Source organism: Petromyzon marinus, chromosome 59 (assembly GCF_048934315.1).
Source record: "Petromyzon marinus isolate PM22_M1 ecotype Great Lakes invasive population chromosome 59, UKy_Petmar_22M1.pri1.0, whole genome shotgun sequence".
Lineage (NCBI taxonomy): Eukaryota > Metazoa > Chordata > Hyperoartia > Petromyzontiformes > Petromyzontidae > Petromyzon > Petromyzon marinus.
The window spans coordinates 1,803,750-2,092,107 of record NC_133725.1 but is presented as its reverse complement, the minus strand read 5'-3'; the positions used below and the strand labels follow the sequence as shown (position 1 = coordinate 2,092,107).

The 288,358-nt window shown below is 49.3% G+C and overlaps 2 protein-coding genes across 2 annotated transcripts in view; both read right to left on the bottom strand.

Moving 5' to 3' along the window:
• The window catches only part of GARNL3 (GTPase activating Rap/RanGAP domain like 3), a 196,578-nt gene extending 179,249 nt beyond the window's left edge, over window positions 1-17,329 (bottom strand). Inside the window, exon 1 of the mRNA XM_076052998.1 lies at window positions 15,923-17,329. Coding sequence (XP_075909113.1) covers window positions 15,923-15,978 — 56 coding nt within the window. The 5' untranslated portion in view covers window positions 15,979-17,329. The remainder of the gene's footprint in view (window positions 1-15,922) is intronic.
• A 43,160-nt stretch (window positions 17,330-60,489) lies between these two features.
• On the bottom strand, window positions 60,490-261,428 carry LOC116955462 (uncharacterized). The gene is made up of 60 exons (XM_076052996.1): window positions 258,040-261,428; window positions 250,450-250,520; window positions 239,867-241,479; window positions 230,897-230,950; window positions 229,169-229,222; window positions 208,496-208,549; window positions 205,840-205,893; window positions 194,352-194,396; window positions 189,787-189,840; window positions 189,014-189,058; window positions 183,946-183,999; window positions 183,164-183,208; window positions 182,574-182,627; window positions 181,611-181,655; window positions 180,713-180,766; window positions 177,741-177,785; window positions 176,861-176,914; window positions 161,375-161,428; window positions 155,824-155,877; window positions 154,467-154,520; window positions 153,738-153,791; window positions 149,766-149,810; window positions 146,564-146,617; window positions 145,727-145,771; window positions 144,326-144,379; window positions 142,484-142,537; window positions 141,970-142,023; window positions 134,355-134,408; window positions 132,364-132,417; window positions 132,095-132,139; window positions 128,675-128,719; window positions 127,430-127,483; window positions 126,040-126,093; window positions 125,167-125,220; window positions 123,887-123,940; window positions 120,880-120,933; window positions 116,979-117,086; window positions 115,825-115,878; window positions 114,223-114,330; window positions 108,341-108,394; window positions 106,901-106,954; window positions 100,744-100,800; window positions 100,015-100,068; window positions 96,737-96,790; window positions 95,533-95,586; window positions 93,380-93,433; window positions 92,157-92,264; window positions 90,577-90,684; window positions 87,927-88,034; window positions 87,114-87,167; window positions 85,408-85,470; window positions 82,135-82,188; window positions 80,767-80,802; window positions 79,278-79,295; window positions 78,010-78,045; window positions 77,491-77,520; window positions 75,241-75,373; window positions 72,945-73,054; window positions 71,290-71,544; window positions 60,490-68,592 (listed from the first exon to the last, which is right to left on the bottom strand). Exons 1-60 carry the CDS (start codon window positions 258,201-258,203, stop codon window positions 68,446-68,448), a joined length of 5,460 nt encoding a protein of 1,819 aa, XP_075909111.1. The 5' UTR covers window positions 258,204-261,428; the 3' UTR covers window positions 60,490-68,445.
• Between the last annotated feature and the right edge of the window lie 26,930 nt (window positions 261,429-288,358).

Sequence of the window (288,358 nt, the reverse complement as noted above, 5' to 3'; positions counted from 1 at the left end):
GTAACACGTAACTGGAAGATAAGTAAGCAAAGTTTTAGCACTGGTAGATTGCGCACTGCGCAGACAATAGCGGCACTACGGTAACGCCGTTGCCTCGCCCCCAACCCCCCAACCCCCCAATCCCCACCTCTCTCTCCCCCCAGCTCTCCCGTCACCGGTAACAAAGTGCGCCCACTTCAAACATTGTCGTTTCATTGTACAAACAATTCGTATAATTTGAAACGTGAAAACACGTGCATGAAAAAATTAAACGAGTCACGACATGTCACACGTGTAAAATATTTTTGGGATAGCCCGCAGGTGTATATGGAGGTGGTATACCCCGCGGGTTATATGCGGGAAAATACGGTAGTGTAGTGTATAGCAGTGTAGTGTATAGTGTATAGTAGTGTAGTGTATAGTAGTGTATAGTGTATAATAGTGTAGTGTACAGTAGTGTAGTGTATAGTAGTGTATAGTAGTGTAGTGTATAGTGTAGTGCATAGTAGTGTATAGTAGTGTTGTGTATAGTAGTGTAGTGTATAATAGTGTATAGTGTAGTAATGTATAGTGTATAGTAGTGTATAGCAGTGTAGTGTATAGTAGTGTAGTGTATAGTAGTGTAGTGTATAGTAGTGTAGTGTATAGTAGTGTATAGTGTATAGTAGTGTAGTGTATAGTAGAGTATAGTAGTGTAGTGTATAGTGTAGTGTATAGTAGTGTAGTGTATAGTAGTGTATAGTGTATCGTAATGTATAGTGTATAGTAGTGTATAGTATAGTAGTGTATAGTGTATAGTAGTGTCGTGTATAGTAGCACAGCTGTCCACCCACACGTTTTACCCCGTATTCTTGTGCAGGGAAATTGAGTTATCAGGTCCAGACAGCGTACAGCCGTTTCAATACATGCACACACAAAACAAGTGTGTCTATTTGTGTTGTGTTTCTCTCCTTGTGATGGGACTTTGTAGGGTGAACGTTGAGATTTATAAGGGCCACTGGGTGCCCCATAGGGTCTTAACTGGCCTGTAATAAGGTAGGGCACTGATCAGGATGTGACAGGTGTGTCGTGGTGAGTGTACTAGTGGTGAGTGTACTAGTGTTGAGTGTACTCGTGTTGAGTGTACTAGTGATGAGCGTAATAGTGATGAGCCTACTAGTGGTGAGTGTACTAGTGGTGAGTGTACGAGTGTTGAGTGTACTAGTGGTGAGTGTACGAGTGGTGAGTGTACTAGTGGTGACTGTACCAGTGTTGACTGTAATGGTGAATGTACTAGTGGTGAGTGTACTAGTGATGAGCGTACTAGTGGTGAGTGTACTAGTGGCGAGTGTACTAGTGATGAGTGTACTATTGGTGAGTGTACTAGTGTTGAGTGTACTCGTGTTGAGTGTACTAGTGATGAGCGTAATAGTGATGAGCCTACTAGTGGTGAGTGTACTAGTGTTGAGTGTACGAGTGGTGAGTGTACGAGTGGTGAGTGTACTATTGGTGAGTGTACCAGTGTTGACTGTAATGGTGAGTGTACTAGTGGTGAGTGTACTAGTGATGAGCGTACTAGTGGTGAGTGTACAAGTGGTGAGTGTACTAGTGATGAGCGTACTAGTGGTGAGTGTACTAGTGGCGAGTGTACTAGTGATGAGTGTACTAGTGGTGAGTGTACTAGTGTTGAGTGTACTAGTGGTGAGTGTACTAGTGGTGAGTGTAGTGGTGAGTGTACTAGTGTTGAGTGTACTAGTGGTGAGTGTACTAGTGGTGAGTGTAGTGGTGAGTGTACTAGTACTGAATGTACTAGTGGTGAGTGTACCAGTGTTGACTGTAGTGGTGAGTGTACTAGTGGTGAGTGTACTAGTGGTGAGTGTACCAGTGTTGACTGTAGTGGTGAGTGTACGAGTGGTGAGTGTACTAGTGGTGAGTGTACCAGTGTTGACTGTAGTGGTGAGTGTACTAGTGGTGAGTGTACTAGTGATGAGTGTACTAGTGATGAGTGTACTAGTGGTGAGTGTACTAGTGGTGAGTGAGTGTACTAGTGGTGAATGTACTAGTGGTGAGTGTACTAGTGGTGAGTGAGTGTACTAGTGGTGAGTGTACTAGTGGTGAGTGAGAGTACTAGTGGTGAGTGTACCAGTGTTGACTGTAGTGGTGAGTGTACTAGTGGTGAGTGTACTAGTGGTGAGTGTACTAGTGGTGAGTGTGTGTAGTAGTAGTAGTGGTGAGTGTACTAGTGGTGAGTGTGTGTAGTAGTAGTGGTGAGTGTACTAGTAGTGATGAGTGTACTAGTGGTGAGTGTACTAGTGGTGAGTGAGTGTACTAGTGGTGAGTGTACCAGTGTTGACTGTAGTGTTGACTGTAGTGGTGAGTGTACTAGTGGTGAGTGTACTAGTGGTGAGTGTGTGTAGTACTAGTGGTGAGTGTACTAGTGGTGAGTGTACTAGTGGTGAGTGTGTGTAGTACTAGTGGTGAGTGTACTAGTGGTGAGTGTACTAGTGGTGAGTGTGTGTAGTACTAGTGGTGAGTGTACTAGTGGTGAGTGTACTAGTGGTGAGTGTGTGTAGTACTAGTGGTGAGTGTACTAGTGGTGAGTGTACTAGTGGTGAGTGTGTGTAGTACTAGTGGTGAGTGTACTAGTGGTGAGTGTACTAGTGGTGAGTGTGTGTAGTACTAGTGGTGAGTGTACTAGTGGTGAGTGTACTAGTGGTGAGTGTGTGTAGTACTAGTGGTGAGTGTACTAGTGGTGAGTGTACTAGTGGTGAGTCTACTAGTGGTGAGTCTACTAGTGGTGAGTGTACTAGTGGTGAGCGTTCCGTCCGGTGCTCGCTGAGCCGGCTTGTGATTTTACCGAACGCGCCAAGCGCTGTGCCAACGTCGCTGCTTCTCGGCACGCGAGCGGCAGCGGCAAGATCGCCGCTCGCCACGCGGCGAATCGCGGACACCTCGCCGGCCCGTCTCGTCAAGGCTCCTGCGGCCGTCTGGAACGCTCTTCGGTGCCGTCCCCCCCCCTCTCTCAAATATGACGTCACAAAGCTCTGCCCCCCCCCCTCAAAATAAATAAAACATGCTTCAAATCGCTTTAAACTATTATCATTGTAGTGCGTGTTTAATGTGGCGCTGACACTCTGATGTTGTAGGAGAACACATTTATTATGAAGTCAATTTAATTAAGTAGAACGTGTTGTCTATATTTATATAAAGTTGCGCATTGTGATGTGACGTCACATTTCTCAAACTCCCCCCCTCTCCCTCCTGGTCAAATATCGTCACAAATGTCTGACCCCGCCACCCCCTAGGTGCGTGACGTCATTTATGGACGGCCCCTTCCCACTTTCCGTTATCTCTGAAGCCACGGGGAGCCGTGGCGCTTTCAAATCGTCGTGGTCTCGTTTTGACAAGCTGGTGTCTTCACCACCGCTTGTTTTGCGTCGTGTTTCGTTTGTTCCCCACAGCTCCACCTTCCGATCAGCGCGGTCGGCTACGTACAGTGCGAAAGAAATTCTACTTATTTACTACCCGTAGACTCAACACTGCCCGTAGACTCAACACTGCCCGTAGACTCAACACTGCCCATAGACTCAACACTACCCATAGACTCAACACTGCCCATAGACTCAACACTGCCCATAGACTCAACACTGCCCATAGACTCAACACTGCCCATAGACTCAACACTACCCATAGACTCAACACTACCCATAGACTCAACACTACCCATAGACTCAACACTGCCCATAGACTCAACACTGCCCATAGACTCAACACTGCCCATAGACTCAACACTGCCCATAGACTCAACACTGCCCATAGACTCAACACTACCCATAGACTCAACACTGCCCATAGACTCAACACTGCCCATAGACTCAACACTGCCCATAGACTCAACACTACCCATAGACTCAACACTGCCCATAGACTCAACACTGCCCATAGACTCAACACTGCCCATAGACTCAACACTGCCCATAGACTCAACACTGCCCATAGACTCAACACTACCCATAGACTCAACACTACCCATAGACTCAACACTACCCATAGACTCAACACTGCCCATAGACTCAACACTGCCCATAGTGAGAATATTATTGGGTTATTTTATTTTATCAATTTATTATTTTATTCTCATTCTACGTGACTTTACCGAAAGAACCAAAGAAGATGAATCATTGCAGTCACGAAAGCTTTAAATCGAAATTTAACTGCCCATAGACTCAACACTGCTCATAGACTCAACACTGCCCATAGACTCAACACTGCCCATAGACTCAACACTGCCCATAGACTCAACACTGCCCATAGACTCAACACTGCAAATAGACTGAACACTGCCCATAGACTCTGCACTGCCCATAGACTCAACATTGCCCATAGACTCTACACTGCACCATAGACTCAACACTACCCATAGACTCAACACTGCTCATAGACTCAACACTGCCCATAGACTCAACACTACCCATAGACTCAACACTACCCATAGAATCAACACTACCCACAGACTCAACACTGCCCGTAGACTCAACACTGCCCATAGACTCAACACTGCCCGTAGACTCAACACTGCCCATAGACTCAACACTACCCATTGACTCAACACTGCCCATAGACTCAACACTACCCGTAGACTCAACACTCCCCATAGACTCAACACTGCCCATAGACTCAACACTACCCATAGACTCAATACTGCCCGTAGACTCAACACTGCCCGTAGACTCAACACTGCCCGTAGACTCAAAACTGCCCGTAGACTCAACACTGCCCGTAGACTCAACACTACCCATAGACTCAACACTACCCATAGACTCAACACTGCCCGTAGACTCAACACTACCCATAGACTCAACACTACCCATAGACTCAACACTGCCCATAGACTCAACACTACCCATAGACTCAACACTGCCCGTAGACTCAACACTGCCCATAGACTCAACACTGCCCATAGACTCAACACTGCCCATAGACTCAACACTACCCATAGACTCAACACTACCGATAGACTCAACACTGCCCATAGACTCAACACTACCCATAGACTCAACACTACCCATAGACTCAACACTACCCATAGACTCAACACTGCCCATAGACTCAACACTGCCCATAGACTCAACACTGCCCATAGACTCAACACTGCCCATAGACTCAACACTGCCCATAGACTCAACATTACCCATAGACTCAACACTGCCCATAGACTCAACACTGCCCATAGACTCAACACTGCCCATAGACTCAACACTACCCATAGACTCAACACTGCCCATAGACTCAACACTGCCCATAGACTCAACACTGCCCATAGACTCAACACTGCCCATAGACTCAACACTGCCCATAGACTCAACACTACCCATAGACTCAACACTACCCATAGACTCAACACTACCCATAGACTCAACATTGCCCATAGACTCAACACTGCCCATAGACTCAACACTGCCCATAGTGAGAATATTATTGCGTTATTTTATTTTATCAATTTATTATTTTATTCTCATTCTACGTGACTTTACCGAAAGAACCAAAGAAGATGAATCATTGCAGTCACGAAAGCTTTAAATCGAAATTTAACTGCCCATAGACTCAACACTGCTCATAGACTCAACACTGCCCATAGACTCAACACTGCCCATAGACTCAACACTGCCCATAGACTCAACACTGCCCATAGACTCAACACTGCCCATAGACTCAACACTGCAAATAGACTGAACACTGCCCATAGACTCTGCACTGCCCATAGACTCAACATTGCCCATAGACTCTACACTGCACCATAGACTCAACACTACCCATAGACTCAACACTGCTCATAGACTCAACACTGCCCATAGACTCAACACTACCCATAGACTCAACACTACCCATAGAATCAACACTACCCACAGACTCAACACTGCCCATATACTCAACACTACCCACAGACTCAACACTGCCCATAGACTCAACACTGCCCATAGACTCAACACTGCCCGTAGACTCAACACTGCCAGTAGATTCAACACTGCCCGTAGACTCAACACTGCCCGTAGACTCAACACTGCCCGTAGACTCAACACTGCCCGTAGACTCAACACTGCCCGTAGACTCAACACTGCCCGTAGACTCAACATTGCCCGTAGACTCAACACTGCCCATAGACTCAACACTGCCCATAGACTCAACACTGCCCATAGACTCAACACTGCCCATAGACTCAACACTGCCCATAGACTCAACACTGCCCGTAGACTCAACACTGCCCGTAGACTCAACACTACCCATAGACTCAACACTACCCATGGACTCAACACTGCCCATAGACTCAACACTACCCATAGACTCAACACTGCCCATAGACTCAACACTGCCCATAGACTCAACACTACCCATAGACTCAACACTGCCCATAGACTCAACACTACCCATAGACTCAACACTACCTATAGACTCAACATTGCCCGTAGACTCAACACTGCCCGTAGACTCAACACTGCCAGTAGACTCAACACTGCCCGTAGACTCAACACTGCCCGTAGACTCAACACTGCCCGTAGACTCAACACTGCCCGTAGACTCGACACTGCCCGTAGACTCAACACTACCCATAGACTCAACATTGCCCACAGACTCCACACTGCCCATAGACTCAACACTGCCCATAGACTCAACACTGCCCATAGACTCAACACTGCCCGTAGACTCAACACTGCCCGTATACTCAACACTACCCATAGACTCAACACTACCCGTAGACTCAACACTGCCCATAGACTCAACACTACCCATAGACTCAACATTGCCCATAGACTCAACACTGCCCGTAGACTCAACACTACCCATAGACTCAACACTACCCATAGACTCAACATTGCCCATAGACTCAACACTGCCCGTAGACTCAACACTACCCATAGACTCAACATTGCCCACAGACTCAACACTACCCATAGACTCAACATTGCCCATAGACTCAACACTGCACCTCCGATTAGCGCGTTTGGCTACGTACAGTACATAAACACGAAGCGATGTTTGTTTTCGTTTGACCTATGCACGATGCTGCTAGGAGGTGGAAGGGGGTGGACACTTGAACAATCGGTTCAAGTGCCGCGCCTGAAGATCGACTCTCAACTGGCGACGTGTGGATTGCGAGTCGAATGGGGTGTGCTAAGCAGCGAAGTTACACGACTCGGTGTGTTAAGATGCTCAAACACCAAATATAAACGTTTTTTGCAAGGAATCGAGTTTCTGCATTAGCCACACACACACAGAAGTACTTGTGGTGAACATGCAGACACAAACATGGCGCTGATACTAATATATGATGCATCGTCTACAACCTATCGTTCATACTTTGGGGCCGTCCATAAATGACGTCACGCAGTTTTGGACGATTTTTCACCCCCCCCTCCCTCGTCACACGGCGTCACAAAATGTCAGACCCCCCCCTCAAATATGACGTCACAAAGCTCTGCCCCCCCCCCCCACCACCAAAACCATATTTCCATTTTGAAAATAAAACATGCTTCAAATCGCTTTAAACTATTGTCATTGTAAGTGCGTATTTAATGTGCCGCTGCACTCTGATGTTGTAGGAGTGTTGTTATAACAATTTGTGTTGTTATAACAATTCTATATTTTTATTTAAAGCTTTTGTGATTGCAGCGATTCATATTCTTGGTTCTTTCGGTAAAGTCACCACGTAGAAGGGAAACAATACAATAATAAAAATATAAAACAATAAAATTCTCACGACGTTTCGACCGCAACACAAGCAATCACCATCAGGTGTTGCGGTCGAAACGTCGTGAGAATTTTATTTTTTATATTTTTATTATTTTATTGTTTCCCTTCTACGTGGTGACTTTACCGAAAGAACCAAGAATATAACTCTATATATTTATTTAAAGTTGCGCATTTTTACGTGACGTCACATTTCTCAAACACCCCCTTCTCGTCACACATCGTCACAAATGTCTGACTCCCCCCCCACCCCAGGTGCGTGACGTCATTTATGGGCGGCCCCTTTGACACTGGCTTAAAGATCCCGTGTTAAACACAGCGATGTTTACTTTGGGCTGTTGTATAGCGGCCTCTAGTGGCTGAGACCTCCACTGTAGATGTTTTTTTGTTTACTCTGTGTTTAAACCATCAATGAACAAAGGCTTCTTCCGCTGCGATGTTGTGATTCATTCATAGAATTCGCCCTCGCCGAATGATGGCTTAGCAAAGATGAATGACTAACTGGGGGGCACCGCAGCAGCGAGATGTTGACTACCTCGCCTGGTACACAGGAGGTCGTGGGTTCGAACCTGACCCTGACGCCTGCTGCTGTATATTTGGAGTTTGCGTGTCTCTTTCTCTCTCATCATCATCATCACGGTGGCTAGGAGATGTTAACTACCTCGCCTGGTATACAGAAAGTCGTGGCTTCGATCGTGATCCTGACGCCTGCTGCTGTATATTTGGAGTTTGCTTCTCTCTCTCTCATCATCACGGTGGCTTGGAGATGTTAGCTTCCTCGCTTGGTATACAGGAGGTCGTGGGTTCAATCCGACCCTGACGCCTGCTACTGTTTATTTGGAGTTTGCGTGTGTCTCTCTCTCTCATCATCATCACGGTGGCTAGGAGATGTTAACTTCCTCGCCTGGTGTACAGGAGGTCGTGGGTTCGATCCGACCCTGACGCTTGCTGTATATATGGAGTATGCGTTTCTCTCTCTCTCTCATCATCATCACGGTGGCTAGGAGATGTTAACTACCTCACCTGGTGTACAGGAGGTCGTGGGTTCGATCCCGATTCTGACGCTTGCTGTATATATGGAGTTTGCGTGTCTCTCTCTCTCTCTCATCATCATCACGGTGGCTAGGAGATGTTAACTACCTCGCTAGGTATACAGGAGGTCGTGGGTTCAATCCGACCCTGACGCCTGCTGCTGTTTATTTGGAGTTTGCGTGTGTCTCTCTCATCATCATCACCACGGTGGCTAGGAGATGTTAACTAACTCGCCTGGTGTACAGGAGGTCGTGGGTTCGATCCCGACCCTGACGCTTGCTGTATATATGGAGTTTGCGTGTCTCTCTCTCTCCCTCTCCCTGTGGTCGCATGGATTTTTCTCTGGGTCCTCCGGTTTTTTCCCCCCCCTCCACCATAATTAGAATCCACAACACGCGTTCAGAGTATTTGCCTACTGTTATAATTGTCCACGTGATAAGCCACTTCGTCGAGTTATCATTGGCGATGGCCAGGTCGCTTTCTCAAAAAAGAGGTACATCGCTCACGCGTTTACAGTATTTGTCTGCTGCTATGAATTTCCACTTGACGAGAAGCCTCTTCGTTGCGATGTTATTTGCGTTGGCCATGTCGCTTCCGAAAGATATTTACACAGCACAGCGAGGGCGTTACCTGCCAAAAAAATTATCCTATGAAACAAACACACCGGTAATTGGTATCCATTGTAATGTATGCGCATGCATTAACCCCTCCCTCCTCCCCCCATTTGGACTTCGCACCTGATTGGCTTACAAGTAATGACATCACAATGAGACCCCCCCTCCCCCACGCGTCCCAAACCACCAATCGGTGTCTTCAGCCGGCCGTGTCGCCGTTCCTCGCACTTCAACGTGAGGAGCGGGGGGGGGGAAGAGTTAACCCGGGCAAGTGACCTTGCGATTCTTCTGTTAAGACCCGTAAGGGCCGCCCATAAATGACGTCACACGATTTTGGACGATTTTTGCCCCCCCCCCTCCTCGTCACACGGCGTCACAAAAACTCAGACCCACCCCCCACCCCTCAAATATGACGTCACAAAGCTCTGCCCCCCCCCATCCCCCCAAAACCATATTTTCCATTTTGAAAATTAAACATGCTTCAAATCGCTTGAAACTATTGTCATTTCCTTTGGTTTAGGAATAGGTTTTACCCTTTTAACTGGCACAAAAACTGACACCTTTATTCAAGGCATCATGTTTGCAATGACCACAACACAAGCAGTCAAAATGCAAACAAAAAAGACAACTCTGATAATAATATGCACTGTCCTTGAATTTGATTGGTCCACACCCGAGACAACTTTTCTTAGAGCCTAGTCTCCATTGGTGTTGGACCAGAAGACGCCAAAAGGCGTACAACTCAAAAACAGCGCACTATCAGAGTATTGAGGGCTCGGGGTGAGCATTAACATTATGAGACCTCCTTTGCCAGAAACAAGATATAGGAATAGGTTTTACCCTTTTAACTGGCACACATTGCAAACATGATGCCTTGAATAAAGGTGTCAGTTTTTGTGCCAGTTAAAAGGGTAAAACCTATTCCTATATCTTGCTTCTGGCAAAGGAGGTCTCATAATGTTAATGCTCACCCCGAGCCCTCAATACTCTGATAGTGCGCTGTTTTTGAGTTGTACGCCTTTCGGCGTCTTTTGGTTTAACATCAATGGAGACTAGGCTCTAAGAAAAGCTGTCTCGGGTGTGGACCAATCAAATTCAAGGACAGTGCATATTATTATCAGAGTTGTCTTTTTTTTGCATTTTGACTGCTTGTGTTGTGGTCATTGCAAACATGATGCCTTGAATAAAGGTGTCAGTTTTTGTGCCAGTTAAAAGGGTAAAACCTATTCCTATATCTTGTTTCTGGCAAAGGAGGTCTCATAATGAAAATTTCCTTTGGTTCTTTCGGTAAAGTCACGTAGAATGAGATTAAAATAATAAATTGATAAAATAAAATAACACAATAATATTCTCACGACGTTTCGGCCACAACACAAGCGGCCTTCATCAGACAGTCTCGTCCCTTCACCTGATGCAGGCCGCTTGTGTTGTGGCCGAAACGTCGTGAGAATATTATTGTTATTTTATTTTATCAATTTATTATTTTAATCTCATTCTACGTGACTTTACCGAAAGAACCAAAGAAGATGAATTATTGCAGTCACGAAAGCTTTAAATGGACTATTGTCATTGTAGTGCGTATTTAATGTGGCGCTGCACTCTGATGTTGTAGGAAATTTTTATTTATTTAAAAGTCTATTTAATTAAGTAGAACGTGTTGCCTATATTTATTTATAAAGTTGTGCATTTTAATGTGACGTCACTTTTCTCAAACACCCTCCCCCCCCACCTCGTCACACATCGTCACAAATGTCTGACCCCTCCCCCCCCCAGGTGCGTGACGTCATTTATTAACATATTCAGAGCCGGGGGTATGGTGCCATGCTTCCACCCCTCCCCAAATGAAAGTCGTGGTGCCAGCCGTTGATGCACGGCCCTCACCAAGCTAACCCCCCTTGCCCACCCCTCTGCCCCCAAGTTGCCAGAACATCGCTCCCTGGGACAGAAGCTCCCTTATCACGGGATACCATTTTTTTATTACCGGCATCAAAAGTATGAAAAAAATAAGAATGGGTATTTTAACCTCCCTGGCAATAAGACAGCAGCTGTGTTAAGATGTTCAGACACCAAATATAAACCTTTTACTCTTTGGTTCTATTCGGTAAAGTCACGTAAAAGTACAAACCAGCAAATAAATAAATAACATGAATAAAAAAGTAAAATAAAAAATAAAAATAACATAAAAAAATAAAAATAAAAAATAAAAATAATATAAAAAGGAATCACGTCTGCACGAATCGCACACACAGCACAAGTGGTGAACATGCAACAGACACGTGGCTCTCCCTTAATTAGTTTCACCAGACGAGGCCCTAAAGAAGCCCGCCGTCTCTGGTGTCAGGCTCAGCAGTCTCAGAGACGGTGCATCACACACATTAGTATCAGAGACATGTTGGTGCTTGCATGTTCGCCGCAATAACTGTGTGTTGTGTGGTTAATGCAGAAACTCGATTCCTTGAAAAAAAATTCAATTTGGTGTTTGAACATCTTAACACACAACTCCCGTATCATTGCCAGAGAGGGTAAAGCAAAAAAAAAACTATTTTTTTCATACTTTTGATACTGGCACAAAATGTAGCTGCTGCTCACGCCGAGCTACACATGCTCTGACGCGTGTGGCATTGCCCTTGCACTGGTCGACTTTTGGCGCTGTTCTCTGGTCTGACACTGGTGGCGAGACTCGGCCACAAATGCCACGAGCTCGTCTCGGAGTCGCATAAGCGGTGTTGTACCGGAGTCACATTGAGGCACCCTCCCAACGCGTTTGTTCATCCCTCCCCAAAACGCTGTGCGGGTCGCGGAGTTTGTTTGACAAGAAACTCCGCCGCTCTGGCGAGCGTGTGTTGGTGAAGGCGGTCGGGAGCATAGAAGTGCAGTGGAACGATTGGGCTGGCCGTCGCACGACCACATGGCCCTTATCAGGCGTCATTAGCCCACTGATGTGAGACGTGGGCCGGATTTTTCCGAACGCAGCGCCCTAACCCCAGCAACCACCGCTTTGTGGGAATTCAAGAGCAAGTGTTGGGTCAAGATGAACTTGACCTCGGGCGATGATAATGTGGAATTTCCAGTTCTGCGCTCTCTGAGCCAGAGGGCGGGTGCTCGCTGACTGATCTCATATTAACGAAACAATGCATTTTATTTTTTTATTTTTACCAGGTAAGGCCCCACTGAGCTGCGTAGCTCTTGTTCAGAAGCGATCTGGCTGTCGCACATGCGGGCTCGACATAGTGCCTTATCGTTATCACCACGTGGACATTTAGAGCAGCAGCCAAATACTTTAAACGCGTGACGTTGATGATGAGCGTGGAGGGAAAAATCAGAGGACCTGGCAAAAAATCCACGCGAGAGAGAGAGAGACGCAAACTCCAAATACACAGCGGCATGCGTCAGGGTTCGGTATCGAACCCACGACCTCCTGTACACCAGGCGAGGTAGTGAACATCTCCTAGCCACCGTGATGATGATGATGAGAGAGAGACACCGCAAACTACAAATATACAGCAGGCATCAGGGTCGGGATCGAACCCACGACTTCCTGTACACCAGGCGAGGTAGTTAACATCTCCTAGCCACCGTGACGATGATGATGAGAGAGACAGAAATCGCAAACTCCAAATATACAACAGCAGGCGTCAGTGTGATGATCGAACCCACGCCCTCCTGTATACCAGGCGAGGTAGTTAACATCTCCTAGCCACCGTGATGATGAGAGAGACACGCAAACTCTAAATATACAGCAGGCGTCAGGGTCGGGATCGAACCCACGACCTCCTGTGCACCAGGCGAGGTAGTTAACATCTCCTAGCCACCGTGATGATGATGATGAGAGAGACACGCAAACTCCAAATATACAGCAGCAGGCGTCAGGGTCGGGATCGAGCCCACGGCCTCCTGTACACCAGGCGAGGTAGTTAACATCTCATAGCCACCGTGATGATGATGAGAGAGACAGAGACACGCCAACTCCAAATACACAGCAGCAGGCATCGTCAGGGGTCGGGGTTCGAACCTATGACCTACCTCTCACTCACTCGCGTCACGTCAGAGGTATATGGATCCCCGCTCCCCCCCCCCCCCACCGAATGAAACCATCTTTGCACTTTGTTCCGCGTTCGTCTCCTTTGCGCCACATCCACAGCAGTGCTACAGATTTCGCCGTGGCTGCGAGGGTTCAATTCAGGCGCAGCGATTTATTGGGGGGGGGGGGGGGGGGGGGTGCCACCACCACAGCGATGTCACCCAGTAGCACAACAGACGGCGGTGGCACAATTTCTCCGGAGGCTTAGGGGGGGGGGGGACCGGTTCTACAACTTTATAACTATATATGTATAAAAAAATAACTAAAGTCGCAACAACAACAAAAAAACCCGACATGTCTCGGACCGTGTTCGTGAACACAAGGCAGATCTGGAACACGGTAGGACCAATACCTCGGCAGTGGCTGATCATTGTTTTAACGCTGTGGGCTCACGTGAAATTGATTTTTCCAAGGCGAAGGTACTATGCAAACCCCACTGGCTATCACCAAAGATTTGTCCACCAAGGCATCCAGATATACAAACACAGACACAACTTCCGCCGAGAAGATGGATACAAATTGAGCAATCATTGGAAGGACGTTATTAACCAGGTAAAGTCTTAACCTGCTGTGATGTTTCCATCCTTCCTGCCGGTGTTAGCTGACTCTCTGAGTTGCATTACTAGGTTGGATGTCTTTGTATTGACGGGCTGGATGTCCTACTCGATCTGCCGCCGAAGCATCATTGGCACGCTAACCTCTCACAATACATTAGCTTCGGGGAGACCGTCTCTAGCCCCGCACTCCTACCCCGAGGCTGCACCCATCTCAGGCCTACATGAGACCTTGCCAGCAGCTTTCTCCCTCTCACCTGAAGGCGGTCGCTTGTGTTGCGATCGAAACGTCGTGATCTATTGATTTTCTACCCACGTGACTTTACCGAAATAATGGACCCCTGCAGTCACGAACGCTTCAAATGAAGATTTAGAGAAAATAAAATAAAAGTTTAAGTTTAGTTTCAGTTCAACACGGAGTAAGGCTTTCGCCAGCCATATTATTCATAGTCAAGGTGTTTTTTTTGGGTTAGATCGCGTAAACTTGTAAATGTGTCGTGAACCTCCACCACCCGACAGCCAGGACGGTTTGTCACGTAGATAAAACGCGCCAATTAGTTGCTAGCATAGTGTATAGTAAGTATACAGTAGTGTATAGTGTAGTGTATAGTATAGTGTATAGTAAGCATATAGTATAGTGTAGTGTATTGTAGTGTATAGTAGTGTATAGTGTAGTGTATAGTGTAGTGTATAGCGTAGTGTATAGTGTAGTGGATAGTAGTGTAGTGTATAGTGTATAGTGTAGTGGATAGTGTAGTGTATATTAGTGTAGTGTATAGTGTAGTGTATAGTGCAGTTGCTACTTCAGCCCACCGGTGTGTTGGAAAGTAAATCCACAACGTTAACAATTTTACTCTCTAACACACCGGTCGGGTGAAGTAGTTTAGTTTCAGTTTAGTTTCATCATACCCGTCAGTGCAACGGGACATTAGCCGCAACATGTTGCCTTACAATTCCAAAATCTGGGTTCGATTTCCGACCCTGACGCCTGCTGCTGTATATTTGGAGTTTGCAGTGTCTCTCTCTCATCATCATCACGGTGGCTAGGAGATGTTAACTACCTCGCATGGTGTACAGGAGGTCGTGGGTTTGATCCTGACCCTGACGCCTGCTGTATATTTGCAGTTTGTGTCTCACTCTCATCATAATCATCATCATCGTGGCTAGGAGATGTTAACTACCTCGCCTGGTATACAGGAGGGCGTGGGTTCGATCCCGGCTCTGACGCCTACTGCTGTATATTTGGAGTTTGCGTGTCTCTCTCTCATCATCATCATCACGGTGGCTAGGAGATGTTAACCACCTCGCCTGGTACGCGTCAGGGTCGGGATAGAACCCACGACCTCCTGCATACCGGGCGAGGTAGTCAACAACTCCTAGCCACAGTGGCCAATGACTGCGAGTTCCTGTGATAACCATTAGAAATTAGCAGTGTAAATAAATGAACACGATTTCCAGTTGTCCATTGCCAGTTTAGATGATGGTACCAGTGACTGCTCTGGCCTACGGGACTACAGTACAGCACTAATAAAACAAAGGTTCCCCGTATAGGCCCAGAACAGACTTGTCGGGGCAAGTGCTGTCAGCCAGCGCCTATGAATTCCGGCAAACACATCTTTAGGAGGCCTGGGTTGGCCGTGCACTGTCACCATACCCGGCCGTCTTTGTATCCCCAGCGCCCAACTCACAGCGCCCCGGGGTGTTAAATGCATCCCTGGTCGAGCTGGAGAAGTGTCCCGAGGTTCGTAGCGCAGTGCGCTAACCGCTGCGCCACCGCTCCCCCAAAGCCATGAGGAACACCATAGAAGCAGCGGCATGGACGTAACATTTGCACACCGTAGCTTGTGCTGGTAACATCGCCGCGCATTCACATTGACGGAGGAATGAACACTGTGATGAATAAGTAAAAAATAAGAATCATCGTAAATTCGTCTTACCTTTCCACGATTTCAAAACTGCAGCCTTTTCTTAAAGACGCCAATCCTTTCCGCATATTGCTGGCGCGCGCGTGTGTGTGTGTGCGTATGTGTATGTCCTATAGTGTGTGTGTTAATGTGTGTGTGTATATATGTGTGTATATATGTGTGTGTGTCCTATAGTGTGTGTCAATGTGTGTGTTAATGTGTGTGTATGTGTGTTTCCTACAGTGTGTGTGTTAATGTGCGTCTTGTAGTGTGTGTTAATGTGCGTATATGTGTGTGTGTTGTGTGTGTATATTTGTGTGTCTTATAGCGTGTGTGTTAATGTGTCCTAAAATGTGTGTATGTGTGTGTCCTATAGTGTGTGTTCATGTGTACGAGTGTATGTGTGTGTCCTATAGTGTGTGTGTCCTATAGTGTGCGCGTGTGTTCATGTGTACGAGTGTGTGCCATATAGCGTATGTGTGTTAATGTCTTTGTGTATGAGTGTGTGTGTGTCTCCTATAGTGTGTGTGGTGTGCGTTAATGTGCTTACATAACGTGTACAACTGATGGCCAGGATCTCGGCGTGTCTGTAACCAAATGCATTTTTACAAACGCGTGTCTTGTCTGCGGTCCACGGGATATTTTTTTGTGGGTGTGTGAAAATGCGACAGTATGTACGTGTGTTACGAAGGGCTAATAAGGATATGTGTGTATGTAGCGTGTGCGTGTGTGTATGTTTGCAAGGCCTACAGTTTATGTATGTCTTTGTATTCACGCGTATTTCCTATTGTATACGTAGGTTGCATAAGTATAAGTGCGTATGTGTGTTCAACAGTGTGTGTGTGTGGGTCTATAGCAGATGTGTGTATGTTTTATAGGATTGGTGTGTATGTGTGTCCTATAGTATACGTGTGTGTGTGTTCTATACCATATGTCTTTATCTGAGTCCTATAGTATGCGCGTGCGCACGTCTCTGTATATAGGATCTCGCTAACAGCACTTACCCCAACAGTATGTAAAGGCTATACGGGAGGATCTTTAGCTTTTATATAAATGTGGATTCTGTAGTATGTGTGTGTGTTTATAGGATATGTGTGTATGCATGTGTGTTCTATAGTATGCGTGTGTGCGCTGCGCGTGTCTGGGTGCGCTGCGTGTCTGTGTGCGCTGCGTGTGTGCTGCGTGTCTGTGTGTGCTGCGTGTGTGCTGCGTGTCTGTGTGTGTGCTGCGTGTCTGTGTGCGCGCTGCGTGTCCGTGTGCGTGTCTATGTGTGTGCTGCGTGTGTGCTGCGTGTCCGTGTGCTGCAGGGGACAGACAACCCCACCGTCACGAGCACCTCGGGAACTGCGCAAAAATGAGCGAGACGCTCGGGTGCGTGGTGCTCCCTCTGCGTGCGTGTGTGTCGCCTCGTGCGGTGGAGTGGAATATCTCGCACACAGACAGAGAGAGCGAGATATGTGAGGTCTGTGCGTGAGAGAGAGAGAGAGGCAGGGACTGGGTTATGATGAGGCTGTGTGTGTGCGCGCGCGCGTGTGTACGAGCCTGTGTGTGTGAATTAATGCGTGTGTGTGTGTGAATTAATGCGTGTGTGTGTGTGTGTGAATTAACGTGTGTGTGTGTGAGTATGAATGTGTGTATGCGTGTGTGTGTGAATGTGTGTACGAGTGTGTGTGTGAATTAATGTGTGTGGGTATGAATCAGTGCGTGTGTGAATTAATGCGTGTGAATTAATGTGTGTATGAGTGTGTGTATGCGTGTGTGTGAATGCGTGTGTGTGAGTATTAATGTGTGTGTGTATTAATGTGTGTGTGTATGCGAGTGTGTGTGAATTAATGTGTGTGTGGGTATGAATGTGTATGAGTGTGTGTGTGTATTAATGTGTGTATGAATGTGTGTACGAGTGTGTGTATTTCATGTGTGTGTATGAATGCGTGTACGATTGTGTGTGTGTATTAATGTGTGTTTATGAATGTGTACGAGTGTGTGTGTGTGTATTAATGTGTGTTTATGAATGTGTACGAGTGTGCGTGTATTAATGTGTGTATTAATGTGTGTGTGTATTAATGTGTGTGGGGAGCGGTGGTGCAGCGGTTAGCGCGCAGGGCGATTAAACCGGCGACCGAAGTTCGATTCCCGCTCACGGCCAACACCGGTGACGATTATCTGAACCCGTCATGGGCCTCCCCTAGGTCTACTCAGCCTCAAATGCGTACCTGGTGTGGTGTGTAAACATCGCCACTGGGGAGACAAAGGCGGTCGGGCGTGGTGCTGGCCATCCACCCCCACGTGTGCCGTTCCGGCCTTCACAGGTGCTACTCGCTAACAGCACTTGCCCCTACAGTCTGCTACAGGCTACACGGGGGATCTGTCTTTTTCTGGGGAGCGGTAGCGCAGCGGTTAGCACATCGCGCTACGAACCCGGCGTCCTCGAGCGAGTTCTATTCCCGCTCGCGACAAACACCGCTGACAATGATCCTCCCCCCTCCCCCGCTAGGTCGACTCAGCCTCAAAATGAGCATCTGATGTGCTGCACGCATCAGCGCCCCGGAAAGACAAAGGCGGCCTGAGCGGGGAGGGGGGGGGACGACCCGCCCCCCAGCTCTCCCTCGCGTCCGGACGCCAAAAACCTTCGGCAGGGTGATCGCCTTGTCCCGAAAAGTCCGCGAAGGCTACCTGGCCACCTAGCGGCACCTTTGCCTTTGTCGTGAGCGAACGGTGGATTCGCGCGCGCGTGCTGCGCGCGTGCCCCGCGCGTGCGCGTGTGTGTGAGTGCGTGTGTGTGTGTCATTGTGTGTGTGTCATCTCAGTCAGTCGACCCGTGGCACCTGGGTCTGCCCCGTGACCTGCCAGCGGGCGTACGACACTTCACGTGGCCTCAAGGTGCACATGGCCTGGCACAAGCGTCGTGGTGACGTCACCGCCACTTAGTGGCGAATGGCGGTTGTTGTTGTCTCTCAGGTGCTGTGTGTATGACACTGTGTGTGTGTGCGTGTGCGCTTGCGAAACGTGGACCCCCCTAATGGAACATCTTCGCCGGTTAGAAACATTTAGGATCGCCTGCCTACGTTCCATCCTGGCTTTAACCAGGCTGGATTGTGAGGAGCTCACAAATCCTTGAAAGATCTGGGCAAGGTCCCATCGGTGAGCTCCTCCGGCAGGCAAGGCTGCGTTGGCTGGGTCATGTAGCCCGCATGCCCAGCCACCGCATGCCGAAACAGTTTTTGTTCGGCCGGATCGAGGGTGCTAAACAGGCGCGGCACGGGCTAGAGAAGAGATGGAGTGATGTGGTACAGGAGGACGTGGAGCTGAGTGGACTTGCCGATGACTGGTACCAGCGGTGTCAAGATCGGCCTCTGTGGAGGAGGCTCGTGAAGGACGCTACTGGGCAGTTGGAGGCAGTCGCCCTCCAACAACGGAGGGCGGAGGAGCGACGCTCACAACAACGAGCGGAGCACCGGGTGCCTAAAGCACAGAAGGTTGGCACAGTAGGGGCACAGGTGGTGGATCAGCCAGTCATCTCAGTCATCTCAGTCAGTCGACCCGTGGCACTTGGGTCTGCCTCGTGACCTCCTGCCAGCGGGTGTTCGACACTTCACGTGGCCTCAAGGTGCACATGGCCTGGCACAAGCGTCGTGGTGACGTCACCGCCACTTAGTGGCGAATGGCGGTTGTTGTTGTGTGTGCGTGTGTGTGTGAGTGTGTGTGAGTGAGTGTGTGTGAGTGAGTGTGTGTGAGTGCGTGTGTGTGCGTGTGTGCTTTAGGGATTGGCGCTCGGGATGGAGGTGCTCTCGAAAAGCAAACCCAGAGACGGTGGTGGCTCTGACCGAACGGCAAACAACACATCTTGTTTGATTTGTGTGTTTGGTGTGTGGTGGTGTGTGTGGTGTGTGTGTGTGGTGTGTGTGGTGGTGTATGTGTGGTGGTGGTGGTGTGTGGTGGTGTGTCTGGTGTGGGTGGTGGTGTGTGGGTATGGTGGGGTGTGTGTGGTGGTGTGTGGTGGTGTGTGTGGTGTGTGTGGTGTGTGTGGTGTGTGTGGTGATGTGTGTGGTGTGTGTGGTGGTGTGTGGTGGTGTGTGTGGTGGTGTGTGGTGGTGTGTGTGGTGTGTGTGTGTGTGTGGTGTGTGTGGTGGTGTGTGTGGTGTGTTTGTTGGTGGTGTGTGTGGTGTGTTTGGTGGTGGTGTGTGTGGTGGTGTGTGGTGTGTGGTGGTGTGTGTGGTGTGTGGTGGTGTGTGTGGTATGGTGGTGTGTGGTGGTGTGTGTGGTGGTGTGTATGGTGGTGTGTGGTGTGGTGGGGTGGTGTGTGTCGTGGTATGTGTGGTGTGTGTGGTGGTGTGTGCAGTGTGTGGTGTGGTGGTGTGTGTGGTGTGTGGTGGTCTGTGGTGTGGTGGTGTGTGGTGTGGTGTGTGGTGTGGTGGTGTGTGTGGTGGTGTGGTGGTGTGTGGTGTGGTGTGGTGGTGTGTGTGGTGGTGTGTGGTGTGGTGGTGTGTGTGGTGGTGTGTGGTGTGTTGTGGTGGTGTGTGTGGTGGTGTGTGTAGTGTGTGTGTGTGGTGGTGTGTGTGGTGGTGTGTGGTGGTGTGTGTGGTGGGGTGGTGGTGTGTGGTGGTGTGTGTGGTGGTGTGTGTGGTGGTGTGTGTGGTGGTGTGGTGGTGTGTGTGGTGGTGTGTGTGGTGGAGTGGTGGTGTGTGTGGTGGTGTGTGTGGTGGTGTGTGGTGTGGTGTGGTGGTGTGTGTGGTGGCGTGGTGGTGTGTGTGGTGTGTGTGGTGGAGTGTGTGGTGGTGTGTGTGGGGGTGTGTGGTGGTGTGTGGTGTGGTGGTGTGTGTGGTGGTGTGTGTGGTGTGCGTGTTGTGTTGGTGTGTGTGGTGATGTGTGTGGTGTGTGGTGGTGTGTGAGGTGGTGTGTGGTGTGGTGGTGTGTGTGGTGGTGTGTGTGGTGGTGTGTGTGGTGGAGTGGTGGTGTGTGTGATGGTGTGTGTGGTGGTGTATGGTGTGGTGTGGTGGTGTGTGCGGTGGCGTGGTGGTGTGTGTGGTGTGTGTGGTGGTGTGTGGTGTGGTGGTGTGTGTGGTGGTGTGTGTGGTGGTGTGGTGGTGTGTGTGGTGGTGTGTGTGGTGGGGTGGTAGTGTGTGTGGTGGTGTGTGTGGTGATGTGTGTGTGTGGTGTGTGTGGTGGTGTATGGTGTGGTGGTGTGTGCGGTGGCGTGGTGGTGTGTGTGGTGTGTGTGGTGGTGTGTGGTGTGGTGGTGTGTGTGGTGGTGTGTGTGGTGGTGTGGTGGTGTGTGTGTTGTGGTGTGTGGTGTGGTGTGGTGGTGTGTGTGGTGGTGTGGTGGTGTGTGGCGTGGTGGTGTTTGTGGTGGTGTGGTTTGGTGGTGTGGTGGTGTGTGTGGTGTGTGTGTGTGGTGTGTGTGGTGGTGTGTGGTGTGGTGGTGTGTGTGGTGTGTGTGTGTGGTGTGTGTGGTGGTGTGTGTGGTGGTGTGGTGGTGTGTGTGGTGGTGTGTGTGGTGGTGTGTGTGGTGGGGTGGTGGTGTGTGGTGGTGTGTGTGGTGGTGTGTGTGGTGGTGTGTGTGGTGGTGTGTGGTGTGTGTGGTGGAGTGGTGGTGTGTGTGGTGGTGTGTGTGGTGGTGTGTGGTGTGGTGTGGTGGTGTGTGTGGTGGCGTGGTGGTGTGTGTGGTGGTGTGGTGGTGTGTGTGGTGGTGTGTGTGGTGGGGTGGTGGTGTGTGTGGTGGTGTGTGTGGTGGTGTGTAGTGTGGTGGGGTGTGTGGTGTGCGTGGTGTGGTGGTGTGTGTGGTGGTGTGTGTGGTGTGTGTGGTGGCGTGTGTGGTGGTGTGGTGGTGTGTGTGGTGGTGTGTGTGGTGTGTGTGGTGGTGTGTGTGGTGGTGTTTGTGGTGTGTGTGTGGTGTGTGTGGTGTGTGTGGTGTGTGTGTGGTGTGTGTGGTGTGTGTGTGGTGTGTGTGGTGGTGTGTGTGGTGTGTGTGTGGTGTGTGTGGTGTGTGTTGTGTGTGTGGTGTGTATGGTGTGTGTGGTGGTGTGTGTATGGTGTGTGTATGGTGTGTGTGTGGTGTGTGTGTGTGGTGTGTGTGTGTGGTGGTGTGTGGTGTGTGTCGTCGCCAAACACGTGTCTTTGTTCACACACTCAGTCAATAATGATAATTCTGAAAACTCGGTCATCATCACCACCACCACCATCATCACCACCATCATCATCATCACCACCACCATCTCCACGTGTAATCTTCCGTCTTACGTTCTCCGTCGGTTCCACTCTTCGTGGGTCCAGCTTCGGATGCTGCAGCAGCGGCGGCGGCGGTAGCAGCAGTAGCAGCAGTGGGAGCAGCAGTAGCGGTAGCAGCAGTGGCAGCAGCAGTAGCAGCAGCAGTGGCAGCAGTAGCAGCGGCAGCAGCAGCAGCAGCGGTAGTAGCGGCGGCGGTGGCGGCGGCGGCGGCGGCAGCGGCAGTAGCGGCAGCAGCAGCGGCAGCAGCAGTAGCAACGGTAGCAGTAGCGGTGGTAGCAGCAGCGGCGGCAGCAGCTGCAGTAGCGGCAGTAGTAGTAGTGGTAGCAGCGGCAGCAGTGGCAGCAGCAGCAGCAGCAAGCAGCAGCGACTGCTGCTGCCTGCTGCTGCTGCGAGGATCCCTTCTGGAGTGGGAAGGCAGCAGCAGCAGCAGTCACGTGGTAGTGAGGAGCCGGAGCCACCAACAATTGCCCCAAGCTCTGCGGCCCTCTAGGTATTAAGATGTTAGAGGAAACCAGAGCTCCCGGAGAAAACTCACGCGTGCGAGGGGGAAACACGCTATCCCCGTACAGACGGAAGAGGTGGTACCCGCCTTCTCCTGACAGAGCCAGGGGGTACGGCTCCTCTTCGACACCCACCCACGGGTAAGAAGTGAGGGAGATGGAACAGATGGAGATTAGTCCACACGCGGGTAGGGAAGAAGTGAGTGTGGAACAGATGGAGATTAGTCCACCGACTGGTAGGAAGGGAGTGAGATGGAACAGATGGAGATTAGTCCACCCACGGGTAGGAAGGGAGTGAGTGTGGAACAGATGGAGATTAGTCCACCCACGGGTAGGAAGGGAGTGAGATGGAACAGATGAAGATTAGTCCACCGAGTGGTAGGAAGGGAGTGAGATGGAACAGATGGAGATTAGTCTACCCACGGGTAGGAAGGGAGTGAGATGGAACAGATGGAGATTAGTCCACCCACGGGTAGGAAGGGAGTGAGATGGAACAGATCAAGATTAGTCCACCCACGGGTAGGAAGGGAGTGAGATGGAACAGATGGAGATTAGTCCACCGACTTTTAGGAAGGGAGTGAGATGGAACAGATGGAGATTAGTCTACCCACGGGTGGAGGGGAGTTTCACGCAACCCCATCTGTGCTGTGATCTACCAACCCCTCGCTGCTGCAGGCTGCTGCTGCAGGCTGCTGCTGCTGCAGGCTGCTGCTGCTGCAGGCTGCTGCTGCTGCAGGCTGCTGCTGCTGCAAGCTGCTGCTGCTGCAAGCTGCTGCTGCTGCTGCTGCTGGTGCTGCTGCTGCTGCTGCTGCAGGCTGCTGCTGCTGCTGCTGCAGGCTGCTGCTGCTGCTGCTACTGCTGCTTGCTGCTGCTGCTACTGCTGCAGGCTGCTGCTGCAGGCTGCTGCTGCTGCAGGCTGCTGCTGCTGCTACTGCTGCAGGCTGCTGCTGCAGGCTGCTGCTGCTGCTGCAGGCTGCTGCTGCTGCTGCAGGCTGCTGCAGGCTGCTACTGCTGCAGGCTGCTGCTGCTGCTGCAGGCTGCTGCTGCTTCAGGCTGCTGCTGCTGCTGCAGGCTGCTGCTGCTGCTTCAGGCTGCTGCCTTTGCACAGTAGGAAGAGGGGCAATGTTGCTGCTTTGTGGCTAGGCCTAAGGGCACCCCCAGTGGCAGCTGTCCCCACGTGTAGCGGGTCTCTCAGGAAGGGGGGCGATGATGATGGTGGTGATACCAATTTGAGTAATTCGCGGTGTTTCAGTTTTTTGGGAAATCCTAAAAATGTAGCCCGTTAGGGGAACTTTGACAGACTACCAAAGACAAAGACCCCCCCCGTGTAGCCTGTAACAGACTGTCGGGGCAAGTGCTGCTAGCGAGCAGCAGCTACGAAGGCCGGCACGGAGGCACGCGAGGGAGGTGGGTGGCCAGCACCACGCGCCCCGGCCGCCTTTGTCTCCCCGGTGGCGATGTTCACCACACACCGCACCGGGCTACTCATTTGAGGCTGAGTCGACCTAGAGGAGCGTCCCAGCACCGGTTCAGATAATCGTCACCGGTGGTGGCCGTGAGCAGGAATCGAACTCGGGTCGCTGCCGATGGGGTTCGTAGCCTTGCGCGCGAACAACTTCAGGGGTGAACACCGCGCACGCGGTGTTCACCCCACCGCAGCATAAACCAGGGCGCGGGCACGTGCGTCATGTGACCCGACCTGAACCTTCGCGTCCGCACGCCTCCCCCCGTACGTCGACTCGGCCTCACACGGGCAAGTGGTGCGGTGTGTAAACGTCGCCACTGGGGAGACAAAGGCGGCCGGGCGTGGCGCTGGCGACCCCCACTCACAACTCACTCCCTCGTGTGCCTCTCAGTGCCGGCCTTCGCAGGTGCTGCGACTCGCTAGCAGCACTTGCCCCGACAGTCTGTTACAGGCTACACGGGGGATCTTTGTCAATGGCTCTCCGTGCGAGTCGAAGCACCTCTGTTGAGACTCTGGGTCTCTGTGTAATTGCGTGGGTCTCCACGTCCTTCATATGCGAGTCCATGCAAGTGTCGACCCTTCGCAGGTGCTGCGACTCGCTCACGAGCACGTGCCCCTACAGTCTTTGACAGGCAACACGCAACCGTTCTACCGATCCGGTGACCATCCCGGGTTCGACTCTCCCGGTCACGGCTGACATCCACGGCGAAAACCCGAAGCGGTGCCGGGCACACACACACACCACACACACACACACACCCCACACACACACACCACACACCCACCCCACACACACCCCACACACACACCCCACACACACACCCCCCACACACACCCCCCCCCCCACACACACCCCCCCCCCCCACACACACCCCCCCCCCCCACACACACACCCCCCCCCCACACACACACCCCCCCCCCCCACACACACACCCCCCCCCCCCCAGACACACACCCCCCCCCCCCCAGACACACACCCCCCCCCCCCCAGACACACACCCCCCCCCCCCACACACACACCCCCCCCCCCCACACACACACCCCCCCCCCCACACACACACCCCCCCCCCCACACACACACCCCCCCCCCCCACACACACCCCCCCCCCCCACACACACACCCCCCCCACACACACACACCCCACACACACACACCCCCCACACACACACCCCACACACACACACACCCCACACACACACACCCTTCCTCCGGAGGTCGGACTCCACTTTCATAGGCGTCGCTCGCTGCCCAACATCACTTGCCCCTGTGGTTTTGCTAAAGGTTAGACGGGAGGGGTAGGGGGTGGTGGTGGTGGAGCTTCGTCTTTGTGGCTTACGGCTTCTTAATAAGCACAGCTGATAGTCCTGTTTGACCACTTTCTTTGAAGGCTGGGGTTTTTTTCAAAATATGTTTTAAATACTGTACACGCGTGCAATGTTGACTCCAGTCAACGTGTTGATTTGCATATATCCGGCGTGCTGAGGTTCGCCACGTGTCTATTTGCCTGCTTATCCAATTTCGCTGTCGTTGGTGTCAAGTTGTGTTGGCTGTGGAGCCGGGCGAGAACTTTGAAGGAGAGGCAGTGATGATCGAGAGAGACAGAGGGGGGAATCTCATTTGCGACAGTGAGTTAATGGGTGGGCGCTACGGTGGCTGGGAGATGTTGACTACCTCGCATGGTATACAGGAGGTCGTGGGTTCCATCCCCACCCTGACGACGCCTGCTGTATATTTTGAGTTTGCGGTGTCTCTCTCTCATCATCATCACGGTGGCTAAGAGATGTTAACTACCTCGCGTGGTCTATAGGAGGTCGTGGGCTCGATCCCAACCCTGATGACGCCTGCTGTATATTTGGAGTTTGCGGTGTCTCTCTCTCTCTCATCATCATCACGGTGACTAGGAGATGTTAACTACCTCGCCTGGTGTTCATCATCACGGTGGCTAGGAGACGTTAACTACCTCGCGTGGTATACAGGAGGTCGTGGGCTCGATCCCAACCCTGATGACGCCTGATGTATATTTGGAGTTTACGGTGTCTCTCTCTCTCATCATCATCACGGTGACTAGGAGATGTTAACTACCTCGCCTGGTGTACAGGAGGTCGTGGGTTCGATCCCAACCCTGAAGACGCATGCTGTATATTTGGAGTTTGCGTATCTCTCTTTCATCATCATCACGGTGGCTAGGAGATGTTAACTACCTCACCTGGTGTACAGGATGATGATGGTGATGATGATGGTGATGATGATGGTGATAATGGTGATGATGGTGATGATGATGGTGATGATGATGATTGTGATGATGGTGATGATGATGGTAATGATGATGATAATGATGGTGGTGGTGGTGGTGATGATAATGATGATGATGGTGATGATGATGGTGATGATGATGGTGATGATGATGGTGATGATGATGATGGTGATGATGGTGATGATGATGATAGTGATAATGGTGATGATGATGGTGATGATGATGGTGGTGGTGGTGATGATAATGATGGTGGTGATAATGATGGTGATGATGATGATGGTGATGGTTATGATGGTGATGGTAATGATGGTGTTGATGGTGATGATGATGATGATGGTGATGATGGTGATGATGATGGTGATGATGGTGATGGTAATGATGGTGATGATGGTGATGATGATGATGGTGATAATGGTGATGATGGTGATGATGATGATGGTGATGATGATGGTGATGATGATGGTGATGACGATGGTGATGACGATGGTGATGATGGTGATGATGATGGTGATGATGATGGTGATGATGATGGTGATGATGATGATGGTGGTGATGATGGTAATGATGATGATGGTGATGATGGTGATGGTAATGATGGTGTTGATGGTGATGATGATGGTGATGACGATGGTGATGATGGTGATGGTGATGATGGTGATAATGATGGTGTTGATGGTGATGATGATGATGGTGATGATGGTTGGTGATGGCGATGATGGTTGGTGATGGCCGGGGTCGCTGCTGCATAAAGAGACGCTGCGAAGCAGTACACTGGGGCCTTACACTTGGTGAAATAAAATAAATTTTGTTGTAGTTTCATATTCTTTGGGTTTTTTGGTAAAGTCGCGTAGTTATGAACAAATTAATAAAATCTATATATTTTATTTTTTTATTTTTATTTGATTTTAGCATTGGAACTGCAGTTTTTTTGCTTTTATTATTTAAAATTAATAACTTGAATTTTTTTAATTTCAATTTTAAAATGAAAATTTTATTTTTATTTTTTTTGATTTTTTTCTTTTCTCTTTACGTGACTTTACCGATAGAACCAAGAATATAAATAAAAAAATTACGACGTTTCGATCACAACACAAGCGATCGTCATCATCCTCATTAATTTCAACCCATCTCCGTGACTTTACCGAAAGACCCAAAGAATATGAATTCCTGCAGTCACGAAAGCTTTAACCACAAGTTGTAGTTTCGCTTAAAAAAAATACAGTGGTACCTCGGTATACGTCGTTAATTCGTTCCAGAAGGGGTAGGAGGACTTATACCGAAAATGACGAAAACCAAAACAAAATTTTCCCATAAGAAATAAATGGAAAGGAAATAATCCGTTCCAGAGTATAATAAATTATATTTAATATGGCATATTATACTGGTTGGAACGAAGTTGTAAACTGAGTGTACCAGCCTGCAATAGATTAATGCGTCCGTCCGTCCGTCCCCTTTCAATACTTTAACGAAGTGAAAAATTCCAATGTTCCTACCAGCCCACCCTGCAGGGACCTGTTACATTAATGTGGTTGTATAACATAATGCGGACACTACTTATTATTACTAAAATGCGTACGTACATTAAAATAAATGCACGTGAAAATTCATGGAAAATTGTAGCAAGGGTTGTGCACTGAACGAGATCTACAGGCAGGCTGAGGAGCGGCGCTTTTGTTTGAGTGGTGAACGGGGTACACGTGGGTACGAGGTGACTCATCCCGACCCATGCAAGTTCTAGCAAGCGCGTTGTATCCCAAGCAAGACGTCGTATCCCAAGACGTCGTACCCCAAGCAAGACGTCGTACCCCAAGCAAGGCGTCGTAGCCCATAGACTAACACTGCCCATAGACTCAATACTGCCCATAGACTCAACACTGCCCATAGACTCAACACTGCCCATAGACTCAACACTGCCCATAGACACAACACTACCCATAAACTCAACACTACCCATAGACTCAACACTGCCCATAAACTCAACACTACCCATAGACTCAACACTGCCCATAGAATCAACACTGCCCATAGACTCAACACTGCCCATAAATTCAACACTACCCATAGACTCAACACTGCCCATAGACTCAACACTACCCATAGACTCAACACTGCCCATAGACTCAACACTACCCATAGACTCAACACTGCCCATAGACTCAACACTACCCATAGACTCAACACTACCCATAGACTAACACTACCCATAGACTCAACACTGTCCATAGACTCAACACTGCCCATAGACTATCACTGCCCATAGACTAACAATGTTTCCACACCGCACCAGGTAATGTGCTCATTTGAGGCTGAGTCGACCTAGGGGGAGGCGCAGGACCGGTTCAAATATTCGCCACTGTTATTGGTCGTGAGCGGGAATCGAACTCGGGTCGCCGGGTTCGCAACGCAGAACCACAAAGACCCCCCGTGTAGCCTTTAACAGACTGCTGGGGCAAGTGCTGTTAGCGAGCATCTATGAAGGCCGGAACGGCACACGAGGGGGTGGGTGGCCATCACCACGCCCGGCCGCCTTTTTATCCCCAGTGGCGATGTTTACACACCGCACCAGGTACTCATTTGAGGCTGAGTCTACCTAGGGGGAGGCCCAGGTCCGGTTCAGATAAATCGTCACCGGCGTTGATGGCCGTGAGCGGGAATCGAACTCGGGTCGCCTGGTTCGTAGCTGCAGCGTAGCGCTAACCGCTGCACCACCGCCGTTCCCGCAATTCGACGCACGCACACAAGCAAACACATTTTGAAGGGCCGCGAGAACCAAATAGCACATCGGCACTTTACGCGGAACACGTTGTGCCGGCAAAGCAAATTATCGCGGCCACTTGTGGAGTATTAATAATCACGCCGCCCCTCCGCTCACGCATGAAAATAACAATCCGCATCCCCGGCTGCGCATTCGTTAATGCACTTAACGCGTAACAACAAATATTAATGTCACGGCGCACAAAAAGAGATGAACGTGCAACGCGCCCCGCCGGCGGTTGGCCCCCCTAGCGCGTGCAACGGCCGCGCCGCTGATCGCCGTTGACGTTCGAAAGCCATCCGCACGCGAAGTGGTGATCGCTCGGGTGAGAGCGAGTTAGGTCCCCAGTGGGTTCGCAACCTTCACTTCGGCTCTGCCCACGCGGTCCGTACGGTCTCCGTTCCGCATGAGAGCACGGTCACCATACACCGCCACAGGAGGGAGGTTTTTAAATTTCCACGCGTGGATCATCGAGGTGTCATCCGCATCTACCGCTGCTGCCATGGTTTGTGCGGTGGGTCACGCGGTTTTTAGGGTGGACCCGTGGGCAGATTCTTGGATGTCCTGCGAAGAAGTGTCATTACCTAAATCGTCTAATTAATACGTCAATGTTTGGACCATGAGCAGCTTCGTCGTTGTCCTATGAAGAAGTGTCATTACCTAAACCGTCTAATTTAATACGTCAATGTTTGGACCATGAGCAGCTTCGTCGTTGTCCTATGAAGAAGTGTCATTACCTAAACCGTCTAATTTAATACGTCAATGTTTGGACCATGAGCAGATTTTTGGATGTCCTATGAAGAAGTGTCATTACCTAAACCGTCTAATTTAATACGTCAATGGTTGGACCATGAGCAGCTGGTACGCAGGTAGGTTTTAGGACACAAAGAACAGAATACATCTGAAAATCCGAGCCTTTTCACCTTAAGGACCCCCAAATCTCGATGTTTAAGTGTCCCATACACATGTTAGTGCACGTGGTGTCATTCAGAAACCATTCAAAATATAACATTGCGACTTTTTTCGTTTGATAGCGCGTGAGGCAGCAAATTAAATCAACGTGAGAACCCATCGCTCTATCTTTTATTGTTTTTTGAGATATTTCGGATTCAAACGGGTTTTAAAGAAAAAATACGGATTTCGTGATGTTCACATCGGAATAATTCGAAGACGGTAAAAGATAGGAGCTTCCTCAAGTAGATGATTAAGTTAATTGTGTTTTCTTCTTTCTAATAACAAAAAAGAGCGGAATATTTAAATTGAGCGGTGTCGGATGGCGACTGTACGTCTTTAAATATAAGAAGTTGAATGAATGTTCGGAGTAGTTGTGTCTGATTGTAGATACAATTTTTTTTTTAAATCACATCAGGTTCATTATTATATTTATTGAAAACTTTTTGCCTGGTGAAGACAGGCCTTATGAACTAATTTAATCTATAATTGTCTGGACTATGGGCTTCTTTACAGATGCCCTCTAGAGAAGTGTTACTACCTAAAACGCCGAATTTAATATTTAATATAGAAATAAAAACATATAATTGCTTCCTTTTAAGGCTACGCAGCGTTATTCTGACGAAGGCGTTGAAGCTTTTTTTTTTCTAATTCGGAGTGTGTGCCCCTGCCAACGCAGCAGCAGCAACAGCAGAACGCCAACGTCAGCATTGGGTTAGTTCATAATTAGTTAATTAGTTAATCGTCAGTTATACAGGAGGAGAGTTAGGTAACAGTGGGTTCTTAATCTTCAATGCAGCCTTGCACCTCTTTGGTTTTAAATCTTTAAAAAAACTCCAACATTAATAAATACATTTTGGGTTTGCTGAAACAAACTAAGTTGTCACTTAACGTTGCTTAATTTGTGTTTTCGATTATTTACCTTCTAAACAAAAACTCTGCCCGTGTATCGCCACCACCCCAGCCCCCCCCAGAAAGGGCATCTCTCACCCCCAGCGGGTGGTGGCGTGGTGCACCCCCTGGTGAAGAAGTAGAGTCACTGGGCTAGGAGACGTCACGTTGTACCACGACATTTCTTACGGATGACCACGGTCGCATCTCCTGCCGCAGTGGTTTGTGCAGTGGGTGATGCGGTTTAGGGGTGGGACCACGAGCAGCTTCCGTGGAAGATCAAACCCCAGGCGATCTTCTGCGTGGAGTCTTTCACAACAGGCCAGTTGCATTGCCAGTAAGGGTTAGAAACTATGCTTATTTTTCATACTTTGACACTGGCAACAAAAGGTCCACCGATAGAGCTGCTCAACGCGAGCTTATAGACGCTCTGACACTCGTGGCTGTCCGCCTTGTGGAGTTGTTCTCTGGTGTGACACTGGTGGTGAGACTGGGTCATGTAGAGATGCCCGCCGCTCTCTCTGGTGTAGTCCAATCAGTTCTCAAAGACAATGGCATCACACACATTAGCATCAGTGCCATGTTAGTGTTTGCGTGTTCACCGCAATCACCGTGTGTGGTTAATGCAGAAACTTGATTCCTTGCAAAAAGTTTATATTTGGTGTTTGAACGTCTTAACACACAACTTCTGCTTTATAGCCAGGAAGGGTATACCACCTATTATGATTATTTTTCATACTTTGACACTGGGAAAACATGTATCCCATGATTCCCTAAATGGTACTGCGTGTTTCCAAATAGTGGCCAAATTCATTGTCACGGCTGCCTGAATCATCGTTATCATCATTCATAATTTGATACTGGAAAAAAATGGGTCCCATGATAAAGTCGGTGTTTGTTTAGAAGTCCCACCCATACGGCCGAGTGAAGAGGGGCGATATTGAATGGGGTGGGGGTGGGGATGGATTTAAGAATCGTGGCACCGTTCATTGCATCCCACTGTAGATCGAAATGCTCTTGTGCTGTGCGAGATTAACTCCGTTCGTACGCAGGCTGACGTGCAAATAACCGCCCTCTTGTTTTCTCTCTCCCAAAAGCAAACCCCCACGCGTGTCACAGTCTCTGTCAACAGTTGGGCTGATAAAAACCAAACAAAACCTTTGATCCTTTGCGGCAAGAGTTAAATATTACCGCCATTCGTGGGAAGGGTGGGCAGGGCACGGACGTAAAATAAACAGGGGGCATTCGCTCGATGTGAGTGCACAAGATGCGTTTTTGTTGTTGTTGTTTGTGGTATGGGTTGAACATCGATGAGCGGTACCAGCGGTGTCCAGATCGGCCTCTGTGGAGGAGGAAGAGGCTCGTGAAGGGCGCCGCTGCTGCTGGGCAATTGGACACCAGGCGCCTCCTCCGGCAACAACGGAGGGCAGAGAAGCGATGCTCACAACAACGAGCGGAGCGCCGTGTGGATAAGACGCAGCAAGTTGGCGCAGTGGGGGGTAGGGGGGTACAGCTGGTGGTGCATCTGCCGGTCATCTCATTCAACAGACCCACGGCACCTGCTTGGTCTGTCCCGAGACCTCCTGCATCTAGCCTGGCACAGTAGGGGGTACAGCTGCTGGTGCATCTACCGGTCATCTCACTCAGCCGACCTATGGCACCTGCTGGGTCTGTCCCGAGACCTCCTGCACCTAGCCTGGCACAGTAGGGGGGTACAGCTGCTGGTGCATCTACCGGTCATCTCAGTCAGCCGACCTATGGCACCTGCTGGGTCTGTCCCGAGACCTCCTGCACCTAGCCTGGCACAGTAGGGGGTACAGCTGCTGGTGCATCTACCGGTCATCTCAGTCAGCCGACCTATGGCACCTGCTGGGTCTGTCCCGAGACCTCCTGCACCTAGCCTGGCACAGTAGGGGGGTACAGCTGGTGGTGCATCTACCGGTCATCTCACTCAGCCGACCTATGGCACCTGCTGGGTCTGTCCTGAGACCTCCTGCCAACGGCGAGCCTTCGACACCTCACGTGGTAGCCTCAAAGTGCACCTAGCCTGGCACAGGCGCCGTGGTGATGGGGTATTGGTATTGCTCGAACACCGGTGGGGAGCGAACCCGGTGCGGCCCAAGATCGATCCCGGCCCCCTCTACTGGACGTCATCGGATGCCCCGATGACGTTCAATCAAGTTATACAGATCTGGTCTCACTGGATTATAAGACGCACCCAATCAAGTTATACAGACCTGGTCTCACGGGATTATAAGACGCACCCAATCAAGTTATACAGACCTGGTTTCACCGGATTATAAGACGCACCCAATCAAGTTATACAGACCTGATCTCACCGGATTATAAGACGCACCCAATCAAGTTATACAGACCTGATCTCGCCGGATTATAAGACGCACCCAATCAAGTTATACAGACCTGGTCTCACCGGATTATAAGACGCACCCAATCAAGTTATACAGACCTGGTCTCACCGGATTATAGACGCACCCAATAAAGTTATACAGACCTGGTCTCACCGGATTATAAGACGCACCCATTCAAGTTATACAGAACTGGTCTCACGGGATTACAAGATGCACCCAATCATGTTATACAGACCTGTTCTCACCGGATTATAAAACGCACCCAATCAAGTTATACAGACCTGGTCTCACGGGATTGTAAGACGCACCCAATCAAGTTATACAGACCTGGTCTCACGGGATTATAAGACGCACCCAATCAAGTTATACAGACCTGGTCTCACCGGATTATAAGACGCACCCAATCAAGTTATACAGACCTGGTCTCACCGGATTATAAGCCGCACCCAATCAAGTTATACAGAAATGGTTTCACCGGATTATAAGACGCACCCAATCAAGTTATACAGACCTGGTCTCACCGGATTATAAGACGCACCCAATCAAGTTATACAGACCTGGTCTCACCGGATTAAAAGACGCACCCAATCAAGTTATACAGACCTGGTCTCACCGGATTATAAGACGCACCCAATCAAGTTATACAGACCTGGTCTCACCGGATTATAAGACGCAACCAATCAAGTTATACAGACCTGGTCTCACCGGATTATAAGACGCACCCAATCAAGTTATACAGACCTGGTCTCACCGGATTATAAGACGCACCCAATCAAGTTATACAGACCTGGTCTCACCGGATTATAAGACGCACCCAATCAAGTTATACAGACCTGGTTTCACCGGATTATAAGACGCAGGCAATCAAGTTATACAGACCTGGTCTCACCGGATTATAAGACGAACCCAATCAAGTTATACAGACCTGGTCTCACGGGATAATAAGACGCACCCAATCAAGTTATACAGACCTGGTCTCACCGGATTATAAGACGCACCCAATCAAGTTATACAGACCTGGTCTCACTGGATTATAAGACGCGCGCAATCAAGTTATACAGACCTGGTCTCACCGGATTATAAGACGCACCCAATCAAGTTATACAGACCTGGTCTCACCGGATTATAAGACGCACCCAATCACGTTAAACAGACCTGGTCTCACCGGATTATAAGACGCACCCAATCAAGTTATAGAGACCTGGTCTCACCGGATTATAAGACGCACCCAATCACGATATACAGACCTCGTCTCACTGGATTGTAAGACGCACCCAATCAAGTTATACAGACCTGGTCTCACCGGATTATAAGACGCACCCAATCAAGTTATACAGACCTGGTCTCACCGGATTATAAGACGCAACCAATCATGTTAAACAGACCTGTTCTCACCGGATTATAAGACGCACCCAATCACGTTAAACAGACCTGGAGGGGCAGTTGCGTCTCACAAACCCGGACTCCAGGGAAATTGGAGTTTGACCCATTAAGGCAAATCAGTGGGTAGGAGATGTTAAAAACCTCGCCTGGTGTGCAGGAGGTCGTGAGTTCAATCCCGACCCTGATGCCTGCTGCTGCTTCTGTATATTTGGAGTTTGCGTATCTCTCTCTCTCATCATCATCACGGTGGCTATGAGATGTTAACTACCTCGCCTGGTGTGCAGGAGGTCGTGGGTTCAATCCCGACCCTGACGCCTGCTGCTGCTGCTGCTGTATATTTGGAGTTTGTGTGTGTCTCTCTCTCATCATCATCACGGTGGGTATGAGATGTTAACTACCTCGCCTGGTGTGCAGGAGGTCGTGGGTTCAATCCCGACCCTGACGCCTGCTGCTGCTGTATATTTGGAGTTTGCGTGTCTCTCCCCCTCATCATCATCACGGTGGCTAGGAGATGTTAACAACCTCGTCCGGTGTACAGGAGGTCGTGGGTTCAATCCCGACCCTGACATCTGCTGCTGTATATTTGGAGTTTGCGTGTCTCTCTCTCTCATCATCATCACGGTGGCTAGGAGATGTTAACTACCTCGCCTGATGTGCAGGAGGTCGTGGGTTAAATCCCGACCCTGACGCCTGCTTCTGCTGTATATTTGGAGTTTGCGTGTCTCTCTCTCTCATCATCATCTCGGTGGCTAAGAGACGTTAACTACCTCGCCTGGTGTACAGGAGGTCGTGGGTTCGATCCCGACCCTGACGCCTGCTGCTGTATATTTGGAGTTTGCGTGTCTCTCTCTCATCATCAGCATTACGGTGGCTAGGAGATGTTAACTACCTCGCCTGGTGTGCAGGAGGTCGTGGGTTCGATCCCAACCCTGACGCCTGCTGTTGTATATTTGGAGTTTGCGTGTCTCTCTCACTCATCATCATCACGGTGGCTAGAAGATGTTAACTACCTCGCCTGGTGTACAGGAGGTCGTGGGTTTGATCCCGACCCTGACGCCTGCTGCTGTATATTTGGAGTTTGCGTGTCTCTCTCTCTCTCATCATCATCACGGTGGCTAGGAGATGTTAACTACCTCGGCTGGTGTGCAGGAGGTCGTGGGTTCGATCCCGACCCTGACGCCTCCTGCAGCTGTATATTTGGAGTTTCCGTGTCTCTCTCTCTCTCATCATCATCACGGTGGCTAGTAGATGTTAACTACCTCGGCTGGTGTGCAGGAGGTCGTGGGTTCGATCCCGACCCTGACGCCTGCTGCTGTATATTTGGAGGTTGCGTGTCTCTCTTTCTCATCATCATCACGGTGGCTAGGAGATGTTAACTACCTCGCCTAGTGTGCAGGAGGTCGTGGGTTCGATCCTGAGCCTGACGCCTGCTGCTGCTGTATATATGGAGTTTGCGGTGTCTCTCTCTCTCATCATCATCACGGTGGTTAGGAGATGTTAACTACCTCGCCTGGTGTACAGCAGGTCGTGGGTTCGATCCCGACCCTGACGCCTGCTGCTGTATATTTGGAGTTTGCGGTGTCTCTCTCATCATCATCACGGTGGCTAGAAGATGTTAACTACCTCGCCTGGTGTACAGGAGGTCGTGGGTTTGATCCCGACCCTGACGCCTGCTGCTGTATATTTGGAGTTTGCGTGTCTCTCTCTCTCATCATCATCACGGTGGCTAGGAGATGTTAACTACCTCGGCTGGTGTGCAGGAGGTCGTGGGTTCGATCCGGACCCTGACGCCTGCTGCTGCTGTATATTTGGAGTTTGCGTGTCTCTCTCTCTCATCATCATCATGGTGGCTAGGAGATGTTAACTACCTCGCCTGGTGTACCGGAGGTCGTGGGTTCGATCCTGACCCTGACGCCTGCTGCTGCTGTATATATGGAGTTTGCGGTGTCTCTCTCTCTCATCATCATCACGGTGGTTAGCAGATGTTAACTACCTCGCCTGGTGTACAGCAGGTCGTGGGTTCGATCCCGACCCTGACGCCTGCTGCTGCTGTATATTTGGAGTTTGCGTGTCTCTCTCTCTCTCATCATCACGGTGGCTAGGAGATGTTAACTACCTCGGCTGGTGTACAGGAGGTCGTGGGTTCGATCCCGACCCTGACGCCTGCTGCTGTATATTTGGAGGTTGCGTGTCTCTCTTTCTCATCATCATCACGGTGGCTAGGAGATGTTAACTACCTCGCCTGGTGTGCAGGAGGTCGTGGGTTCGATCCCGACCCTGACGCCTGCTGCTGCTGTATATTTGGAGTTTGCGGTGTCTCTCTCTCTCTCATCATCATCACGGTGGCTAGGAGATGTTAACTACCTCCCCTGGTGTGCAGAAGGTCGTGGGGTCGATCCTGACCCTAATGCCTCGGCTCTATATTTGAAGTTTGTGTGTCTCTCTCTCTCTCATCATCATCACGGTGGCTAGGAGATGTTAACTTCCTCGCCTGGTGTACAGCAGGTCGTGGGTTCGATCCCGACCATGACGCCTGCTGCTGCTGTATATTTGGAGTTTGCGTGTCTCTCTCTCTCATCATCATCACGGTGGCTAGGAGATGTTAACTACCTCGGCTGGTGTGCAGGAGGTCGTGGGTTCGATCCCGACCCTGACGCCTGCTGCTGCTGTATATTTGGAGTTTGCGTGTCTCTCTCTCTCATCATCATCATGGTGGCTAGGAGATGTTAACTACCTCGCCAGGTGTACCGGAGGTCGTGGGTTCGATCCTGACCCTGACGCCTGCTGCTGCTGTATATTTGGAGTTTGCGGTGTCTCTCTCTCTCATCATCATCGCGGTGGCTAGGAGATGTTAACTACCTCGCGTGGTGTGCAGGATGTCGTGGGTTCGATCCCTACCCTGACGCCTGCTGCTGTATATTTGAAGTTTGCATGACTCTCTCTCATCATCACCACGGTGGCTAGGAGATGTTAACTACCTCCCCTGGTGTGCAGAAGGTCGTGGGGTCGATCCTGACCCTAATGCCTCGGCTCTATATTTGAAGTTTGTGTGTCTCTCTCTCTCTCATCATCATCACGGTGGCTAGGAGATGTTAACTTCCTCGCCTGGTGTACAGCAGGTCGTGGGTTCGATCCCGACCATGACGCCTGCTGCTGTATATTTGGAGTTTGCGTGTCTCTCTCTCTCATCATCATCACGGTGGCTAGGAGATGTTATCTACCTCGGCTGGTGTGCAGGAGGTCGTGGGTTCGATCCCGACCCTGACGCCTGCTGCTTCTGTATATTTGGAGTTTGCGGTGTCTCTCTCTCTCATCATCATCACGGTGGCTAGGAGATGTTAACTACCTCGCCTGATGTAAAGGAGGTCGTGGGTTCGATCCCGACCCTGACGCCTGCTGCTGTATATTTGAAGTTTGCATGACTCTCTCTCTCTCATCATCACCACGGTGGCTAGGAGATGTTAACTTCCTCGCGTGGTGTGCAGGAGGTCGTGGGTTCTATCCCGACCCTAATGCCTGCTGCTGTATATTTGAAGTTTGTGTGTCTCTCTCTCTCATCATCATCACGGTGGCTAGGAGATGTTAACTACCTCGCCTGGTGTACAGCAGGTCGTGGGTTCGATCCCGATCATGACGCCTGCTGCTGCTGTATATTTGGAGTTTGCGTGTCTCTCTTTCTCATCATCATCACGGTGGCTAGGAGATGTTAACTACCTCGCCTGGTGTGCAGGAGGTCGTGGATTCGATCCCGACCCTGACGCCTGCTGCTGCTGTATATTTGGAGTGTGCTTGTCTCTCTCTCTCATCATCATCACGGTGGCTAGGAGATGTTAACTACCTCGGCTGGTGTACAGGAGGTCGTGGGTTCGATCCCGACCCTGACGCCTGCTGCTGCTGTATATTTGGAGTTTGCGTTTCTCTCTCTCTCATCATCATCATGGTAGCTAGGAGATGTTAACTACCTCGCCTGGTTTACCGGAGGTCGTGGGTTCGATCCCGACCCTGACGCCTGCTGCTGCTGTATATTTGGAGTTTGCGTGTCTCTCTCTCTCATCATCATCATGGTGGCTAGGAGATGTTAACTACCTCGCCTGGTGTACCGGAGGTCGTGGGTTCGATCCTGACCCTGACGCCTGCTGCTGCTGTATATTTGGAGTTTGCGGTGTCTCTCTCTCTCATCATCATCACGGTGGCTAGGAGATGTTAACTACCTCGCGTGGTGTGCAGGAGGTCGTGGGTTCGATCCCTACCCTGACGCCTGCTGCTGTATATTTGAAGTTTGCATGACTCTCTCTCATCATCACCACGGTGGCTAGGAGATGTTAACTACCTCCCCTGGTGTGCAGAAGGTCGTGGGGTCGATCCTGACCCTAATGCCTCGGCTCTATATTTGAAGTTTGTGTGTCTCTCTCTCTCTCATCATCATCACGGTGGCTAGGAGATGTTAACTTCCTCGCCTGGTGTACAGCAGGTCGTGGGTTCGATCCCGACCATGACGCCTGCTGCTGCTGTATATTTGGAGTTTGCGTGTCTCTCTCTCTCATCATCATCACGGTGGCTAGGAGATGTTAACTACCTCGGCTGGTGTGCAGGAGGTCGTGGGTTCGATCCCAACCCTGACGCCTGCTGCTGCTGTATATTTGGAGTTTGCGTGTCTCTCTCTCTCATCATCATCACGGTGGCTAGGTGATGTTAACTACCTCGGCTGGTGTACAGGAGGTCGTGGCTTCCATCCCGACCCTGACGCCTGCAGCTGCTGTATATTTGGAGTTTGCGGTGTCTCTCTCTCTCATCATCATCACGGTGGCTAGGAGATGTTAACTACCTCGCCTGATGTAAAGGAGGTCGTGGGTTCGATCCCGACCCTGACGCCTGCTGCTGTATATTTGAAGTTTGCATGACTCTCTCTCTCTCATCATCACCACGGTGGCTAGGAGATGTTAACTTCCTCGCGTGGTGTGCAGGAGGTCGTGGGTTCTATCCCGACCCTAATGCCTGCTGCTGTATATTTGAAGTTTGTGTGTCTCTCTCTCTCATCATCATCACGGTGGCTAGGAGATGTTAACTACCTCGCGTGGTGTGCAGGAGGTCGTGGGTTCGATCCCTACCCTGACGCCTGCTGCTGTATATTTGAAGTTTGCATGACTCTCTCTCATCATCACCACGGTGGCTAGGAGATGTTAACTACCTCCCCTGGTGTGCAGAAGGTCGTGGGGTCGATCCTGACCCTAATGCCTCGGCTCTATATTTGAAGTTTGTGTGTGTCTCTCTCTCTCATCATCATCACGGTGGCTAGGAGATGTTAACTTCCTCGCCTGGTGTACAGCAGGTCGTGGGTTCGATCCCGACCATGACGCCTGCTGCTGCTGTATATTTGGAGTTTGCGTGTCTCTCTCTCTCATCATCATCACGGTGGCTAGGTGATGTTAACTACCTCGGCTGGTGTACAGGAGGTCGTGGCTTCCATCCCGACCCTGACGCCTGCAGCTGCTGTATATTTGGAGTTTGCGGTGTCTCTCTCTCTCATCATCATCACGGTGGCTAGGAGATGTTAACTACCTCGCCTGATGTAAAGGAGGTCGTGGGTTCGATCCCGACCCTGACGCCTGCTGCTGTATATTTGAAGTTTGCATGACTCTCTCTCTCTCATCATCACCACGGTGGCTAGGAGATGTTAACTTCCTCGCGTGGTGTGCAGGAGGTCGTGGGTTCTATCCCGACCCTAATGCCTGTTGCTGTATATTTGAAGTTTGTGTGTCTCTCTCTCTCATCATCATCACGGTGGCTAGGAGATGTTAACTACCTCGCCTGGTGTACAGGAGGTCGTGAGTTCGATCCCGACCCTGACGCCTGCTGCTGCTGTATATTTGGAGTTTGCGTTTCTCTCTCTCTCATCATCATCATGGTAGCTAGGAGATGTTAACTACCTCGCCTGGTTTACCGGAGGTCGTGGGTTCGATCCCGACCCTGACGCCTGCTGCTGCTGTATATTTGGAGTTTGCGTGTCTCTCTCTCTCATCATCATCATGGTGGCTAGGAGATGTTAACTACCTCGCCTGGTGTACCGGAGGTCGTGGGTTCGATCCTGACCCTGACGCCTGCTGCTGCTGTATATTTGGAGTTTGCGGTGTCTCTCTCTCTCATCATCATCACGGTGGCTAGGAGATGTTAACTACCTCGCGTGGTGTGCAGGAGGTCGTGGGTTCGATCCCTACCCTGACGCCTGCTGCTGTATATTTGAAGTTTGCATGACTCTCTCTCATCATCACCACGGTGGCTAGGAGATGTTAACTACCTCCCCTGATGTGCAGAAGGTCGTGGGGTCGATCCTGACCCTAATGCCTCGGCTCTATATTTGAAGTTTGTGTGTCTCTCTCTCTCTCATCATCATCACGGTGGCTAGGAGATGTTAACTTCCTCGCCTGGTGTACAGCAGGTCGTGCGTTAGATCCCGACCATGACGCCTGCTGCTGCTGTATATTTGGAGTTTGCGTGTCTCTCTCTCTCAGCATCATCACGGTGGCTAGGAGATGTTAACTACCTCGGCTGGTGTGCAGGAGGTCGTGGGTTCGATCCCGACCCTGACGCCTGCTGCTGCTGTATATTTGGAGTTTGCGTGTCTCTCTCTCTCATCATCATCACGGTGGCTAGGTGATGTTAACTACCTCGGCTGGTGTACAGGAGGTCGTGGCTTCCATCCCGACCCTGACGCCTGCAGCTGCTGTATATTTGGAGTTTGCGGTGTCTCTCTCTCTCATCATCATCACGGTGGCTAGGAGATGTTAACTACCTCGCCTGATGTAAAGGAGGTCGTGGGTTCGATCCCGACCCTGACGCCTGCTGCTGTATATTTGAAGTTTGCATGACTCTCTCTCTCTCATCATCACCACGGTGGCTAGGAGATGTTAACTTCCTCGCGTGGTGTGCAGGAGGTCGTGGGTTCTATCCCGACCCTAATGCCTGCTGCTGTATATTTGAAGTTTGTGTGTCTCTCTCTCTCATCATCATCACGGTGGCTAGGAGATGTTAACTACCTCGCCTGGTGTACAGCAGGTCGTGGGTTCGATCCCGATCATGACGCCTGCTGCTGCTGTATATTTGGAGTTTGCGTGTCTCTCTTTCTCATCATCATCACGGTGGCTAGGAGATGTTAACTACCTCGCCTGGTGTGCAGGAGGTCGTGGATTCGATCCCGACCCTGACGCCTGCTGCTGCTGTATATTTGGAGTTTGCGTGTCTCTCTCTCTCATCATCATCACGGTGGCTAGGAGATGTTAACTACCTCGGCTGGTGTACAGGAGGTCGTGGGTTCGATCCCGACCCTGACGCCTGCTGCTGCTGTATATTTGGAGTTTGCGTTTCTCTCTCTCTCATCATCATCATGGTAGCTAGGAGATGTTAACTACCTCGCCTGGTTTACCGGAGGTCGTGGGTTCGATCCTGACCCTGACGCCTGCTGCTGCTGTATATTTGGAGTTTGCGGTGTCTCTCTCTCTCATCATCATCACGGTGGCTAGGAGATGTTAACTACCTCGCCTGATGTACAGGAGGTCGTGGGTTCGATCCCGACCCTGACGCCTGCTGCTGTATATTTGGAGTTTGCGTGTCTCTCTCTCTCATCATCATCACGTTGGCTAGGAGACGTTAACTACCTCGCCTGGTATACAGGAGGTCGTGGGTTCGATCCCGACCCTGACGCCTGCTGCTGTATATTTGGAGTTTGCGTGTTTCTCTCTCCCATCATCATCACGGTGGCTAGGAGATGTTAACTACCTCGCCTGGTGTACAGCAGGTCGTGGGTTCGATCCCGACCGTGACGCCTGCTGCTGCTGTATATTTGGAGTTTGCGTGTCTCTCTTTCTCATCATCATCACGGTGGCTAGGAGATGTTAACTACCTCGCCTGGTGTGCAGGAGGTCGTGGGTTCGATCCCTACCCTGACGCCTGCTGCTGTATATTTGAAGTTTGCATGACTCTCTCTCTCTCATCATCACCACGGTGGCTAGGAGATGTTAACTTCCTCGCCTGGTGTGCAGAATGTCGTGGGTTCGATCCTGACCCTAATGCCTGCTGCTGTATATTTGAAGTTTGTGTGTCTCTCTCATCATCATCACGGTGGCTAGGAGATGTTAACTTCCTCGCCTGGTGTACAGGAGGTCGTGGGTTCGAACCCGACCGTGACGCCTGCTGCTGCTGTATATTTGGAGTTTGCGTGTCTCTCTTTCTCATCATCATCACGGTGGCTAGGAGATGTTAACTTCCTCGCCTGGTGTGCAGGAGGTCGTGGGTTCGATCCCGACCCTGACGCCTGCAGCTGTATATTTGAAGTTTGCATGACTCTCTCTCTCTCTCATCATCACCACGGTGGCTAGGAGATGTTAACTACCTCGCATGGTGTGCAGGAGGTCGTGGGTTCGATCCCGACCCTAATGCCTGCTGCTGTATATTTGAAGTTTGTGTGTCTCTCTCTCTCATCATCATCACGGTGGCTAGGAGATGTTAACTACCTCGCCTGGTGTACAGGAGGTCGTGAGTTCGATCCTGACCCTGACGCCTGCTGCTGCTGTATATTTGGAGTTTGCGTTTCTCTCTCTCTCATCATCATCATGGTAGCTAGGAGATGTTAACTACCTCGCCTGGTTTACCGGAGGTCGTGGGTTCGATCCCGACCCTGACGCCTGCTGCTGCTGTATATTTGGAGTTTGCGTGTCTCTCTCTCTCATCATCATCATGGTGGCTAGGAGATGTTAACTACCTCGCCTGGTGTACCGGAGGTCGTGGGTTCGATCCTGACCCTGACGCCTGCTGCTGCTGTATATTTGGAGTTTGCGGTGTCTCTCTCTCTCATCATCATCACGGTGGCTAGGAGATGTTAACTACCTCGCGTGGTGTGCAGGAGGTCGTGGGTTCGATCCCTACCCTGACGCCTGCTGCTGTATATTTGAAGTTTGCATGACTCTCTCTCATCATCACCACGGTGGCTAGGAGATGTTAACTACCTCCCCTGATGTGCAGAAGGTCGTGGGGTCGATCCTGACCCTAATGCCTCGGCTCTATATTTGAAGTTTGTGTGTCTCTCTCTCTCTCATCATCATCACGGTGGCTAGGAGATGTTAACTTCCTCGCCTGGTGTACAGCAGGTCGTGCGTTCGATCCCGACCATGACGCCTGCTGCTGCTGTATATTTGGAGTTTGCGTGTCTCTCTCTCTCATCATCATCACGGTGGCTAGGAGATGTTAACTACCTCGGCTGGTGTGCAGGAGGTCGTGGGTTCGATCCCGACCCTGACGCCTGCTGCTGCTGTATATTTGGAGTTTGCGGTGTCTCTCTCTCTCATCATCATCACGGTGGCTAGGAGATGTTAACTACCTCGCCTGATGTAAAGGAGGTCGTGGGTTCGATCCCGACCCTGACGCCTGCTGCTGTATATTTGAAGTTTGCATGACTCTCTCTCTCTCATCATCACCACGGTGGCTAGGAGATGTTAACTTCCTCACGTGGTGTGCAGGAGGTCGTGGGTTCTATCCCGACCCTAATGCCTGCTGCTGTATATTTGAAGTTTGTGTGTCTCTCTCTCTCATCATCATCACGGTGGCTAGGAGATGTTAACTACCTCGCCTGGTGTACAGCAGGTCGTGGGTTCGATCCCGATCATGACGCCTGCTGCTGCTGTATATTTGGAGTTTGCGTGTCTCTCTTTCTCATCATCATCACGGTGGCTAGGAGATGTTAACTACCTCGCCTGGTGTGCAGGAGGTCGTGGATTCGATCCCGACCCTGACGCCTGCTGCTGCTGTATATTTGGAGTGTGCTTGTCTCTCTCTCTCATCATCATCACGGTGGCTAGGAGATGTTAACTACCTCGGCTGGTGTACAGGAGGTCGTGGGTTCGATCCCGACCCTGACGCCTGCTGCTGCTGTATATTTGGAGTTTGCGTTTCTCTCTCTCTCATCATCATCATGGTAGCTAGGAGATGTTAACTACCTCGCCTGGTTTACCGGAGGTCGTGGGTTCGATCCTGACCCTGACGCCTGCTGCTGCTGTATATTTGGAGTTTGCGGTGTCTCTCTCTCTCATCATCATCATGGTGGCTAGGAGACGTTAACTACATCGCCTGGTATACAGGAGGTCGTGGGTTCGATCCCGACCCTGATGACTGCTGCTGTATATTTGGAGTTTGCGTGTCTCTCTCTCCCATCATCATCACGGTGGCTAGGAGATGTTTACTACCTCGCCTGGTGTGCAGGAGGTCGTGGGTTCGATCCCGACCCTGACGCCTGCTGCTGCTGTATAAAGGAGTTTGCGTGTCTCTCTCTCTCTCTCATCATCACCACGGTGGCAAGGAGATGTTAACTACCTCGGCTGGTGTACAGTAGGTCGTGGGTTCGATCCCGACCCTGACGCCTGCTGCTGCTGTATATTTGGAGTGTGCGTGTCTCTCTCTCTCATCATCATCATGGTGGCTAGGAGATGTTAACTACCTCGCCTGGTGTACCGGAGGTCGTGGGTTCGATCCTGACCCTGACGCCTGCTGCTGCTGTATATTTGGAGTTTGCGGTGTCTCTCTCTCTCTCATCATCATCACGGTGGCTAGGAGACGTTAACTACCTCGCCTGGTATACAGGAGGTCGTGGGTTCGATCCCGACCCTGACGCCTGCTGCTGTATATTTGGAGTTTGCGTGTCTCTCTCTCCCATCATCATCACGGTGGCTAGGAGATGTTTACTACCTCGCTTGGTGTACAGCAGGTCGTGGGTTCGATCCCGACCGTGACGCCTGCTGCTGCTGTATATTTGGAGTTTGCGTGTCTCTCTTTCTCATCATCATCACGGTGGCTAGGAGATGTTAACTACCTCGCCTGGTGTGCAGAAGGTCGTGGGTTCGATCCTGACCCTAATGCCTGCTGCTGTATATTTGAAGTTTGTGTGTCTCTCTCTCTCATCATCATCACGGTGGCTAGGAGATGTTAACTACCTTGGCTGGTGTACAGGAGGTCGTGGGTTCGATCCCGACCCTGACGCCTGCTGCTGCTGTATATTTGGAGTGTGCATGTCTCTCTCTCATCATCATCATGGTGGCTAGGAGATGTTAACTACCTCGACTGGTGTACCGGAGGTCGTGGGTTCGATCCTGACCCTGACGCCTGCTGCTGCTGTATATTTGGAGTTTGCGTGTCTCTCTCTCTCTCTCATCATCATCACGGTGGCAAGGAGATGTTAACTACCTCGGCTGGTGTACAGGAGGTCGTGGGTTCGATCCCGACCCTGACGCCTGCTGCTGCTGTATATTTGGAGTGTGCGTGTCTCTCTCTCTCATCATCATCATGGTGGCTAGGAGATGTTAACTACCTCGCCTGGTGTACCGGAGGTCGTGGGTTCGATCCTGACCCTGACGCCTGCTGCTGCTGTATATTTGGAGTTTGCGGTGTCTCTCTCTCTCTCATCATCATCACGGTGGCTAGGAGACGTTAACTACCTCGCCTGGTATACAGGAGGTCGTGGTTTCGATCCCGACCCTGACGCCTGCTGCTGTATATTTGGAGTTTGCGTGTCTCTCTCTCCCATCATCATCACGGTGGCTAGGAGATGTTTACTACCTCGCCTGGTGTACAGCAGGTCGTGGGTTCGATCCCGACCGTGACGCCTGCTGCTGCTGTATATTTGGAGTTTGTGTGTCTCTCTCTCTCATCATCATCACGGTGGCTAGGAGATGTTAACTTCCTCGCCTGGTGCGCAGAAGGTCGTGGGTTCGATCCTGACCCTAATGCCTGCTGCTGTATATTTGAAGTTTGTGTGTCTCTCTCTCTCATCATCATCACGGTGGCTAGGAGATGTTAACTTCCTCGCCTGGTGTACAGCAGGTCGTGGATTCGATCCCGACCATGACGCCCGCTGCTGCTGTAAATTTAGAGTTTGCGTGTCTCTCTTTCTCATCATCATCACGGTGGCTAGGAGATGTTAACTACCTCGCCTGGTGTGCAGGAGGTCGTGGGTTCGATCCCGACCCTGACGCCTGCTGCTGCTGTATATTTGGAGTGTGCATGTCTCTCTCATCATCATCATGGTGGCTAGGAGATGTTAACTACCTCGCCTGGTGTACCGGAGGTCGTGGGTTCGATCCTGACCCTGACGCCTGCTGCTGCTGTATATTTGGAGTTTGCGGTGTCTCTCTCTCTCTCATCATCATCACGGTGGCTAGGAGATGTTAACTACCTCGCCTGGTGTGCAGGAGGTCGTGGGTTCGATCCCGACCCTGACGCCTGCTGCTGTATATTTGGGGGTTGCGTGTCTCTCTTTCTCATCATCATCACAGTGGCTAGGAGATGTTAACTACCTCGCCTGGTGTGCAGGAGGTCGTGGGTTCGATCCCGACCCTGACGCCTGCTGCTGCTGTATATTTGGAGTTTGCGGTGTCTCTCTCACTCTCATCATCATCACGGTGGCTAGGAGATGTTAACTTCCTCGCCTGGTGTACAGCAGGTCGTGGGTTCGATCCCGACCATGACGCCTGCTGCTGCTGTATATTTGGAGTTTGCGTGTCTCTCTTTCTCATCATCATCACGGTGGCTAGGAGATGTTAACTACCTCGCGTGGTGTGCAGGAGGTCGTGGGTTCGATCCCTACCCTGACGCCTGCTGCTGTATATTTGAAGTTTGCATGACTCTCTCTCATCATCACCACGGTGGCTAGGAGATGTTAACTACCTCCCCTGGTGTGCAGAAGGTCGTGGGGTCGATCCTGACCCTAATGCCTGCGGCTCTATATTTGAAGTTTGTGTGTCTCTCTCTCTCATCATCATCACGGTGGCTAGGAGATGTTAACTTCCTCGCCTGGTGTACAGCAGGTCGTGGGTTCGATCCCGACCATGACGCCTGCTGCTGCTGTATATTTGGAGTTTGCGTGTCTCTCTCTCTCATCATCATCACGGTGGCTAGGAGATGTTAACTACCTCGGCTGGTGTGCAGGAGGTCGTGGGTTCGATCCCGACCCTGACGCCTGCTGCTGCTGTATATTTGGAGTTTGCGTGTCTCTCTCTCTCATCATCATCACGGAGGCTAGGAGATGTTAACTACCTCGCCTGGTGTGAAGAATGTCGTGGGTTCGATCCTGACCCTAATGCCTGCTGCTGTATATTTGAAGTTTGTGTGTCTCTCTCTCTCATCATCATCACGGTGGCTAGGAGATGTTAACTTCCTCGCCTGGTGTACAGCAGGTCGTGGGTTCGAACCCGACCGTGACGCCTGCTGCTGCTGTATATTTGGAGTTTGCGTGTCTCTCTTTCTCATAATCATCACGGTGGCTAGGAGATGTTAACTACCTCGCCTGGTGTGCAGGAGGTCGTGGGTTCGATCCCGACCCTGACGCCTGCAGCTGTATATTTGAAGTTTGTATGACTCTCTCTCTCTCTCATCATCACCACGGTGGCTAGGAGATGTTAACTACCTCGCATGGTGTGCAGGAGGTCGTGGGTTCGATCCCGACCCTAATGCCTGTTGCTGTATATTTGAAGTTTGTGTGTCTCTCTCTCTCATCATCATCACGGTGACTAGGAGATGTTAACTACCTCGCCTGGTGTGCAGGATGTCGTGGGTTCGATCCCGACCCTGACGCCTGCTGCTGCTGTATAAAGGAGTTTGCGTGTCTCTCTCTCTCTCTCATCATCATCACGGTGGCAAGGAGATGTTAACTACCTCGGCTGGTGTACAGGAGGTCGTGGGTTCGATCCCGACCCTGACGCCTGCTGCTGCTGTATATTTGGAGTGTGCGTGTCTCTCTCTCTCATCATCATCATGGTGGCTAGGAGATGTTAACTACCTCGCCTGGTGTACCGGAGGTCGTGGGTTCGATCCTGACCCTGACGCCTGCTGCTGCTGTATATTTGGAGTTTGCGGTGTCTCTCTCTCTCTCATCATCATCACGGTGGCTAGGAGACGTTAACTACCTCGCCTGGTATACAGGAGTTCGTGGGTTCGATCCCGACCCTGACGCCTGCTGCTGTATATTTGGAGTTTGCGTGTCTCTCTCTCCCATCATCATCACGGTGGCTAGGAGATGTTTACTACCTCGCTTGGTGTACAGCAGGTCGTGGGTTCGATCCCGACCGTGACGCCTGCTGCTGCTGTATATTTGGAGTTTGCGTGTCTCTCTTTCTCATCATCATCACGGTGGCTAGGAGATGTTAACTACCTCGCCTGGTGTGCAGAAGGTCGTGGGTTCGATCCTGACCCTAATGCCTGCTGCTGTATATTTGAAGTTTGTGTGTCTCTCTCTCTCATCATCATCACGGTGGCTAGGAGATGTTAACTACCTCGCCTGGTGTGCAGGAGGTCGTGGGTTCGATCCCGACCCTGACGCCTGCAGCTGTATATTTGAAGTTTGCATGACTCTCTCTCTCTCATCATCACCACGGTGGCTAGGAGATGTTAACTACCTCGCGTGGTGTGCAGGAGGTCGTGGGTTCGATCCCGACCCTAATGCCTGCTGCTGTATATTTGAAGTTTGTGTGTCTCTCTCTCTCATCATCATCACGGTGGCTAGGAGAGGTTAACTACCTCGCCTGGTGTGCAGAAGGTCGTGGGTTCGATCCCGACCCTGACGCCTGCTACTGCTGTATATTTGGAGTTTGCGTGTCTCTCTCTCTCTCTCATCATCATCACGGTGGCTAGGAGATGTTAACTACCTCGGCTGGTGTACAGGAGGTCGTGGGTTCGATCCCGACCCTGACGCCTGCTGCTGCTGTATATTTGGAGTGTGCATGTCTCTCTCTCATCATCATCATGGTGGCTAGGAGATGTTAACTACCTCGACTGGTGTACCGGAGGTCGTGGGTTCGATCCTGACCCTGACGCCTGCTGCTGCTGTATATTTGGAGTTTGCGGTGTCTCTCTCTCTCTCATCATCATCACGGTGGCTAGGAGACGTTAACTACCTCGCCTGGTATACAGGAGGTCGTGGGTTCGATCCCGACCCTGACGCCTGCTGCTGTATATTTGGAGTTTGCGTGTCTCTCTCTCCCATCATCATCACGGTGGCTAGGAGATGTTTACTACCTCGCCTGGTGTACAGCAGGTCGTGGGTTCGATCCCGACCGTGACGCCTGCTGCTGCTGTATATTTGGAGTTTGCGTGTCTCTCTTTCGCATCATCATCACGGTGGCTAGGAGATGTTAACTACCTCGCCTGGTGCGCAGAAGGTCGTGGGTTCGATCCTGACCCTAATGCCTGCTGCTGTATATTTGAAGTTTGTGTGTCTCTCTCTCTCATCATCATCACGGTGGCTAGGAGATGTTAACTTCCTCGCCTGGTGTACAGCAGGTCGTGGATTCGATCCCGACCATGACGCCTGCTGCTGCTGTAAATTTAGAGTTTGCGTGTCTCTCTTTCTCATCATCACCACGGTGGCTAGGAGATGTTAACTACCTCGCCTGGTGTGCAGGAGGTCGTGGGTTCGATCCCGACCCTGACGCCTGCTGCTGCTGTATATTTGGAGTGTGCATGTCTCTCTCTCATCATCATCATGGTGGCTAGGAGATGTTAACTACCTCGCCTGGTGTACCGGAGGTCGTGGGTTCGATCCTGACCCTGACGCCTGCTGCTGCTGTATATTTGGAGTTTGCGGTGTCTCTCTCTCTCATCATCATCACGGTGGCTAGGAGACGTTAACTACCTCGCCTGGTGTGCAGGAGGTCGTGGGTTCGATCCCGACCATGACGCCTGCTGCTGTATATTTGGAGTTTGCGGTGTCTCTCTCTCTCTCTCTCATCATCACGGTGGCTAGGAGATGTTAACTACCTCGCCTGGTGTGCAGGAGGTCGTGGGTTCGATCCCGACCCTGACGTCTGCTTCTGCTGTATATTTGGAGTTTGCGTGTCTCTCTATCTCTCTCTCATCATCATCACGGTGGCCAGGAGATGTTAACTACCTCGGTTGGTATACAGGAGGTCGTGGGTTCGATCCCGACCCTGACGCCTGCTGCTGCTGTATATTTGGAGTTTGCGGTGTCTCTCTCTCTCATCATCATCATGGTGGCTAGGAGATGTTAACTACCTCGCCCGGTGTACCTGAGGTCGTGTTTTCGATCCCGACCCTGACGCCTGCTGCTGCTGTATATTTGGAGTTTGCGTGTCTCTCCCTCTCATCATCATCACGGTGGCTAGGAGACGTTAACTACCTCGCCTGGTATACAGGAGGTCGTGGGTTCGATCCCGACCCTGACGCCTGCTGCTGTATATTTGGAGTTTGCGTGTCTCTCTCTCCCATCATCATCACGGTGGCTAGGAGATGTTAACTACCTCGCCTGGTGTACAGCAGGTCGTGGGTTCGATCCCGACCGTGATGCCTGCTGCTGCTGTATATTTGGAGTTTGCGTGTGTTTCTTTCTCATCATCATCACGGTGGCTAGGAGATGTTAACTACCTCGCCTGGTGTGCAGGAGGTCGTGGGTTCGATCCCGACCCTAATGCCTGCTGCTGCATATTTGAAGTTTGTGTGTCTCTCTCTCTCTCATCATCATCATGGTGGCTAGGAGATGTTAACTACCTCGCCTGGTGTACAGCAGGTCGTGGGTTCGATCCCGACCATGACGCCTGCTGCTGCTGTATATTTGGAGTTTGCGTCTCTCTCTCTCTCATCATCACCACGGTGGCTAGGAGATGTTAACTACCTCGCCAGGTGTACAGGAGGTCGTGGGTTCAATCCCGACCCTTACGCCTGCTTCTGCTGTATATTTGGAGTTTGCGTGTCTCTCTCTCTCATCATCATCACGGTGGTTAGGAGATGTTAACTACCTCGGCTGGTATACAGGAGGTCGTGGGTTCGATCCCGACCCTGACGCTTGCTGCTGTATATTTGGAGTTTGCGTGTCTCTCTCTCTCATCATCATCACGGTGGCTAGGAGACGTTAACTACCTCGCCTGGTATACAGGAGGTCGTGGGTTCGATCCCGACCCTGACGCCTGCTGCTGTATATTTGGAGTTTGCGTGTCTCTCTCTCCCATCATCATCACGGTGGCTAGGAGATGTTAACTACCTCGCCTGGTGTACAGCAGGTCGTGGGTTCGATCCCGACCCTGACGCCTGCTGCTGTATATTTGGAGTTTGCGTGTCTCTCTCTCCCATCATCATCACGGTGGCTAGGAGATGTTAACTACCTCGCCTGGTGTACAGCAGGTCGTGGGTTCGATCCCGACCGTGACGCCTGCTGCTGCTGTATATTTGGAGTTTGCGTGTCTCTCTTTCTCATCATCATCACGGTGGCTAGGAGATGTTAACTACCTCGCCTGGTGTGCAGGAGGTCGTGGGTTCGATCCCGACCCTAATGCCTGCTGCTGCATATTTGATGTTTGTGTGTCTCTCTCTCTCTCATCATCATCATGGTGGCTAGGAGATGTTAACTACCTCGCCTGGTGTACAGCAGGTCGTGGGTTCGATCCCGACCATGACGCCTGCTGCTGCTGTATATTTGGAGTTTGCGTCTCTCTCTCTCTCATCATCACCACGGTGGCTAGGAGATGTTAACTACCTCGCCAGGTGTACAGGAGGTCGTGGGTTCAATCCCGACCCTTACGCCTGCTTCTGCTGTATATTTGGAGTTTGCGTGTCTCTCTCTCTCATCATCATCACGGTGGTTAGGAGATGTTAACTACCTCGGCTGGTATACAGGAGGTCGTGGGTTCGATCCCGACCCTGACGCCTGCTGCTGTATATTTGGAGTTTGCGTGTCTCTCTCTCTCATCATCATCACGGTGGCTAGGAGACGTTAACTACCTCGCCTGGTATACAGGAGGTCGTGGGTTCGATCGCGACCCTGACGCCTGCTGCTGTATATTTGGAGTTTGCGTGTCTCTCTCTCTCATAATCATCACGGTGGCTAGGAGATGTTAACTACCTCGCCTGGTGTACCGGAGGTCGTGGGTTCGATCCCGACCCTGACGCCTGCTGCTGATGTATATTTGGAGATTGCGTGTCTCTCTCTCATCATCACCACGCTGGCTAGGAGATGTTAACTCCCTCGCCTGGTGTACAGGAGGTCGTGGGTTCGATCCCTACCTGACGCTGCTGCTGTATATTTGGAGTTTGTGTGTGTCTCTCTCTCTCATCATCATCATCACGGTGGCTAGGAAATGTTAACTACCTTGCTTGGTGTACAGGACGTCGTGGGTTCGATCCCAACTCTGACGCCTGCTGCTGTATATTTGTAGTTTGCGTGTCTTTCTCTCAACATCATCACGGTGGCTAGGAGATATTAACTACCTCGCCTGGTGTACAGGAGGTCGTGGGTTCGATCCCAACTCTGACGCCTGCTGCTGTATATTTGGACTTTGCCTGTCTCTCTCTCTCATCATCATCACGGTGGCTAGGAGATGTCAACTACCTCGCTTGGTGTACGGGAGTTCGTGAGTTCGAACCCGACCCTGACGCCTGTTGCTGTATATTTGGAGTTTGTGTGTCTCTCTCTCTCATCATCATCACGGTGGCTAGGAGATGTTAACTACCTCGCCTGGTGCACAGGAGGCCGTGGGTTCGATCCCGACCCTAATGCCTGCTGCTGTATATTTGGAGTTTGTGTGTCTCTCTCTCTCATCATCATCATGGTGGCTAGGAGATGTAAACTACCTCGCCTGGTGTACAGGAGGTCGTGGGTTCGATCCCGACCCTGACGCCTCCTGCTGCTGCTGTATATTTGGAGTTTGCGTGTCTCTCTCTCTCATCATCATCATCATCACGGTGGCTAGGAGATGATAACTACCTCGCCAGGTTTACAGGAGGTCGTGGGTTCGATCCCAACTCTGACGCCTGCTGCTGTATATTTGGAGTTTGCGTGTCTCTCTCTCTCATCATCATCACGGTGGCTAGGAGATGTTAACTACCTCGTCTGGTGTACGGGAGGTCGTGGGTTCGATCCCGACCCTGACGCCTGCTGCTGCTGTATATTTGGAGTTTGCGTGTCTCTCTCTGTCTCTCTCATCATCACCACGGTGGCTAAGAGATGTTAACTACCTCGCCAGGTGTACAGGAGGTCGTGGGTTCGATCCGTACCTGACGCTGCTGCTGTATATTTGGAGTTTGTGTGTGTCTCTCTCTCTCATCATCATCATCACGGTGGCTAGGAAATGTTAACTACCTTGCTTGGTGTACAGGACGTCGTGGGTTCGATCCCAACTCTGACGCCTGCTGCTGTATATTTGTAGTTTGCGTGTCTTTCTCTCAACATCATCACGGTGGCTAGGAGATATTAACTACCTCGCCTGGTGTACAGGAGGTCGTGGGTTCGATCCCAACTCTGACGCCTGCTGCTGTATATTTGTAGTTTGCGTGTCTCTCTCTCTCATCATCATCACGGTGGCTAGGAGATGTTAACCACCTCGTCTGGTGTACGGGAGGTCGTGGGTTCGATCCCGACCCTGACGCCTGCTGCTGTATATTTGGAGTTTGTGTGTGTCTCTCTCTCTCATCATCATCACGGTGGCTAGGAGATGTTAACTACCTCGCCTGCTGTACAGGAGGTCGTGGGTTCGATCCCGACCCTGACGCCTGCTGCTGCTGTATATTTGGAGTTTGCGTGTCTCTCTCTCTCATCATCATCATCACGGTGGCTAGGAGATGTTAACTACCTCGCCACGTGTACAGGAGGTCGTGGGTTCGATCCCAACTCTGACGCCTGCTGCTGTATATTTGGACTTTGCCTGTCTCTCTCTCTCATCATTATCACGGTGGCTAGGAGATGTTAACTACCTCGCCTGGTGTACAGGAGGTCGTGGGTTTGATCCCAACTCTGACGCCTGCTGCTGTATATTTGGAGTTTGCGTGTCTCTCTCTCTCATCATCATCACGGTGGCTAGGAGATGTTAACTACCTCGCCTGGTGTATAGGAGGCCGTGGGCTCGATCCCGACCCTAATGCCTGCTGCTGTATATTTGGAGTTTGTGTCTCTCTCTCTCTCTCATCATCATCACGGTGGCTAGGAGATGTAAACTACCTCGCCAGGTGTGCGGGAGGTTGTAGGTTCGATCCCGACCCTGACGCCTGCTGCTGCTGTATATTTGGAGTTTGTGTGTCTCTCTCATCATCACCACGGTGGCTAGGAGATGTTAACTACCTCGCCTGGTGTAGAGGAGGCCGTGGGTTCGATCCCGACCCTAATGCCTGCTGCTGTATATTTGGAGTTTGTGTGTCTCTCTCTCTCATCATCATCATCACGGTGGCTAGGAGATGTTAACTACCTCGCCACATGTACAGGAGGTCGTGGGTTCGATCCCAACTCTGACGCCTGCTGCTGTATATTTTGACTTTGCCTGTCTCTCTCTCTCATCATCATCACGGTGGCTAGGATATGTTAACTACCTCGCCTGGTGTACAGGAGGTCGTGGGTTTGATCCCAACTCTGACGCCTGCTGCTGTATATTTGGAGTTTGCGTGTCTCTCTCTCTCATCATCATCACGGTGGCTAGGAGATGTTAACTACCTCGCCTGGTGTATAGGAGGCCGTGGGTTCGATCCCGACCCTAATGCCTGCTGCTGTATATTTGAAGTTTGTGTGTCTCTCTCTCTCTCATCATCACCACGGTGGCTAGGAGATGTTAACTACCTCGCCAAGTGTACAGGAGGTCGTGGGTTCGATCCCGACCCTGACGCCTGCTGCTGTATATTTGGAGTTTGCGTGTCTCTCTCTCATCATCATCACGGTGGCTAGGAGATGTAAACTACCTCGCCAGGTGTACGGGAGGTTGTGGGTTCGATCCCGACCCTGACGCCTGCTGCTGCTGTATATTTGGAGTTTGTGTGTCTCTCTCATCATCACCACGGTGGCTAGGAGATGTTAACTACCTCGCCTGGTGTACAGGAGGCCGTGGGTTCGATCCCGACCCTAATGCCTGCTGCTGTATATTTGGAGTTTGTGTGTGTCTCTCTCTCTCATCATCATCATCACGGTGGCTAGGAGATGTTAACTACCTCGCCTGGTGTACAGGAGATCGTGGGTTCGATCCCGACCCTGACGCCTGCTGCTGCATATTTGGAGTTTGCGTGTCTCTCTCTCGTCATCATCACGGTGGCTAGAAGATGTTAACTACCTCGCTTGGTGTACAGGAGGTCGTGGGATCGATCCCGACCCTGACGCCTGCTGCTGCTGTATTTTTGGAGTTTGTGTGTCTCTCTCATCATCATCACGGTGGCTAGGAGATGTTAACTACCTCGCCTGGTGTACAGGAGGTCGTGGGTTCGATCCCGACCCTGACGCCTGCTGCTGCTGCGGTATATTTGGAGTTTGCGTGTCTCTCTCTAGTCATCATCACGGTGGCTACGAGATGTTAACTACCTCGCCTGGTGTACAGCAGGTCGTGGGTTCGATCCCGACCGTGACGCCTGCTGCTGCTGTATATTTGGAGTTTGTGTTTCTCTGTCTCATCCCGTGGTCGCGTGGATTTTATATCTCCGGGTCCTTCGGTTTCCCCCCCCCCAACTCCACATTCAGAATCAGCGTCACGCGTTCAGAGTTTTTGGCTGCTGCTCGAATTGTCCACACGACGACGACAATGATGATGACATCAGCGACTTCGCTAAGCTATCATTTGCGAAAGCTAGGTCGCTTCTAACAAAACGAGTTAAATAGCTGGTGCCTTACCTGGCAAAACAAAAACAAAAAATCCATATTTATAAGCTTAATTAGTTACAACGTATTTGACAAAACATAGGCGTGTATACATCGCCATCTGATGGCCGCTCACGTGACGCTCATCTTAATAATATCTTCCCCTGGAAATGTCATCATCCATCTGATTAGCGTGTGGCATTGCCCTTGTCCTGTTCGCCCCTGGGCGTTCTTCTCTGGTCTGACACTGGGCCATGAAGAGAAGGCCGATGTCTCTGTTGCAGGCCAATCAGTCTCAAAGACTGTGCAATCACACACTAGTATCAGAGCCATGTTTGTGTTTGCATGTTCACCACAAGTACTTCTGTGTGTGTCTGGTTAATGCAGAAACTCGATTCCTTGCAAAACGTGTATATATTTGGTGATTTGAAACTTTCGTGACTGTAGGAATCAATTTAAAACAGTCTGTCTCAGCAGCACCTGATGACGGGCGCTTGTGTTGCGCCCGAAACGTCGTGATTTATTTCATTTTATACCTACGTGGACTTTACCAACAGAACCAACGACCTTGTTTATATTTGGTGTTTTGAACATCCTTAACACAACCGCTTTCTTATTTGCTCAGGAAGGTTTCGAACGGCCTATCCTCATTATTTTTTCATCCATCTGTTGCGAGATCGATCGCGGTTCCGGAGATCGCTAGAGCGACAGCAGCGGGTTCGGAGTTGATCAATCACCGCCACCATCATCGTCGTCATCATGATCGTCGTCATCGTTATAAAAAAAAAAAGTTTATTTAAAATAAGAATGAAAATTCTTCTTTGCTTCTTTCGGTAAAGTCACGTAGAATGAGAATAAAATAATAAAATAAGACAATAAAATTCTCACGACGTTTTCGGCCACAACACAAGTGGCCTTCTTCAGGTGAAGGAACAGACCTGTCGGGACGACAGAGCTTCAATGAACGCTGCTAAGATTCGCGGCGTCTTTTAAGCTGGGTGAGAGAAGTGAGGCACCTTGACAAAGGGGTTTACATATCAAACAGGAGAACTTAGCATTCATTGTGTTATTTTATTCTCATTCTACGTGACTTTACCGTAAGAACCAAAGAAGATGAATCCTTGCAGTCACGAAAGCTTTAAATCGAAAGAATGAAAATTATTCACCGTAAAAATAACTAAAAAAAACCAAGCCCAACCCGTAACACCCCAGAGGCCCCCCCCCCCCTCCACTAAACCCCGTTCAGGGGGGCAAGGGGGGAGGGGGGGACCCCCTCTTACACTCCGATATAACAAAAATAAGTGAAACAATGTTCGATAGTTATTATTAACAATCTCAGGGTGGCCTTACTGCAACGGGAGTGGCAACCACCCCTCGTGGCTCCTCATTGCCCCGTGCTATTGCTGTGATCTCCGTGAAGCTTTCGTGTCTGCAGGAATTCTTTCCCACCTACTTCAGCAGTTTCTTCTTGCTGTGTGGTTGGTCTCACCCGATGACGACCGCTTGTGTCGCGATCGAAACGTCCGTAGTTTTTGGTTATTTTATACCAACCTACATACGGGTACGTGACTTTACCGAAAGACCCAAAAAATATAGTCTCCGTGTTATGCGAGGCTTCTCATCATATTTATTAACCCCCACCCACCACCACCACCATCCACCCCTTCATCAACTCTACCCTTGTGCGTGTGTCTGTTAACGCACAGGGGGAGCGGTGGGGCAGCGGTTAGCGCTACGCTGCGCTGCAAACACGGCGGACCCGAGTTCGATTCCCGCTCACGGGCCAACCCACACCGGTGACGATTTACCTGACCCGGCCCCGGGGCCTCTCCTGGGTCCACTCGGCCTCAAATGAGCACGTGGGGAGGTGTGTAGTCAACAACGCCCACCCCCTCGTGTGCCGCAGTGCCCGGCCTTCATAGGCGCTCGCTACTTGCCCCTTACGGGGGATCTTTGTCTTTGTTCTTCATTGCAAGGCCGCGGTGGACCAATATCGCCCCCCGCCCACCCACCACGATGGCCTCTTTAGTGCGGCCCCTGGCGTGCCGGGCCACGCCCGTGACAATCCACACAGAGTGAGAGCCAAGGCCGTAGCCATGGAGTCAACATTGGGGGGGAGGACTAAATGTTCCAGGGTGTCTGGGGGTCCCAACCCAGAAAAATATCTAAAAATTTTAAACTAATTTCCTATTCTTAGCTCTTTCGGTAAAGTCACGTTGAAGGGAAACAATACAATTTTTATTGTTTTATATATATTTTATTATTTTATTGTTTCCCTTCAACGTGACTTTACCGAAAGAGCTAAGAATATGAATTACTGCAGTCACGAAAGCTTTAAATCAAAATTTAACTAATTTTCTGCCTAAAATATTAAAAAATTCACTAACACATGGGATGGACTTTTAATTCTTTACAATAATGTCTAATGGAGTATATTGTTTGACATCGATCTGTTTTAACTTTTTTTTACCATTTCTTGTTTCATCGTATGTAATGGCAGAGATTAGGGATTAATAAAGTACAACCATAACCACAATCGTAAAAACAGAAATCTATGCATTGATTTGTATCAAGACGAGTCCAGATATTGTGGCCAAGGTTTAACAAATTGTTGTTTTTATTTACATAGCATCGCAATTATTTTTTAGCAATATATTGGGGGGGACATTTTGAGCATATTTGAATATTGGGGGGGAGGGGGGGGATGTGTCCCCCCCCCTCCCCCCCATCATCGTCATCGTCGGCGTCGTCATTGCGCTGTTGTCAAACCCCGTGTCGGCCCTCCTCACGCTACCGGTGATGTCTTATCGGCGAATGTGCCGCCACTGCCCCTCTGAAAATTAGCGAAGAATCACCGATACTGCTGTGTACGTTCAACTTCTTTCGCACCGTACGTTGCCAACCGCGCCAATGTGAGGTGCGGCGTGGGGCGGTCGGGCGGTCGGGGCGGCGGGGGGGGGGGAGGACAAAATCAGTCGGGCGGCCGTTGTCTTTACGGATGTCAGCGACGCCGCTGAGCCGGGGGCCTCCCAGTGGGTGCTGGGTTCGAATCCGAGTGTGTGTGGATCAGGCTGTCGCTTCAAGGAGACAAAGAAGAAGGGATCTCGGAGGCAGCTCTGCGGTGTCCGCTTCCGCGGGTCGGTCTGTGTGCACCGGAGCGTCACGTGGGGGAAGAAGGGATCTGGGAGGTAGCTCCGTGCTATCTGCTTCCGCAGGCCGTTGTTTGTGAGATTTCCGGCACGGATTCCTCAAACCCGTGACGAGGCCGATGGCCAGGAACTCGCCCGGTTGGTTACAGTTTTTTTTTTGTTACGACAAAATCATAAAAACCAAGAAAACAATCATAAATCCATAATAATTTTTACGTGTTTTTTTTATTGTTAACATCATTTACGAGCCACAGAAAAGTTTGACATTCCCCCCCCGCCCGCCCACCTTTTTAAGATTCTTTCTCGGCCGGCAAATTATTTCTTGTTACTTACTATAAAATGTTCCGTGAACATGGCAGCAACAGCAACAATAATTATTATAATTGTTATAGTTCACAACAAGGAAACATAATTTATTTTACAATGTACAGAAAATGCCGGTGAAACAGGTTTTTTTATATTTCAGCTCCCTTTCCGTTTCGTCAAAACCAACCAATACAATCCCCCCCAAAATAAAATTAAAAAACACTGTGTAAATATGTATATATATAATTATACTTTAATAATAAAACACCCAACAATAAACCATTAAATTCCCGCAAACTTTCTTTGTTCGGACTGTAGGGAAAGAGCCAAAGGCGCTCGTAACGGGCTGTAAAGATGCCAAAACACCCTGTTTTGGTTCACGTTGAAATCGATAACAATCCAGTTTATTGGAAAATTTCTGAAATCCCTGAGGAATATCGAGGCTGACGATGAGAGAAGCAAGAAAAAAACCTCACTCGCGCGCAACGGATATGTACAAATTACGGTGAAGTATGGCGCAAATTAAACGGATGACCTGTAATACACCCCCCTAATTGTGGGAGAGGTTGTGAGCAGACCAAAACAACAAAATGCAATGTGAGCCTGCCCCCGGGCTGAGCTCAAAAGGAGGGGGGGTCTTCAATTAATTTGACATGAGAGGGTTAGCGTCACAGGATCGTCACGAGAATCGATATGTAACCTCTCCGTGTCTCTCCAATCGCTGTCGACTCACGAACACCTCCGTCTCTTGCCTCATGTCTCGCATCTCTCGCTGCGAATCTGTGTGTACGTGCGCACGCGCGTCGGACTTCTGTCGTGCCCCGTACGTAGCCCACCGTGCTAATCGGAGGTGCAGTGTTGAGTCTATGGGCAGTGTTGAGTCTATGGGCAGTGTTGAGTCTATGGGTAGTGTTGAGTCTATGGGTAGTGTTGAGTCTATGGGCAGTGTTGAGTCTATGGGCAGTGTTGAGTCTATGGGTAGTGTTAGTCTATGGGCTGTGTTGAGTCTATGGGTAGTGTTGAGTCTATGGGTAGTGTTGAGTCTATGGGCAGTGTTGAGTCTATGGGTAGTGTTGAGTCTATGGGCAGTGTTGAGTCTATGGGTAGTGTTGAGTCTATGGGCAGTGTTGTGTCTATGGGCAGTGTTGAGTCTATGGGCAGTGTTGTGTCTATGGGCAGTGTTGTGTCTATGGGCAGTGTTGAGTCTATGGGCAGTGTTGAGTCTATGGGCAGTGTTGTGTCTATGGGCAGTGTTGTGTCTATGGGCAGTGTTGAGTCTATTGGTAGTGTTGTGTCTATGGGCAGTGTTGAGTCTATGGGCAGTGTTGTGTCTATGGGCAGTGTTGAGTCTATGGGCAGTGTTGAGTCTATGGGCAGTGTTGAGTCGATGGGCAGTGTTGTGTCTATGGGCAGTGTTGTGTCTATGGGCAGTGTTGAGTCTATGGGCAGTGTTAAGTCTATGGGCAGTGTTGAGTCTATGGGCAGTGTTGAGTCTATGGGCAGTGTTGAGTCTATGGGCAGTGTTGAGTCTATGGGCAGTGTTGAGTCTATGGGCAGTGTTGCCTTAAAGCTTTCGTGACTGCAGGAATTCATATTCTTGGGGTCTTTCGCTAAAGTCACGTAGAGGTTCAAAGAAAATGACAAGACCATGACGTTTCAAATGCAACACAAGCGGTCGTCATCAGGAAAATGGGGGTCAGCCACTAAAGGCAAACTGTTGATAGAGGTTTGAAATGGGCGTAGCCCAAGTGTCAGCAGCATGGGCGGGGCAGCTGATGTTAATGTGAGTGATGTTAATGCGAGTGATGTTAATGCGAGTGGTGTTAATGCGAGTGATGTTAATGCGAGTGATGTTAATGTGAGTGGTGTTAATGTGAGTGGTGTTAAGATACACAGGAGAAATGTGCACTTATTTGAACCGTGAGAACGCAAAACTCGACTGAAAATCATCGCGCGTTTGAGGTGGACAAGAGAAAAAAGATGCAACGTGCTCGGGTTTGACGGATTAAAAATGGTCGACTCGTCTTGGGTCTCCAGCAAGGCAATGTCGCGAAACGTCGTCCCACGTGCGCGGGGTCAGCGTTGCATCGGGACGAAGAATCCGTTCGGGGCAATCTCACAAAGGCAGCGCAACGCCTCCGATGCTTAAGAGAACGGCCCGCGGAAGCGGATATCACAGAGCTGCCTCTGAGATCCCTTCTTCAAGTGACGCTCCGGTGCGCGCGCGCGCGCACACACACGGCTTGCTCGACCATAATCCTTAGCGAACATCGATTTTGGTTTGCTGTTGTTGAAAGCGAGTCGACAACTTTGCGTACAAAATGACGATAACAAACGGCAACCTATGTAAAGTCACCCTTTTCGTTTTATAACGTTTCCAATAAATAATTGGTTGTGTAAACGGAGCACCCCCCCCCCCCACCCATAGACCCCCCTTTTTTTCTCTGCTGACCGAGATCGCTTTATTTTTGTGTATTCCGTGGAACCGCTCGGGCCAAACGTCGGGGTGGCCTGACGGTCTCTGACCGCTCGCGCCCGGACGACGTTGGTGGTGCATCATCGGGCAGAACGTCTGACGCGTTTAGCGAGATAGGGGGTGGTGGGGGGGGGGCAATGACACCAGCGTGGGGATGTTTGTTCTGTTGGAGGGACATATGACAGTTGTGCAATGCAAGCACGGCAAATATTGATGACATGATCCAGTACGGGGACTCCTCCACTTAGCAACATTGGACTTACGAACTTATAGAGATACAACAAACCTGGTCCGAATGTCATGTAGATGCCACGTGAACCGGTGCCATCTACATCTGGAGAACGTGAAGAACCAGTGGCATCTACATATGTAGAATATGAAGAATCATTGGCATTTACATCTGCAGAACATGAAGCACCAGTGGCATCTACAGCTTATGAAGAATCGGTGGCATCTACAGCTTATGAAGAATCGGTGGCATCTACATGTGCAGAATATGAAGAACCAGTGGAATCTACATCTGCAGAACGTGAAGAACCAGTGGCATCTACATCTGTAGAACATGAAGAACCGGTGGCAACTACATCTGCAGAACATGAAGACCCAGTGGTATCTATATCTACAGAACATGAAGAATCGGTGACATCTACATCTGCAAAACATGAAGAACCGGTGGCACCAATATCTGTAAAAAATGAAGAACCTGTAGCATCTACATGTGCAGAACATAAAGAACCAGTGGCATCTATAGAACATGAAGAACCGGTGGCTTCTACATCTACAGAACATGAATAAACAGCGGCATCTGCATAACGCGAAGAACCGGTGGTATCTACGTCAACAGGAGATTATACAACTTTTCAAGCCATTCTCCATGTATAGTGTAGATGCCGAACAACATCACTGGACTTACAAACAAATCGATTTACGTACAGACCTCTGGAACCTAACCCATTCGTAAGTAGAGGAGTCCCTGTAGAATATCTACAGGGGTTGATAGCACCCCATAGCAACACAAAAACCTTTTTCACTCCCAAAATAACAATACTTCTGAGGGAGAAAAAAAAGGTAAGTTAAACTTCACATTCACGAGGCGAAGTCATTTGGCAATAATTGTTTGGGAGGATGTTAAATTGAATTAAAAAAAGCTTCAAAAATAATTATGACATGATTGATTTGTAGCAGGAAACCTCCTTGTTAATAGCACCTTTGATTGGTTCAAAGAGATCATATGATACAGTTCTGGCTGTCAATTGGCCAAAGTTTCACAGTTCAGCCAATCACGTTCTGCTCCTTATTGTCGTAGGCTGTAAACTGAAATTACAGGCCGTAAAAAAAGAAAATATGGCAAAACTTATTTTCTACCACAAACACAATTATTACAACAAACACGCTTAATATTAAAAGCAACTGGCAACATATCAAATTCACGAACAACTGATAGCGGCGAATGTACACGCAACTAATCCTCTGGGTCCAGAAAGCAAGCTCATCCGGCGCACAAATATGGATCGCGGAATGAAAAAAAATCTACGTCGTTAATGGTTAAGCTTCGGTAAAAAGTAAAAAAATAACTGAAGAGTTTGTGCTGTCAATTCTAAACTGACGCTTCTCCATGATCACAAGTGGAGGTAGATCATTCCTTACATTGTCATCAACAGCACCGTGAATCCAACCGATTAACTTAAAACCCTAAACATGGCTCAATAATTACTTCTTACTGACAACAGCAACTCGCCCGTATCCGTATAGAGAACTGCGAGCCGTGGCAAAGCTACTGCACTCAAATCCTCTTTGAAATAAAATATATATTACGTTATACTTTTCAATAATGCCTGAATATCAACAATCCAGTGAACGCGGAACGTAAGGCCAGCGGTGGGGCCAAAGGTTCCAACCGCGCGCCAATGCTCGCACCAACGTTAACGCAACGTTGCGCCAACGTTGGCCCAACGTTAACCTTAACGTCAACCCAACGTTGCTCGTGCTCACTGGGAAAGGAGCTCAGTGTTTTACATATTCCGCGTAAGAACGATTCACCAGGTCCGGACGGTGCGTCATCGTGGCTCGAATTCAATCGATTCATTTTGTCTTCCGTGACCCCACCCCCACCCCGATTGTGCCACCTCGTTTTGCGCGCTGCATCTCACTGTCTGTCCCCCATGCTGTTTGTATCGTTTGGGTGCGCTCAAATCGATACCCCGAACCTTGCACGGCTGGACGCTGGAAATCCAGCACTTGTGTGTGTGTGTGCATGGAGGCGGGTGCGAGGGTTGGTGCATCACGAACGCAGCCTTGTAAGACTCCCTCGATGGGAGTACGGAGGCGGTACAGCAAGCGGGTTTTCTATTCTGGAGCGTGACCTCCTCGTTCTCGCATGCGTCGGTTTTCTCCGGGCACTCCAATTACCTCCCACGTGCATCAACACCCGTTAAATGGGGCTGGTCCAAAAATCCAAATGTAGAAGAACAGAGCTTGGCCAAGTGTTGGTATCACTGATCTTGGCCATCCTCTCTCTCTCGCATGCGCTCTCTGTCTCCGAGAGTGAACAAAAACTGCCCGTTTCGAAGTCCACACCATAACTGTTGACAGCAAATTGCGAGTTAAGTATTCGTTTGTCACCACTGCCGATAAGTGCATCGTGAAAATTAAGATGTCTGTGTTTTTTTAAATCGAAGAATCGGTGAATCGTTGCCACGCCGAGTCTGTTAAGCGCGCGAGTCCCCTTTTTTTCTGTTGCTCACGATAAAAATAAACGTACTATTGCACATTGCTAATTTGATATTACTCATATAATTATACTTAATGACGCAACAGAATCATAACTGTGAGCACCACACGGCGTTACCAAATAAATAACTATGTACATTTCTTTCTGGCAAAAAAACAATAAAGAACATTGAGCGTGATGATCCCATTGAACTGACTCTGGACCCTTCAAGATTCGGGCCAATACAGTAGAACCCCTGTTAACGACTAACGTTTACCGATGGGCCTCCATAGAGCCCAATTTGTAGTGTACAGTGTAGTGTATAGTAGTGTCTAGTGTATAGTGTAGTCTATAGTAGTGCAGTATATAATAGTGCAGTGTATAGTAGTGTAGTGTATAGTGTTTAACAAGTAGGCTTTCGCGACCAATATCATACATAATACAGTTTTTTTTGGGTTAGATCGTGTAAAAATAAACCCGTTACCACCCGACACAGCCAATTAGTCAGTTTTGTCATGTAAACATTCCAATTATTTACTAGTACAGCACACGGGTGTGTTGGAGAGCCAAGCCACAACATTTACAATCTGAGTACGACGTTTCACCTGTAATTACAGCTAGCTTCATCAGGTGACAGCCTGATTTGTGGAGAGGTCCACCAAAATAACGAATTGGCATGTTCTGTTTACGTGAAAAACCTTACTAATTGGCTGCCGGGTGGTAGAGGGTTTAACCCCAAAAAAAACCTATATTATGTATAGTGGTGTATTGTATAGTAGTGTAGGGTAGAATTCCTCTTAACGACCACCCCTGTTAACGACTAATCGCTTAACGACGGGCCTCCATAGAGCCCAATGTGTTCGCTTACCGACCATTCCCCCGTTAACGATGTGCGGCTGTTGTAGGTACAGTAGAATGATGGTACAGTAAAAGAGGGCTTCTATAGTACCGTCGTTAAAATGGGTTCAATTGTACCGTCGTTAAGAGTCCTACTGTACCGTCATTAAGAGGGCCTCTACTGTACCGCCGTTAAGATGGGTCAAACTGTACCATCGTTAAGAGGGCTTCTACTGTACCATCATTAAGAGAACCTCTACTGTACCGTTGTTTCGAGGGGTGTTACTGTACTGTTAAGGGGGGTCTTGCTGTACCATTGTTAACAGGGGTCTTATTTTACCGTCATTAAGAGGGGCCTTACTGTACCATAGTTGAGAGGGGTCTTACTGTACCTTCGTTAACAGAGCTTCTACTATACCATCGTTAAAAGGGCTTCTACTCTACCATCATTAAGAGGCCTTCTACTGTACCATCGTTAAGAGGGCTGCTATTGTACCGTTGTTAAAAGGGCTTCTACTGTACCATCATTAAGAGGGCTTCTACTGTACCATCGTTAAGAGGGCTTCTACTGCAATGGCAAATTCTAAACCGTCACGTGCACACAAACGGGGATTCGTCGTACTTGTAGGTTTGTGAAGGCCTGACCAATTTAGATCGCGAATGATTATTTAAGGGTATTTGGTCGCTGACGCTGCTGCCGCTATAAATTTCCTCATGATGATAAGGCACTTCGTTGAGCTTCGTTTGCGATAGCCAGATCGCTCCTGAAAAAGAGCTACATAGCTCAGTGGGCACTTATTTGGTAAAACCTGGTTTGTTTAGCTTAAAAAATTGGAATCGCAAAATGGGATATCACCCTCGGTTGGTACTAAACATTGAATATCTGAAACATCTGGACTGGGCTCGGCACGCAAATAAAACAATCAACTATTTTTATTTCACCAGGTAAGGCTCCACTGAGCTATGTAGCTCTTTTTCAGAAGCGACCTGGCCATCACAAATGATAGCTCAACGAATTGGCTTATCATCGTGTGGAAATTTATAGCAGTAGCCAAATACTCTAAACGCGTTGTGACGTCGATTCTAAATGTGGAGGGAGAAACCGGAGGACCCAGAGAAAAATCCACGCAACCCCGGGGGAGAGAGAACATGCAACCTCCAAATATACAGCGGGCGTCAGCGTCGGGATCAAACCCACGACCTCCTGCCCACCAGGCGAGGGAGGAAGCATCTCTCCACCGCAGCCGCTGCTACCATGATAGTCACCAGTGACTTTCAGGGGGCCTGGCAACGTAAGTGCTCTGGCCACACCAACGCCACCAATTTCACCGGACCATTGGAAGGGGGGGTCTACCCACCCCCCCCCCACAAAAAAAGACGCAAATTGGTGCGTTCCAAAACCCCGAAGGGTTAAAGATTTTGTCGATATGAATTTTCGCACCGGCGCTTTCAATTTGTATGCCACGGATTGCCGAGTAAGCGCATAAGGTTGGCGTCAGCAGGGCTCCCCGCAGAGAACTTACATGAATAATTGCGTCGTTAAAACGTGCTTTTTTAACGTCCCCTTCGGAGGCAATGCTGAATGACGGCTAGGCATGTGCGTCGTCCGCAATATATCCCACCGGATTTTGTGAAAACAAAACTGTCATATGGAATGACGATAATAAATAACTTTTCGTGCACGGGGCCAGTTTTCAGCGTTAAATGTTGCGTTGCTAGTTCTGCGCGCGCGACGGCGCATCCGCGTCGAGCGGTCACGTCGCTCGCAACCGAGTTGCATGCACCCGCGTGTCCCGGTTTGCCTCCGTAGGGTCGAGTGCCGAGAAGCGCACGCAACTTCGACACGCAGGGGTTTCACTCTGGGCGGATCATCACCACGGCGGTTACCGTGACCCCCACGTTACTCGCGGATTTACGGACGGAGAGAGAGAGAGATAATATTTTCGTGGCGTTCCGAACAGATCTCCGGCGAGGCGATTTTTTTTTTTACACGCGCTGACATTTCACGTGATTCGCCACGAGGTGGCGGTGATCTCGCCACGGCGCTTGCGCCAGGCCAAGTGCACTTTAAAGCCACGTGAAGTGTCGAACGCCCACCGGAAAGGAGGTCACGGGACAGACTGACCGAGATGACTGGCCGATGCACCACCTGCGCCCCCTACTGCGCCAACTTGCTGCGTTTCAGCCACCCGGTGCTCCGCGATTATCACACACACGGAGGGCAATCACGTTGGGACCGTTGGGTTGTACAATCGGAGCTCGCCGACTCAACGGTCACGCGTCTCCGTGCCGCTTCAGGTGCGTCGTCACGACTTCCCTCCCCACGGTCTAGAATCAGAATAGGATTTATTTCTTTGTGCTGGAGGAATCCGATGAGCTATGAAGCTCTCCCTTGCTCTCTTTTCGCTCGCGTGTCGTTTCCTTCCACAAGACCAACGGGGGGAAGAAGTCGCGGCTTGATTTTCTCGCTGCGATCCGGCACTCGCCCATTCGCTCCGATCAGCTCACTGGCGATCAGTCGCCTCCTGGTCGCTCGTCTTATCGCCGCTACTACTGCCGCTACGACCTACCGTGGTCACCGTCCCGGTGAGCTTCACTCACCGGTTCACTCCGCTTACCCCACTGGGGTAACTCGATGTCAAGTGACGACGGCGACGACGGCGATGATAACGACGACGTCAAACGGAGAAGACGATCACAGGAAGCAGATCGGTCCGACTTCGAGGCGCGTCTGGGAGGTGTCGCTGGAGGGGGGCAGGTTGAGAACCTCGACGATGGGAAGCAGGGCGGCCGTGCGAGTCTCAAACGAGAATTCCGCCTGGTGCCAGCGGCCGTCTTGAATCTGCGGCGGTAAGACGGGGGGGTGGGGGCAAGGGTGGGGGGGGGGTAAACAAAAACAAACATCGCTTCGTGTTTATGTACTGTACGTAGCCATCACGCTAATCGGAGGTGCAGTGTTGAGTCTGTGGGCAGTGTTGAGTCTGTGGGCAGTGTTGAGTCTGTGGGCAGTGTTGAGTCTATGGGTAGTGTTGAGTCTGTGGGCAATGTTGAGTCTATGAGCAGTGTTGGGTCTATGGGCAGTGTTGAGTCTGTGGGCAATGTTGAGTCTATGGGCAGTGTTGAGTCTGTGGGCAGTGTTGAGTCTATGGGCAGTGTTGAGTCTATGGGCAGTGTTGAGTCTGTGGGCAGTGTTGAGTCTATGGGCAGTGTTGAGTATATGGGCAGTGTTGAGTCTATGGGCAGTGTTGAGTCTATGGGCAGTGTTGAGTCTACGGGCAATGTTGAGTCTATGGGCAGTGTTGAGTCTATGGGCAGTGTTGAGTCTATGGGTAGTGTTGAGTCTATGGGCAGTGTTGAGTCTGTGGGCAGTGTTGAGTCTATGGGCAGTGTTGAGTCTGTGGGCAGTGTTGAGTCTATGGGCAGTGTTGAGTCTACGGGCAGTGTTGAGTCTACGGGCAATGTTGAGTCTGTGGGTAGTGTTGAGTCTGTGGGCAGTATTGAGTCTATGGGCAGTGTTGAGTCTATAGGCAGTGTTGAGTCTACGGGCAATGTTGAGTCTGTGGGCAGTGTTGAGTCTGTGGGCAGTATTGAGTCTATGGGCAGTGTTGAGTCTATGGGTAGTGTTGAGTCTATGGGCAATGTTGAGTCTATAGGCAGTGTTGAGTCTACGGGCAATGTTGAGTCTGTGGGCAGTGTTGAGTCTGTGGGCAGTGTTGAGTCTGTGGGCAGTGTTGAGTCTGTGGGTAGTGTTGAGTCTATGGGCAGTGTTGAGTCTATGGGTAGTGTTGAGTCTATGGGTAGTGTTGAGTCTATTGGCAGTGTTGAGTCTATTGGCAGTGTTGATTCTGTGGGCAGTGTTGAGTCTGTGAGCAGTGTTGAGTCTGTGGGCAGTGTTGAGTCTGTGGGCAGTGTTGAGTCTATGTGCAGTGTGTACGTTGAATTTCTTTCGCACCGTATGTAGCCAACCGCGCTAATCGGAGGTGCGGGGGAAGGACAAAAAACTAAACACATAAAGGCAGTTCAAAAGAAATGAGTTTGTCAATCTAGATGATGATGATGTAAAAGTGCATCACAGCTCCCAGTGGCTTCCTAACATCGGAAAGGAAGAGCGTTCCAGACGGCCGCAGAAGCGCATCTGAAAGAGCCGCGCGACGACGATGCGGTGACCGCCGCCTTTGTCCAAAGGTTTGCCAAAAGCCGCCGCTGCTGCGAGGATGACCAGAGTGTCGCGTGATGCTTCAGGGTGCGGGGAGTAACCAGCAAAACCAATTATTACTCTTATTATTATTTTCATAATCGACGGTCACGTAGTTGTTCTAAAACTATATTAAACTTGTTTTTATTTTGACCAGGTAAAGGCCCCACTGAGCTGTGAGGCTCTTTTTTTAGAAGCGACCTGGCCATCACAGATGATCACTCAACGAAGCGGTTTTATCATCATCATCATCATCACGTGGTAACCAAATGCTCTAAACGCATGCTGTTGATTCTAAATGTGGAGGTGAACAACCGGAGGACCAGGAGAAAAATCCACACGATCACGGGGAGAGAGAGACACCGCAAACTCCAAATATACAGCAGCGGGCATCAGGGTCGGGATTTAACCCACGACCTCCTGTACACCAGGCGAGGTAGTTAACATCTCCTAGCCACCATGATGATGATGAGAGAGAGAGACACGCAAACTCCAAATATACAGCAGCAGGCGTCAGGGTCGGGATCGAACCCACGACCTCCTGTACACCAGGCGAGGTAGTTAACATCTCCTAGCCACCGTGATGATGATGAGAGAGAGAGACACACACAAACTCTAAATATACAGCAGCAGGCGTCATGGTCGGGATCGAATCCACGACCGTCTGCAGACACGGCGAGGTCGTTAACATCTCCTAGCCACCGTGCCGTTGTGCGAGCTCCGTGGCGCGGCGTGAGTGAAGGCGCTCTCTGTACAAAAATACCATTTGCAAAACTAAACCACTGTAATCATTAAAAAACGACACGCTCTTTTTACTTGACCAGTTAAGGGCCCCCACTGAGCTACGCAGCTCTTCATGATTTGAATCTTTCGTGACTGCAGGAACCCGTACTCTTTGGTTCTTTCGGTAAAGTCACGTCGTGGGTCGAAAAATTAAATGAAACAAAAAATAATCTGTCGCGACGTTTCGACCGCAGTGGAACTGGCGGACCGGCGGGTTCAGCAGCTCAACTGCTGGACTATTTTTGTTCCGCCAGAGGACGACGACCGCTTGTGTCGCCATCGAAACGTGATGTTTTATTTTTCGTTGCATTTTTATTTTTCTGCCCACGTGACTTTACCGATAGAACCAAAGGGTGCGCAGGCCTTGCTCAGGAGTCGCGACCTGGCTGCAAGTGATTGCCCAACGAGGTGGCTTCTCATCACGTGGACATTTACAGCAGGGAGGGGTGGCGGGCGGGGGGGGGGGGGGGCGGGGTGCAGTGGGGGAGGGGGCGGCCCGTCACAGCCCCCCCCCGTTTGGCACCGCTGTTGCACGAACAAAACCGGCGACGCCAAACGAACCGCGCAGTCGTCCCGGACGACTCTGGGGTGAAGGGGGCCCCCGGCACCGCCGAAGATGAGGCCGCTCCAACCCCTGAAGCGGAGGCCGGAGCCCGCGGCGGCGGCGGTGGTGGAGTCGGCGGTGGAGCCGGCGGGGCCTGCCGTGGCGTTGCCGTGCACGGGCGAGTTGAGGCAGTGCACCGTGACGGTTTGCCAGGCCTCGGTGCTCAGCAGGTGCAGGAAGTTCATCTGCACCCGGCTGACGTCGTAGTGCAACTGCGGGACGGGGCGGACAGCGAGGCGTCGTATGTGATGACGACAGCGATGGTGACGATGATGACGATGATGGCGATGATGGCGACGACGACGACGACGATAATTATGGCGACGGTGACGACGATGATTGCGGCGATGATGACGGCGACGATGATGGCGATGATGATGAGGGTGAAAGAAAATAACTATAGACCTTAGCCTTTCTGGCCATAAACCAGGAGGTGCTAAGATGTTCGAACACCACATAGAGAACTTTTGCGAGCCATCGTCAAGTCCGCATTAACCGCACACGGTACTTGTTGCAAAAACATACAGACAAACGACCTCTGATAATAGTAAATTATAAGTCGTCGCTGAGAAGTGATTGGCCGACACCAAAGACACTGACAGGAGGTCACGGAACAGACCCAGCAGGCGCTGAGATGGCTGGCAGATGCTGTGCCCCCCCCCCCCCCACTATGTCAGCTCTCTGCGTATTAGCCGCCCAGCGCTCGGCTCGTTGTTGTGGATGTACGTACGTGTGTGCGTTGGACTTCTTTCGCAACGTGCGTAGCCAATCGTGCTAATTGGAGGTGCAGTGTTGAGTCTATGGGCAGTGTTGAGTCTGTGGGCAGTGTTGAGTCTATGGGCAGTGTTGAGTCTATAGGTAGTGTTGAGTCTATGGGGAGTGTTGAGTCTATGGGCAGTGTTGAATCTATGGGCAGTGTTGAGTCTATAGGTAGTGTTGAGTCTATGGGGAGTGTTGAGTCTATGGGCAGTGTTGAGTCTATGGGCAGTGTTGAGTCTGTGGGCAGTGTTGAGTCTATGGGCAGTGTTGAGTCTATGGGCAGTGTGTATGTATTTTAAACTTCTTTCACACCATACGTAGCCAGCCGTGCTAATCTGTAGGTGCGGGGAAGGACAATAAGCTAAAAACAAGCCGTTCTAAAGAAAATAGTTTTAAATCGTCGCTCCTCTGCCCTCCATTGTTGCTGGAGGGCAACACACACAATACTGACACACACAGCAACAAAACAAGACAAATATCCCCCGTATAGCCTCTAGCAGACTGTAGGGGCAAGTACTGTTAATCGCAAGTAGCAGCACCTAGGAAGGCCGGAACGATACACGAAGGGGCGGGAGGCCAGCACCACGCCCGACCGCCTTTGTCTCCCCAGTGGCAATGTTTACACACCGCACCAGGTACTCATTTGAGGCTGAGTCGACCTAGGGGAAGCCCGGGACCGGTTCAGATAATCGTCACTGGTGTTGGCCGTGAGCGGGAATCGAACCCGGGTCGCCAGGTTCATAGCGCAGCATAGTGCTAACCGCTACACCCACCACTCCCCACTGCAACACACACAGACACAGACCCACACGCACACGCACGCGCACACACGCACGCACACGCAGGCACGCACCGTGGAGATGGATACGGGGTTGAAGCAGGTGCGTCCGCCCTTTGAGAAGCTGCAGGTGACTTGGATGGTGTCCGATGCGCAGCCCGTATTGGGGTCTATGAAGTAGGACCCTGGGAATGCGAGAGGCAATGCGGGTGACGGGTGGGATGAGTTTCGATTTAAAGCTTTCGTGACTGCAAGGATTCATCTTCTTTGGTTCTTTCGGTAAGGTCACGTAGAATGAGAATAAAATAATAAAATAACACGATAAAATTCTCACGACGTTTCGGCCACAACGCAAGCGGCCATCTTCAGGTGGAAAGGTGCAGACCTGTTGTCCCGACAGACCTGTCGCCCCGACAGTTCTGTACCTTTCACCTGAAGACGGCCGCTTGCGTTGTGGCCGAAACGTCGTGAGAATTTAACCGTGTTATTTTATTATTTCATTCTCATTCTACGTGACCTTACCGAAAGAACCAAAAAAGGGTGGGATGAGGATTCACGTTCCGCAGTTGCCGCCACCGTAAGGACGCTGCACCGTTCCCTTCCCCCTTCATTTCGTTCTTTATTCTCGACGCGCCGTGCGGAGGGCAAACAGAACGTGTTCATGGAAGACTCCGTCACGATTCGGGCCTAAATGGCCTAATGAGGCTGGTCGTGGTTGTTGTTGTTGTTATTGTTGTCGTAAGCACCCAGCGAAACGTCACAGCGTCGCAATCGTACATTACGTATGCGTTAACTGTGGATAACCCGAACCAATCATAGATACCCGTTGTAATTGATATGACTACATTGACCCCGTCCATCTGATCTTCGCGCCTGATTGGCTCACAAGTGGCAGTGGCATCACCGCATTTACACACCGCGTGTTTGAGACCGAAACAGGAGGAGCATTTCTCGGCAATTGTGGCTGCCGCCTAATTATGCCAGGGATTGTTGTCGTTGTCGTTGTTGTTGTTGTAATTACCGGCGAAACGTCGTCGCGGCTACTCGAATCGTAAATGTTGCCATGGGTTTAACTCTCCAACACACAACCGGTGTGGCTGAATTAGTAACTGATTGGCACATTTTCTTTACGTGACAAACCTTCGTGGTAGTAGTAGGGTTTTTCGCGACCAATATTATACAGAATAGAGTTTATTTGGGGTTAGATCACGTAAATATAATTGTGCCGTCAAACCCGCCACCACCCGACATAGCCAATTGGTAAGGATGCGTCACGTAAACAAGACCTAAACAGGAGGAAGATTTCTCCACAACTCTGTGGCCGTTGCGTGATGATGCTGCTGGTTGTTGTTGTTACCGACGAAATGTCACGGTTACTCGAATTGTAAATGTTGTGGTGGGTTTAACTCTCCAACACACAACCGGTTAGTGCTAAACTAGTTAACTAATCGGCGCGTTTCAAACGAGACAGAAGAATACAAACGAGACAGAACAATATAAAAGAGACAGAACAATACAAACGAGACAGAACAATACGAGACAGAACAATTCAAACGACACAGAACAATACAAACGAGACAGAACAATACAAACGACACGGAACAATACAAACGACACAGAACAATACAAACGACACAGAACAATGCAAACGACACAAAACAATACAAACGAGACAGAACAATACAATCGAGACAGAACAATACAAACGAGACAGAACAATACAAACGACACAGAACAATACAAACGACACAGAACAATACAAACGAGACAGAACAATGCAAACGACACAGAACAATACAAACGAGACAGAACAATATAAACGACACGGAACAATACAAACGACACAGAACAATACAAACGACACAGAACAATGCAAACGACACAGAACAATACAAACGAGACAGAACAATACAAACGAGACAGAACAATACAAACGAGACAGAACAATACAAACGACACAGAACAATACAAACGACACAGAACAATACAAACGAGACAGAACAATGCAAACGACACAGAACAATACAAACGAGACAGAACAATACAAACGACACAGAACAATACAAACGACACAGAACAATACAAACGAGACAGAACAATACAAACGAGACAGAACAATACAAACGACACAGAACAATACAAACGACACAGAACAATGCAAACGAGACAGAACAATACAAACGAGACAGAACAATACAAACGAGACAGAACAATACAAACGAGACAGAACAATACAAACGAGACAGAACAATACAAACGAGACAGAACAATACAAACGACACAGAACAATACAAACGAGATAGAACAATACAAACGAGACGGAACAATACAGACAGGCGAGGCAGCACGAAGGAGTCAACGCGTCACACACCATCCGCCATGAGCTGCTCACAGTCCATGAGGTCTCGGCAGATCCGCGCCGGGTTTTCCCTCGTGCCCAGCGGCTTCCGGATGCTCTGCACCAGCCCGCTGAGGTAGTGCAACGTCTTCACCACCTCCACGCCCTGCAAAAACAAAGACAAAGATCCCCCGTGTGGCCTTAACAGACTGTTTGGGGCAAGTGTTGTTAGCGAGTAGCAGCGCCTATGAAGGCCGGCACGGCGCACGAGGGGGTGGGTGGCCAGCACCACGCCCATCCGCCTTTGTCTTCCCAGTGGCGATGTTTTTACGCACTGTACCAGCTGCACCAGCTACTAATTTGAGGCTGAGTAGACCTCGAAAGCTCAGGATCGGTTCAGATAATCGTCACTGGTGTTGTTTGCATTGTTCTGTCTCGTTTGCATTGTTCTGTCTCGTTTGTATTGTTCTGTCTCGTTTGTATTGTTCTGTCTCGTTTGTATTGTTCTGTGTCATTTGCATTGTTCTGTCTCGTTTGTATTGTTCTGTCTCGTTTGTATTGTTCTGTCTCGTTTGTATTGTTCTGTCTCGTTTGTATTGTTCTGTCTCGTTTGTATTGTTCTGTCTCGTTTGTATTGTTCTGTCTCGTTTGCATTGTTCTGTGTCATTTGCATTGTTCTGTGTCGTTTGCATTGTTCTGTCTCTTTTGTATTGTTCTGTCTCGTTTGCATTGTTCTGTCTCGTTTGTATTGTTCTGTCTCGTTTACATTGTTCTGTCTCGTTTGTATTGTTCTGTCTCGTTTGTATTGTTCTGTCTCTTTTGTATTGTTCTGTCTCGTTTGCATTGTTCTGTGTCATTTGCATTGTTCTGTCTCGTTTGTATTGTTCTGTGTCGTTTGTATTGTTCTGTGTCGTTTGTATTGTTCTGTGTCATTTGCATTGTTCTGTCTCGTTTGCATTGTTCTGTGTCGTTTGTATTGTTCTGTGTCGTTTGTATTGTTCTGTGTCATTTACATTGTTCTGTGTCGTTTGTATTGTTCTGTGTCATTTACATTGTTCTGTCTCTTTTGTATTGTTCTGTTTCGTTTGCATTGTTCCGTCTCGTTTGCATTGTTCCGTCTCGTTTGTATTGTTCTCTCTCAAACCCAGTGACTCAAATTCGATTCCCGCTCTGAACCGGCTCTGGGCCTCCCGTAGGTCGACTCAGCCTCAAACGAGCGCCTGGTGCAGCCCAGAAAACATCGGCCAACTGGGCAGACGAAGGCGCCGCAGCGACGGCTTTCGAGGGCGCCGCTGCTCGCAAACAGCGCTCGCCCAAACAGCCTGTCCAAAGCGACGCGGGACGGCCCGGGACCCTCCGGCTTGCAGCAGCGCTCCGATGGCTCGCCGGAGAAGCGCCGCCTCTCACCTCGACGCGCAGAGCGGCTCTGGACCGGACGAGAACTTTGGTCGAACCTTTGGGGCCGTCGCGCTTCTGAAGGAGACGGCGCCCCCGACCATCCTGAAGCCGGTTAGCGAGAGACGCGCTGGGGAGTGGCGCGGGTTCGTAGCGGCAGCGCGCTAACCGCTGGTGCTACCCCCCCCCCCCCCCCCATGTAACGGTGATAATAAAATAAAGACTAAGATCTCCTCCCTCCCGTATAACAATAGGTTTTATCCTTTCTGGCAACTAAACAGGTATTAAGATATATATTCTTGGTTATTTTGGTAAAGTCACCACGTAGAAGGGAAGCAATAAATAATAAAAAAATTATTAAACTATAAAACAATGAAATTCTCACGACGTTTCGACTGCAACACAAGCAATCATCATCAGGTGTGAAAACCACAGCACACCTGATGATGATTGCTTGTGTTGCAGTCGAAACGTCGTGATAATTTTATTGTTTTATATTTTTATTATAATTATTTAATTTATTATTTTATTGTTCCCCTTCTACGTGACTTTACCGAAAGAACCAAGAATATGAATCCCTGCAGTCACGAAAGCTTGAAATCAAAGGTATTAAGATGTAAAAACACCAAACTGAATCATTTTTCAAGGAATCGTGTCTGCATTGACCATACGCACTTGTGGTGAACATGTAAACAATGATAATATATGCATTGTCCTTGAAACTGATTGGTCCACACCAGAGACAGCTTTCTTTTGAGCCTCGTCTCAAAACGGTGTTAGACGAGAGGACGCTAAAACGCGAAAAGCTTTATGTGCAAACTGATAACACACACACACAAACGCACCGATTAATGTACAAACCTGCCACCCATTAATTTGTTTACTCACCACAGTGCGGGCAGGGATGCTTGGAGGACCCTACACACACAAACACGAAGAAAAACACAAAGATCCCCCATGTAGCCCACACAGACTGTTGGGGCAAGTGCTGTTCGTGAACACCGTCGAAGGTCGGCAACAGCGCGTGATCGTGGGGACGGCCAACGCCACGCATACCCGGCCGCCTTTGTCTCCCCAGCACTGATGCACCAGGTACCTATTCAAGGCTGAGTCGACCTAGGGGAGGTACACGGCAAGTTCGACTTGTATGTATGCACATCGGATTTATGTCGCAGCGTACTCAGCCAACCGTGTAAATCGGAGGTGCAATTAAGGGCTGGACAAGCCCCTGCCATAAGAATGTGGAATTCCCACTGCTGGCTCGGAAACGGCCACAGAGGTGGACAACGCGGGCTCAGTTGCGATGTGCGGATAACAGGATCACGGGATCATTCTGGGTACGCATTCGGAAGCGTTATTCCACAAGTGAACGGACAGAGTCGATGCTGCATCGGACGATGTGCTTACCGGAGACCCTGGGAGACCCCTGGGCCCCGTGGGTCCCTGGTAAAATGAAAGCAAAGTAAATAAATACAAAAACACGGACGAAAAAGCACGCACACGCATGGATTCTGTAACGACATTTTTAGCATTTTTTAACATTTTATTTTACCAGGTAGGGCCCCCCGCTGAGTTGTGTAGCTCTTTTTCAGAAGCGACCCAGCCATCACAAATGATAGCCCAACGAAGTGGGCTCATCATCATCATCGTCATCATCGTCACGTGGATATTTATAGCAGCAGCCAAATAATCTAAACGCTTGTTGTTGATTCCAAATGTGGAGGGAAAAACCCGAGGACCCGGAGAAAAATCCACGCGATCACGGAGAAAGAGAGACACCGCAAACTCCAAATATACAGCAGCAGGCGTCAGGGTCGAGATCGAACCCACGACCTCCTGTATACCAGGCGAGGTAGTTAACATCTCCTAGCCACCGTGATGATGATGAGAGAGAGAGAGACACGCAAACTCCAAATATACAGCAGCAGGCGTCAGGGTCGAGATCGAACCCACGACCTCCTGTATACCGGGCGAGGTAGTTAACATCTCCTAGCCACCGTGATGATGATGAGAGAGAGAGACACGCAAACTCCAAATATATACAGCAGCGGGCGTCAGGGTCGAGATCGAACCCACGACCTCCTGTATACCAGGCGAGGTAGTTAACATCTCATAGCCACCCTGTAATAATTCCCAACATGAGCGCTTCATCATAGGCAGTGTTTTGAGTGTCCAAGAGCCACAAAACTTTACCCTAGAGTCTCACTCATATCGGATGACCTCTACGGGACTTGCCTTGACCCCTACGTTACCTTGACCCCACGTTACACACGGACACACATAGCCAATGCGTTAACCCCTTGGTCAATGTGTCTGGTATTGTTCAAGGTGAGTGTCCAAGAGCCACAAAACTTTACCCTAGAGTCTCACTCATATCGGATGACTTCTACGGGACTTGCCTTGACCCCCATGTTACCTTGACCCCACGTTACACACGGACACACATAGCCAATGCGTTAACCCCTTGGTCAATGCGTCTGGTATTGTTCAAGGTGAGTGTCCAAGAGCCACAAAACTTTACCCTAGAGTCTCACTGATATCGGATGACCCCACGTTACACACGGACGCCAACATGTTCATCACCAACCTTAGCCGGTAGGCTATTTAACCAGGGTCAGGTATAATTTTGTATTATTTTTGCACATATATTGGTTATGTAAGCAGGAAGTCATTACCTGAGGACCTTGAAGACCCTGTCAGAGACAACAGAAAAGACAAACGAACACGCGTTAATTAACGATACATTAAAACTCTACGAAACAGATGGGCATTATCATGAAAAAAATGTAAAATAGGTTAAAATTAACATGAAATAAATACAACTATTATTTAACATAAGTAATATACTCTGGTTCTTTCGGTAAAGTCACGTAGGAAAATAAAATACAAATAAAATAAAAGAGAAAAAGTAAATAATTTGTATTTTTTATTTCTTTTAATTTTGATCTTTTTTTATATTTTATTTTTATTTTCTTTACCTACGTTGACTTTACCGAAAAAAACATAGTATGGATCCCTGATGTCACGAAACTTCAAATCTAGAACATAAGTAATAGTTTATAAAGTAACTTCCCTTAAGTTACAATGATGCTGTTCAGTAGCATCATCATCATATCACTTTATCTCTCTCACCACTTTATCTCTCATCACTTTATCTCTCATCACTTTATCTCTCATCACTTTATCTCTCGTCACTTTATCTCTCATCACTTTATCTCTCATCACTTTATCTCTCATCACTTTATCTCTCATCACTTTATCTCTCATCACTTTATCTCTCACCACTTTATCTCTCACCACTTTATCTCTCATCACTTTATCTCTCATCACTTTATCTCTCACCACTTTATCTCTCACCACTTTATCTCTCACCACTTTATCTCTCACCACTTTATCTCTCATTACTTTATCTCTCATAGACTCAACACTGCCCATAGACTCAACACTGCCCATAGACTCAACACTGCCCATAGATTTCGATTTAAAGCTTTCGTGACTGCAATGATTCATCTTCTTTGGTTCTTTCGGTAAAGTCACGTAGAATGAGAATAAAATAATAAATTGATAAAATAAAATAACACAATAATATTATTGTAAAATAACACAATAATATTATTATTGTTGTGTTATTTTACTTTATCAATTTATTATTTTATTCTCATTCTACGTGACTTTACCGAAAGAACCAAAGAAAACTGCCCATAGACTCAACACTGCCCATAGACTCAACACTACCCATAGACTCAACACTACTCATAGCCTCAACACTGCCCATAGACTCAACACTGCCCATAGACTCAACACTGCCCATAGACTCAACACTACCCATAGACTCAACACTGCCCATAGACTCAACACTGCCCATAGACTCAACACTACCCATAGACCTAACATTGCACCTCAAATTCGCATGGTTTGCTAGGTACGGTGCGAAAGAAGCCCAACACACACACACACGCAGCATGCTGCCGATTAACTGTCCCACGTTTCTGAGCCTCCCGTCGTCGTGGGTGATGCACGTGCCCACTATTAGCCGGCGCGTTCCTTTTAAAACATGAACTGAGCAGGTCACGGTGGACTGTACCATACATGAAATGGCAGGGGGGGGGGCGGGGGGGTGGAGGCTCGTGGAGCGAAGCCGATAAAGTGAATAACGGGTCGTACCATGTCTCCTTTCCCCCCTTTCTCTCCTTGAGACCCCTGGAGAAGAGAAAAAAAACACCACGACAGACAAATCGTTGAATCGAGAGGGACTGTCAAGACGTGATCAGTTTTGCGAGCACCTATTGAGGCGCGACACGCTCGCGTTGTCTTCCCTAACGCACCTCGGCGGCTCAGGAGGTTGACACCGGCCGCGGTCAGAAGGACTGAAACCAGCGAGCGCTGAGAACCTGGGTTCGAACCGGGGTTTTCAGGTGCGCAGTGGTTTAGTGCCTCCGGCACGGGCCATTGTGAACCTCCTCCCGAGCCACCGAGTCACCCCCGAGATCTCACGCAACGTGACGACGAAGTGGCGAGGAGAGTGCCAGCGAAGTTAAGATGATGGCGGCGGTGGCGATGATGATGATGGAAACTGTGAAGTAAAAACGAGATCGTGGGAGGGTCAGGCGTCAAAGGGGCAAGCAGGCGTTGATGAACCACGGGTTGGCTCTCCAGCGCCCAACCGGCGCGCTGTACTCGTAACAAATTGCCACGTTCTGTTCACGTGACAAAACTTACTAATTGGCTGTGTCGGATTTAAAGACACATTTGTATTTACGCGATCTAACCCAAAAAAAAACCTATATTATGGATGACATTGGTCGCGAAAGCCTACGTGTTAAACTTGCTTTTGTTGTGTTTAAAATGTTTCAAATATCATGATTCTTTCAGCATGAATTGCCTAATGAAGATAACATTTTAAGTTGTTCACTTTAGAAACCGCTGCAACACCACAGTCTGATTTGTGCTGCCTCTGGGAGGTCTCGGGGCGGCCGAGAAGGCGGTCCGAAGTGAGAGATTTCCCCTTCGTTCATTGCGAGTAGCTTCCAGCATTCTAGCCACGCCGTTTGAGAGCCATTCAGGGCGGTGAAAAAGGCGCCCGTGGCTGCGACGAGACGATGTCACCACGCTGGGTTGCGCTGCGCAAACATAGCAGCTCACGTCCTGCTTTGTTTGCGAAAACCTCGAGGCTTTTCGCAGTGTCAAATGAGTTGTGTAGCGTGGACTTGAGGGCCATGGGGAGAGCATTTGATCGCTTTGTTGTTTTGTTGTCGTCGCATTGTTTATAAACGCCTGCCGCCGGTAGACAAAGGCGGTTGTGCGTCACTTTCACGGGAAGGCCGATGCACACGACGAGGTTTTTCCTAATTAGAACGCCCAAGATTTTCAGAGGCCGCTCACAAAAGCCACCACCGAGTGGGCATGTCACCGGCTGACCACGGCCGCGCAAACGGCTGCCAGCATCTGGCAGCCGGGGAAAAAGGAAGCGATGGCGGGGCGCGGCGACCTCTTGACCCCGGGCCGCACGGGCACGCCCCCCCGGGTACTTACGCGAACTCCGTTTGGTCCCGAGAGGCCGGAGGGCCCGGCCACACCAGAGCTACCCTGCAGTGACAAATGTGGACATTCAAGACGACAAAATTGGGAATCCATGATAGAGGTTTTGCATACCGCTTCAACCCATCACGGTTTACCCCGTATTCTTGTACAGGGGAATTGAGTTTTCAGGTCCATACAGCGTACAGCCGTTTCAATACGGGCAAAGTATTATTGTGTGTCTATTTGTGTTTCTCCCTTGTGATGAGACTATGTGGGATGAACGTTGAGATGTATACGTGACGAGAGAGTCACGTGATCGCGTCCACAGCGCTGCGAGATGCCTCCCCGGTTATGAAACATACGCTACTCACGACCACCGTTATCGCTGTAATATTTTAACTGTTTTGTTGTTGTTGTATTTTTACCAGGTAAGGCCCCGGCAAATGAGCTGCTACGTAGCTCTTCTTTCAGAATCGACACTGGCCATCACAAATGATAACTCAACGAAGTGGCTCGTCATCGTCATCGTCGTCGTCATCACGCGGAGAGTTTCTAGCAGCGGCCAAATACTCCAAACGGGTGACGTTGACTCTAAATGTGGAGGGGAAAGTCGGAGGGCCCGGGAGACAGAGAGACACCGCAAACTCCAAATATACAGCAGGCGTCACGGTCGGGATCGAAACCACGACCTCCTGCATACCAGGCGAGGTAGTTAACATCTCCTAGCCACCGTGATGATGATGCGATAACTGCCGTATTATCCATTGCGTTATCCGGTGTGTTGTTATCTGGTGTGTTGTTGTTATCTGGTGTGTTGTTATCTGGTGTTGTTGTTATCTGGTGTGTTGTTATCTGGTGTGTTGTTGTTATCCGGTGTGTTGTTACGTGGTGTGTTGTTGTTATCTGGTGTGTTGTTATCTGGTGTGTTGTTGTTATCTGGTGTGTTGTTATCTGGTGTGTTGTTGTTATCTGGTGTGTTGTTATCTGGTGTGTTGTTATCCGGTGTGTTGTTGTTATCTGGTGTGTTGTCCGTTGTGTTTGTTATCTGGCGTGTTATCTCGTGTGTGTGTCTGTTATCCGGTGTGTGTGTCTGTTATCTCGTGTGTGTGTGTCTGTTATCCGGTGTGTGTGTGTCTGTTATCCGGTGTGTGTGTGTGTGTTATCCGGTGTGTGTGTCTGTTATCTGGTGTGTGTGTCTGTTATCTCGTGTGTGTGTCTGTTATCCAGTGTGTGTGTGTGTCTGTTATCCGGTGTGTGTGTGTCTGTTATCTCGTGTGTGTGTGTCTGTTATCCGGTGTGTGTCTTTTATCTGGTGTGTGTGTGTCTGTTATCTCGTGTGTGTGTGTGTGTCTGTTATCCGGTATGTGTGTGTCTGTTATCTCGTGTGTGTGTGTGTCTGTTATCCGGTATGTGTCTGTTATCTGGTGTGTGTGTCTGTTATCTGGTGTGTTATCTCGTGTGTGTGTCTGTTATCTCGTGTGTGTGTGTCTGTTATCTCGTGTGTGTGTGTCTGTTATCTCGTGTGTGTGTGTGTGTCTGTTATCCGGTATGTGTCTGTTATCTCGTGTGTGTGTGTCTGTTATCTCGTGTGTGTGTCTGTTATTGGGCGTGTATGTGTCTGTTATCTCGTGTGTGTGTGTTATCCGGTGTGTGTCTGTTATCTGGTGTGTGTGTGTCTGTTATCTCGTGTGTGTGTGTGTGTTATCTCGTGTGTGTGTGTTATCTCGTGTGTGTGTGTCTGTTATGTCGTGTGTGTGTGTCTGTTATCTCGTGTGTGTGTGTGTCTGTTATCGTGTGTGTGTGTGTGTCTGTTATCCGGTATGTGTGTGTCTGTTATCTCGTGTGTGTGTGTGTCTGTTATCCGGTATGTGTCTGTTATCTCGTGTGTGTGTGTGTGTGTCTGTTATCTCGTGTGTGTGTCTGTTATCGGGCGTGTGTGTGTCTGTTATCTCGTGTGTGTGTGTGTTATCTCGTGTGTGTGTGTCTGTTATCTCGTGTGTGTGTGTCTGTTATCTCGTGTGTGTGTGTCTGTTATCTCGTGTGTGTGTGTCTGTTATCGGGCGTGTGTGTGTCTGTTATCTCGTGTGTGTGTGTGTTATCTCGTGTGTGTGTCTGTTATCTCGTGTGTGTGTCTGTTATCTCGTGTGTGTGTGTCTGTTATCGTGTGTGTGTCTGTTATCTCGTGTGTGTGTCTGTTATCCGGTGTGTGTGTCTGTTATCCAGTGTGTGTCTGTTATCTGGTGTGTGTGTCTGTTATCTGGTGTGTTATCTCGTGTGTGTGTCTGTTATCCGGTGTGTGTGTCTGTTAGCCGGTGTGTGTCTGTTATCTCGTGTGTGTGTCTGTTATCTGGTGTGTTATCTCGTGTGTGTGTGTCTGTTATGCGGTGTGTGTGTGTGTCTGTTATCCGGTGTGTGTGTCTGTTATCCGGTGTGTGTGTGTCTGTTATCCGGTGTGTGTGTGTCTGTTATCCGGTGTGTGTCTGTTATCTGGTGTGTGTGTGTCTGTTATCCGGTGTGTGTGTGTCTGTTATCTCGTGTGTCTGTTATCTCGTGTGTGTGTGTGTCTGTTATCTCGTGTGTGTGTGTCTGTTATCCGGTGTGTGTGTGTCTGTTATCCGGTGTGTGTGTGTGTCTGTTATCCGGTGTGTGTGTGTCTGTTATCCGGTGTGTGTGTGTCTGTTATCCGGTGTGTGTGTGTCTGTTATCTGGTGTGTGTGTGTCTGTTATCCGGTGTGTGTGTGTGTCTGTTATCTCGTGTGTCTGTTATCTCGTGTGTGTGTGTGTGTCTGTTATCTCGTGTGTGTGTCTGTTATCCGGTGTGTGTGTGTGTGTGTTATCCGGTGTGTGTGTCTGTTATCCGGTGTGTGTGTGTCTGTTATCCGGTGTGTGTGTGTCTGTTATCCGGTGTGTGTGTGTCTGTTATCCGGTGTGTGTGTGTCTGTTATCCAGTGTGTGTGTCTGTTATCCGGTGTGTGTGTGTCTGTTATCTCGTGTGTGTGTGTCTGTTATCCGGTGTGTGTGTGTCTGTTATCCGGTGTGTGTGTGTCTGTTATCCGGTGTGTGTGTGTCTGTTATCCGGTGTGTTTATCTGGTGTGTTATCTCGTATGTGTGTGTCTGTTATCTGGTGTGTGTGTGTCTGTTATCCGGTGTGTGTGTGTCTGTTATCCGGTGTGTGTGTGTCTGTTATCCGGTGTGTGTGTCTGTTATCTCGTGTGTGTGTGTCTGTTATCCGGTGTGTGTGTGTCTGTTATCGGGCGTGTTGCCATCGTCGTGTGAAGCCGTACGATCATTCCCGGAGATCCCCGCGGTCCGATGATCCCGTACGGCCCCACGTCGCCCTGGTATCCCTGCCACAACAACCACCGCAACCACAACAACCACAACAACCACCGCAACCACAACAACCACACGCGCGCACACATCGACGCGTTACAGAGGTAAAGGCGCAGCTCCTGCAATTGCTTGGCTGCCGCCGCTGCCGGCGGGATGGGCTCTTCGACTACGGAGAAGGCTCCAGGGGGGTAATCGTTGGCCTATTCTTCCACGCTGGACATCATATCTAAGAAGAAGGAGTTGCCCGCACTTCACCCCGCCGCACGTCGAGGGAGGGGGACGGTGGAGGGGGTGATTTAAGAAACTCGTGCCGTTGGTTCAAATGCCGCGCGCGAACCCGCTAGGGACGGGATCGGAATCGGTGGACATTCCAGGGGCTCCATAGTACAGGTTTTTTTTTTTGGGTTGGATCGCGTATAAATATATACGCGTGTCGTGAAGCTCGCCACCACCCGACACAGCCAATTAGCGAAGGTTTGTCACGTGAACGGAACAAGCCGCTCCGTTGCGAGTACAGCCACACCGGTGCTGTGCTAGTGACGACACGTTTATATATGTTCACGTGATCGAACCCAAAAAAAACGCCTGCATTGTGGATGGTATTGGTCGCGAAAGCCAACCCACATGTTCAACATTTCCAAGGGCTCTCAGAACCATAGATAGATAGATAGATCCTTCATTGTCATTGTCACCAGTACAACGCAATTTAAAGTGCTCGCCAGTCAGTGCATCATTCATAAATTTAAATAAATAAAACAAGAAATAAAAATAAAATAAAATATAATCAGTACATTTTATATATAAAAACTGTCCAAGTATAACCACATATTTCGATTTAAAGCTTTCGTGACTGCAAGGATGCATCTTCTTTGGTTCTTTCGGTAAAGTCACCACGTAGAATAAGAATAAAATAATAAATAAAATAACACAATAAAATTATCACGACGTTTCGGCCACAACACAAGTTGTGGCCAAAACGTCGTGAGAATTTTACTGTTATTTTATGTTATTTATTATTTTATTCTCATTCTGCGTGACTTTACCGAAAGAACCAAAGAAGATATACCCACATACCCACATAAAGGTACATTTTGTCATTGCACATCGCTATTTTACAGTCAATTGTAAACAGTATTACTTAATAATTAATTAGCAGTATTGAGTGTGGTAATTGCTGTAGGATGAAAGCTGTGTTTGAATCTGTTTGTCCTTGTTTTGACTGATCTGAATCGTCTGTATGATGGAAACAGCTCAAACAGCGAGTGTCCAGGGTGAGAAGAGTCCTTTATAATGTTCTGCGCCTTTTTCGATGCAACGGGAGCTGTGTAGTTCTTCCAGTGTGGGGAGAAGGCAGCCGGCGATTTTTGGGCCGTGTTGATGACCCTCTGCAGCGCTTTCCTCTGAGCCACTGTGCAGCTGGTGTACCATACACAGATGCAGTTCTGCGGAATCTCAATATCTCAATCCACGGGCCACGATCCATAGCGCGCGAGCGTGTCCCGAATGTGCACTTGATCTCAGCACGCTGGGAATTAACCTCATCCTCCCACTCGCCCCTCCCCATGGCAAGCAACTAACGAACGAACGGAAAGACGGTTACACTTTTTGTTAAACGCGATAAACAAAATGTAACAACTGAATGCAGAAATTGAACAACCTTTGGGCCGATTGGACCTTGCATTCCCCTGAAGCCCGGTTCTCCAGAGTCTCCCTGCCAAAAGAAGAAGACAGTTTCACACGTCACATACACGTGGCGAGATGGTGTGCAGGAGGTCGTGGGTGTGATCCCAACCCTGACGCCTGCTGCTGCTGTATATTTGGAGTTTGCGGTGTCTCTCTCTCTGTCTCGTCATCATCACGGTGGCTAGGAGATGTTAACCACCTCGCCTGGTGTACAGGAGGTCGTGGGTTCGATCCCGACCCTGACGCCTGCTGCTGTATATTTGGAGTTTGCGTGTCTCTCTCTCATCATCATCATCACGGTGGCTAGGAGATGTTAACTACCTCGCCTGGTGTGCAGGAGGTCGTGGGTTCGATCCCGACCCTGACGCCTGCTGCTGTATATTTGGAGTTTGCGTGTCTCTCTCTCTCTCTCCCCGTGGTCACGTGGATTGTTCTCAGGGCCCTCCGGGTTTTCCCTCCACATTTAGAATCAACGTCACCACGCGTTTAGAGATATTCGGCTGCTGCTATAACTTTCCAGAAGAATGATGATAAGCCCACTTAGTTGAGCTATCACTTGTGATGGCTGGGTCGCTTCTTGTAGAATGAACGTTGAGATTTATAAGGGGCACGGGGTGACCAATACAGTCTGAGTTGGTCTGTGATAAGGCGGGGCACTGATAAGTGGTTGACAGGTGTGGTGCTGCTGCTCGCTAACAGCACTTTCCCCAGCAGTCTGTTGAGGCTACACGGGGGCGGGGGGGGGGGGTCTTTGTCACGTGTCTGTGTGTGCGTGCACGTCACTTACGGGATTCCCTTTGCTCCCTGGCGATCCGGTCTCTCCGGATATCCCCATGGTGCCCTCCGATCCTCTCATCCCGGTTGGACCACCCTGTCCAGGCAAACCCATCCCTCCCTTCACAGGGGCACACACAGCAGCCACCACCAATGCCATCACTATCACCAACATTACCACCACTCAGATTAACATGGAGTAGCAGTAGGAGGCTTCGCAACCTATATCATCCATAATGAGAGGTTGTTTTGGGGGGTTAGATCACGTAAATATAAATGTGTCATTAAACCCGCCACCACCCGACACAGCCAATTAGCAATGGATACACCATTGTCATTTATATGCATTCATTAATCAACCCGCCACCCCCCTTCCCACGTGAAGGGCTCACAAGTGACGTCATAACATCGACACCTCGATTTAAGGGAACGAAACGGGAGGAGGATTTCTCCGCAAATCTGGCTGCTGTCCACCTGATGATGCCCGTTGTAATTACTGGCGAAACGTCGTACACTCAGACTGCACATTTTGTGGATTTGCTCTCCAACACACCGGCGTGATGTACTAGTGACGAATTGGAATGTTTCGTTTACGTGACAAACCTTACTAACTGGCTGTGGATTACCACCGCCTTGCCTACCAATACCCCGGCCATTCACCGCTAAGTGACGGTGACGTCACCACGGCGCCTGTGCCAGGCTAGGTGCGCTTTGAGGCCACACATCGTCACAAATGTCTGACCGCCCCCCCCCCGCCCCCCTAGGTGCGTGACGTCATTTATTGACGGCCCCCTAGCCAACCGTGGTCATCGTAGGTGCGGACGAGGGACAAACTAAACGCAAATTACTCGGGAGTTCCGACAATTTTTTTATCCGAAACCAGACGACATTTCTAGGATTGCCGTAAGTCATCCTATACTCATTGGTTTTCTTCTCGGTAAAGTCACGTATGTAGGAATACCATAAAATCACATTGAAACAAATCAAACACGACGTTTCGACCGCAACACAAGCCATCTTCATCAGGTGTAAAAAAAACAAATAGCACACAGGGTGACATCAACGCAACACGTAGAGAGCGTTAAACTGCACGGAGGTAAATACAAACAAGAAGATTAGAGACGAGAATTCAACAAACCTAAGAAAAATTTTACGTGATGCAAAACCAGTCGGGCCAACGACACAGTTTAGACACTTGCCTGGCGGACCACGAATTTCAGAAGAGTGCTAAATTTCGTGTTCATCCTCTGGGTTGAACACACCAGCATAGACAGAGTGGACAAATACGAGGTACAAGGTAGCAGAAATACATATACAGGGACACCAAGAGGTAAGAAGGTGGAAAGACGGACAGAGAAGCAAGCAAAAAGGGGCCGGAGGGGATGAACAGACAGAGGCTTAAAATAAGCGGTAGAGGTGGGGGGAGGGGCTGAAGAGAGCAAGGGGGCACGGCGGCAGCAGCAGAAGAGGGGGGAGGGGACAGGAAAAGTGGGCGCAATAAGTATAGGACAGAATTGTAAAGGTGACTTCCCCGTAGAAGTGTGTTAATAAAGAATTAAAGCTTTCGTGACTGCATAAATTACTCATTGTTTTTTTTTTCGGTAAAGCCACGTGTGTGAAAATACCATAAAATCACATTGAAACAAATCAAACACGACGAATTCGTGGTGTGCCAGGCAAGTGTCTAAACTGTGTCGTTGGCCGACTGGTTTTACATCACGTAAAATTTTTCTTAGGTTTGTTGAATTCTCGTCTCTCATCTTCTTGTTTGTATTTACCTCCGTGCAAGTTTAACGCTCTCTACGTGTTGCGTTGATGTCACCCTGTGTGCTATTTGTTTTTTTTACACCTGATGAAGATCGCCTGTGTTGCGGTCGAAACGTCGTGTTTGATTTGTTTCAATGTGATTTTATGGTATTCCTACATACGTGACTTTACCGAGAAGAAAACCAATGAGAAATGTATGCAGTCACGAAAGCTTTAATTCTTCATCCTATACTCTGCCTCGCCTGGTATACGGGGGGGTCGTGGGTTCCATCCCAACTCCGACGCCTGCTGCTGCTGTATATTTTGCACGCCTCTCTCTCCCTGTGCTCACGCGGGACTGTTCTCCGGGTCCTATGGAATTTTCCCTCTATACTCTTCGAATCGACGCGCAATTTAGAATATTAAGGCTGCCGCCGTGAACTTCCACGGCGATCGTGACAAGCCCACTTCGTTGAGCTCTCGTTTGGCGATTGCCAGGTTTCGATTTCCGACAAAGGGCTATGCAGCCCAGCGGGGCCTTAGACCTGGTGAAAAATATATAATTTGTTTCACTTTAGTTGACGAATGTTGATTGTTGGGATGATTTTGCCGCTGTACATTTCCACGTGACGTTCCGCTTCGTTGAGCCATCAATTTGCGGTAGCCAGGGTCGCTTCTAAAATAAATAGCTTCACAGCTCATTCGTGGGGCTTTACCTAAGAAAATAAAAGTAGTTTACACGTTCAGTTTATATTCGCAGTTTTATTTTGACCGCGCCGTTTCACGCTCTTGTAACGGGCGCCGCCACCCCGCCCGCCAGCCAGCCGCAGCCCCCGCGCCCGTTGACGATCGTTGCTCAACGATGAATGAACAAAAAATCCCTGACGCGCCAGAGGATTTGGCTTTTTTGCGCGAACCTTGAAGCCCGTGGGTCCGTGCAGACCGGGGAGTCCGTGAGTCCCCGGGTCGCCCGCGGCACCCGCAGAGCCATCCGCACCCTCCTCACCGTCGTCGCCCCGATCCCCCTGCGGCGGGCGACACGGGAGAGACGCGGAGGCGACGTGGAAATGCCGCGGTGGGTTTAAACTCTACCGAGCACGCGGCCGCCGGGCGCTGCGCTTGTAGAAGAACCGGCCACGTTTTTGTTCACGCGACGCAAACCTTATTCATTGGCTGGAGGGGTGGGGGGGGTAGTGGCGGGTTTAACGACGCATTTATATTTACGCGATCTAAGCCGAATTTTTTTTGTTGGTGGATAATCTATAAAAACAGGTAAACATGTAAAAATGTGTCGTCAAACCCGCCACCACCCGACACAGCCAATTAGTAAGGTTTGTCACGTAAACAGAACGTTGCCGAATTCGTCACCTGGTACAGCACACCGATTGCGTGTTGGAGAGCAAATCCACACGACACTTACAAGCTGAGTGTACGACGTTTCGCCAGTAATTACAACCAGCTTCATCAGGCGGACAGCAGCCAGATTTGTGGAGAAATCCTCCTCCTGTTTCGTTCCCTTAAATAGAGGCGTGGATGTGATGACGTCACTTGTCAGCACTACTTGAGCGATGTGGGGGGGGTGGGAGATTAATGAATGACAATGAGTATCCATTGCCGGCAGGGGCGGAGCCAGGGGGGGGAGTGACAGGGGGTGACGTTCTGCGTGTGAGTGAACGACACTCGGTCTGGCGGACTCCGTGCCAACTGCATTGTCAGAGCGTGTCGCCAACCGATGGCGTCTAGCTCAGCAGCCTGACTCTCTCTAAATCATTCTTGAAATTAACATTTGTCGAATGTCACCCCGGGCTGGCTCCGCCCCTGATTGCCGGTTGGGTTATTAAATGGCAATCAACGCACCACTACACTCACCACCCCCCCCCCCAGCCCGCCCGCCCGCCGGGTCTAGCGCGGTGTTCTTGGCAAAACAATCGGTGTGTGCGTGCGTGCGTGCGTGCGCGCAACTTTTATCGACTCGACAGCGGCCACGAATTGTGGCTTTAACCCAACGCGACCCTCGTGCATTGCCCAGCACGGCAGTGAGCGCGATGCACTCGGACCCGGCACGCAAGCACGCAAGCATGCATGTCGGCGGCGTCGTGCGTGCGGCGAGCGGCGGCGAGCGGCGGTCAGCGCGCTGCGAACCCGGCGAGCCGGGTTGGGTTCCCCGCTCACGGCCCACACCGGCGATGATTGTCTGAACCTTGGGCCTCCCCTAGGTCGACTCAGTCTCAAATGGGTGGCCGGTGCAGCACTGCAATGGTGACGATGACAACGGTGACGACGATGACGGTGACGGCGACGACGATGACGACGATGACGATGATGACGATGATGACGATGATGGTGACGACGATGACAACGATGACGATGATGACAACGATGACGACGATGACAATGACGGCGATGACGATGACAATGACGACGATGACGACGATGACAATGATGACGACGATGACGGTGACGACGAAGACGGTGACGACGATGGTGGTGGCCTCACGGGAGAGCCAGGCTTGCCGTTCTCCCCGGTGACGCCATCCTCTCCGTAGTCCCCGGCTGCCCCCTCCGGGCCCCCCACGCCCTTCGGCCCGGGAGGCCCCATGACCCCCTGCAACACAACGGCACGCTCGTGGGCAACGCTACGGGGGTCACGGGGGGTCAACAGAGGTCACGCGGTGGTCACTGGGGGTCAAGGAGGTCACGGGGGTCACGCGGTCAATGGGGGTCACGGGGGACACGCGGTAGTTACTGGAGGTCAAGACGGTTACAGGGGTCATTTGGTCAACGGGGGACACGCGGTGGTCACGGGGGGGGGGGTCACGCCGTCTAGGAGGTCACTGGGGTCCGCGCTGGTCATTGGGGTCACTGGGGTCACGGTGGTTATGGGAGACAAAGAGGTCATGCGGTGGTTACTGGGGTCACGGTGGTTGTGGGGGTCAAGGAGGTCACGCGGTGGTCACTGGGGTCACAGGTCATAGGGATCACTGGAGTCATGTAGGTCACTGGACGCCACAATATGATCACGGAGGTCACGGCTCACGGCGATCAAGGTGCCCATGGGAGTCACAGGGGTCACAGGAGTCACGGGAAATGTCTGGAAGGAAGATATCGGAAGCGGCTGTGCATGGCTAGCTTCAAGGGCTTTTTTTTGTTTGTTATAGATTTTCATGCTGCCGATGATATAATTGTCATCAGCTTCATCCCGACTGCGCGCGATCAACGTCGCACCGCGAGAACGAAGAATCCGTTCGGAAACCTCGTTAACCACATGACCCCTGTGACCTTCTTGACCCCCGGCCCTCCGTGGTACGGAGCCGGCCTCCTCGGGGAAATGGACACCGCAGAGTTGCCTCCGAGTTTCCTTCAAAATGCGTGAACCGGAGTCGGGAAGGAATGAGTGGGCGAATGTGCAAGAGAGAGAGAGGCTCATTGAATGAGTAGGTGGGTGAATGAGTCACTGGATTTATGAGTCCACAGGTGGATGAGTGACTGAATGAATACGATAACCGAAGGAAAGGCCGAGTTGATCGCACGGATGAACGACGAATTTAAACGGGCGACTGAATGAACGACTTGAATCGCTCACCGACAACGGGCGAAGCTCGTGCGCGCGCGACCCAACGGCCGAGTGGCCGAAGGAATAAACGAATGAGTGAATGCGTGGAGCGACCCGGGGCGAAGGAGCGCGCAGGCGGGCGAGTGGTTGGTCAGTATTTCACCTACTGGAAGACCTGGGTTTCCCCGCACTCCGACCGCTCCAGACTTCCCTGTCTGTCCCTGCACAAAGACAAAGATCCCCACCCAGCCCCGCCATGTAGCCTTAACAGAATGTCGGGGCAAGTGCTGTTCGCGAGCACCTGTGCGGAGGCCGGCATGGCGCACGAGCCGGTGGGGTGGCCAGCAACCACGCCCGGCCGCCCTTTGTCTCAGCGGCGGCGATGTTAACTCCACACCCGCTGCACCAGGCTGAGCCGGCCTAGGGGATAATCGTCGCCGGTGGTGTTGGTGGCCGTGAGCGGGAGTCGAACTCGGGTCGCTGGGTTTGTAGTGCGGCACGCTGACCCTCTGTGCCACCGCTCCCCACTACACTACTTCTGGGTGTGTCTCACGGATAAATGCTACCCTAAGAATAAGAATTTGATTAACAGTTCAAATCAAGGTTATTCTTTTTTTGTCACAAACGAAATATTAATCTGGTACATTGGTCAGCCCGGGCGATGTTAAACTATTTTTCATTATTACATGCATAGATTCTGTTACTACATTTTGAACACATTTTTATTTTATTTTACCAGTTAAGGCCTACTGAGCTATATAATCGCGTGGAAATGTATAGCAGCAGCCGAATTATCTCTAAACGCGTGACCTTGATTCTAAAATGTGGAGGGGGGGAAATCTCGGAGGACCCGGAGAAAAATCCACGCGACCACGGGTGAGGACACGCAAACTCCAAGTTTAGAGTTTAACAACTAGACGTAGGAGGCTTTCGTAACCAATGTTATCCATAATAGAGGTTTACATCGCTTGCATATAAATGTTGTGTCGTTAAACCCGCCACGACCCGACACAGCCAATATGTAATGTTGTGTCACGAAAGCAAAACTTGCCAATTCGTTACTGGTACAGCACTAACCGGTTGTGTGTTGGAGAGTTAAACCCATTACAACATTGACAATCCGTTACTAGTACAGCACTAACCGGTTGTGTGTTGTAGAGTTAAACCCATTACAACATTGACAATCCGTTACTAGTACAGCACTAACCGGTTGTGTGTTGGAGAGTTAAACCCACTACAACATTTACAATTCGTTACTAGTGTAGAGGCGTTAACTACTCACTGTTCCGTAACCTGCATTGCCACTAGGTATCAAAGGGGCAGTGCAGCGTTACCTCTGTGTACATAACGGGTGGGGTCAGACGAGGTGAAGTGGATCGTAGCCACAGTTTGGTAAGAACCAATCAGACAGCTCTACGTGGGAATGTGGGATTGGTTACACCTGGCCATAAACGGGTATAAGAAGGGTGACCGCACAAAGCGCGGGGAGTTCTCTCCCTACACGAAGACCGAAGCCCGGGCCGAAGATAGCCAGGACCCTGGACCAGCCTTCCAGCCCTTCTGAGGGCTAAGGCTCGGCGCATCCAGCGGTCAAGACCCGCCGGGCCAGCGGTGGGTCAGATAGCCTCCCCTAGGTCCCAGTCGGAGGACTCTAGGATAGCGGTAGACCTGTGAGTAAGTCCCGCCAAGACAGGAGGCTGTACCTCCTTAGGTTAGGAAGAGACCTGTGTGTAGGTCACGCTAAGTCCAGAGGCTGTACCTTCTTAGGGTATCGGGTGAGGGGACCGTATACCCCTCTGTGTGTTAATGACTGTAAAGAGAAGTATTACAATAAACAGTGTGCCTCATAAGAAGTGTATTCGTCATTATAAACACTACACTAGTACAGCACTAACCGGTTGTGTGTTGGAGAGTTAAACCCACTACAACAGTGACAATTCGTTACTAGTACAGCACTAACCGGTTGTGTGTTGGAGAGTAAACCCACTACAATATTTACAATTCGTTACTAGTACAGCACTAACATTTTTCTGGTAATTACATATATCTATAAATATAATGTATGCATTAACAGCCGATGTCAGGGTCGGGATTGAACCCACGACCTCCTGTATACCAGGCGAGGTAGTTAACATCTCATAACAAAAAAAGTAGTTTTTTGTTATTTTCGTTCAACCTATCTGCGTGATTTTTACCGAAAGACCCAATAGAATAAGAATTCCTGCAGTCACGAAAGCTTTAAGCCATGATTCAGTTAACATCTCCTCGCAAACCGTGATGCCCCTGCTGATGAGACACGGATGAAACTTGGTGCTCTCACCTTGTAGCCTTTGGCACCTTTAGGGCCACCGATTCCAGGGGGGCCTGCATTGCCCTAAGAATAAAATGTTGTGGAAAAAATGAAATAATAATAAGTTTCACGACAATAAAAATGTTCGCTGGGTTTCGCACAGCGGCGGCGTCCACGCCAAACGAGGCTCAAAAGGTGGAGGAGCGAGACAGCAGGGACGGCCGTAGCCCACCACCCATAGACTCAACACCACCCATAACTCAACACTACCCATAGACTCAACACTGCCCATAGACTCAACACCACCCATAGACTCAACACCACCCATAGACTCAACACCACCCATAGACTCAACACTACCCATAGACTCAACACTGCCCATAGACTCAACACCACCCATAGACTCAACACCACCCATAGACTCAACACCACCCATAGACTCAACACTGCCCATAGACTCAACACCACCCATAGACTCAACACCAGCCATAGACTCAACACCACCCATAGACTCAACACTGCCCGTAGACTCAACACCACCCATAGACTCAACACTACTCATAGACTCAACACTGCCCATAGACTCAACACCACCCATAGACTCAACACTGCCCATAGACTCAACACCACCCATACACTCAACACTACCCATAGACTCAACACTACCCATAGACTCAACACCACCCATAGACTCAACTCCACCCATAGACTCAACACCACCTATAGACTAACACTGCCCATAGACTCAACACTACCCATAGACTAACAATGCCCATAGACTCAACACTACCCATAGACTCAGCACCACCCATAGACTCAACACCACCCATAGACTCAACACCACCCATAGACTCAACACCACTCATAGACTCAACACTGCCCATAGACTCAACGCTGCCCATAGACTCAACACTACCCATAGACTCAACACTACCCATAGACTCAACACTACCCATAGACTCTACACTGCACCTCCGATTAGCAAAGTTGACGACGTACGGTACGAAATAAGTTAAACAGACATGCACGAATACTCTATCCCCGTACAGATGAAAATCAACCAACTTTTCGATTTAAAGCTTTTGTGACTGCAGGGATTCATCTTCCTGGTTCTTTCGGTAAAGTCACCATTCCCCGTGACTTTACCGAAAGAACCAAGAAGATCAACCAACGTGCTGTACTGCCATCATGTCGTTTACTATTACGGAGTAACACGAATAATAATCATACTTACAGGGGATCCCTGTTGGCCTTCTTGACCTCTTGAGCCAAGAACGCCAACCAGACCCTAGGAAGCAAACGTCATCATTGTCGTCATCATCGTCATCGTCAAGGAGCTTGATTCCATCTATCACTCGGCCTTAATATTTGCATTGAACTGCCCATATAGGACTCACCACTGTGATCTCTACATTGGGTCAAACTTAACATCTCTTAATGTTCGACGGCTTGTACACCAGATCTTATTTATTCACGATGTACTTACAAAAAAATCCGCAGACTACCTGCTGCTGGATCTCCTCTCTGTTTCAAAGAACAAATTTGACCTCAGGTCTTCGCTCATTTACCAGCTTCACATTCCCTATTGCCGTACAAAAACCGGTGGAAGGGCCTTTGCTATTGATGCGCCCAGGGTCTGGAATGCAATTGCCAATAAACTGCAACTTGAATCACTACCTATGAGATCTTCACTCATAACTGCTCTAGAGGAGTTGTACACCCCTAGCTGCCACTGCTATCGAGTGGCCTAAAATAAAATAAAATGTTTCACTCCGGATGACCGCTGCAAAGTATTATCTGTATTTTGATTTAGTGCGCTGATCTTAAAGGTGCATTGAAAAATGTGATACTCCGACTGATCCTCCTGTTGTTTGTGGAGTGACTCATGCAGCCAGCTATGGCTCTAGATTTTGGTGTTATAATTTATTTATGTAGTCTATTGTTAAAAATTCGGTCACAGTTCCTATGATCACTGTTACATTGCATTTATGGCTTTATTTTGGTTATTTCTAAAAGTTTTTTGGTTTGGCCATGTTATTGTTTATTGTAGTACAGAGTTAGACTGATGACCTTAATCTAAGTTTTCTTGTTGTTGTTGTTGTTTGACTTGCATCCCACTGGGATTTTTGCACACAGCGTTGGTGGACGGTGGTATTTCAGGAATATTTTCATGTTTATTTTCCTGGATTTTCTGTTTGCACAGTCACATAGTCACTTTAAGATGTTTTCTTGTTCGTGTTTTTGTTTTTGTGTTTGTTGCGGTTGCACCCGATTCAAGAGCCGAATCGCTCACAGGGCTATACCTAATAAATGAAAACTATGAAACTATGAAAATATCGTCGTCATCATCGTCATCATCATCATCATCATCGTCATCACCGTCGTCAACGTCGTCATCACTAAACATTCACAGCATGCCTCCGACGCAGTGTGGCCCTGTGCGGTGAGAAGTGAACGTGGCACCCCAACCGAGTGAACCCGGGAAAAAAGTGACCCCACTTTGATGAGCGTTGAGGCAGTGGGTCAGCGTTGAGTCTGTGCATCGTTGAGTCTGTGGGTCAGTGTTGAGACTGTGTTTCAGTGTTGAGGCTGTGGGTCAGTGTTGAGTCTGTGGGTCAGCGTTGAGGCAGTAAGTCAGCGTTGAGACTGTGGGTCAGTGTTGAAGCTGTGTGTCAGTGTTGAGGCCGTGTGTCAGTGTTGAGTCTGTGGATCAGGGTTGAGTCTGTGGGTCAGTGTTGAGTCTGTGGGTCAGTGTTGAGTCTGTGGGTCAGTGTTGAGTCTGTGTGTCAGTGTTGAGGCAGTGGGTCAGTGTTGAGTCTGTGGGTCAGTGTTGAGGCTGTAGGTCAGTGTTGAGTCTGTGGGTCAGTGTTGAGTCTGTGTGTCAGTGTTGAGGCTGTGGGTCAGTGTTGAGTCTGTGGGTCAGTGTTGAGTCTGTGGGTCTGTGTTGAGTCTGTGGGTCAGTGTTGAGTCTGTGGGTCAGTGTTGAGTCTGTGTGTCAGTGTTGAGTCTGTGGGTCAGTGTTGAGGCTGTGGGTCAGCGTTGAGGCAGTGGGTCAGTGTTGAGGCTGTGGGTCAGTGTTGAGTCTGTGGGTCAGTGTTGAGGCTGTGTCAGTGTTAAGACTGTGGGTCAGTGTTGAGTCTGTGGGTCAGTGTTGAGTCTGTGTGTCAGTGTATAGGCTGTGTGTCAGTGTTGAGTCTGTGGGTCAGTGTTGAGTCTGTGGGTCAGTGTTGAGTCTGTGGGTCAGTGTTGAGTCTGTGTGTCAGTGTTGAGTCTGTGTGTCAGTGTTTAGGCTGTGTGTCAGTGTTGAGTCTGTGGGTCAGGGTTGAGTCTGTGGGTAAGTGTTTAGGCTGTGTGTCAGTGTTGAGTCTGTGGATCAGGGTTGAGTCTGTGGGTCAGTGTTGAGTCTGTGGGTCAGTGTTGAGTCTGTGGGTCAGTGTTGAGTCTGTGGGTCAGCGTTGAGTCTGTGGGTCAGTGTTGAGTCTGTGGGTCAGTGTTGAGTCTGTGGGTCAGTGTTGAGTCTGTGGGTCAGTGTTGAGGCTCTGGGTCAGTGTTGAGTCTGTGGGTCAGTGTTGAGTCTGTGGATCAGTGTTGAGTCTGTGGGCCAGTGTTGAGTCTGTGGGTCAGCGTTGAGTCTGTGAGTCAGTGTTGAGTCTGTGGGTCAGTGTTGAGTCTGTGGGTCAGTGTTGAGTCTGTGGGTCAGTGTTGAGTCTGTGGGCCAGTGTTGAGTCTGTGGGTCAGTGTTGAGTCTGTGGGTCAGTGTTGAGTCTGTGGGTCAGTGTTGAGTCTGTGGGTCAGTGTTTAGGCTGTGTGTCAGTGTTGAGTCTGTGGGTCAGGGTTGAGTCTGTGGGTCAGTGTTTAGGCTGTGTGTCAGTGTTGAGTCTGTGGATCAGGGTTGAGTCTGTGGGTCAGTGTTGAGTCTGTGGGTCAGTGTTGAGTCTGTGGGTCAGTGTTGAGTCTGTGGGTCAGCGTTGAGTCTGTGTGTCAGTGTTGAGGCTGTGTGTCAGTGTTGAGACTGTGTGTCAGTGTTGAGTCTGTGGGTCAGTGCTGAGTCTGTGTGTCAGTGTTTAGGCTGTGTGTCAGTGTTGAGTCTGTGTGTCAGTGTTGAGGCTGTGTGTCAGTGTTTAGGCTGTGTGTCAGTGTTGAGTCTGTGGGTCAGGGTTGAGTCTGTGGGTCAGTGTTTAGGCTGTGTGTCAGTGTTGAGTCTGTGGATCAGGGTTGAGTCTGTGGGTCAGTGTTGAGTCTGTGGGTCAGTGTTGAGTCTGTGGGTCAGTGTTGAGTCTGTGGGTCAGTGTTGAGGCTGTGGGTCAGTGTTGAGTCTGTGGGTCAGTGTTGAGTCTGTGGGTCAGTGTTGAGTCTGTGGGCCAGTGTTGAGTCTGTGGGTCAGTGTTGAGTCTGTGGGTCAGTGTTGAGTCTGTGGGTCAGTGTTGAGTCTGTGGGTCAGTGTTGAGTCTGTGGGTCAGTGTCCATTAATGGGATGTAGGCAGACATTTTGGTAGTGTCTCCATCACTGACCGGATATCCCGGATCTCCCGAGAGCCCCTTCTCTCCAGGGCTGCCTTGGGACCCCTTAAACACGAACATCACTCCAGTGTCATCACTCGCAATACCGGGGCATTGGTAATAATTATCATTGTTAATAGATTCATCATGAATAATCCTAATTGCTGATAATCATTATCGTCGTCACCATCAGAATCTTAAACATCATTTTCATCCGTCCTCATAATCACCTACATTACACCATCATTGTCATTTTAAACATTATCATTGTATTCATCCTCATCATCATCTCCATTGTCATTGGTGTAGTCTGTCTCATAAGTTATCGTGTCTGTGTATATTTGTATAATTTCACTCTTTTGTATTTGTCTGTGGTGATGGCGTGGAGCAGAGGTGCAGCGGTTAACGCGCTGTGCTACAAACCCGCTCGTGGCCAACACCGGTAACGATTATCTGAACTCGTCCTGGGGCTCCCCTAGGTCGACCCAGCCTCAAATGAGTACCTGGTGCGGTTGTGTAGTAAACATTGCCACTGGGGATACAAAGGCGGTCGGGCGTGGTGCTGCCGTTCCCGGCCTTCAGGGGCCGCTGAGATTCGCCACAGACGGCACTTTGCACCGACAGTCCGTCAGAGGCGATACGGGGGGGGGGGGGGGGGGTGACCTCTGAACTCTAAGTTTGTTTGGTATGGGGGCCGAGAACGTTGGGCGACTCGCTCCGCTGTTGCCGCACTGCACTCACTCTCTCGCCGGGTGGTCCAGTGGGGCCTTCCCCTTTACAATCTTCCCCTTGTTCTCCCTGCAGCCAAAAAAACGTGCGGATTAAAAAAACAAATATCCATTTTTTACTGGACCAACACACACACACGTTGTACTCTTTGGTTTTTCGGTAAAGTCACGTAGGTAACATAAAATGAAAACAACTAAATTAAATCACGACGTTTCGGAGGCAACACAAGCTTCCGTCTTCAGGTGGAACAGTCACAGCAGAATAGCTATTATATACACAGACACAGTACAATAGAATAGCTATTCTGCTGTGTTTGTGTATATAATAGCTATTCTGCTGTGTCTGTGTATATAATAGCTATTCTGCTGTGGCTGTGTATATAATAGCTATTCTGCTGTGTCTGTGGAAATAATAGCTATTCTGCTGTGTCTGTGTATATAATAGCTATTCTGCTGTGTCTGTGTATATAATAGCTATTCTGCTGTCTGTGGAAATAATAGCTATTCTGCTGTGACTGTGTACATAATAGCTATTCTATTCTGCTGTGTCTGTGTATAGCTATTCTGCTGTGACTGTTCCACCTGAAGACGGAAGCTTGTGTTGCCTCCGAAACGTCGTGATTTAATTCAGTTGTTTTAATTTTATGTTACCTACGTGACTTTACCAAAAAACCGAAGAGTATGAATCCTTGCAGTCACGAAAGCTTCAAATCTAGAACACACACACACGTTGCTCACCACAACACACATGTCCGCTCACGAATCACAATATTGCATTGCTACTTCAGGAGGCATACGGTGAGCTATAAAGTCCAGTAGTGGGCACGGGGTAAGAACGTAACAACGACAAGCAACAACGGCAACTTGTGTTGCTATGGAAACGTCGTACAAGAAAGGTAGACACAAATCGCCCAACACACAAAACAACAACACGAAACTATCCCCCATCCTACCAGGCAAAGCCCACTGGAGGTGTTGACTTATTTTTTTTAGAAGCCACCTGGCCACCACGAACGATGGCAGTTCCACAAAGCGGCACCATCATTTGGACATTCATAACGGCAAAATCATCTGAAAAATCTCAATGCGTGTTATTAGACCTCCTTTGCCAGTTCCAAAATGTAATAATAGGGGTTTTTCCCCTTTTTTTCCGGCAACAAAACTGAAACCTTTTTACAAGGATTCATGTTACTGCATTAACCACAATGCCTTTTGGCGTCATCTGGTCGAGCACCAATTGGGTCGAGGCTTAAAAGAAAGCCGTCCCTTGGTGTGCACCAATCAGTTTCAAGGACAATGCCACATATATTATCATAGTGTGTTTTTTGTTTGCATTTTGACTGCAGGTATTGTGGTTAATGCAGTAACATGAATCCTTGTTAAACGGTTTCAGTTTTGTTGCCAGAAAAAAAGGGGAAAAACCCTATTATTACTCAATGCGTGTTCTTTTTTTTCTTCTTCCTGAAGACGACCGCTTGTGTTGCGATCGAAACGTCGTAGTTTTTGTTATTTTTGTTGTTTTCTTTGAACCTATTCCACGTGACTTTACAGAAAGAGCCAAGAATAAAGAAGCAACGGTTATACGTTTAAATAAATTTTAATCCATCAGCCCAGGTGGTTTTCCAGATCAATACTATCCAGCAGCGTTTAAGCAAGTAAACTGTGGGGCAATTTCGATCTTGTGTGTACGTGTGTTGGACATCTTCCGCACCGTACGTAGCCAACCGTGATAATTGGAGTTGCAGTGTTGAGTCTATGGGCAGTGTTGAGTCTATGGGCAGCGTTGGGTCTATGGGTAGTGTTGAGTCTATGGGCAGTGTTGAGTCTATGGGCAGTGTTGAGTCTATGGGCAGTGTTGGGTCTATGGGCAGCGTTGGGTCTATGGGTAGCGTTGAGTCTATGGGTAGTGTTGAGTCTATGGGCAGTGTTGAGTCTATGGGCAGCGTTGGGTCTATGGGTAGCGTTGAGTCTATGGGCAGTGTTGAGTCTATGGGCAGTGTTGAGTCTATGGGCAGTGTTGAGTCTATGGGCAGCGTTGGGTCTATGGGTAGCGTTGAGTCTATGGGCAGTGTTGAGTCTATGGGCAGTGTTGAGTCTATAGGCAGTGTTGAGTTAATGGGCAGTGTTGAGTCTATTGACAGTGTTGAGTCTATGGGCAGTATTGAGTTTATAGGCAGTGTTGAGTTAATGGGTAGTGTTGATTCTATTGGTAATGCTGAGTCTATGGGCAGTGTTGAGTTAATGGGCAGTGTTGATTCTATTGGTAATGCTGAGTCTATGGGCAGTGTTGAGTTAATGGGCAGTGTTGATTCTATTGGTAATGCTGAGTCTATAGGCAGTGTTGAGTTAATGGGTAGTTTTAAATTTTGATTTAAAGCTTTCGTGACTGCAGTAATTCATATTCTTAGTTTTTTCGGTAAAGTCACGTTGAAGAGCCCAATGCATATCCGACCAGGAACACATAAGCAGTGAACTCAAGCACGTACACCAAGCTCTTAGGGCTAATGGTTACTCCGACTATACAATCCGCAAAGCTATCACTCAAACCATGAAGAAGAACCCTCTTGAGGAGCCTTTCAAAACCATCACTTTACCCTACATTGCTGGGATCACAAAAAAGATCTCCAAAATCTTGAATAAACACAAGATCCAGGTCCGTTTCAACACATTACATAAAATCCGTGATCTGGTTCCGTCTGTAAAAGATGTGATTCCGGACATACAATACCCTGGTGTCTACAAACTAAGTTGCCTCTGTGGTAGTAGTTACATTGGAGAAACCAAACGCCATATCTCGGACCGCATTCGTGAACATAAAGCAGACCTTAAACACGGTAGGACCAACACCTCGGCCGTAGCAGATCATTGTTCTAATTCAGTAGGCTCACATGCCATTGACTTTTCCAAGACGGAGGTTCTTTGTAAGCCATCTGGCTTCCATGAGAGATTCGTTCATGAGGCTATCCACATATACAAACAGAGACAATTTCAACCGAGAAGATGGATTCTATCTTAGCAATCATTGGAAAGATTTGATAAATCATTTCAGTTCTTGATTGATTGTTCACGCTTACAGTGGCTTTCAGACAGCATACATAAAAACAAATTTCGTCTCCCCCCTCCTCTTTTCAAAAAATAGATGGACTAGTCCTGGCAAACTGCCAATCGTTGCGCGTGACGCAAACGTTATTTTTTATATATATAAATAAATATGCCATTTTCAAAATAAATTTATGCAAACCGACACACCTGATGATGACCGTTTGAGTTATGGTCGAAACGTCGTGAGAATTTTTTATTGTTTTATATATATTTTGTTATTTTGTTGTTTCTCTTCAACGTGACTTTACCGAAAAAACTAAGAATATTAATGGGTAGTGTTGAGTCTATGGGCAGTGTTGAGTCTATTGACAGTGTTGAGTCTATGGGCAGTATTGAGTTTATAGGCAGTGTTGAGTTAATGGGTAGTGTTGATTCTATTGGTAATGCTGAGTCTATGGGCAGTGTTGAGTTAATGGGCAGTGTTGATTCTATTGGTAATGCTGAGTCTATGGGCAGTGTTGAGTTAATGGGCAGTGTTGATTCTATTGGTAATGCTGAGTCTATAGGCAGTGTTGAGTTAATGGGCAGTGTTGATTCTATTGGTAATTCTGAGTCTATGGGCAGTGTTGAGTTAATGGGCAGTGTTGATTCTATTGGTAATGCTGAGTCTATGGGCAGTGTTGATTCTATTGGTAATTCTGAGTCTATGGGCAGTGTTGAGTTAATGGGCAGTGTTGATTCTATTGGTAATGCTGAGTCTATGGGCAGTATGTATATTGGTCTTTCTAACGCACCGTACGTAGGGAAGGATAGCAAACTCAACAGAAAAAGCAGTTCTAAAGAATTGAGTTTGTCAATCTGGACGATGAGGATGATGATGTAAGAGTGCATCACAGCTCCAGTGGCTTCCTAATATTGGAAGGGAAGAGCGTTCCAGACGGCCGCAGAAGCAGCGCATCTGAAAGCGCCGCGCGATGCGGTGACCGCTCTCGTTCGATCGCTAGCAGCCAAAAGCCGCCTGGGTCTGATCAGCAGCAGTCCGTTTTGTTAAACACATGCGGTGTGGATTGCCAGATGTTATTGGCAAGAGCACTCCATTTAAACGATGGGGCCCTGTTCAGTTCCGTTTCGACCTTCTGGATCTCATCAGCAGCAGTCCGTCTTGTTAAAAAATAAAATGCGGCTGAATTGCCAAATATTATTGGCAACAGCTCCCCCTTCAAAAGTATCCGTCCAGTGCAAAAAAGGAAAAAAAATAGATCAATATTGCATTTCAAGGAGCACTACGGCTAAAACTAAACATCCGCAGAGCTCCGTTCTATCTACGGGGACCTATCTGCCAGCTGCCAAAATGATGAAAAATAAGAACAGGTTTTGCCCGCTCTGGCAATTCATTTTTATTGAGGGTCTGTGTGTGGTCTTGGTGTGGTCTTGTTTTTGCTGTTGTATTACAGCCTTTCCAAAGCTTCGGAATTGATGATGCAATTCTAACTTAAATACTTTACTTTTTTAATTAAGGGACACCGCGGTGGCTATGAGATGTTAACTACCTCGCCTGGTGTGCAGGAGGTCGTGGGTTCGATCCCGACCCTGACGCCTGCTGCTGCTGTATATTTGGAGTTTGCGCGTCTCTCTCTCGTCATCATCACGGTGGCTAGGAGATGTTAACTACCTCGCCTGGTGTACAGGAGGTCGTGGGTTCGGTCTCGACTCTGACGCCTGCTGCTGTATATTTGGAGTTTGTGTGTCTCTCTCTCTCATCATCATCACGGTGGCTATGAGATGTTAACTACCTCGCCTGGTGTGCAGGAGGTCGGGGGATCGATCCTGACCCTGACGCCTGCTGCTGTATATTTGGAGTTTGCGTGTCTCTCTCTCTCTCATCATCATCATCACCACGGTGGCTATGAGATGTTAACTACCTCGCCTGGTGTACAGAAGGTCGTGGGTTCGATCCGACCCTGACGCTTGCTGCTGTATATTTGGAGTTTGCGTGTCTCTCTCATCATCACGGTGGCTATGAGATGTTAACTACCTCGCCTGGTGTACAGGAGGTCGGGGGATCGATCCTGACCCTGACGCCTGCTGCTGTATATTTGGGGTTTGCGTCTCTCTCTCTCCGTGGTCGTGTGGATTTTTTCTCCGGGTCCTCCGGGTTTTCCCTCCACGTTTAGAAACATGCGTTTAAACTACTCAGATTGTTGCCACATGGTTGAGCTATCATTTGTGACCTGGTCGCTTTTGAAAGATAAGTAATAGCCTCCGTAGGCTTTGCCTGGTAGGATGGGGGATGGTTTAGTGTTGTGTTGTGTTTGTGTGTTGGGTGATTTGTTTACCTTATTGTACTTAGCACCACTATCGTGTTGTTGTTATTGTTTGTTGTTCTAACCTTCTTACTCCGTGCCCACTACTGGACATCTGTGACAAAAAAGCTTCATAGCTCATCGGATTCCTCCTGTACATTCTGATGCAGGACGACGTTCTGTGTCTCCACATGTAAACAGAAACTTGCTTTTTGTTCTCAATCCGTCAGCCTCAGTGACTTTTAGAGACCACCACGTCAGTGACGCACGTGACCTCAGCTCCCTCCAGCGGGTGATGGGATCCACAATGTAGGCTTTTTTTGGGTTATCACGCGTAAATCTATCGATGAGTAAACTTCGTGCAAGCTTTGTGTCACGTAAACAGAAACGTGCTGATTCGTCACTAGTACGACAAACCGGTGTGTTGGAGAGCAAATCCACAACACGTACAGTCTGAGTACTGACGTTCCGCCAGTGATTACCCCCGGCACCATCAGGCAGGACAGGGGTTGGGATGTCCGCGACGTCATACCGCGGTGCTTGGAGTTTCGACGCGACGTCATACCGCGGTGCTTGGAGTTTGAGCGCGACGTCATACCGCGGCGCTTGGAGTTTCGACGCGACGTCATACCGCGGTGCTTGGAGTTTCGACGCGACGTCATACCGCGGTGCTTGGAGCTTCGACGTGACGTCATACCGCGGTGCTTGGAGTTTCAACGCGACGTCATACCGCGCCGCTTGGAGCTTCGACGTGACGTCATACCGCGGTGCTTGGAGTTTCGACGACAAAAATATCCTAAACTAAAAAACAAAAGTGTATCTCACCTTTTCACCTTTGGGCCCAGATATTCCCCTTGGGCCCAGAGGGCCCTTGTGCCCCTGAATAACAATAACAACAACAATAATAACAACACCGCCAACAAAGTTTACACAAATGAAAAAAATCAGAATAAGCGTTATCCTTTCTGGCAATAAAACAGGGGGGGGGGGTGTTAAGATTTTCAAACACCAAATATAAACCTTTCACAATGAATAAATTGTCTGCATTAACCACACACACAGCACTTGTGGTGAACATGCCAACTACAAACACGGCTCTGATACTAATGTATGATGCACCGTCTTTGAGACTGATTGGCCTACAGCAGAGACATCGGCCTTCTCTTCACGGCCCAGTCTCAGCACCAGTATCAGACCAGAGAACAACTCCACGAGGCGTGTGGGGTTCATGCAGACTTCATCCCTTGCAAAATGTCTCTATTTGGTGTTTGAACGTACAGCTGTTTTATTGCCGCAAAGGGTAGAAAAAACATTCTTATTTTTTTTTTACACTTTGACACTGGCAAAAAAGGTCCCATTTCATAGTTGCTCACCCCGAGCTATAAACGCTCTTAGACGAGTAGCATTGTCCTTGACCTGTTCGCCTTGTGGCGTTCTTCTCTGGTCTGACACTTGTGGTGAGGCTGGGCCATGAAGAAGGCCGCCGGCTCTGGTGTAGGCCAATCAGGGTCAAAAGCGACGCATCGCATACGTTAGTGTCAGAGCCACGTTTGCATTTGCATGTTCACCACAAGTACTTCTGTGTGTGGTTAACGCAGAAACTTGATTCCTTGTGTTTGAACACCTTAACACTATTTTTATTGCCAGAAAGGGTAAAAATCAATAAATATTTTTAATTCTTTGATAATGGAAAAAAGGGTTCCAGAGTTTACATGGAGACGATGACTATGAATGTGTGTCAAGATTATTAAAAAACGACAATGTCTTTACCCTTCCTCACTCGCAAATATACGGGAGGTCAGTCTAACGCGTGGAAGGGCTTTCGCGACCAATATTATCCATAATGGAGGTTTGTTAGGTTAGACCGTGTAAATGTGTCGCTAAACCCGCCACCGCCACCCGGCACAGCCAATCAGTAAGGTTTGTGTCACGTAAACAAGAACGTGCCAATTAGATACTAGTTCGGCACTAACCGGTCGTGTGCCGGGAGAGTAAAAACGCCTGATGATGCTGGATGTAATCACCAGCGATTACCTCACGGTACTCAAATTTGTAATCGTTTGTTCGATTTACTCTCCGACACACAACCCGGTTGAGCTGACGTTAGCAGCCAATTGGCATGTTATTGTTAACGCGACACACACAACCTTACCGATTGGCTGGCCGTGTCAGGTGGTGGCGGCGAGTTAACGACACAACATTCATATGAACCCCCTTAACTTACAGTGTATATATATTTTTTTCACGTTTACCGCGGACACTCACCGAGTTCCCCGGGATGCCCGATTCGCCGTGGACTCCCATTCGCCCCGGTGCACCCTGGGAGGAGACAAATAAAAGAAAAAAGTTAATAACCAATATCCGGCACGAGTCCGATCTGAGATGTCGACGCACACTCAGGGCGCCGACAGGTGAGTCCGTGCGTCCAGGTGAGACCAGCATGGGAGGGATGCTGGGTCGTGATGCTGATGGAAGGGAACAAAAGACGTAACAAAATAGGACCAGTAATATGAGCCAATACAGAGCAGAGACAGAGACATCCAGATCAAGATCAGAGATAGAGAAAACCAGATAGAGACAGAGACATCCAGATAGAGACCAGAGACATCCAGATAGAGACCAGAGACAACCAGATATAGTTGTTTTATTTTTTACCTACGTGACTTTACTGAATAGAACCAAAGAGTATGGATCCTTGCAGTCACGAAAGCTTCAAATCTAGAACCAGATATAGATCAGACAGACAGATAGAGATCAGAGACATAGACATCCAGATAGAGATCAGAGACAGAGACATCCAGATAGAGATCAGAGACAGAGACAACCAGATATAGATCAGAGACAGACATCCAGATAGAGATCAGAGACATCCAGATATAGATCAGATACAGAGACAGTCAGATAAAGATCAGAGACAGCCAGATAGAGATCAGAGACAGACAGATAGAGATCAGAGACAGAGACAGACAGATAGAGATCAGAGACAGCCAGATAGAGATCAGAGACAGACAGAGGTCAGAGACAGTCAGATAGAGATCAGAGACAGAGACAGCCAGATAGAGATCAGAGACAGCCAGATAGAGATCAGAGACAGCCAGATAGAGATCAGAGACAGCCAGATAGAGATCAGAGAAAGAGACAGCCAGATAGAGATCAGAGACAGACAGATAGAGATCAGAGACAGACAGATAGAGATCAGAGACAGAGACAGACAGATAGAGATCAGAGACAGAGACAGTCAGATAGAGATCAGAGACAGAGACAGTCAGATAGAGATCAGAGAGAGACAGATAAAGATCAGAGACAGAGACAGTCAGATAGAGATCAGAGACAGCCCGATAAAGATCAGAGACAGAGACAGTCAGATAGAGATCAGAGACAGAGACAGTCAGATAGAGATCAGAGACAGACAGAGATCAGAGACAGAGACAGACAGATAGAGATCAGAGACAGCCAGATAGAGATCAGAGACAGAGACAGACAGATAGAGATAAGAGACAGACAGACAGAGAGAGATCAGAGACAGAGACAGACAGAGATAAGAGACAGAGACAGACAGAGAGAGATTAGAGACAGTCAGATAGAGATCAGAGACAGACAGATAGAGATCAGAGATAGAGACAGACAGATAGAGATCAGAGACAGAGACAGACAGATAGAGATCAGAGACAGAGACAGACAGATAGAGATCAGAGACAGTCAGAGAGAGATCAGAGACAGACAGATAGAGATCAGAGACAGTCAGATAGAGATCAGAGACAGTCAGATAGAGATCAGAGACAGAGACAGCCAGATAGAGATCAGAGACAGAGACAGTCAGATAAAGATCAGAGACAGCCAGATAGAGATCAGAGACAGAGACAGTCAGATAGAGATCAGAGACAGGCAGATAGAGATCAGAGACAGAGACAGACAGATAGAGATCAGAGACAGAGATAGACAGAGAGAGATCAGAGACAGTCAGATAAAGATCAGAGAAATAGACAGTCAGATAGAGATCAGAGACAGCCAGATAAAGATCAGAGACTGAGACAGTCAGATAGAGATCAGAGACAGCCAGACAGAGATCAGAGACAGAGACAGTCAGATAGAGATCAGAGACAGACAGATAGAGATCAGAGACAGATAGAGATCAGAGACAGCCAGACAGAGATCAGAGACAGAGACAGTCAGATAGAGATCAGAGACAGACAGATAGAGATCAGAGACAGAGACATACAGATAGAGATCAGAGACAGCCAGACAGAGATCAGAGACAGAGACAGACAGATAGAGATCAGAGACAGACAGATAGAGATCAGAGACAGAGACAGACAGATAGAGATCTGAGACAGACAGATAGAGATCAGAGACAGTCAGATAGAGATCAGAGAAAGAGGCAGCCAGATAGAGATCAGAGACAGAGACAGTCAGATAGAGATCAGAGACAGACAGACAGATAGAGATCAGAGACAGAGACAGACAGATAGAGATCAGAGGCAGCCTGATAGAGATCAGAGACAGAGACAGCCAGATAGAGATCAGAGACAGACAGAGATCAGAGACAGAGACAGACAGATAGAGATCAGAGACAGACAGATAGAGATCAGAGACAGAGATCAGAGACAGAGACAGCCAGATAGAGATCAGAGACAGAGACAGTCAGATAGAGATCAGAGACAGACAGATAGAGATCAGAGGCAGAGACAGTCAGATAGAGATCAGAGACAGACAGATAGAGATCAGAGACAGACAGATAGAGATCAGAGACAGACAGATAGAGATCAGAGACAGAGACAGTCAGATAGAGATCAGAGACAGACAGATAGAGATCAGAGACAGACAGATAGAGATCAGAGAAAGAGACAGCCAGATAGAGATCAGAGACAGAGACAGACAGATAGAGATCAGAGACAGAGACAGTCAGATAAAGATCAGAGACAGACAGATAGAGATCAGAGAAAGACAGATAGAGATCAGAGACAGACAGATAGAGATCAGAGACAGACAGATAGAGATCAGAGACAGTCAGATAGAGATCAGAGACAGCCAGACAGAGATCAGAGACAGAGACAGACAGATAGAGATCAGAGACAGACAGATAGAGATCAGAGACAGTCAGATAGAGATCAGAGACAGCCAGACAGAGATCAGAGACAGAGACAGACAGATAGAGATCAGAGACAGACAGATAGAGATCAGAGACAGAGACAGACAGATAGAGATCAGAGACAGACAGATAGAGATCAGAGACAGTCAGATAGAGATCAGAGATAGAGACAGCCAGATAGAGATCAGAGACAGAGACAGTCAGATAGAGATCAGAGACAGACAGATAGAGATCAGAGACAGAGACAGACAGATAGAGATCAGAGGCAGCCAGATAGAGATCAGAGACAGCCAGATAGAGATCAGAGACAGACAGAGATCAGAGACAGAGACAGACAGATAGAGATCAGAGACAGACAGAGATCAGAGACAGAGATCAGAGACAGAGACAGCCAGATAGAGATCAGAGACAGAGACAGTCAGATAAAGATCAGAGACAGACAGATAGAGATCAGAGACAGAGACAGACAGATAGAGATCAGAGGCAGCCAGATAGAGATCAGAGACAGAGACAGTCAGATAGAGATCAGAGACAGACAGATAGAGATCAGAGACAGAGACAGTCAGATAGAGATCAGAGACAGACAGATAGAGATCAGAGACAGACAGATAGAGATCAGAGACAGACAGATAGAGATCAGAGACAGTCAGATAGAGATCAGAGACAGAGACAGACAGATAGAGATCAGAGACAGACAGATAGAGATCAGAGAAAGAGACAGCCAGATAGAGATCAGAGACAGAGACAGACAGATAGAGATCAGAGACAGAGACAGTCAGATAAAGATCAGAGACAGAGACAGATAGAGATCAGAGACAGAGACATCCAGATAAAGATCAGAGACAGAGACAGTCAGATAAAGATCAGAGACAGACAGATAGAGATCAGAGACAGTCAGATAGAGATCAGAGACAGTCAGATAGAGATCAGAGACAGAGACAGCCAGATAGAGATCAGAGACAGAGACAGTCAGATAGAGATCAGAGACAGCCAGATAGAGATCAGAGACAGAAACAGTCAGATAGAGATCAGAGACAGACAGATAGAGATCAGAGACAGACAGATAGAGATCATAGACAGAGACAGACAGATAGAGATCAGAGACAGAGATAGACAGATAGAGATCAGAGACAGTCAGATAAAGATCAGAGACATAGACAGTCAGATAGAGATCAGAGACAGCCAGATAAAGATCAGAGACAGAGACAGTCGGATAGAGATCAGAGACAGCCAGACAGAGATCAGAGACAGTCAGATAGAGATCAGAGACAGACAGATAGAGATCAGAGACAGAGACAGTCAGATAGAGATCAGAGACAGCCAGACAGAGATCAGAGACAGAAACAGACAGATAGAGATCAGAGACAGACAGATAGAGATCAGAGACAGACAGATAGAGATCAGAGACAGACAGATAGAGATCAGAGACAGTCAGATAGAGATCAGAGACAGAGACAGCCAGATAGAGATCAGAGACAGAGACAGTCAGATAGAGATCAGAGACAGACAGTTAGAGATCAGAGACAGACAGATAGAGATCAGAGGCAGCCAGATAGAGATCTGAGACATAGACAGCCATATAGAGATCAGAGACAGACAGAGATCAGAGACAGAGACAGATAGAGATCAGAGACAGACAGATAGAGATCAGAGATCAGAGACAGAGACAGCCAGATAGAGATCAGAGACAGAGACAGTCAGATAGAGATCAGAGACAGACAGATAGAGATCAGAGACAGAGACAGACAGATAGAGAACAGAGGCAGCCAGATAGAGATCAGAGACAGAGACAGTCAGATAGAGATCAGAGACAGACAGATAGAGATCAAAGACAGAGACAGTCAGATAGAGATCAGAGACAGACAGATAGAGATCAGAGACAGACAGATAGAGATCAGAGACAGAGACAGTCAGATAGAGATCAGAGACAGACAGATAGAGATCAGAGACAGACAGATAGAGATCAGAGACAGAGACTGCCAGATAGAGATCAGAGACAGAGACAGACAGATACAGATCAGAGACAGAGACAGTCAGATAAAGATCAGAGACAGAGACAGATAGAGATCAGAGACAGAGACATCCGGATAGAGATCAGAGACAGAGACAGTCAGATAAAAATCAGAGACAGCCAGATAGAGATCAGAGACAGAGACAGTCAGATAGAGATCAGAGACAGAGACAGCCAGATAGAGATCAGAGACAGACAGATAGAGATCATAGACAGAGACAGTCAGATAGAGATCAGAGACAGACGGATAGAGATCAGAGACAGAGACAGTCAGATAGAGATCAGAGACAGAGACAGACAGATAGAGATCAGAGACAGCCAGATAGAGATCAGAGACAGAAACAGCCAGATAGAGATCAGAGACAGAGACAGTCAGATAGAGATCAGAGACAGAAGCAGCCAGATAGAGATCAGAGACAGACAGAGAGAGATCAGAGATAGACAGATAGAGATCAGAGACAGACAGATAGAGATCAGAGACAGACAGAGGTCAGAGTCAGTGACAGTCAGATAGAGATCAGAGACAGAGACAGACAGATAAAGATCAGAGACAAACAGATAGAGATCAGAGACAGACAGAGGTCAGAGACAGAGATCAGAGACAGATAGAGATCAGAGACAGAGACATTCAGATAGAGTCATCTTCTTGGTTCTTTCGGTAAAGTCACGCAGAATGAGAATAAAACAAACAAAACAAGACAATAAAATTATCACGACTTTTCGGCCACAACACAAGTAGCCTTCTTCAGGTGAAGGAACAGAACTGTCGGGATGACAGCGCTTCAATGAACGCTGCTAAGATTCGCAGCATCTTTTAAGCTAGGTGGGAGAGGTAAAGCGCCTTGACAAAGGAGTTTACAATCAAACAGGAGAATTTAGCATTGAAATAGCTGTGTTAAAGTGTTGGATCAGCAGGGTGTTAAAGTCAGAAATTAGCATGTAACTGGGAGAATCCAGATAGAATCCAGATAGAGATCAATGAGCTTTCCTGGGTAACAGAGTGCAATAATAATAATGAATAACTAATAATAATGAATAATAATGAACCATTGGGCCTCTGCTGCCCCGAACGCCCTTGATCCCCGTGTCTCCATCCTTCCCGACTAGGCCCGTGGTGCCCTGCTCTCCCACGGGGCCCAGCTGACCCTTGTCACCCTGGTATGAAACACAACAACAACAGCAACAATAAACAACAAATGGCAATACACAAACAATAATAAACAACAATAAGCGGCAGAACAATAGACAGTAGCTAAGAACAATAAGCTAAACACAACAATAAACAACAATAAACAACAAACAAGGAAGTTATTTTGTTTAACCGTGAGAAATCACGAGAAACATAATAGTCTCATTTGTAAGAATGAGTGAGCGAATGTGGTAAATGAATGAATGGGGGAATGAGTGAGTGAATGAGTAGGTGTGTGGGTGTGTTAAGGAATGAGTGGGCAAGTAAGCTGGTGTGTGAGTGAATGAGTGGGTGAGTGAGATGATGAGCGAGCGAGTTCAGTTATCAGGATGATTCTGCTTTGACCAGACGTGATCTCAAGAGACCAGCAGAGTCAGATTTGCAAGAGTGAGTGAATTCGCGAGTGGGTGAGTGAACGAGTTTGATTCGGGCCCACACGGTGTGTTGGTGGCAGTTTTTAGGGGCCAAAAGTATTGTCGTGAAGCCCTCCACCACCCGTCGAGAACGTCACGTGTTTAACAAGCATGACCGATGCCGATGAGATCCAGGCGGATTTTGGCTGCTAGTCATCGAACACGGACGGTTACTGCACTTTCGGATGCATTTGTGCGGCCGTCTGGAACGCTTCTTCCTTCCGATGTTAGAAAGCCAGTGGGAGCTAAGATGCACTTTTAAATCGTCTACAGTGACAAAATAATTTCTTTAGAACTGCTTTCTGTTTAGTTTGTTCTCCTTCCCCCCACACCTCCGATTAGCACGGTTGGCAACGTACTTGGCGAAAGAAGTTCAACGCCCATACATCATTATTCTTATTGTTTATACGCGTGGCCAATCGATCGATGAGACTCTGACCAATCACGCTCCAGCTCCTCATCGGCGACGGCTCCGGACTTCTCGTCGGCGAGTCGAGCATCGACGCCGGGCCAACGCTTCGTCTGGGATGCGAACTCGAGGATAGCGTGAGCCTGCAGAGCCGTGATTTTAGTAGAACGTGCGCGCGTGTTGGCGGCGGGAGGTTAACTCCCTCGCCTGGTATACAGGAGGTCGTGGGTTCAATCCCAACCCTGACGCCTGCTGCTGCTGTATATTTGGGGGTTTGCGTATCTCTCTCTCATCATCATCATCATCATCACGGTGGCTAGGAGCTGTTAACTACCTCGCCTGGTATACAGGAGGTCGTGGGTTCAATCCCACCCCTGCCGCCTGCTGCTGTGTTTTTGGGGGTTTGCGTATCTCTCTCTCTCTCCCCCTGGTCACGTGGATTTTTCTCCGGGTCCTCCGGTTTTTCCCTCTGTATTTAGAGTCGACCTCACGTGTTCAAAGTGTTTGGCTACAGCAAAGCAGTTACCACGTGATAAGCGACTTTGTTGAGCTATTATTTGTGGCCAGGCCACTTCTGAAAAAGAGATACATAGCTCAGTGGGCCTCACCTGGCAAAATAAAACATGTTTTAGTTGTACCTTTCGTCCAATTTTTCCTCTCTCTCCAGGTTTGCCAATCTTCCCTTCCAAACCCTGCGACAAAGTGGGATCATCATCGACAGCAGCAGCAGCAGCAACAAACGCGTCAATACCATCACCATCGCCATTAGCGGCACCAGCAGCAGGAACAGCAAGAGAAGTGTGCTCATCAGCAACAGCCGCATCAGCAGCAGCATCATCATCATGAGCAGCAGCAGGAACAGAAAAGTCAATATCATCATCATCAGCAGCAGCAGCATCATCATGAGCAGCAGCAGGAACAGAAAAGTCAATATCATCAGCAGCAGCATCATCATGAGCAGCAGCAACAGAAAAGTCAATATCACCATCATCATCAGCAGCATCATCATCATGAGCAGCAGCAGGAACAGAAAAGTCAATATCATCATCATCATCATCAGCAGCAGCAGCACCAGCAGCAGCAGGAACAACAAGAGAAGTGTGCTCATCATCATCATCAGGAACAACAAGAGAATCATCTGTGTCTTTGTAGAGAGAGGTCACACACTGACCCTGATGCCCACGATACCCGAGTCACCGTCAATATCATCATCATCAGCATCATCATCATCAGGAACAACAAGAGAATCGTCTTTGTAGAGAGAGGTCACACACTGACCCTAACGCCCACGACGCCCGAGTCACCGTCAATATCATCATCATCAGCATCATCATCAGGAACAACAAGAGAATCGTCTTTGTAGAGAGAGGTCACACACTGACCCTGACGCCCACGATTCCCGAGTCACCGTCAATATCATCATCATCATCAGGAACAACAAGAGAATCGTCTGTGTCTTTGTAGAGAGAGGTCACACACTGACCCTGACGCCCACGATTCCCGAGTCACCGTCAATATCATCATCATCAGCATCATCATCATCAGGAACAACAAGAGAATCGTCTTTGTAGAGAGAGGTCACACACTGACCCTGACGCCCACTATTCCCGAGTCACCGTCAATATCATCATCAGCATCATCAGGAACAACAAGAGAATCGTCTTTGTCTTTGTAGAGAGAGGTCACACACTGACCCTGACGCGCACGATGCCCGAGTCACCGTCAATATCATCATCATCATCATCAGGAACAACAAGAGAATCGTCTTTGTAGAGAGAGGTCACACACTGACCCTGACGCCCACGATTCCCGAGTCACCGACGGGGCCGTCGCTGCCCTTTGACCCGACCTCCGCTCTCTCTCCATTCTCCCCGTCCGGACCCGGGTCACCCTTTTCCCCCTAGGGCAACACGGAGGGGGATGGGGGGGGATAAAGACGGAGAGCTGAGAGGGGTCACACCGTCCGAAAGCTGTCGCCTGCCCTTACGCGCTCCGCCGTCCGCACGTCTCACCGCGCCGCCGATGCCGCAGCGTTGCCGAGTTCGTGCCGGCTCCGTCGACGGCTGCCTGCCGCCCGCGTCTGTCGCCGGGTTCAGGACGAACGGGGCAGAGTTTGGCGGGCGGGCGGGCGGGCGCACGTTAGACGGAACACACGTACACACACGCGCGCACGTGAACACAAACAACAACAGCAACACGTCAAACCGCAAGGAACCAACCCGCTCCGCCAAATCCGCATGAAACAAAACCAATAAAAAATCAGGCGGAGCTGCCAAGCGTTTTGTTTCACCCCCGACGGCTGCCGCGGATATCGAGCCACGTGACCCGGAGACCCTCTGCTGGCCATCAAGGGAATGGAAGCGTGAGCAGAGTGGACTGGCGCGCCCGTGCCACTCTTAGTGACCCGTGCCACTCTGTGTGACCCGTGCCACTCTGCGCGCCCGTGCCACTCTGCCTGACCCGTGCCGCTCTGCGTAACCCGTGCCACTCTGTGTGACCCGTGCCGCTCTGCCTGACCCGTGCCGCTCTGCCTGACCCGTGCCACTCTGCGCGCCCGTGCCACTCTGCCTGACCCGTGCCGCTCTGCGTGACCCGTGCCGCTCTGTGTGACCCGTGCCACTCTGTCTGACCCGTGCCGCTCTGCCTGACCCGTGCCGCTCTGCGTGACCCGTGCCGCTCTGTGTGATCCGTGCCACTCTGCCTGACCCGTGCCACTCTGCCTGACCCGTGCCACTCTGCGTGACCCGTGTCGCTCTGTGTGATCCGTGCCACTCTGCGTGACCCGTGCCACTCTGCGTGACCCGTGCCACTCTGTGTGACCCGTGCCACTCTGCGTGACCCGTGCCACTCTGTGTGACCCGTGCCACTCTGTGTGACCCGTGCCGCTCTGCGTGACCCGTGCCACTCTGTGTGACCCGTGCCGCTCTGTGTGACCCGTGCCACTCTGTGTGACCCGTGCCGCTCTGCGTGACCCGTGCCGCTCTGCATGACCCGTGCCACTCTGCGTGACCCGTGCCACTCTGTGTGACCCGTGCCACTCTGCGTGACCCGTGCCACTCTGCGTAACCCGTGCCGCTCTGCCTGACCCGTGCTGCTCTGCCTGACCCGTGCCGCTCTGCGTGACCCGTGCCGCTCTGCGTGACCCATGCCGCTCTGCCTGACCCGTGCCGCTCTGTGTGACCCGTGCCGCTCTGCGTGACCCATGCCGCTCTGCCTGACCCGTGCCGCTCTGTGTAACCCGTGCCGCTCTGCTTGACCCGTGCCGCTCTGCGTAACCCGTGCCACTCTGCGCGCCCGTGCCACTCTGCGTAACCCGTGCCACTCTGCGTGACCCGTGCCACTCTGCGTGACCCGTGCCACTCTGCGTGACCCGTGCCACTCTGTGTGACCGTGTAACAGACTGTCGGGGCAAGTGCTGTTAGCGAGTAGCAGCACCTACGAAGGCCGGCACTGAGGCACACGAGGCGGTGGGTGGCCAGCAACCACGCGCCCCGGCCGCCTTTGTCTCCCCAGTGGCGATGTTTTTTTACACTACCGCACCAGCTACTCATTTGAGGCTGAGTCGACCTAGGGGAGGGCCAGGACCGGTTCAGAAGATCATCACCGGTGTTGGCCGTGAACTAAGTGCTCCACTCCCACTGCACAAAGACACGCACACACAGCAGCAGCAGCAATCATCACCCACATGACTGCAAAAAACTTGGCAGGACCCTCCTGAAAACGAGTCTTGAGACTCGGAGAGGCTTTTCCGGCGAAACAATAATTATAATTATTATAATTGTGGCGCCCGAGATGTTAACTACCTCGCCTGGTATACAGGAGGTCTTGGGTTCAATCCCGACCCTGATGCCTCCTGCTGTAGATTTGGAGTTTGCGTGCCTCTCTCTCTCATCATCATCACGGTGGCTAGGAGATGTAAACTACCTCGCCGGGTGTACAGGAGGTCGTGGGTTCAATCCCGACCCTGACGCCTGCTGCTGTATATTTGGAGTTTGCGTGTCTCTCTCTCTCTCTCCCCGTGGTCGAGTGGATTTTCCTCCGGGTCCTCCGGGTTTCCCCTCCACGTTTAGAATCGACGTCACGAGTTTAGAGTGTTTGGCCGCTGCAAATTTCCGCATGATGATGATGACGACGACGATGATGATGATGACGACGATGATGATGACGACGACGACGATGATGACGACGACGACGATGATGACGATGATGATGATGACGACGATGATGACGACGATGATGATGACGACGACGATGATGATGACGACGATGATGATGACGACGACGATGATGATGACGACGACGATGATGATGACGACGATGATGATGACGACGACGATGATGATGACGACGACGATGATGAGCTCACTTCGTCGAGGCTACCATTTGTTGATCAGCCAGGATCGCTTCTGACAAAAGGGCTCCTTGGTGGTGCCTTACACCTGGTCAAATCTGAACATAATTGTAATACATTTTGATTTAAAGCTTTCGTGACTGCAGGGATTCATATTCTTGGTTCTTTCGGTAAAATCACGTAGAAGGGAAACAATAAAATAATAAAAAATATATTGTTTCCCTTCTACGTGACTTTACCGAAAGAACCAAGAATATAATTGTAATAGTTTAGTTACAAATATTCTGGGTTCTCTCGGTAAAGTCACGTAGAGGGGAAACAATAAAATAAATAAGCAAAAATATTTGTATTATTTTATTGTTTCCCTTCTACGTGACTTTATAAAAAAATATATTATTATTTTATTGTTTCCCTTCTACGTGACTTTATAAAAAAATATATATATTTTTATTATTTTATTGATTCCCTTCTACGTAACTTTACCGAAAGAACCAATAATATAATTGCAATAGTTTATATTCTTGGTTCTTTCGGTAAAGTCACGTTGAAGGGAAACAATACAATAATAATAATATATATAAAACTGTTTGTGTTACAGTCGAAACGTCGTGAGAATTTTATTGTTTTATATATATTTTATTATTTTATTGTTTCCCTTCAACGTGACTTTACCGAAAGAACCAAGCATATGAATCACTGCAGTCACGAAAGCTTTAAATCAAAATGTAATAGTTTAGTTACGAATATTCTGGGTTATTTCGGTAAAGTCACTTAGATGGAAAATAAAATAAAAGTACAGTAAAACCTTGGATTGCGAGTAACTTGATCTGCGAGTGTTTTGCAAGACGAGTAGAAATTTCTAAATAAATATTAATTTGATAAACGAGCGAGGGTCTTGCAGTACGAGTAGTAGTACGTATCCACGCTCTGTCTGCCGAGCGTCACGTGATCACAACTGATATACGAGTGCTTTGATATACGAGTGCTTTGGATTACAAACACGTTTCCGGAACGAATTATGCTCGCAATCCAAGGTTTTACTGTAATAGATTGAAAATAATTAAAGCTTTTTTATTATTATTATAAACAGCTTTCATTACTCTCAATGTATTATTTTCATTGTATTTTAATTTTTTATTTCGAGGTGGACTTTACCGAAAGAACCAAGAATATTAATTCCTGCAGCCAGGAAAGTTTTGAGTCAAAATTGAACAGAAACATAGTTGGAGCGACAATGGTCATATCGACCGTCAGCGGCGTAAAACCGGAGCCGGCGAGCTAACTCGCCGGTCGCCGGGCGGAACCGCGCGCGGTGACGGCGGCGGGATTCCAGGAAGCAAACCTTGAGTCCGTCGCTCCCGCCCGATCCCTCCTCGCCGCCGGAGCCAACTTCTCCCTGCGGGACAACAGAAGCCGCACAGATGGCAAACCGGCACGGCGCTTGTTGTTGTTGTTAGACTGACACTGCCCATAGACTCAACACTACCCATAGACTCAACACTACCCATTAACTCAACACTGCCTATAGACTCAACACTGCCCATAGACTCAACACTGTCAATAGACTCAACACTGCCCATAGACTCAAAACTACCCATAGACTAACACTGCCCATAGACTCAACACTGCCCATATACTCAACACTGCCCATAGACTCAACACTGACCATAGACTCAACACTGCCAATAGACTCAACACTGCCCATAGACTAACACTGCCCATAGACTCAACACTGCCCATAGACTAACACTGCCCATAGACTCAACACTGCTCATAGACTCAACATTGCCCATAGACTCAACACTGCCCGTAGACTCAACACTACCCATATACTCAACACTACCCATAGACTCAACACTGCCCATAGACTCAACACTGCCCATATACTCAACTTATTTATTATTTTATTCTCATTCTACGTGACTTTACCGAAAGAACCAAAGAAGATGAATCATTGCAGTCACGAAAGCTTTAAATCGAAACTACCCATATACTCAACACTGCCCATAGACTCAACACTGCCCATAGACTCAACACTGCCCATAGACTCAATACTGCCCATAGACTCAACACTGCCAATAGACTCAACACTGCCCATAGACTAACACTGCCCATAGACTCAACACTGCCCATAGACTATCACTGCCCATAGACTCAACACTGCCCATAGACTCAACACTGCCAATAGACTCAACACTGCCCATAGACTATCACTGCCCATAGACTCAACACTGCCCATAGACTCAACACTGCCAATAGACTCAACACTGCCCATAGACTCAACACTGCCCATAGACTCAACACTGCCCATAGACTATCACTGCTCATAGACTCAACACTGCCCATAGACTCAAAACTGCCAATAGACTCAACACTGCCCATAGACTCAACACTGCCCATAGACTATCACTGCCCACAGACTCAACACTGCCCATAGACTCAACACTGCCAATAGACTCAACACTGCCCATAGACTCAACACTGCCAATAGACTCAACACTGCCCATAGACTCAACACTGCCCATAGACTATCACTGCCCATAGACTCAACACTGCCCATAGACTCAACACTGCCAATAGACTCAACACTGCCCATAGACTCAACACTGCCCATAGACTATCACTGCCCATAGACTCAACACTGCCAATAGACTCAACACTGCCCATAGACTATCACTGCCCGTAGACTCAATACTGCCCATAGACTCAACACTGCCCATAGACTCAACACTGCCAATAGACTCAACACTGCCCATAGACTAACACTGCCCATAGACTCAACACTGCCCGTAGACTCAACACTGCCCATAGACTCAACACTGCCAATAGACTCAACACTGCCCATAGACTCAACACTGCCCATAGACTATCACTGCCCATAGACTCAACACTGCCCATAGACTCAACACTGCCAATAGACTCAACACTGCCCATAGACTAATACTGCCCATAGACTCAACACTGCCCGTAGACTCAACACTGCCCATAGACTCAACACTGCCAATAGACTCAACACTGCCCATAGACTCAACACTGCCCATAGACTATCAGTGCCCATAGACTCAACACTGCCCATAGACTCAACACTGCCAATAGACTCAACACTGCCCATAGACTGTCACTGCCCGTAGACTCAACACTGCCCATAAACTCAGTTTGGTGCAACTCCATTGCAAACAAACTCCACTCAACTCTCACTCTGCAGAACAGGGGGAGATCACACAAACTCCACTCACTCACTCTCACTCTATAGAACAGGGAGAGATCATACACACTCCACTCACTCACTCTGTAGAACAGGGGGAGATCATACAAACTCCACTCACTCACTCTCACTCTATAGAACAGGGGGAGATCATACAAACTCCACTCACTCACTCTGTAGAACAGGGGGAGATCACACAAACTCCACTCACTCTCACTCTATAGAACAGGGGGAGATCATACAAACTCCACTCACTCACTCTGTAGAACAGGGGGAGATCACACAAACTCCACTCACTTACTCTGTAGAACAGGGGGAGATCACACAAACTCCACTCACTCTCACTCTGCAGAACAGGGGGAGATCACACAAACTCCATTCACTCACTCTGTAGAACAGGGGGAGATCATACAAACTCCACTCACTCACTCTGTAGAACAGGGGGAGATCACACAAACTCCACTCACTCACTCTCATTCTGTAGAACAGGGGGAGATCACACAAACTTCACTCACTCTCACTCTGTAGAACAGGGGGAGATCACACAAACTCCACTCACTCACTCTCACTCTGTAGAACAGGAGGAGATCACACAAACTCCACTCACTCACTGTAGAACAGGGCGAGATCACACAACCTCCACTCACTCACTCTGTAGAACAGGGGGAGATCATACAAACTCCACTCACTCACTCTCACTCTGTAGAACAGGGGGAGATCATACAAACTCCACTCACTCACTCTCACTCTGTAGAACAGGGGGAGATCACACAAACTCCACTCACTCATTCTCACTCTGTAGAACAGGGGGAGATCACACAAACTCCACACTCCCATTCTGTAGAACAGGGGGAGATCATACAAACTCCACTCACTCACTCTCACTCTGTAGAACAGGGGGAGATCATACAAACTCCACTCACTCACTATGCACAACAGGGGGAGATCATACAAACTCCACTCACTCACTCTCACTCTGTAGAACAGGGGGAGATCACACAAACTCCACTCTCACTCTGTAAAACAGGGGGAGATCACACAAACTCCACCCAGAAAGGAGCCCGAGTCGGTTAGATGAACCCAGGGCCTTCTGCCATCAGCCTCTCCTCTCTCCAGATCGCGTTCCTACGGCGTTCCGACTCACCCGTAGTCCCATCAGCCCTGCCTCGCCTTGACCGCCCAGCCCTCCGGTGTTTCCCTGGGTACAAGCAAAGACAAAGATCCCCCACGTAGCCTTCAAAAGGCTTGTCGGGGCAAGTGCCGTTCGCGCGAGTAGCACCTATGGAGGTCGGCACGGCGCACGAGGGGGCGGCTGGCCAGCACCACGCCCGGCCGCCTTTGTCTCCCCGGCGCTAACGTTTACTACACCGTAAGAGGTGGTCATACATAAGACTGCGCCGACCTAGGGGGAGGCCCAGGACCGGTTCAGATAACCGTCGCTTGTTGACCGTGCGCACGCACTCAACGACGCCGAACTTCTTTCGCACCGCGCATGGCGAACCGTGCTGGTCGGAGGTGGCCATGGCCGGGAATCGAACTCGGGCCGCCGGGTTCGTGGCTCGGCGCCGTGACCACAGCGCCACCGCTACCAGTGCGTTCTGTCCCTTGACAATCCAGCAAATGTTGATCACCTCATCGCACGTGTGCCGTCGGCCTCGCATCACGAGGCGAAGGACAAATCTCGGAGAGCAGTGCATCACTCTGAGTAAGAGAGCGGCTCGCGGAATCGGATATCACAGAGCTACCTCCGAGATCCCCTTCTTCTTCTTACTCAAGCGGCGCTCTGGTGCACACAGAACGGCCCGTGGAAGTGGATATGACAGAGCTACCGCCGAGATCCCCTTCTTCTTCTTACTCAAGCGACGCTCTGGTGCACACAGAACAGCCCGTGGAAGTGGACGTGACAGAGCTACCTCTGAGATCCCCTTATTCTTATTCAAGCGACGCTCTGGTCCACACACGGCAAAATTGTAGCACATCATAAACCCGCTCTGCCACATGATGCTCGTCGCAATGAGAGTCAAACCGACAGTTTAAATTCCCATGCTGGGAAATCAGCCAAATTAAGTGCACAAACAAATTGAATGCTGATGGCTGTTGTCCTTTTTTCCCCTGCAGTCACCGCGAGTCCCACCATCTCGCTACACTGCATGACGCCGCTGGCAATGCGCACGCCTGCGGTCTTTGTTTTGCCAATTCACCGCTGGACGAGAGCCTCGGACAGCGGCAGTTGTCTGACCGGGCCGGCGTGGGCAAACTCGGCAGCCAAAGGGCTACGCAGCAACAACGTGAGGCGGTCAGGCCGGGGAAGCTAAGCGGGGGTTCGGCCTGGATACTGCTCGGACGGGCTAAGGCCCCCATCACGCGCGACAGGTGCCATAGGCCGCTTCGGACCACATCAAATATTAACTCCGTGACAGTGACCTTGTCCCCTTTGTCGCCAGGTGGTCCTCGGTCGCCCACGGCTCCTTGCAATCCCTGGAAAACAGGTTGGTGAGACGTCAGGGCGATTCGCACGAAACGAGACAAAGACAAAGGTCCGCCGGATAGCCTTTGCGCGGGCCACTGGGGCAAGTGCTGTTAGCGAGTAGCAGCACCTACGAAGGCCGGCACTGAGGCACACGAGGGGGTGGGTGGCCAGCACCACGGCCGGCCGCCTTTGTCTCCCCAGTGGCGATGTTTACTACACACCGCACCAGGTACTCAATTGAGGCTGAGTTGAAATAGAGGAAGCACAGGACCGATTTCAGATAATCGTCACCGGTGTTGGTCACGAGCGGGATTCGATCTCGGGTTGCCGGGTTTGTCAGCGTGGCGCTAACCGCTGCGCCACCGCTCGGAACAAATACAGCAGCAGGCGTCTGGGTCGGGATCGAACCCACGACCTCCTGTACACCAGGCGAGGTAGTTAACATCTAGCCACCGTGATGATGATGATGAGAGAGACACGCAAACTCCAAATATACAGCAGCAGCAGGCGTCAGGGTCGGGATCGAGCACACGACCTCCTGCACACCAGGCGAGGTAGTCAACATCTCCTAGCCACCGTGATGATGACGAGAGAGAGACACACAAACTACAAATATACAGCAGCAGGCGTCAGGGTCGGGATCGAGCCCACGACCTCCTGCACACCAGGCGAGGTAGTTAACATCTCCTAGCCACCGTGCGATGTGGCGACCGTCGTTGTTTCTGACGGCTATCCAGGAACCCGCCGCTGCTGCGAGGACGACCGTAACTAACTCATGGAGAGAGACAGGAGGGGGGTGCCGGGGGGCGGGGGGGGGGGTTGCTCACCAGTGGCCCCACGTCGCCCGGCGCTCCGACCTCCCCCGTGGGCCCGCGGTGACCCTGCAGGAGATGGGCCGGGGTTAGGCCGGATCGACAGCGGCGGTCGGCGACGACTCGCGTCGTCGCAAGCGCGCGGCACTCAACAAAGAAGCGAAGGGTAAACCAAACGATTTGAATTTGGACCAGGTAAGGCCCCGCTAATCTTTGTCAGAAGCGACGATGAAGTGGCTTGTCATCATCATCATCATCGCGTGGAAATTTACAGCAGTCGTCAAAGGCGTGACATCGATTCCAAATGTGGAGGGAAAAACCGGATGGCCCGGAGAAAAATCCACGCGACCACGGGGAGAGAGAGAGAGACACGCAAACTCCAAATATACAGCAGGCATCAGGGTCGGGATCGAACCCACGACCTCCTGTACACCAGGCGAGGCAGTTAACATCTCCTAGCCACCGTGATGATGATGATAAGAGAGAGAGACACGCAAACTCCAAATATACAGCAGCAGGCATCAGGGTCAGGATTGACCCACGACCTCCTGTATACCAGGCGAGGTAGTTAACATCCCCTAGCCACCGTGATGATGATGAGAGAGAGAGACACGCAAACTACAAATATACAGCAGCAGGCGTCAGGGTTGGGATTGAACCCACGACCTCCTGTACACCAGGCGAGGTAGTAAACATCTCATAGCCACCGTGATGATGATGATGATGATGAGAGAGACACTGCAAACTCCAAATATACAGCAGCAGCAGGCGTCAGGATCGGGATCGAACCCACGACCTCCTGTACACCAGGCGAGGTAGTTAACATCTCCTAGCCACCGTGATGATGATGATGAGAGAGACACTGCAAACTCTAAATATACAGCAGCAGGCATCAGGGTCGGGATCGAACCCACGACCTCCTGTACACCAGGGGAGGTGGTTAACGCCTCGCGGCACTTATGCAACGTGTACGGGGAAACAGGTCGAGAAGCGTGACGAAGGCTGTCGATGGTGACGGATGTGTGTGCGTGCGTGCGCGTGTGTGCGTGTGTGTGTGCGTGTGTGTGCGTGTGTGCGTGTGTGTGTGTGCGTGTGTGTGTGTGTGTGCGTGTGTGTGCGTGTGTGCGTGCGTGTGTGTCCATGTGCGTGCGTGTGTGCGTATGTGTGTGCGTGTGTGCGTGTGCGTGTGTGTGCGTGTGTGTGCGTGTGTGTGCGCGTGTGCGTGTGTGTGTGCGTGTGTGTGTGCGTGTGTGTGTGTGTGTGCGTGTGTGTGCGTGCGTGTGCGTGTGTGTGCGTGTGTGCGTGCGTGTGTGTGTCTGCGTGTGTGCATGTGCGTGTGAGTACGGAGAAGGGGGGGGTATGTGTAGTATTAAAAGTGTGGGGGGGGATCTCCGACGTTAAATACCGGCATTCCTGGGGTCCCTTTTGCTCCAGGGGGACCTGGAGGCCCTGGAAGACCCTGTCAATTTAGACGCAATTAATACAAACAAGACAAAGACGTCCCCCCCACTGTCACCCCCACCACCCAGCCGTCGCAGACTGCTGGGGGCAAGTGCCGTGCGCGAGTCTCGGCGCCTGTGCAGGCCGGCACTGTGGCGCACGAGGAGCCGGTGTGGCCAACGCCTCGCCCCGCCGCCACCTTTGTCTCCCCAATGCGCTGATGTGGACACGCCGGCCGCCAGGTACAATGTTTGTTCGGCTGAGTCGACCTAGGGGAGGCCCAGCAACGGTTCGGATATAATCGCCACTGTTTATTGGTCGTGAGCGGGGATCGGACTAGGTTTGTAGTGCGGAGCACTAACCACGACATTACCGCTCCCCATAATCACTACACACAGAGACACACACATATTAACCTTGATTCTTATACTTAATTTGGATATATTTCAGCTCTGAGAATTTTAAATATTAGTTTGACTGTTAAACCAATATTTACTTGAAAAAAGGATCTCAGAGGTAGATCTCTGATATCCGCTTCCACGGGCATCTCTGTGTGCACCAGAGTGTCACTTGAAGGAGAAGAAGGAATCTCAGAGGTAGCTCTGTGATATCCGCTTCCACGGACATCTCTGTGTGCACCAGAGTGTCACTTGAAGGAGAAGAAGGAATCTCAGAGGTAGCTCTGTGATATCAACTTCCACGGGCATCTCTGTGTGCACCAGAGTGTCACTTGAAGGAGAAGGGATCTCATAAGTAGATCTCTGATATCAGCTTCCACGGGCCTCTCTGTGTGCACCAGAGTGTCACTTGAAGGAGAAGAAGGAATCTCAGAGGTAGCTCTGTGATATCCACTTCCACGGGCATCTCTGTGTGCACCAGAGTGTCACTTGAAGGAGAAGAAGGAATCTCAGAGGTAGCGCTCTGATATCCGCTTCCACGGGCCCTTCTGTGTGCACCAGAGTGTCACTTGAAGGAGAAGGAATCTCAGAGGTAGCGCTCTGATATCCGCTTCCACGGGCCTCTCTGTGTGCACCAGAGTGTCACTTGAAGGAGAAGAAGGAATCTCAGAGGTAGCTCTGTGATATCCACTTCCACGGGCCGTTCTCTTAACACACGGAGAGCCGCGCTGCTCTGCGAGACCTCCGAACGGATTCTTCGTCTCGTCACGCCGCCGGCGAAGATCGAAAGTTCGTCGCGATTTAGGACTCACGAGAAATCCTTGCTCCCCCTTGTCCCCGACTTCACCCATCGGTCCCTGTAAAGTTGAACACACGCGCGAGCACACACACACATACACACACACACACACGCGAGCACACACACACGCACACACACATACACACATACACATACATACACACACACATACACACACACGCACGCGAGCACACGCACACGCACACACACGAGCACACACACACGCACACACACACACACGAGCACACACAGACATACACACACACGCGCGCGCGCACGCACACACATACACACACACGTGAGCACACACACACACGCACGCACACGCGAGCACACACAAACACGCACACACACACACACGCGCGCGCGCACGCACACACATACACACACGCGAGCACACACACATACACACACACATACACACACACACACACGAGCACACACACACACGCGCACACACACGAGCACACACACACACACGAGCACACACACACACACACGCGCGCACACACACGAGCACACACACACATATACACACACACACGCACACACACACACATATACACACACACACATATACACACACACGCAAACACACACACACGCACACACACACAAATACACGCACGCACACAGACACACAGACACAAACACGCGCGCACGCACACCACAAAAGTGGCATCATTAGAGGCGTAACAGACAATCACGGTTGTTTATAATGATCAATGATTTGCCTGTTTCGGGTGGGAGGGGGCATCGGATTGGAATTTCTAATCGACACAGCGATTCAGCCGCAAAATTGTGATGAGCCCCGGTAGTCTGGATGTTTGTTCACTATGGTTCGACTGAACGGAATCGATACAATTAATCTCGATTAACGATCCACAATGACCGTATAGGGGCAAATCTCTGATCGGTGATTTTGTCGGATGTACGATTTTATCGCTCTGTGACATCATCACGGTGATTACGAGATGTTAACAACCTCGCCTGGTGTACAGGAGGTCGTGGGTTCCACCACCACCACCATCATCATCATCACGGTGGCTAGGAGATGTTGACTACCTCGCCTGGTGTACAGGAGGTCGTGGGTTCCACCACCACCATCATCATCACGGTGACTAGGAGATGTTAACTACCTAGCCTGGTGTACAGGAGGTCGTGGGTTCCACCACCACCACCATCATCATCACGGTGGCTAGGAGATGTTGACTACCTCGCCTGGTATACAGGAGGTCGTGGGTTCCACCACCACCACCATCATCATCATCACGGTGGCTAGGAGATGTTAACTACCTCGCCTGGTGTACAGGAGGTCGTGGGTTCCACCACCACCACCATCATCATCATCACGGTGGCTAGGAGATGTTAACTACCTCGCCTGGTGTACAGGAGGTCGTGGGTTCGATCCCGACCCTGATGCCTGCTGTATATTTGGAGTTTGCTTGTCTCTCTCTCTCATCATCACGGTGATTACGAGATGTTAACTTACATCGCCTGGTATACAGGAGGTCGTGGGTTCGATCCAGACCCTGATGCCTGCTGCTGCTGTATATTTGGAGTTTGCGTGTCTCTCTCTCTCATCATCATCACGGTGGCTAGGAGATGTTAACTACCTCGACTGGTGTACAGGAGGTCGTGGGTTCGATCCCGACCCTGACGCCTGCTGCTGCTGTATATTTGGAGTTTGCGTGTCTCTCTCTCTCATCATCATCACGGTGGCTAGGAGATGTTAACTACCTCGCCTGGTGTACAGGAGGTCGTGGGTCCGATCCCTACCCTGATGCCTGCTGCTGATGTATATTTGGAGTTTGTGTGTCTCTCTCTCTCTCTCTCATCATCATCACGGTGGCTAGGAGATGTTAACTGCCTCGCCTGGTGTACAGGAGGTCGTGGGTTCGATCCCGACCCTGATGCCTGCTGTATATTTGGAGTTTGCGTGTCTCTCTCTCTCATCATCATCACGGTGATTACGAGATGTTAACTACCTCGCCTGGTGTACAGGAGGTCGTGGGTCCGATCCCTACCCTGATGCCTGCTGCTGTATATTTGGAGTTTGCATGTCTCTCTCTCTCATCATCATCACGGTGGCTAGGAGATGTTAACTACCTCGCCTGGTGTACAGGAGGTCGTGGGTCCGGTCCCTAACCTGATGCCTGCTGCTGCATATTTGGAGTTTGCGTGTCTCTCTCTCTCTCCCCATGGATTTTTCTCCGGGTCCCCCGGTTGTTCCCTCCAAATTCAGAATCAACGTCACCACGAGTTTCAAGTATTTGACTGCTACACATTTCCACGTGATGTTGATAAGTCACTCCGTTGAGCTATCAGTTGTGATGGCCAGATCCCTTCTGAAATAGAGCCATATAGCTCAGTGGGCCTTACCTGGTAAAATAACAAAATTGTTTTATTATTTAAAGTTAACGGGCAATGCAGTAACTGTGGTAATAGCAGTAGAAGAGTGACAAGGAGGCGACTGTCTGCATGTACGTGTGTGTGTGAAAAACTTATTTCATACCATACGTAGCCAACCGTGCTAATGGGAGGTGCAGTGTTGAGTTTATGGGCAGTGTTGAGTCTATGGGCAGTGTTGAGTCTATGGGCAGTGTTGAGTCTATGGGCAGTGTTGAGTCTATGGGCAGTGTTGAGTCTATGGTGCAGTGTTGAGTCTATGGGCAGTGTTGGGTCTATGGGCAGTGTTGAGTCTATGGTGCAGTGTTGAGTCTATGGGCAGTGTTGAGTCTATGGGCAGTGTTGAGTCTATGGGAAGTAAGTATGTCATGTTGAACTTCTTTCGCACCCTACGTAGCCAACCGCGCTAATTGGAGGTGCGGGGGAAGGACGACAAACTAAACACAAAAATCAGTTCGAGCGAAATGACTTTGTCAATCTAGACGCTGATGATTTTAAAGTGCATGGCTCCCATTGGCTTCCTGATATCGGAGGAAGAAAGCGCATCCGAAAGCGCAACGCGACGATGACCGGGCTAAATTTCGATTTAAAGCTTTCGTGACTGCAAGGATTCATCTTCTTTGGTTCTTTCGGTAAAGTCACCACCACGTAGAATGAGAATAAAATAATAAATTGATAAAATAAAATAACACAATAAAATTCTCACGACGTTTCGGCCACAACACAAGCGCTGTCCTCCAGACAGTCTCGTCCCTTCACCTGATGAAGGCCGCTTGTGTTGTGGCCGAAACGCCGTGAGAATATTATTGTGTTATTTTATTTTATCAATTTATTATTTTATTCTCATTCTACGTGGTGGTAACTTTACCGAAAGAACCAAGGAAGGTGACCGGGCTTGTCGCGTGACGATGGTTCACAGCCCCCCTCTCTGGGTGAAATCCAGCGGGGTATGGCGTGGCTCATTTGTGACTTGCAGCGCCACGCGTGCGAACGCCACGGGTCGAGGGCTCCAATCCGTGCTTACGGTGTCTCCAGGCGCTCCCAGGATCCCAACGTCGCCCGGCGGACCCTGAAGAGGCCAGAGACACAAATCACCGAAGGTCTCACTTGACACTCTGTCGTGCGGCCGCACGGACCATCCCCACGTTACACGCGGGCACGCTGGGAGCCCCGATGCAGCTTAAGATCGCACATTGACGAGCGCGGAGTTTCGCTGGCCAACGGGAGGGTGTGCGGGCAAGCCAAGCCGGGGAGGGGGGCGGGGGGGGATGACACGTGACGGGGAGCCGTTACCTTGATGCCTTGAGACCCGGCCTCTCCTTGAAACCCATCGTCACCTCTGGCTCCCTGGGGCGGGAGATAAAATTGGGAGTGATACGTTCTGGCAAAGTGCAGGCCAGTGCTGCAATGAATGCGATAAATAAACAAAAGATCCGTGGTCCAGCTCTAAGTAACGATTGGGTACATTTGACAGTCGTTATTTGGTAGGTGGGGTGGGGCGATGTTGCTGCTACTGCTGCTGTGTGGTCTAGCCTAGGAGCACCCCCAGTGGCAGCTGTCCCTGTGTGTTAGTCTGTCACTAGGGGAGGCGATGTTGCTACTGCTGCTGTGTGGTTTAGCCTAGGGGGCACCCCCAGTGGCAGCTGTCCCCGTGTGTTAGTCTGTCAGTAGGGGAGGCGATGTCGCTGCTGCTGCTGCTGTGTGGTCTAGCCTAGGGGGCACCCCCAGTGGCAGCTGTCTCTGCGTGACGAAGGGCCTGCGTTTTCCCAGGCACAGGCTGTGGTAGCGTCACAATAGCGGGGGGGCGGATGTCGCCAGCGCGTTCTCCCAAACGAAGAAGCCGCGGTGTAAGTGTTCGAACTTGGCGAGTTTGTGCCGTGACGCAGGCACAGGAAGGCCTCTGCTCTTTTGCGAGCGACCCCTCCAAGGCGATCTTCGGCGTCCACCACGTGTGCCGTGTGCTCATTTATTTATTTTCTCGCACGAGTCTCCCTCTCGACGTGCGTGCGTTGTGCGCGCGCGGGGAGCGGTGGTGCAGCGGTTAGCACTACGCTGCGCTACGAACCTGGCGACCCGAGTTCGATTCCCGCATTGATTGTGTCCCATCCCGAGAGGACAATTTCTCAGGCGACTGAGGCCGCCTAGAATTGGTTTCATTGTACCCTAGCGTGTCATCAGCAATGTGCGCGTGTGTGTGTGTGTTAATGTGGAGCGGTGGTGCAGCGGTTAGCGCTACGCTGCGCTACGAAACCCGGCGAACCGGGATTCGATTCCCGCTCACGGACAACACCGGTGACGATTATCTGAACCGGTCCTGGGCCTCCCCCTAGGTCGACTCGGCCTCAAATGAGTACCCGGTGCGGTGCGTAAACATCGCCGCTGGGGAGACAAAGGCGGCCGGGCGTGGTGCTGGCCGTCCACCCCCTCGTGTGCCGTTCCGGCCTTGCTAGGCGCTCGCTAACAGCACTTGCCCCGACAGCCTGCTAAAGGCTACACGGGGAGTTATTTGTGCGTGCAGCGCTTTACAATTTCGTTTTGGAAGGCGCTTCGTGAAAATCACAGATAATTACGAATACACCCGATAATAGGTTTTTCCCCTTTTTTCTGGCAACAAAACAGCCGTGTTAAGATGTTAAAACACCAAACTGAAATCTTCTTTTTTTACGAGGAATCATGTTACTGCATTCTGACCACAATGCTTGTGGTCAGAATGCAAACAACAAAAAAACGCACTCTGATAATAAATGTGGCATTGTCCTTGAAACTGATTGGTCCACACCAGAGACAACTTTCTTCGGAGCGTGTTTATATTTTACCAGGTGAGGCCCACTGGCGTATCACCATGCGGACATTTTTTTATCAGCCAAACACTCTAAATATAAACCCGGAGGACCCGGAGAGAGACACTGCCAACTCCAAATATACAGCAGCAGCAGCAGCAGGCGTCATGGTCGGGATCGAATCCACGGCCTCCTGTACACCAGGCGAGGTTGTTAACATCTCCTATCCACCGTGATGATGATAGGAGAGAGAGAGAGACACGCAAACTCCAAATATACAGCAGCAGGCGTCAGGATCGGGATCGAACCCACGGCCTCCTGTACACCAGGCGAGGCAGTTAACATCTCGTCAGGCGAAGGTAGTAACCAGGATGGCCTGCCGGATTCGAACCGCGAGCTTCGACAACGGGCGGTGAACGCGGCTACCGCTGGGCGCCCGACGTTGGTTAAACGTTGGTTAAACGTTGGTTGAACGTTGGTTAAACATTAAACGTTGCAACTCACCCTTTTGCCTTTAATTCCCGACTTGCCTGGAGGGCCTCTGTCTCCCTGCAAGCCCTGGGGGATGGACATGAGTTCGCAGGGAGACCGTCACGGCAGCCACAGGATCAGCACTCTCACACTGACCACGTCACGAGGGATGAGCCAACCACTGCTCAAGTCGAGATCCAACACGCACCGATTCAGTCACTCACTCACTCACACAACCAGTCACACACTCACACACTCACACAGTCACACACTCACTTACTCACACAACCAGTCACACACTCACACAGTCACTCACTCACTCACACAGTCACTCACTCACTCACACAACCAGTCACACACTCACACAGTCACTCACACAGTCATACACTCACTCACACATTCACTCACTCACTCACACAGTCACTCACACAGTCACTCACTCACTCACACAACCAGTCACACACTCACACAGTCAGTCACTCACTCACTCACACAACCAGTCACTCACTCACTCACACAGTCACACACTCACTCACACAGTCATACACTCACTCACACATTCACTCACTCACTCACACAGTCATACACTCACTTACTCACACAACCAGTCACACACTCACACAGTCACTCACTCACTCACACAACCAGTCACACACTCACACAGTCACTCACTCACACAACCAGTCACACACTCACACAGTCACTCACTCACTCACACAGTCACACAGTCACTCACACAGTCAGTCACTCACTCACTCACACAACCAGTCACACACTCACACAGTCACTCACTCACTCACACAGTCACACACTCACACACTCACACAGTCACTCACTCACTCACACAACCAGTCACTCACTCACACAGTCACTCACTCACTCACACAACCAGTCACACACTCACACAGTCACTCACTCACTCACACAACCAGTCACACACTCACACAGTCACACAGTCACTCACACAGTCACTCACACAGTCAGTCACTCACTCACTCACACAACCAGTCACACACTCACTCACTCACACAGTCACTCACTCACTCACACAACCAGTCACACACTCACTCACTCACACAGTCACACACTCACACAGTCACTCACTCACTCACACAACCAGTCACACACTCACTCACTCACACAGTCACACACTCACACAGTCACTCACTCACTCACACAACCAGTCACACACTCACTCACTCACACAGTCACACACTCACACAGTCACTCACTCACTCACACAACCAGTCACACACTCACACAGTCAGTCACTCACTCACTCACACAACCAGTCACACACTCACACAGTCAGTCACTCACTCACTCACACAGTCATACACTCACTCACACAGTCACTCACTCACTCACACAACCAGTCACACACTCACACAGTCACTCACTCACTCACACAGTCAGTCACTCACTCACTCACACAACCAGTCACACACTCACACAGTCACTCACTCACTCACACAGTCACACACTCACTCACACAGTCACTCACTCACTCACACAGACAGTCACACACTCACACACTCACACAGTCACTCACTCACTCACACAACCAGTCACACACTCACACAGTCACTCACTCACTCACACAACCAGTCACACACTCACACAGTCACTCACTCACACAACCAGTCACACACTCACACAGTCACTCACTCACTCACACAACCAGTCACACACTCACTCACTCACACAGTCACTCACACAGTCAGTCACTCACTCACTCACACAACCAGTCACACACTCACACACTCACACAGTCATACACTCACTCACACATTCACTCACTCACTCACACAGTCACTCACACAGTCACTCACTCACTCACACAACCAGTCACACACTCACACAGTCAGTCACTCACTCACTCACACAACCAGTCACTCACTCACTCACTCACACAGTCACACACTCACTCACACAGTCATACACTCACTCACACATTCACTCACTCACTCACACAGTCATACACTCACTTACTCACACAACCAGTCACACACTCACACAGTCACTCACTCACTCACACAACCAGTCACACACTCACACAGTCACTCACTCACACAACCAGTCACACACTCACACAGTCACTCACTCACTCACACAACCAGTCACACACTCACACAGTCACTCACTCACTCACACAACCAGTCACACACTCACACAGTCACTCACTCACTCACACAACCAGTCACACACTCACACAGTCACTCACTCACTCACACAGTCAGTCACTCACTCACTCACACAACCAGTCACACACTCACACAGTCACTCACTCACTCACACAGTCATACACTCACTCACACAGTCACTCACTCACTCACACAGTCAGTCACTCACTCACACAACCAGTCACACACTCACACAGTCAGTCACTCACTCACACAGTCAGTCACTCACTCACACAACCAGTCACACACTCACACAGTCAGTCACTCACTCACTCACACAGTCAGTCACTCACTCACTCACACAACCAGTCACACACTCACACAGTCAGTCACTCACTCACTCACACAGTCAGTCACTCACTCACTCACACAACCAGTCACACACTCACACAGTCAGTCACTCACTCACACAACCAGTCACACACTCACTCACTCACACAGTCACTCACACAGTCATACACTCACTCACACATTCACTCACCACTCACTCACACAGTCACTCACTCACTCACACAACCAGTCATACACTCACTCACACATTCACTCACTCACTCACACAGTCACTCACACAGTCACTCACTCACTCACACAACCAGTCACTCACTCACTCACACAGTCACTCACTCACTCACCCACTCACTCAGTCAGTCACTCACTCACTCACACAACCAGTCACACACTCACACAGTCAGTCACTCACTCACTCACACAGTCATACACTCACTCACACATTCACTCACTCACTCACACAGTCACTCACACAGTCACTCACTCACTCACACAACCAGTCACTCACTCACTCACACAGTCACTCACTCACTCACCCACTCACTCAGTCAGTCACTCACTCACTCACACAACCAGTCGCACACTCACACAGTCAGTCACTCACTCACTCACACAGTCATACACTCACTCACACATTCACTCACTCACTCACACAGTCACTCACACAGTCACTCACTCACTCACACAACCAGTCACTCACTCACTCACACAGTCACTCACTCACTCACCCACTCACTCAGTCAGTCACTCACTCACTCACACAACCAGTCGCACACTCACACAGTCACTCACTCGCTCACCCACTCACTCACACAGTCAGTCACTCACTCACTCACACAACCAGTCACACACTCACCCACACACTCACTCACATAGTCAGTCACTCACTCGCTCACTCACCCACTCACTCAACAACCAGTCACTCACTCACTCACACAGTCAGTCACTCACTCACTCACCCACACACTCACTCACGCACACAGTCAGTCACACACTCACTCACCCACTCACTCGCACAGTCAATCACACACTCACTCACACAGTCAGTCACACACTCACTCAATCACTCACCCACTCACTCACACAGTCAGTCACTCACTCACTCACTCTCCCACACACTCACAGAGTCAGTCACACACTCACAACACCCACCCACTCACTCTCACAGTCAGTCACACTCATTCACTCACTCACCCACTCACTCACTCGCACAGTCAGTCACACACTCACTCACTCGCCCACCCACTCATTCACAGTCAGTAACACACTCACCCACCCACTCACACAGTCAGTCACACACTCACTCACTCACCCACTCACAAACTTACTCGCACAGTCAGTCACACACTCACTCACTCACCCACCCACTCACTCACACAGTCAGTCAAACACTCACTCACTCACCCACTCAATCACTCACTCACACAGTCATTCACTCACTCACCCACTCACTCAGTCACCCAGTCACCCACCTTCTCACTCAGTCACCCAGTAACTCACACACCCACGCACTCACCAACTAACTCACACACTAACCCACCCACTCACCAACTAACTCACACACTAACCCACACACTCACCAACTAACTCACACACTAACCCACCCACTCACCAACTAACTAACACACTAACCCACCCACTCACCAACTAACTCACACACTAACCCACCCACTCACCAACTAACTCACACACTAATCAACCCACCCACTCACCCACTAACTCACGCACTAACCAACCCACCCACTCACCAACTAACTCACACACTAACCCACCCACTCACCAACTAACTCACACACTAACCCACCCACCCACTCACCCACTAACTCACACACTAACCCACCCACTCACCAACTAACTCACACACTAACTAACCCACTCACCCACTAACTCACACACTAACCCACCCACCCACTCACCAACTAACTCACACACTAACCCACCCACCCACTCACCAACTAACTCACACACTAACCCACCCACCCACTCACCAACTAACTCACACACTAATCAACCCACCCACTCACCAACTAACTCACACACTAACCAACCCACCCACTCACCAACTAACTCACACACTAACCCACCCACTCACCAACTAACTCACACACTAACCCACCCACTCACCAACTAACTCACACACTAACCCACCCACCCACTCACCAACTAACTCACACACTAACCCACCCACTCACCAACTAACTCACACACTAACCCACCCACTCACTCACCCACTAACTCACACACTAACCAACCCACCCACTCACCAACTAACTCACACACTAACCCACCCACTCACCAACTAACTCACACACTAACCCACCCACCCAGTCACCCACTAACTCACACACTAACCCACCCACTCACCAACTAACTCACACACTAACCCACCCACCCACTTACCAACTAACTCACACACTAACCCACCCACCCAGTCACCCACTAACTCACACACTAACCCACCCACCCCGTCACCCACTAACTCACACACTAACCCACCCACTCACCAACTAACTCACACACTAACCCACCCACTCACCAACTAACTCACACACTAACCCACCCACTCACCCACTAACTCACACACTAACCCACCCACTCACCAACTAACTCACACACTAACCCACCCACTCACCAACTAACTCACACACTAACCCACCCACCCACTCAACAACTAACTCACACACTAACCCACCCACCCACCCACTCACCAACTAACTCACACACTAACCCACCCACTCACCAACTAACTCACACACTAACCCACCCACCCACTCACCAACTAACTCACACACTAACCCACCCACTCACCAACTAACTCACACACTAATCAACCCACCCACTCACCCACTAACTCACGCACTAACCAACCCACCCACTCACCAACTAACTCACACACTAACCCACCCACTCACCAACTAACTCACACACTAACCCACCCACCCACTCACCCACTAACTCACACACTAACCCACCCACTCACCAACTAACTCACACACTAACTAACCCACTCACCCACTAACTCACACACTAACCCACCCACCCACTCACCAACTAACTCACACACTAACCCACCCACTCACCAACTAACTCACACACTAACCAACCCACCCACTCACCAACTAACTCACACACTAACCCACCCACTCACCAACTAACTCACACACTAACCCACCACTCACCAACTAACTCACACACTAACCCACCCACCCACTCACCAGTTAACTCACACACTAACCCACCCACCCACTCACCAACTAACTCACACACTAACCCACCCACTCACCAACTAACTCACACACTAACCCACTCGGGACGTATCTCACCTCTACACACCCACCCCCTACCCCCCACCCCACCCCCCACCCACCCACCCTCCCCCCACCCACCCACCCACCCACCCCCCACACCCCACACTCCCCCCCACCCCCACCCTACCCCACCCCCCCCCCCCACCCCCACACCACCCCACCCCCCACCCCACCCACTAACTCCACCCCCCACCACCACCCCACACCCCACCCACCCCCACCCCCACCCCACCCACCCACACCCCTACCCCACACTACCCACCCCACACCCACCCACCACCACACACCCCCACCCACTCACCCACTAACTCACACACTACCCACCCACTCACCAACTAACTCACACCCTACCCACCCACCCACCACCAACTAACTCACACACTAACCCACCCACCCACTCACCAACTAACTCACACACTAACCCACCTCACCCACTAACTCACACACTAACCCACCCACTCACCAACTAACTCACACCCTAACCCACCCACCCACTCACCAACTAACTCACACACTAACCCACCCACCCACTCACCAACTAACTCACACACTAACCCACCCACTCACCCAACTAACTCACACACTAACCCACCCACTCACCAACTAACTCACACACTAACCAACCCACCCACTCACCAACTAACTCACACACTAACCCACCCACCCACTCACCAACTAACTCACACACTAACCCACCCACCCACTCACCAACTAACTCACACACTAACCCACCCACCCACTCACCACTAACTCACACACTAACCCACCCACTCACCCACTAACTCACACACTAACCCACCCACCCACTCACCAACTAACTCACACACTAACCCACCCACTCACCCACTAACTCACACACTAACCCACCCACCCACTCACCAACTAACTCACACACTAACCCACCCACCCACTCACCCACTAACTCACACACTAACCCACCCACTCACCAACTAACTCACACACTAACCCACCCACTCACCAACTAACTCACACACTAACCCACCCACTCACCAACTAACTCACACACTAACCCACCCACCCACTCACCAACTAACTCACACACTAACCCACCCACTCACCCACTAACTCACACACTAACCCACCCACCCACTCACCAACTAACTCACACACTAACCCACCCACCCACTCACCAACTAACTCACACACTAACCCACCCACTCACCAACTAACTCACACACTAACCCACCCACCCACTCACCAACTAACTCACACACTAACCCACCCACTCACCCACTAACTCACACACTAACCCACCCACCCACTCACCAACTAACTCACACACTAACCCACCCACCCACTCACCAACTAACTCACACACCAACCCACCCACTCACCAACTAACTCACACACTAACCCACCCACCCACTCACCAACTAACTCACACACTAACCCACCCACCCACTCACCCACTAACTCACACACTAACCAACCCACCCACTCACCAACTAACTCACACACTAACCCACCCACCCACTCACCAACTAACTCACACACTAACCCACCCACCCACTCACCAACTAACTCACACACTAACCCACCCACCCACTCACCCACTAACTCACACACTAACCCACCCACTCACCACACTTCTCTTTCTCCTTCCCTCTCCGCCCTCATCTCACTCCACTCCCCTCCACGCTCTCTCCTGCCTCTCCCCTCTCATCTCACTCCACTCCCCTCCACGCTCTCTCCTGCCTCTCCCCTCTCATCTCACTCCGGTCTAATCACTGTGGTTGGGGCGGCTGACCCCGGATTGTAACCCAGGCTCTCAGTGGTGACAGCTCAGCGTCTGACCTCCGACCTCTGACCCCCCACCACCCGGCCTCCTCTGTACATTTTGCAACTCACGGGAATGCCTTGACGTCCCAGAGATCCCGGATCACCGATCGATCCAAAGTGACCCTGAAGGAAGCATACAGAGTCCATGAATTCAAAGGGACGAGACGGAGCGGCCTCACCCATTGAGTGGAGACATCGGCACAGAGGACATCGGTTGCTGGAGAGGAGACAGCGTGTGGAGGGGAGTGGAGTGAGATGAGAGGGGAGAGGCAGGAGAGAGCGTGGAGGGGGGTGGAGTGAGATGAGAGGGGAGACGCAGGAGAGAGCGTGGAGGGGGGTGAGATGAGAAGGGAGAGGCAGGAGAGTGCGTGGAGTGGAGTGAGATGAGAGGGGGGAGGCAGGAGAGTGAGTTGAGGGGGTGGAGTGAGATGAGAGGGGAGAGGCAGGAGAGAGCGTGGAGGGGATTAGAGTGAGATGAGAGGGGAGTAGAGTGAGATGAGAGGCAGGAGAGAGCGTGGAGGGGGGTGGAGCTGTGAGCGCCTCTGCCAAGGGCTCCCCATTGAGCGACTTCGCTCCGACTCACCGGAACTCCCTTCTCTCCAGGTGGACCTGGCGACCCCATAAACCCTCGGGCTCCCTGGCAACAACAACAACAACAAAGGAAACCAACAAGTTCCCAGCGGCCCCGCGTACATCGCCACGTGCTGCAGAGTGAGCGGAGTTTGTCCGTTCTCCCCCTGGCTCTGCACGGACTCCCCGGTTCCCCGCGCCACAGCAAAAATAAACCCCACACAGCGCAAGCCAGCATTGGTCAGACATCCCGATGCTGAACAGAGGCACACTGTTGCGATGGCAGTGGCAGCAACATGGCTCCACCCCTCCTTCTCTTACTGTTGAAACCTGGCCGGGCCCTCCAGACAAAGCGTCTTGAGACTCGCCGAGTCGGTTTCGCAGGTAGTAGTAGTCGTAGTAGTAGGAGAGTGAGTTCAACACGGAGGAGAAGCAGTAGTCGGCTTTCCCAAGCAATCCGTAACAGAGGTGTTTTTTCGTTTTAATATTCTTGGTTCTTTCGGTAAAGTCACCGCCGCGTAGAAGGGAAACAATAAAATAATAAAAATATAAAACAGTAAAATTCTCACGACGTTTCGACTGCAACACAAGCAATCATCATCAGGTGTGAAGACCACAGCAAGAACATTTGAAAAGAGTGGCGGTTTTTTGTTTAAAGTCAGCACCACGGAGAGCGATTTAGCAGTCATTCAGATGGACGAGTCCATCTATGTTCGGAAAAGAGGAGGGGGGAGACGAAAATAATGGATGCGGTCTGAGAATTTTATTGTTTTTATATTTTTATTATTTTATTGTTTCCCTTCTACGTGGTGGTGGCTTTACCGAAAGAACCAAGAATATGAATCCCTGCAGTCACGAAAGCTTTCAATCAAGAGGCGTTTGTTGTTGTTGTTGCGGGAATCGAACTCGGGACGCCGGGTTCGTAGTGCAGCGCCGCGCTAACCGCCGCTGCACCGCCACTCCTCGCTTCACGCACAACGCACGCAACGACACACACGCCCCCTGCCTGCATCCATCCGGTCCAAAAACGTCGGATCTGCCTCGCAGACACGAAGGGATTTACGCTTCCGTTCCTTTCTGTTGCTTCTTGATGCTGGTGGAGACGACTTTTCTGAGAGGGTTGGCCTACGAAGCGACGGGTCTGCGCCGACACTCACCGTGCTCACCGCACGCTCCCCACGCTCACCGCGTTCACCACGCTCCCCACACTCACCACGCTCACAGCACGCTCACCACGTTCGCCACGCTCACTACGCTCACCACGCTCACCACACTCACCACACTCACCGCACGCTCCCCACGCTCACCGTACGCTCACCGTACGCTCACCACGCTCACCGACACTCACCACGCTCACCGCCCGCTCACCGCGTTCACCGTACGCTCACCGTACGCTACGTTCACCGACGCTCACTACGCTCACCGCACGTTCACTACGCTCCCCACGCTCAACGCGTTCACCGACGCTCACCACGCTCACCACACTCACCACGCTCACCACGTTCGCCACGCTCACCACGCTCACCACGCTCACCGCACGCTCACCACGCTCACCACACTCACCACGCTCACCACGTTCGCCATGCTCACCACACTCATCACACTCACCACACTCACCACACTCACCACGCTCACCGCGCTCACCAGACCGAGTTGTCGTTTTGTTCGTGGCGTGCGGCGTCGTTCCAAGCGCCGTGCCGAAATTGGACCGTTCGGCGCGGCGATTCGGCTCGTGGCGAATTACTACGACACCGTGCGTGTGTGTGCCGAAAGGGCGGCCGTGCCGAATTACCCCCAATTACGAATTCTCACATAATGAGGTTTTACTGCGATAAATAAAAACCAGATTCTTTACCTTCTGTCCAACTTGACCCATCCTCCCCATGCGCCCAAGATTGCCCAATGGGCCCTGCGAAGAAACGGAGTTCACAATTTAGGGCGGTCATCATCATCATCATATTTTTTGGGTCTTTCGTTAAAGTCACGCATGTAGGTTCAAAGAAGATAACAAAAATAACCAAAAACTACGACGTTTTTTTTTTATTTGAACCTTTCTACGCGATTCATCTTCTTTGGTTCTTTCGGTAAAGTCCCCGCCACGTAGAATGAGAATAAAGTAATAAATTAATAAAAATAAAGTAACACAACAAAATTCTCACGACGTTTCGGCCACAACACAAGTGGCCTTCATCAGGTGAAGGGACGAGACTGTCTTCTTCCCTTCACCTGATGACGAGACAGTCTCGTCCCTTCACCTGATGAAGGCCACTTGTGTTGTGGCCGAAACGTCGTGAGAATTTTATTGCGCTACTTTATTTTATTAATTTATTATTTTATTCTCGTTCTACGTGGTGACTTTACCGAAAGAACCAAAGAAGATTAACTCCTGCAGCCACTAAAGCTTTAAGTCAAGATCATTATCGTAATCGACAATCTTCTCCTCCAGTCGACGTCACAATCACAATTGCTGCAATCTTCACCAACAAGATCGATCATCGTTATCACTCATCATCAATCATCATTCATTTCCCATCACTCTCATCATCATCATCATATCTATCATCAATCATCATATATATCTTATCATCATATATTTCTCAACATCATCATCATCATCAAATAACCATCATCACTCCCACCCCCATCATCATCACTGTCAACATAATCATCAATCATCATCATCATCAACCATATCTCAAATCACTCTTCGAAGTCGTCGGATGTACTGGGGGATCGTCAGATCTAACGTTGATTTCCAAATTCAATTGGCTAGAAGAAGCTGCTGCTCCCGGCAGGCAGAGCGAAACGTCGGACTTCAACAACAACCAAGGAACGTTGGCACAACCAGTAAGATGTTAACTCCCTCGCCTGGCATACAGGAGGTGGTGGGTTCGATCCCGACCCCAGAAACCTTGGGAGTTTGCGGTGTCTCCCTCCCTCTCTATCTCCACATTTTCCTTTGCTCTTTCCACATTGCGAATCAACGTCACAACGCGTTAAAGAGGATTTGGCTGCCGCCACGAATATCCACGTGCTGATGACGATCAGCCACTTCGCTGAAGCCGTCGTTTGGGATGGCCAGGCCGCTTCTGTGACAAAGGTTCTAAGCGGCAGCTCGGAAGCGGGCCCGAGCTGGTGAAAATATAAAAAAAAATAATCAGAGGATGAGTTTAGTTTCGTAGTCTAGCTCAGCCCGGCGGAAGCGCACGCGGGCGGTGAGCTACGAGCGGGTGAGCTGCCGCACGCGCGGACTTACCGGGTCTCCGCCGGACCCCACCGGGCCTGCGTCACCCGGCTCCCCCTGTCAACAACCGTCAACAACAACAGCAGCAGCAGCAGCAGGGAAAACAACAACAACAACAGCCATTCGCCACTAAATGCTATTGTGAAGTCACCGCAGTGCTTTTGCCATGCTATCAACCGCACATCCGTTTGGGATGGCTGCCTCCATATGGTGCGAAAGAAGTTCAACATAAATACTGCCCACAGACTCAACACTGCCCACAGACTCAACACTGCCCATAGACTCAACGCTGCCTATAGACTCAACACTGCCCACAGACTCAACACTACCCATAGACTCAACACTGCCCATAGACTCAACACTACCCATAGACTCAACACTATCCCATAGACTCAACACTGCCCATAGACTCAACACTACCCATAGACTCAACACTGCCCATAGACTCAACACTGCCCATAGACTCAACACTGCCCATAGACTCAACACTGCCCACAGACTCAACACTACCCGTAGACTCAACACTGCCCGTAGACTCAACACTATCCCATAGACTTAACACTGCTCGTAGACTCAACACTACCCTAAGACTCAACACTACCCATAGACTCAACACTGCCCGTAGACTCAACACTATCCCATAGACTTAACACTGCCCGTAGACTCAACACTGCCCGTAGACTCAACACTACCCATAAACTCAACACTATCCCATAGACTTAACACTGCCCGTAGACTCAACACTGCCCGTAGACTCAACACTACCCATAAACTCAACACTATCCCATAGACTCAACACTGACTGAATACTATTAGCAGCAGCAGGCATTTCGCAATAAGACGAATTACCTTTGGGCCGAGCAGTCCGCTCGCGCCAGACATTCCCTTCCTCCCCCGGAGGCCCTGCAGAACAGCAGAGCGCTCTTTGGAACCAGGGACCGGACACCACGCGGCGCCCTGCCCAGCAGCAGAGCGGACGACGAGGACGGACACCCGGGGCGAGACCGAGGGACGGAGCGCGTCCCCGACAGGACGCACGTGGTGTGTATGTGTGTGTGTCCGTGTGTCGTCGTGGTGTGTCCGTGTGTGTGTCTGTGTGTCGTCGTGGTGTGTCCGTGTGTGTGTCCGTGTGTCGTCGTGGTGTGTCTGTGTGTGTGTCCGTGTGTCGTCGTGGTGTGTCCGTGTGTGTGTCCGTGTGTCGTCGTGGTGTGTCCGTGTGTGTCCGTGTGTCGTCGTGGTGTGTCTGTGTGTGTCCGTGTGTCGTCGTGGTGTGTCTGTGTGTGTCCGTGTGTCGTCGTGGTGTGTCTGTGTGTGTCCGTGTGTCGTCGTGGTGTGTCTGTGTGTGTGTTCGTGTGTCGTCGTGGTGTGTCTGTGTGTGTGTCCGTGTGTCGTCGTGGTGTGTCTGTGTGTGTGTCCGTGTGTCGTCGTGGTGTGTCTGTGTGTGTGTCCGTGTGTCGTCGTGGTGTGTCTGTGTGTGTCCGTGTGTCGTCGTGGTGTGTCTGTGTGTGTCCGTGTGTCGTCGTGGTGTGTCTGTGTGTGTTCGTGTGTCGTCGTGGTGTGTCTGCGTGTGTCCGTGTGTCGTCGTGGTGTGTCTGTGTGTGTGTCCGTGTGTCGTCGTGGTGTGTCTGTCTGTGTCCATGTGTCGTCGTGGTGTGTCTGTGTGTGTCCGTGTGTCGTCGTGGTGTGTCTGTGTGTGTGTCCGTGTGTCGTCGTGGTGTGTCTGTGTGTGTCCGTGTGTCGTCGTGGTGTGTCTGTGTGTGTCCGTGTGTCGTCGTGGTGTGTCTGTGTGTGTCCGTGTGTCGTCGTGGTGTGTCTGTGTGTGTGTCCGTGTGTCGTCGTGGTGTGTCTGTCTGTGTCCATGTGTCGTCGTGGTGTGTCTGTGTGTGTCCGTGTGTCGTCGTGGTGTGTCTGTGTGTGTCCGTGTGTCGTCGTGGTATGTCTGTGTGTGTCCGTGTGTCGTCGTGGTGTGTCTGTGTGTGTCCGTGTGTCGTCGTGGTGTGTCTGTGTGTGTGTCCGTGTGTCGTCGTGGTGTGTCTGTGTGTGTGTCCGTGTGTCGTCGTGGTGTGTCTGTGTGTGTCCGTGTGTCGTCGTGGTGTGTCTGTGTGTGTGTCCGTGTGTCGTCGTGGTGTATCTGTGTGTGTCCGTGGGTCGTCGTGGTGTGTCTGTGTGTGTGTCCGTGTGTCGTCGTGGTGTGTCTGTCTGTGTCCATGTGTCGTCGTGGTGTGTCTGTGTGTGTCCGTGTGTCGTCGTGGTGTGTCTGTGTGTGTCCGTGTGTCGTCGTGGTGTGTCTGTGTGTGTGTTCGTGTGTCGTCGTGGTGTGTCCGTGTGTGTGTCCGTGTGTCGTCGTGGTGTGTCTGTGTGTGTCCGTGTGTCGTCGTGGTGTGTCTGTGTGTGTGTCTGTGTGTCCGTGTGTCGTCGTGGTGTGTCTGTGTGTGTCCGTGTGTCGTCGTGGTGTGTCCGTGTGTGTGTCCGTGTGTCGTCGTGGTGTGTCTGTGTGTGTGTCCGTGTGTCGTCGTGGTGTGTCTGCGTGTGTCCATGTGTCGTCGTGGTGTGTCTGTGTGTGTCCGTGTGTCGTCGTGGTGTGTCTGTGTGTGTCCGTGTGTCGTCGTGGTGTGTCTGTGTGTGTGTCCGTGTGTCGTCGTGGTGTGTCCGTGTGTGTGTCTGTGTGTCGTCGTGGTGTGTCTGTGTGTGTCCGTGTGTCGTCGTGGTGTGTCTGTGTGTGTCCGTGTGTCGTCGTGGTGTGTCTGTGTGTGTGTCCGTGTGTCCGTGTGTCGTCGTGGTGTGTCTGTGTGTGTCCGTGTGTCGTCGTGGTGTGTCTGTGTGTGTGTGTCCGTGTGTCGTCGTGGTGTGTCTGTGTGTGTCCGTGTGTCGTCGTGGTGTGTCTGTGTGTGTCCGTGTGTCGTCGTGGTGTGTCTGTGTGTGTCCGTGTGTCGTCGTGGTGTGTCTGTGTGTGTGTCCGTGTGTCGTCGTGGTGTGTCTGTGTGTGTCCGTGTGTCGTCGTGGTGTGTCTGTGTGTGTCCGTGTGTCGTCGTGGTGTGTCTGTGTGTGTGTCCGTGTGTCGTCGTGGTGTGTCTGTGTGTGTCCGTGTGTCGTCGTGGTGTGTCTGTGTGTCCGTGTGTCGTCGTGGTGTGTCCGTGTGTCGTCGTGGTGTGTCTGTGTGTGTCCGTGTGTCGTCGTGGGGAGCGGTGGTACAGCGGTTAGCGCTACGCTGCGCTACGAACCCGGCTACGACACGAGTTCGATTCCCGTTCACGGCCACCACCGGTGACGATTATCTGAACCGGTCCTGGGCCTCCTTCCCTAGATCGACTCAGCATCAAACGAGTACCCGGTGCGGTGTGTAGTAAACGACGCCGCCGGGGAGACAAAGGCGGCCGGGCGTGGTGCTGGACACACCCACCACCTCGTGTGCCTCAGTGCCGGCCTTCGTAGGCGCTCGCTAACAGCACTTGCCCCTACAGTCTAGTCAGGCTACACGGGGGATCTTTGTGTGTGCGTGGAGCGTGGGGAGCGGTGGTGCAGCGGTTAGCGCTACGCTGCGCTACGAACCCGGCTACGACCCGAGTTCGATGCCCGCTCACGACGAATAACAGTGGCGAATATCTGAACCGATGGAACAGATGGGGAGTAATCCACACTTCTCCCGGCAGAGCCAGGGGCACGGCTCCTACTCGACACCCACCCACGGGTCAGAAGGGAGTTTCGCAACAACAACAACAACAGCAGCAACAACAACCACATCTGTGTGGTGATTCACCAAGCCTCACACAGGCCACGCCACGCAATTATTCAGCGTCGGGGGGGCAACTTTTAATGACGGGGAAACAATTTTTTGATGCTCGGACCGTTGCGCCACCAGCGAAACATTTCACGAAAACAAACGATCGCCCCCATCGCCCCCGCCAACCCTACCCCGGAACGGAGCGGTCACGTTAGCCGCAAGACGCGTCGGCACAAATTGAAAAACAACATCATCATCATCATCGACAACGACAACGTCACCAACGTTGCAGTGACGGCGGGGTTAACGTTGCGTGAAGTGCGTCGTTACCGTCAAGCCGGGCTTGCCAGGTGGTCCCGTGGGTCCTTGGTCACCCTAGGCGAGACGAACGCAACGCAGGGAAGAGAGCCACGGTGATGTACGTGTGTGTGTGTAGTGGTGTGTGTGTGTAGTGGTGTGTGTGTAGTGGTGTGTGTGGTGTGTGTGTGTAGTGGTGTGTGTGTGTAGTGGTGTGTGTGTAGTGGTGTGTGTGGTGTGTGTGTGTAGTGGTGTGTGTGTGTAGTGGTGTGTGTAGTGGTGTGTGTGTAGTGGTGTGTGTAGTGGTGTGTGTGTGTAGTGGTGTGTGTGTAGTGGTGTGTGTGTGTGTGTAGTGGTGTGTGTGTAGTGGTGTGTGTGTGTGTAGTGGTGTGTGTGTAGTGGTGTGTGTGTGTAGTGGTGTGTGTGTCTAGTGGTGTGTGTAGTGGTGTGTGTCACATCCCCACAACTCAGTGGCCCGTGATCACAAATCTCTATTTAACTCCATCAAAAAAGTAACCTGCAGCGCCACACCTATTACCATCATTAGGGGAAAAAACGGTGATCCAATCTCCGACCCCCAGGAACAGGTTTGCAGATTTGCTGAGCATTTCTGTAAGGTCCTGGGGGAGGGAAAATCCCTCAGCCAGGAAAACATCGTGGCACAAAGTGAGGATGACCCTGCTGAGGCTGCGGTGCCTCAAATATTGGAAGAAGTCACCCCCTGTGAGTGGCTGGCTGAGGTGCCATCTGTTGAGGAAGTACTGAAGGCGATCCGGAGTCTGAGACCAGGAAAGGCAGCGGGCAGAGATGATCTCCCAAGCGAAATGCTGAGGGAAGGTGGCGTTTGTGCACAGACTGCCCTATATGACATCATCTGAACCACTGGACGGGTTCCGCAGGATTGGAAGGATGCCCTGGTGGTCCCCCTTTTTAAGAAGGGGGACCGCACAGACTGTAACAACTACAGGGGCATCTCACTCCTCAGTGTGCCGGGAAAGGTCCTGGCAAGGATTATTCAGCATCGCATTGCCAGGCACGCTGAGGAGAGGCTTGCGGAGCCCCAATGCGGTTTCAGGAAAGGGCGGTCCTGCACAGATGCCATATTTTCTGTCCGTCTGCTACAGCAGAGGTGTAGGGAATTCCAACAAGACCTACATCTCTGCTTTATTGACCTGGTCAAGGCCTATGATACCATCAGTAGGCCTGGGCTCTGGGTCGTTCTTCGTGCTTTTGGAGTACCTGACCCTCTGCTCACGATCATTAAGGACCTTCATGATGGTGAGCGGGCCCGGGTAAAACTACGTGGCCGGGAGTCAGAGCCATTCCCTGTACACCTTGGGGTGCGACAAGGATGTCCTCTGGCTCCCACATTAGTTAACATCTATTTTGACCACGTAGTTCGTGAAGCCTTCAATAGCTGTACCGGGGGAATCTCCATATGGTACAGATATAATGGGAGGCTGATCGATGCCCGGGTGCGGTCAAGGGATGGCTCCCTATTGCTCAACCACGTTTTGTATGCTGATTTGGTAATAGCTGCTCAGTCAGAGGAGGAGTTGGAGACGCTGCTGCTGAGACTGGAGCGTGCCACTAAGAGGTGGGGCCTTACCATCAGCCCCACCAAAACTAGGCACCTGCCTGGGTATTTTGTACCATCGGACACTCCATCCCCACAACTCCCAATCGGTGGTGGGGCAGTTGTGGAGAGAGTGGAGAGTTTCCCATACCTGGGCAGTGTGCTTATGACTGGCTCCAGTTTAACAGCAGAGGTCTCACTCCGAATCAGCCGAGCGGCAATATCTTTTCATCGGTTGCGTAACGCTGTGTGGAAGCTACCTGGTCTGTCGCTCCGCACTAAGCTTCAGGTCTTCTCGGCCACGGTCATTCCCTCCCTTCTCTACGCTTGCGAAACGTGGACCCCCTGGTGGAGCATCTTCACCGGTTGGAGACATTTAGGCTGGCCTGCCTACGATCCATCCTGGGTTTAACCAGACTGGATTGTGTGAGGAGCTCACAAATCCTTGAAAGATCTGGGCAGGGTCCCATCGGTGAGCTCCTCCGGCGGGCAAGGCTGCGATGGCTGGGTCATGTAGCCCACATGCCCAGCCACCGCATGCCGAAACAGCTTTTGTTCGGCCGGATTGAGGGGGCTGGGCGGGCGCGGCACGGGCTAGAGAAGAGATGGAGTGATGTGGTACAGGAGGACGTGGAGCTGAGTGGACTTGCCAATGACTGGTACCAGCGGTGTCAAGATCGGCCTCTGTGGAGGAGGCTCGTGAAGGATGCTACTGGGCATTTGGAGGTAGTCGCCCTCCAAAAACAACGGAGGGCGGAGGAGCGACGCTCAGAACAACGAGCGGAGCGCCGGGTGGCTAAAGCACAGCAGGTTGGCACAGTAGGGGGCACAGGTGGTGCATCAGCCAGTCATCTCAGTTAGTCGACCCGTGGCACCTGGGTCTGCCCCGTGACCTGCCAGCGGGCGTTCGACACTTCACGTGGCCTCAGGGTGCACATAGCCTGGCACAAGCGTCGTGGTGACGTCACCGCCACTTAGTGGCGAATGGCGGTTGTTGTTGTTGTTGTGTGTAGTGGTGTGTGTAGTGGTGTGTGTGTGTAGTGGTGTGTGTGTGTGTGTAGTGGTGTGTGTAGTGGTGTGTGTGTGTGTAGTGGTGTGTGTGTGTGTGTGTTATGAACCTGGCGACCCGGGTTCGATTCCCGCTCACGGCCAACACCAGTGACGATTATCTGAACCGGTCCCGGGCCTCCCCTAGGTCGACTCAGCCTCAAATGAGTACCTGGTGCGGTGTGTAAACATTGCCACTGGGGAGACAAAGGCGGTCGGGCGTGGTGCTGGCCACCCACCCCCTCGTGTACCGATCCGGCCTTCATAGGTGCTCGCTAACAGCACTTGCCCCTACAGTCTGTTAAGGCTATACGGGGGATCTTTGATCTTTGTGTACACACAGGCACTCCTCTGCTTACGAACGGGTTAGGTTCCAAAGGTCTGTCTGTTCGTAACGCGATTCGTTCGTAAGTCCCAACTTTAATCCTGTCAATTCCAAGCGCGTTGTACGGCGCGTAGACGAAACACAGGGCATGGCTTTAACAGTTGTATCAACTCGTGATCATACACTGGTTCTTCACGTTTTGTAGATGTAGATGACACTGGTTCTTGACGTTCTGCAGATGTAGATGCCACTGGTTCTTCACGTTCTGTAGATGTAGATGTCACTGGTTCTTGACGTTCTGCAGATGTAGATGCCACTGGTTCTTCACGTTCTGCAGATGTAGATGCCACTGGTTCTTCACCTTCTACAGATGTAGATGCCACTGGCTCTTCATGTTCTGCAGATGTAGATGCTACTGGTTCTTCATGTTCTGCAGATATAGATGTCACTGGTTCTTTACGTTCTGCAGATGTAGATGTCACTGGTTCTTCACGTTCTGCAGATGTAGATGCCACTGGCTCTTCATGTTCTGCAGATGTAGATGCTACTGGTTCTTCATGTTCTGCAGATGTAGATGCCACTGGTTCTTTACGTTCTGCAGATGTAGATGTCACTGGTTCTTCACGTTCTGCAGATGTAGATGTCACTGGTTATTTAGTTCAACAGGTGTAGATGCCACTGGCTCTTCACGTTCTGCAGATGTAGATGCCACTGGTTCTTCACGTTCTGCAGTTGTAGATGCCACTGGTTCTTCACGTTATGCAGATGTAGATGGCACCACCACCATCTATTGCGCGGCGGTTGAACTCACGACTCTCGGTCCGAACGGGCAACTGGACATACGAACAGGTTTGTTCGTGTCTCTGGAAGTTCACAAGTCTGATGTTCCGAAGTAGAGGAGTACCTGTATATATACACACACGTATAGTATGTATGTACGTTGATAGTATGCATGTTGAACTTCTTTCGCACCACTGTACGTAGCCTATGGGTAGTGTCAGTCTTACGGCAGATCCCTACGTGACGTGCCAACCCTCGCGTTTCCAAAGTTACTGACCTCTTGACCCTGACCTCCGAGCGGTCCCAGAAATCCCCTTGCCCCAGGAAGTCCCTTGAAAAAGTACGAAACAAGGACAACGACATCAACCATATAACCCTGAAACCGTACTGGCAGGCGGGAACAATAACTTATAGCTTGCGCAAAGAAGTTCCTCTACAAAATTAACCCTTCCCCATTCCGATGACGTACTGATGACATCAGTTCACTTGCCCACTCGATCAATCATCCACTTACTCACCCACCTGTTCGTTCGTTCGCTCGCTCGCTCACTCACTCATTCACTCATTCACCCACTCAATCACTGGACCAACCGCCCAATCATCCACTCACCCACTCATTCGCTCACCCACCTACTCACTAACTCGCCCACTCAAACAACAATTCACGCACTCGCCCACTCACTCACTCACTCTTTCACTTACTCCTTCACTCACTCACTTAATCAACCGCCCAATCACCTACTCACTCGCTTGCTCGCTCACTCACTCACTCCTCCACCCACTCACCCCGGTCGCTCAAATCAAGCACTGGAGCGACCGGACTCCTGGCCGCGACGCGAAGACTCGTGCCCTTTCCCCAAGCGGGGACTCCTCACTCGATGCCGAGCAGGACACCGATCACAACAAATCGGATTGGGGGGGGGGGGGGCGGTCGACATTGCGGAGGAAAAACGACCCCCCACCCCCGGCAAATAAAAACAACGACCGAAAAAAGACGCGCTCCCACCTTCGGTCCTTCGGGACCATTGGGTCCAGGGAGTCCGATGTCTCCGGGAAAACCCTGATGGGGACACAGGGGAGGACAATCACGCGCCGCGCGCCGGACCCCCGTGACGCGTGCCCAACGCGCGCTCCTGCGAGTGCATCACACGGATTACACGACGAGTCCAATCGGCGAAGGGGAGCGTTGCGTCTCGGTGCGGCCGGCACCGCCCGCACCGTGTCCGCTCCTCGCTCTCGTAGGGAGAGGAGAGAGAGAGGACGACTCAGAGAGAGGGGACGACTCAGAGATAGAGAGAGAGAGAGGATGACTCAGAGAGAGAGAGAGAGAACGACTCAGAGAGAGAGGACGACTCAGAGAGAGGGGACGACTCAGAGAGAGAGAGGACGACTCAGAGAGAGAGAGAACGACTCAGAGAGAGAGAACGACTCAGAGAGAGAGGGAGAACGACTCAGAGAGAGAGGACGACTCAGAGAGAGAGAGAACGACTAAGAGAGAGAGAGGGAGAACGACTCAGAGAGAGAGGACGACTCAGAGAGAGAGAACGACTGAGAGAGAGGACGACTCAGAGAGAGAGAGGACGACTCAGAGAGAGAGGACGACTCAGATAGAGAGGACGACTCAGAGAGAGAGAGAGGACGACTCAGACAAAGACAGAAGACTCAGAGAGGGAGAGAGAGGGGGACGACTCAGAGGCAGCAGGAGAAGGAACCACAGACGAGGAGCGGGAGAAAACCCACGCATGCAAGGGGGAAACGCTCCATCCCTTAGACGGAACAGGTGGAGTCCACGTTTTGCTCAGTACCGCCCTCTCCTGACAGAGCCGGGCACGGCCCTTCGACGCCCACCCACGCGTGGATAGGGAGCTTCACAGCCACAATCTGTGCGGTGATCCACTAACCCCTCGCTGCTGCCTCCACAGTGATGGATCACAGTACAGAGACATGTCATGTGCAGCACCAGTGTAGCCACCACCACCATCACCACCACCAGCACCACAACCACCAACACGACTGTAATCACCGCCACCACCAGCACCACCACCGGCACCACGACCACCGTCACCAGCACCACCATCACCAGCGCCACCACCACCAGCACCACCACCACCACCGCAAACACCATCACCACCACTACCACCATCACCGCCACCACCGCCACCACCACCATCACCGCAACCACCATCACCGCCACTACCATCACCGCCACTACCACCGTCACCACCAGCACCACCACCGCCCAGTTAATAATCCGACCACCCACTGCAGACGGACGCCATGGAGGGGATACAACTGTAAAGACTGCATGCAGGGAAGGCAGAAACCTGCTTGCTGTACTGCCTCCTGCCGGCCTGCTCAGTTACCTCGGGTCCCTGCGGTCCTGCCGGGCCCACGAGGCCTTTGTCTCCGTCGATGCCCTGGCGATTCAAGAGTGACGCACACAACAACCATTACTAAAGTGCAACAACAACCATTACTACAGTGCAACAACAACCATTACTACAGTGCAACAACAACCATTACTACAGTGCAACAACAACCATTACTACAGTACAACAACGATTACTACAGTACAACAACCATTACGAGAGTACAACAGCCATATTGAGTCTATAGGTAGTGTTGAGTCTATGGGCAGTGTTGAGTCTATGGGCAGTGTTGAGTCTATGGTACACTGTAGAGTCTATGGGTAGTGTTGAGTCTATGGGCAGTGTTGAGTCTATGGTACACTGTAGAGTCTATGGGTAGTTCATATTCTTAGTTTTTTCGGTAAAGTCACGTTGAAGAGAAACAAAATAACAAAATATATATAAAACAATAAAAAATTCTCACGACGTTTCGACCATAACTCAAACGGTCATCATCAGGTGTGTCGGTTTGCATAAATTTATCTTTAAAACGGCACATTTATTTATTTATTTAAAAAAAACCGTTGGCGTCACGCGCAGCGATTGCCAGTTTGCCCAGGACTAGTCCATCTATTTTTTTTTGAAAAGAGGAGGGGGGAGACGAAATTTTTTATAATGTATGCTGTCTGAAAGCCACTGTAAGCGTGAACAATAAATCAAGAACTGAAATGATTTATCAAATCTTTCCAATGATTGCTAAGATAGAATCCATCTTCTCGGTTGAAATTGTCTCTGTGCTTGTATATGTGGATAGCCTCATGAACGAATCTCTCATGGAAGCCAGATGGCTTACAAAGAACCTCCGTCTTGGAAAAGTCAATGGCATGTGAGCCTACTGAATTAGAACAATGATCTGCTACGGCCGAGGTGTTGGTCCTACCGTGTTTAAGGTCTGCTTTATGTTCACGAATGCGGTCCGAGACATGGCGTTTGGTTTCTCCAATGTAACTACTACCACAGAGGCAACTTTAATGTGTTGAAACGGACCTGGATCTTGTGTTTATTCAAGATTTTGGAGATCTTTTTTGTGATCCCAGCAATGTAGGGTAAAGTGATGGTTTTGAAAGGCTCCTCAAGAGGGTTCTTCTTCATGGTTTGAGTGATAGCTTTGCGGATTGTATAGTCGGAGTAACCATTAGCCCTAAGAGCTTGGTGTACGTGCTTGAGTTCACTGCTTATGTGTTCCTGGTCGGATATGCATTGGGCTCTATGATACAGAGTCTTGATTAGAGAATTCTTCTGTGATGGATGGTGGTGGGAATCCGGTTTCAGATAAGCATCCGTATGGGTAGCTTTCCTGTAGACAGAGTGGCTCATTGAACCATCAGGTCTCTTTTTAATTAGGACATCCAAAAAAGGTATCTTGCCATCTATTTCGACTTCCATGGTAAATCTGATGGCTGGGTGTATGGAATTGATGTGGTCGAAGAATTGGTCTAGAGCAGGCCGGCCATGTGGCCAGATGACAAAAGTGTCATCCACGTACCTCTTCCATAAGGTTGGGCGCAGAGTGGCAGTCTGGATGGCGTCAGTCTCAAATTTCTCCATGAAAATGTTAGCTATAACTGGAGAAAGGGGGGAGCCCATTGGGGTGCCCTCAGTTTGTTTGTAGAAAGTTCCATTCCAAGTGAAGTACGTATTGGTTAAACAGTGTCTCACCAGGGGGGGGTACCTCAGTGTTTAGTCCTTGATGAACCAAGTCTTCAATGATTGCAATGGTGTCAGGTACAGGAACCTTGGTGAATAAGGAAACTACATCAAAACTGACAAGCAGGTCGTCTGGGGACAGGGAAATACCCTTGATTGTTGATACCAGGTGAGTAGAATTTTGTACCGCAGAGGTGGTCTTTCCAGTGAAAGGACGCAGGATTTCAGACAAAAAACGAGCTAGTTTGTAGGTGGGGGAGCTGATAGTAGAGACTATGGGACGAAGAGGTGTATCAACTTTATGTATTTTTGGTAAGCCGTATAATCTTGGTGGCCTGGCAGCAGAAAGTTTCAACGAAAACTGTTTAGATTGATCAATTAATGCGGTTGAATCAGAAATTATTTTGTTGGTTTGTGTGACGAGGCTGTTGGTGGGATCTCTTTTTATTTTTGTATAACTACCATCGTTGAGTAATTCTTTAATTTTGTTGTTGTATTCTATTTTATCCATGATGACAGTAGCATTGCCTTTGTCAGCTGAGAGAACTACAATATCATTCCTCTTTTTTAATTTATATAATTCAAAACGCTCATCTTTGCTGAGGTTGCTAGCTGGCATCTTAGCGTTTTTGAGGGTTGCAGCGATTTCAGATCTTGCTACGTCTGCAGCGATGTGACCCAGGCCCCTGAGAGCAACGTCTACTTGGGCAATTATATCATTAACTGGTATGTGTTTAGGTGTGACTGCAAAGTTTAGACCTTTAGCTAAAACGGATTTCAGACCATCGGAAATAGAACTGTTACTGCGATTAATTACGACTTTATTAACGTCTAACTTTTTGGTGTGTGGGTCCGGTCTTTTGTTGAAGAGGAGGTTAAATTTGGAAATCAGGTTTTCCTTACATTTGGTCGACATAGTAGCAGCTGAAGAGGCAGTCATATTGTCTACATGTTCCCAATCCGATGTGGACATTATTGCCGTCAATGATAAGTGTGATTTGTAGAGTGTCTTGTCTAACTGATCTAGTTCTGTGCGTATACGTCTGATTTTTTCTGAGATAAGAGCTAAGCTAGTTTTGAAAAGAATTCGTTTCGCATTAGAAGAAGTTACAGCAGTAGAGGTCAGTGTAAATGCGATTGGTATTACCCCAGAGTCGCGGCATCTCTTCAGGAAGGTGAGAGACTCGATCAGCTGAGCTCTCTTATCCCGGAGTTTGTTGAAGGATCTTAAAGTTATGTGAAAACCCTCCCCGTAGAGGCGATTAAATTTTGATTTAAAGCTTTCGTGACTGCAGTAATTCATATTCTACAAACAAACTGAGGGCACCCCAATGGGCTCCCCCCTTTCTCCAGTTATAGCTAACATTTTCATGGAGAAATTTGAGACTGACGCCATCCAGACTGCCACTCTGCGCCCAACCTTATGGAAGAGGTACGTGGATGACACTTTTGTCATCTGGCCACATGGCCGGCCTGCTCTAGACCAATTCTTCGACCACATCAATTCCATACACCCAGCCATCAGATTTACCATGGAAGTCGAAATAGATGGCAAGATACCTTTTTTGGATGTCCTAATTAAAAAGAGACCTGATGGTTCAATGAGCCACTCTGTCTACAGGAAAGCTACCCATACGGATGCTTATCTGAAACCGGATTCCCACCACCATCCATCACAGAAGAATTATCTAATCAAGACTCTGTATCATAGAGCCCAATGCATATCCGACCAGGAACACATAAGCAGTGAACTCAAGCACGTACACCAAGCTCTTAGGGCTAATGGTTACTCCGACTATACAATCCGCAAAGCTATCACTCAAACCATGAAGAAGAACCCTCTTGAGGAGCCTTTCAAAACCATCACTTTACCCTACATTGCTGGGATCACAAAAAAGATCTCCAAAATCTTGAATAAACACAAGATCCAGGTCCGTTTCAACACATTACATAAAATCCGTGATCTGGTTCCGTCTGTAAAAGATGTGATTCCGGACATACAATACCCTGGTGTCTACAAACTAAGTTGCCTCTGTGGTAGTAGTTACATTGGAGAAACCAAACGCCATGTCTCGGACCGCATTCGTGAACATAAAGCAGACCTTAAACACGGTAGGACCAACACCTCGGCCGTAGCAGATCATTGTTCTAATTCAGTAGGCTCACATGCCATTGACTTTTCCAAGACGGAGGTTCTTTGTAAGCCATCTGGCTTCCATGAGAGATTCGTTCATGAGGCTATCCACATATACAAGCACAGAGACAATTTCAACCGAGAAGATGGATTCTATCTTAGCAATCATTGGAAAGATTTGATAAATCATTTCAGTTCTTGATTTATTGTTCACGCTTACAGTGGCTTTCAGACAGCATACATTATAAAAAATTTCGTCTCCCCCCTCCTCTTTTAAAAAAAAATAGATGGACTAGTCCTGGGCAAACTGGCAATCGCTGCGCGTGACGCCAACGGTTTTTTTTAAATAAATAAATAAATGTGCCGTTTTAAAGATAAATGTATGCAAACCGACACACCTGATGATGACCGTTTGAGTTATGGTCGAAACGTCGTGAGAATTTTTTATTGTTTTATATATATATTTTGTTATTTTGTTGTTTCTCTTCAACGTGACTTTACCGAAAAAACTAAGAATATGAATTACTGCAGTCACGAAAGCTTTAAATCAAAATTCTATGGGTAGTGTTCAGTCTATGGGCAGTGTTGAGTCTATGGGCAGTGTTGAGTCTATGGACAGTGTTGAGTCTATGGGCAGTGTTGAGTCTATGTGTAGTGTTGAGTCTATAGGTAGTGTTGAGTCTATGGGCAGTGTTGAGTCTATGGGCAGTGTTGAGTCTATGGGTAGTGTTGAGTCTATGGGTAGTGTTGAGTCTATGGGCAGTGTTGAGTCTATGGGCGGTGTTGAGTCTATGGGTAGTGTTGAGTCTATGGGCAGTGCAGAGTCTATGGTACACTGTAGAGTCTATGGGCAGTGTTGAGTCTATGGGCAGTGTTGAGTCTATGGGCAGTGTTGAGTCTATGGGCAGTGTTGAGTCTATGGGCAGTGTTGAGTCGAAAATGCGTTATTTCGATTCCAAAATGTGGAGAGAAAAACCGAAGGGCCCGGAGAAAAAAATCCACTCGACCATGGGGAGAGACAGAGATAGAGAGAGAGACGCAAATTCCAAATATACAGCAGCAGCAGGCGTCAGGGTTTGGATTGAACCCATGACCTCCTGCATACCGGGCGAGGTAGTTAACATCTCCTAGCCACTGACGGCCAAGCCGCCACCCTGGGCTAGGACGTCACGCCGATGGTGACCGCATCTACTGAACGGTCCCCCCCCCGACCCCCCGTTTCATCATCTGCTGGACAAAATAATTTCGCGGGGAGGGGGGCGAAAGAGAACCGCCACCCCAGTCGAGTGAGGGCGGGGTGGCGGAGGCGCTCCGACCCGACCGTGTGGGCATCCGTCCATCCGCAAAACAGCCGACAAACAAAGCGAGCTATGCAGAGTTAAGCCTGCATGTTGCTTGGAGGGGAGTGGAGTGAGATGAGAGGGGAGAGGCAGGAGACTGCGTGGAGGGGAGTGGAGTGAGATGAGAGGGGCGAGGCAGGAGAGAGCGTGGAGGGGAGTGGAGTGAGATGAGAGGGGAGAGGCGGGCAGGGGTTGAGTTCCTGGAGGATCGTGAAGCGCGTGGGCAGCGATGCAATCATTAAGTGATCAGTAAGTGGGGAGCGGTGCGATCATTCAGTGATCAGTAAGTGATCAGTAAGTGGGCAGCGGTTCGATCAGTCAGTGATCAGTCAGTGATCAGTAAGTGGGCAGCGGTGCGATCAGTCAGTCGGCAGGAAGAACTCACAGCGAGCCCAACGTTGCCGCGGGGTCCTGGGAGGCCGGGAATGCCCTGATATCCCTGTGAACGTGACACAGAGAGAGGGAGGGAGAGGAAGGGAATCCATCAGGGCAGTGAACACGGCCGCCTTGCATTCCACAGCATCGTGGTTGGTAGCCGAGCCGAGTAACTCCGCTCGTAACCACCGGAATTCCGGGTGTTGTGACGGGTAGCCATGCGCAATGTAACGCTACGGCGGCAAGCAGATGTGAACTACCTCGCCTGGTATACAGGAGGTCGCGTGTTCGAACCTGACCCAGACCGGAACGCCTGCTGTGTGTCTCGAGTTTGGAAGTTCTTCTCTCCCCGTGGTCGCGTGGATTCTACTCCGGGTCCTCCGGGTGTTTTCCCCCTCCTCGTTTAGAATCGACATCGCGAGTTTGGGCCGCTGTGCATTTCCACACGATGATGACGATGAGACACGTAATTGAGGCGATCATTTGCGATAGCCAGGGTCGCTTCTGGAAAAAAAGCTAAATAGCTCAGTGGGGCCTTACCTGGTAAAAGCAAAAACATTTTGACATTTTTTATTAGGTTTACATTGCTGCGATGAGAGTCCATACCTGTCAACCTCTTATCAGTGCCCTACCTTATTACAGACCAATTCAGACCATATTAGTCACCCCGTGCCAGTATAAATCTCAATGTTCCATCACAAGGGAGAAACACAAACAAACACACCAACAACAACATATGTTGCCCGTACTGAAACGGCTGTACGCCATATGGATGTCAAAACTACATTTCCCTGCACAAGAATACGGAGGAAACCGGGTGGGCCCCCTGCTGGCTTTGAAGAACCAACGCCAGTCTAGATTACTAAATTAGTGAAGAACCACCGCCTGTCTAGATTATGAAATTAGTGAAGAACCACCGCCAGTCTAGATTACTAAATTAGTGAAGAACCACCACCAGTCTAGATGACTAAATTAGTGAAGAACCACCGCCAGTCTAGATTACTAAATTAGTGAAGAATCACCGCCAGTCTAGATTACTAAATTAGTGAAGAACCACCGCCAGTCTAGATTACTAAATTAGTGAGGAACCACCGCCTGTCTAGATTACTAAATTAGTGAAGAACCACCACCTGTCTAGATTACTAAATTAGTGAGAAACCACCGCCAGTCTAGATTACTAAATTAGTGAAGAACCACCGCCAGTCTAGATTACTAAATTAGTGAAGAACCACCGCCAGTCTAGATTACTAAATTAGTGAAGAACCACCACCAGTCTAGATTACTAAATTAGTGAAGAACCACCGCCTGTCTAGATTACTAAATTAGTGAAGAACCACCGGCAGTCTAGATTACTAAATTAGTGAAGAACCACCGCCTGTCTAGATTACTAAATTAGTGAAGAACCACCGCTGGTCTAGATTACTAAATTAGTGAAGAACCACCGCCTGTATAGATTACTAAATTAGTGAAGAACTACTGCCTGTCTAGATTACTACATTAGTGAAGAACCACCGCCTGTCTAGATTACTAAATTAGTGAAGAACCACCGACAGTCTAGATTACTAAATTAGTGAAAAACCACCGCCAGTCTAGATTACTAAATTAGTGAAGAACCACCGCCAGGCTAGATTACTAAATTAGTGAAGAATCACCGCCAGCCTAGATTACTAAATTAGTGAAGAACCACCGCCAGTCTAGATGACTAAATTAGTGAAGAACCACCGCCAGTTTAGATTACTAAATTAGTGAAGAACCACCACCTGTCTAGATTACTAAATTAGTGAAGAACTACCGCCAGTCTAGATTACCAAATTAGTGAAGAACCACCGCTGGTCTAGATTACTAAATTAGTGAAGAACCACCGGCAGTCTAGATTACTAAATTAGTGAAGAACCACCACCAGTCTAGATTACTAAATTAATGAAGAACCACCGCTAGTCTAGATTACTAAATTAGTGAAGAACCACAGCTGGTCTAGATTACTAAATTAGTGAAGAACCACCGCCTGTCTAGATTACCAAAATTAGTGAAGAACCACTGCCTGTCTAGATTACTACATTTGTGAAGAACCACCGCCTGTCTAGATTACTAAATTAGTGAAGAACCACCGCCAGTCTAGATTACTAAATTAGTGAAGAACCACCACCAGTCTAGATTACTAAATTAGTCAAGAACCACCGCCAGTCTAGATTACTAAATTAGTGAAGAACCACCGCCTGTCTAGATTACTAAATTAGTGAAGAACCACCACCTGTCTAGATTACTAAATTAGTGAAGAACCACCACATGTCTAGATTACTAAATTAGTGAAGACCTACCGCCTGTCTAGATTACTAAATTAGTGAAGAACCACCGCTGGTCTAGATTACTAAATTAGTGAAGAACCACCGGCAGTCTAGATTACTAAATTAGTGAAGAACCACCACAAGTCTAGATTACTAAATTAGTGAAGAACCACCGCTAGTCTAGATTACTAAATTAGTGAAGAACCACCGCTGGTCTAGATTACTAAATTAGTGAAGAATCACCGCCTGTCTAGATTACTAAATTAGTGAAGAACCACCGCCTGTCTAGATTACTAAATTAGTGAAGAACCACCGCCTGTCTAGATTATTAAATTAGTGAAGAACCACCGCCTGTCTAGATTACTAAATTAGTGAAGAACCACCGCCTCTCTAGATTACTAAATTAGTGAAGAACCACCGCCAGTCTAGATGACTAAATTAGTGAAGAACCACCGCCAGTCTAGATTACTAAATTAGTGAAGAACCACCACCTGTCTAGATTACTAAATTAGTGAAGAACTACTGCCTGTCTAGATTACTAAATTAGTGAAGAACCACAGCCAGTCTAGATTACTAAAGTAGTGAAGAACCACCGCCAGTCTAGATTACTAAATTAGTGAAGAACCACCGCCAGGCTAGATTACTAAATTAGTGAAGAACCACCGCCAGTCTAGATTACTAAATTAGTGAAGAACCACCGCCAGTCTAGATGACGAAATGAGTGAAGAACCACCGCCTGTCTAGATTACTAAATTAGTGAAGAACCACCGGCAGTCTAGATTACTAAATTAGTGAAGAACCACCGCCTGTCTAGATTACTAAATTAGTGAAGAACCACCGCCAGTCTAGATTACTAAATTAGTGAAGAACCATCGCCAGTCTAGATTACAAAATTATGGAAGAAACACCACCAGTCTAGATTACTAAATTAGTGAAGAACCACTGCTGGTCTAGATTACTAAATTAGTGAAGAACCACCGCCTGTCTAGATTACTAAATTAGTGAAGAACCACCGCCTGTCTAGATTACTAAATTAGTGAAGAACCACCGCCTGTCTAGATTATTAAATTAGTGAAGAACCACCGCCTGTCTAGATTACTAAATTAGTGAAGAACCACTGCCTCTCTAGATTACTAAATTAGTGAAGAACCACCACCTGTCTAGATTATTAAATTAGTGAAGAACCACCGCCTGTCTAGATTACTAAATTAGTGAAGAACCACCGGCAGTCTAGATTACAAAATTAGTGAAGAACCACCGCCTGTCTAGATGACTAAATTAGTGAAGAACCACCACCAGTCTAGATTACTAAATTAGTGAAGAACCACCGCCAGGCTAGATTACTAAATTAGTGAAGAACCACCGCCAGTCTAGATTACTAAATTAGTGAAGAACCACCGCCAGTCTAGATGACTAAATGAGTGAAGAACCACCGCCTGTTTAGATTACTAAATTAGTGAAGAACCACCGGCAGTCTAGATTACTAAATTAGTGAAGAACCACCGCCTGTCTAGATTACTAAATTAGTGAAGAACCACCGCCAGTCTAGATTACTAAATTAGTGAAGAACCACCGCCAGTCTAGATTACAAAATTATGGAAGAAACACCACCAGTCTAGATTACTAAATTAGTGAAGAACCACTGCTGGTCTAGATTACTAAATTAGTGAAGAACCACCGCCTGTCTAGATTACTAAATTAGTGAAGAACCACCGCTTGTCTAGATTACTAAATTAGTGAAGAACCACCGCCTGTCTAGATTATTAAATTAGTGAAGAACCACCGCCTGTCTAGATTACTAAATTAGTGAAGAACCACCGCCAGTCTAGATGACTAAATTAGTGAAGAAACACCGCCAGTCTAGATTACTAAATTAGTGAAGAACCACCACCTGTCTAGATTACTAAATTAGTGAAGAACTACCGCATGTCTAGATTACTAAATTAGTGAAGAACGACAGCCAGTCTAGATTACTAAAGTAGTGAAGAACCACCGCCAGTCTAGATAACTAAATTATTAAAGAACCACCACCAGTCTAGATTACTAAATTAGTGAAGAACCACCGCCTGTCTAGATTACTAAATTAGTGAAGAACCACCACCTGCCTAGATTACTAAATTAGTGAAGAACCACCACATGTCTAGATTACTAAATTAGTGAAGACCTACCGCCTGTCTAGATTACTAAATTAGTGAAGAACCACCGCTGGTCTAGATTACTAAGTTAGTGAAGAACCACCGGCAGTCTAGATTACTAAATTAGTGAAGAACCACCACCAGTCTAGATTACTAAATTAGTGAAGAACCACCGCTAGTCTAGATTACTAAATTAGTGAAGAACCACCGCTGGTCTAGATTACTAAATTAGTGAAGAATCACCGCCTGTCTAGATTACTAAATTAGTGAAGAACCACTGCCTGTCTAGATTACTACATTAGTGAAGAATCACCGCCTGTCTAGATTACTAAATTAGTGAAGAACCACCGCCAGTCTAGATGACTAAATTGGTGAAGAACCACCACCAGTCTAGATTACTAAATTAGTGAAGAACCACCGCCAGGCTAGATTACTAAATTAGTGAAGAACCACCGCCAGTCTAGATTACTAAATTAGTGAAGAACCACCGCCAGTCTAGATGACTAAATGAGTGAAGAACCACCGCCTGTTTAGATTACTAAATTAGTGAAGAACCACTGGCAGTCTAGATTACTAAATTAGTGAAGAACCACCGCCTGTCTAGATTACTAAATTAGTGAAGAACCACCACCAGTCTAGATTACTAAATTAGTGAAGAACCACCGCCAGTCTAGATTACAAAATTATGGAAGAAACACCACCAGTCTAGATTACTAAATTAGTGAAGAACCACTGCTGGTCTAGATTACTAAATTAGTGAAGAACCACCGCCTGTCTAGATTACTAAATTAGTGAAGAACCACCGCCAGTCTAGATTACAAAATTATGGAAGAAACACCACCAGTCTAGATTACTAAATTAGTGAAGAACCACTGCTGGTCTAGATTACTAAATTAGTGAAGAACCACCGCCTGTCTAGATTACTAAATTAGTGAAGAACCACCGCTTGTCTAGATTACTAAATTAGTGAAGAACCACCGCCTGTCTAGATTATTAAATTAGTGAAGAACCACCGCCTGTCTAGATTACTAAATTAGTGAAGAACCACCGCCAGTCTAGATGACTAAATTAGTGAAGAAACACCGCCAGTCTAGATTACTAAATTAGTGAAGAACCACCACCTGTCTAGATTACTAAATTAGTGAAGAACTACCGCATGTCTAGATTACTAAATTAGTGAAGAACGACAGCCAGTCTAGATTACTAAAGTAGTGAAGAACCACCGCCAGTCTAGATAACTAAATTATTAAAGAACCACCACCAGTCTAGATTACTAAATTAGTGAAGAACCACTGCTGGTCTAGATTACTAAATTAGTGAAGAACCACCACCTGTCTAGATTACTAAATTAGTGAAGAACTACCACCAGTCTAGATTATTAAATTAGTGACGAACCACCACCTGTCTAGATTGCTAAATTAGTGAAGAACCACCGCCTCTCTAGATTACTAAATTAGTAAAGAACCACCGCCTGTCTAAATTACTAAATTAGTGAAGAACCACCACCTGTCTAGATTGCTAAATTTGTGAAGAACTACCGCCTGTCTAGATTTCCAAATTAGTGAAGAACCACCGCCAGTCTAGATTACTAAATTAGTGAAGAACCACCACTAGTCTAGATTACTAAATTAGTGAAGAACCACCGCTGGTCTAGATTACTAAATTAGTGAAGAACCACCACCTGTCTAGATTACTAAATTAGTGAAGAACCACTGCCTGTTTAGATTACTAAATTAGTGAAGAACCACCGCCTGTCTAGATTACTAAATTAGTGAAGAACCACCACAGGTATAGATTACTAAATTAGTGAAGAACCACCGCCAGTCTAGATTACTAAATTAGTGAAGAACCACCGCCAGTCTAGATTACAAAATTATGGAAGAAACACCACCAGTCTAGATTACTAAATTAGTGAAGAACCACTGCTGGTCTAGATTACTAAATTAGTGAAGAACCACCGCCTGTCTAGATTACTAAATTAGTGAAGAACCACCGCCTGTCTAGATTACTAAATTGGTGAAGAACCACCGCCTGTCTAGATTATTAAATTAGTGAAGAACCACCGCCTGTCTAGATTACTAAATTAGTGAAGAACCACCGCCTCTCTAGATGACTAAATTAGTGAAGAACCACCGCCAGTCTAGATGACTAAATTAGTCAAGAACCACCGCCAGTCTAGATTACTAAATTAGTGAAGAACCACCACCTGTCTAGATTACTAAATTAGTGAAGAACTACCGCCTGTCTAGATTACTAAATTAGTGAAGAACCACAGCCAGTCTAGATTACTAAAGTAGGGAAGAACCACCGCCAGTCTAGATTACTAAATTATTGAAGAACCACCACCAGTCTAGATTACTAAATTAGTGAAGAACCACTGCTGGTCTAGATTACTAAATTAGTGAAGAACCACCGCCTCTCTAGATTACTAAATTAGTGAAGAACCACGGCCAGTCTAGATTACTAAATTAGTGAAGAACCACCGCCTGTCTAAATTACTAAATTAGTGAAGAACCACCACCTGTCTAGATTGCTAAATTTGTGAAGAACTACCGCCTGTCTAGATTTCTAAATTAGTGAAGAACCACCGCCAGTCTAGATTACTAAATTAGTGAAGAACCGCCGCTAGTCTAGATTACTAAATTAGTGAAGAACCACCGCTGGTCTAGATTACTAAATTAGTGAAGAACCACCACCTGTATAGATTACTAAATTAGTGAAGAACCACTGCCTGTCTAGATTACTAAATTAGTGAAGAACCACCGCCTGTCTAGATTACTAAATTAGTGAAGAACCACCGCCAGTCTAGATTACCAAATTAGTGAAGAACCACCACTAGTCTAGGTTACTAAATTAGTGAAGAACCACCGCTGGTCTAGATTACTAAATTAGTGAAGAACCACCACCTGTCTAGATTACTAAATTAGTGAAGAACCACTGCCTGTTTAGATTACTAAATTAGTGAAGAACCACCGCCTGTCTAGATTACTAAATTAGTGAAGAACCACCACAGGTATAGATTACTAAATTAGTGAAGAACCACCGCCAGTCTAGATTACTAAATTAGTGAAGAACCACCGCCAGTCTAGATTACAAAATTATGGAAGAAACACCACCAGTCTAGATTACTAAATTAGTGAAGAACCACTGCTGGTCTAGATTACTAAATTAGTGAAGAACCACCGCCTGTCTAGATTACTAAATTAGTGAAGAACCACCGCCTGTCTAGATTACTAAATTGGTGAAGAACCACCGCCTGTCTAGATTATTAAATTAGTGAAGAACCACCGCCTGTCTAGATTACTAAATTAGTGAAGAACCACCGCCTCTCTAGATGACTAAATTAGTGAAGAACCACCGCCAGTCTAGATGACTAAATTAGTCAAGAACCACCGCCAGTCTAGATTACTAAATTAGTGAAGAACCACCACCTGTCTAGATTACTAAATTAGTGAAGAACTACCGCCTGTCTAGATTACTAAATTAGTGAAGAACCACAGCCAGTCTAGATTACTAAAGTAGGGAAGAACCACCGCCAGTCTAGATTACTAAATTATTGAAGAACCACCACCAGTCTAGATTACTAAATTAGTGAAGAACCACTGCTGGTCTAGATTACTAAATTAGTGAAGAACCACCGCCTCTCTAGATTACTAAATTAGTGAAGAACCACGGCCAGTCTAGATTACTAAATTAGTGAAGAACCACCGCCTGTCTAAATTACTAAATTAGTGAAGAACCACCACCTGTCTAGATTGCTAAATTTGTGAAGAACTACCGCCTGTCTAGATTTCTAAATTAGTGAAGAACCACCGCCAGTCTAGATTACTAAATTAGTGAAGAACCACCGCTAGTCTAGATTACTAAATTAGTGAAGAACCACCGCTGGTCTAGATTACTAAATTAGTGAAGAACCACCACCTGTATAGATTACTAAATTAGTGAAGAACCACTGCCTGTCTAGATTACTAAATTAGTGAAGAACCACCGCCTGTCTAGATTACTAAATTAGTGAAGAACCACCACATGTCTAGATTACTAAATTAGTGAAGAACCACCGCCAGTCTAGATTACTAAATTAGTGAAGAACCACCGCCAGTCTAGATTACTAAATTAGTGAAGAACCACCGCCAGTCTAGATTACTAAATTAGTGAAGAACCACCACCTGTCTAGATTACTAAATTTGTGAAGAACCACCGCCAGTCTAGATGATTAAATTAGTGAAGAACCACCGCCTGTCTAGATTACTAAATTAGTGAAGAACCACCGCCTGTCTAGATTATTAAATTAGTGAAGAACCACCGCCTGTCTAGATTACTAAATTAGTGAAGAACCACCGCCTCTCTAGATTACTAAATTAGTGAAGAACCATCGCCAGTCTAGATGACTAAATTAGTGAAGAACCACCGCCAGTCTAGATTACTAAATTAGTGAAGAACCACCACCTGTCTAGATTACTAAATTAGTGAAGAACTACCGCCTGTCTAGATTACTAAATTAGTGAAGAACCACAGCCAGTCTAGATTACTAAAGTAGGGAAGAACCACCGCCAGTCTAGATGACTAAATTATTGAAGAACCACCACCAGTCTAGATTACTAAATTAGTGAAGAACCACTGCTGGTCTAGATTACTAAATTAGTGAAGAACCACCGCCTGTCTAGATTACTAAATTAGTGAAGAACCACCGCCTCTCTAGATTACTAAATTAGTGAAGAACCATCGCCAGTCTAGATGACTAAATTAGTGAAGAACCACCGCCAGTCTAGATTACTAAATTAGTGAAGAACCACCACCTGTCTAGATTACTAAATTAGTGAAGAACTACCGCCTGTCTAGATTACTAAATTAGTGAAGAACCACAGCCAGTCTAGATTACTAAAGTAGGGAAGAACCACCGCCAGTCTAGATTACTAAATTATTGAAGAACCACCACCAGTCTAGATTACTAAATTAGTGAAGAACCACTGCTGGTCTAGATTACTAAATTAGTGAAGAACCACCGCCTCTCTAGATTACTAAATTAGTGAAGAACCACGGCCAGTCTAGATTACTAAATTAGTGAAGAACCACCGCCTGTCTAAATTACTAAATTAGTGAAGAACCACCACCTGTCTAGATTGCTAAATTTGTGAAGAACTACCGCCTGTCTAGATTTCTAAATTAGTGAAGAACCACCACCAGTCTAGATTACTAAATTAGTGAAGAACCACCGCTAGTCTAGATTACTAAATTAGTGAAGAACCACCGCTGGTCTAGATTACTAAATTAGTGAAGAACCACCACCGGTCTAGATTACTAAATTAGTGAAGAACCACTGCCTGTCTAGATTACTAAATTAGTGAAGAACCACCGCCTGTCTAGATTACTAAATTAGTGAAGAACCACCACATGTCTAGATTACTAAATTAGTGAAGAACCACCGCCAGTCTAGATTACTAAATTAGTGAAGAACCACCGCCAGTCTAGATTACTAAATTAGTGAAGAACCACCGCCAGTCTAGATTACTAAATTAGTGAAGAACCACCACCAGTCTAGATTACTAAATTTGTGAAGAACCACCGCCAGTCTATATGACTAAATTAGTGAAGAACCACCGCCTGTCTAGATGACTAAATTAGTGAAGAACCACCGCCTGTCTAGATTATTAAATTAGTGAAGAACCACCGCCTGTCTAGATTACTAAATTAGTGAAGAACCACCGCCTCTCTAGATTACTAAATTAGTGAAGAACCACTGCCAGTCTAGATGACTAAATTAGTGAAGAACCACCGCCAGTCTAGATTACTAAATTAGTGAAGAACCACCACCTGTCTAGATTACTAAATTAGTGAAGAACTACCGCCTGTCTAGATTACTAAATTAGTGACGAACCACCGCCAGTCTAGATTACTAAAGTAGTGAAGAACCACCGCCAGTCTAGATTATTAAATTATTGAAGAACCACCACCAGTCTAGATTACTAAATTAGTGAAGAACCACTGTTGGTCTAGATTACTAAATTTGTGAAGAACCACCGCCTGTCTAGATTACTAAATTAGTGAAGAACTACCACCAGTCTAGATTATTAAATTAGTGAAGAACCACCACCTGTCTAGATTGATAAATTAGTGAAGAACCACCGCCTCTCTAGATTACTAAATTAGTTAAGAACCACGGCCAGTCTAGATGACTAAATTAGTGAAGAACCACCGCCTGTCTAAATTACTAAATTAGTGAAGAACCACCACCTCTCTAGATTGCTAAATTAGTGAAGAACTACCGCCTGTCTAGATTTCTAAATTAGTGAAGAACCACCGCCAGTCTAGATTACTAAATTAGTGAAGAACCACCGCTAGTCTAGATTACTAAATTAGTGAAGAACCACCGCCGGTCTAGATTACTAAATTAGTGAAGAACCACCGCCAGTCTAGATTACTAAATTAGTGAAGAACCACTGCCTGTCTAGATTACTAAATTAGTGAAGAACCACCACCTGTCTAGATTACTAAATTAGTGAAGAACCACCACATGTCTAGATTACTAAATTAGTGAAGAACCACCGCCAGTCTAGATTACTAAATTAGTGAAGAACCACCGGCAGTCTAGATTACTAAATTAGTGAAGAACCACCGCCAGTCTAGATTACTAAATTAGTGAAGAACCACCGCCAGTCTAGATTACTAAATTTGTGAAGAACCACCACCAGTCTAGATGACTAAATTAGTGAAGAACCACCGCCTGTCTAGATTACTAAATTAGTGAAGAACCACCACATGTCTAGATTACTAAATTAGTGAAGAACCACCGCCAGTCTAGATTACTAAATTAGTGAAGAACCACCGCCAGTCTAGATTACTAAATTAGTGAAGAACCACCGCCAGTCTAGATTACTAAATTAGTGAAGAACCACCACCAGTCTAGATTACTAAATTTGTGAAGAACCACCGCCAGTCTATATGACTAAATTAGTGAAGAACCACTGCCTGTCTAGATGACTAAATTAGTGAAGAACCACCGCCTGTCTAGATTACTAAATTAGTGAAGAACCACCGCCTCTCTAGATTACTAAATTAGTGAAGAACCACTGCCAGTCTAGATGACTAAATTAGTGAAGAACCACCGCCAGTCTAGATTACTAAATTAGTGAAGAACCACCACCTGTCTAGATTACTAAATTAGTGAAGAACTACCGCCTGTCTAGATTACTAAATTAGTGACGAACCACCGCCAGTCTAGATTACTAAAGTAGTGAAGAACCATCGCCAGTCTAGATTACTAAATTATTGAAGAACCACCACCAGTCTAGATTACTAAATTAGTGAAGAACCACTGTTGGTCTAGATTACTAAATTAGTGAAGAACCACCGCCTGTCTAGATTACTAAATTAGTGAAGAACTACCACCAGTCTAGATTATTAAATTAGTGAAGAACCACCACCTGTCTAGATTGATAAATTAGTGAAGAACCACCGCCTCTCTAGATTACTAAATTAGTTAAGAACCACGGCCAGTCTAGATTACTAAATTAGTGAAGAACCACCGCCTGTCTAAATTACTAAATTAGTGAAGAACCACCACCTCTCTAGATTGCTAAATTAGTGAAGAACTACCGCCTGTCTAGATTTCTAAATTAGTGAAGAACCACCGCCAGTCTAGATTACTAAATTAGTGAAGAACCACCGCTAGTCTAGATTACTAAATTAGTGAAGAACCACCGCTGGTCTAGATTACTAAATTAGTGAAGAACCACCGCCAGTCTAGATTACTAAATTAGTGAAGAACCACTGCCTGTCTAGATTACTAAATTAGTGAAGAACCACCACCTGTCTAGATTACTAAATTAGTGAAGAACCACCACATGTCTAGATTACTAAATTAGTGAAGAACCACCGCCAGTCTAGATTACTAAATTAGTGAAGAACCACCGGCAGTCTAGATTACTAAATTAGTGAAGAACCACCGCCAGTCTAGATTACTAAATTAGTGAAGAACCACCGCCAGTCTAGATTACTAAATTTGTGAAGAACCACCGCCAGTCTAGATGACTAAATTAGTGAAGAACCACCGCCTGTCTAGATTACTAAATTAGTGAAGAACCACCGGCAGTCTAGATTACTAAAGTAGTGAAGAACCACCGCCAGTCTAGATTACTAAATTAGTGAAGAACCACCACCAGTCTAGATTACTAAATTAGTGAAGAACAACTGCTGGTCTAGATTACTAAATTAGTGAAGAACCACCACCTGTCTAGATTACTATATTAGTGAAGAACCACCACCAGTCTAGATTATTAAATTAGTGAAGAACCACCGCCTGTCTAGATTACTAAATTAGTGAAGAACCACCGCCTCTCTAGATTACTAAATTAGTGAAGAACCACCGCCAGTCTAGATTACTAAATTAGTGAAGAACCACCGCCTGTCTAGATTACTAAATTAGTGAAGAACCACCACCTGTCTAGATTACTAAAATAGTGAAGAACTACCGCCTGTCTAGATGACTAAATTAGTGAAGAACCACCGCTGGTCTAGATTACTAAATTAGTGAACAACCACCGGCAGTCTAGATTACTAAATTAGTGAAGAACCACCGCCAGTCTAGATTACTAAATTAGTGAAGAACCACCGACAGTCTAGATTACTAAATTAGTGAAGAACCACCGCCTGTCTAGATTACTAAATTAGTGAAGAACCACCACCTGTCTAGATTACTACATTAGTGAAGAACTACCGCCTGTCTAGATTACTAAATTAGTGAAGAAACACCGCCTGTCTAGATTACTAAATTAGTGAAGAACCACCACCAGTATAGATTACTACATTAGTGAAGAACCACCCCCAGTCTAGATTACTAAATTAGTGAAGAACCACCGGCAGTCTAGATTACTAAATTAGTGAAGAACCACCACCTGTCTAGATTACTAAATTAGTGAAGAACCACCGGCAGTCTAGATTACTAAATTAGTGAAGAACCACCGCCTGTCTAGATTACTAAATTAGTGAAGAACCACCGCCAGTCTAGATTACTAAATTAGTGAAGAACCACCGGCAGTCTAGATTACTAAATTAGTGAAGAACCACCACCAGTCTAGATTACTAAATAAGTGAAGAACTACCGCCTTTCTAGATTACTAAATTAGTGAAGAACCACCGTGAGTCTAGATTACTAAATTAGTGAAGAACCACCGCCAGTCTAGATTACTAAATTAGTGAAGAACTACTGCCTGTCTAGATTACTAAATTAGTGAAGAACCACCACCTGTCTAGATTATTAAATTAGTGAAGAACCACCGCCAGTCTAGATTTCTAAATAATGTAGAACCACTGCCTGTCTAGATTACTAAATTAGTGAAGAACCACCGCCAGTCTAGATTACTAAATTAGTGAAGAACCACCGCTAGTATAGATAACTAAATTAGTGAAGAACCACCGGCAGTCTTGATTACTAAATTAGTGAAGAACCACCGCCAGTCTGGATTACTAAATTAGTGAAGAACCACCGCCAGTCTAGATTATAAAATTAGTGAAGAACCACCGCTGGTCTAGATTACTAAATTAGTGAAGAACCACCGCCAGTCTAGATTACTAAATTAGTGAAGAACCACTGCCAGTCTAGATTACTAAATTAGTGAAGAACCACCGCCTGTCTAGATTACTAAATTAGTGAAGAACCACCACCAGTCTAGATTACTAAATTAGTGAAGAACCACCATCGGTCTAGATTACTAAATTAGTGAAGAACCACCGCCTGTCTAGATTACTAAATTAGTGAGGAATCAGCGCCTGTCTAGATTATGAAATTAGTGAAGAACCACCGCCGGTCTAGATTACTAAATTAGTGAAGAACCACCGCCTGTCTAGATTACTAAATTAGTGAAGAACCACCACCTGTCTAGATTACTAAATTAGTGAAGAACCACCGCTGGTTTAGATTACTAAATTAGTGAAGAACCACCGCTGGTCTAGATTACTAAATTAGTGAAGAACCACCGCCAGTCTGGATTATTCTTCACATTAAACAAAGCTTCAAAGGTCACCAAGTCGCTGCAGCATGGTGGTGGGGGGCTCACAACACAACCCCATGCAGAGTGCGACTTGGTTAAAGGGGGCAGCCATGGCAAATCGCTCGACGGACGGAGCAGGCCGCGGTGACGACGTCATCGGTGACGAGCGTGACATCACTTCCCGCGGTGACGTCATCGGTGACGAGCGTGACATCACTTCCCGCGACGTCATCGGTGACGACCGTGATATCACTTCCCGCGGTGACGTCATCGGTGACGAGCGTGACATCACTTCCCGCGGTGACGTCATCGGTGACGAGCGTGACATCACTTCCTGCGGTGACGTCATCGGTGACGAGCGTGACATCACTTCCCGCGGTGACGTCATCGGTGACGCGCGTGACATCACTTCCCGCGACGTCATCGGTGACGAGCGTGACATCACTTCCCACGGTGACGTCATCGGTGACGAGCGTGACATCACTTCCCGCGGTGACGTCATCGGTGACGAGCGTGACATCACTTCCCGCGGTGACGTCATCGGTGACGAGCGTGACATCACTTCCCGCGGTGACGTCATCGGTGATGCGCGTGACATCACTTCCCGCGACGTCATCGGTGACGAGCGTGACATCACTTCCCGCGGTGACGTCATCGGTGACGAGCGTGACATCACTTCCCACGGTGACGTCATCGGTGATGCGCGTGACATCACTTCCCGCGACGTCATCAGTGACGAGCGTGACATCACTTCCCGCGGTGACGTCATCGGTGACAAGCGTGACATCACTTCCCGCGATGTCATCGGTGACGAGCGTGACATCACTTCTCGCGACGTCGTCGGTGACGAGCGTGACATCACTTCCCGCGACGTCATCGGTGACGAGCGTGACATCACTTCCCGCGGTGACGTCATCGGTGACGAGCGTGACATCACTTCCCGCGACGTCACGCCGTGCGATCGGATAAATCCGAAACAGGAACGTGTTAAAAAAATCGTAAAAATCCGGAAAATATAAAAAAATGTCGCCACCTGGACCTCGTTGCGCGTTCGAGATCAACGCAGGCGACTCTCTCGCAGGCCTCTCACCTTATCCCCTGGGAATCCGGGTTTTCCATTTTCACCGGGGACACCTTCCGGGCCCTGCAAATTCACACGGCATGAATCACACGCCGTTTATTTCACCGTTTCACTTCATCGCCACCGCGCTACTGTGGGGGGTGTCACGTCGCCATCGCAGTACGCAGAACGGTCCGCGGAAGCGGATATCGCAGAGCTACCTCTGAGATCCCCTTCTTCTTCTTATTCAAGCGACGCTCTGGTGCGCACAGAACGGCCCATGGAAGTGGACATGACAGAGCTACCTCTGAGATCCCCATCTTCTTCTTACTCAAGTGACATTGGTCCACACACACAGCAGAGGGCAGCACTTTCCTTCCCCCGGCGCCGTTCCCTTGAAAGTAACGCACCTCCGATTAGCACGGTCGGCTGCGTACGGTGCAAAATAAGTTCCACGTGCAATGTTCATCACGTGATTATTTCGTGTTGCTTGCAGGCTGCACGATACTATCTGCGGTTATCCGCAGATCGTATCGCTTGTGCAGCGTAATTGAGTTTTCAGGCCCACGCGGCGTACAGCCGTTTCAATACGGGCGTTTCTCCCTTGTGATGGGACTTTGTAGGGTGAACGCTGAGATTTACGAGGGGCACGGGGTGACCGGTAAGGTCTGAGCTGATCTGTGATAAGGTAGGGCACCGACAAGGGGTTGACAGGTGTGTAAAACCGGTATGCCGAAGCAGTTAACTCATCGGCACATTTTGTTTGCGTGACACCGCCTTAGGAATTGGCCGTGTGCAGGCATTTATATTTAGGCGATCTAACCCCCAAAAAACAACCCTTGTTGTGAATTATTATCGCGATTCGGATTCCGCTCTGAGATACGGTCACGGATGTGGTCATGTAAATCACCTTATCACCTTTCAATCCAGCCTCCCCTCTGCTTCCGGCCAAGCCCTTGAAACAACACATGGCGGCGAGGGTTACACACGATCGTAAATAACAACAATCACTACCATTGTCATCATCATCATCATCAGTCCACTCCTTCAGCCGGGTCCTCCGGAGGGGGAAAAACCGGAGGACCCGGAGAAACATCCGCTCGACCACAGGGAGAGAGAGACAGAGAGAGACACCGCAAACTCCAAATACAGCGTGCTTCAAAAAGATGTTAACCCTTCTTAGAATTTGCAACAATATAAATGTGCGCTGAAGACCAATGATAGCGAACAAGTGGGAGACTCTTCGAATTTTTGAAGCTATTAACAAACATATGTTATCATGTTACAGTGTTTTAGCCGTTCTTTTTCCATTAAAAACGATAGTCCCAAGTAAGTGTTACAACTTTTTTTGATGCCACTGGTTCTTCACGTTCTGCAGATGTAGATGCTACTGGTTCTTCACGTTCTGCAGATGTAGATGCCACTGGTTCTTCACGTTCTTCAGATGTAGATGCCACTGGTTCTTCACGTTCTGCAGATGTAGATGCTACTGGTTCTTCACGTTCTGCAGATGTAGATGCTACTGGTTCTTCACGTTCTGCAGATGTAAATGCCACTAATTCTTGAGATTCTGTAGATATAGATGCCAGTGGTTCTTCACATGATGTAGATGCCACTGGTTCTTCACGTTCTGCAGATGTAGATGCCACTGGTTCTTCACGTTATGTAGATGTAGATGCCACTGGTTATTCACGTTCGTTAGATGCTACTGGTTCTTCACGTTCTGCAGATGTAAATGCCACTGGTTCTTCACGTTCTGCAGATGTAGATGCCACTGGTTCTTCACGTTCTGCAGATGTAGATGCCACTGGTTCTTCACGTTCTACAGATGTAGATGCCACTGGTTCTTCACGTTATGTAGATGTAGATGCCACTGGTTCTTCACGTTCTGCAGATGCAGATGCCACTATTTCTTCACGTTCTACAGATGTAGATGCCACTGGTTCTTCACGTTATGTAGATGTAGATGCCACTTGTTCTTCACGTTCTGCAGATGTAGATGCCACTGGTTCTTCACGTTCTGCAGACGTAGATGCCACTGGTTCTTCACGTTCTGCAGATGTAGATGCCACTGGTTCTTCACGTTCTGCAGATGTAGATGCCACTGGTTCTTCACGTTCTGCAGATGTAGATGCCACTGGTTCTTCATGTTCTGTACATGTAGATGCCACTGGTTCTTCACGTTCTGCAGATGTAAATGCTACTGGTTCTTCACGTTCTGCAGATGTAGATGCCACTGGTTATTCACGTTCTTCAGATGTAGATGCCACTGGTTCTTCACGTTCTGCAGATGTAGATGCTACTGGTTCTTCACGTTCTGCAGATGTAGATGATACTGGTTCTTCACGTTCTGCAGATGTAAATGCCACTAATTCTTGAGATTCTGTAGATATAGATGCCAGTGGTTCTTCACATGATGTAGATGCCACTGGTTCTTCACGTTCTGCAGATGTAGATGCCACTGGTTCTTCACGTTATGTAGATGTAGATGCCACTGGTTATTCACGTTCGTTAGATGCTACTGGTTCTTCACGTTCTGCAGATGTAAATGCCACTGGTTCTTCACGTTGTGCAGATGTAGATGCCACTGGTTCTTCACGTTCTGCAGATGTAGATGCCACTGGTTCTCCACGTTCTACAGATGTAGATGCCACTGGTTCTTCACGTTATGTAGATGTAGATGCCACTGGTTCTTCACGTTCTGCAGATGCAGATGCCACTATTTCTTCACGTTGTACAGATGTAGATGCCACTGGTTCTTCACGTTATGTAGATGTAGATGCCACTGGTTCTTCACGTTCTGCAGATGTAGATGCCACTGGTTCTTCACGTTCTGCAGATGTAGATGCCACTGGTTCTTCACGTTCTGTCGATGTAGATGCCACTGGTTCTTCACGTTCTGCAGACGTAGATGCCACTGGTTCTTCACGTTCTGCAGACGTAGATGCCACTGGTTCTTCACGTTCTGCAGACGTAGATGCCACTGGTTCTTCACGTTCTGCAGATGTAGATGCCACTGGTTCTTCACGTTCTGTACATGTAGATGCCACTGGTTCTTCACGTTCTGTACATGTAGATGCCACTGGTTCTTCACGTTCTGCAGATGTAAATGCTACTGGTTCTTCACGTTCTGCAGATGCAGATGCCACTATTCGCGTTCTACAGATGTAGATGCCACTGGTTCTTCACGTTATGTAGATGTAGATGCCACTGGTTCTTCACGTTCTGCAGATGTAGATGCCACTGGTTCTTCACGTTCTGCAGATGTAGATGCCACTGGTTCTTCACGTTCTGTCGATGTAGATACCACTGGTTCGTCACGTTCTGCAGACGTAGATAACACTGGTTCTTCACGTTCTGCAGACGTAGATGCCACTGGTTCTTCACGTTCTGCAGACGTAGATGCCACTGGTTCTTCACGTTCTGCAGATGTAGATGCCAATGGTTCTTCACGTTCTGTACATTTAGATACCACTGGTTTTTCACGTTCTGTACATGTAGATGCCACTGGTTCTTCACATTCTGCAGATGTAGATGCAAACAGGCAACTGGACGTACGGACCGGGTTTGTTCGTGTCTCTGAAAGTTCATGAGTCGAGTGTTCGTAAGTAGAGGAGCCTCTGTTTAGGCGGGAATAAATCCGTGATGTTTTTTTTCATCAGGCGTACGATTTTATCAGCGGCCCAATAATCTCTCTCGGGAGAGGAGCTCTCCACGACTGCCCGTGGCACAGGGCACCTCTTCCACCAGCAGTGGCGGACGTGGGGAGTTTAGAGGCCTGCGCCTTTGGGCCCCACTTCCACTTATTTATTTACTTTCATGTACATTTCTAACCCGCGTCCGCATGAAGGTTTGGGATGGGACGAGTCCGGAATTCCCGACCTTATATCCTCGAATCCCGGGAATTCCCCGAGAGCCCGGACAGCCTTGGTCTCCCTGGATTGCAACAGAATTGGTGGTGGTGGTGATGGGGTGGTAGTGGGAGGGAAAAAATGGGGAATAGCATAAGAGAAAGAGTGGCGTCCAAAGACAAAGATCCTCCGTATAGCCTGGACAGACTGTTGGGGCAAGTGCTGAATGAAGTCCGGCACGGCACACGAGGGGGTGGGTGGCCAGCACCACGCCCGGCAGCCTTTTAAACATCGACCAGGTACTCATTTGAGGCTGAGTCGAGCTAGGGGAGGCCCAGGACCGGTTCAGATAATCGTCACCGGTGTTGGCCGTGAGCAGGAATCGAACTCGGGTCGCCGGGTTCATAGCGCAGCGTAGCGCTAACCGCTGCACCACCGCTCCCCAGACAAGAGAAGGGTTGACCTCCTCCCCCACCATATCACCCCCATTGGCTGGCAGTGCATCCTGGGCAAACAAAGACAAGGCAGCAGCCAATCAGAGGGGGAGCCTGGGCAGACGCAATCACAAGCCAAGCAATGCACCGGTATTCTGTGTTCGACAGTTATGGGGGGGGGGGGGGGCGGAACCCCCATAATCCAACAGTGAAATGGGAGACGTGGGTTAGTAAATTAGAAAGTGGCAATGGGGAAAATTACGAAGCAATCCAATTACGAAATGAAAATGTGATTCGTGCATTTCAAAGTAATCTAACGGTTTGAAACAGAATTGTAATCAACCGCTTTCAGAAGGTAATTCAATGACGTAGTCAAAAAGTAACTCAATGATTGAGCCGAAAAGTTAATCAATGAACCAGAAGGTAATCGGTCAATTAGAAAGTAATCCATTAATGATATAAAGTAATCCGCTTGCATTATAGAGCAGGCCTCACCGCCAGCCCTCTCACTCCTATTGGCCCAGGAGCTCCAAGTGCACCCTGGGGAAAAACAAGACAGCAGCCAATCAGAGTGAGGCGCGGGCAGGCGTAATTACAAATAAATCCACTGGCACAGCTACCGTTGGCTTCTTGAGCTACACCAATGGATACACAAAGCCAAAGACCCCCCGTGTAGCCTCCACAGACTGTAGGGGCAAGTGCTGTTAGCGAGCAGCAGCACCGATGAAGGCCGGCACGGCACATGAAGGGGTGGGTGGCCAGCACCACGCCTTTGTCTCCCCAGTGGCGATGTTTACGCACCGCACCAGGTACTCATTTGAGGCTGAGTCGACCTAGGGGATGCCCAGGACCGGTTCAGATAATCGTCACTGGTTTTGGCCATGAGCGGGAATCGAACTCGGGGACGCTGGATTCGTAGTGCTGCGTAGCGCTAACCACTGCACCACCGCTCCCCACACATATATAGACAACAAACGCCACTCGCCACTTGGTGGCGGTTATGTCACCAGGGCGCTTGTGCCAGGCTAGGTGCACGTTGAGGCCACGTGAAGTGTCGAACGCCCGCTGGCAGGAGGTCACGGGGCAGACCCAGCAGGTGCCACGGGTCGACTGACTGAGATGACTATACATATATAGACACACACAAACACATACTGTGCGCACACACTGTGTAGACACACATTTTTAGACAGACACATATATAGACAAAAGACAAAGACCCCCCGTATAGCCTTAACAGACTGTTGGGGCAAGTGCTGTTAGCGAGCAGCACCTGCGAAGGCCGGCGCGGCACGCGACGTGGATGGGTGGCCAGCACCTCGCCCGGCCGCCTTTGTCTCCCCTAACGTCGACATTTACGCATCGCACCAGGTACACATTTGAGGCTGAGTCGACCTAGGGGAGGTCCGTGACCGGTTCATACCGTGTAGGCACGCACACACACACGCAGCGACTTACCGGGTTTCCATCCAAACCTGGCGGTCCCCTCTCTCCGTGCTCACCCACGAATCCCTGCAATGGCACATTGGGAAGTTCCGTGCGGATCGGGGCTACAAATCAGACGGCCGTGGGCTGTGCCACTGAGAAACGGGCTGAGTTCAATCCCCGATGAGGACTCATTGGAATAGGATCTGACCACCACGGCACGTACGTGTGTGTGTGCGTGTGTTTGCGTGCCCATATGCAGCTACTACATACGGGCCCCGCACTTTCAAGGGCCCTGCGCTAAACGCTTTCGAGATATAAATTCCGGTTCAGTGATTCTGCACTTGCTCTATTACTATAGTACTATACCGCCTTCGACTTTTACGAACCACTGGGTGCTTAGGCTTAGCGATTTGTCGTGTTAACTGGCTGCATAGCTAATGAAAACATTACAATTGCTTCACTAAGCGAGTTAAAAAATGTACGCGTTTTAACACTTAAGTGTTCCTTTTTCAAATGTAGGACCCCTTTATAACAACAACATGTGCTGCAGGCCCAGCACCGAGCTCAATCCGCCACTGGCCGCAGATTCCACCCGGGGGTGGAGAGAGCGCACGCCGTACCAGACGTCCCGAGTCGCCAATCTTCCCCGGAAGTCCTGGAACGCCCTCGAAACGTGGAAGAACGAAAGCAAACACCGGTTCGTCCCAAGTCAGTCGCCATCGTCATTAAAAAAACGGGAAAAAAATGCATCTTCTAAGACCCCAATGAGCTACTGCGTAGCTCTTTTCTCTTATATTCTCAGAAGCTACCTGAGCTGGCCATCGCAATTGACAGCTCAACAAAGTGGCTTCATCATCGTCATCGTCGACGACTCGTCGTGTGCAAATTTATAGCGGCAGTCAAATGACTCCGAACGCGTGACGGTTCATTCGTAGATGCGGAGGAGGGAAAAGCCGGAGGGCCCTGGAGCAAAATCCACGGAGGAGAGAGACAGAGACACGCAAACTCCACATGAACAGAGCAGGCGTCAGGGTAGGGATTTAACCCACGACCTCCTGTATACCAGGCGAGGTAGTTAACATCTCCTAGCCACCGTGATGATGATGAGAGAGAGACATGCAAACTTCAAATATACAGCATCAGGCGTCAGGGTCAGGCTCGAACCCACGACCTCCTGTACACCAGGCGAGGTAGTTAACATCTCCTAGCCACCGTGATGATGATGATGATGAGAGAGAGACACGCAAACTCCAAATATACAGCAGCAGGCGTCGTCAGGGTCGGGATCGAACCCACGACCTCCTGTACACCAGGCGAGGTAGTCAACATCTCGTGCCAGGGCTCAATGGGCCTCGCCAGGTAAAATAACAATGAATCGTCAAAGGATTGAAGTGTCACTTACTATGTCACCATCCAGTCCGGGCAATCCCATTATGCCGGGAATTCCCATGAACCCCTGAAACACAAGTTGGGTTATGGCACAGAGTCAAATGTCGCTAACGCGGACTGTTTCCGGCCCGGATGGAAACTTTCAGGGTCTATAAGGGCAACTTTGGCACAGGCTGTGCAGAAGTGATAATGGAGCTGATGATGATGCTGCTGCTATTGTATCTCGATAATGCTGCTGCTGATGATGATGTTGCTGCTGATCTCGATAATGCTGCTGATAATGATGATGCTGCTGCTGATCTCGATAATGCTGCTGCTGATGATGATGATGCGAATGAGAAGGATGGTAAGTGATGAATATAGTTTGTCCGCTACTGCTGGTGGTAGACTGCTTATGACTATCACTGCAATGAGAATGGTACTGGTTTTGTTGATGATTATTATTCTGCTGCTGATGATGATGATGATTAGCAACGATAAAGATTATTGTTGCTGCTGCTGTTGTTGTTGTTGACGATGTTGATGACGATGTTGGCAGTGAGTGTCTATGACGATGTTGACGATGTTGATGACGATGTTGGCAGTGAGTGTCTATGACGATGATGACGATGATGATGAGGATGCTGGCAGTGAGTGTATATGATGATGACGATGTTGACGATGATGATGACGATGCTGGCAGTAAGTGCATATGATGATGACGATGATGATGACGATGTTGATGACGATGCTGGCAGTGAGTGTATATGATGATGACGATGATGACGATGTTGACGATGTTGATGGCGATGCTGGCAGTGAGTGTCTATGATGATGACGATGTTGACGATGATGATGACGATGCTGGCAGTAAGTGTCTATGACGATGATGACAATGTTGATGACGATGCTAGCAGTAAGTGTATATGATGATGACGATGATGACGATGTTGACGATGTTGATGGCGATGCTGGCAGTAATTGTATATGATGATGACGATGATGACGATGTTGACGATGTTGATGACGATGCTGGCAGTAAGTGTCTATGATGATGACGATGTTGATGATGTTGATGGCGATGCTGGCAGTAAGTGTATATGATGATGACGATGATGACGATGTTGACGATGTTGATGACGATGCTAGCAGTGAGTGTATATGATGATGACGATGATGACGATGTTGACGATGTTGATGACGATGCTGGCAGTAAGTGTATATGATGATGATGATGATGACGATGATGACGATGTTGACGATGTTGATGACGATGTTGGCAGTGAGTGTCTATGACGATGACGATGATGACGATGTTGACGATGTTGATGACGATGCTGGCAGTGAGTGTATATGATGATGACGATGTTGACGATGATGATGATGATGATGATGATGCTGGCAGTAAGTGTATACGACGATGACTATGATGACGATGTTGATGACGATGCTGGCAGTAAGTGTATATGATGATGACGATGATGACGATGCTGGCAGTAAGTGTATATGATGATGACGATGATGACGATGTTGATGACGATGCTGGCAGTAAGTGTATATGATGATGACGATGTTGATGACGATGCTGGCAGTAAGTGTATATGATGATGATGATGACGATAATGACGATGTTGATGACGATGTTGGCAATGAGTGTCTATGACGATGACGATGATGGCGATGTTGACGATGTTGATGGCGATGCTGGCAGTAAGTGTATATGATGATGACGATGATGACGATGTTGACGATGTTGATGACGATGCTGGCAGTAAGTGTCTATGATGATGACGATGTTGATGATGTTGATGGCGATGCTGGCAGTAAGTGTATATGATGATGACGATGATGACGATGTTGACGATGTTGATGACGATGCTAGCAGTGAGTGTATATGATGATGACGATGATGACGATGTTGACGATGTTGATGACGATGCTGGCAGTAAGTGTATATGATGATGATGACGATGATGACGATGTTGACGATGTTGATGACGATGTTGGCAGTGAGTGTCTATGACGATGACGATGATGACGATGTTGATGACGATGCTGGCAGTAAGTGTATATGATGATGACGATGATGACGATGTTGATGACGATGCTGGCAGTAAGTGTCTATGACGATGATGACGATGTTGATGACGATGCTGGCAGTGAGTGTATATGATGATGACGATGTTGACGATGATGATGATGATGCTGGCAGTAAGTGTATATGATGATGACGATGATGACGATGTTGATGACGATGCTGGCAGTAAGTGTATACGATGATGACTATGATGACGATGTTGATGACGATGCTGGCAGTAAGTTTATATGATGATGACGATGATGACGATGTTGATGACGATGCTGGCAGTAAGTGTATATGATGACGATAATGTTGATGACGATGCTGGCAGTAAGTGTATACGATGATGACTATGATGACGATGTTGATGACGATGCTGGCAGTAAGTGTATATGATGATGATGATGACGATGATGACGATGATGACGATGTTGACGATGTTGATGACGATGTTGGCAGTGAGTGTCTATGACGATGACGATGATGACGATGTTGACGATGTTGATGACGATGCTGGCAGTAAGTTTATATGATGATGACGATGATGACGATGTTGATGACGATGCTGGCAGTACGTGTATATGATGATGATGATGACGATGTTGATGACGATGCTGGCAGTAAGTGTACATGATGATGACGATGTTGACGATGTTGATGACGATGCTGGCAGTAAGTGTATATGATGTTGATGACGATGATGACGATGTTGACGATGTTGATGACGATGTTTGCAGTAAGTGTATATGATGATGACGATGATGACGATGTTGATGACGATGCTGGCAGTAAGTGTATATGATGATGACGATGTTGACGATGTTGATGACGATGCTGGCAGTGAGTGTCTATGACGATGACGATGTTGACGATGTTGATGACGATGCTGGCAGTAAGTGTATATGATGATGACGATGATGACGATGTTGATGACGATGCTGGCAGTAAGTGTATATGATGATGACGATGTTGATGACGATGCTGGCAGTAAGTGTATATGATGATGACGATGATGACGATGTTGACGATGTTGATGACGATGTTGGCAGTGAGTGTCTATGACGATGACGATGATGACGATGTTGACGATGTTGATGACGATGCTGGCAGTAAGTGTATATGATGATGACGATGATGACGATGTTGATGACGATGCTGGCAGTAAGTGTATATGATGATGACGATGATGACGATGTTGATGACGATGCTGGCAGTAAGTGTATATGATGATGACGATGATGACGATGTTAATGACGATGCTGGCAGTAAGTGTATATGATGATGACGATGTTGACGATGTTTATGACGATGCTGGCAGTGAGTGTCTATGACGATGACGATGTTGACGATGTTGATGACGATGCTGGCAGTAAGTGTATATGATGATGACGATGTTGATGACGATGCTGGCAGTAAGTGTATATGATGATGACGATGTTGACGATGTTGATAACGATGCTGGCAGTGAGTGTCTATGACGATGACGATGTTGACGATGTTGATGACGATGCTGGCAGTAAGTGTATCTGATGATGACGATGATGACGATGTTGATGACAATGCTGGCAGTAAGTGTATATGATGATGACGATGTTGACGATGTTGATGACGATGCTGGCAGTGAGTGTCTATGACGATGACGATGTTGATGACGATGCTGGCAGTAAGTGTATATGATGATGACGATGTTGATGACGATGCTGGCAGTAAGTGTATATGATGATGACGATGTTGATGACGATGCTGGCAGTAAGTGTATATGATGATGACGATGATGACGATGTTGACGATGTTGATGACGATGTTGGCAGTGAGTGTCTATGACGATTACGATGATGACGATGTTGACGATGTTGATGACGATGCTGGCAGTAAGTGTATATGATGATGACGATGATGACGATGTTGATGACGATGCTGGCAGTAAGTGTACATGATGATGACGATGATGACGATGTTGATGACGATGCTGGCAGTAAGTGTATATGATGATGACGATGATGACGATGTTGATGACGATGCTGGCAGTAAGTGTATATGATGATGACAATGATGACGATGTTGATGACGATGCTGGCAGTGAGTGTATATGCCCACGGACTGCATGGTGAGGACATGTACGATGTGGTCCAGGGGCACATACTCTCACCGCCAGCCGAGCCCTGCTCACCGCCGACATCCGCTGGAGCATCCGCCATGAACGAGGGCCCTTGTCCGAAACGTCGCCTGTCGTGTGTGTGTATATACATACTTTTTTTAAAGGTTTACACGAGCATTAATTTACGAACGCGTTGATGAGTGTTTGTTTGCCTTTGAGGAGTGTGATTCTGCTGCTGCTGCTGCTGTGTGGTCTAGCCTAGGGGGCACCCCCAGTGGTAGCTGTCCCTGTGTGTTAGTCTGTCAGTAGGGGAGGCGATGTCGCTGCTGCTGTGTGGTGTAGCCTAGGGGCACCCCCAGTGGCAGCTGTCCCTGTGTGTTAGTCTGTCAGTAGGGGAGGCGATGTTGCTACTGCTGCTGTGTGGTCTAGCCTAGGGGTACCCCCAGTGGTAGCTGTCCCTGTGTGTTTGTCTGTCAGTAGGGGAGGCGATGTTGCTACTGCTGCTGTGTGGTCTAGCCTAGGGGTACCCCCAGTGGTAGCTGTCCCTGTGTGTTTGTCTGTCAGTAGGGGAGGCGATGTTGCTGCTGCTGTGTGGTCTAGCCTAGGGGGCACCCCCAGTGGCAGCTGTCCTCGTGTGTTAGTCTATCAGTAGGGGAGGCGATGTTGCTACTGCTGCTGTGTGGTCTAGCCTAGGGGTACCCTCAATGGCAGCTGTCCCTGTGTGTTAGTCTGTCAGTAGGGGAGGCGATGTTGCTGCTGCTGCTGTGTGGTCTAGCCTAGGGGGCACCCCCAGTGGCACCTGTCCCTGTGGGTTGCGAAAGGCGTGTACGGGGTCCATGCGCCGGCCGTGATTTTTTCTTTCCCCGTTTGATTTTCTTTCACCCGTTGGCAATGCCCCTGACAGGGGATTGCCCGGCCACTTACCGCAGCTCCTTTAGGACCACGGCGGCCGACAGGACCAGGCAAACCCTAGGGAGAGAGGCGACGATTACCGCACACATCTACGGGGACAACGATCCACCCCCCCATAAGCCCTTAACGGGATGTCGGGGCAAGTAGCGGCCGCCTTTGTCTCCCCAGTGGCGATGTTTACTACACAACGCACCGGGTTACTCGTTTGAAGGCTGAGTCGACCTAGGAGAGGCCCAGGACCGGTTCAGATAATCGTCACCGGTGTTGGCCGTGAGCGGGAATCGAACTCGGGACGCCGGGTTCGTAGCGCAGCATAGCGCTAACCGCTACACCACCGCTCCCCATACACGGACACACACCAGCCACAGTCAGTCTCTGTCAAAAAATAACGTGGAATTTCCATCGCTTTTAAATACACCCGTCCCCACCAGAATCAGAATATTCGTACTGGAGGAATCCGAAGAGCTATAAAGCTCTTTTTCACACATACTGAGCAATCCGGTAGCGGAATGTTGCGATCGAGAATTTTTTTAAATTGTTGTTATTCGTGACAGCGATGCCGCGTCCGGCACACGACGCGGTGCCACCGGTGGTATTAACCGGGGCGGCCCGCCAGAGCCGAACCGGTGAACCGAACGGTGACCGATCCCACCGCTCGTGCCCCGTCACCAACACCAAACGAACCGCCCCACCCCGTGGTGTGATCCACCAACCCCCCCCCACCAAGTCAATCGTAGCAACGATTTCGAACCGGCAACAATGAGATCCCCGTAGTTTCACTGCACCTGCCTGCCAGGGTATCCTTTTGCGCCAGGATTCCCGTCAGATCCTCGCGGGCCCTAGCAAACGACACACACACACGCGCACACACGCGCACACACACGCGCACACACACACAAACACGCACACACACGCGCACACGCGCACACACACACACACGCGCAAGCGCACATGCGCACACACACACACACGCGCACGCGCACACACACACACACGCACACACACGCACACACGCACGCGCACACACACACGCACACACACACACGCGCACGCGCACACACACACGCGCACACACACACGCGCACACACACACACGCGCACGCGCACACACACACGCACACACACGCGCACACACACGCACACACGCGCACGCGCACACACACGCGCACACACACACACGCGCACACACGCACACACACACGCGCACACACGCGCACACATACACATGCACACACACACACGCGCACACACACACACGCGCACACACGCACACACACACGCGCACACACGCGCACACACACACATGCACACACACACACGCGCACACACGCACACACACACGCGTACACACGCGCACACACACACACACACACGCGCGCGTGCACGCACGCAGAACAACACATCATCATCGTCATCATCAGTGTCATCATCGTCATCATCATCATTATCATCATCGTCATCATCAACACACCGGTGGGCTAAAGTAGGGAACTATTTGTCTTTTGTCAACGTGACACTTTTTCACTGATTGGCCGTGTCGGGTGGTGGAGGGTTACGACACATTAATAAATAACGCGATCTGCTATCATTTGTGGGTGGCCCAGGGTGGCTTCTGAAAAAAAGCTGCAAGAGGCTCAGTGGGGCCTTACCTGGTAAAATAAAATAAAAAAATGTGTTTAGTTTTAGTAACATTAACCAGGGCATCAATATCCAACCGGTTTATTTTGCCTCTTGGCACGACCACCACCACCACCGCTACCACGGGGAGGGGAGTAGCGGCAAGGAGGTAATGAATGGAACACGAGCAAGGAATGGGAGAGGGAAGAGAGAGAGAGTGAGTGGTGGACACGGGAGTGGAGAACGAGCGGAGGAACGGGAGCACAGAGTCAGGAGAGATGAGGTGGTGGAGGAGAGGGAGGAGGAGGGGGAAGGAGGAGAAGGAGGAAAGAGGAGGAGGAAGGAGGAGGGAGGAGGAGGGGGAGGGAGGAAGGAGGAGGAGGAAGGAGGAGGAGGAAGGAGGAGGAAGGAGGAGGAGTAGGAGGAGGAGGAAGGAGGAGGAGGAGGAGGAAGGAAGAGGAAGGAGGAGGAGGAGGAGGAAGGAGGAGGAAGGAGGAGGAAGGAAGAGGAGGAAGGAGGAGGAGGAGAAGGAGGAAGGAGGAGGAGGAGAAGGAGGAGGAGGAAGGAGGAGGAGGAGGAAGGAGGAGGCGTCCGGGCCTCGACGCTGCTGCTGCACGGAGCGGCGTCTGTTTTCAAAAGGGGCGGCGAAGGGGAGAGGGGAGGCGTTCAGAGTGGGGGTGGCCACACGGCAGTCACGTGGTGTACTGGAGGCTTGAGCTGATGACTGAGTTGTGGAGGTGAGAGGTGCAGAGTGGAGCTGCCCACGTGGTGTACTGGAGGCTTGAGGTGATGACTGAGTTGTCGAGGTGAGAGGTGCAGAGTGGGGCTGGCCACGTGGTGTCCTGGAGGCTTGAGCTGATGACTGAGATGTGGAGGTGAGAGGTGCAGAGTGGGGCTGGCCACGTGGTGTACTGGAGGCTTGAGCTGATGACTGAGATGTGGAGGTGAGAGGTGCAGAGTGGGGCTGGCCACGCGGAAGTCACGTGGTGTACCGGAGGCTTCATGACAGCGGGGTTTCTCGAGTGCTAAAATGCGTTATTTAGATTGTTCAAACGCAACCCGCTCAAATATTTCGCTAAAAAAACACACACACATCCCCCTGAATAAATGTGACAAATATAACTTAAAAAAATAATAACATGAGAAAAGTGTCCGATTGCGAATGAAACGCCGTTAACCAAACACGTGTTTGCGCTTTCGCAAATAACAAAAATATTTTCTCGTAATTTTTGTTTTTATATTTACCGGTGACCCGAAGCGAGAATCATTGAGTTGGTCTGTGTGCTCAACAATCGCTGGGCCAAAGACCACGAAACCAACGCCCGGTACACAACCACACCTTTATATGTAAAGACACGACTGACCACTGTAAGAGAGACTGTTTAGACATTTCAAATGACCTCCCGTAGAGCCGACAGAGACCGACGGGGACCCAATTACCCTTCGCGAGCATCAATTGCTTACGACTAGCACCGCAAAACACACACACGCACACACAATGCGCGTGGCATTGTGCTTGTACTGTTCGCCTGTTTGGGGTTGTTCTCCGGTCTGACACTGGTGGTGGTGACACTCGGCCATCAAGAAGGCCGCCGCTGTGCCTGGCGTCCACCACGCGTGGCTCTTTAACCTACCACCACAGGGTTCAGACTCACCGTCTCGCCAGGTGCAACATCACTGTGGGGTTAGAAGGGGGTGCTTCCGATGATTTCTACTGCTTCAACATCACTGTGGGGTTAGAAGGGGTGCTTCCGATGATTTCTACTGCTGCAACATCACTGTGGGGATAGAAGGGGGTGCTTCCGATGATTTCTACTGCTGCAACATCACTGTGGGGTTAGAAGGGGGTGCTTCCGATGATTTCTACTGCTGCGACATCACTGTGGGGTTATAAGGGGTGCTTCCGATGATTTCTACTGCTGCGACATCACTGTGGGGTTAGAAGGGGTGCTTCCGATGATTTCTACTGCTGCAACATCACTGTGGGGTTAGAAGGAGGTGCTTCCGATGATTTCTACTGCTGCGACATCACTGTGGGGTTAGAAGGGGTGCTTCCGATGATTTCTACTGCTGCAACATCACTGTGGGGATAGAAGGGGGTGCTTCCGATGATTTCTACTGCTGCAACATCACTGTGGGGTTAGAAGGGGGTGCTTCCGATGATTTCTACTGCTGCGACATCACTGTGGGGTTATAAGGGGTGCTTCCGATGATTTCTACTGCTGCGACATCACTGTGGGGTTAGAAGGGGTGCTTCCGATGATTTCTACTGCTGCAACATCACTGTGGGGTTAGAAGGAGGTGCTTCCGATGATTTCTACTGCTGCGACATCACTGTGGGGTTATAAGGGGTGCTTCCGATAATTTCTACTGCTGCAACATTACTGTGGGGTTAGAAGGGGGGTGCTTCCGATGATTTCTACTGCTGCAACATCACTGTGGGGTTAGAAGGGGGGTGCTTCCGATGATTTCTACTGCTGCAACATCACTGTGGGGATAGAAGGGGGTGCTTCCGATGATTTCTACTGCTGCAACATTACTGTGGGGTTAGAAGGGGGGTGCTTCCGATGATTTCTACTGCTGCAACATCACTGTGGGGATAGAAGGGGGTGCTTCCGATGATTTCTACTGCTTCAACATCACTGTGGGGTTAGAAGGGGGTGCTTCCGATGATTTCTACTGCTGCAACATCACTGTGGGGTTAGAAGGGGGGTGCTTCCGATGATTTCTACTGCTTCAACATCACTGTGGGGTTAGAAGGGGGTGCTTCCGATGATTTCTACTGCTTCAACATCACTGTGGGTTTAGAAGGGGTGCTTCCGATGATTTCTACTGCTGCAACATCACTGTGGGTTTAGAAGGGGTGCTTCCGATGATTTCTACTGCTGCAACATCACAGTGGGGTTAGAAGGGGGTGCTTCCGATGATTTCTACTGCTGCAACATCACAGTGGGGTTAGAAGGGGGTGCTTCCGATGATTTCTACTGCTGCAACATTACTGTGGGGTTAGAAGGGGTGCTTCCGATGATTTCTACTGCTGCGACATCACTGTGGGTTTATAAGGGGTGCTTCCGATGAGTTCTACTGCTGCAACATCACTGTGGGGTTAGAAGGGGGTCCTTCCGATGATTTCTACCGCTTCAACATCACTGTGGGGTTAGAAGGGGGTCCTTCCGATGATTTCTACTGCTTCAACATCACTGTCGGGTTAGAGGGGGTGCTTCCGATGATTTATACCGCTGCAACATCACTGTGGGGTTAGAAGGGGGTCCTTCCGATGATTTCTACCGCTTCAACATCACTGTGGGGTTAGAAGGGGTGCTTCCGATGATTTCTACTGCTGCAACATCACTGTGAGGTTAGAAGGGGGTGCTTCCGATGATTTCTACTGCTGCAACATCACTGTGGGGATAGAAGGGGTGCTTCCGATGATTTCTACTGCTTCAACATCACTGTGGGTTTATAAGGGGTGCTTCCGATGATTTCTACTGCTGCAACATCACTGAGGGGATAGAAGGGGTGCTTCCGATGATTTCTACTGCTGCAACATCACAGTGGGGTTAAAAGGGGGTGCTTCCGATGATTTCTACTGCTGCAATATCACTGTGGGGATAGAAGGGGGTGCTTCCGATTATTTCTACCGCTGCAATATCACTGTGGGGCTATGTGGAGGGGGGGGGGGGGGAGGGAGGGGATGCAGAGTAAATGAATGTGGAGGGGTGTTTAGACTCACCGTCTCACCAGGTGAGCCCGGAGATCCCGGCCAGCCTTCCTGACCCTGCATCAAACACGCAAACCAAGCTCACATTATTATACGGCGACAATAAGACAAAGATCCCACACACAGACACACACAGACACACCACACACACACACATAATTGCGCACATACACTCCAAACACACGCGCCCCACAGGGGAACTCTGCTCGCCAAATTGCAAGGTCATGTACACTCGGGTTTTTATTAATGTCAATCTTTGACACGTTGCCAAAGCGCGTCACACACGCACACGTGACCACGCGCACACACAGCAGTGTGTGTGTGCAGCAGTGGGTGTGCAGCGGTGTATGTACGTGTGTGAGTGCAGTGGTGTGTGTGTGGTGCAGCAGTGTGTGTGTAGCGGTGTGTGTGTGTGTGCAGCAGTGTGTGTGTAGCGGTGTGTGTAGCGGTGTGTGTGTGTGCAGTAGTGTGTGTGTAGCGGTGTGTGTGTGTGCAACAGTGTGTGTGTGCAGCAGTGTGTGTGTCTGCAGCAGTGTGTGTGTGTAGCGGTGTGTGTGTGTGTGCGTCTGCGTGCGATACAAGACAAAGTTCCCCCGTGTTAGTAACCTTGACAGACCACGCACACATACACACGTCACGTGTGCCCGTGTGGGCGCGCGTGACCTGTTTTGGCACGTGTGCTTCACACACACACGTGTTGTGTGTAGCCTTAACAGACTGTAGGGGCAAGTGCTGTTCGCGAGCAGCGCCTATGAAGGCCGGCACGGCACACGAGGGGGTGGGTGGCCAGAACCACGCCCGGCCGCCTTTGTCTCCCTAATGACGATGTTTAATACACACTGCACCAGGTACTCATTTGAGGCTGAGCCTACCTAGGGGAGGCCCAGGACCGGTTCAGATAATCGTCACTGGCGTTGGTGGCCGTGAGAAGGAAACGGATTCGGGTCGCCGGGTTCGTAGCGCAGCGTAGCGCTAACCGCTGCACCACCGCTCCCCGCCGGCACACACACACACATGCTGACGAAGACACACACACATGCTGACGAAGACACACACGCTGATGAAGACACACACACATGCTGACGAAGACACACACACACGCTGATGAAGACACACAGACACGCTGACGAAGACACACACACACGCTGATGAAGACACACACACATGCTGACGAAGACATACACACACACTGACGAAGACACACACACACACTGACGAAGACACACACACATGCTGACGACGACACACACACACGCTGACGAAGGCACACACACACACTGACGAAGACACACACACACATGCTGACGAAGACACACACACACTGACGAAGACACACACACACATGCTGACGAAGACACACACACATGCTGACGAAGACACACACACACACTGACGAAGACACACACAGACACGCTGACGAAGACACACACATGCTGACGAAGACACACAGACACACATGCTGACGAAGACACACACACACACACTGACGACGACACACACACAGACACTGACGAAGACACACACACAGACACTGACGAAGACACACACACATGCTGACGAAGACACACACACACGCTGACGAAGACACACACATGCTGACGAAGACACACACACACGCTGACGAAGACACACAGACACATGCTGACGAAGACACACACACACACACTGACGAAGACACACACAGAACGCGTTCACTCTCTTTTTCTCAGAGCCAAACTCTTCCTGTCAAAAGGCGAACCCATACATCGACATTACATAAATCTGACTGTTGGGCCAGCTCTGTTCGCAAGCTCCTATTAAGGTTACCGGAGACCCGATAACATTATTGTAAGACGCCTTTCATTCATCCAGACAAGCCTTGCCAAGTCTCCGTTGACTCTTCCTCGGGAGGATTATGCTGCTGTACACGAGGGGGGAGACACTCAGAGACACAGAGACACAGAGACAACCCAGCACCATGCTGCTGCTGTACACGAGAGGGGAGACACTCAGAGACACAGAGACACAGAGACACAGACACACAGAGACACAGAGACACAGAGACAACCCAGCACCATGCTGCTGCTGTACACGAGGGGGGAGACACTCAGAGACACAGAGACACAGAGACAACCCAGCACCATGCTGCTGTACACGAGGGGGGAGACACTCAGAGACACAGAGACACAGAGACACAGAGACAACCCAGCACCATGCTGCTGCTGTACACGAGGGGGGAGACACTCAGAGACACAGAGACACAGAGACAACCCAGCACCATGCTGCTGTACACGAGGGGGGAGACACTCAGAGACACAGAGACACAGAGACACAGAGACAACCCAGCACCATGCTGCTGCTGTACACGAGGGGGGAGACACTCAGAGACACAGAGACACAGAGACAACCCAGCACCATGCTGCTGTACACGAGGGGGGAGACACTCAGAGACACAGAGACACAGAGACACAGAGACAACCCAGCACCATGCTGCTGCTGTACACGAGGGGGGAGACACTCAGAGACACAGAGACACAGAGACAACCGGTGGGGGAGACACTCAGAGACACAGAGACAACCCAACACCGTGCTGCTGTACACGAGGGGGAGACACTCAGAGACACAGAGACACAGAGACAACCCATCACCGTGCTGCTGTACACGAGGGGGGAGACACTCAGAGACACAGAGACAACCCAGCGCCGTGCTGCTGTACACGAGGGGGAGACACTCAGAGACACAGAGACACAGAGACAACCCAGCACCGTGCTGCTGTACACGAGGGGGGAGACACTCAGAGACACAGAGACACAGAGACAACCCATCACCGTGCTGCTGTACATGAGGGGGGAGACACTCAGAGACACAGAGACAACCCAGCGCCGTGCTCCTGCTGCTGTACACGAAGAGGGAGACACTCAGAGACACAGAGACAACCCAGCACCGTGCTGCTGTACACGAGGGGGGAGACACTCAGAGACACAGAGACACAGAGACAACCCAGCACCATGCTGCTGTACACGAGGGGGAGACACTCAGAGACACAGAGACCCCCGGAGACAACCGGTGGGGGAGACACTCAGAGACACAGAGACACAGAGACAACCGGTGGGGGAGACACTCAGAGACACAGAGACACAGAGACACAGAGACAACCGGTGGGGGAGACACTCAGAGACACAGAGACAACCGGTGGGGGAGACACAGCACTGCCGTTTCCTGGAATCCACCTCACTGAAGCCCTCCTCCCCCACGCCTACAGCACCTGGCAAGCCCTGGTGGTCCCCCATCCGAGTACTGTACGAACCAGGCTCAAAGCTGCGCTTCTGAAATCAACTCAGGAGCGTCTTCCCTTCTCAAATCACGAATGGGGGCAGCACGCTCTTGGCAGTCCTGGGCCAGCGGTGGGAATTCCACGTTCTCATGGCAGGAACCAGACTAGCCACAGGGCAACGAGTGAGTACGCAGAGCGGCTCACAATCAGAAGGGATGCGAGTTCAAATCCTGGTTCGGGGATTGAAGAGAGTTGGGGAGGTTCACTTAGCCCATCATCAACGTCATCACCATCCCTCCATCCGGGGGTCGATAAAATCAGTACGACTTTGTGGTGGAGTGAACAGTGTGGAGTGGGTTGTCTTATGGATAGACGCGCCCCCGCCACGGGAATGTGGAATTTCAATCACCGGCTCTGGAAACGGAGGATGAGCTCCAATGCCTCGTGAGAGCGACAGGAAATGACTCACTTGAATATTTATACATCGCCCTTAAGTGTTGAGTAAGCAGAAAAGAGTGCATTTGTACATTTCCAAATGGTACGTGTCACGAATTTTAAACATGTTGTGTGGACGTTTAATTTCTTACGCACCGTACGTAGCCAACCGTGCTAATCGGAGGTGCAGTGTTGAGTCTAAGGGCAGTGTTGAGTCTATGGGCAGTGTTGAGTCTATGGACAGTGTTGAGTCTACGGGTAGTTTTGAGTCTATGGGCAGTGTTAGTCTATGGGTAGTGTAGAGTCTATGGACAGTTTTGAGACTATGGGCAGTGTTGAGTCTATGAGCAGTGTTGAGTCTATGGGCAGTGTTGAGTCTGTGGGTAGTGTTGAGTCTATGGGTAGTGTTGAGTCTATGGGCAGTGTTGAGTCTGTGAGTAGTGTTGAGTCTATGGGTAGTGTTGAGTCTATGGGCAGTGTTGAGTCTATGGGCAGTGTTGATTCTATGGGCAGTGTTGAGTCTATGGGCAGTGTTGAGTCGATGGGAAGTGTTGAGTCTATGGGCAGTGTTGAGTCTATGGGCAGTGTTGAGTCTGTGGGTAGTGTTGAGTCTATGGGTAGTGTTGAGTCTATGGGCAGTGTTGAGTCTGTGAGTAGTGTTGAGTCTATGGGTAGTGTTGAGTCTATGGGCAGTGTTGAGTCTATGGGCAGTGTTGATTCTATGGGCAGTGTTGAGTCTATGGGCAGTGTTGAGTCTATGGGTAGTGTTGAGTCGATGGGAAGTGTTGAGTCGATGGGAAGTGTTGAGTCTATGGGCAGTGTTGAGTCTATGGGTAGTGCTGAGTCTATGGGTAGTGTTAGTCTATGGGTAGTGTTAGTCTATCGGCATTATGTACTGTATCAATGCAGAACTCTTTCGCACCCTACGTAGCCACCATCCGTGCTAATCAGAGGTGCGGGAGAAGGACAACAAACTAAACACAACAAAAAGCAGTTCTAAACAAATGAGTTTTCAATCGAGATGATGACTTTACAATAGTTTCAGTGGATTCCGAAAATTCGGAAAAGGAAGAACGTTCCAGACGGCCGCAGAAGCGCAGCCAAAAGCCGCTGCTGCTGCCGCTGCCGCTGCGAGGATGAGCGGAGATCGCGTGATCATGGTTTATTATTACATTGACGAGATCAGCAGCGAGGTATCGTGAGGTTCATTTCTGGCGAGCACTTTGTGTGTGTGTGTGTAACATTTTGTGTGTGTAACATTGTGTGTGTGTAACATTGTGTGTGTGTGCAACATTGTGTGTGTGTAACATTGTGTGTGTGTAACATTGTGTGTGTAACATTGTGTGTGTGTGTAACATTGTGTGTGTGTAACATTGTGTGTGTGTGTAACATTGTGTGTGTGTGTAATATTGTGTGTGTGTAACATTGTGTGTGTGCAACGTTGTGTGTGTGTGTGCAACGTTGTGTGTGTAACATTGTGTGTGTAACATTGTGTGTGTGTGTAACATTGTGTGTGTGTAACATTGTGTGTGTGTAACATTGTGTGTGTAACATTGTGTGTGTGTGTAACATTGTGTGTGTGTAACATTGTGTGTGTGTGTAACATTGTGTGTGTGTGTAATATTGTGTGTGTGTAACATTGTGTGTGTGCAACGTTGTGTGTGTGTGTGCAACGTTGTGTGTGTAACATTGTGTGTGTAACATTGTGTGTGTGTGTAACATTGTGTGTGTGTAACATTGTGTGTGTGTAACATTGTGTGTGTAACATTGTGTGTGTGTGTAACATTGTGTGTGTGTAACATTGTGTGTGTGTGTAACATTGTGTGTGTGTGTAATATTGTGTGTGTGTAACATTGTGTGTGTGCAACGTTGTGTGTGTGTGTGCAACGTTGTGTGTGTAACATTGTGTGTGTAACATTGTGTGTGTGTGTAACATTGTGTGTGTGTAACATTTTGTGTGTGTAACATTGTGTGTGTGCAACGTTGTGTGTGTGTGTGCAACATTGTGTGTGTGTGTGTAACATTGTGTGTGTGTAACATTGTGTGTGTGCAACATTGTGTGTGTAACATTGTGTGTGTAACATTGTGTGTGTGTGTAACGTTGTGTGTGTGTGTAACATTGTGTGTGTGTGACATTGTGTGTGTGCAACATTGTGTGTGTAACATTGTGTGTGTGTAACATTGTGTGTGTGTAACATTGTGTGTGTGTCTAACGTTGTGTGTGTGTGTGTGTAACATTGTGTGTGTGTGTAATATTGTGTGTGTGCAACATTGTGTGTGTGCAACGTGGTGTGTGTGTGCAACATTGTGTGTGTAACATTGTGCGTGTAACATTGTGTGTGTGTAACATTGTGTGTGTGTAACGTTGTTTGTGTGTGTGTAACGTTGTGTGTGTGTGTAACATTGTGTGTGTGTGACATTGTGTGTGTGCAACATTGTGTGTGTGTGTGTAACATTGTGTGTGTAACATTGTGTGTGTGTAACATTGTGTGTGTGCGACATTGTGTGTGTGCAACATTGTGTGTGTGTGACATTGTGTGTGTGTGTAACGTTGTGTGTGCAACGTTGTGTGTGTGCAACATTGTGTGCAACGTTGTGTGTGTGTAACATTGTGTGTGTGTGCAACATTGTGTATGTGTGTGCAACATTGTGTGTGTGCAAGGTTTTGTGTGTGTGTGCAACATTGTGTGTGTGTGCAACATTGTGTGTGTGTGCAACATTGTGTGTGTGTGCAACATTGTGTATGTGTGTAACGTTGTGTGTGCGTGTGTGCAACGTTGTGTGTGTAACGTTGTGTGTGTAACGTTGTGTGTGCAACGTTGTGTGTGTGTAACATTGTGTGTGTGTGCAACATTGCGTGTGTGCAAAATTGTGTGTGTGTGTGACATTGTGTGTGTGTGCAACATTGTGTGTGTGCAACGTTGTGTGTGTGTGTACAACGTTGTGTGTGTGTGCAAGATTGGGTGTGTGTGCAACGTTGTGTGTGTGTGTGTGTACAACGTGTGTGTGTGTGTGCAACGTTGTGTGTGTGTGCAAGATTGGGTGTGTGTGCAACGTTGTGTGTGTGCAACATTGTGTGTATATCATTGTGTGTGTGTGCAACGTTGTGTGTGTGTGCAACATTGTGCGTGTGTGTAACATTGTGTGTGTGTAACATTGTGTGAGTGTGTAACGTTGTGTGTGTGTGCAACATTGTGTGTGTGCAACATTGTGTGTGTGTAACGTTGTGTGTGTGTGTGCAACATTGTGTGTGTGGGTGCAACGTTGTGTGTGTGTGCAACGTTGTTGTGTGTGTGTGTGTGCAGCATTGTGTGTGTGCAACATTGTGTGTGTGTAACGTTGTGTGTGTGTAACGTTGTGTGTGTGTAACGTTGTGTGCGTGTGCAACGTTGCGTGTGTGTGCAACGTTGTGTGTGTGTAACGGTGTGTGTGTGTAACGTTGTGTGTGTGTGCAACGTTGTGTGTGCAACGTTGTGTGTGTGTAACGTTGTGTGTGTGTGTGTGCAAGGTTGTGTGTGTACAACGTTGTGTCTGTGTGCAACGTTATGTGTGTGTGCAACGTTGTGTGTGCAACGTTGTGTGTGTGTGTGCAAGGTTTTGTGTGTGTGTGGGTGCAACGTTGTGTGTGTGTGCAACGTTGTGTGCGTGTGTGTGCAACGGTGTGTGTGTGCAACGTTGTGTGTGTGTGCGTGTGAGCAACGTTGTGTGTGTGTGTGCAAGACTGTGTGTGTGTAACGTTGTGTGTGTGTGCAACGTTGTGTGTGTGTGTGTGTGCAACGTTGTGTGTGTGTGGGCAACGTTGTATGTGTGTGTGTGTGCAACGTTGTGTGTGTGTGTAACGTTGTGTGTGTGTGCAACGTTGTGTGTGTGTGCAACGTTGTGTGTGTGTGCAACGTTTTGTGTGTGTGCAACGTTGTGTGTGTGTACAACGTTGTGTGTGTGTGTGCAACGTTGTGTGTGTGTGTAACGTTGTGTGTGTGTGCAACGTTGTGTGTGTGTGTGCAACGTTTTGTGTGTGTGCAACGTTGTGTGTGTGTGTACAACGTTGTGTGTGTGTGGGCAACGTTGTGTGTGTGTGCAAGGCTGTGTGTGTGTGCAACGTTGCGACGGAGCGGTGGCGCAGTGGTTAGCGCACCGCGTTGCGAGCCCTCCGTTTGCCTCCTGAGTTCGATTTGCGTCAGCGGCGAACTGTTTATCAATCAATAAACAAGCTATTCAAGTAGCCTGCGTTCTCGATTTCCGCGTGAGAGTAATGATTTTAATTTGTTATTCATTCATTATTTTTGCCTGCCAGTCCTAATGGCTTTCTTGACGAATGTTATCCGCTGACATTTGTTTAACCACTCAAATTCTGGGCCGGTTTCGACCTCCTGGGTCTCATCAGCAGTCGGCCGTGCGGAACAAATACTTTTGGTTCGGCAGATGTCATTGGCACGAGCACTCCAGCTCTACAATGGGACCCTGTTCGACAGAGAAATGTATATATTGCAGGAAGAAAAGCATTTTATATATATTCTTGATTAGCACAAACAGTATTCATCAGAAACACACATCTGTGGCTCGAACCCAGATGTTCATAGGTTGCTGTAACAATGTTCAAATACACACATTATCCTTTGGAGACAACCAGACCCAGTTTCTAAACCAAAATTTCCGAGGTTGCTGGCTCAATGTTTAAACACATACATTATCCTTTGGAGACATGCAGACCCAAGGCTTGAAACCAGCTGTTCAAAGTTTTGCTGGTTCAGTGGCCTTACACAGAGACACCCAGACGCAGAATTCGAACTCAATTCTTCATAGTTGTCTGGTTCAGTGGCCTTACACAGAGACACCCAGACCCAGGGTTCGAACCCAGTTCATCATAGATGTCTGGTTCAGTGGCCTTACACAGAGACACCCAGACCCAGGGTTCGAACCCAGTTCATCATAGATGTCTGGTTCAGTGGCCTTACACAGAGACACCCAGACCCAGGGTTCGAACCCAGTTCATCATAGATGTCTGGTTCAGTGGCCTTACACAGAGACACCCAGACCCAGGGTTCGAACCCAGTTCATCATAGATGTCTGGTTCAGTGGCCTTACACAGAGACACCCAGACCCAGGGTTCGAACCCAGTTCTTCAGAGTTTGGTCGATCAGTGGTCTACCATGGGCTCAAGTGCATTTAAACGAAACACGTGGCCGACGTTGAGACTGTGGCAATGCCGAAGTCGATCGATATAGACGCGTCACTCGATTCTACGAAAGTTACGACCGGTGATAAAAAAAGGAGAGAGAAAAAGTAAAAATCGCCAAGGGCCGTAAGTCATCGGAGACACTGCGGTGGCATCATTCGTCTCTGTCCGAACGCAGCAGGCTCCCTCGTTGGCGAGGGAGGGGAATTTCATTCCAAGCTGCAATATAAATGTGTTACGGGTTACATCTCGCCCCCGTGCGAGATGTCAACTACCTCGCCTGGTATGCAGGAGGTTAACGGATCGTTCCCGACCCCGACGCCTGCTGCTGTATATTTGATAATGAATTGATATTGCGTTATTGACGCCAACAGCAATATGTTCAGTGTCCATGTCTCTCTCTCTCTCGGCGTGGTCGCGTGGATTTGTCTCCGGCTCCTCCGGTTTTCCCCTCCACATTTCGAATCAACGCCACGCGTGTACAGTATTTGGCCGCTGTTAAAGTCCACATGATGAGCCACTTCAATGAGCTATCATTTGTGGCCAGGTCGCTTCTGAGAAACAAGTGAATAGCTCAGTGGGCTTCATCTGGGCTTCACGTGGTAAGAGGTAGTTGGTTTAGGAGTGAGTATTACGACTTAAAGAAGAATAATAATAATAATCTCAAACGCAACCCGAGTTAAGCCCAAATCCGTGCCTTCCACCTGAGCGGCACCGATGTGTCACCTGGGGAGACCAGAGCCTCGAACACCAGAATCACCCTGCTGTGCCTCGGGGGGTAACACCGGATCGGACACTCGGACACAAAAAAAGCTCAACTTAAAAGGTCAAGGCCAAGGTCGACGCACGCGGAACGGCGGTCCACGAAAGATTGCAAAACCCAAAGCGGCGAGGCACCATCAACACACTCGGCGCGCCGCCGCCACCGCCCCAGCGCTTTGTGTCTCCGTGGGCGAATCCGCGCGCTTCCCCTTGGGGACACTCGACCCGCAGTGAGCATGGCGACGCCGCCAAGAAATGGCACGTGTCGAATTGACTAACACTGCCCATAGACTCAACACTGCCCATAGACTCAACACTGCCCATAGACTCAACACTGCCCATAGACTCAACACTGCCCATAGACTCAACACTGCCCATAGACTCAACACTGCCCATAGACTCAACACTGCCCATAGACTCAACACTGCCCATAGACTCAACAATGCCCATAGACTCAACATTGCCCATAGACTCACCACTACCCATAGACTCAACACTGCCCATAGACTCAACACTGCCCATAGACTCAACACTACCCATAGACTCAGCACTGCCCATAGACTAACACCACCCATAGACTCAACACTGCCCATAGACTCAACACTGCCCATAGACTCAACACTGCACATAGACTCAACACTACCTATAGACTCAACACTGCCCATAGACTCAACACTACCCATAGACTCACCACTACCCATAGACTCAACACTGCCCATAGACTCAACACTGCCCATAGACTCAACACTACCCATAGACTCAGCACTGCCCATAGACTAACACCACCCATAGACTCAACACTGCCCATAGACTCAACACTGCCCATAGACTCAACACTGCACATAGACTCAACACTACCTATAGACTCAACACTGCCCATAGACTCAACACTACCCATAGACTCAACACTGCCCATAGACTCACCACTGCCCATAGACCACCGATCAGTACGGTTGGCTACGTACGGTTCGAAAGAAGTCCAACGCGCGTGCGTCTGGCTCAGCTGGGAGCTCACCTCCCCCCCTCGTACGCTTAGAAACCTCGAAGCCATTCAAATAGTGCCCCAGATTCATATACATAGATTATTAATATACGTATAAATGAAAGTATTTTCTCTGGTAAACGTCAATGACATTTACCAATATTTGGAGTGCCTGCAACGGTGGCGGTGGTGGTGATAATAAAAAAATATGAAAGCAACACAAAACGGCCACGTGCATATTTCGTCGTGAAGATTTGGCCAGCGCCCGCGCTTGGCCGTCGCCGGGCTGAGCGTTCGATTTATGGAGGAGAGGGAGGGAGGGAGGGATACATCGGGACATAAATCCGTGGTTTGCTCCGCACGTGTGTCAAAGCATGGCAGAGGAAATTAGTTTAGCGGTGACGGAGAGAAGAGATGTATATTTATTTATATAGATTTTTATATAATCACATATATATACAAAAAAAGAAAATCAGGCGCTATGCTTCGACGGCCGTTTGTAATTAAAAGCTAGAATGTTAAACGTTGCATTGTCACCGGGCAAGGCCCCACTGGGCTGCTACGCGGCTCTACTTCAGAAGCGAGCCTGGCCGTCATGAACGATGAGCTCCAACGAAGTGGGCTCATCGTCATCACCATCGCCGCCGCGTGGAAATTCAATAGAGGCGGACAAATGCTCTAAACGTGTGGTGACGTTGATTCTAAATGCGGAGGGTGAAAAACCGGAGGACCCAGAGAAAAATCCAAGCAGCCACCACGGGGGGAGAGAGACACGCGAATTACAAATATACAGCAGCAGCAGCAGGCATCAGGGTCGGGATCGAACCCACGACCTCCTGCATACCAGGCGAGGTAGTTAACATCTCATAGCCACCGCGGTGCCCCAAATTACCTTGGGGCCTTCTTGTCCCGGAGGACCCTTTGGGCCCATGGGTCCTGGATAGCCCTGAAACATAAAAGCACAGAGACGTGATTAGAGGCCGACCGAAACTGAATTGCTGGTTTCGGCCGCAATCGAAACAGACAGAAAGTTAAGAATTGACTTTCAGCCGCAACCGAAAGTAAACCGAAAGTTAAGAATTGACTTTCAGCCGCAACCGAAAGTAAACCGAAAGTTAAGAATTGACTTTCAGCCGCAGCCGAAACCAAACCGAAAGTTAAGAATTGACTTTCAGCCGCAACCGAAACAGACCGAAAGTTAAGAATTGACTTTCAGCCACAACCGAAAGTAAACCGAAAGTTAAGAATTGACTTTCAGCCGCAGCCGAAACCAAACCGAAAGTTAAGAATTGACTTTCAGCCGCAACCGAAAGTAAACCGAAAGTTAAGAATTGACTTTCAGCCGCAACCGAAAGTAAACCGAAAGTTAAGAATTGACTTTCAGCCACAACCGAAACCAGACCGAAAGTTAAGAATTGACTTTCAGCCGCAGCCGAAACCAAACCGAAAGTTAAGAATTGACTTTCAGCCGCAACCGAAAGTAAACCGAAAGTTAAGAATTGACTTTCAGCCGCAACCAAAACCAGACCGAAAGTAAAGAATTGACTTTCAGCGGCAACCGAAACAGACCGAAAGTTAAGAATTGACTTTCAGCCGCAACCGAAAGTAAACCGAAAGTTAAGAATTGACTTTCAGCCGCAACCGAAAGTAAACCGAAAGTTAAGAATTGACTTTCAGCCACAACCGAAACCAAACCGAAAGTTAAGAATTGACTTTCAGCCACAACCGAAACCAGACCGAAAGTTAAGAATTGACTTTCAGCCGCAGCCGAAACCAAACCGAAAGTTAAGAATTGACTTTCAGCCGCAACCAAAACCAGACCGAAAGTCATTTTTTTGGCTTCGGCCGAGACAGAAACGATGCTGAAAGAGGCCATTTGCCAACTTTCGGCAAACCGAAATTCGGTTTCGGTTTCTATTGTCAGACTTCGAATCTCGGTATCAACACGCATGTCGAGTGACGCGAACACAACACATCAACACGCATGTAGACTGAAGCCAACGCAACACGTAAGCCAAGGTGGGCAGGCGGCTGGGAACAGACAACAGAGGCACTTTGTTGTCGTCCCGCCAAAGAGACTCCACCCACGGATGGAGATGCAGGCTGCCGTCTGCTGACCGGTCGTATATACATTAGCAGACCACGGTTGTGGCTGTAACCTCGCTCCCAAGCTGCTGCTGCTGCTGCTGAGGTGTGTGTGTACGTGTGTGTGTGTACGTGTGTTTGTGTGTACGTGTGTGTGTGTGTACGTGTGTGTGTATGTGTGTACGTGTGTGTGTTTGTGTGTACGTGTGTTTGTGTGTACGTGTGTTTGTGTGTATGTATGTGTGTACGTGTGTTTGTGTGTACGTGTGTGTGTATGTGTGTGTGTGTACGTGTGTGTGTGTGTACGTGTGTTTGTGTGTACGTGTGTTTGTGTTTGCAGCCTATCGCATACAATTGCCTAGCGCCGTGACTGACCGGCCGATAGGCAGAGTGATAGACGTAGCACTAGCATTACATTCTAAAAAATAGATCTTCGGTTGACGAATGACGACCCCACCGGGCAGGGGTCAGGGCGGGGGCCTTCCGACACCCTCGGCGGACGTTCGTCCCATGACTTCTTCCGAAACGCCGGCTCCGGTAGCGACGGGCCAGGCGCGTCAACCGTGGCGGCGTTGGAACGCGAGCGCACGCTTCGCGGACGGGCGCTCGCGCCGAACCCATGCCGACGCCGGAGATGGTTGGGTTCGTCGGCGGTCAAGAGTTTGCCAACGTTTTTTGTTGGACGAAAAAAAACGAACGGCAATCACGTCGGCGAGTGACTCGGTCGGGACTCGCGCTACGGCGACGCTCAATTTGCCCGCCGCCGGCAGACTGAAATGCGGCTCGCTGAAGAGTTGCCGAGCCACCTTACGGACAGCTGCCACTGGGGGTGCCCCTTCAAGTGGCGCCACGATGGCCAGGAGATGTTAACTACCTCGCGCGGCATGCAGGAGGTTTGGTTCGTTTAACACGTAGGCTTTCGCGACCAACATTATTCATAATAAAGGTTTTTTGGTTAGATCGCGTTATTTATAAATGTGTCGTAACCCTCCACCACCCGACACGGCCAATCAGCCAAAAAAGTGTCGAGACAAATAGTTCACAACTTTAGCCCACCGGTGTGTTGAAGAGCACTCAAACTGTAAATGTTGTAGATTCACTCTTCAACACACCGGTGGGCTAAAGTAGTGAATTATTTGTCTTTTGTCAACGTGACACTTTTTTTTTGCTGATTGGCCGTGTCGGGTGGTGGAGGGTTCAGACACATTTATAAATAACGCGATCTAACCCCAACAACAACCTTTATTATGAGGCTTGGTTCAGTGATTGCTTTGCAGGCGTGAAGTTGCTTGTCGCGTGGCGCAGCGCCACCGCGGCTTGCCAGCGTGAGGGAGGTGCAGCTCCATCGACACGAATCACCGTCGCCATCAAACATCGTCGTCGTCGCTTCTGCTCCGACATTCACGCCGCGAGCGTAGTTCGCGGTCCGAGCCCCGGGTGCGAGGGGTTGACGGGACACTCACCTTCTTTCCTGGGGGGCCCCTGGGGGCGTCCACGCCCGGGTCGCCGCTGAGTCCCTGGGGCGAAAGAGAGCCGGGTTAGCCAACGACACCGCAGGCGGACAGCACGGTGGCGCGGGTCATCAACGGCGTCGTCGGCCTGCGGCGTCGATCTCGCGGGGAGGAGGCCGGCGGCGGCGATGAACCAGTGGACGGCTCCCACCGCCCCGTAATTTTGTGGCTCTCCAACGTGGCCAAATTTCTTGTCAAGTTGAAACACGTCCCATCGGTCGCACGTCCTTCTGGCGAGTGCATCTCCTTAGCATCAATTAGTTCGATGCGCGGCAAGTATATTGACACTCGTTAACTGGTCGGAAAAAAAAACACTTGAATATATAGAGGACAGCAGAGCTTGGTGCCGGTTTATCACGTGGCTGCTGGCTTCCCGTTTGTCTTTGGTTCTTGAGTCGTCTCTTTACGAGCGTGAGCGAATAAACGGTGTTCCCGCGTTATTCACGAACTCGCTACACTGTCCACAGACTCAACAGTGTCCACAGACTCAACACTGCCCATAGACTCAACACTGCCCACAGACTCAACACTACCCATAGACTCAACACTGCCCACAGACTCAACACTGCCCATAGACTCAACACTGCCCATAGACTCAACACTGCCCATGGACTCAACACTGTCCACAGACTCAACACTGCCCATAAACTCAACACTACCCATAGACTCAACACTGCCCATAGACTCAACACTGCCCATAGACTCAACACTGCCCATAGACTCAACACTGCCCATGGACTCAACACTGCCCATAGACTCAACACTGCCCATAGACTCAACACTGCCCATGGACTCAATACTGCCCATAGACTCAACACTACCCATAGACTCAACACTCCCCATAGACTCAACACTGCCCATAGACTCAACACTACCCATAGACTCAACACTACCCATAGACTCGACACTACCCATAGACTCAACACTGCCCATAGACTCAACACTACCCATAGACTCAACACTGCCCATAGACTCAACACTGCCCATAGACTCAACACTGCCCACAGACTCAACACTACCCATAGACTCAACACTGCCCACAGACTCAACACTACCCATAGACTCAACACTGCCCATAGACTCAACACTGCCCATAGACTCAACACTGCCCACAGACTCAACACTGCCCATGGACTCAACACTGCCCATAGACTCAACACTGCCCATAGACTCAACACTGCCCATGGACTCAATACTGCCCATAGACTCAACACTATCCATAGACTCAACACTCCCCATAGACTCAACACTGCCCATAGACTCAACACTACCCATAGACTCAGCACTACCCATAGACTCGACACTACCCATAGACTCAACACTGCCCATAGACTCAACACTACCCATAGACTCAACACTGCCCATAGACTCAACACTGCCCATAGACTCAACACTGCCCACAGACTCAACACTACCCATAGACTCAACATTGCCCACAGACTCAACACTGCCCATGGACTTAACACTGCCCATAGACTCAACACTGCCCATGGACTCAACACTGTCCACAGACTCAACACTGCCCATAAACTCAACTCTACCCATAGACTAAACACTGCCCATAGACTCAACACTGCCCATAGACTCAACACTGCCCATAGACTCAACACTGCCCATGGACGCAACACTACCCATGGACTCAACACTGCCCATAGACTCAACACTGCCCATGGACTCAACACTGTCCACAGACTCAACACTGCCCATAGACTCAACACTACCCATAGACTCAACACTGCCCATAGACTCAACACTGCCCATAGACTCAACACTGCCCATAGACTCAACACTGCCCATGGACTCAACACTGCCCAAAGACTCAAAACTGCCCATAGACTCAACACTGCCCATGGACTCAATACTGCCCATAGACTCAACACTACCCATAGACTCAACACTGCCCATAGACTCAACACTGCCCATAGACTCAACACTACCCATAGACTCAACACTGCCCATAGACTCAACACTACCCATAGACTCAACACTGCCCATAGACTCAACACTGCCCATAGACTCAACACTGACCACAGACTCAACACTGCCCATGGACTCAACACTGTCCACAGACTCAACACTGCCCATAAACTCAACACTACCCATAGACTCAACACTGCCCATAGACTCAACACTGCCCATAGACTCAACACTGCCCATAGACTCATCACTGCCCATGGACGCAACACCACCCATGGACTCAACACTGCCCATAGACTCAACACTGCCCATGGACTCAACATTGTCCACAGACTAAACACTGCCCATAGACTCAACACTACCCATAGACTCAACACTGCCCACAGACTCAACACTGCCCATAGACTCAACACTACCCATAGACTCAACACTGCCCATAGACTCAACACTGCCCATAGACTCAACACTGCCCACAGACTCAACACTGCCCATAGACTCAACACTACCCATAGACTCAACACTGCACATAGACTCAACACTGCCCATAGACTCAACACTGCCCATGGACTCAACACTGCCCATAGACTCAACACTGCCCATAGACTCAACACCGCCCATGGACTCAATACTGCCCATAGACTCAACACTACCCATAGACTCAACACTCCCCATAGACTCAACACTGCCCATAGACTCAACACTACCCCTAGACTCAACGCTACCCATAGACTCGACACTACCCATAGTCTCAACACTGCCCATAGACTCAACACTACCCATAGCCTCAACACTGCCCATAGACTCAACACTGCCCATAGACTCAACACTGCCCACAGACTCAACACTACCCATAGACTCAACACTGCCCACAGACTCAACACTGCCCATGGACTCAACACTGCCCATAGACTCAACACTGCCCATGGACTCACCACTGTCCACAGACTCAACACTGCCCATAGACTCAACACTACCCATAGACTCAACACTGCCAATAGACTCAACACTGACCACAGACTCAACACTGCCCATGGACTCAACACTGTCCACAGACTCAACACTGCCCATAAACTCAACACTACCCATAGACTCAACACTGCCCATAGACTCAACACTGCCCATAGACTCAACACTGACCACAGACTCAACACTGCCCATGGACTCAACACTGTCCACAGACTCAACACTGCCCATAAACTCAACACTACCCATAGACTCAACACTGCCCATAGACTCAACACTGCCCATAGACTCAACACTGCCCATAGACTCATCACTGCCCATGGACGCAACACCACCCATGGACTCAACACTGCCCATAGACTCAACACTGCCCATGGACTCAACATTGTCCACAGACTAAACACTGCCCATAGACTCAACACTACCCATAGACTCAACACTGCCCACAGACTCAACACTGCCCATAGACTCAACACTACCCATAGACTCAACACTGCCCATAGACTCAACACTGCCCATAGACTCAACACTGCCCACAGACTCAACACTGCCCATAGACTCAACACTACCCATAGACTCAACACTGCACATAGACTCAACACTGCCCATAGACTCAACACTGCCCATGGACTCAACACTGCCCATAGACTCAACACTGCCCATAGACTCAACACCGCCCATGGACTCAATACTGCCCATAGACTCAACACTACCCATAGACTCAACACTCCCCATAGACTCAACACTGCCCATAGACTCAACACTACCCCTAGACTCAACGCTACCCATAGACTCGACACTACCCATAGTCTCAACACTGCCCATAGACTCAACACTACCCATAGCCTCAACACTGCCCATAGACTCAACACTGCCCATAGACTCAACACTGCCCACAGACTCAACACTACCCATAGACTCAACACTGCCCACAGACTCAACACTGCCCATGGACTCAACACTGCCCATAGACTCAACACTGCCCATGGACTCACCACTGTCCACAGACTCAACACTGCCCATAGACTCAACACTACCCATAGACTCAACACTGCCAATAGACTCAACACTGCCCATAGACTCAACACTGCCCATAGAATCAACACTGCCCATGGACGCAACACTACCCATAGACTCAACACTTCCCATAGACTCAACACTGCCCATAGACTCAACACTGCCCATGGACTCAATACTGCCCATAGACTCAACACTACCCATAGACTCAACACTGCCCATAGACTCAACACTGCCCATAGACTCAACACTGCCCATAGACTCAACACTGCCCATGGACTCAACACTGCCCATAGACTCAACACTGCCCATAGACTCAACACTGCCCATGGACTCAATACTGCCCATAGACTCAACACTACCCATAGACTCAACACTCCCCATAGACTCAACACTGCCCATAGACTCAACACTACCCATAGACTCAACACTACCCATAGACTCGACACTACCCATAGACTCAACACTGCCCATAGACTCAACACTACCCATAGACTCAACACTGCCCATAGACTCAACACTGCCCATAGACTCAACACTGCCCACAGACTCAACACTACCCATAGACTCAACATTGCCCACAGACTCAACACTGCCCATGGACTCAACACTGCCCATAGACTCAACACTGCCCATGGACTCAACACTGTCCACAGACTCAACACTGCCCATAAACTCAACTCTACCCATAGACTCAACACTGCCCATAGACTCAACACTGCCCATAGACTCAACACTGCCCATAGACTCAACACTGCCCATGGACGCAACACTACCCATGGACTCAACACTGCCCATAGACTCAACACTGCCCATGGACTCAACACTGTCCACAGACTCAACACTGCCCATAGACTCAACACTACCCAGAGACTCAACACTGCCCATAGACTCAACACTGCCCATAGACTCAACACTACCCATAGACTCAACACTGCCCATAGACTCAACACTGCCCATAGACTCAACACTGCCCACAAACTCAACACTGCCCATGGACTCAACACTGTCCACAGACTCAACACTGCCCATAAACTCAACACTACCCATAGACTCAACACTGCCCATAGACTCAACACTGCCCATAGACTCAACACTGCCCATAGACTCAACACTGCCCATGGACGCAACACCACCCATGGACTCAAAACTGCGCATAGACTCAACACTGCCCATGGACTCAACACTGTCCACAGACTAAACACAGACCATAGACTCAACACTACCCATAGACTCAACACTGCCCACAGACTCAACACTGCCCATAGACTCAACACTACCCATAGACTCAACACTGCCCATAAACTCAACACTGCCCATAGACTCAACACTGCCCATAGACTCAACACTGCCCATAGACTCAACACTACCCATAGACTCAACACTGCCCATAGACTCAACACTGCCCATAGACTCAATACTGCCCACAAACTCAACACTGCCCATGGACTCAACACTGTCCACAGACTCAACACTGCCCATAAACTCAACACTACCCATAGACTCAACACTGCCCATAGACTCAACACTGCCCATAGACTCAACACTGCCCATAGACTCAACACTGCCCATGGACGCAACACCACCCATGGACTCAAAACTGCGCATAGACTCAACACTGCCCATGGACTCAACACTGTCCACAGACTAAACACTGACCATAGACTCAACACTACCCATAGACTCAACACTGCCCACAGACTCAACACTGCCCATAGACTCAACACTACCCATAGACTCAACACTGCCCATAGACTCAACACTACCCATAGACTCAACACTGCCCATAGACTCAACACTGCCCATAGACTCAACACTGACCACAGACTCAACACTGCCCATGGACTCAACACTGTCCACAGACTCAACACTGCCCATAAACTCAACACTACCCATAGACTCAACACTGCCCATAGACTCAACACTGCCCATAGACTCAACACTGCCCATAGACTCATCACTGCCCATGGACGCAACACCACCCATGGACTCAACACTGCCCATAGACTCAACACTGCCCATGGACTCAACATTGTCCACAGACTAAACACTGCCCATAGACTCAACACTACCCATAGACTCAACACTGCCCACAGACTCAACACTGCCCATAGACTCAACACTACCCATAGACTCAACACTGCCCATAGACTCAACACTGCCCATAGACTCAACACTGCCCACAGACTCAACACTGCCCATAGACTCAACACTACCCATAGACTCAACACTGCACATAGACTCAACACTGCCCATAGACTCAACACTGCCCATGGACTCAACACTGCCCATAGACTCAACACTGCCCATAGACTCAACACCGCCCATGGACTCAATACTGCCCATAGACTCAACACTACCCATAGACTCAACACTCCCCATAGACTCAACACTGCCCATAGACTCAACACTACCCCTAGACTCAACGCTACCCATAGACTCGACACTACCCATAGTCTCAACACTGCCCATAGACTCAACACTACCCATAGCCTCAACACTGCCCATAGACTCAACACTGCCCATAGACTCAACACTGCCCACAGACTCAACACTACCCATAGACTCAACACTGCCCACAGACTCAACACTGCCCATGGACTCAACACTGCCCATAGACTCAACACTGCCCATGGACTCACCACTGTCCACAGACTCAACACTGCCCATAGACTCAACACTACCCATAGACTCAACACTGCCAATAGACTCAACACTGCCCATAGACTCAACACTGCCCATAGAATCAACACTGCCCATGGACGCAACACTACCCATAGACTCAACACTTCCCATAGACTCAACACTGCCCATAGACTCAACACTGCCCATGGACTCAATACTGCCCATAGACTCAACACTACCCATAGACTCAACACTGCCCATAGACTCAACACTGCCCATAGACTCAACACTGCCCATAGACTCAACACTGCCCATGGACTCAACACTGCCCATAGACTCAACACTGCCCATAGACTCAACACTGCCCATGGACTCAATACTGCCCATAGACTCAACACTACCCATAGACTCAACACTCCCCATAGACTCAACACTGCCCATAGACTCAACACTACCCATAGACTCAACACTACCCATAGACTCGACACTACCCATAGACTCAACACTGCCCATAGACTCAACACTACCCATAGACTCAACACTGCCCATAGACTCAACACTGCCCATAGACTCAACACTGCCCACAGACTCAACACTACCCATAGACTCAACATTGCCCACAGACTCAACACTGCCCATGGACTCAACACTGCCCATAGACTCAACACTGCCCATGGACTCAACACTGTCCACAGACTCAACACTGCCCATAAACTCAACTCTACCCATAGACTCAACACTGCCCATAGACTCAACACTGCCCATAGACTCAACACTGCCCATAGACTCAACACTGCCCATGGACGCAACACTACCCATGGACTCAACACTGCCCATAGACTCAACACTGCCCATGGACTCAACACTGTCCACAGACTCAACACTGCCCATAGACTCAACACTACCCAGAGACTCAACACTGCCCATAGACTCAACACTGCCCATAGACTCAACACTACCCATAGACTCAACACTGCCCATAGACTCAACACTGCCCATAGACTCAACACTGCCCACAAACTCAACACTGCCCATGGACTCAACACTGTCCACAGACTCAACACTGCCCATAAACTCAACACTACCCATAGACTCAACACTGCCCATAGACTCAACACTGCCCATAGACTCAACACTGCCCATAGACTCAACACTGCCCATGGACGCAACACCACCCATGGACTCAAAACTGCGCATAGACTCAACACTGCCCATGGACTCAACACTGTCCACAGACTAAACACAGACCATAGACTCAACACTACCCATAGACTCAACACTGCCCACAGACTCAACACTGCCCATAGACTCAACACTACCCATAGACTCAACACTGCCCATAAACTCAACACTGCCCATAGACTCAACACTGCCCATAGACTCAACACTGCCCATAGACTCAACACTACCCATAGACTCAACACTGCCCATAGACTCAACACTGCCCATAGACTCAATACTGCCCACAAACTCAACACTGCCCATGGACTCAACACTGTCCACAGACTCAACACTGCCCATAAACTCAACACTACCCATAGACTCAACACTGCCCATAGACTCAACACTGCCCATAGACTCAACACTGCCCATAGACTCAACACTGCCCATGGACGCAACACCACCCATGGACTCAAAACTGCGCATAGACTCAACACTGCCCATGGACTCAACACTGTCCACAGACTAAACACTGACCATAGACTCAACACTACCCATAGACTCAACACTGCCCACAGACTCAACACTGCCCATAGACTCAACACTACCCATAGACTCAACACTGCCCATAAACTCAACACTGCCCATAGACTCAACACTGCCCATAGACTCAACACTGCCCACAGACTCAACACTTCCCATAGACTCAACACTACCCATAGACTCAACACTGCACATAGACTCAACACTGCCCATAGACTAAACACTGCCCATGGACTCAACACTGCCCATAGACTAAACACTGCCCATAGACTCAACACTGCCCATGGACTCAATACTGCCCATAGACTCAACACTACCCATAGACTCAACACTGCCCATAGACTCAACACTGCCCATAGACTCAACACTACCCATAGACTCAACGCTACCCATAGACTCGACACTACCCATAGTCTCAACACTGCCCATAGACTCAACACTACCCATAGACTCAACACTGCCCATAGACTCAACACTGCCCATAGACTCAACACTGCCCACAGACTCAACACTACCCATAGACTCAACACTGCCCACAGACTCAACACTGCCCATGGACTCAACACTGCCCATAGACTCAACACTGCCCATGGACTCAACACTGTCCACAGACTCAACACTGCCCATAGACTCAACACTACCCATAGACTCAACACTGCCAATAGACTCAACACTGCCCATAGACTCAACACTGCCCATAGAATCAACACTGCCCATGGACGCAACACTACCCATGGACTCAACACTGCCCATAGACTCAACACTGCCCATAGACTCAACACTGCCCATGGACTCAATACTGCCCATAGACTCAACACTACCCATAGACTCAACACTGCCCACAGACTCAACACTGCCCATAGACTCAACACTACCCATAGTCTCAACACTGCCCATAGACTCAACACTGCCCATAGACTCAACACTGCCCATAGACTCAACACTGCCCACAGACTCAACACTGCCCATAGACTCAACACTGCCCATAGACTCAACAATGCCCATAGACTCAACACTGCCCATAGACTCAACACTGCCCATAGACTCAACACTGCCCATGGACGCAACACTGCCCATGGACTCAACACTGCCCAAAGACTCAACACTGCCCATGGACTCAACACTGTCCACAGACTCAACACTGCCCATAGCCTCAACACTACCCATAGACTCAACACTGCCCATAGACTCAACACTGCCCATAGACTCAACACTACCCATAGACTCAACACTGCCCATAGACTCAACACTGCCCATAGACTCAACACTGCACATAGACTCAACACTGCCCATAGACTCAACACTGCCCATGGACTCAACACTGCCCATAGACTCAACACTGCCCATAGACTCAACACTGCCCATAGACTCAACACTGCCCATAGACTCAACACTACCCATAGACTCAACACTGCCCATAGACTCAACACTGCCCATAGACTCAACACTACCCATAGACTCAACACTACCCATAGACTCAACACTGTCCATAGACTTCCTACTACCCATAGACTCAACAATGTCCATAGACTCAACACTGCCCATAGACTCAACACTGCCCATAGACTCAACACTGCCCATAGACTCAACACTGCCCATAGACTCAACACTGCCCATAGACTCAACACTGCCCATGGACTCAACACTGCCCATATACTCAACACTGCCAATAGACTCAACACTGCCCATAGACTCAACACTGACCATAGACTCAACACTGCCCATAGACTCAACACTGCCCATATACTCAACACTGCCCATAGATTCAACACTACGCATAGACTCAACACTGCCCATTCACAACACTGCCCATAGATTCAACACTACGCATAGACTCAACACTGCCCATAGACTCAACACTGCCCATAGACTCGACACTACCCAGAGACTCAACATTGCCCATAGACTCAACACTGTCCATAGACTCAACACTTCCCATAGACTCTACACTACCCATAGACTCAACAACTGCCCATAGACTCAACACTGTCCATAGACTCAACACTGTCCATAGACTCGACACTACCCATAGACTCAACACTGCTCATAGACTCAACACTGCCCATAGACTCAACACTGCCCATAGACTCAACACTACCCAAAGACTCAACACTGCCCATAGACTCAACACTGCCCATATACTCAACACTGCCCATAGATTCAACACTACGCATAGACTCAACACTGCCCATAGACTCAACACTGCCCATAGACTCAACACTGCCCATAGACTCAACACTGCCCATAGACTCAACACTACCCATAGACTCGACACTAACCCAGAGACTCACCATTGCCCATAGACTCAACACTGTCCATAGACTCAACACTGCCCATAGACTCAACACTGCCCATAGACTCAACACTGCCCATAGACTCAACACTGCCCATGGACGCAACACTACCCATGGACTCAACACTGCCCATAGACTCAACACTGCCCATGGACTCAACACTGTCCACAGACTCAACACTGCCCATAGACTCAACACTACCCATAGACTCAACACTGCCCATAGACTCAACACTGCCCATAGACTCAACACTGCCCATGGACTCAACACTGTCCACAGACTCAACACTGCCCATAGACTCAACACTACCCATAGACTCAACACTACCCATAGACTCAACACTACCCATAGACTCGACACTACCCATAGACTCAACACTGCCCATAGACTCAACACTACCCATAGACTCAACACTGCCCATAGACTCAACACTGCCCATAGACTCAACACTGCCCACAGACTCAACACTACCCATAGACTCAACACTGCCCACAGACTCAACACTGCCCATCGACTCAACACTGCCCATAGCCTCAACACTGCCCATGGACTCAACACTGTCCACAGACTCAACACTGCCCATAGACTCAACACTACCCATAGACTCAACACTGCCCATAGACTCAACACTGCCCATAGACTCAACACTACCCATAGACTCAACACTGCCCATAGACTCAACACTGCCCATAGACTCAACACTGCCCACAGACTCAACACGACCCATAGACTCAACACTGCCCACAGACTCAACACTGCCCATGGACTCAACACTGCCCATAGACTCAACACTGCCCATGGACTCAACACTGTCCACAGACTCAACACTGCCCATAGACTCAACACTACCCATAGACTCAACACTGCCCATAGACTCAACACTGCCCATAGACTCAACACTGCCCATAGACTCAACACTGCCCATGGACGCAACACTACCCATGGACTCAACACTGCCCATAGACTCAACACTGCCCATGGACTCAACACTGTGCACAGACTCAACACTGCCCATAGAATCAACACTACCCATAGACTCAACACTGCCCATAGACTCAACACTGCCCATAGACTCAACACTGCCCATAGACTCAACACTGCCCATGGACTCAACACTGCCCATAGACTCAACACTGCCCACAGACTCAACACTACCCATAGAAACAACAGTTTCCACAGACTCAACACTGCCCATGTACTCAACACTGCCCATAGACTCAACACTGCCCATGGACTCAACACTGTCCACAGACTCAACACTGCCCATAGCCTCAACACTACCCATAAACTCAACACTGCCCATAGACTCAACACTGCCCATAGACTCAACACTACCCATAGACTCAACACTGCCCATAGACTCAACACTGCCCAAAGACTCAACACTGCACATAGACTCAACACTGCCCATAGACTCAACACTGCCCATGGACTCAACACTGCCCATAGACTCAACACTGCCCATAGACTCAACACTGCCCATAGACTCAACACTGCCCATAGACTAAACACTACCCATAGACTCAACACTGCCCATAGACTCAACACTGCCCATAGACTCAACACTACCCATAGACTCAACACTACCCATAAACTCAACGCTGTCCATAGACTCGACAATACCCATAGACTCAACACTGTCCATAGACTCAAACCCTGCCCATAGACTCAACACTGCCCATAGACTCAACACTGACCATAGACTCAACACTGCCCATCGACTCAACACTGCCCATATACTCAACACTGCCCATAGATTCAACACTACGCATAGACTCAACACTGCCCATAGACTCAACACTGCCCATGGACTCAATACTGCCCATAGACTCAACACTACCCATAGACTCAACACTGCCCATAGACTCAACACTGCCCATAGACTCAACACTACCCATAGACTCAACACTACCCATAGACTCGACACTACCCATAGACTCAACACTGCCCATAGACTCAACACTACCCATAGACTCAACACTGCCCATAGACTCAACACTGCCCATAGACTCAACACTGCCCACAGACTCAACACTACCCATAGACTCAACACTGCCCACAGACTCAACACTGCCCATCGACTCAACACTGCCCATAGACTCAACACTGCCCATGGACTCAACACTGTCCACAGACTCAACACTGCCCATAGACTCAACACTACCCATAGACTCAACACTTCCCATAGACTCAACACTGCCCATAGACTCAACACTGCCCATAGACTCAACACTGCCCATGGACGCAACACTACCCATTGACTCAACACTGCCCATAGCCTCAACACTGCCCATGGACTCAACACTGTCCACAGACTCAACACTGCCCATAGACTCAACACTACCCATAGACTCAACACTGCCCATAGACTCAACACTGCCCATAGACTCAACACTACCCATAGACTCAACACTGCCCATAGACTCAACACTGCCCATAGACTCAACACAACCCATAGACTCAACACTACCCATAGACTCAACACTGTCCATAGACTCGACACTACCCATAGACTCAACACTGTCCATAGACTCAACACTGCCCATAGACTCAACACTGCCCATAGACTCAACACTGACCATAGACTCAACACTGCCCATAGACTCAACACTGCCCATATACTCAACACTGCCCATAGATTCAACACTACGCATAGACTCAACACTGCCCATAGACTCAACACTGCCCATAGACTCAACACTGCCCATAGACTCAACACTGCCCACAGACTCAACACTGCCCATACACTCAACACTACCCATAGACTCGACACTACCCAGAGACTCAACATTGCCCATAGACTCAACACTGTCCATAGACTCAACACTACCCATAGACTCAACACTACCCATAGACTCAACACTGCCCATAGACTCAACACTGTCCATAGACTCAACATTGTCCATAGACTCGACACTACCCATAGACTCAACACTGCCCATAGACTCAACACTGCCCATAGACTCAACACTGCCCATAGACTCAACACTACCCATAGACTCAACACTGCCCATAGACTCAACACTGCCCATAGACTCAACACTGCCCATGGACTCAACACTGCCCATAGACTCAACACTGCCCACAGACTCAACACTACCCATAGACTCAACAGTTTCCACAGACTCAACACTGCCCATGTACTCAACACTGCCCATAGACTCAACACTGCCCATGGACTCAACACTGTCCACAGACTCAACACTGCCCATAGCCTCAACACTACCCATAGACTCAACACTGCCAATAGACTCAACACTGCCCATAGACTCAACACTACCCATAGACTCAACACTGCCCATAGACTCAACACTGCCCAAAGACTCAACACTGCACATAGACTCAACACTGCCCATAGACTCAACACTGCCCATGGACTCAACACTGCCCATAGACTCAACACTGCCCATAGACTCAACACTGCCCATAGACTCAACACTGCCCATAGACTAAACACTACCCATAGACTCAACACTGCCCATAGACTCAACACTGCCCATAGACTCAACACTACCCATAGACTCAACACTACCCATAAACTCAACGCTGTCCATAGACTCGACAATACCCATAGACTCAACACTGTCCATAGACTCAAACCCTGCCCATAGACTCAACACTGCCCATAGACTCAACACTGACCATAGACTCAACACTGCCCATCGACTCAACACTGCCCATATACTCAACACTGCCCATAGATTCAACACTACGCATAGACTCAACACTGCCCATAGACTCAACACTGCCCATGGACTCAATACTGCCCATAGACTCAACACTACACCTAGACTCAACACTGACCATAGACTCAACACTGCCCATAGACTCAACACTACCCATAGACTCAACACTACCCATAGACTCGACACTACCCATAGACTCAACACTGCCCATAGACTCAACACTACCCATAGACTCAACACTGCCCATAGACTCAACACGGCCCATAGACTCAACACTGCCCACAGACTCAACACTACCCATAGACTCAACACTGCCCACAGACTCAACACTGCCCATCGACTCAACACTGCCCATAGCCTCAACACTGCCCATGGACTCAACACTGTCCACAGACTCAACACTGCCCATAGACTCAACACTACCCATAGACTCAACACTGCCCATAGACTCAACACTGCCCATAGACTCAACACTACCCATAGACTCAACACTGCCCATAGACTCAACACTGCCCATAGACTCAACACAACCCATAGACTCAACACTACCCATAGACTCAACACTGTCCATAGACTCGACACTACCCATAGACTCAACACTGTCCATAGACTCAACACTGCCCATAGACTCAACACTGCCCATAGACTCAACACTGACCATAGACTCAACACTGCCCATATACTCAACACTGCCCATAGATTCAACACTACGCATAGACTCAACACTGCCCATAGACTCAACACTGCCCATAGACTCAACACTGCCCATAGACTCAACACTGCCCACAGACTCAACACTGCCCATACACTCAACACTACCCATAGACTCGACACTACCCAGAGACTCAACACTGCCCATATACTCAACACTGCCCATAGATTCAACACTACGCATAGACTCAAAACTGCCCATAGACTCAACACTGCCCATAGACTCAACACTGCCCATAGACTCAACACTACCCATAGACTCGACACTACCCAGAGACTCAACATTGCCCATAGACTCAACACTGTCCATAGACTCAACACTACCCATAGACTCAACACTACCCATAGCCTCAACACTGCCCATAGACTCAACACTGTCCATAGACTCAACACTGTCCATAGACTCGACACTACCCATAGACTCAACACTGCCCATAGACTCAACACTGCCCATAGACTCAACACTGCCCATAGACTCAACACTGCCCATAGACTCAACACTGCCCATAGACTCAACACTACCCATAGACTCGACACTACCCAGAGACTCAACATTGCCCATAGACTCAACACTGTCCATAGACTCAACACTACCCATAGACTCAACACTACCCATAGCCTCAACACTGCCCATAGACTCAACACTGTCCATAGACTCAACACTGTCCATAGACTCGACACTACCCATAGACTCAACACTGCCCATAGACTCAACACTGCCCATAGACTCAACACTGCCCATAGACTCAACACTGCCCATAGACTCAACACTGCCCATAGACTCAACACTGCCCATAGACTCAACACTGCCCATAGACTCAACACTGCCCATAGACTCAACACTGCCCATAGACTCAACACTGCCCATAGACTCAACACTACCCATAGACTCGACACTACCCAGAGACTCAACATTGCCCATAGACTCAACACTGTCCATAGACTCAACACTACCCATAGACTCAACACTACCCATAGCCTCAACACTGCCCATAGACTCAACACTGTCCATAGACTCAACACTGTCCATAGACTCGACACTACCCATAGACTCAACACTGCCCATAGACTCAACACTGCCCATAGACTCAACACTGCCCATAGACTCAACACTGCCCATAGACTCAACACTGCCCATAGACTCAACACTGCCCATAGACTCAACACTGCCCATAGACTCAACACTGCCCATAGACTCAACACTTCCCATAGACTCAACACTACCCATAGACTCAACACTGCCCATATACTCAACACTGCCCATAGACTCAACACTACGCATAGACTCAACACTGCCCATAGACTCAACACTGCCCATAGACTCAACACTGCCCATAGACTCAACACTGCCCATAGACTCAACACTGCCAATAGACTCAACACTACCCATAGACTCGACACTACCCATAGACTCAACACTGCCCATAGACTCAACACTGTCCACAGACTCAACACTACCCATAGACTCGACACTACTCATAGACTCAACACTGCCCATAGACTCAACACTGTCCATAGACTCAACACTACCCATAGACTCAACACTGCCCATAGACTCAACACTACCCATAGACTTAACACTACCCATAGACTCGACACTACCCATAGACTCAACACTGCCCATAGACTCAAGACTACCCATAGACTCAACACTGCCCATAGACTCAACACTGCCCATAGACTCAACACTGCCCATAGACTCAACACTACCCATAGACTCAACACTGCCCATAGACTCAACACTACCCGTAGACTCAACACTGCCCATAGACTCAACACTGCCCATAGACTCAACACTGCCCATAGACTCAACACTACCCATAGACTCAACACTGCCCATAGACTCAACACTGCCCATAGACTCAACACTGCCCATAGACTCAACACTGCCCATAGACTCAACACTGCCCATAGACTCAACACAACCCATAGACTCAACACTGCCCATAGACTCAACACTGCCCATAGACTCAACACAACCCATAGACTCAACACTACCCATAGACTCAACACTGTCCATAGACTCGACACTACCCATAGACTCAACACTGTCCATAGACTCAACACTGCCCATAGACTCAACACTGCCCATAGACTCAACACTGACCATAGACTCAACACTGCCCATAGACTCAACACTGCCCATATACTCAACACTGCCCATAGATTCAACACTACGCATAGACTCAACACTGCCCATAGACTCAACACTGCCCATAGACTCAACACTGCCCATAGACTCAACACTGCCCACAGACTCAACACTGCCCATACACTCAACACTACCCATAGACTCGACACTACCCAGAGACTCAACACTGCCCATATACTCAACACTGCCCATAGATTCAACACTACGCATAGACTCAAAACTGCCCATAGACTCAACACTGCCCATAGACTCAACACTGCCCATAGACTCAACACTACCCATAGACTCGACACTACCCAGAGACTCAACATTGCCCATAGACTCAACACTGTCCATAGACTCAACACTATCCATAGACTCAACACTACCCATAGCCTCAACACTGCCCATAGACTCAACACTGTCCATAGACTCAACACTGTCCATAGACTCGACACTGCCCATAGACTCAACACTGCCCATAGACTCAACACTGCCCATAGACTCAACACTGCCCATAGACTCAACACTGCCCATAGACTCAACACTGCCCATAGACTCAATACTGCCCATAGACTCAACACTTCCCATAGACTCAACACTACCCATAGACTCAACACTGCCCATATACTCAACACTGCCCATAGACTCAACACTAAGCATAGACTCAACACTGCCCATAGACTCAACACTGCCCATAGACTCAACACTGTCCATAGACTCAACACTGCCCATAGACTCAACACTGCCCATAGACTCAACACTGCCCATAGACTCAACACTGCCCACAGACTCAACACTGCCCATAGACTCAACACTACCCATAGACTCGACACTACCCAGAGACTCAACATTGCCCATAGACTCAACACTGTCCATAGACTCAACACTACCCATAGACTCAACACTACCCATAGACTCAACACTGCCCATAGACTCAACACTGTCCATAGACTCAACACTGCCCATAGATTCAACACTACGCATAGACTCAACACTGCCCATAGACTCAACACTGCCCATAGACTCAACACTGCCCATAGACTCAACACTACCCATAGACTCGACACTACCCAGCGACTCAACATTGCCCATAGACTCAACACTGTCCATAGACTCAACACTACCCATAGACTCAACACTACCCATAGCCTCAACACTGCCCATAGACTCAACACTGTCCATAGACTCAACACTGTCCATAGACTCGACACTACCCATAGACTCAACACTGCCCATAGACTCAACACTGCCCATAGACTCAACACTGCCCATAGACTCAACACTGCCCATAGACTCAACACTGCCCATAGACTCAACACTACCCATAGACTCGACACTACCCAGAGACTCAACATTGCCCATAGACTCAACACTGTCCATAGACTCAACACTACCCATAGACTCAACACTACCCATAGCCTCAACACTGCCCATAGACTCAACACTGTCCATAGACTCAACACTGTCCATAGACTCGACACTACCCATAGACTCAACACTGCCCATAGACTCAACACTGCCCATAGACTCAACACTGCCCATAGACTCAACACTGCCCATAGACTCAACACTGCCCATAGACTCAACACTGCCCATAGACTCAACACTGCCTATAGACTCAACACTGCCCATAGACTCAACACTTCCCATAGACTCAACACTACCCATAGACTCAACACTGCCCATATACTCAACACTGCCCATAGACTCAACACTACGCATAGACTCAACACTGCCCATAGACTCAACACTGCCCATAGACTCAACACTGCCCATAGACTCAACACTGCCCATAGACTCAACACTGCCAATAGACTCAACACTACCCATAGACTCGACACTACCCATAGACTCAACACTGCCCATAGACTCAACACTGTCCACAGACTCAACACTACCCATAGACTCGACACTACTCATAGACTCAACACTGCCCATAGACTCAACACTGTCCATAGACTCAACACTACCCATAGACTCAACACTGCCCATAGACTCAACACTACCCATAGACTTAACACTACCCATAGACTCGACACTACCCATAGACTCAACACTGCCCATAGACTCAAGACTACCCATAGACTCAACACTGCCCATAGACTCAACACTGCCCATAGACTCAACACTGCCCATAGACTCAACACTACCCATAGACTCAACACTGCCCATAGACTCAACACTACCCGTAGACTCAACACTGCCCATAGACTCAACACTGCCCATAGACTCAACACTGCCCATAGACTCAACACTACCCATAGACTCAACACTGCCCATAGACTCAACACTACCCATAGACTCAACACTGCCCATAGACTCAACACTGCCCATAGACTCAACACTGCCCATAGACTCAACACTCCACATAGACTCAACACTGTCCATAGACTCAACACTGTCCATAGACTCGACACCACCCATAGACTCAACACTGCCCATAGACTCAACACTGCCCATAGACTCAACACTGCCCATAAACTCAACACTGCCTATAGACTCAACACTACCCATAGACTCAACACTGCCCATAGACTCAACACTGCCCATAGACTCAACACTGCCCATAGACTCAACACTACCCGTAGACTCAACACTGCCCATAGACTCAACACTCCACATAGACTCAACACTGCCCATAGACTCGACACTACCCATAGACTCAACACTGCCCATAGACTGAACACTGCCCATAGACTCAACACTGTCTATTGACTCAACACTGCCCATAGACTCAACACTGCCCATAGACTCAACACTACGCATAGACTCAACACTGCCCATAGACTCAACACTGCCCATAGACTCAACACTGCCCATAGACTCAACACTGCCCATAGACTCAACACTGCCCATAGACTCAACAATGCCCATAGACTCAACACTGCCCATAGACTCAACACTGACCATAGACTCAACACTGCCCATAGACTCAACACTGCCCATAGACTTAACACTACGCATAGTCTCAGCACTGCCCATAGACTAACACTACCCATAGACTCAACACTGAGCAAAGACTCAACACTGCCCATAGACTCAACACTGCCCATAGACTCAACACTGCCCATAGACTCAACACTGCCCATAGACTCAACACTACGCATAGACTCAACACTACCTATAGACTCAACACTGCGCATAGACTCAACACTGCCCATAGACTCAACACTGACCATAGACTCAACACTGCCCATAGGCTCAACACTGCCCATAGACTCAACACTGCCCATAGACTCAACACTACGCATAGACTCAGCACTGCCCATAGACTAACACTACCCATAGACTCAACACTGAGCATAGACTCAACACTGCCCATAGACTCAACACTGCCCATAGACTCAACACTGCCCATAGACTCAACACTGCCCATAGACTCAACACTGCCCTTAGACTCAACACTGCCTATAGACTCAACACTGCCCATAGACTCAACACTGCCCATAGACTCAACACTGCCCATAGACTCAACACTGACCATAGACTCAACACTGCCCATAGACTCAACACTGCCCATAGCCTAACAACACTGCCCATGGACTAACAGCACGATACGTGCGATGTTGCTCACCATCAAGCCTGGTGGACCGTGCATGCCAGGATTACCGTGAGGCCCACGCAGTCCCTTGGGAATGATAAACACAAACAAGCAGACAGTGACATCTCATTCACCCACAGCAAGAGGCTTTTGTTGTTGTTGATGATTACCATACGAATAACCCAACCAGTTAAAGATGTCCATTGTAATTTATGTGCATGCATTAACCCCCCCCCCCTCCCCCCACCGCCTCTGGCCTTCGCACCTGATTGGCTCACAAGTAATGACATCACAGTGATCTATTTATGACCGAAGCAGGAGGAGGACTTCTCCACAACTCTGTGGCAGTCGCCTGATGCTGCTGCTGCTGATGGTTGTTGCTGTTGTTGTTGTTGTCGCAATTACCAGTGAAACGTCACGGCTTCTCGAATTCTAAATGTTGTCGTGGGTTTACTCTCCAGCTGACAACCGGTGGGATGCTGCACGAGCAACGAATTGGCCACGTTCCGTTTACATGACACAACCTTGATAATTGGCTGTGTCGGGTGGTGGCTGGTTTAACGACACAACATTTATATTCACTCAATCTTACCCCAAAAACCTCTATTATGGAGAATATTGGTTGACGAAAGCGACCTCCTACTGCTACTTGTTAAACATATCTAATTCAGATTACAAGGCAGCCCTCCATCTCCCCTCATCTCAATTCACAGCTGATGTTTGTTGTTGAGTCACTATTCACGGAGCGTCAAGGTTTCTAGGAGATGTTGACTACCTCGCCTGGTATACAGGAGGTCGTGGGTTTCGATCCTGAGCCAGATGCCCGCTGTAAATTTGCAGTTTGCGGTGTCTCTCTCTCTCTCTCTCTCCCCGTGGTGGTCGCGTGGATTTTTCTCCCGGTCTTACGGGGTTCTCTCCCTTTTAGGACATTTAGAGAATCGACGTCACGCGTTCAGGAGTGTTTGGCTGCCGCTTGAAATTTCCACGACGGGCCGCTTTTGTTGAGCTGCCGTTTGTGACGGTGAGGTCGCTTCCAAAGACAAGAAAGCTACGTAGCTCAGTGGGGCCTTGCCCGGTAAAAAAAAAAATATATATATTTGTTGAATAGTGAAGTGGCCAAGTTTATGCCGCCAAGAGCTTCCACCCACCCAACCACCCGGCACGGCCAGACCGGAATGGTCATCGTTCCCGTGGCCCTAGCGAGCTGTGAGCAGACGGAGCTCTTCACGCGTCTGGCAAAAAAAACCGCCCCGCGTTGCTGGACGCAGTCACCGGCGAACACGTCTGGGCTACTCGAATTGTTAATGTTGTGGTGGGGTTAAACTCTCCGACGCGCCGGAGTAGTTACCAATTGGCACGTTTTGTGTACGCGACACAAAACCTCCCGGTCGTCTGTGTCGGGCGGTGATGGGGGGCTAACGATGCAGCAGTTAAGACTTGCGCAGTCGAGCACGGAGAAAACTTTACTACGTGAGCTGACGGTTCTCACGTTCACGCGTGGAAGCGGATATCACACAACCACCTCTGAGATCCCCTTCTTCTTCTTATTCAAGTGACGCTCTGGTGCGCACAGAACGGTCCGTGGAAGCGGATATCACAGAGCTTCTTCTTATTCAAGTGACGCTCAGGCGCACACAGAACGATGACCATCAACTCACTGCATTTGGGAGCCCTCTTGAGAGCCCAGTGGACAAGGGGGGAGGCGGGGGGGGTGGCCTGTATCTAGCAGGCGTGGCTCATGAGCGACCGCCGGCAACTTACGTTGGGTCCTCTCATTCCCTGCACTCCGCGTTGGCCAGCGGGCCCAGGCGGTCCCTGCACACAACCCCACATTCCGGCGTTAGAGCACGGGCAAAGGAGTGGGCCCGCGACCGCCCGCTCGCGCCGCTGCTGGTGGAGAGGGGGGCCCTCCGCTAGGGCGAGCGCTGGAGAGATAGAGACAGAGAGAGAGAAAAACAGAGGGAGAGAGACACAGAGAGAGAGCGACAGAGAGACAGAGAGAGAGAGAGACAGAGAGAGACGGAAAGAGAGAGAGAGAGACAGACAGAGAGACACAGCGACAGAGAGAGAGAGGGAGCGAGAGACAGCGAGAGAGAGAGAGACAGAGAGAGAGACAGAAAAACAGAGGGAGAGAGACACAGAGAGAGAGAGAGCGACAGAGAGACAGAGAGAGAGAGACAGAGAGAAACAGCGACACAGAGAGAGAGACAGCGAGAGACAGCGAGAGACAGCGAGAGAGAGACAGAGAGAGACTGTGGACTTTGGCTGACCGGTACGTCTTGGAAGAAGAGGAAGTATGTGTGTGAGTGTACGTTGAACTTCTTTCGCACCGTACGTAGCCAACCGCGTTAAGCGGAGGTCCGGGGGTGGGGGGGGGGGGGGGGGAGGACAACAAACTAAACACAAGAAGCAGTTTTATACAGATGAGTTTGTCAATATAAACGACGATGATTTAAAAGTTGCATATCTTCCAGCGGCTTCCTAATATCGGAAGGGAAGAGCGTTCCAGACGGCTGCAGAAGCGCATCTGAAAGCGCCGCGCAACGGTGCGGTGACCGCCGCCTTTGTTCGACGGCCGAGCCGGAAGCCGCCACCGCCGCTGCGAGCGCGAGCGGAGTGTCGCGCGACCAGATCAGCCAAGGTATTGTGCTTCATTTGTGGCAAGGACTTCGTGTGTGAAATAACAACAACGATCTTCATTTGAAGCTCTCGTCACTGCAGGAATCCACACTCTTTGGTCCTTTCGTTAAAGTCACGTGGTAGGTAGAAAATAAAATAGAAATCACGACGTTTCGGGCGCAACACCAAGCGTCCGTCATCAGGTGGGAAAGCCCTGGCCTGCTGCTGAGGCAGACTGATTTAAAATGTTTGAAATGGGTGCGGCCCAAGGGTCACAAAGAAGTGGGCGGGGCTAGTGATGTTAATGTGAGAGATTAACATGATGTTAATGTGAGAGATTAGCGTGATGTTAGTGTGAGAGATTAGCGTGATGTTAATGTGAGAAATTAGCATGCTGTTAGTGTGAGAGATTAGCGTGATGTTAATGTGAGAGATTAGCGTGATGTTAATGTGAGAAATTAGCATGCTGTTAGTGTGAGAGATTAGCGTGATGTTAATGTGAGAAATTAGCATGCTGTTAGTGTGAGAGATTAGCGTGATGTTAATGTGAGAGATTAGCGTGATGTTAATGTGAGAAATTAGCATGCTGTTAGTGTGAGAGATTAGCGTGATGTTAATGTGAGAGATTAGCGTGATGTTAATGTGAGAAATTAGCATGCTGTTAGTGTGAGAGATTAGCGTGATGTTAATGTGAGAGATTAGCGTGATGTTAATGTGAGAAATTAGCATGCTGTTAGTGTGAGAGATTAGCGTGATGTTAATGTGAGAAATTAGCATGCTGTTAGTGTGAGAGATTAGCGTGATGTTAATGTGAGAGATTAGCGTGATGTTAATGTGAGAAATTAGCATGCTGTTAGTGTGAGAGATTAGCGTGATGTTAATGTGAGAGATTAGCGTGATGTTAATGTGAGAAATTAGCATGCTGTTAGTGTGAGAGATTAGCGTGATGTTAATGTGAGAGATTAGCGTGATGTTAATGTGAGAAATTAGCATGCTGTTAGTGTGAGAGATTAGCGTGATGTTAATGTGAGAGATTAACATGTAACTGTAAGATAGGAGGAGAGCGGCCTCCTGGACGAAGGATTGCAACCCAACGGTTGCAATCCAAAGGACACGTGAGCATGAGAGTGTAATCCAAAGGACACGTGAGCATGAGAGTGTAATCCAAAGGGCCTGTGAGCATGAGAGTGCAATTCAAGTAACACGTGAGCATGAGAGTGCAATCCAAAGGACACGTGAGTATCAGAGTGCAATCCAAAGGACACGTGAGCATGAGAGTGCAATCCAAAGGTCACGTGAGCATGAGAGTGCAATCCAAAGGACACGTGAGCATGAGAGTGCAATCCAAAGGACATGTGAGTATGAGAGTGCACTCCCCTCGTCCAGGAGGCCGCTCTCCTATCTTACAGTTACATGCTAATTTCTCACATTAACATCACGCTAATTTCTCACATTAACATCACTAGCCCCGGCCACTTCTTTATGACCCTTGGGCTACACCCATTGCAAACCTTTTAAATCAGTCTGCCTCAGCAGCAGGCCACGGCTTTCCCACGTAATGACGGACGCTTGGTGTTGCGCCCTTGACGTCGTGATTTATTTTATTTCTACCTACGTGACTTTGCCGAAAGAACCAAACAGTGTGGATTCCTGCAGTCACGAAAGCTTCAAATCAAGATCGTTATAGTAATAGGTTTTACCCTTTTAACTGGCACAAAAACTGACACCTTTATTCAAGGCATCATGTTTGCAATGACCACAACACAAGCAGTCAAAATGCAAAAAAAAAGACAACTCTGATAATAATATTGGCACTGTCCTTGAATTTGATTGGTCCACACCCGAGACGGCTTTTCTTAGAGTCTAGTCTCCACTGTTGTTGGACCAGAAGACAGAAGACGCCTTCTGGTCCAACACCAGTGGAGACTAGGCTCTAAGAAAAGCTGCCTCGGGTGTGGACCAATCAAATTCAAGGACAGTGCATGTTATTATCAGAGTTGTCTCTTTTGTTTGCATTTTGACTGCTTGTGTTGTAATTATTGCAAAACCTATTACTATATCTAGGTACTGGCAAAGGAGGTCTCAAAGGAGGTCTCATAATCAAGATCGTTGTTTAGGGTTGCAGTTTTTAAAACCCACACTTTACCCCGATCGACTAATCGAGTCTAACACGTAGGAGGCTTTCGCGAACAATATCATCCATAAATACAGCTTTTTGTCGAGTTAGATCGGGTAAATATTTAAATGCGCCGTTAAACCCGCCACCACCCGAAACAGCCAATCGGCAAAGGGTTGTGCCACGTGAACGGAACATTGCCGATTCGCCACGAGCACAGCACCTGCGGTGTGCTGGACAGCAAAGCCGCAACATTCACAACCTGAGAGCACGACGTTTCGCCAGTGATGAATCCATCTGCACTTCTGAGTGGACAGAGGCGGCTGGTTGTGGGCGCGCGTGGGGAGCGTTCGGGGCGGCATTGAAGAAACCTGCATCGTCGCTTCCAATGGCACAGTGGAATCGACGGAGGGATAAGCGGCGAGGTCCCTTCTCGGAAATGGAGGACGGACGTTTTTCTTTTGGTCAAGCGAAGGAGGTGGCGGCGAGTCGCCGTTGGGATTTCATGTGGCCAGAGTGGAGAGAGCGGCATTTGTTGTTGGTTTTTTGGTGTGAAAAGGGGCAATGAGATGTCACGTTTGTGTGAAATTTTTTTTGACATTCTAAAGCAGAAGGTTAAATGTTGTAGTGGGTTAACTCTCTAACACGCAACCAGTTAGTGCTTTACTAGTAACGAATTGTAAATATTGTAGTGGGTTTAACTCTCCAACACACAACCGGTTAGTGATGTTCTCGTAACGAATTCTCAATGTTGTAGTGGGTTTACTCTCCAACACACAACCAGTTAGTGCTGTACTAGTAACGAATTGTAAATGTTGTAGTGGGTTTACTCTCCAACACACAACCGGTTAGTGCTTTACTAGTAACGAATTGTAAATATTGTAGTGGGTTTAACTCTCCAACACACAACCGGTTAGTGCTGTACTAGTAACGAATTGTGAATGTTGTAGTGGGTTTAACTCTCCAACACACAACCGGTTAGTGCTTTACTAGTAACGAATTGTAAATATTGTAGTGGGTTTAACTCTCCAACACACAACCGGTTAGTGATGTTCTCGTAACGTTCTCAATGTTGTAGTGGGTTTACTCTCCAACACACAACCAGTTAGTGCTGTACTAGTAACGAATTGTACATATTGTAGTGGGTTTACTCGCCAACACGCAACCGGTTAGTGCTGTACTAGTAACGAATTGTAAATGTTGTAGTGGGTTTACTCTCCAACACACAACCGGTTAGTGCTTTACTAGTAACGAATTGTAAATATTGTAGTGGGTTTACTCTCCAACACGCAACCGGTTAGTGCTGTACTAGTAACGAATTCATCTTCTTTGATTCTTTCGGTAAAGTCACGTAGAATGATAATAAAATAATAAATTGATAAAATAAAATAACGCAATAATATTCTCACGACGTTTCGGCCACAACACAAGCGGCCTTCATCAGGTGAGGGGACGAGACTGTCTGGAGGACAGCGCTGGAGTGAAAAAGCCACACTCAGATCGCGACCTTTAAGTTGTGTGAGAAGAAACAAAGCGTCTTGACAAAGTAATTAGCATAGAATTTAGCATTGAAATGGCTGAGTGATTAGCTTGTGACTGGTCACAGAAATGGCTATGTTAAAGTTAAAGCATACGCATCCGCAGAGGCACCCCTTGACAAAAGAATCAGCATAGAATTTAGCGTTGAAATAGCTGAGTGATTAGCTTGTAACTGGTCACAGAAATAGCTATGTTAAAGTCAGAGCATACACATTACAGAGGCACCTAGTACAAATCAAACAGGAGAATTTAGCATTGAAATAACTAGGCGAATTTAGCATTGAAATAACTGAGTGATTAGTTTGTGACTGGTCACAGAAATGGCTATGTTGAAGTCAAGGCCTACACATCTGAGCTATTCACAGTAACTGGGTATACACTACAATATATAATGAATACTATATAGTGAACCAATAAAAAACTAAAATATAAACTACCTCAATGTTATCAATAAACTCTATATATTCTCCAATCAGCTAAGCTACCAACAATAAGTCGTTATATATCACAATGCTATATGGCGAAAAAATGGGTGGATTCTTACCCTCAAATTTCTGCACCACGGATAGCTACGGGCCCCGTTCAGACGGACGAGTTCGTCCATGGTCGGAACAGAGGAGGGGGAGAGAGACAGCTGTGAGGCCCTAGTATACTCCATGTTGTAAAACTATACCATTAACCGTGGTGTGAGAGGTATTAGGAGGCAATGCTGGTGAAAGAGCTGCGGTCTGAAGGTCATCGTAAAAATACAATTAATTAAGAACAGAAATGGTTTAAAACATCTTTCCAATGGTTACTAAGCCAGAATCCATCTTCTCGGTTGAAATTGTCTCTGTGCTTGTATATGTGAATGGCCTCATGAACGGATCTCTCATGGTAGCCGGTTGGTTGCAAAGAACCTCCGCTCACATGACGTTGACTTCTCCAAGACGAAGGTTCTTTGCAAACCAACCGGCTACCATGAGAGATCCGTTCATGAGGCCATTCACATATACAAGCACAGAGACAATTTCAACCGAGAAGATGGATTCTGGCTTAGTAACCATTGGAAAGATGTTTTAAACCATTTCCATTCTTAATTAATTGTGTTTTACGATGACCTTCAGACCGCAGCTCTTTCGCTGGCATTGACTCTTAATACCTCTCACACCACGGTTAATGGTATGGTTTACAACATGGAGTATAACAGCACTTCGCAGCTGTCTCTCTCCCCCTCCTCTGTTCCGACCATGGATGAACTCGTCCGTCTGAACGGGGCCCGTAGCTATCCGTGTTGCTAAAGTTGAGGGTAAGAATCCACCCATTTTTTTGCCATATAGCATTGTGATATATAACGACTTATTGTTGGTAGCTTAGCTGATTGGAGAATATATAGAGTTTATTGATAACATTGAGGTAGTTTATATTTTAGTTTTTTATTGGTTCACTATGTAGTATTCATTATATATTGTAGTGTATACCCAGTTACTGTGAATAGCCCAGATGTGTAGGCCTTGACTTCAACATAGCCATTTCTGTGACCAGTCACAAGCTAATCACTCAGTTATTTCAATGCTAAATTCGCCTAGTTATTTCAAGGCAAAATTCTCCTGTTTGATTTGTACTAGGTGCCTCTGTAATGTGTATGCTCTGACTTTAACATAGCCATTTCTGTGACCAGTCACAAGCTAATCACTCAGCCATTTCAATGCTAATTTCTATGCTAATTCCTTTGTCAAGGCGCTTTGTTTCTTCTCACACAGCTTAAAGGTCGCGATCTGAGCGTGGCTTTTTCACTCCAGCGCTGTCCTCCAGACAGTCTCGTCCCTTCACCTGATGAAGGCCGCTTGTGTTGTGGCCGAAACGTCGTGAGAATATTATTGTGTTATTTTATTTTATCAATTTATTATTTTATTCTCATTCTACGTGACTTTACCGAAAGAACCAAAGAAGATGAATCCTTGCAGTCACGAAAGCTTTAAATCGAAATTTAGTAACGAATTGTGAATGTTGTAGTGGGTTTACTCTCCAACACAGCAATCGGTTAGTGTTGAACTAGTAACGAATTGTGAATGTTGTAGTGGGTTTAACTCTCCAACACACAACTGGTTAGTGCTGTACTAGTAACGAATTGTGAATGTTGTAGTGGGTTTAACTCTCCAACACACAACCAGTTAGTGCTGTAACAGTAGCGAATTGTCCATGTTGTAGTGGGTTTACTCTCCAACACACAACCGGTTAGTGCTGTACCAGTAACGAATTGTGAATGTTGTAGTGGGTTTAACTCTCCAACACACAACCGGTTAGTGTGAATGTTGTAGTGGGTTTAACTCAACAGCACACAACCGGTTAGTGCTGAACCAGTAACGAATTGGCCACGTTTCGTTAACGTGACACACCCCTTACTGATTGGCTGTGTCGGGTTGGTGGTGGTGGCGGGCTTCACGACACAGCATTTATATTTCACGCGATCTAACCCCAACGCAAGCCTCCACTGTGGATACGAGCGGTCACATTTGGCAGATGCGATGTCGTCACTGTGACCTCTGCAACCTGTGCCGCATCGCGAATTGAACCTCAATGTGAACGTCTCATCGAGGGCCGACTGCTGCTGCGTGGTTGTTGTCTTGCTGTGGTCAGGGACTGTTGTTGTTGTTGGTTTCGCTGCCTTGGCCGAGCTTGATAAGTCGGACTCTTTATCTGTATAAAATTATAAATAATGAACATTTAGTGACGTGGTTACCATTTTCTCTATTTTGCGCACCTTTCGTGTGTATTGTGTCTGTGTATTGTTTGTTTGTATTGTTTGTGTGTGTATTGTTTGTGTGTGTACTGTTTGTGTGTGTGTAGTGTATAGTGGTGTATAGTCTAGTGTATAGTAGTGTAAAGTGGTGTATAGTAGTGTATAGTGGTGTATATTAGTGTATAGTAGTGTTTAGTGTAGTGTATAGTAGTGTATAGTGTAGTGTATAGTAGTGTTTATTGTAGTGTATAGTAGTGTACATTCATGTATAGTAGTGTTTATTGTAGTGTATAGTAGTGTATAATGTATAGTAATGTATAGTGTAGTGTATAGTAGTGGAGAGTGTATAGTAGTGTTTATTGTAGTGTATAGTAGTGTATAATGTATAGTAGTGTTTTTTGTAGTGTATAGTAGTGTATAATGTATAGTAATGTATAGTGTCGTGTATAGTAGTGTATAATGTATAGTAATGTATAGTGTAGTGTATAGTAGTGGAGAGTGTATAGTAGTGTTTATTGTAGTGTATAGTAGTGTATAGTCTCGTGTATAGTAGTGTATAGTGTATCGTAGTGTATAGTGTAGTGTATAGTAGTGGAGAGTGTATAGTAGTGTACAGTGTAGTGTATAGTGTAGTGTATAGTAGTGTATAATGTATACTAGTGTATAGTGTAATGTATAGTAGTGTATAGTGTAGTGTATAGTAGTGTATAGTGTAGAGTATAGTAGTGTATAGTGTAGTGTATAGTGAAGTGTATAGTAGTGTAGTGTATAGTAGTGTATAGTAGTGTATAGTGTATAGTAGTGTATAATGTATAGTAGTGTATAGTGTCGTGCAGTGTTCTTCACTAATTTTCAGAGGGGATGGCCACTTTCACCGATAAGACATCACCAGCAGTGTGAGGGCTACTTCGCTATTTAAAACCATTGAGGGGTTGACAGCAGAACGACAATGACGATGATGACGATGACGACGATGACGACGATGACGACGATGACGATGACGACGATGACGACGTGGGCGGTGTTCTCACTCTGCGTGTACTGTCGGTGGGCCACACGTCAGGGGCCGCACTCAAGAGGCCACCAGGGCCCACCAGTGGCCCACGGTGGCCTTGCGATGAAGGACGCCGCTCTAGATTGAGCTCTCAAAGGCTCCCTCTCGTTGAGGCCCTTTCCGGTGGCACTCTGGTCCACACAGAATGGCCCAGAGAAGCGGAGATCACAGAACTACCTCGGAGCGGCGTGAGCAAGCTGTTGCAGCGCTGCGCCTTTACCATGATGACTGCGCTACCGCTCCCTGATTACGCAAGTACAAAGATCCCCCGTTTAGGCCTTCAACGGACTGTTGGGGCAAGTGCTGTTAGCGAGCAGCACCTATGAAGGCCCGGAACGACACACGAGGGGGTGGGTGGCCAGCGCCACGCCCGGCCGCCTTTGTCTTCCTAGTGGCACATTTACACAGAGCACGAGTACTCAATTAAGGCTGAGTCGACCTAGGGGAGGCCCAGGACCGGTTCGGATAATCGTCACCGGTGTTGGTGGCCGTGAGCGGGAATCCAACTCGGGTACACTTTGGGTTTGTAGCGCAGTGTAGCGCTAACCGCTACACTGCCACGTGCAACAGCACAAGGCAAAGATCCCCCATACAGCCTGAACAGACTGTTGGGGCAAGTGCTGTTAGCAAGCACTCGTGCGTACACACAGATGCACGCATCCCACGCAGGCTTATACTCACGGGAGGCCCGGGGTCTCCACGGGGGCCTTGGAGCCCCTCCGAGCCACGCAGCAGCACCATGGCATCCGTGGCGTCGGTGGCGTCGGTGGCGTCGGTGGCGTCGGTGGCGTCGTGGCCTGCCGAGTAGCCGTCGCCGCCCAGCACCGCCTCGACGTTGGGGGGGGGCGTCTCGATCTGCGTCGCGTTGCCGAAATCCGCCGGGCTCCTCGTGACCGTGGCGCCGCTCGCCCCACCGCCCAGGATCGCAACGCTGCCGCCGCCGCCGCCGCCGCCGCTGCTGCCATCACCCCCACCGATGGCATCTCCCGGTGGGCCGTCTGCCCGCCCTTCTGAAGCGCCTTCCGTTTCGTGTCGCGTCTCCGGCGGACTCTCGGATGTCCTGCTTCTCCCGCCGGTGGCGCCCGGGCCAAGCGAGCTCGACACTTCAGGCCTGGGCCTTTGGGGCGTCTTCGGAGCCGCCGGTTTTTTGTTTTCCTCGACTGTCACCACTGCCTCCGACGCCACCGCCGTAGTTCCCCGACTGGCAGATTTTAAACGGCCGACCGCTTTCTCCGAAGGAGCGGTCGGCTTTGTGATCGTTGACGACGACGACGACTGCGGGCCCTTGCCAGCCTTCTTCGGCGTGCCATCGCCACCGTCGCCGCCGCCACCGTTCGAAGAAGCTACCGGCTCCTTTGCCGAGGCCGTAGGCTTTTGCGAGGCCTGGTTTTCGCTCGCCGTTGTCGGGACCCGCTTGGCCGCCGCAGCCGGGGGCGCGCGTCCCCACCGCCTCCCGCCTTCCGCCGCGTGATGAGGGGGCGCCGTTGCTTGGGGAGCGGCCTCCTCTCGGGCCTCCGTTCCGTTGGCGTCTGCGGCAAAGCCTTTGCTGGGCCGCTGAAAGGAGGGCAGCGAGGCATCGACCTCGTCTCGCCGCTCGCTCGGCGTCGTCAATGAAAGCGACGCGATTCCGCCGCTGTCATCGCCGGCGTCGCCTCGGCACTCCTCGCGAGCGACGGAACAGTAGTTGGCGGCCACGGCGGCCGAGGGGAAGAGGTCGAGCTGGCAAACAAGGCCCTCGAAGGGCACCGCGCGGCGGGACAGCCTTCCGAGCCTGAACAGAGCCTCGGGCCCGACGGCTGGCCTGGCGGCCGCGCTGACGCTCTTCCGCAGGAACTGGCGGCCGCACCTGGTGTAGAGCGTCACGCTCCGCTCCGTCACGGCCAAGGCGACGCTGCGCGGCTTTGAGTCGTGCAGGTCGACGGCGAAGTGCAGCGGCTTCCCATTGGCCAGGTGGACCGCCACCTTCCGCGGCAGCAGCTGCAGGCCGAAGAGGAGCGCGGGGGCCTCGGCGGCGAGGGCCTCCCCCGCCCCCCCCGCCGGCGCGACGACGCTGAGGAGGAACGCGTGGCTCGGCCGCAGGGAGCGGACGCTCAGGACGATGGAGAAATTGCCGGCGAAAAAATCTGGCGGAACGACGTCGGAGACCTTGGCCTCCACCTGGGATTTCTTGGTGAGGGTGACGCCGGGCGGTGCGGGCGCGGCACCGTGACGGGTCACCGGCCTGGCGGGTGGCGACATCGCCGTCGCCAGCTTGACGTTGGGCGTCAAGCCTAGCCTTTGGAGAACGTCCACATCTGCGAAGGAAAAAAAAATGCATTTAAGGGGGAAAAAATCCATTTAAGGATTTGTTTTATACGAACGTGCCGCACAATTGTTACTCTAAGGCGGTGGAGAGGGTGGAGAAACTCGCGGTGAGCGCGCATTGGCCATCCAAATAAGAATCTTCATTGAGACTGGTGGAGGGGGAGGAACCCGATGAGCCGTGAAGCTCTTTGTTCGCAGGTTTCCGGCACAGGCACGGGGTCAGCGAGTTGCATCGGCGAAAGCGGACACGTGCCCGTACCATTAAACGATTACATTGCACGATAGGACGGGTATACGAGTGTCCCATCCGATCCAGATCGTGCGTCTCATGATGTTAATGTGAGGGATTAGCATGATGTTAATGTGAGGGATTAGCGTGATGTTAATGTGAGGGATAAGCGTGATGTTAATGTGAGGGTGTTAGCGTGATGTTAATGTGAGGGTGTTAGTGTGATGTCAATGTGAGGGATTAGCATGATGTTATTGTGAGGGTGTTAGCGTGATGTTAATGTGAGGGTGTTAGCGTGGTGTTAACGTGAGAAATTAGCGTGATGTTAATGTGAGGGTGTTAGTGTGATGTTAATGTGAGGGATTAGCATGATGTTAATGTGAGGGTGTTAGCGTGGTGTTAATGTGAGGGTGTTAGCATGATGTTAATGTGAGGGTGTTAGCGTGATGTTAATGTGAGGGTGTTAGTGTGATGTTAACGTGAGAAATTAGCGTGATGTTAATGTGAGGGTGGTAGTGTGATGTTAATGTGAGGGATTAGCATGATGTTAATGTGAGGGTGTTAGCGTGGTGTTAATGTGAGGGATTTGCATGATGTTAATGTGAGGGTGTTAGCGTGGTGTTAATGTGAGGGATTTGCATGATGTTAATGTTAATGTGAGGGATTAGCGTGATGTTAATGTGAGGGATTTGCATTATGTAAATGTGAGGGATTAGCGTGATGTTAATGTGAGGGTGTTAGCGTGATGTTAATGTGAGGGTGTTAGCGTGATGTTAATGTGAGGGTGTTAGTGTTATGTCAATGTGAGGGATTAGCATGATGTTATTGTGAGGGTGTTAGCGTGATGTTAATGTGAGGGTGTTAGTGTGATGTTAATGTGAGGGATTAGCATGATGTTAATGTGAGGGTGTTAGCGTGGTGTTAATGTGAGGGTGTTAGCATGATGTTAATGTGAGGGTGTTAGCGTGATGTTAATGTGAGGGTGTTAGTGTGATGTTAACGTGAGAAATTAGCGTGATGTTAATGTGAGGGTGGTAGTGTGATGTTAATGTGAGGGATTAGCATGATGTTAATGTGAGGGTGTTAGCGTGGTGTTAATGTGAGGGTGTTAGCATGATGTTAATGTGAGGGTGTTAGCGTGATGTTAATGTGAGGGTGTTAGTGTGATGTTAACGTGAGAAATTAGCGTGATGTTAATGTGAGGGTGGTAGTGTGATGTTAATGTGAGGGATTAGCATGATGTTAATGTGAGGGTGTTAGCGTGGTGTTAATGTGAGGGATTTGCATGATGTTAATGTGAGGGTGTTAGCGTGGTGTTAATGTGAGGGATTTGCATGATGTTAATGTTAATGTGAGGGATTAGCGTGATGTTAATGTGAGGGTGTTAGCGTGATGTTAATGTGAGGGTGTTAGCGTGATGTTAATGTGAGGGTGTTAGTGTGATGTCAATGTGAGGGATTAGCATGATGTTATTGTGAGGGTGTTAGCGTGATGTTAATGTGAGGGTGTTAGCGTGGTGTTAACGTGAGAAATTAGCATGATGTTAATGTGAGGGTGTTAGTGTGATGTTAATGTGAGGGATTAGCATGATGTTAATGTGAGGGTGTTAGCGTGGTGTTAATGTGAGGGTGTTAGCATGATGTTAATGTGAGGGTGTTAGCGTGATGTTAATGTGAGGGTGTTAGTGTGATGTTAACGTGAGAAATTAGCGTGATGTTAATGTGAGGGTGGTAGTGTGATGTTAATGTGAGGGATTTGCATGATGTTAATGTGAGGGTGTTAGCGTGGTGTTAATGTGAGGGATTTGCATGATGTTAATGTTAATGTGAGGGATTAGCGTGATGTTAATGTGAGGGATTTGCATTATGTAAATGTGAGGGATTAGCATGATGTTATTGTCAGGGATTAGCATGATGTGAATGTGAGGGATTAGTGTGATGTTAATGTACGGGATTAGCATGATGTTAATGTGAGGGATTAGCATGATGTTAATGTGAGGGTGTTAGCGTGGTGTTAATGTGAGGGTGTTAGCATGATGTTAATGTGAGGGATTAGCATGATGTTAATGTAAGGGTGTTAGTGTGATGTTAATGTAAGGGATTAGCATGATGTTAATGTGAGGGTGTTAGCGTGATGTTAATGTGAGGGATTATCATGATGTTAATGTGAGGGTGTTAGCGTGATGTTAATGTGAGGGATTTGCATGATGTTAATGTACGGGATTAGCATGATGTTAATGTGAGGGATTAGCATGATGTTAATGTGAGGGTGTTAGCGTGATGTTAATGTGAGGGTGTTAGCGTGATGTTAATGTGAGGGATTAGCATGATGTTAATGTGAGGGTGTTAGCGTGATGTTAATGTGAGGGTGTTAGCATGATGTTAATGTGAGGGATTAGCATGATGTTAATGTGAGGGTGTTAGAGTGATGTTAATGTGAGGGATTAGCATGATGTTAATGTGAGGGTGTTAGCGTGATGTTAATGTGAGGGATTATCATGATGTTAATGTGAGGGTGTTAGCGTGATGTTAATGTGAGGGATTTGCATGATGTTAATGTGAGGGATTAGCATGATGTTAATGTGAGGGATTAGCATGATGTTAATGTGAGGGATTAGTGTGATGTTAATGTACGAGATTAGCATGATGCTAATGTGAGGGATTAGCATGATGTTAATGTGAGGGTGTTAGCGTGGTGTTAATGTGAGGGTGTTAGCATGATGTTAATGTGAGGGTGTTAGCGTGATGTTAATGTGAGGGATTAGCATGATGTTAATGTGAGGGTGTTAGCGTGATGTTAATGTGAGGGTGTTAGCATGATGTTAACGTGAGGGATTAGATGATGTTAATGTGAGGGATTAGCATGATGTTAATGTGAGGGTGTTAGCGTGATGTTAATGTGAGGGATTATCATGATGTTAATGTGAGGGATTAGCATGATGTTAATGTGAGGGTGTTAGCGTGATGTTAATTTGAGGGATTAGCATGATGTTAATGTGAGGGTGTTAGCGTGATGTTAATGTGAGGGATTTGCATGATGTTCATGTGAGGGATTATCGTGATGTTAATGTGAGGGATGAGCATGATGTTAATGTGAGGGATTAGCATGATGTTAATGTGAGGTATTAGCATGATGTTAATGTGAGGGATTAGCGTGATGTTAACGTGAGGGTGTTAGCGTGATGTTAACGTGAGGGATTAGTGTGATGTTAATGTGAGGGTGTTAGCATGATGTTAATGTGAGGGATGAGTGTGATGTTAATGTGAGGGTGTTAGTGTGATGTTAATGTGAGGGATTAGCGTGATGTTAATGTGAGGGATTAGAATGATGTTAATGTGAGGGTGTTAGCATGATGTTAATGTGAGGGATTAGCGTGATATTAACGTGAGGGTGTTAGCGTGATGTTATCGTGAGGGATTAGCATGATGTTAATGTGAGGGTGGTAGCATGATGTTAATGTGAGGGATTAGCGTGATGTTAACGTGAGGGTGTTAGCGTGATGTTAACGTGATGGTGTTAGCGTGAGGTTAATATGAAGGTGTTAGCATGATGTAAATGTGCGGGATTAGCGTGATGTTAATGTGAGGGTGTTAGCATGATGTTAATGTGAGGGTGTTAGCGTGATGTTAATGGGAGGGTGTTAGCGTGATGTTAATGTGATTGTGTTAGCATGATGTTAATGTGAAGGATTAGTGTGATGTTAATGTGCGGGTGTTAGCCTGATGTTAATATGAGGGATTAGCATGATGTTAATGTGAGGGTCTTAGCATGATGTTAATGTGAGGGTGTTAGCATGATGTTAATGTGAGGGATTAGCGTGATGTTAATGTGAGGGTGTTAGCGTGATGTTAACGTGAGGGATTAGTGTGATGTTAATGTGCGGGTGTTAGCGTGATGTTAATGTGAGGGATTAGCATGATGTTAATGTGAGGGTGTTAGCATGATGTTAATGTGAGGGTGTTAGCATGATGTTAATATGAGGGATTAGCGTGATGTTAATGCGAGGGTGTTAGTGTGATGTTAACGTGAGGGTGTTAGCGTGATGTTAACGTGAGGGTGTTAGCATGATGTTAATGTGAGGGATTAGTGTGATGTTAATGTGAGGGTGTTAGCGTGATGTTAATGTGAGGGGGTTAGCGTGATGTTAACGTGCGGGATTAGCGTGATGTTAATGTGAGGGTGTTAGCGTGATGTTAATGTGAGGGTGTTAGCGTGATGTTAACGTGAGGATGTTAGCGTTTATGTTAACGTGAGGGTGTTAGCGTGATGTTAATGTGAGGGTGTTATCATGATGTTAATGTGAGGGATTAGCATGATGTTAATGTGAGGGTGTTAGCGTGATGTTAACGTGCGGGATTAGCATGATGTTAATGTGAGGGTGTTAGCGTGATGTTAACGTGAGGGTGTTAGCATGATGTTAATGTGAGGGTGTTAGCGTGAAGTTAATGTGAGGGTGTTAGCGTGATGTTAACGTGCGGGATTAGCGTGATGTTAATGTGAGGGTGTTAACGCGATGTTAACGTGAGGGTGTTAGCATGAGGTTAATGTGAAGGTGTTAGCGTGAGGTTAATGTGAGGGTGTTAGCGTGATGTTAATGTGAGGGTGTTAACGTGATGTTAATGTGAGGCTGTTAACGTGAGCGTGTTAGCGTGATGTTAATGTGAGGGTGTTTGTGTGATGTTAACGTGAGGGTATTAGCGTGATGTTAACGTGATGTTAACGTGAGGGTATTAGCTTGATGTTAACGTGAGGGTGTTAGCGTGATGTTTACGTCAGAGATTAGCATGATGTTAACGTGAGGGTGTTGGCGTGATGTTAACGTGAGGGTGTTAACGTGAGGGTGTTAACGTGATGTTAACGTGATGTTAACGTGATGGTGTTAACGTGAGGGTGTTAACGTGAGGGTGTTAACGTGATGTTAACGTGAGGGTGTAAGGGTGATGTTAACGCGATGTTAACGTGATGTTAACGTGAGGGTGTTGACGTGAGGGTGTTAACGTGAGGGTGTTAACGCGAGGGTGTTAACGTGATGTTAACGTGAGGGTGTTAACGTGAGGGTGTTAACGTGATGTTAACGTGAGGGTGTTAACGTGAGGGTTTAATGTGAGGGTGTTAACGTGATGGTGTTAACGTGATGTTAACGTGATGTTAACGTGATGGTGTTAACGTGAGGGTGTTAATGTGATGTTAACGTGATGTTAACGTGAGGGTGTTAACGTGATGTTAATGCGAGGGTGTTAACGTGAGGGTGTTAACGTGATGTTAACGTGAGGGTGTTAACGTGATGTTAACGTGATGTTAACGTGATGATGTTAACGTGATGATGTTAACGTGATGTTAACGTGAGGGTGTTAACGTGAGGGTGTTAACGTGAGGGTGTTATCGTGAGGGTGGTAACGTGAGGGTGTTAACGTGATGATGTTAACGTGAGGGTGTTATCGTGATGGTGTTAACGTGATGTTAACGTGATGTTAACGTGAGGGTGTTAACGTGAGGATGTTATCGTGAGAACGTTGCATTCCCTGTCCTCGCTTAATGATCCAAACGCAACGTCGTTGCCGCTGTCAGACGAGAAGACGACACGTGACTGTGGCCAGGCAGTGACGTGGCCAGGTCACGTGTCCAGGTCACGTGGCCTCTGCCTGCCACCCCAGCCCCAGCACCCCCCCCCCCCGGGAAAAGCGAACGCCGATCAAGGGGGGGGGAGGAGGAGCTGGTGAACAATCCTGGGAGGGGTTGTGGGGGGGGGGGGTGGTGAACAATCCTGGGAGGGGGGGTGGTGGACAATCCTGGGGGGGGGGGTGGTGAACAATCCTGGGGGGGAGGGGTGGTGGACAATCCTGGGGGGGGGGGGGTGAACAATCCTGGGGGGGAGGGGTGGTGGACAATCCTGGGGGGTTATGGGGGGTGGTGAACAATCCTGGGAGGGGGGGTGGTGGACAATCCTGGGAGGGGGTGGTGAACAATCCTGGGGGGGGGGGGGGTGGTGAACAATCCTGGGGGGCGGGAGGGGGTGATGGACAAGCGGGTGATGACGATGCCCGCGTGTAAACGCTCTCCCCCCCCCCCCCTCCCCAATAATTAACTCCATACGGCCATATGTGCAGCAGATACCGTAAAGCGAAATGATTGCTAATATTGTATTTAAAACCACGCTCGCTCGCTCACGCGGGGCGAGGGGGGAGCTGACGTGAAGAATTAAAAGAGCGAACCCGGGCTATCGCATACAGTGGTGCAATGTGTTTGCCACATGTGTTGTAACAATACAGGGGGCACACGAGAAGAGAGATTCCACTCCACCTCGAGCGGAGCCTCCACGGACCCCGTGGGCCAGCGCTGCCGATCCGCGTCGCCCCTGCCGTCTTTGTATCCCCCGGGGAGCGGCGGCGCAGCGGTTAGCGCTGCGCCGCCGCGCCACGAACCCGGCGACACGGGTTCGATTCCCGCTCACGGCCAACACCGGGGGGACGATTATCTGAAACGGTCCCGGGCCACCCCTAGGTCGACTCAGCCTCAAATGAGAACCTGGTGCGGTGTGTAGTAAACATCGCCACTGGGGAGACAAAGGCGGTCGGGCGTGGTGCTGGCCACCCACCCCCTCGTGTACTGTTACCGGCCTTCATAGGTGCTCGCTAACAGCACTTGCCCCTACAGTCTGTTAAGGCTATATGGGGGGTCTTTGTCTTTGTGTGTGTGTGTGGCCGAGCGGGGAGCGGTGGTGCAGCGGTTAGCGCTACGCTGCGCTACGAACCTGGCGACCCGAGTTCGATTCGAACTCACGACCACTACCCTGTGACGATTATTTGAACCGGTCCTGGGCCTCCCCTAGGTCGACTCAGCCTCGAATGAGTACCTGGTGCTCTGTGTAAACATCGCCACTGGGGAGACAAAGGCGGCCGGGCGTGGTGCTGGCTACCCACCCCCTCGTGTGCCACAGTGCCGGCAGCCTTCATAGGTGCTGCTCGCTAACAGCACTTGCCCCTACAGTCTGTTACAGGCTACACGGGGGATCTTTGTCTTTGTGTGTTGACCAAAGTGAGGCCCACGAGGAACCGGTTCGAATGGCCGTGTCGCCGGGGCCGCCTTTGTCTCCCTCAGTCGGAAACGTTCATGACACACCGCACCAGCTACTCATTTGAGGCTGAGTCGACCTAGGGGGGGGGGAGTACCCCAGGGACCGGTTCCAGATACACGTCGCCGGTCGTGGTGGCCGTGAGCGGGAGTCGAACTCGGGTCGCCGGTTTCGTAGTTGCGAAGCGCAGCGCACACACACACACAGAGACGCAGTGACACGCCGATTGTTGAGATCCCGACCTAAACACCGCCATCTGGCGGAGAACGGAAGGCTCCTCTTGTTGAAGGTCACGTCCAGCCGTTATCACCGGGTCATGGTGGATCCACTGCTGGACGAAGACCTCCCCCCAGGTCGAGCCACTTAAGCCCACGGCCAAAACCGGTGACAATTTGTCTGAACCGGTCCTGCGCCTCGCCTAGGTCGACTCAGCCTTAAATGAGTAGCTGGCCTTAACAGGTGCTCGCTAACAACACTGCCCATAGAGTAAATACTTCCCATAGACTCAACACTTCCCATAGACTCAACACTGCACCATAGACTCGACACCGCACATAAACTCAACACTGCCCATAGACTCAACACTGCCCATAGACTCAACACTGCCCATAGACTCAACACTGCCCATAGACTCAACACTGCACCATAGACTCAACACTGCCCATAAACGCAACACTACCCATAGACTCAACACTACCCATAGACTCAACACTGCCCATAGACTAACACTGCCCATAGACTCCGTTGAGCACGGTTGGCTGCGTACGGTGCAACAGAAGTTCACCGCACACGATGTGTACAACCGTTAACAATTACCGTTCCGCGCCATCCGCTTTACGGGCAGCTGAGAGATGTGCCATGACGGCGCTCGAAGTGAGCAGGGTCACGGTCACCAAATCAGCCCATTAAAAAATATAACTTGATTGCAGATGACTCAATTTGGCATTTCACAGAGTAGCAGCAACACCATCGCTCCCCCCTGCTGACAGACTAACACACAGGGACAGCTGCCACTGGGGGTGCCCCTAGGCTAGACCACACAGCAGCAGCAGCAACATCGCCTCCCCTACTGACAGACTAACACACGGGGACAGCTGCCACTGGGGGTGCCCCCTAGGCTAGACCACACAGCAGCAACACCATCGCTCCCCCCTACTCACAGACTAACACACAGGGACAGCTGCCACTGGGGGTGCCCCTAGGCTAGACCGCACAGCAGCAGCAGCAACATCGCCTCCCCTACTGACAGACTAACACACACAGGGACAGCTGCCACTGGGGGTGCCCCTAGGCTAGACCTCATAGCAGCAACAGTAGCAACATCGCCTCCCCTACTGACAGACTAACACACACAGGGACAGCTGCCACTGGGAGTGCCCCTAGGCTAGACCACACAGCAGCAACACCATCGCTCCCCCCTACTCACAGGCTAACACACGGGGACAGCTGCCACTGGGGGTGCCCCTAGGCTAGACCACACAGCAGCAGCAGCAACATCGCCTCCCCTACTCACAGACTAACACACAGGGACAGCTGCCACTGGGGGTGCCCCTAGGCTCGTCCGCATTGGGGACGAGGCGCGCGACCTGCGAGCTTGGCCCCACCGCACGTGCACGGAACCTCGGCCCCGTGACCGGCGGTGAACCCAGACGCGCTCACCTCCCAAGGACCGCTGCACGAGGTTCCCGGCGAGGGCGATGAACACGACGAGGCCGGCGGGCGCCAGGTGGCTGCGGAGACACGGCAGGGGCAAAAGCGACCGCGCGTTAGCCCGTGGTCAATCCACTGCTGGATGAATGCCTCCCCCAGACATCATCGCCGTCATCATCATCACCAGCCGTGGTCAATCCACTGCTGGATGAATGCCTCCCCCAGACATCATCACCATCAGCATCACCAGCCGTGGTCAATCCACTGCTGGATGAATGCCTCCCCCAGACATCACCGCCGTCATCATCATCATCACCAGCCGTGGTCAATCCACTGCTGGATGAATGCCTCCCCCAGACATCATCGCCGTCATCATCATCACCAGCCGTGGTCAATCCACTGCTGGATGAATGCCTCCCCCAGACATCATCGCCGTCATCATCATCACCAGCCGTGGTCAATCCACTGCTGGATGAATGCCTCCCCAAGACATCACCACCGTCATCATCATCATCACCAGCCGTGGTAAATCCACCGCTGGATGAAGACCTCCCCATGACATCATCGCCATCATCATCACCAGCCGTGGTCAATCCGCCGCTGGATAAATGCCTCCCCATGACATCATCATCGCCATCATCACAAGCCGTGGTCAATCCACTGCTGGATGAAGACCTCCCCAAGACATCATCGCCGTCATCATCACCAGCCGTGGTCAATCCACTGCTGGATGAATGCCTCCCCAAGACATCATCACCATCATCATCACCAGCCGTGGTCAATCCACCGCTGGATGAATGCCAAGACTTTTGTTCACAGTTTGAACGGCGTGATGAGTCTGTGCGTGTGTGTTCTCTCATTCCGTGTGTTCCTCTTCCTGTTGCTCAAAATAAATGTGCTGCCCAAAAGACAAAGATCCCCCGTGTGGCCTGTAACAGACTGTTGGGGCAAGTGCTGTTAGCGAGCAGCACCTATGAAGGTCGGCACGGCCTTCATAGGTGCTACTGGCCAGCATCATGCCCCGGACGCCTTTGTCTCCAACAGTGGCGATGTTCTTACACACCGCATCAGGTAACTCATTTGAGGCTCAGTCGACCCCGGAGAGGCCCATGACCGGTTCAGATAATCGTCACCGGTGTCGGGAATCGAGTTCAGGCCGCCGGGTTTTCACCGCAGCGTAGCGCTGACAGCTACGCTGCCGCCCCCCTACAAGCGCGCACACCAGGGCAGACCCAATTTTAGTGACACTGGCACAATAATGACAGCTTACAAAGTACAAAGAACGCCCTCCCACCCCCTCCCACTGCCACCCGTCCACCCGGGCCAAGCGAACGACGTAATCAAACGAGGCCGCAAGCCATCGGCAAAAGTGGCGGCTTGCCCTGCCCACGTGATCGCCGCCAGCGGCCACGTGATCGCCGCCAGCGGCCACGTGATCGCCGCCAGCGGCCACGTGATCGCCGCCAGCGGCCACGTGAGCGGTCACGTGATCACCCCCGAGCGGCCACGCGGGCGGTCACGTGATCGCCGCGAGCGGTCACGTGATCGCCGCGAGTCGTGGCTACGCGGTGCTCACGTGACGCACCACCCAGCGGCGGCAGATTTGTTGCATTGCTCGCCAAAGGAACATTTCGTCGATTGAGAGGAGCCCAGTCGAGGTGGTTCGGGCACCCGGTAAGGATGCCCCCACCCCCGGTAGACCCCCCGTGGGACTCTACCGGGCGGCAGCTCCCACTGGGCAAAGAAGCCCCAGGGCCGGCCCCAGGGCTTGCTGCTGGTGGGACGATGTCGCTCGGCGGGCCTGGGAACGACCGGGAATTCCTTCAGGAATAGCTAGGAGTCTGTGTATAGTGTAGTGTATAGTGTAGTGTATAGTGTAGTAGTGTATCGTAGTGTATAGTGTAGTGTATAGTGTAGTGTATAGTGTAGTAGTGTATGGTGTAGTGTATAGTGTAGTGTCTAGTAGTGTATAGTGTAGTGTATAGTAGTGTAGTGTATAGTGTATAGTAGTGTATAGTGTAGTAGTGTATAGTAGTGTATAGTGTAGTGTATAGTGTAGTGTATAGTGTAGTAGTGTATGGTGTAGTGTATAGTGTAGTAGTGTATGGTGTAGTGTATAGTGTAGTGTCTAGTAGTGTATAGTGTAGTGTATAGTAGTGTAGTGTATAGTGTATAGTAGTGTATAGTGTAGTAGTGTATAGTAGTGTATAGTGTAGTGTATAGTGTAGTGTATAGTGTAGTAGTGTATGGTGTAGTGTATAGTGTAGTGTCTAGTAGTGTATAGTGTAGTGTATAGTAGTGTAGTGTATAGTGTATAGTAGTGTATAGTGTAGTAGTGTATAGTAGTGTATAGTGTAGTGTATAGTGTAGTGTATAGTGTAGTGTCTAGTAGTGTATAGTGTGTATAGTAGTGTAGTGTATAGTGTAGTGTATAGTGTAGTAGTGTATAGTAGTGTATAGTGTAGTGTATAGTGTAGTAGTGTATAGTAGTGTATGGTGTAGTGTATAGTGTAGTGTCTAGTAGTGTATAGTGTAGTGTATAGTAGTGTAGTGTATAGTGTATAGTAGTGTATAGTGTAGTAGTGTATAGTAGTGTATAGTGTAGTGTATAGTGTAGTGTCTAGTAGTGTATAGTGTGTATAGTAGTGTAGTGTATAGTGTAGTGTATAGTGTAGTAGTGTATCGTAGTGTATAGTGTAGTGTATAGTGTAGTAGTGTATAGTAGTGTATGGTGTAGTGTATAGTGTAGTGTATAGTGTAGTGTATAGTGTAGTGTATAGTGTAGTAGTGTATCGTAGTGTATAGTGTAGTGTATAGTGTAGTGTCTAGTAGTGTATAGTGTAGTGTATAGTGTAGTGTCTAGTGTAGTAGTGTATAGTAGTGTATAGTGTAGTGTCTAGTAGTGTATAGTGTAGTGTCTAGTAGTGTATAGTGTAGTGTATAGTAGTGTATAGTGTAGTGTATAGTGTAGTAGTGTATAGTAGTGTATAGTGTAGTGTATAGTAGTGTATAGTGTGTATAGTAGTGTAGTGTAGTGTATAGTGTAGTAGTGTATAGTAGTGTATAGTGTAGTGTCTAGTAGTGTATAGTGTAGTGTATAGTAGTGTAGTGTATAGTGTAGTGTATAGTGTAGTAGTGTATAGTAGTGTATAGTGTAGTGTATAGTGTAGTGTCTAGTAGTGTATAGTGTGTATAGTAGTGTATAGTAGTGTAGTGTATAGTGTAGTAGTGTATAGTAGTGTATAGTGTAGTGTATAGTGTAGTAGTGTATAGTAGTGTATAGTAGTGTATAGTGTAGTGTATAGTGTAGTGTCTAGTAGTGTATAGTGTGTATAGTAGTGTAGTGTATAGTGTAGTGTATAGTGTAGTAGTGTATAGTAGTGTATAGTGTAGTGTATAGTGTAGTGTATAGTGTAGTAGTGTATAGTAGTGTATAGTGTAGTGTATAGTGTAGTGTATAGTGTAGATGTGTATAGTAGTGTAGTGTATAGTAGTGTAGTGCTTCCATAAAGCCCAATATGTTCGCTTATCGACCATTTCCCTCTTAATGACGGGCTGTCGTAGTTACAGTAAATATTAACCCCTCCTCCGTTCCGACCATGGATGAACTCGTCCGTCTGAACGGGGCCCGTAGCTATCCGTGGTGCTAAAGTTGAGGCTTAAATGTCGTGATCTGAGCGTGGCTTTGTTCGCTCCAGCGCTGTCCTCCAGACAGTCTCGTCCCTTCACCTGATGAAGGCCGCTTGTGTTGTGGCCGAAACGTCGTGAGAATTTTATTGTGTTATTTTTTTCATCACGATTATCATCACGATTATCATCACGATTATCGTCACGTTTATTATAACGATTATTGTCACGATTATCGTCACGATTATCGTGACGATTATCGTCACGATTATCATCACGAGTATCATCACGACTATCATCACGATTATCATCACGATTATCGTCACGATTATCGTCACGATTATCATCACGATTATTATCACGATTATCGTCACGATTATCGTCACGATTATCGTCACGATTATCACGATTATCATCACGATTATCGACACGATTATCATCACGATTCTGCAGCGAGGACCCCTTCCCTCGTCACTCATTCCGCCACATTCGTCGAAGACGGCTGATGCCGTTTTTTTTTCCTCCTGAATTTTTTTTTTATTTCGCAAAGCTCCCAATTGGCAAGGAGATCGCGTACAGTAAAATTGCATCTTACGCATTCTTTGGCAGCGTACGGAGTCTTGCGTTCAGCCAAAGTCTGGCCGTAGCCCGCCAGAATAATTTATTTTTTTAATGTATAAACAGATGATGGGGTCCATGCAGGGAAAGAAAGGGCGACTGTGAGAGGGAGGGAAACCAAAATTAAAACCGTGAACGTCTCACTTCGAAAGCCCTCCCCTTCGTCGCCCGCCGCTCCGCGGGACGGCGTCATTCGACGGCGCACGCACAGATGGATTCAACAATCCGCGCGTTGCAACGCAGAACCCGGGAGTGACCGACACGTGGCCCCCAACCCCGGCGAGGTTCTGCCCGTAGCCTTTGGATCTCCCGTTTATCACGGTGGCTATGAGATGTTAACTACTTCGCCCTGTGTACAGGAGATCGTGGGTTCGATCCCGACCATCTCTCTCTCTGTGTCTCCCCGTGGTCGCGTGGATTTTTTCTCCGGGTCGTCCGGCTTTCCCCTCCACATTTAGAATCAACATCACGCGTTTAGATCATTTGGACGGTATCGATTTCCGGACGATGATGATGATGACGATAACGGCCACTTCGTTGAGCATTCATCTGTGATGGGCGGGTCGCTTCTGAATAAGAGCTACGTAGCTCAGTGAGGCCTTACCTGGTTAAGTAAAAATAATTAGTTTGAAATAGTTTAGTTTCTAAATATCATTGCATTGCTGCTCCTCAGCAGCCAGGTGGTGGTGCTGGTGGTGGTGCTGGTGGTGGTGGTGCTGGTGGTGGTGCTGGTGGTGCTGGTGGTGGTGCTGGTGGTGGTGGTGCTGGTGGTGGTGGTGGTGCTGGTGGTACTGGTGGTGGTGCTGGTGGTGGTGCTGGTAGTGGTGGTTCTGGTGGTGGTGCTGGTGGTGGTGGTACTGGTGGTGGTGCTGGTGGTAGTGCTGGTGGTGCTGGTGGTGCTGGTGGTGCTGGTGCTGGTGGTGCTGGTGGTGGTGCTGCTGGTGGTGGTGCTGGTGGTGCTGGTGGTGGTGGTGCTGGTGGTGGTGCTGGTGGTGGTGGTGCTGGTGGTGCTGGTGGTGTAGATTCGAGTAAACCCGCACCGTTGTTTCGACTGTCATTCATCATCGCATCGTTCCGCAATGTCTATCACGTTGCGGCAAATTGATTCATTCATCCATTCGCCCACACAACGCAAACTCATTCATTCGTGAACCCAACTCATTCATTCGCGCAGCGCATAGATTTATGTAACCCATTTAATGAATGTGCACAACTCTTTCATCATCGTTCGTGAACGACTCAATCATTCATTCATTTACGTAAGTTAAACCGATTGGTTTTAAACCTCAAGAAAAAATAAAACCCCGACATTTTTTTGGGCACAGACACGAGACGAAGATACTGCAAATGCTGCTGATGATGATGGCTGATGATGATGATGACTGCTGATGATGATGACTGTTGATGATGATGATGACTGCTGATGATGATGACTATTGATGATGATGATGACTGCTGATGATGATGACTGCTGCTGATGATGATGACTGCTGCTGATGATGATGATGACTGCTGATGATGATGACTGCTGACGATGATGACTGTTGATGATGATGACTGCTGATGATGGTGATGACTGCTGACGATGATTGCTGCTGATGACTGCTGCTGATGACAGCTGCTGCTGATGACTGCTGCTGCTGATGATTGCTGCTGCTGATGATTGCTGCTGATGGTGTTGACTGCTGATGATGATTGCTGCTGCTGATGATAACTGTTGATGATGATGACTGCTGATGATGGTGATGATGACTGCTGACGATGATGACTGTTGATGATGATGATGATGACTGCTGATGATGGTGATGACTGCTGCTGATGATTGCTGCTGCTGATGATGACTGCTGCTGATGACAGCTGCTGCGGATGACTGCTGCTGCTGATGCTTGCTGCTGCTGATGATTGCTGCTGATGGTGTTGACTGCTGATGATGATTGCTGCTGATGATTGCTGCTGATGGTGATGATAACAACTCGAGCAATGACAAGTCGACTGAATGTGTCACTGCCACCGCGTCATCGAAGAACACGAGCTACAATGCTGAACGACACGGATCACGGACGATGCCGTTTCATCAACAGCATCATCGCCATCATCAACATCCTCAGCATCAGTCACGGAAACATCTTCATCAACAGCATCATCGCCATCATCAACATCGTCAGCATCAGTCACAGAAACATCTTCATCAACATCATCATCGCCATCATCAACATCCTCAGCATCAGTCACAGCAACATCTTCATCAACATCATCATCACCAACAACAACATCATTATCAACAACAACATCCTCAACATCAACAACATCAACATCCTCATCATCAATATCACCATCAACATTAACATAATCTCCAACATCCTCATCATCAATATCAACATCAACATCATCTCCAACATCCTCATCATCAATATCACCATCAACATCATCATCTCCAACATCTTCATCATCAATATCACCATCAACATCAACATCATCTCCAACATCCTCATCATCAATATCACCATCAACATCATCTCCAACATCCTCATCATCAATATCACCATCAAGATCAACATCATCTCCAACATCCGCATCATCAATATCACCATCAACATTAACATCATCTCAAACTTCCTCATCATCGATATCACAATCAACATGAACATCTCCAACATCCTCATCATCAATATCGCCATCAACATGAACATCATCTCCAACATCCTCATCATCGATATCACCATCAAAATGAACATCATCTCCAACATCCTCATCATCAATATCACCATCAACATGAACATCATCTCCAACATCTTCATCATCAATATCAACATCAACATCATCTCCAACATCCTCAACATCAATATCACCATCATCATGAACATCATCTCCAACATCCTCATCATCAACATCATCTCCAACATCCTCATCATCAACATCATCTCCAACATCCTCATCATCAACATCATCTCCAACATCCTCATCATCAACATGAACATCATCTCCAACATCCTCATCATCAACATCATCTCCAACATCCTCATCATCAACATTCATCTCCAACATCCTCATCATCAATATCACCTTCAACATGAACATCATCTCCAACATCCTCATCATCAACATCATCTCCAACATCCTCACCATCAACATCATCTCCAACATCCTCATCATCATCAATATCACCATCATCATCAACATCATCTCCAACATCCTCATCATCAACATCATCTCCAACATCCTCATCATCAATATCACCATCAACATGAACATCTCCAACATCCTCACCATCAACATCATCTCCAACATCCTCACCATCAACATCATCTCCAACATCCTCATCACCGTCCAGGTCGTCTCCCATCGCGGCCTCACCTGCGGCGCGGAGGAGCGGCGCGGTGCCGACGAGGAAGCCGCGGCGCCGTGAGCCCACGTGGAGGTGGAGGAGGTGGAGGAGGTGGAGGAGGTGGAGGAGGAGGAGGAGGAGGTGGCGAGTCGAGACGACGACGAGGTGTGGCAGACCGTTTTAGCGGCGCCATCGTGGCGGCTCCTGAATCTCCCGGGATGAAGGGCGACCGCCTCCGATGCCCATTAGGCGGCGGCCTTGAGGGCCCGAGGAGGAGCGGCGCGTTAGCGGGGGTGGACGCGCGGGGTCATTGCACGGGGCGCGGCCCGGGGGGCTCGGGATCGCCTCGTGGAGCGAGAAGATCGACGGCTCAAATGGAACGAAGTAAAAAAAAAAATATTGGAAAAAAGTTAAAATGAAAAATTGTTCCAGATCTGAGCCAAGATGAATACTACTGCTACTAATAATAATAACCTTGATTTCCCTTTCCAGGATGATGTCGATTCAAGACGAAATCAATGTGTGTGTGTGTGGGAGCGCAGATCGCTGTCGGGCTTAGAGCTAGCGAGCTTAGCGGATTGTTCAGTTCAGCGGTGGACTTTGTGGTGGTGGTGGTGACTGCGGTGATTGAGAAAATCGGAATTTGAGGTTGGTTTGAGATGGGGGGGGGTGGTGGAGGAAAAATAAAAAGGCCGACGTGAAAACAGAAGTGCTGGCGAATTTGTTAAAGAGACGGAGCGGTTTAAGGCGGGCAAATGCGATTGTGGTGAATAATTTCCGATTCTCGTAAAAAAAAACCAAAAAATACTTTAAAAAAAAATCAGTTGCGAGAGAGTTATTTGTCGCTCGAATGATAACAGTTCGTTCCGATTTTATTCTAAAATATTTATCCCAAGTGCGTGTCGCGCGCGGGGTGTCGAACGTTCCAGGCGCGAGCGGCGATGATGAGTTCGAAACTTTGCGATCACAAAACGTTGAGACGCTAGCGCAACATCACACTTTACGTTCGGCTTCCCGCACGGGCGCTTCTCAAAACAAAACAACAAACGGACGACCCAAATAGCTCACAACAACAACAAACAACCCCGTTCGCTTCCAACCGGTGCGTCTGTAAAATTAAAGTCGAATTCTTAAAATGACCGAGTAGACGTCGATTTTGACCGCCACATTCAAAGGGCGATTCGTCGGTGATTGTTAGAACTTTCGGCCGTTGTCACCCGCAGGGATTACAACGACCGAGAGTTGAGAGAGACGCCGCGATCTAGGATCATCGAGGCGTTACCTGCGCACAGAAGTTGATCGGGAATTTCATCGGTTTTTTTTTGGGGTGGGTGGGAGTGGGGGGTGTATTGTGCGGTCACTTAGGCCACCGCCACCGCCACCACCACCGCCACCGCCACCACCACCACCGCCACCACCACGCTAACCGCTCCAAAACGCTGTGGTCAAAAATTAATTAATTATATCTCCTCCACCCGCCACCCACCCTATCCCCACCACCCACAAAAAAAATATATAAAATGACCAGAAAATAAATTACGCTTATTGTAACAAAGACAAAAAAAACCCTGCAGCAAGCTGAAATTACCAATAAATTATCGAGAGCGCAACAAATTAGCTGGGGTTTCAAACAAAAAGAAACCCCAACTTACTTAAAAAAAAACTTTAAAAAATCAGATTAACATTGTAGCGAGTCCACTGATAACGTTTACAAAGACACACAAGAAGATGCCGTTATCGCTGGGGCTTTCTTTACTTTAAATCGTGCTAGAAAATTGAACCTTCACTTGGAACCGATGGACGGCTATGAGATTTTGTAACGCACGGCTTCAGCATCGCCCTACAGACGCGATTTGAGGTCTAGCTTTTTGACAGTCGCCTTTCGTTTTCTGCTGCTGCTGCTGATGATGATGATGCTGCTGATGCTGTTGTTGCTGAGCTGATGATGATGTTGCTGCTGTTGATGCTGATTCTGCTGCTGCTGTTGCTGCTACTGATTCTGCTGCTGCTGCTGCTGCTGCTGAGCTGATGCTGCTGCTGCTGAGCTGATGATGATGTTGCTGAGCTAATGATGATGCTGCTGCTGAGCTGATGCTGCTGCTGAGCTGATGATGCTGTTGCTGAGCTGCTGCTGAGCTGATGCTGATGTTGCTGAGCTGATGATGATGATGCTGCTGCTGAGCTGATGATGCTGCTGCTGCTGAGCTGATGATGATGTTGCTGCTGCTGAGCTGATGCTGATGTTGCTGCTGCTGAGCTGATGCTGAAGCTGCTGAGCTGATGCTGCTGCTGCTGAGCTGATGCTGATGTTGCTGCTGCTGAGCTGATGCTGATGATGCTGCTGCTGAGCTGATGCTGATGTTGCTGCTGCTGAGCTGATGCTGCTGTTGCTGCTGCTGAGCTGATGCTGATGTTGCTGCTGCTGAGCTGATGCTGATGTTGCTGCTGCTGAGCTGATGCTGCTGCTGCCGCTGATGCTGTCTTCTGGCTGAATGTTTAACAGTGAAGACCTGTGGTTGAATTTCCTTACTGCAGCCCTAGGGGTAAAGTCTCTCTGTGTGTGTAAAGTTTAAGTATGGGTGTCTGTGCGTGCGTGCAAGATGTGTGTATGTATGTATGTGTGATCTATGTGTGAGTTTTGTCTGTAAGTTTAAATGTGCGTGCGTGTGTGTGATATGTATGTAAGTTAGACTGTTAGAACCTTGTAATCGTGTGCGTGTGAGTGGTCTGTGCGTGTGTGCGTTTGAATGCGTGGGTGTGTGTGAGATCTCTCCGCGAATGTGTTTGTGAGCTGTGTGTGTGTGTTGTGCGTATGTGTGTGGTCTGTGTGTGTGTGAGTCTGCGTGCTCGAACGCGTGTGTGTGATGTGAGGACGTGAGTGAATGGGATGTGTGTGTGAGATCTGTGTGTGTGTGAGCATGGGGAGCGGTGGTGCAGCGGTTAGCGCTACGCTGCGCTACGAACCCGACGACCCGGGTTCGATTCCCGCTCGCGACCAACACCGGTGACGATTATCTGAACCTGTACTGGGCCTCCCCTAGGTCGACTCAGCCTCAAATGAGAACCTGGTGCGGTGTGTAGTAAACATCGTCACTGGGGAGACAAAGGCGGTCGGGCGTGGTGCTGGCCACCCACCCCCACGTGTGCCTCAGTGCCGGCCTTCCGTAGCTGCTGCTCGCTAACAGCACTTGCCCCTACAGCCTGTTAAGGCTACACGGGGGATCTTTGTTGTGTGTGTGTGAGATGTATGCGTGTGTATTTGTATGAATGTATATAGGTGTGTGCGTGTGTGAATATTCCACCAAACTACCAGAATTACCGACAACTTTCTCTCTCTCTGAATATATGTAATGTAGAACTTCTTTCGCACCGTACGTAGCCAACCGTGCGAATCGGCTGGATTCTTTGTGCCGTGCTCACCTCTCTCTCTGTGAGTCTCTCTCTGTGAGTCTCTCTTTGTGAGTCTCTCTCTGTGAGTCTCTCTGTGAGTCTCTCTCTGTGAGTCTCTCTGTGAGTCTCTCTCTGTGAGACACTCTGTGAGACACTCTCTCTGTGAGTCTCTCTCTGTGAGTCTCTCTCTCTGTAAGTCTCTCTCTGTGAGTCTCTCTCTGTGAGTCTCTCTCTGTGAGTCTCTCTCTGTGAGTCTCTCTCTGTGAGTCTCTCTCTTTGAGTCTCTCTGTGAGTCTCTCTCTGTCTCTCTCTGTGAGTCTCTCTCTCTCTGTGAGTCTCTCTGTGAGTCTCTCTGTAAGTCTCTCTATCCCTCAGCCTCTCGACTGCTTTCTCTCTGTGAGTCTCTCTCTGTGAGACACTCTGTGAGTCTCTCTCTGTGAGTCTCTCTGTGAGTCTCTCTCTGTGAGTCTCTCTGTAAGTCTCTCTCTGTGAGTCTCTCTGTGAGTCTCTTTCTCACTCTCTCTATCCCTCAGTTCTCGACTGCTTTCTCTCTGTGAGTATCTCTGTGAGTCTCTCTGTGTGAGTCTCTCTCTGTGAGTCACTCTCCTCTGTGAGTCTCTCTCTGTGAGTCTCTCTCTTTGAGTCTCTCTCTCTGTCTCTCTCTCTCTGTCTCTCTCTGTGAGTCTCTCTCTCTGTGAGTCTCTCTGTGAGTCTCTCTGTAAGTCTCTCTATCCCTCAGCCTCTCGACTGCTTTCTCTCTGTGAGTCTCTCTCTGTGAGACACTCTGTGAGTCTCTCTCTGTGAGTCTCTCTGTGAGTCTCTCTCTGTGAGCCTCTCTGTGAGTCTCTCTCTCTGTGAGTCTCTCTGTGAGTCTCTCTCTGTGAGTCTCTCTCTCTCTGTGAGTCTCTCTGTGAGTCTCTCTCTGTGAGTCTCTCTGTGAGTCTCTCTGTAAGTCTCTCTCTGTGAGTCTCTCTCTGTGAGTCTCTCTCTCTGTGAGTCTCTCTGTGAGTCTCCCTCTGTGAGTCTCTCTGTGAGTATCTCTGTGAGTCTCTCTCTGTGAGTTTCTCTCTGTGAGTCTCTCTGTGAGTCTCTCTCTGTGAGTCTCTCTGTGAGTCTCTCTCTGTGAGTCTCTCTGTGAGTCTCTCTGTGAGTCTCTCTCTGTGAGTCACCCTGTGAGTCTCTCTGTGAGTCTCTCCCTGTGAGTTTCTCTCTGTGAGTCTCTCTGAGTCTCTCTCTGTGAGTCTCTCTGTGTGTGTCTCTCTGTGAGACTCTCTCTCTGAGCCTCTCTGTGAGTCTCTCTGTGAGACACTCTCTGTGAGTCACTCTCTCTGCGAGACACTCTCTGTGAGTCTCTCTCTGAGTCTCTCTGTGAGTCTCTCTGTGAGACACTCTCTGTGAGTCTCTCTGTAAGTCTCTCTCTGAGTCTCTCTGTGAGTCTCTCTCTGTGAGTCTCTCTCTGTGAGACACACTCTGTGAGTCTCTCTCTCTCTGTGAGACACTCTCTGTGAGTCTCTCTCTGAGTCTCTCTGTGAGTCTCTCTGTGAAACACTCTCTGTGAGTCTCTCTGTGAGTCTCTCTGTGAGTCTCTCTGTGAGACTCTCTGTTAGTCTCTCTGTGAGTCACTCTCCGAGTCTCTCTCTCTGTGTGTCTCTCCAAGTCACCACCCCTCACTGTCTCTCTTCCGTAGTCAATTCTCTGAACTTATGATTATCATGAAAAAAATCTCGACTCTCCTGGCTCCAACACAAAAGCTAGAGATCCCCCGTATAGCCTCCGACTGTTTGGGGCAAGTGCAGGTTAGCGAGCACCTATTACTGAGGCTGGCACGGTGCAAGGGTAACGGAAGTATGGCCAGCACCACCACGCCCGGCCGCCTTTGTCTCTCCAACTGCTCCACTCTCCCCAACTTTCTATGCAATGGGTAATGATGTCTACTCATCCCCCCCTCTCTCTCTCTCTGACTCTCTACAAGCCTAACACAGAACTCCAACACACACACATACATACATTAACTCTCCTAGTGACTCTCCAACTCACTTCCCTACACTTTCCTGAACTCTCTGGAACTCTCCCTACACCTACCAACGCTCTCCCCCTCATCTCTCGCGTTCTGCACCAGAGAGTGTGACAGTCAGTGGTTCATAACACAGGAACCACTGACTCTCACTCTCTCACACTCTCTCTCGCACTCTCTCTCACTCTCTCACACTCTCACACACTTTCACACTCTCTCACACTCTCACTCTCTCTCACACTCTCACACTCTCTCTCACACTCTCACACACTTTCACACTCTCTCACACTCTCTCTCACACTCTCTCTCACACTCTCTCTCACACTCTCACACTCTCTCACTCTCACACTCTCTCTCACTCTCACACTCTCTCACTCTCTCACACTCTCACACTCTCTCTCACACTCTCACACACTTTCACACTCTCTCACACTCTCACACTCTCTCTCACACTCTCTCTCTCACACTCTCACACTCTCTCACTCTCACACTCTCTCTCACTCTCACACTCTCTCACTCTCTCACACTCTTTCACACTCTCTCTCACACTCTCACTCTCACACACTCTCACACTCTCTCACTCTCCCACTCTCACACTCTCACACTCTCTCACTCTCACACTCTCCCACTCTCACTCTCTCTCACACTCTCTCACTCTCACACTCTCACACTCTCACACTCTCTCACTCTCCCACTCTCACACTCTCACACTCTCACTCACTCACACTCTCTAACTCTCACACTCTCACACTCTCTCACTCTCCCACTCTCACACTCTCTCACACTCTCACACTCTCACACTCTCACACTCTCACACTCTCTCACTCTCCCACTCTCACACTCTCACACTCTCTCACTCTCCCACTCTCACACTCTCACACTCTCACACTCTCACTCACTCACACTCTCTCTCCCACTCTCACACCCTCTCACACTCTCCCACTCTCACACTCTCACACTCTCACACTCTCACTCTCTCACACTCTCACTCTCTCACACTCTCTAACTCTCACACTCTCTCTCTCACTCTCACACTCTCCCACTCTCACACTCTCACACTCTCACACTCTCACACTCTCTCACTCTCCCACTCTCACACTCTCACACTCTCACACTCTCACTCACTCACACTCTCTAACTCTCACACTCTCACACTCTCACACTCTCACACTCTCTCACACTCTCTCACACTCTCCCACTCTCACTCTCTCTCACACTCTCACACTCTCTCACTCTCACACTCTCTCTCACTCTCACACTCTCCAGCTCTCACTCTCTCACTCTCACTCTCACACTCTCACACTCTCTCTCACACTCTCTCACTCTCACACTCTCTCTCACTCTCACTCTCTAACTCTCACACTCTCACACTCTCTCACTCTCACACTCTCTCACTCTCTCACTCTCACTCTCACACTCTCACTCTCTCTCACACTCTCTCACTCTCACACTCACTCTCACACTCTCACACTCTCACACTCTCTCACACTCTCTCACTCTCACACTCTCACACTCTCACACTCTCTCACTCTCACACTCTCTCTCACTCTCACACTCTCTCACTCTCACACTCTCTCTCTCACACTCTCTCACTCTCACACTCTCTCTCACACTCTCTCTCACTCTCACACTCTCACACTCTCTCTCTCACTCTCACACTCTCACACTCTCACACTCTCTCACTCTCACACTCTCTTACTCTCACACTCTCTCACTCTCACACTCTCTCTCACACTCTCACACTCTCTCACTCTCACACTCTCACACTCTCTCACTCTCTCTCACACTCTCTCACTCTCACACTCTCACTCTCTCACACTCTCACACTCTCACACTCTCTCTCTCACTCTCACACTGTCACTCTCTCTCACACTCTCACACTCTCTCACACTCTCTCTCACTCTCACACTCTCCCGCTCTCACACTCTCTCTCACTCTCACACTCTCCCGCTCTCACTCTCTCTCACACTCTCACACTCTCACACTCTCTCTCACTCTCACACTCTCACACTCTCTCTCTCACTCTCACACTCTCACACTCTCACACTCTCTCACTCTCACACTCTCTTACTCTCACACTCTCTCACTCTCACACTCTCTCTCACACTCTCACACTCTCTCACTCTCACACTCTCTCTCACACTCTCACACTCTCTCACTCTCACACTCTCTTACTCTCACACTCTCTCACTCTCACACTCTCTCTCACACTCTCACACTCTCTCACTCTCACACTCTCTCTCACACTCTCACACTCTCTCACTCTCACACTCTCTCTCACACTCTCACACTCTCTCACTCTCACACTCTCATACTCTCACACTCTCTCTCTCACTCTCACACTCTCACACTCTCTCTCACACTCTCTCACTCTCTCACTCTCACACTCTCACACTCCCTCTCACACTCTCACACTCTCTCACTCTCTCACTCTCACACTCTCTCACTCTCACACTCTCTCTCACACTCTCACACTATCACACTCTCTCTCACACTCTCTCTCTCGCTCTTTCTCAAAATTTATTCCCCAAACTCTCTCTCCCCTCCCCCTCTTTCTTTCCCCTCTGTCTGCTGCAGGAATCCGATGAGCTATAAAGCTCTTTTGTTTACAGATGTCCGTTGGCTCACTCCTGTCGACCCCCATAACTCTGCTCTCAAATACACCGCACGCACTCTCATCTCTCACTACACTCTCATCTCTCCCTGCACTCTCCCCCTGCACTCTCCCCCTGCACTCTCCCCCTGCACTCTCCCCCTGCACTCTCCCCCTGCACTCTCCCCCTGCACTCTCATCTCCCCCTGCACTCTCCCCCTGCACTCTCCCCCTGCACTCTCCCCCTGCACTCTCCCCCTGCACTCTCCCCCTGCACTCTCCCCCTGCACTCTCCCCCTGCACTCTCCCCCTGCACTCTCATCTCCCCCTGCACTCTCCCCCTGCACTCTCCCCCTGCACTCTCTCCTGCACTCTCTCCCTGCACTCTCCCCCTGCACTCTCCCCCTGCACTCTCTCCTGCACTCTCCCCCTGCACTCTCATCTCTCCCTGCACTCTCCCCTGCACTCTCCCCCTGGACTCTCTCCCTGCACTCTCCCCCTGCACTCTCCCCCTATACTCTCATCTCTCCCTGCACTCTCCCCCTGCACTCTCCCCCTGCACTCTCCCCCTGCACTCTCCCCCTGCACTCTCATCTCCCCCTGCACTCTCCCCCTGCACTCTCCCCCTGCACTCTCCCCCTGCACTCTCCCCCTGCACTCTCCCCCTGCACTCTCCCCCTGCACTCTCCCCCTGCACTCTCCCCCTGCACTCTCATCTCCCCCTGCACTCTCCCCCTGCACTCTCCCCCTGCACTCTCCCCCTGCACTCTCCCCCTGCACTCTCCCCCTGCACTCTCCCCCTGCACTCTCATCTCCCCCTGCACTCTCCCCCTGCACTCTCCCCCTGCACTCTCATCTCTCCCTGCACTCTGTCCTTGCACTCTCCCCCTGCACTCTCCCCCTGCACTCTCCCCCTGCACTCTCCCCCTGCACTCTCCCCCTGCACTCTCATCTCCCCCTGCACTATCCCCCTGCACTCTCCCCCTGCACTCTCCCCCTGCACTCTCCCCCTGCACTCTCCCCCTGCACTCTCCCCCTGCACTCTCCCCCTGCACTCTCATCTCCCCCTGCACTCTCCCCCTGCACTCTCCCCCTGCACTCTCCCCCTGCACTCTCCCCCTGCACTCTCATCTCTCCCTGCACTCTGTCCTTGCACTCTCCCCCTGCACTCTCCCCCTGCACTCTCCCCCTGCACTCTCCCCCTGCACTCTCCCCCTGCACTCTCCCCCTGCACTCTCCCCCTGCACTCTCATCTCCCCCTGCACTCTCCCCCTGCACTCTCCCCCTGCACTCTCCCCCTGCACTCTCCCCCTGCACTCTCCCCCTGCACTCTCCCCCTGCACTCTCATCTCTCCCTGCACTCTCCCCCTGCACTCTCCCCCTGCACTCTCTCCCTGCACTCTGTCCTTGCACTCTCCCCCTGCACTCTCCCCCTGCACTCTCCCCCTGCACTCTCCCCCTGCACTCTCCCCCTGCACTCTCATCTCCCCCTGCACTATCCCCCTGCACTCTCCCCCTGCACTCTCCCCCTGCACTCTCCCCCTGCACTCTCCCCCTGCACTCTCCCCCTGCACTCTCCCCCTGCACTCTCCCCCTGCACTCTCATCTCCCCCTGCACTCTCCCCCTGCACTCTCCCCCTGCACTCTCCCCCTGCACTCTCCCCCTGCACTCTCATCTCTCCCTGCACTCTGTCCTTGCACTCTCCCCCTGCACTCTCCCCCTGCACTCTCCCCCTGCACTCTCCCCCTGCACTCTCCCCCTGCACTCTCATCTCCCCCTGCACTATCCCCCTGCACTCTCCCCCTGCACTCTCCCCCTGCACTCTCCCCCTGCACTCTCCCCCTGCACTCTCATCTCTCCCTGCACTCTGTCCTTGCACTCTCCCCCTGCACTCTCCCCCTGCACTCTCCCCCTGCACTCTCCCCCTGCACTCTCATCTCCCCCTGCACTATCCCCCTGCACTCTCCCCCTGCACTCTCCCCCTGCACTCTCCCCCTGCACTCTCCCCCTGCACTCTCCCCCTGCACTCTCATCTCTCCCTGCACTCTGTCCTTGCACTCTCCCCAGCCCCCTACTCGCTCGCGTGATGGACCCAAAGCAGAGACTGCCATCCGCTGCAAGCGCCTCCACAACTCCACTACTTCCAATAACCTCGCTGCTGATGCTGCTGCTGATGCCACTGCTACTGCTGATGCTGCTGCTGATGCTGATGCTGCTGATGCTGCTGCTGATGCCACTGCTGCTGCTGATGCTGCTGCTGATTCTGCTGATGCTGCTGACGCTGCTGCTGATGCTGCTGCTGATGCTGATGATGCTGATGATGCTGATGATGCTGCTGATGATGCTGCTGATGCTGCTGCTGATGCTGCTGATGCTCGACCATCGTCAAGTTCCCACCGCCAAATGAAAGTAAAACTTCGAATGAACTTTGCCCAACATTTGCCACTCCGTGTCCGTTAACTTTAATATTAAATTATCGCGCAGAGATTGTTGGGGTTTCTTTTTCGTTCTGTCGATGTATTTTAGTTTGACGAATTTAAGGCGGAGGGGGGAGGCGGGTGGGTGAGTGGGTGGATGAGTGGGTTAGTGGGTGGGTGGATGAGTAGGTGGGTGGGTGAATGGTTGAGTGGCTGAGTGGGTGGGTGAGTGGCTGAGTGGGTGGGGGCTGAGTGGCTGAGTGGGTGGGTGAGTGGGTGAGTAGGTGAGTGGGTGGGTGGATGAGTAGGTGGGTGGGTGAATGGTTGAGTGGCTGATTGGGTGGGTGAGTGGCTGAGTAGGTGGGTGGGTGAGTGGCTGAGTAGGTGGGTGGGTGAGTGGTTGAGTGGGTGGGTGGGTGGGTGAGTGAGTGGGTGAGTGGGTGGGTGAGTGGCTGAGTGGGTGGCTGAGTGGATGGGTGGGTGAGTAGGTGGGTGGGTGGGTGAGTAGGTGGATGGGTGAGTGGGCGAGTGGGTGGGTGAGTGGCTGAGTGGGTGGGTGAGTGGCTGAGTGAGTGGGTGGGTGAGTAGGTGGGTGGGTGAGTGGCTGAGTGGGTGGGTGAGTGAGTGGGTGAGTGGGTGGGTGAGTGGCTGAGTGGGTGGGTAAGTGAGTGGGTGAGTGAGTGGGCGAGTGGGTGGGTGAGTGGCTGAGTGGGTGGGTGAGTAGGTGGGTGGGTGAGTGGCTGAGTGGGTGGGTGAGTAGGTGGGTGGGTGAGTGGCTGAGTGGGTGGGTGAGTGAGTGAGTGGCTGAGTGGGTGGGTGGGGGGTGCTGCTTACGAGGATTTCTATCGGTCTGGCTATGAGCCTTGATTCGTCAGGTGGCCACAGCCATCGAAGAGAAACGTTCGGAAGCTCTTGGACACCCCCCCCCCACGCCCACCAAATGCAACGACCTCAGATTTCTAATTCACGCACTGCCACCCATCGTGTGGGCAATTACAACAGCTGATATCCCGCTCCCTCCCCCCACAAAGACAAAGGTCCCCCGCGTAGCCTCAACAGACTGTTTGGGGCAAGTGCTGTCAGCGAGCAGCAGCGCCTATGACACAGCAACCACGCCCGGCCGCCTTTGTCTCCCCGGTGGCGATGTTTACTACGACTACGACGACTACTACTACACAGCACCAAGGTTCTCATTTGAGGCTGAGCCGACCTAGGGGGAGGCCCAGGACCGGGTCAGGTAATCGCCACTGCTGGCCCCGTTAGCTTGGGCAGGTTCGGGTTGGGTAGCGCGCTAACCGCTGCACCACCGCTCCTCATTCACCCCCCCCCCCCCCCCCACAGACGCGCGCGGTGTTCAGTTGAATTGTTGGCGAACTTGTCACGGACGACTTCTCATTGAGGTTGAAATGGGGCGGTGGGTGGGGGTGTGAGGGGGGGTGTGGTGGGGGTGTGTGGGGTGTGGGGGGGTGTGTGGGGGTGTGTGGGGTGTGTGGGGGTGTGTGGGGTGTGTGGGGGGGTGTGTGGGGGTGTGTGGGGTGTGGGGGGTGTGTGGGGTGTGGGGGGTGTGTGGGGTGTGGGGGGTGTGTGGGGTGTGTGGGGTGTGTGGGGTGTGTGGGGGGGTGTGTGGGGGTGTGTGGGGTGTGGGGGGTGTGTGGGGTGTGTGGGGTGTGTGGGGTGTGTGGGGTGTGTGTGGGGTGTGTGTGTGTGTGGGGGGTGTGTGGGGTGTGTGTGGGGTGTGTGGGGGGTGTGGGGGTGTGTGGGGTGTGTGGGGGGGTGTGGGGTGTGTGGGGGGGTGTGGGGTGTGTGGGGGTGTGTGGGGGTGTGTGGGGTGTGTGGGGTGTGGGGGTGTGTGGGGTGTGTGGGGTGTATGTGTGGGGTGTGTGGGGTGTGTGGGGTGTGTGGGGTGTGTGGGGGTGTGTGGGGGTGTGGGGGTGTGGGGGTGTGTGGGGTGTGTGGTGTGTGTGGGGTGTGTGGGGTGTGTGTGGGGTGTGTGTGGGGTGTGTGGGGGTGTGTGGGGTGTGTGGGGTGTGTGGGGTGTGTGGGGTGTGTGGGGTGTGTGGGGTGTGTGGGGTGTGTGGGGTGTGTGGGGGTGTGGGGTGTGTGGGGTGTGTGGGGGTGTGGGGTGTGTGGGGTGTGTGGGGTGTGTGGGGGTGTGTGGGGTGTGTGGGGGTGTGGGGTGTGTGGGGTGTGTGGGGTGTGTGGGGGTGTGTGGGGTGTGTGGGGTGTGTGGGGTGTGTGGGGTGTGGGGGTGTGTGTGTGTGTGTGTGTGGGGTGTGTGTGTGTGGGGTGTGTGTGTGTGGGGTGTGTGGGGGTGTGTGGAGGTGTGTGGGGTGTGTGGGGTGTGTGAGGTGTGTGGGGGTGTGGGGGTGTGTGGGGGTGTGTGGGGGGGTGTGGGGGTGTGTGGGGAGGGGTGTGTGGGGAGGGGGTGGTGGGTGGATGCCTCCCATCGCTATCCCCTGCGTGTGTAAGGTCACGTGGGGCTGGTCACCCTCGCAGAGACGAAGATCCCCAAATGCGAACTAAAATCACCTGAGCGCACCGTGCTTTATATAAAGTTAGCAAGCGAACGTTGCACCAACGTGGTCGCGTGGATTTCTCCCCGGGTTTTCCCTCCACACGTGCAATCAACATCACGCGTTTAGAGTTACTTGACTGCTGCTATGCATTACCAGACGGTGATGGTGATGATGGTGGTGATGGTGGTGATGATGGTGATGATGATGATGGTGGTGATGATGGTGGTGGTGATGGTGATGATGGTGATGATGGTGGTGATGGTGGTGATGATGGTGATGATGATGGTGGTGATGATGGTGGTGGTGATGGTGGTGATGGTGGTGATGGTGATGATGGTGGTGATGGTGGTGATGGTGGTGATGATGGTGGCGGTGATGGTGATGATGGTGGTGATGGTGATGATGGTGATGATGGTGATGATGGTGGTGGTGATGGTGATGATGGTGATGATGGTGGTGATGGTGATGATGGTGATGATGGTGGTGATGGTGATGATGGTGGTGATGGTGATGATGGTGGTGATGGTGGTGATGGTGGTGATGGTGGTGATGGTGATGATGGTGGTGATGGTGGTGATGGTGGTGATGGTGGTGATGGTGATGATGGTGGTGATGGTGGTGATGGTGGTGATGGTGGTGATGGTGATGATGGTGATGAGCCACTAGGTTGAGTTTATCCCTGCGGTTGGCCATGTCAGGGATTCCGCAGACAAAGCTTCGGAGCATTTCGGCCGTGGGGCTCTTACGCCTGCTCAAAGTGAACTCGTTTTAGTTTCAAGAGGTCTGAGTCACCCACGTGTTACCCCACCATCGCCCAGCGCGGCACGCGAACCTTGCCAATGACCTCCACCGTGGTGTGCCCGTCCACACTTGCCGGTGGACGGGCGGCGAGAAACTCGCTTTGCCGGATTATCGTAGCAGCAAAAGTAGCTGTAGTAGCAGCTACTACTACATATGTAGTAGTAGTAGCTAGTAGTAGCTACTACTACATGTGTAGGTGCTACACATGTAGTAGTAGCTACTACTACATGTGTAGGTGCTACACATGTAGTAGTAGCTACTACTAGCTACTACTATATGTGTAGGTGCTACATATGCTACTACATATGTAGTAGTAGATACTACATGTAGTAGTAGCTACTACTACATGTGTAGGTGCTACACATGTAGTAGTAGCTACTACTAGCTACTACTACATGTGTAGGTGCTACATATGCTACTACATACGTAGTAGTAGATACTACATGTAGTAGTAGCTACTACTACATGTGTAGGTGCTACACATGTAGTAGTAGCTACTACTAGCTACTACTACATGTGTAGGTGCTACATATGCTACTACATACGTAGTAGTAGATACTACATGTGTAGTAGATACTACATGTAGTAGTAGCTACTACTACATGTGTAGGTGCTACATATGCTACTACATATGTAGTAGTAGATACTACATGTGTAGTAGCTACTACTACATGTAGTAGCTACTACTACTATGTAGCTACTACTACTATATAAGTAGTAGTAGCTACGGGCCCCGCACTTTCAAGGGCCCCGCGCTAAACGCTCTCAAGCTATCAATCCCGGTTCAGTGATTCTGCACTTGCTCTACTACTATAGTACTATACCGCCTTCGACTTTTACGAACAACCGGGTGTTTAAGGTTAGCGTTTCGTCGTATTATCTGGACCGCATAGCGAATGAAAAAATACAATTGCTTTAACGTGCGAGTACAATTTTTGTGTTTTAACATTTAAGTATGTGTGTGTGTTTTTGTTTTTGTTACTTATTTAGCGCCCCTTCATAACAACATGTGCCACACGCCCCGCACTGAGCTTAATCCGGCACTGGGGAGATGGAGTCCAACCGGTCCACCCTCCGGGTTCACGGGTCGCAACGGTGCATGAAACCTTCACTCCGTCATTACAGCTCAGAGACAACAGCACTCAAAGCTGGGATGTTTGTGTTCCGTGTACACGCAGAACGTAACTCTGTAACTAGTTTGCAACATGTTTTTTTTTTCAAATAAAAAACCGAACTGTTGAACTAACAATGTGTTTAACTAAAGACAGCACCCTCTCGTGGCCAATGAAACGTATACAGTACAGCTATATTTCGATTTAAAGCTTTCGTGACTGCGAGGATTCATCTTCTTTGGTTCTTTCGGTAAAGTCACCACGTAGAATGAGAATAACATAATAAATTGATAAAATAAAATGACACAATAAAATTCTCACGACGTTTTCGGCCACAACACAACAGCGCTGTCCTCCAGACAGTCTCGTCCCTTCACCTGATGAAGGCCGCTTGTGTTGTGGCCGAAACGTCGTGAGAATATTATTGTGTTATTTTATTTTATCAATTTATTATGCTATTCTCATTCTACGTGGTGACTTTACTGAAAGAACCAAAGAAGATGAGTACAGTTACAATCATCATCAGCAGCCGCAATCAAACCACTGCGGGATGAAATCTAAGTGACGCTCGTTGTTTCTATCGGTGAAGTCACGTAGGTGGAAATATCAAACAACAAAAAGCAATCAATCGCGATGTTTCGATCGCAACGCAAAGCGCTCGTCCTCAGGCTGAACAAAAATAATCCAGCGGTGGAAATGCCGAACCAGCGCGAGAGCCGTTGCAACAACCAGGAGGTTATTTACGTGGCGATGGGCAAGCAAGCGGGGGGGTCTGAGCTGGAAAGGAATTCCATCCCCGGACGCAAGCACGTCAGTTGTGTTAACGGGGGAGATTGGGGAGAGAGAGATCAGGGGGAGAGAGATTTAGCATGAAATGAGCTTCCGTCGCCGCATAAGAGCACCGTCCCCGCATATGCCCGCAGCAGCGGCGGCGTTAATGGGAGATTGGCGCTCTGTTGATGGGAGAGGTTAGGCAGGGAGATTAGGGGGGATTAGCAGGTTAATGTCACGTCTATGTGTAACACAAGCTGCGGCGGCGCTGCCACCGGCGCTGTGAGAGGCGAGCGCGTCCACGCAAGAGAATCACCGCAAGGGTGGTCGCGCGAGTGGGACACAGAGCCCATCACGCAGCCAGAACCATCGGTACATCGAGGCTAAGGGAGCGGAGAGTGGCCATGTTAGTGAGACCCCAGCCCGTTAATGCAGAGAGGCATCCAACAGGGCAATGCAACTCAGAGAGTCGGAGATGAACAGCCAAACGGCATACTCTTTGGTTCTATTCGGTAAAGTCACGCAGGGAAAAAAATTAAAACAACAAAAATCACGACGTTTCGGCCACAACACAAGCGGCCTTCATCAGGTGAAGGGACCAGGCTGTCCAGCGGACAGCGTTGGAGTGAAGAAAGCCAAGCGCTGTGAAGGGACCAACCTGTCCAGCTGTCCGCTGGACAGTCCGGTCCCTTCACCTGATGAAGGCCGCTTGTGTTGTGGCCGAAACGTCGTGATTTTTGTTGTTTTCATTTTTTACTCTACTTGACTTTACCGAATAGAACCAAAGAGTATGGATCCTTGCAGTCACGAAAGCTTCAAATCTAGCCAAACGGCAGCTCAACTTATACCCATCTTCTCGGTTGAAATTGTCTCCGTGTTTATATATCTGGATGGCTTCATGGACACATTTTTGATGGTAGCCCGAAGGTTTGCAGAGTACCTTGGTCTCGGGAAAAAAACAATATCGTGCGAGCCCACTGCGTTATAACAATGATCAGCCACGGCGGAGGTGTTGGTTCTGCCGTGTTTCAAATCTGCCTTGTGTTCGCGAACACGGTCCGAGACAATGTCGGTTCGTTTCCCCGAGGTAACTGCTGCTGCAGACACAACTTAGTTTGTAGACACCAAGTTATTTCGCTGCGATGTGAACAGTCCGATTGCTTTCTTGTTGGAATAGTTTTATTATTTATTATTATAATAACTTTATTTATTTAACTTAACAATTGTCCTATGTTTCATTGTTCTATTCCAATTGAAACGTTTTAATAAACGCACGTTGGAAGCAATTCATACCTACAAATCAAAGAATTGATAGCCTCTACGGGGAGGGTTTTCACCTATCTGTTAGAGCTTTTAACAGACAACGAGACAAGAAGTCACAGCTCACCTGATGAAGGCCGCTTGTGTTGTGGCCGAAACGTCGTGATTTTTGTCGTTTTAATTTTTTACTCTACGTGACTTTACCGAATAGAACCAAAGAGTATGGATCCTTGCAGTCACGAAAGCTTCAAATCTAGAATCAATTCATGCCTTTTAAGTTATCATCCTTGGTCTTAGAATATAAAGAGCAGTTCATATTGTGATGGCATCACGTGGTGATGCTCCATCACGTGTTTTACATCGATTACACAGCGAATATTGAACTGAAGCTTGACTTTAAAAATGTTTTTAATCGCAAATCAAATCGCAATCGCAGCATCTGTCAGAAAAATCGCAATGAGATTTTTTTTCCCCAAATCGTACAGCACGACCTGCAGTACCTTTGCGTCTCAGAATGGGCATCTCGCAAGCCCAGGAGGTCGGGTGCACCCCAGGTTAAGAAGAACCACACTGCTTCACCCAACTCCATCTCCACCTGTGTCTCTCTCTCTCTCGACTGGCTTTTATCTTACTATGTGTATGTCTGTGCTGTGAAGAAGGACCATTACCTGAAACGTCGCGCAATTACCCGAACACTTTGGGGAGTTTTTGGTCGCTCTTTGTTGAGGTCACGCAAGAAGTCATTGATCTCTTAGGGCGAAACGGGGAATCGTTATCTTTGTTGAATTGGGTCACGTGAACAGGCGACCACCTAGACTTATACAATGCTGAGTCTGACAAATGCGTTCTTAAAAGCGAAGGCTATTTTTTTAAATATTGTATATGTCAAGTTGTAGATACAGACAAAGATGTCCCGTATAGCCTTAAACAGACGTTCGGGGCAAGTGCAGTTTGCGAGTAGCACCACACACACAAAGATAAAGATGCTCCGTATGGATTTCAACAAACTGTTGGGGCAAGTGCTGTTAGCGAGCACGACAAAGACAAAGATCCCCCGTATAGCCTTAACAGACTGTAGGGGCAAGTGCTGTTAGCGAGCACCTATGAACGCCGGCACGGCAAACGAGGGGGTGGGTGGCCAGCACCACGCCCGGCCGCCTTTGTCTCCCCAGTGACGATGTTTACAAACCGCACCAGGTACTCATTTGAGGCTGAGTCGACCTAGGGGAGGCCCAGGACCGGTTCAGAAAATCGTCACCGGTGTTGGCCGTGAGCGGGAGTCGATCCCGGGTCGTCGGGTTCACAGCGCAGCGCGCTAACCGCTGCACCACCGCTCTCCGCAGACACACACACAGAGACACACACAGAGACACACACAGAGACACACACACAGAGACACACACAGAGACACACACAGACACACACACAGAGACACACACAGACACACACACAGAGACACACATACACACACAGAGACACACACCGACACACACAGAGACACACACACAGACACACACAGACACACACACACAGACACACACAGACACACACACAGAGACACACACACAGACACATACACACAGACACACACAGAGACACACACAGACACACACACAGACACACACACAGAGACACACTCACAGACACACACACAGACACACACACAGACACACACACACACAGAGACACACACAGACACACACACAGAGACACACACAGGCACTCACAGACACACACAGAGACACACACAGACACACACACAGAGACACACACAGACACACACACAGAGACACACACAGACACACACACAGAGACACACACAGACACACACACAGAGACACACACAGGCACTCAACGAGCGAACACATGTCTGAACTCGTCAGCGATCTGAATTTTATGAACTCGCGAGATCTCGCTCCAACGTTCCAGCTCCTTTTCGATTTAAAGCTTTCGTGACTGCAAGGATTCATCTTCTTTGGTTCTTTCGGTAAAGTCACGTAGAATGAGAATAAAATAATAAATTAATAAAATAACACAATAAAATTCTCACGACGTTTCGGCCACAACACAAGTGGCCTTCTTCAGGTGAAAGGAACAGACCTGTAGAGACGACAGAGCTGAAGCTGTTCCTTTCACCTGAAGAAGGCCACTTGTGTTGTGGCCGAAACGTTGTGAGAATTTTATTGTGTCATTTTATTTTATCAATTTATTATTTTATTCTCATTCTACGTGGTGACATTACCGAAAGAACCGAAGAAGATGTTCCAGCTCCTCTCGACGTCAGCGGCGGGATTATTCAAATGAGCGAGTTTCACTCTGAACGTAGTCAACTGTGGGTGTTTCGCCTGCCGGTCGCCACCAGCTAATCCTACGAATGTTATTTTTAACAAAAAAATATAATTATTAATATATTTTTTTGAGAAAGGTTGCCTTGTGTGTTTCTGGGGGGGGGGGGGGGGGTAGGGGAGGAGCAATATGCAAGATGGACGTAATTTAACTTTCAAATAAAACTACTGAATTATTTTTCTAAAATATTTTATTACGTAAGGTCCCCACTGAGCTTCTGAGTCGCTCGTTTTAAGAAGCGATGACGGCTCAACGAAGTGGCGGTTTATAATCACCACAATCATCATCATCGTGTGGAAACTTACAGCATCAGCCACATATCCTAAACGCGTAGTGACGTTGATTGTAAACGTGGAGGGGAAAAACGGAGGGCGTGGAGAAAAATTACACGCGACCACGGGAAGAGAGAAACAGAGAGACACCGCCAACTCCAAATATACAGCAGCAGCAGGAGTCAAGGTCGAGATCGAACCCACGACCTCCTGTACACCAGGCGAGGTAATTAACATCTCCTAGCCACCGTGATGATGATGATGAGAGAGAGAGAGACACGCAAACTCCAAATATACAGCAGCAGGCGTCAGGGTCAAGATCGAACCCACGACCTCTTGTAAACCAGGCGAGGTAGTTAACATCTCCTAGACACCGTGATGATGATGAGAGAGAGACACGCCAACTCCAAATATACAGCAGCAGGCGTCAGGGTCGGGATCGAACCCACGACCTCCTGTATACCAGGCGAGGTAGTTAACATCTCCTAGCCACCGTGATGATGATGAGAGAGAGAGACACGCAAACTCCTAATATACAGCAGCAGCAGCAGGCGTCAGGGTCGGGATCGAACCCACGACCTCCTGTACACCAGGCGAGGTGGTTAACATCTCCTAGCCACCGTGATGATGATGATGAGAGAGAGAGACACCGCAAACTCCAAATATACAGCAGCAGGCGTCAGGGTCGGGATCGAACCCACGACCTCTTGTGTCTCTATGTATCTCTATGTGTCTCTATGTATCTCTATGTGTCTCTATGTATCTCTATGTGTCTCTATGTATCTCTATGTGTATCTATATATCTCTATGTGTCTCTATGTACAGTATCTCTGTGTCTCTATGGATCTTAATGTGTCGCTATGTATCTCTATGTGTCTCTATGTATATTTATGTGTCTCTATATATCTCTATGTGTATCTATTATCTCTCTGTGTCTCTATGCATCTCTATGTGTCTCTATATATCTATATGTGTCTCTATATATCTCTATGTGTCTCTATGTATCTCTATGTGTCTCTATGGATCTTAATGTGTCGCTGTGTATCTTAATGTGTCTCTATGTATCTATATGTGTCTCTATGTATCTCTATGTGTCTCTATGTATCTCTACGTGTCTCTAAGTATCTCGATGTGTCTCTATGTATATTAATGTGTCGCTATGTATCTTAATGTGTCGCTATGTATCTCTATGTATCTCTATGTATCTCTATGTGTCTCTACGTGTCTCTATGTGTCTCTAAGTATCTCGATTTGTCTCTATGTATTTTAATGTGTCGCTATGTATCTCTATGTATCTCTATGTGTCGCTATGTATCCCGATGTGTCTCTATGTATCTCTATGTGTCTCTATGTATCTCTATGTGTCTCTATATATCTCTATGTGTCTCTAAGTATCTCGATGTGTCTCTATGTATCTTAATGTGTCGCTATGTATCTTAATGTGTCGCTATGTATCTCTATGTATCTCTATGTGTCGCTATGTATCCCGATGTGTCTCTATGTATCTCTATATGTCTCTATGTATCTCTATGTGTCTCTATGTATCTCTATGTGTCTCTATGTATCTTAATGTGTCGCTATGTACCCGATGTGTCTCTATGTATCTCTATATGTCTCTATGTATCTCTATGTGTCTCTAAGTATCTCGATGTGTCTCTATGTATCTCTATATGTCTCTATGTTTCTCTATGTGTCTCTATGTGTCTCTATGGATCTTTATGTGTCTCTATGTATCTCGATGTGTCTCTATGTATCTTAATGTGTCGCTATGCATCTCGATGTGTCTCTATGCATCTCTATGTGTCTCTATATGTGTCTGTGTGTCTCTACGTATCTCTATGCGTCTCTATGTATCTCTACGAGTCTCTGTGGGTTCCCTGTGCGGTACACACTTTGGGTTGCATGGCCAGAGTCGAGATCCAGCGGCTCGTGTCTTGAACGTCCCACCCATGAAGGAGGATGTGTGTGGTGCACTAACGCTTCATGGTTGCACCACCAGTGGTGAGTGGGCGGGTGAGTCGAGGAGATGTTACCTACCTCGCCTGGTATACAGGAGGTCGTCTACGGATCTCTGAGTTTAGAGGTCTTTGCGTGAGCCTGTGGGTCTCTGTGTGAGTCTGTGGGTCTCTGTGTGAGTCTGTGGGCCTCTGTGTCAGTCTGTGCGTCTCTGTGTGAGTTTGTGGGTCTCTGTGTGAGTCTGTGGGTCTCTGTGTGAGTCTGTGGGTCTCTGTGTGAGTCTATGGGTCTCTGTGTGAGTCTATAGGTCTCTACGTGAGTCTATGGGTCTCTGTGTGAGTCTATGGGTCTCTGTGTGAGTCTATGGGTCTCTATGTGAGTCTAGAGATCTCTGTGTGAGTCTATGGGTGTCTGTGTGAGTCTATGGGTCTCTGTCTGAGTCTATAAGTCTCTATGTGAGTCTAGAGATCCCTGTGTGAGTCTATGGGTCTCTGTGTGAGTCGATGGGCTCTGTGTGAGTATATGGGTCTCTGTGTGAGTCTATGGGTTTCTGTGTGAGTCTATGGGTCTCTGTATGAGTCTATGGGTTTCTGTGAGAGTCTCATAGGTTTCTGTCTGAGTCTATAAGTCTCTGTGTGAGTCTAGAGATCTCTGTGTGAGTCATTGGTGACTGGGCTGAGACCATCAACTCACTGCACTTGGTAACCCGGTTTAAACCACGGGCAACGGTTGACACTCGGAGTTGAACCCAGGCCCTGAGTGTTGGCGGCTCAGCGGCGACCCTTGACCTCTGAGCCACGTGGCCCAACGATTTTGCGCCACGGTGGCTAGGCGATGTTAACTACCTCGCCAGGTATGCACGTGGTCGTGGGTTCGATTCCAACCCTGACGCCTGCTGCTGTATATTTGAAGTTTGCGTGTTTCTCATCATCATCATCACGGTGGCTAGGAGATGTTAACTACCTCGCCTGGTGTACAGGAGGTCGTGGGTTCGATCCCGACCCTGTCGCCTGCTGCTGTATATTTGGAGTTTGCAGTGTCTCTCTTTCTCATCATCATCACGGTGGCTAGGAGATGTTCACTACCTTGCCTGGTGTGCAGGAGGTCGTGGGTTCGATCCCGACCCTGACTCCTGCTGCTGCTGTATATTTTAAGTTTGCGGTGTCTCTCTCTCTCTCTCAGTAGTCGCGTGGATTTTTCTCCTGGTCCTCCTGATTTTTCTCTCCGCATTTAGAATCAAACGTCACTACGCGTTTAGAGTATTTGGCTGCTCTACATTTCCACACGATGTCGATCAGCAACTTTATTGTGTTATCATTTGTGATAGCTGAGAAGGAGCTCTATAGGCTCAGTGACCCTTGCCTGCTAAACTACAAAAAAATAAATTTTGATTTAAAGCTTTCGTGACTGCAGTAATTCATATTCTTAGTTTTTTCGGTAAAGTCACGTTGAAGAGAAACAACAAAATAATAAAATATATATAAAACAATATAAAAAATTCTCACGACGTTTCGACCATAACTCAAACACCTGAAGATGACCGTTTGAGTTATGGTCGAAACGTCGTGATAATTTTTTTATTTATATTCTTAGTTTTTTCGGTAAAGTCACGTTGAAGAGAAACAACAAAATAACAAAATATATATAAAACAATAAAAAATTCTCACGACGTTTCGACCATAACTCAAACGGTCATCATCAGGTGTGTCGGTTTGCATAAATTTATTTTGAAAACGGCATATTTATTTATATATATAAAAATAACGTTTGCGTCACGCGCAACGATGGCAGTTTGCCAGGACTAGTCCATCTGCCACTCTGCGCCCAACCTTATGGAAGAGGTACGTGGATGACACTTTTGTCATCTGGCCACATGGCCGGCCTGCTCTAGACAAATTCTTCGACCACATCAATTCCATACACCCAGCCATCAGATTTACCATGGAAGTCGAAATAGATGGCAAGATACCTTTTTTGGATGTCCTAATTAAAAAGAGACCTGATGGTTCAATGAGCCACTCTGTCTACAGGAAAGCTACCCATACGGATGCTTATCTGAAACCGGATTCCCACCACCATCCATCACAGAAGAATTCTCTCATCAAGACTCTGTATCATAGAGCCCAATGCATATCCGACCAGGAACACATAAGCAGTGAACTCAAGCACGTACACCAAGCTCTTAGGGCTAATGGTTACTCCGACTATACAATCCGCAAAGCTATCACTCAAACCATGAAGAAGAACCCTCTTGAGGAGCCTTTCAAAACCATCACTTTACCCTACATTGCTGGGATCACAAAAAAGATCTCCAAAATCTTGAATAAACACAAGATCCAGGTCCGTTTCAACACATTACATAAAATCCGTGATCTGGTTCCGTCTGTAAAAGATGTGATTCCGGACATACAATACCCTGGTGTCTACAAACTAAGTTGCCTCTGTGGTAGTAGTTACATTGGAGAAACCAAACGCCATATCTCGGACCGCATTCGTGAACATAAAGCAGACCTTAAACACGGTAGGACCAACACCTCGGCCGTAGCAGATCATTGTTCTAATTCAGTAGGCTCACATGCCATTGACTTTTCCAAGACGGAGGTTCTTTGTAAGCCATCTGGCTTCCATGAGAGATTCGTTCATGAGGCTATCCACATATACAAACACAGAGACAATTTCAACCGAGAAGATGGATTCTATCTTAGCAATCATTGGAAAGATTTGATAAATCATTTCAGTTCTTGATTGATTGTTCACGCTTACAGTGCCTTTCAGACAGCATACATAAAAACAAATTTCGTCTCCCCCCTCCTCTTTTCAAAAAATAGATGGACTAGTCCTGGCAAACTGCCATCGTTGCGCGTGACGCAAACGTTATTTTTATATATATAAATAAATATGCCGTTTTCAAAATAAATTTATGCAAACCGACACACCTGATGATGACCGTTTGAGTTATGGTCGAAACGTCGTGAGAATTTTTTATTGTTTTATATATATTTTGTTATTTTGTTGTTTCTCTTCAACGTGACTTTACCGAAAAAACTAAGAATATGAATTACTGCAGTCACGAAAGCTTTAAATCAAAATTTTTTTATTGTTTTATATATATTTTATTATTTTGCTGTTTCTCTTCAACGTGACTTTACCGAAAAAACTAAGATTACAAAAAAAATAGTTTCCTTTTAATTGAATGGGTTGGTGAGTGAGTGAAATCTATTTAGTGAGTACAATCTTGACTTCGAGCTTTCGCGACCGCAGGAATTAATATTCTTTGGGGCATTTCGGTTAAGTCACGTAGAGAGGTTCAAAGCAAATAACAACAAAGTACGACGTTTCGATCGCAACACAATGAGCGGTCGTCCAAGGCACGGTGAATATCGCAGAAAATCTTAAATATTCCACATAAAAATTGTTCAGTTCACGATTATTAATGAGGGGGGTGTGGGGGGGGGTTGGCCCATGTGGAGTGACGTCACCCCCTAATGGTTATTGTGGAGGGGTGCGGCATGTGGAGTGACGTCACCCCTTCATGGTTATTAGGGAGGGGTGCGGCATGTGGAGTGACGTCACCCCCTCATGATTATTAATGAGGGGAGGGTGCGGCATGTGGAGCGCGCGACCTTCTTGTGCGTCAGTGAAAATTTCCACGTGGGCATAAATATTAATGAAGAGGGCGGGGCCTATTTTGCAGTGACGTCACGCACGTATGTAGCACTGTGCTGCGTTGATTTATTTTTCACCGTCACTTTCTGTACAGAAACGTCGTCATATTTGAAGCGACTTTGCCTCATAAATTATTTAATTCTGCTCGACCTTCCTCAGCGTAAAAATCCACCCACTTATGAATATTAATGAGGGAGGGGTGGGCCTCATGTGCAGTGACGTCACGCAGGGGGTGGGCCTCGTTTGGAGTGACGTCACGCGGGGGGGGGGTGGGCCTCGTGTGGAATGACGTCACGCGCGGGACGGACAGACATTTCTGGGTGATTATAGTCGGTAATAACTTTTATTCTGCAGGTGTAAGGGCCACTGAGGATCTTTTCGATTGAAAGCTTTCGTGACTGCGGGGATTCATATTCGTGGTTCTTTCGGTAAAGTCACCACCACGTAGAAGGGAAAACAATATTATTTTATTGTTTTCCCTTCTACGTCACTTTACCGAAAGAACCAAGAATATGGCACTGAGGTCTGTCGCTCTTTTTCAGGAGCGACCTCACCATCAAATGAACGCTCGGCGAGGAGGATTATCGCCTTGATTTGAAGCTTTCGCGACTGCAGGAATCCACACTCTTTGATTCTTTCGGCAAAGTCTCGTAGTGGGTAGACAATTAAAATAAATCACGACGTTTCGGGCGCAACACAAGCGTCCACCATCAGGTGCTTTACCCACCTGTTTTGCTTTACCACCTGCTGATGGACGCTTGCGTTGCGCCCGAAACGTCGTGATTTATTTAGCACCTACGTGACTTTACCGAAAGACCCAAAGAGTATGGATTATCACCGTGTGGATATTTGCAGCAGCAAAGACTCCGAATCAGTGTGGTTCTCCTGATTAACCTGGCGTGCAAGCCAGGTTCTTGCCAGAAGGTAAATCATGGAAACACAAATGAGGCGCGGGGCACGTCGGGTTACAACTTTACTTTGTTGAATCAAACTCTAAGTGCGTGTATTCACGTTTGAACTTTTTTTTCTTTGACGAACGAGAACCAGAGGGGTGCAAGGCTGCGGCAAAGGTGAAGAACCACTGTCCCCTAAACGTGGGATGTTTGTTCGAAATGCGGAGATAAAAATCGGAGGGCCCGGAAAGAAAAACAAACATCCACCCGGCCATGGGGGAGAGAGAGAGAGAGACGCAGAATCCACATTTACGGCAGGCGTCAGGGTCGGGATCGAACGCACGACCACCTGTACACCAGGCGAGGTAGTTAACATCTCCTAGCCACCGTGATGATGATGAGAGAGAGAGACACCGCAGACTTCAAATATACAGCAGCAGGCGTCAGGATCAGGATCGAACCCACGACCTCTTGTACACCAGGCGAGGTAGTTAACATCTCCTAGCCACCGTGATGATGATGAGAGAGAGAGACACGCAGACTCCACATGTACGGCAGGCGTCAGGGTCGGGATTGAACCCACGACCTCCTGTATACCAGGCGAGGTAGTTAACATCTCATAGCCACCGTGATGATGATGAGAGAGAGAGAGACGCAGACTCCAAATATACAGCAGCAGGCGTCAGGATCGGGATCGAACCCACGACCTCCTGTACACCAGGCGAGGTAGTTAACATCTCCTAGCCACCGTGATGATGATGAGAGAGAGACACCGCAGACTCCAAATATACAGCAGCAGGCGTCAGGATCGGGATCTAACCCACGACCTCCTGTACACCAGGCAAGGTAGTTAACATCTCCTAGCCACCGTGATGATGATGAGAGAGAGACACCGCAGACTCCACATTTACGGCAGGCGTCAGGATCGGGATCGAACCCACGACCTCCTGTACACCAGGCGAGGTAGTTAACATCTCCTAGCCACCGTGATGATGATGAGAGAGAGAGAGAGACGCAGACTCCAAATATACAGCAGCAGGCGTCAGGATCGGGATCGAACCCACGACCTCCTGTACACCAGGCGAGGTAGTTAACATCTCCTAGCCACCGTGATGATGATGAGAGAGAGAGACACCGCAGACTCCAAATATACAGCAGCAGGCGTCAGGATCGGGATCGAACCCACGACCTCCTGTACACCAGGCGAGGTAGTTAACATCTCCTAGCCACCGTGATGATGATGAGAGAGAGACACACGCAGACTCCAAATATTTCAGTTTCATTTATTTGGTATAGCCCTATGAGCCATTCGGCTCTTGAATCGGGTGCAACCGCAACAAACAAAAAACAAAAACATGAACAAGAAAACATCTTAAAGTGACTACGTGTTGACTGTGCAAACAGAAAAATCCAGGGAAAAAAACCAGCAAAATCTTCCAGAAAAAGCACCGTACACCAACTCTGTGTGCAAAATTCCCAGTGGGATGCAAGTCAAACAACAACAACAACAACAAAAAGACAACTTAGATTAAAGCCATCAGTCTAACTCCGTCCTACAACAAACAAACATGGCCAAACCAAAAAACGTTTTCGAAATCACCAAAATAAAGCCATAAAAGCAATGTAACAATGATCATTGGAACTGTGACCGAAATATACAGCAGGCGTTAGGGTCGGGATCAAACCCACGACCTCATGCATACCAGGCGAGGTAGTTAACATCTCCTAGCCGGGAGGGTGTGAGCAACGTTTCGCGATCCGAAATAAGGAAAATAAATAGTTTATTGTAAAGTGTAAACAGCCTCTATGTCAATCCACTGCTGGGCAGCATCGGTCATGGGGGGGGGGGGGGTGGGTCGGTGTTTGGCCATACTTCACCAGTGAGAGTGGAGTTTGTACTTTCTCAGAGTGGGTGTGTGAGTGAGATGTGTGTGAGTGTGTGTGGAATTTGTACATTCTCAGAGTGTGTGTGTGAGTGAGATGTGTGTGTGTGTGTGTGGAATTTGTACATTCTCAGAGTGTGTGTGAGTGAGAGTGGAGTTTGTACTTTCTCAGAGCGTGTGTGTGAGAGTGGAGTTTATGCTGAGGGAGGGTGGCATCTGTATGCAGACTGCCCTACATGACATCATCACAACTGTCTGGACCACAGGACGGGTTCCGCAGGATTGGAAGGATGCCCTGGTGGTCCCCCTCTTCAAGAGGGGAGACCGCACAGACTGTAACAACTACCGGGGCATCTCAGTCCTCAGTGTGCCAGGAATGGTCCTGGCAAGGATTATCAAACATCGCCTTGCTAGGCACGCTGATGAGAGGCTTGCGGTGCCCCAATGCGGTTTCAGACCAGGGCGGTCCTGCACAAGTGCCATATTCTCTATCTGTCTGCTACAGCAGAGGTGTAGGGAATTCCAACAAGGCCTACATCTCTGCTTTATTGACCTGGTCAAGGCCCATGATACCATCAGTAGGCCTGGGCTCTGGGTTGTTCTTCGTGCTTTCGGAGTCCCTGACTCTCTGCTCACGATCATTAAGGACCTTCGTGATGGTGAGCAGGCCCGGGTAAAGCTGCATGGCCAGGAGTCGGAGCCATTCCCTGTTCACCTTGGGGTACGACAGGGATGTCCTCTGACTCCCACATTATTTAACATCGTCTTTAACCACGTAGTTGAGAAGCTTTCTATGGCTGTACCGGAGATGCAATGGGAGGCTGATCGATGCCCGGGTGCGGTCGAGGGATGGCTCCCTATTGCTCAACCGCGTTATGTATGCCGATGATCTGGTGATTGCTGCTCACTCAGAGGAAGAGTTGGAGGCGCTGCTGCTGAACCTGGAGTGTGCCACTAAGAGGTTGGGCCTTACCATCAGCCCCACCAAAACTAAGCACCTGCCTGGGTATTTTGTGCCACCAAACACTCCACCCTCTCAGCTCCCCATTGGTGATGGAGTAGTTGTGGAGAAAGTGTAGAGTTTCCCATACCTGGACAGTGTACTTATGACCAATTCCAGTTTGACAGCAGAGGTCTCACCCCAAATTAGTCGGGCAGCATTATCTTTTCATCCGCTGTGCAAGGTTGTGTGTAAGCTACCTGGTCTGTCGCTCTGCACGAAGCTTCGGGTCTTCTCGGCCACAGTCATGCCCTCCCTTCTCTGTGCTTGTGAAACGTGAACCCCTCTTAATGGAGCATCTACGAAGATTAAAAACATTCAGGCTGGCACACCCACGATTCATCCTAGGTTTAACCAGGCTGGATTGTGTGAGGAGCTCACAAATCCTTGAAAGATCTGTACAAAGTCCCATCGGTGAGCTCCTCCCGGAGGTAAGGCTGCGTTGGCTGGGTCATGGTAGCTCGCATGCCCAGCCACCGCGTGCCCTTAGAGGGGGCTAAACGGGAACGGCACGGGCTGGAGAAGAGATGGACTGATGCGGTACGGGAGGATGTGGAGCTGAGTGGACTTGCCAATGACCGGTACCAGCGGTGTTAAGATCGGCTTCTGTGGAGGAGGCTCGTGAAGGACGCCGCTGCTACTGGGCAGTTGGAGGCGTTCGCCCCTCTAGCAACAACGGATGGCAGAGGAGCGACGCTCACAACAACGAGCGGAATGCCCGGCGGCCAAAATGGAGCAAGTTTGCACATTAGGGGGGTACAGCTGGTGCTGCATCTACCGGTCATCTCGGTCAGACGACCCACGACACCTGCTGGGTCTGTCCCGAGACCTCCTGTTACCAGCGAGCCTTCGACACTTCACGTGGCCTCAAAGTGCACCTAGCCTGGCACAGGGGCCGTGGTTACGTAACCGTCATTTAGTGGCGAATGGCGCGGATATCGGTATTGGTGGGGTTTGTACTTTCTCAGAGTGTGTGTGTGTGTGCGTGGAGTTTGTGATATTTAAAACGAGGTTTTTTTTGGTACTTTTAATTGAAGGTGGAGTGGTCACCAACCCCTCGTACCCGTCCAGAGCCCCCGTTGACCACAGTGACATGTTAAGGCTGAGTCGACCTAGAGGAGACCCAGGGACCCGTTCAGATAATCGTCACCGACGTTGGCCGTGAGCGGGAATCGAACTCGGGTTCGCTGGGTTCGTCGCGCGGTGTGCTAACCGCTGTGCCGACAAACGAGCAAAGACAAAGATCCCCCGTGTAGCCTTAGCAGACTGTTGGGGCAAAGTGCTCTTAGCGAGTAGCACCTGTGAAGGCCGGTAAGGCACACGAGGGGGTGGGTGGCCAGCACCACGCCCGCCCGCCTTTGTCTCCCCGGTGGCGATGTTTACTACACAGCACGCACGCACGCGCACAGTCTCACAATGAAGTGTTGTCGTCACTTAACAATGGCCCCGTGGTCCAG

Coding starts and splice junctions, on each gene's coding strand:
- LOC116955462 (XM_076052996.1), bottom strand. CDS start 258,203: ATGGCGCCGCTAAAACGGTCTGCCACACCTCGTCGTCGTCTCGACTCG. Junction 127,484..128,674: donor AGGGGGAGCAAGGATTTCTC/GTGAGTCCTAAA, acceptor CTAAATTGACAG/GGTCTTCCAGGGCCTCCAGG. Junction 125,221..126,039: donor CGGGCGACGTGGGGCCACTG/GTGAGCAACCCC, acceptor CCTGTTTTCCAG/GGATTGCAAGGAGCCGTGGG.